Source organism: Cetorhinus maximus, chromosome 14 (assembly GCF_964194155.1).
Source record: "Cetorhinus maximus chromosome 14, sCetMax3.hap1.1, whole genome shotgun sequence".
Taxonomy (NCBI): domain Eukaryota; kingdom Metazoa; phylum Chordata; class Chondrichthyes; order Lamniformes; family Cetorhinidae; genus Cetorhinus; species Cetorhinus maximus.
In genome coordinates this window covers 8,255,612-8,543,969 of record NC_135892.1, presented here as the reverse complement: position 1 = coordinate 8,543,969, position 288,358 = coordinate 8,255,612, and the positions used below count along the sequence as shown (strand labels likewise).

Below are 288,358 nucleotides of genomic sequence, written 5' to 3'. Positions count from 1 at the left end.
CTCCTTACGTGACTTGGTGTTTTTAATGATAACGTTCGCTGCCGCTTTGTCTCTTAACTGTGAATATCAAGATGGCAAGTTTTCACGAATAATTTAACTGGGGGTTGTACTTTATACTTCAGTCTTAAAAATACAGAATTATGGACATGGCTTGTCAAGGGTTCTACACAGCAGGTGCAGTTGGAATTATTCCATTTTAGTTCAACGATCTTGACGGATTATATTAAAATGGAATTTCTCCCAATAGTACAACAGAAGAATTAACTCTAAGGCCTAGAAATTCTCTGTACTCTTTCTGGTGCAAAATGGGCACCTAAACATCCAATATGGCGGGCATGACGCACGCTCCTTTATTAGACGGTGTGGTCTGCCCGTCAAATTGGTAAAGGTAGAGGTAGAGTCAAGCAGGGCCCCACAATCCTTCCCTCCCCTCCAGCTGAATCAGACATGAGCACTTTGATTATGCAAATAGGGGGTCCAATGTCCATTTGGAGCCCCCTGTGTTTAATTGAGGAAAACATGGTCTACGTGTCTAAGCAGCGGTCATTAAAGAGGTTATGACGGGGGTGCCACCAAAATGCTAAGTTTGCGAGCAAAAAACCTATTTGAACGTGGAGCTGTGCAGTGCCGAAGACTGTCACTGGCCCCATCCCAATCTCTTCCCTTGCCCTCCCCATTGGCTCCCTTCCTCTCCCAAAGTAGACCCCCCCACCCCCACAATTGCTTCCCCTGCTCTCCCAGGGATGCCCAACAGGAGCTTGCATCGCATATAAATGAGGCCTGGGACCCAATTTGGGATGTTGCTCGGGCCTGTCTGTTCCAGTGAAGGGATGGTTACCTCCTCATTGTTCCCGCCCGCAGACTGGGTACGCTCAACACAGCACAAACCAATTTCCAGGTCTATCAGTTCATTTTCCACTGAAGTTCAGGGAATAACATGCTCCAATTTGGTGCCAGATTATGAATGTTGACATCCCTTAAAAAATTTCACTTGTGTAAAGGGTTATATTACTGGACTAATGCTCCGGCGATATGAGTTCAGCTGGGGGAATTAAATTCAATTAATTAAATAATAATCTGGAATAAAAAGCTAGTTTCAGTAATGGTGACCACGAGGCTACCAGATTGCCTGGTTCACTAATCTCCTTTAGGGAAGGAAATCTGCCGTCCTTACCTGGCCTGGCCTACATTGTGACTCTAGACCAACAGCAACATGGTTGATGTGAAGTTCTTGGGAAGAAACAATAAATATTCATTAATATTATGCATTCAGAATCAGAACTACACGTGCTGTTAAAACATGGATTCTTTTTCATTTCCTTCAAGACTCCCTCTAGTGGTACATACATGTATGGTATCCTGAAGTGGACGAAATGCACACTGCAATTTTCAATACCCTACAGTCGACTCTTAACCGCCCTCTGAAATGACCTAGCAAACCATTCAGTTGTATTCAAGAAGGCGGCTCACTTTCTCATGGCCAACCAGGGATGGGCATAAGTGTTGGCCTTGCCAGCGACGCCAACATCCGTGAATGAATAAACAAAAAGACGATTGGGGGGGAAAAAAATAATTTCGCGTGCTATTTCTTCACAAAGGAGATGAGCTTCCCATAGGGAACAAAATTCATTTTTCTGGATTAAGTCACATTTGGGAAATACATTTAGGGCCCCTATTGTCATTGAAATGGAAATGATTAAAGGCCAACAATTAGAAGCTCCTAATTGTGTGTCGGGTGGAAGCAGACACTTGGTAATGGTTCAGAAGCTATTAAGACACTGCAAAGGGTGTTTCATCATAAGTGGAGTAATTGAGTGTTCTTTGGTTGTTTGCGCTGAGCTGTAGCCTGAACAAGATTAGCTTCTCTCATTTTACTTGGGCAAAAGCTACTGTAATATCCTGGTGCAGTTCAGTTGCTGTAGGGATTGTTCCCACACAGACCTCCAAGAACACATTTCAACATAACTGATGTATTGAGGCATTTTCTTCTTTACCTTTCTTCCAATATACTGCAAGACTTGGAGCTTAAATGAAAATCCAGCCAATCAGTCACAAATGCTACAGTTCTCAGTCCGTTTTTATGCTTGATTTTTACACACCAAACCCTTGCAGTTCAACAACTCTGGAAGAATAGTGTTGGACGGACTATACTGCCCATAAATCAGCAGGAACATTATCTTGGTGTTTTGATTGCATCCCAGTAGAGCAGTGCATTAGCCTGACTGGGATTGAGTGCACCGAGGGTCAGAATGATATTCAATTGTGAGCCTATAGCGTAAGATGATAGAGAGATTCTGTTCAGAGCCCACGTTCGACATTAGAGAGATAACTGCTGTGCACCAACACAAGATGTTCTTCTATGTAACTGATTGTTGGCAAGGCTTTGAAAGTCAAAATGAAATAGAAGCTGAGCTAAATTGAATCTCCGCTTATCCTGAAGCATCTGATGAAGTGAGAGCATATAGACCATACAAAAATAATGTTGTTTGAAACCGATCAGACATCTGAAATAGTCATCAGAACTGATCTACTTAGATATTTTGTGTAGTCACAAGTAAGACTGCAGCATACACATGCACAGAAGGACTAAGGGTCTCGGGATGCATGTAGACCATGGCACTTTCTATATACCAACTAAAATATCTTTGCTATTTCTAGTGTTTGAGCCATAGTGATAAAGGTGTTTGATGTATTCTGGGAGAGCTTGTCTATGCAGTAACGAGACTGGCTGTACTGCCCATTGAGAACCAGTGAAATGGCCTTTCTTCATCAGTGCCCTTTAAACTTGCTCTGTTGTCTGAAAGCAGCAGCATGTCTCCCTTTCTCTTATATCTCTATACTCCATGTACCTCCTTCAGCATTTCAGCCACAACCTCTAGAAATGGTGAAAAGTTCAGTCGTTGTGAAAAAGAGCAGAAATGAAGCTTTCTGGAATAATGAAAACCCGTGTTCCCTCCACCACTCTAAGGTGTGAACCGTGTTAAAGGGTGGGTCTGGAACTGAGAGTGAAGACGTGGAGGGGTGAAGACCAGGGGAATGAAAACATTTGTCTCACAATCCCCCTGAAGAAAATTAAAAGCTCCTAAAGTTCAAAGTTTAGATTTCCAAAAATGCAGAATCACAGGACTGTTACAGCACAGAAGGAGGCCATTCTGCCCATCGTGTCTGCACTGGCTCTCCGAATGGGCAATTCCCTTAGTGCTATTCCCCCTCCTTCTCCCCATAATGCTGCACGTTCTCTTTTTCAGATGATCGTCTAATTTCCTTTTGAATGCTTCGATTGAACCTGCCTCTATGTTTCTCACCACCCAAATCGAATATTATCTCTAGTTTATGCCCAGGCATGGGTTTGGGTCTTTGATAAGCTTTTCCCTCAGGGAGTGAAGTTACTCAGTGCATGGACAGTGTTATAAATGGGAAATATATACCCAAACTCCTGTTGAGTATTATTAAGTAAAGCACTATGTGATACACCATAAAATGTGCCATGTTTAATCTTTGCAACGACAACCTGAAGAAATATTCATTGGCCATTCCTTCTTGCTACAGGTATAGTAAACTAAGATAAAGGGATGGCCACTTAGGACTGAGACGAGGAAAAATTTCTTCACTCATAGGGTTGTTAATCCTTGGAATTCTCTACCCCAGAGAAGTGTGGGTGCTCAGTTGTTGAGCATATTCAAGACTGAGATCGATAGATTCTTGGGCACTAAGGGAATCAGGGGCTATAGGGCTGGGGCGGGAAAGTAGATTGATGTAGAAGTTCAACTATGATCTTAGTGAATGGTGAGCAGACTGGAAGGGATGTGTAGCCTACTCCTACTCCCGTTTCTTATGCTTTTATTGTCTAACTTAAGACCAGAAGGAGGACATTCAGCCCCTTGAGCCTGTTCCATCATAAAATTAGATCATGGCTGCTCTGTATCTTATATTCGTTGACCTTCTTAATTGGTTCTGTAACCCTTAATATCCTCGCCTAACAAAAATCTGTCAATTTCCGATGTGAAAATCTCCATTGACCCCTTCCCCCCACCCCCCCATCCCCCACCCTTGAATGCTTTTTGGGGGCGAGAGTTCCAGATTATTTCCACTACCCTTTGTGTGAAGAAGTGGCTCCTGGTTGACATCATCTCTGATTAGCTTCGTTCTAATTTTGGGTTATATCTCTTCCGTTTTGGACTCCCCCCCCCCACCACCCCACCCCTCTTCTTCTCCCCACCACCCAATTCCCCTAACAACAGTAAATACGCCAGGCCAAAGAACAACAAGCTCTGGACCCTCGGAGCAATAGATTATCCTCATTTGACTCAGGAAAAATTGAACAGGCTGGGACTCTTTTGTCTAGAGAAGAGAGGACTGAGTGGGTGACAGGGTAATAGTAAAGATTATTAAAGGCTTGATAGGATAGATGTGGAGAAGATGTTTCCATTTACAAGTGAGACCAGAACTGGGAACCTTAGTAAGACAGTGACTAATAAATCCAGTAGTGAGAATGTGGGGCTCACTACCACAGGGAGTATTTGAGGTAAATAGTATAGATGCATTAAAGGGGAAGCCAGACAAACACATGAGAGAAAAGGGAATAGAAGGATATGCTGGTGCGATTAGATGAAAAAGGCTGGGAAGAGGTTCATTTGGAGCATTAACAGCAGCATTATTTGGAGCTGTTGGGATGAATGGTCTGTTTCTGTGCTGTAAATACTCTGTAATAGTTGTACTTTGTAATATTTTGAAACACACACACATACACACACACACACCAGAGGGTTTCACGTATTCTGACACAAAACACAAATGCACAGGGAGATTTCTGAGGTTTATGAGAGGCAGTGGTCAGGACTGGCAATGACTGAATGGAAGCTTAACATGTGATTCAGGTTTCGTAAGGTGGAACAGGAAATAGTTTCTCACAGTTGTTGCCCTGACTCCGCTGCTGACTTGTCACCCTCCTCTGCCTCCTTTCCTCTTGCCAATTTGTTACATTCTTTGTTAACCCTGATCCACAAGGAAGCATCTATCTCTTTCCAAGCCTATGTTCTGTCGCATGCAGTGCACCAATGGCCTTCTGCCAACTGTTGCTAGGGATGGCTGTAAGATGGTACAGTGGGCATGTGAAATGTTCAATTAAGAGAGTGCCAGATGCACTTTACTGAATACATAGGGGTTTCATGATGGCATCAAGAGCTACATTTTTAGTGGGTAGCCCAAGTTTCTTAAGCATTGGAGCTGCACTCATCCAGGCAAGTGATTGATTGAAAGGCATTGCTGATTGAAATACCTCTTTCCATATCTGCTGCTCAACTCTCTGACAAATCTCTGCTATCTCTTTCCAATACTTCACCATTGTTGTAGAAAGTGTCATCACTATAATCATAGAACTCATAGAATCATAGAAATTTACAGCATGGAATGAAGCCATTCAGCCCATCATGTTTGTACTGGCTGACAAGTAGCCATCCAGCCAACCCCACTCTCCAGCTCTTGGTCTTAGCCCTGTAGGTTACAACATTTCAAGTGCAAGTTTCACGTACTTTTGAATATGATGACAGTTTCTGCCTCTACTACCCTTTCAGGGAGTGAATTCCAGATCCCTACCACCCTCTCGGTGAGAAAAATTACCCCTGCCTTCCTGTACCCACCCCCCCTAACCTGCACCCCCACTGAGTCCCCTTTAAACCTCCTATCTCTTACCCTAAATCTATCCCCCTGGTAATTTGGATCCCTTGAACAAGAGTAATGGGTCCTTCCTATCCAACCTGTCTAGGTCCCTCATAATTTAATACCCCTCAGTTAGGTCTCCCCCGCCACCCCCCCACCAGCCTGCTCTGTTCCGAAGGAAACAACTCCAGCCTATCCAACCTTTCCACATAACAGAAATTCTCCAGTCTCGAGGGAAGATTAGTCAGGAAGACAAGAATCAGAAAATCTCCCTATTTGCCTTTAATTTTGTCTTAATAAGCCCTTTGCGAGCTAAGAGACGGTAACATTGGGAATGTGTGATAAGTAGATTACTCACTGCTGAAGACTAAAGAGCATGACCATAAATCTGTGGGTGCTGTTAGATAAGTGCATTGCACAAATTTAGCACAAACATTAACTCCAGCACATCCAGGTAGATCAGCCGACAGTGCATTGAAACGATACCTTTTCCCACCAATGTATGTTGTTGCGAATTTGTAACCTGTTTAAGGAATGAGTAATCCTATTCGTGGCTACACGCAGGAAAGGGGAATCGTGCATAAGACTGAAAATATCCCTCATTAGGCTCGTAAAAGCCTTTAGCTATATTATCATGTTAATCTTTGATGAATTATCAGTAGATTATTCTAAGTATGAGAAAGGCTGAAGAATTAAATGATCTAGAGTGCATTTCTCTAGGTGTTTGCATTGGCATATAAAACCAGTGGGGCATTCCTCATTGAATTTCATTGGATCCCAGCAGTAAATGTTGACAGCATAATTAACAAGCTGTGTGTGTTGATTGTCTTCTATTGGTCACAGGTAATATGCTGGTGCAAATTGCTAAAACGCAAATGCTATTACAATATGTGCTTCTGATGGCCTGCCATGTGTCTTTATTATAAGCGCAAGTCTTGCTCCTATGATTGACTGCATGTTTTACTCAGCTGTTACACTGAAATGAGAGCAGGGGTCCCACTTGACTCCAGCCTATTTGGCTATCTGCTCAATGGCAGATGTTTGTCTCCTGGAAAGCTGAAACTAAAAGAGTTTCCTGCAGCAGAAGTGAGCTCCAATGCCGTCATTACCTCAAAGTGCAGGGAACCGACTGAGAGAGTGGCACCCCCACTGGGAAAGTAAGAGAGCCATTCAGGCGGGGAAGGTGGGAAAATTAATTTTGATGCATTTTTATTTTAACTGTTCCCAGTGCAGGATTGGACGGGGTGGGATTTGAAAAATAAACAAGTACCCTGCACCCTCCGGCAATGACAAAACACAAGGTCGCTGTTCACACAACCTGCAAAGACCATTGGTTCCTAAGTCACCGGGCAGAATCTTCTGCTCTCTCTGGTGGCGAGCTTGGAGGAGGGAAGTCGCATTCTTCTAAACGCCAGAGAATAAAGGCCCTGTCTACTTAATCTTTCCTCATAGGACAATCCCTCCAGCCCCCGGGAATCAGTCTGATGAACCTTTGCTGCACTCCCTCCATGGCAAGTATATCTTTTCTTAGGTAAGGAGACCAAAGCTGTACACAATACTCCAGATGTGGTCCCACCAAGGCTCTATATTTCAGCAGGTCATGCTTGGTTTAGCCGGCGCTACCCATGTAAACGTTGGCAGAATACAGATACCAGTCTGTGATGCCAATGCAACTAAAGCAGGAGAAGAACACAGAAACTAAAAGGATTCTTCAGCCTGCAACAGCTATTAATGGAAAAAGCAATGGAGGTAAAGAGGAGCAGGAGTAGACCCTTGCTCCGTCATTTAATATGGCCACGGCTGATCTTCTGCCTTAAGTACTTCAGTGATATAGAGGAGGGCCTATACTCCCAGATCCACTGATGATTCAGTTGGCAATCACATTGAAATGGAAGCATCTAGACCAGAGAGATGCAGGATCTGAGCCCTGTCTTCTGTGGACTATTGTCGTGTAGTTATAGTGATGGTAAAGGGGCTTTAGGGTTCAGACTGGAGGGGGCAGGATTCAAGACAGGGGACAGGATTTTCCGCTCCGTGGAATAAGTGCGGTGTTTTCACGCCTGATTGTACACTTCTCGCCTCATTAAATATGCATCAGGAGGAAACATGTTGCATCGCGGGTGGGTGGCCTGTGATTCACCCACCCTGCCCTGACCTAAGGGGACCATCGCAGCGGGTGCCATGTATAAACCACACCTGCACACAGCCTTCTCAATGTCTGCAGCCCACGACTGCTGCGACAGAGAGATGGTCCCCAAAGGGAAGACGACTGTGGCCCCCAAGTTTAGCGACACATCGCTGGGTTACCTTCTTGACCCATCAAGGATTGCTGGAAGGCGCTCTAGCCCATGATGGCAGAAGGAGGCCCAAAAACCTCTCAACTGCAGCTTGGAAGGAGGTGTCCAGGTCAGTGAGGGCCAACTCGCCCCAGAAGAGATCAGCCATTCAGTGCAGGAAGGGGTATGAATTATCTCATCCATTCTGCCAGGGTAAATTAACCATCTCGTTACTCTCAACTCACACTCCCACAAGCCCATCAGACATTCGCAGGATGAGTCTGCACAGGGATCTTGCTCACTGCCAGCTCAAGGGACATCACCACTCACTCTCTCACACACACACACCCTCACGTCTCCATCTGGGCTCACGTCCTGTGCAGCTCGCGTACTCATCCCATACACGGCTCCACTCATCCCCCACACAAGGCAGGCATCCTTATCCTCTGCCTTGGCATGCATCCTACTCACACTCTCTCCGTCTGTCTTTATGCAGGGCAAGCTTGCCCACAGTAAGAGGGAGAGGTCCCAGACTACTGGTGGGATCCTGTGCTCAAGGCTCTCACTCCCAATGAGGAGCGTGCTGTTGAGCTGGCCAGAGAGGACCAGGGCCGTGGTGAGGTTGGCGGTGCAGACCCTAGTGAGGACCCTTCACCAGCTGCTCCTTCAGACAGCGACACTGTGAGTGCATTGTTATGTTTAGGAGTCTGCTGCCATGCTTTAATTCTCTCTGCTCTCTTTAATTGGCACCACAGCCAAACCAGGTGCCAGCCCCTCACCTCCAGCCCCGAGAACACCTCGGATGAGGATCCAGATGATACGTTTCTGGAAGATCCATCAGAGCGCTCACCCACACCCTCCACCAGCGCAGAGACACACACTTTGCTGGGACCTGGATCGAGAGCAGGCTTGGTGTCACAATCTGGTGAGCACAGCACAGATTCTGGAACCTAGCAGGTGAAGGCAGGGACCTCCAAGGTTCACTGACACTCGGAGGACTGCTGGAGGCAAGGATTCTGCTGAGTCTCAGTCAGATGATGAGCCTGTGGGCTCGGTCCTAACTCAAATGTTGGAGCAGCAGCGACAGTCAGGGGAATATCAGGCAGGGCTGTCAGGTGCAACGTACGATGGAAGAGTCCATCTGCGTTCAGTCTGAGGTCATTGCGCCAGCATTCCAGCGCACCGGGGTCAACACCGATAGGATGGTGGCTGCCATGGAGACCTTGGTCTAGGACATTGTATCTGTGCTGCTGCAGGAGTTGCACTCCATTGCTGTAGGCATTGGCAGCATCCAGCAGTGGTTAAAGGAGAGAGGGCCAAGGCACCCTGATCTCACTCCAGGTGCCAAGGAATCAACCCGGGGCCCTCAGGCACCCATAGGGACGAAGGACCAGCAGCTGGACACCCCAGGGCAGCCGGCGCCAGGAACGTCCAGCCCGATCCCAATCCCCCCACCCGCCTGTGACCCCATCACCTCCACAGGCCGAGGAGGGTGCACCAGCCCCACAGCAGGAGACCCAAAGCAGCCTGGGACCCTCCAGTGTTGGCCCTCCAGAGGACGCCCACCAAACTCATCACAGACAAGAAGGCGTTGCAGTCAGCAGGCTGCCTCCACCCCATGTTGGGGATCCACCAACTCCTCATTTTCAGGTTGAAGTGGATGGTTGAAATGAGAAAGAAAGCAATGCAGGTGACAATGTGGGATTGACCCAACTGGGGGAGTTTCCAGTCTTGGGACAAGGGGTTATTGCAAGGAGATCGATTAGTGGCGTGAATCGGAAATAACCTCACTTAAATGCATCTTACAAATTAAGGCTCCTGACAGCATCTATTGTTATTAAAATGCTCCTAACATGTCTCAGATGTGCATTCCTCCTCATTTGGGTATGAGCTGGTATCAGCTGGGTGCCCCTTAAACTGGCCCACCCGCCAGTCCAGTGATCCACTCCTCCCAGAAGCCCTAAGAAGCCTCCCCACCAGAATGTTTTCCTTGCTTCATTTTCTACTGCGCCATGGGTTCAGGGTGCAAGATGGCGCTGCTGAGGTTTTACTACCAGGCCAGCTTTGGCCCTCCACTGTGGAAATCCCTCCCATCATCCTGGAGGAGCATAACGTTCAAGTCTCCCTCCCTCCAACAACTCTCAGTCCTCCCCCTGCAATCCTTGACCCCATTGTCACTGTGGTGGATATCTCTGTCTTACCCCCTGAATCGTTTGAGGTGGATGTGCCTATGTCCCATGTGGACCTTACCCCTCCCCATCTTGGGGCCTATTGCACAGCGACATACAGAGACTCCCTGCCATGAGACCATCGAGCGCCCGCCCCTACACCACCTGTTCTGGATTTACAGGTTGCAGTTGAGTCCCCTGACTGTGACTGTGCCACCTGCAGCCCAGTATCTGCACCCACCCCACCCCCCCGGATCGATATGCATGAAGTGGTGACCAGGCCCTGCACACCTTACTGGGCACGACTGACAACGGACTGACATGGTCTCCCCCTCCCTGGACTGGGACAAGGAACAGTCGTTGTAAGTTCAGCAATCTAAACTGAAGCACTTCTTCACATGGTTCTCCACCCCTTCTGGCCCCGAGCACATCCCCACCCTCCATTCCCCCTCCCACCCAATCATGTGTCAGGGTGCACCTTTCCCCAGTAGTCCCCCAGCCACCCCCAGTCAAAACCATTGCCCTCCAGCCCCTTCCCTTGGCTCGGTCCTGCGTTTCCCCACCCCCAGTCAGGCCTTTGCCCTTAAGCATTGTCTTGTCTCCCCACCATCTCCCCCCAAGTCAAGCCTTTGTTTTCCAGCTCATATAAACAGCCCCACCCATCCCCTGGTCTGGTAGACAGAGCCTTGGCTCTGAAACCACCCTGGAGTCATTGCGCTGTTCCCTGCGCAGCCTGGCGCGGAGTCGGCAGGGCCGCGGGTGACGTGCGGTGCGAGGTAGGGCGAGTTTATCACCAGTGAAGTGAAGTTCACCGGGCGCGCACCCCTTATATCCAATCATGAACGACGCTGGTCTAATTAGACACCGGCGCGGCCTTTGCATCCAGCATGGGGGTATGGTTCCGCCGAGCTGCCCTCATAACGTGCACTCACGGTGCTCAGATTGTATTCAGATGCCATCCCGGACATGGCACAGCGGGTAACGCCAGCCAGCCTGGAGCGGACGATCGCGACCTGTTTTCACACCGGCGTACACCCGATCTGCGTGCTCCCGCTATACTTCCCCCCTCCTGGCCGCCATTACTCCTGCCGCTGGCGGGAGTGGAAAATCCTGCCCAGGGGGAAAAAAAAAGTCAACCTGGGATTTCCTTCCCGATTGCTGGGTGTTTGGTAGCTCCTCCGGGTACATGGACATATTTGGGCAACGAAGCTGACCAACATCAGACCCTGCAGTGTTTACCTACCACATTTACAGGATAACCGTGTTGGCTGGAGCTTCCCCCCCATTGCCCACTTAATACTGGTGGTGGTAATTGGCTCACGGGTCTGCGTTACTCTGTGGCAAACTATCCCTTCTCAGTGGGACTCCATAGGGAAGAATTTCTGCATCTTTACCTGTGGATTTGGGAGCTCTGGCTCATCCTGCAGGATCTCATGGATCTGAGCGAAATCCTGAAGAGTTAACAAACTCTTCAAACATGGTTCAAACGTGGACAAAAGAGCTTAACTTCCGAGGTGAGGTGAGAGTGACTGCCCTTAACATCAAGGCAGCGTTTGACAGAGTGTGGCATCAAGGAGCCCTAGCAAAACTGAAGTCAATGGGAATCAGGGGGAATAATCTCCGCTGGTTGGAATCATACCTAGCACAAAGGATGCTGGTTGTGGTTGTTGGAGGTCAGACATCTCAGCTTCAGGACATCACTGCAGGAGTTCCAACCATCTTCAGCTGCTTCATCAATGACCTTCCTTCCATCATAAGGTCAAAAGTGGGGATGTTCGCTGATGATTGCACAACGTTCAGCACCATTCACAACTCCTCAGATACTGAAGCAGTCCATGTCCAATGCAGCAAGACCTGGATAATATCCAGGCTTGGGCTGACAAGTGGCAAGTAACATTCGCACCACACAAGTGTCAGGCAATGACCATCTCCAACAAGAGAGAATCCAACCATCACCTCTTGATGTTCAATGGCATTACTATCACTGAATCCCCCACTATCAACATCCTGGGGGTTACCATTGACCAGAAACTGAACTGGACCAGCCATATAAATACTGTGGCTACAACAGCAGGTCAGAGGCTAGGAATCGTGCGACGAGTAACTCACCTCCTGACTCCCCAAAACCTGTCCACAATCTAAAGGAATGGGGCCGGGATTCCTGACCCCATTCAAAATCCTGGAACTCCTTCCCTAACAGCACTGTAGGTGTACCTACACCACAGGCACTGCACCGGTTCAAGAAGGCAGCTCATCACCACCTTCTCAAGGGCAATTAGGGATGGGCAATTAATTTTGGCCTAGCCAGTGATGCTCATACGAATTTTTGAAAAATTCTTGGCACCCCCAGTTTTCACCAGGTTAAGGGTGCGGGCTGGTAGGGTTTGTGAATCCTCCTCCTACACTCCTGAGCTGTCCGGTTCCATTGTAGGGATAGTCATCTCCTGGTCCGCTGCAATGTTCATGGAGTTGGGCCTGCTTTCAAAGAACTTGTGGTTAATGGCCCCTCAGAGGTGTCGTAAACCATAGTCTGGATGAGGGGACCTTTTGAAAGGAAAGTTTAAAAGGTCTTACCCATGCCCCCGCATGCCAAGCTATGCCCCTCCGCACACCACTCATGGCCACTCATACCCTTCTTGCCAAGTCATGGCACTTACATGCCCATTCACTCAATATACACCCTGTACAGAACCACTGAACTCTATAGTGACAATTGGATGTGTGAAAAAACTTTAATAAAACAATCAACCATTTGTAACTTTCTACTTTATTAAAAAAAAAACTCATTTTTATTACAGCCCTATAAAAGTGTTAATTATCCAGAACCTTTAAAGTATCAATAGCAGAAACTGCAAGCATTTGAAACCTCTTTATCTTGTGTAAATGAACATTGTGAAATTGACAGGAGAGATCACAGATCAAGAGCTGCCGATCAAGCAATGTTTTCTCTGGGGTGCAGCTGTTTCTACAAAGTAATAAATGTCTGGACTCTCAGCCAAGCCTCATTATGCATTCTTGGCTGAGAGCTAAGACCTCCACTAGACTGTTGAAACAGCTGTGCCCCATGATCTGTTCTGTCAATTGCATAATATTTAAGATGTTTCAAGTGCTTGCAGGTTTTGCTATTGATACTTTAAAGGGCCTGGATGATTGACACATTTAAAGGTCTGTAGTGAAAGTAGTTTTTTTAAAGAAAGTAGAAAGCTATGAATGAACGTTTTCCTTAAAGCTTTTTCACACACCCTATTGTTACTGTAAGGTTCATTGGTTCTGTATAGAGTGTATAGTGGGTGGATGGGCATAGACATGCCATAGCTTGGCACTGCGGGTATGAGGGGCCATGGGGTCTTACCTGTGGCATGTACGTTTGATGTTGGCAAAATATGATGAATAAAGGAGCTTGGTTTTCAACACATAGACAAGCCCCTGAGGGAGAAGAGAATAGATGTTTACGATGGTAGATTTTCATGAGAAAAGATGGGAGGGGGCTTGAGTGGAATATAAACACCGGAATGGACTGGTTGGTCCGAATGGCCATCTATCAGGTGTATTCCGAAGTAAACTTCTTCCGAGGCCATGAGAGTTACAGGAATTGAAAAGCTGTTCACTCTGTATACAGTTAGGCTAATTACTCTGCTATATATCAATAAAGTCTGTTTTGTGTGCGACACTACAAAAGAGTCTCACGCTTACTTGAATAGTATCATTGTAAACCAGGGAAGCAAGGAGGCTGAAAGCTACCATATTTTATGAAATGGCAAATGTCAGCTTTAATGCCTGGCCAGGTGACGAGTGAGGAATTGGTGAGAAGTGGTACCTGTGGAGCTACGCCCCAGCTCATGCCATTGCCTCAAGAAGAGCAGAGAAGGGTGAAAGGAAAGGGGGCCCAGTGGAATAAACAAAGTTAATAAGATCATTATAGATGCGATCTATAAAAAAAACACAGCTGCAGAACCACACTATAACAGTAAAAAAAAAATCAGTAAGGCTGTCAGAGAGGAGGAGAGAACATTGAAAATATGCAAATAGGTTTGAAGCTGAAAATGAGCACATAACAGTGAATCTCTTGAATGATGCTACCCAAAGTAGCCACTAGGGGAAAAAAATGAGCAGCAAGGTTTCCCACCAAAAAATTCCAAGGGAAAGTTTATAACTTCAAGCAGAAGGGGCTTGAGACAAATAAGGGGAGACGGTATTTATCCAGGGCGCTGCAGCGGGCAGCACCCCTGCCTCTGAGACAGAAGCTCCGAGTTCAAGTCCCTCCCCAGGACTTGATGGCCAAGGGAAGTGCGTTCATGACGTGGCCAAGCAGGTTGAGTATCAACCTGCGAATCCTTCTGATAGGCCTATGGCAGGCGGTAAGAGTGGGACAGTTTCCTGGTCAGCCATCTTCAGAAGGCAATGGCAAACCATTGCTGTACTTTGTCACACATAATCATGGACCAACACAGGAGTCCATGGTCACCAATCCCTTTCAGGGCATGGTACCTGAAGGGAGATGGTATTTATCCGGAATGCTGAGAGAGAAGGATGACTAGTTTGTGAGGCATTGGGAATAATTATAAGGGAAGTAATGGATACCAGGAATGTTCCAGTAATTTGGAGGTGGACCAATATGGTGTCAAAAAGAGTGACAAAATAGAAAAAAGCAATACAGGTGTATTAATCTTACATCAATTCCATGTAAAGTAATGGAACTGATTATCAGCAGAAAATTTAAGAAAACCTTTACAAACATCCATGTAAACAGTGGTCAATGTGGCTTTAGATGGAGCTGATGCTAACTGACTAAAATCTCCATGATTTCTCTGAGGGAGGGACAGTCCAATCTGACTGAGGTAAACCCTACAATATTAAGCACGTAAACTTTCAACATGCGCTTCCTAAAGTTTCACATAAAAAGGTTACTAATTAAACTCAAAGCTGTGGGAGTGTCCTGTATACAAAAAGCAGGACAAATCCAACCCGGCCAATTAATGCCCCAACAGTCTACATCATCTGTAAAGCGATGCAAGAGGTCATCAGCAGTGCTATCAAGCAGCACTTAGCAATAACTTGCTCACTGATGCTCAGTTTGGGTTCCACCAGGATCACAAAGCTCTTGACCTCATTACAGCCTTGGTTCAAATGTGGACAAAAGAGATGAACTCCAGAGGTGAGACTGACTGTCCTTAACATCAAGGTAGCATTTGACCGAGTGTGGCATCAAGGAGCCCGAGCAAAATTGGAGTCAATGGGAATCAGGGGGAAATTTCTACACTGGTTGGAATCATACCTAGCAGAAAGGAAGATGGCTGTGATTGTTGGAGGTCAATCATCTCAGTTCCAGAACATCATAGCAGGAGTTCCTCGGGGTAATGTCCTAGGATCAACCATCTTCAGCTGCTCCATCAATGACCTTCCTTCCAACATAAGGTCAAACATGGAGATTTTTGCTGATGATTGCACAAAGTTCAGAACCATTCATGACTCCTCAGATACTGAAGCAGTCCATGTCCAAATGCAGCAGGACCTGGACAATATCTAGGCTTGCGCTGACAGGTGGCAAGTAACATTTGTGCCACACAAGTGACAGGCAATGACCATCTCCAACAAGAGAGAATCTAACCATTGCCCTTTGACATTCAATGGCATTACCATCGCTGAATCCCCCACTATCAATATCCTGGGGCTTACTATTGACCAGAAATTGAACAATACTAACCATATAAATACTGTGGCTACAACAGCAGGTCAGAGGCTAGGAATCCTGCAGCAAGTAACTCACCTCCTGATCCCCCAAAGCCTGTCCACCATCTATAATTAAGGCACATGTCAGGAGTGTGATGGAATACTCTCCAATTGCTTGGATGAGTGCAGCTCCAACAACACTCAAGAAGCTTGACACCATCCTGGACAAAGCAGCCCACTTGATTGAAACCCCATCCACAAACATTCACTCTCCACCACCAATACATATTGGCAGCAGTGTGTACTATCTACAAGATGCACTGAAGGAACTCACCAAGGCTCCTTACATAGCACCTTCCAAACCCATGACTGCTGCCATCTAGAAGGACAAAGACAGCAGATACATGGGAACACCACCACCTGGAAGTTCCCCTCCAAGCCACACACCATCCTGACTTGGAAATATATCACCGTTCCTTCGCTGTTGCTGGGTCAAAATCCTGGAACTCCCTCCCTAACAGCACTGTGGGTGTACCTACTCCACAGTGACTGTAGCAGCAAGGAGGTAGCTCACCTCTGCATTCCCAAAGGCATATAGGGACAGGCAATAAATACTGACCTAGCCAGCAGTCCCATCAATGAATTAAATAGGGGCATAGAGAACAAGAGCAAGGAGGTTATTCTGAGTTTATATAAGACACTTGTTAGACCTCAGCTGGAGTATTGTGTATAGTTCTGGGCACCACATTAAAGGAAGGATGTGAACACATTGGAGGGAGTGCAGAAGAGGTTTATGAGAATGGTTCCAGGGATGAGAAATTTCAGTTATGAAGATAGATTGGCGATGTTGGGACTGTTCTCCTTGGAGAGAAGAAGACTAAGAGGAGATTTTATAGAGATGTTCAAAATCATGAGGGGGCTGGACAGAGCAGTTAGGGAGAGTCTAAAAGGATCAAGAACGAGAGGGCACAGATTTAAAGTGATTTGCAAAAGAAGCAAATATGATGTGAGAAGAAACTTTTTCACACAACGAGTGGTTGGGGTCTGGAATGCACTGCCTGGCAGTGTGGGGGAGGCAGGTTTAATTCAAGAGGGCATTAGATGATTATTTGAATAGAAACAATGTGCAGGGGTATGGGGAAAAGGCAGGGCAATGGCACTAGGTCATAATGTACATTCGGAGAGCCAGGACAGACATGATGGGCCAAATGGCCTCCTTCTGCACCATTAAAACTCCGTGATTCTGTGATAAGTTGACCTCACCATTGTGCTATCAGCTACCGTTAATGGGCAAGAACGTTGAAGGAACTGATGCATTCTTGCCCTGTAGTAATGAAGTTGTCCCTCCTTCCCACAGAAATATAATTGCAATGCATCTGTCTTGGTTTCATTCTTGCTGTGCTCTGTAAATATTGTATAGACCTTTCTTTTTGCTGTAAAATGATGTTGTAGACTTGTGCTGTAGGAATCACTGACTTTGCGGTGACACATTAAGTGCTCATTTCCGTAGCTTACCTTTTTATTGCCTCAACAACTGCACGTTAAAATATGAGCAGGTGTTGTACTAAATGGCATTGCGACCATGGACAATATTTCTTTCTACATCGTTGCATTCTCACTATCTACTTGTCTGAACGCCGAATTGGGTTTTCCAAAATCTGGAACGGCTTCAAAATTCGGTCGCAGCTGAAAACAAGTGTCTGTTCATCTGGTCCACGGGGGTAGGTTAAATTTGTGCTGGGATCTTGTCGAAATGGCTCCGACATGCACCCTGTGCCATTCGTTGGCCTGGTCACCATTTGGTGAGGGGGGGGTGGCGGTGGGGGTTGGGGAGGGCACGGCGCAAGAAACCGAGCATCTGTGATGTCTCTTAAAGGTGGGGCACATGTGCTATTGCTGCATGTCCATACTGGACACCCAGGTTCTCAGTTATCACTGTGTGTGTGTGTGCGCGTGTGCGCTTTGGGGATATGGGTTCAAATCCCACCAGGGCAGCTGGTGGAACCTAAATTCAACCACTAAAAAAAAAATTGAAAGCTAGTCTCAGTAAAGGTGACCATGAAACCATCACCGATTATTGTTAAAAACCTATCTTGGCACTAATTCTTGCCTGGTCTGGCCTACGGGTGACTCCAGATCCAGAGCAATGTGGTTGACTTCCAACTGCCCTCTGAAATGGCCCAACAAGCCACTGGGTTCAAGGGCAGTTAGGGACGGGCAACAAATGCTGGCCTTGCCAGCGAAGCCCACAACCCGTGGAAGAAGGAAGAAAATAACATGCAACGGAGGAGGGTAATCCCTCGGTTCACCTGGAAATGACAGAAAGCTCTCCTGGCAACACCTCGGTCACCACTGGGGAGAGGCCACAGAGGAAGTTAACGCTGGGAGCTTTGATCCCCAAACAAGGCTGCAAGGCTGGAAGGAGTTCACGACCTCTCAAAACCGAATGCTTAAGGGTCAGTTTTGTGCCTGAAGTACAGGCTCAGAGCCATTGCATTTCTAGGTGTATATTCCATAGCCTGGACGTGCTAGTGAAAAGCCCTTTGGATTATCAAAGTACTAGAAATTAATCCTCTGTGAATAGGGTCAGAGATATCGCTCCTCCCCTCTACCAACATCACCATGGAAACAGCGTCGAAATCTGTACATTCGACTCTATCTGAAAAAAACTGGTCCCTCGTTTGAAACGCTAAAGTGAAAGGTTATGGTGTTCTGAATGGGAAAGCTGTTGGGATTAAAGCCTTAGAAATTAATTGTTGCGCCGCCTCTCCAATTGTTTTTGGGAGACTTGCTTCAAATTAATTCACCTGCCCCGTCTAACACAAATCGGTTGGAAATGTGTGCGTAATGGCCGCTGTGGAGATTGACAATTGACATTAAAGTTAAGGCTATTCTTTGTCAGCAGTGCCAGGGATTAAACACTATATTTTTTAAAATCACTGGTTTGGCCTCAGCTGGAGTATCGCGTCCAATCCCCGGGGCCACACTTTCGGAAGGCCGTGAGGGCCAAGTTCAGGGGGAGATTGACTGGAGCAGTGACAGGGACGAGGGGCTTCAATAATGTGGAGAGGCTGGGGCCATTCGCCTTCACAGAATCACAAAATCGCAGGATTTCCACATTGCAGAAGGAGGCCATTCAGCCCATTGTGTCTGCTCCTTAGAGCAGAGGAAGTTAAGGAGAGAGGTGTTCAAAATGATGGCGGTGGGGGGGATTGGGGTTTGCTGGAGCAAATAGGGAGAAGCTGTTTCTTGTTGGCAAGAGGGCCGGTAACTGGTGGGGAACACAGGTTTGAGATAATTGACAAAAGAGCCAGGGAGGAGAGGAGGGGACATTTTCTAAGTAGGGAGTGAGTGGCTGTGATCCTCAATGTGTTGCCTGAAAGCTAGCAGAAGCAAATTCAATAGTAGCTGTCAAAAGGGAATTGGATAAATGCAAGAACAGCAAAGACTTACAGAGCTATGGGGAAATGGTGGCAGTGTGGTAATGTTGCTGGGCTAGTAATCTAGAGTTCAGTTAATTCAGTTAATAATCTGGAGTTGAGAAGCTAGTCTCAGTTAATGGCATTGATTGTTGTAAAAACCCATCTGGTTCACTAATGCCCCTTTAGGGAAAGAAATCTGCCTTCCTTATGAGGCCTGGCCTACATGTGACTCCAGACCCAGCACAATGTGGTTGACTCTTACCTGACCTCTGAAATGGTGTGGCAAGACCCTCACTTCAAGGGCAACAAACTCTGGCCTTCCCTGAGTCCCAATACTCTAAATTAAATGTATGACCCCTGTCAATAAAGCATTTAGCTGAAGTATGGGCTGTGGAAATCTAGAGATTTTGCCCTCAAGAACTTGCATTTATATAGCGCCTTTCATGAGTAAAACATCCCAAGGTGCTTCACAGGAGTGTTAGAAAACAAAATATGAACGCTGAGCCGCATGAGGTGATATTAGGACAAATGGCCAAAAGCTTGATCAAATTGGTAGGTTTTTACGAGCTTCTTAATGAAGGAGAGAAAGTTAGAGAGGTGGAAATGTTTAGGGGAGGAATTCCAGAGCTTAGGGCCTAGGCAACTGAAGGCAGCACCACCAGTGGTGGAGCCACTAAAATCGGTTTGCGCAAAAGGCCAGAATTAGAGGAGGGCAGATATCTTGGAGGGTTGTGGGGCTGGAGGAGATTACATAGATAGGGAGGGGCAAGGGACTTGAAAACAGGAGTGAGAATTTTAAAATCGAGGCTTTGTTTAAGCAGAAGCTAAGAGTAGGCGAGTGAGCACAGGGGTGTTGGGTGAACGGGATTGGGTGCAAGTTAGGACACAGCCAGCAGAGTTTTGAATAGTTAAGGTAACAAACAAATGGCGAGAGTTTGAGCGGCAGGTTAGCTAAGGCTGGGTGGAGTTGTGCAATATTACGGTGAGGACTAGGTGGTCTTCATGATGGCTTCCACATGAACCCTCCCATGATGAGTGGGAAAGGGTCAGGGTAGGTGGGGGTGGGCGGTGGTGGATTGGATCCTGCAGCACAACTGGGAGCCTGATTCAAAATTCACCGATGCTGCACCGATTTCCCCAGGCAGTCAGGAAACCCGTCAGTGAAAGGGAGGTGAGAACTGGCGGCTCCAAAGGTAAGACGCTCTTTCAGCTTCTATTTGGGAATTTGGACAGGGTTCATTACCACATAAGCCTGGGAATCAGATACATCCTGGAATTCCAGTGAAATGCTCCTGGCACATGAAGCACTGGTTTAGAAAGGAAAGGCTTGATTTATATAGAACCTTTTATGGACCTCATGAGGGCCTCAAAAGCTCTTTCCAATCACTGAAGTGTTTTTTGAAGTGTAGTCACTGGTCTTGTGATGATGATTGAGGGATCAATATTGGCAGGACCTCGGGAAGAATTCCACTGCTCTTCTTCAAAATAGTGCCATGGGATCTTTTATGCCCGCCTGACATGGCAGCTGGGGCCTTGGTTTTAACGAATGCAAAAGGCAGCACCTCTGACAATGTAGCACTCCCTCAGTACCTCGCTAGAACATCAGCTTTAGAATTTTTTGCACAAGCCCCTGGGTTGCCGGGATTTTCCCGGCTCCGCCAGCAGCAGGCGTTGTTGGCGGGCAGGAACAGTAAATATCGCCGGATCGGAAAAATCAGTTCACCGCCATTGTAAAAAGCAGCCCCGGATCACCTGCTCCAGCCTCCAACCACAGGGGGCAGCGTTTCCTGTCGCGGCCATGTCGGGAATGTCATTTGAATACATTTGCATCTCATTATAAGGGCTGCTGGCCGGAATTATCCCCCCCGTACACAGGATCAAGGGGGCAGGTCGGCGTCCAATTAGACCGAGGGGCTTCACACCGGTATATTAGTGACGTGCACCCGGTGAACTGCGCTTGGCTCGTGACTTCGAGGGTCGTTCACCTACCTCGCATCGCGCAGCGCCCGTGCCAACCCCGACTCAGTGCCAAGCTTCGCAGGAGGAAACCATATCGCTTCCGGGGTGGGTGGGGGGCCTCAGAGCCTCTGCCTACCAGCCCAGCGGTGAGGTGGGGGTGGCTTTTAAGGCGCTGCTGGGGAAGTGGGGGAAGCTAGCCTGGAGGTAAGGGAAGGGGTTGTAGGGCAAGGGCTCCACAGGGGGGTAAGAGTGGGGAAGGTTGCACTCAGACACCTGACTGGTGGGGGGGAGGCGTTGGGGAATCGTCCTCAGTGCCTGGATGGGGAGAGAATCGGTTACAAAATGGCGTAATGGGCCGGAAATGGGAGGATCGCTGAGTGAAGAAGCACTTCAATGTTGACCTTGTAAAGACTATCCTTGTCCCAGTCTGGGCAGGAGAAGGGAGCGTTGGTCCGGGGGGCTGGGGAGTGTTTCTGGCATGGTACTGGGCCGCAGGTGGTACCCTCAGTCAGTTAGAGGGGGGAAGTGGTATCATGGGGGCATTCGAGGGTGTCTGAAGGGGCTGGGGTACATGTCATACTGTGCAAGTGTCCTCAAGATGGGGGAGGGGTGAGGTCCTTATGGACATAGGCACATCTACCTCACCATGTTCCTGGAGTAACACAAAGAGATGTCCACCACAATCACGATGGGGTCACAGGGGGAGGATTGAGAGGTTCTTGGAGGGAGGGAAACCTGAACATTAAGCTCCTGCAGGACAGTGGGAGGGGTTTCCACACGCACACAGGGAGGGTCCAAGCTGGTCTGGCAGTGAGAGCTCAGCATCACCATCTTCCAACCTGTAGTGATGGCGCAGTACAAACTTAAAATGTGGAGATACTCTGCTGGTGAGGGCTCTGTGGGCCGATTGAGGGCAGGTGCATGCGCTGGGTGGTGGGGGCAGTAATAGGGCCACCCAACTGAATTGTGCATTCCCCATTGAGGCATGGCTGAGACATGTTAGGAGCCTTTCAATGACAATGCCGGGGAAAGTGAAGCTATGATAAAAGCAAAATACTGCAGATGCTGGAAATCTGAAACATAAACAGAAAAGGCTGGAAAAGCTCAGCAGGTCTAGCAGCAATCCAACAAAGTGCCACTAATCGATCTCCTTGTATTAACCTCCTGTTCACAGCGTGGAGATTCCCCAGAGCAATAATGAACTCCAGAGCAATTGCAGGACTGGACAAGCTTCAGGTGCGTGTTACAATCGTGGCGCAGGGAGCTTCACCGAAGACAAAACTCAGGCCCCCCCCTCAAATAATCTCAGTTCCTGACTGAAGCGCCTGGCCAAAGCTACCTCTTGGCAGTCAGCCATGTAAAGGGGGTGGAGGTCGTGGGGAGCGGGTTGGGGTGGGAAGGTGGGGGGGTGAAATGAAACCTGCGCTGTTTGGATTTTTGGGGCAATCAGTTTCTGACGCTGGAGCAAAGCCCTTGAACCTACATTCACTGATGAGTCCTTGATAGAATTAGAAGCTTTGCAGGCTGATGCTGACTCATGTCTGGTTCTCACTGATGCTGCAGAGAGGAGACCATCAACAAGACGGAGCCTGGATTTATTGCTGCCTGCACAATCGCATACAGGCAGGAGAGAAGAAGAGAAGATTGTGACAGAGGCGTCAGCTTCGTCAAAGGGAGGAGCTAAACCCTCAAGAGCAAGGGGCAGCAAGGCCCCCTCTGGATGCCGAGGGCGAGGGTCACAGAGACATTGTGTGTAGGCGGCTCCCAAGACCGAGGGGCTACAGAATTTGCAAGATGAGCGAGAGGCTCTGTCGCCGACGCCTGCACATGTCCAGGGATCTAGTGACTCACATTTGCCACAGTCTCCAGGAACTGGTGCCCGGGGACTGGGAGGGCATCCATTACCACCGGCTGTGAAAGTAACCACTGAATTTCTGAATTTCTACACCAGTGGCTCCTTCCAGGGCTCCTTGGTGACAATGGCTGATGACGTCCATGTTGACAGCCACAGAATCCTGCAGAGAGAAGGTACAATGATGCTCATGCTGCTACCCGAACATTGTAGGAGCAGACCATAGGGAGCTTAAAGATGCAATTCCAATGCTTGGACAGATCTGGTAAAGCACTCCAGTACAGTCCCCAGAGGGTGTCATGGATCACTCAGCAGGTCTAGCAGCATCTGTGGAGAGAAAAGAGCTGAAGAAGAGTCATACAGACTCGAAACGTTAACTCTGTTTTTTTTTCTATCCACATATGCTGTCAGACCTGCTGAGTTTTTCCAGAATCTTCTGTCTTTGTTTCAGATTTCCAGCATCCGCAGTATTTTGCCTTTATCTTAGTGTCGCGGGTCATTGTGGCTTGCTGCACCCTGCACAACCTGGCGCTGAAAAGGGGGGAAGGACTTGCCTGATGCTGACATGGAGGAGCTACACGTCTCGCCCGATGAGGAGGACATCGAAGGGGATGAGGGCAATGAGTTTGAGGGAGGGGAAGAGGCCAAAGCATGGGCTAGATGAGGCAGGCATGCACATGAGGCCCTCATAGCCACCAGTTTCCATGAGGAGGATGACAAGTTGCAGTGAGTATCCTCTTGGACAAGTGCCCTCTATGATGGGCCAACATGAACACCAGCGTTGCCATTCCTCTCATTTCAACCATTCACTTCACTCTGAGAGTGAGTAGTTACACCTCAGGCTCACATTGTCCTGATCCTTTGAAGGATGATGAAGTCTCGGGAGATGTGTCCTTGCTGAGATGAGGTGCCAACTGGAGGAGGGAGTCCCGGCATCAGACGTCCGAAGATACTGCCCCTTCAAGCGTCTCTCCAGCATCCCAGTTGGAGTGGCAGCCTACAAGAGCCAGGAGCTGCTCCACTATCCTCAATGGGCTGGTAGACATGTGCTTTCGATCTGAGGAACCTGCTCAAGGAGATCCATCTCCAGCAATGGGACAATGCATCCGGTGTAACCTCGATGGTGAAGCTGATAGGTGACACTTGGGCCAAGGCAGCCAAGGATGTTCTGCAGTGTGCATCTAATCAGAGATGACTCAATCCTCTGTGTCACCTTCTTCTCTATCACATTAACACCCAGCACTCTCAGTTAGGATGCTGGGCTGCTTTTATTCTCACCTTACTATGCATGTGGACCACCTGGGAATGATGACGTTCAATCGCTTGTGTGCCAGACATTAAAATGCCTCCTCTTTAAGACACACATTGTGCCCTCATGACCAGCCCTGGCCCTTGCGATCTCCAAAATGCTCAGACACCATGAAGCCCTCAAGGTGATGAGTCATTGCTAATAAAGAGCAGACTTCAGCTTCAGTACATCCTCGATCCTATCCCATTGCTCCCCTCAACATTGTCTAAAGCAATGATGTGCACTTCCAGAACATGCTTAAAGGCTCTGTTGACCGCCAAAAATCCCCACTTACAATTAGCATCACACGTCTCGGTGAGTGTTTAGGTGATGGGACACAGCGCTGCGCTGCATCCCAACATGGTGACCAGAGCCTTGTAGCCACAATGCAGATAACTACAGGTGAGAAATGCTCAAGGTTGTAGGTTCAAGCACCAGGGCAATAATGTGGCTGAGAGGGACAGAACTACGGCATCTTAAGGTGGCAAAGTGCCCCCACTTATTGGCGAGCTTAGCAGATGTACATTCGGAAAGTTGGAAACGTGGTTGGCAGACAGGAGCGCACACGAGCTCTGAGTATGGGCTCAGAGCGTGAAAACACTGCCGGATGACAGAGAGCGTATGGAGTTGGATGGTATATGGCCCTTCTCCATGTGTAAACATGTCTCCTTGTATATTACACCTTCACCTTTCAAGAATGCAGATGGGATAGGAGAACACCTCTGCCTCATTCTTACACATCCAAGAATAAACATGACATGACCCTGCAAAGCATATGAACAAGGTTCTTTCCACCAGCATACTGAACATTAAAGTCGAGGCATCACTGATGTCATGAATGATCTGAAAAGGAGGCACACACTGTGGTGATATGGGAGCATACCGCATAGACGAAAGGCCCATGAGAACGACATCTACAATAAGTTGGGGGAAGCACCATGATATCACACCTGACTGACAGCAACACAGCTCATCATAAAAAGGAGGCGTATACAAGAGGAGACGTGAAATGGGTGCGATTCTATTTACATTTGTGAACAATAATGTGAAGGTAGCTGTAATCTTTTAAAATATTTTTGGGACTAAGGTGGTATTCTGTAAAGAAGGTCGTGTGTGTGTGTGTGTGTGTAATTAAACTGGGGGAAGGTTCATAGAAACAGCTTGTCTATGGGAACTGAGAGATGAAAGGTAAAGGCGCCACATGCATGCATTTGTAATGAGCGGCTATGGTGAAGTTGAATGTCCGAGTGAATAGGTTGGGTTTTAAAATTTGCATTAGGTGATAGGTAAGGACTAGACTTTTCAGCTGTTAAATTTCAAAGGGTAGTTTAGAGATTATAAGGGACTTTTACAACTTACAAAGGTTTCATAAATGAACAAGGGAAGGTTATTAAATTTTATTTGACCCGAAAGTGACGGTAATAGGAAAACGGGAAAGATTTTTATATTTTGGAAATGTTGAGTTCAGAGAGGTGCTTAGGACAATGGAGTCTAAGATGAAAGGGGAAAAAGATATTTAAAGGAAGATGTTTAGTTGAGTTGTGGTGGCTGTGTGGGGGAGACGTCCTGAGACCAGCTCTGTGCTGAGAAATGCTGCGAGTTTGAAGTTTCCAGTTTCAAGCCAGAAAAGCCTTTGTTTTCAGGAAGCAGTCTGTTTCTGAATATTCTTGGATTTCCGCAGCAAAGTGGAAGACAGTGAGAAGTCATCTGGTATACTTTACTGAAGTAGCAGCAGTTTTTTTGCCTTGAGTAATATTACCAGATTTTTATGGTTAAAAATCTATAAGGGGACTGTTGCCAAGTAGATCACTTGTGTGTTCTGACCAAGTGGGTTTTTTTGGGGGGAATGTTTTGTAAGGCTGTTTTAATTGTGTCATTTTAAATCTTGCATGCTTAAGTTTATTTTCTTCTTGTTAATAAATCTTTTAATTTTAAAATCCTACAAGTGTTACTGGGATTCTGTGCTTCTGGGGTCAATAGTTTATCCCTCGTTTTCAAAATATAAAAAGATCAGTGAGACCAGTTTTCTTCAGGAATTTGGTTTGCTTACTCCAGGCACCATAATTAAAGTGCGGCCATGCACAGCATTCTCAATGTCTGCAGCCCAGGACTGCTCTACTGATGACAGGGCCCTGAAAGCCAAGAAGACACCAGCCCCTAAATTCAGTGACGCCTCACTGGGACACCTTTTTGACACAGTCGAGGCCCCCCGCTGTGTTCTCTACCCCCCAATCTGGCCACAGAAGGTCCAGCAAGCTCACTGATCCGGCTTTGGAGGCGGTGACAGTGGTAGTCAGTACCAATGCTTCGCAGAAGAAGTCAGGGACCCAGTGCAGAAAAAGGATGAAATATCTCACCTGTGTCACCTGGGTAAGTCAACCATCTCATCACTCTCAGCTCACACTCACAACAAGCCCATCACACATTCACTGGCAGCTCACTCACTGCCAGCTCAAGGGGACATCACCGCTCACTCTCACACACACACACCCACACACCTCCACCTGGCCCCATCTCCTCTGGAGATCACGTCCTCGCGGTGAGCTCATGGCAGGGTGGCTGCATCAGAGGCTGCCTGCCAGCGGTCCACCCTGTTTCCCGTGTGTGCATATTTAATGAGGTGGGAAGTGATGATACATTGCGAAAACCCGTCTTTGCGGCCAGCGGGTAAAATGCTGATTATCACACCCACCACCACACTAAGTGCACTGAGGGGAAATTCCCGCTATGTGAATGGGACTTGCACCCTGAGTCAGAGGCTAGAGTGATGCCCACTGGCAAGCGTCATTTTGTTTCCAACTTAAAGCAGCCAAGCAAATGGCAACTGGGGAGAAAATACTGGCCATAATATCCCCAGGCAGGGAAATTAAGTACATCTATGTTGTGTAAAAGAAGACAAAATATTTACATAAAGAATGCCAATTTTGCAGATCTGGGGATCTTTGAATAAAATAGATTGCCTGAGGAGTTTTTAGAACTTTGATTAAGCTGGTACATAACATCGGCCTGTTATAACCGATGCAGTTGGTGAAGCTGAGTTATTTAAAAACCCCAGAGGGAAACTTTAAACAACTGTCATAACCTATAATTTTAAGTGTTATGTTTGAGATGCAACTCTAAATTCAGGAATCAGACCACCAGTTCTCGAGAGGTTTTACATTAAGCTAAATGAAACATTTTATTAATTTATACAAGTTAAATATATACACATGGCTACAAATTACTACTATCATAACTTTTAACAAATTCCCAACTAATCTCCATTAAGGCAGCAGCAACCCATAGACTTAACCAGACACCAGGCAAAGCATTTTCACCTCACAAATTCAAAATGAGGTTCTTTTCACTTTGGTTCCTATTGGAGGCTTCCAGCTGTTTTTAATCTCACATTACCTCTGCTCTACACACACAAAACGGTTGTTTTGTTATACCTAGCACAGCCCATTGAATGTAAGTTCTCATTGTATCACCAGCCCCTTCTAACAATAAAACACTTTTCACAAATTCACAATATTCGCAATATAAACATATTGCTTGGTCTCTGCTCACTAGGTGCCAGATTTCACCCCACTTCTTGAATGCTCTATTCAAAGAATGCAAATACACTCTACCTCCCTTACATCTCAAAACTAGTACACATCAAAGCACCCAGACTAGCTGTCTTTAATCCAATTAAGACACAACCACAGACTAAGCCTCTAATTTAAAAGAAAAATATTTTCCGATAATATTATATACATTAATAGCTTCATGACATGCCCTCTACCGCCAATGCACAGGGGTGGCAGCATGCACCACCTACAACAACATGCACTGCAACAACTTGTCAAGGCTCCTTCGACTTCTCCTTCCAAATCTGCAACCTCTACCACCTAAAAAGGCAAGGGCAGCAAGCGCATGGAAACACTACCAGCTGCAGGTTCCCTCCGAGTCACACAACAGCTCGACTTTGAACTATGTCTCCGTTCCTTCGCTGTCGCTGGAGCAAAACCCTGGAACCCCCTTCCTAACAGCCCTATCTAAACTCCTTGAACTGCAGCGGTTCAAGAAGGCAGCTCACCACCACCTTCTTAAGTGCAGTTAGGGATGGGCAATAAATGCTGGCCATAGCGAGCGCCATCCACATCCCCATGAACGAATAAAAAGAAACCAATTGCATCTAATTTATTACATGGTATTGTACATGAGGCAAACTTAAACATAAATACAAATATTTTTATAAGGAGGTGTCCTATTTAGCACTCATGCATTAAACTAGTAATCTCACCATGCTCAACCCCAGGTCTTGCAGGAGTTAAAAAATAGAAAAAGGCTCTGAGCTTAACTTCATACTGTTTCACTGACAAATAATCAGTGGCTTTCAAAACTCCATCAGTTTAACATTATATCTCTATAGTGCTGATCAATATTACATTAAATCAGGTGTAATATTACCTTGGAAGTTGGTGCCTACACCATTTAATTTTAGTCTTAATAAAGGCATCAAAGAAACAATTGCACTCTTCTATTACTTGACTAATGCAGACTAAACCTACAATTTGATTAACAACCAGTAACACTTGAGAACATCTTAGCAACAGCAGTGCACAACAATTATCTTTAAAGAGGGTTTACTTGTAAGCACATGTAATTATACAACAAAAGCGCGACTAATATTATTTCATCTCCTGCCATGTTGCTCCTGGGAGGGGCTGGACTGCAGCTTGAAATGTGCCTCTTGCAAACTCCACTGGGAGAAGAAAAGCTATTTGGAACCACTTTGCTGAGCAGGCTTCTCGCTTTTACTGTGAATATTTTATGGGATATTTTATTTTTAGGTACGGACAGGAATGGAATAAAGAGCTGGATGGGTTAATGGAGGAATGAGTCTTTTTGAGTAAGCTATTGGGTCGTGCTCCAGCGCTACCTCAGTGAAAACACGTTTACAATTTACGAGCAGATATTTTGAACAAAGTGTGAGGTGTGCTGTAGGTAATACTGCCGAACATTGCAGGTCTTTACAAAACCGGGTTGGATGAGGGCTGGTGTTTTTTGGCTGAAAAGTCAATGGGTAGAAGTTTTTTGCTCGGACCTAATTGCGGAGAAAACCGAAAATGGTGCCGAAAGTTTTGTGTATAATGATCGATAATCATGAAAGCAGAAAGTAACTGAGGGAGGGGAGGGGGAGGGGGGTGGAAAGACAAATATAAAAGAGATAAACACAATCAATGAAGAGGGGGGAAAAGAACACTTAAGCAATGACTCAGCAATCGTGCTATATATGACAGATGCAACATGCATGACAGAGAGGAAGAAATTCTTGTTATGGAGATTTATTTTTGCCTCTGCTTCACGTTCTCTTGTGCTGTGCCATCTGGCTGAGGGAATGGACTGAAGATTTTATCCTGACCTCTGCGGGTTGTCCAGCTGGTAGACTTTACTGAGCCAAGGTGAAACTTCCCACCAGCTCTCAATAATTTGCCTTCTTCTTGGGCAGTCCCCAGGGATCGAGGATGACTTGCTTCCATCACGGTTCCATGGGTTCTGAGACAGCTGATAAGCCTAATGCACGGCCTGCAGACTCTACTGCATGGGGGGGGGGTCAGGTGGTGCTTGAAGGGTTGGGTAGATGGGTTGTTTGGGGGTTTATGCGCTCCCTCTGATACCGCAACTTCATCTCTGCATGTTCCCGATGAGGCCTCTCCATGCCTTGCAGAGTAAACCGCCTCCATTTTGGTTGGCTGCCATGAGTTGATGAGGATGTTTGACCTCTTCAGGGATGCTTTGAGGACATCCCTAAAGAGTTTCCGCTGTCCTCCAGGGAGTTTCGTGCCGCGACAGAATTCCAAGTAGAACCTGCCTATTAATGTTCCACAATGGCCTCATAATGCAGATGAGCATCCAGCTTTCTTTCTTTGAGGATCCTTCTGGTCTTTTTATTTTGCAGAATGTGGGGACCACTGGCAAGGACAGTAAGTATTGTCCTTGAGAAGGTGGTGGTGAGTCACCTTGTTGAAGACGAATGAGTCATTTTCAGACGTCAGTTAAGAGCCAACCACATTGTAGTGAGTCTGGAGTCTGATGAGTTCAGTCGACTTCCTTCTTCAAGGACCATAATAGCTTTTAATCACAATCCAGTAGCTTCATAGTCATCGGGTGGAATCTTGTTGAGGCATCAGGGGTCTTGCCTGCCGGCAAGAGACCCCTACTGCCTCTTTCCAGGAAGACCTGCTGAACCACAAGCCAATCAGGCAGAGGCAAAGCCACTGGCGGGCCTTCCTCTGGAATCAAGACCCCGGGGGTCGGGAGTCTTGCCTATCAAGAACTGCTGGCCAATCAGAGGTCGGCAGCTCTTGCGCTAAACAGTGCCACAGGGGAGCTGGTGGCTGCTGTCGGAAAAACACTTATCAAAGTCTCAGGATTTTGGAGTGACCCAGGCCACAGGTAAGTAATGTTGGTTGTTGGGTGTGTGGGAGGGTGGGGTGGGGGTGGTTTCGCAGGATTGGGGCCGCGGGGAGAGAGTGTATAGGGGTTTGGGGGTGCGGTGGCTGTCAGTGGGTCACCCACTTCCTGATGTCGAGAACCTTGATCAGGTACTGAGTGCCTTTGACTGAGCGACACCTGCCCCCCCACCATCCCCCTGGAATTGAAAAGCTGCCCGCACGGTTTTACATCTCATGCATGCTGCATGGTGACAGGTCCATCTGCCCCTCAGTTAATACCAGTGGTGGCAGGATGAGGCCCTTAAGTGCTCATTAATTGGTCACTTAAGGGCCTCAATTGGCAGCGGGCTGGGAAAGTCAACCATAGGCGTTCGGGCCCAGGACTTAATTTTGGTGGAAGCAGGGTTCCGGTGCGCCACCACCCCGCCTAAGTAAATGCCCTTCCTCCCTCCAAGCTTTCCAGCAACGAGAGCAGAAGATTCCACCCATCGTTGCTGAGACTAGATTTTCGTTCCAAATGTATCTCAATTATCGACTGAATTACAGTTTCTCAGCCGCCTGGGTGGGATTTGAACTGATGTCTCAGAGTCATTAATCTGGGATTCTGGATTACTGGCCCAGGAACATCGCCACCATACTATCGCATCATCCCATCTTTTCTATTGATTACTGACACGAAGGTGTGTCTTCGACCCCCAAGTCTAAGAACCATATCCCACCGACATGGGGGTACATTCATTTTGTCTGCCTAAAACTGCATCTGCCTGATGGCCGCTTTGGATGGTAATTAACTCGATCCAATCTGCTTTTTATGACCAAGTTTAAAGTTACGCAGTGCACAGTAAGCCACTGTCACATGAGGCACGCTAAGTGAACTGTCATACAGGAAGCCACCAAACCTGCCTAGGCAGTGGGTCCTTTGCTTGCGGACTCCAGTAGTCTCCTTGATGAGAGCCCTAGTTGACCCCTGGTTCGGCCTGTAGTATAGTTCAGCTTCTAATTGTTCCTAACATCAATCAGGACCCAAGTGGACGTGGGACAGCCCCTCTCTCCAGGAAGTCAGCTTCCAATTTTTCTGTATGGATAGAAAAAGTAATAGGCAGTTTGTGGGGGTGTAGGGGGATGGGGGGTGGTGGGGTGGGTTGGTTGGAGAGATGGAGGATTACCACATTATAAAAGCATCACAGCAGCTGCCAGGAACACACGCATAGGCAAGGGGGATACGCTGCTGGTGATCACACACCAGTTGCAGATTCATTGAACGGAATCCTTTGCGATTTATGAAGGCAGTAGCTGGCCATTCGAAGGCACTCACGGGGTGATATGGGTCCAGTTAATGCTGCCCTAGAGTGGGGAACAGTGAGATGGAAGGTGATGGTTTGGGGGAATCCAGGGCCAACTTCTGGCAGTAATGGCATGGAAGGCCATGTCTGAAGTTCCCCGTGTGATGACATTAATGGGGATGTTAAGGAAGAGGATTCATTGCCACTTTCTTCAGAGACAGAGGCATCTACGCTCATCCCTTGCAGCTCACTGCTGCAGGATATAGCACTTGTTCAATTGATCTGTGTTTGATTATGTGAGTCTGGTAACTGATCTATGCTCACTTTGCTTGATTGATTAAGCCTGGGTGTGGACTCAGAGCAAAGTAAACAAACACCAGAGAAGCTACTAGAAGCTGAGCTGTGAGCGTGAGTGCAGACATTTTGTGATTACAGGGATATTTTAAAACTCTTGTAAATAAACCTGTTGCACACTTAGAAACTAGTGTCATCTTTGCATTGCTCTGAGATATATAAAATATACAACACAGGACACAATCTCTGAGGTGCTATTGGTCAATGCCACTGAGTAGCCCCAATCATGTTTTAGGAAGTGTGCTGTTCAAGAACCCCATTGGAACTGTCAGTCAGAAATTGTATCTAATACACCAGTGATTTATTCAAATGAAGATTATATTTTTGTATCTATTTTGTACAGGCAATCGATCCTAGTACATCCTCAGGAAGGTCTGCCCATTCTTTGTCATCGCATTCTACACAAGCTAACAGTCCAGCATGAGGATCATGACCGAGTTGTCAGAGGGCAGGAACAGAGGGCAGATAGATGACGGAAGAGGCCAGAGGCAAAACCATCTTCATTGTCTAAGTTGTCCAAGGTGGGCTTAAATTTAATCACTTTTCATAGAGTGGCTGGTACCCACAAGGAGACACGTGGTGCATTGGCACTGACTGCTTGGCTGGTTGTAAGATCTCAAGGGACATTGGCCTTCTGCTACAAGGATACTCAGAGAGATAGCACACAGAGAGGATAACATATTCTGACCTAATTGTTTATTCAACTGTGCTAAACTGTCCAACATTGTTAAAATGGAAGCTTGAAGGAAAGGGAGTTACAGATCGGTGAGTGAGAAAGGGCTTCATTCCAGCTCTATGCAGGAAGTAGAATCTGTTGGAGGTTTTTTTTTTAAAAGGAGGCAATATTTCCTTAAAAATAATTAATTGGCAAATGCTTTCTCTTGTTTGTCAGGAAGACCATGTTTTTAACATCACGGCCTAAACTTCCACAGCGATTGTCCCAGTCTCCTGCTGTCATTCAGCTGGGATTGCATGCAGGGGCATGGCATAAATGGCCACTTTCACTTGTTTCCATAAGAAGAGAAGAAATAGGAGCAGGAGTTGACCATACAGCCCAACGAGCCTTCTCCGCCATTCAACACAATCGTGGCTGATCTTCTGCCTCAACTCCACTTTCCTGTCCGCTCCCCACATTCCTTGAATCCATGAGTGATCAAAAATCTGTCTCAGCCTTGACTATATTCAATGGTGGATTTATCCACAACCCTCTGGATGGAAAATTCCAAAGATTCATGAACCTCTGAGTAAAAGAAAATTTTCCTCATCCCAATCCTAAACGATCGGCCCCCTCATCTTGTGAAAGTGCCCCCATGTTCTAGATTCCCCAGGCTGGGGGAAACAACATCTCAGTTTCCACCTTTTCAAGCTCATTCGGAGTCTTGTACGTTTCAATGAGATCACCTCTCATTCTTCTAACTCCAAAGTGTATCGACTGAACTTACTCCACCTCTCATCATAGGACAACCCTCTCATCCCAGATACCATTCAGCTAACCTTCGCTGTCCCACCTTCAATGTAAGTACATTCTTCCTTAGTTGTGGCGACCAAAACTGTGTACAGTACTCCAGGCGTGGTCTCACCAAAGCCCTATACAATTGTAGCAAGACTTCTTTATTCTTGTACTTTAATCTCCTTGCAATAAAGGCCAACATGCCATTTGCCTTCCTAAATGCTCACTGTACCTTCGAGCGAACTTTCGGTTTGAAACAATTCTCTCTGCCTCTCTCGCCTCTTTTAAGACGCTCCTTAAAACCTATCCCTTTGACCAAGCTTTTGGTCACCTATCCTAAAATCTCCTTATGTGGCTCGGAGTCACATTCGTTTCTGATAACGCTCCTGTGAAGCTTTCTTCAGGACTATTTTTTAACCATGTTAAAAGTGCTATATAAATGCAAGTTGTTGTTGCAGTGGGAGAATAGAGGTGAATTTTTCTTAGCACTGTTGATAAATACCAGCTTTAAGCACACTCCACCCACCCCCTCACCACCCCCCCCGCCCCCCTGTAAAAAGGTGAGAAGGGTCCGGCTGGTCAGAAGAAGGGAGCAATCTTTTCAAGAGTAGAATTCGGATGATAGGATTAAGTTATATTATTGGGAACAGAGATGTTCCATCCTTACCCTGCATCTGCGCCTTGCACAGGAGAGCTTGAAACTCAAACTGGTTGCTCAAATTTGAAGTAAATGGTCCCATTTCCAGGTTGACATCACCTTCGATAAAAGCAAAAAACTGCGGATGCTGGAAATCCAAAACAAAAATAAAAATACCTGGAAAAACTCAGCAGGTCTGGCACCATCTGTGGAGAGGAGCACAGTTAACGTTTCTAGTCTGTATGACTCTTCAACAGAACTAAGTAAAAATAGAAAAGAGGTGAAATATAAGCTGGTGATAGGGCATTGTTCCAGTGAAGCTCAACGCAAACTGGAGGAACAGAACCTCATCTTCCGACTAGGCACTTTACAGCCTTCCGGGCTGAATATTGAGTTCAACAATTTTAGATCATGAACTCTCTCCTCCATCCCCACCCCCTTTCCGATCCCCCCCCCTTTTTTTCCCAATAATTTATATAGATTTTTCTTTTCCCACCTATTTCCATTATTTTTAAATGTATTTCCATCCATTGTTTTATCTCTACCTTTTAGCCTATTTCGATCCCTTCCCTTCCCCCCACCCCACCCCCACTAGGGCTATCTGTACCTTACTCGTCCAGCTTTCTACCCTTAATTATCACATTCCTTAGATAATATCACCACCTTCAACACCTCTTTGTCCTTTTGTCTATGACATCTTTTGGCTATCTCCACCTATCACCGGCCCTCTATCCAGCTCTACCCACCCCCCCACTTAAACCAGCTTATATTTCACCTCTCTTCTATTTTTACTTAGTTCTGTTGAAGAGTCATACGGACTCTAAACATTAACTGTGTTCCTCTCCGCACATGCTGCCAGACCTGCTGAGCTTTTCCAGGTATTTTTATTTTTGTTTTTGACATCACCTTCCTTTAATGGGTATAAATGCAAAATTAAAATGGCGGGAAAGCAATGATTACGGATAAAGGAACGTGTTATTAATAGAGTGGATTCAAGTGCAAAAACTCACACTGATAATCTTATTACTCAGTAGAATCCCAATTGCGATTGGAGAATTTTCTGTTTAAAAATATTGTTCATTGGCTCCTTCGAGGACTGAACTTGTAAAGTCAAACAATTTCCTCGAGGGTTTTGCCGGAAGGATAGGGAGACAGGCGGAGAGGTGGAGGGAGGGAATTCCAGAGCTTGGGGCAGAGGTAACTGAAGGTATGGCCACCAATGGTGGAACATTTGAAGTCAGGAATGTACAAGAGGCCAGAATTAGGTGAGGGCAGAGATCTCAGAGGGTTGTAGGGCTGGAGGAGATTATGGAGATAGGGAGGGTCAAGGCCATAGAGAGATTCGAAAACAAGGATTGAGAATTTTAAAGGGTGGGATTTAATGCTCTCCCCTGGGCCCGGTTTGGAGAGGGGGAGGGCACTTAATCCGGTGGGAGGGGGCCGGGAGGGGACACTGCCACTTCTTCCCCAATTAAGTCTGGGGTGGGAAGACCCGTGAATGGCCTTTCTGCCTCGCTGCCAACTGAGGATCTTAAGTGGGCAATTAATGCACATTAAAGACCTCATTCCTCTGCCGCTGGTATTAACCCCCAGTTACGGGCAGGGCAATGTGTTTGCTTGTGGGCTCCCGGGGTCGGGCGGGGGAGGCTTCTTGTTCAAAGGCACTCAGCGCCTGGTCAAGGACCCCATCGTTGACAAGGGTGGGTAGGGCTGCACACTCCTGCCTTTGCTGCTGACAGCCTCTCCTCCCCCTGCCCCTTGACCTCCATTCCACGACCCCCATCCTGGCCTCACTCACCTGAGGCCTGGGTCCCTCGACGATTCTGGGCCTCCGTGGGTAGATGACTGAGAGCCGCCACTGCTTCCACTGGCACTGCCCGCAATGAAAAAGCCGAGGCCTCTGACTGGCTGACAGATTTTGGGAGTGGTGGGTTTTCTGCCCCTGGGGTCCTTGACCTCGGGGAGGGCCCATCACTGCCCCCTTGGGTACCTGTGAGGCGCTTAAGAGATGGGGGCCTTCCCCAAAAGGAGGCAACGTGGGGCTCTCACCAGCTCCCCAACCCGGTGGGTGAGACCCCCATCACCATTATTAAATCCTGCCCAAAATCAAAATGTGAAGAATGGGGTTGAACTAAGGGCCCAGTCAAAGAGGAGGATATTGTGAAATATAATGGTTTGAATGAAAGGCTATCTCGATCTCAAACTTGTTGCATTCCTCTTCATCGTTTCGGTCTCTCACTGTCGCTTAATTTCACTGCCTTACCACAAAGTTGTGTCTTAGGACCCAGAAGTATAAGAGCCATATGTAACCGTACGGAAATACATTAACTTTGCTGGCCCGAAGCTGCACAATGGACATGTTGCTATGCCGATAATGTTTGATGCAGGTGCCTTGTACCTGCTGCCCTTCCAGTGAAGGGGCACCAGAGCTGAATGCAAATAATGTCTTCAAATAGCAACAATAAAATAAAACTAACGACATGCAGGGTTTAAGCCATTGCAAAAATAAAAGTCAGCAGTTTATCTTAAATTGCCTTTGTCTGTCTGTCATTGCCACTAGAAATGTTTCTTTTATTAAGCAAATTATATTATAGGATTATTGAAGGGTGAAGCAGGTTAATAGAGACTGTTCTGTCGATTTTGGGACTTGGGGGTTCAAAATGTGTTGCACTTTCTCCTCTGTCACTTGTCTGCAAGAATCCGACATTTAAAAGCTGACTCTCGGTGGGAAATGATGTCACGCGGAGGGTTGGGGGGGTGGGGGGGGGCGGTGTGTTACAGAAAATTGCAGAGGCAGAGGTTCTGATTTGTCCGTCCGTCAGTTTTAATGGACAGGAAATCACGGGTTGTTCACGCCTGACTTTTTGCACAATGCACCCCCTCTGAGTGCGGCTCCGAGCTGCAAGGTCAGGAGGACATGTTCAGCCCGAGAGAGCCCGAATACCCTGCTCATAAATTCTCAGACTTGTGTTCCAATCCCTCCATGGTCTCGATCCTCCCTATCTCTGTAATCCCCCGCAGCCCTACAAGGCTCCAAGATTTGTGCGCTCCTCGAACTCTGGCCTCTTCAGCCTCCCCAATTTTAATCACTCCCCGGTCGCAGCCTCACCGGATGACACGCTCACTGGGAGAGGGGCGGAGGAGATTCCTTCAGCGATCGTCCGCGTAGACTCCTCCATCACGGAGATCAAGCCAAGCATAGCCTCATGTATCTCCCCCACATGCTCCCGCACACCCGGCCGCATTTCCTGCACCTGCTGCGTCGCGGACAACTCCAGAGGCACATCATCAGGCACCGACTGAGCATGTACCTGGTCCCCTGCAGTCCTCCGACTGCTGGCACCATGGGCACTCTCTGTCTCTGCCAGCTCCTCCAGCAACTGTGAAGTGCCCTCACCGCTGTGCCCCGGGACACTAGCCGATGTTCTAATTCCCACCGAGGTGCTAGTATCTGCGCTGGTGCCTGCCTGGCAGAGATGGTGTGACGCTGGTGAGACTTCAGGCCCCTCAGGTGTGAGAGGGGGCCTCTGCTGCTCCTCCTCCCAGCCCTGCTCCGCTGATGCTGAAAGGAAGAACAAGGACATTGGATCAGTTACCGTGGAGACAATGTCAATGTGCATCCCTGTCCCCCGGCTCATTATGCGCTCATCCTTCCATAAGCAATGGTCAAGCCATGTTGCAAACTTCAATCACTGAACATTCAGCACTGCCATGGCTGTTGGGAGAACAATGCTGACCTCACTGCTGGGCAAACATACCTGCCCGTGGCACCCCAACCTTAGCAACACCAGTGGACCTGGGCGCATGGCACCTCTCCAGATCCAGGGCCTCCTGCTCGAAACGGCTGAGAGTGACTAACTGTGCCTGGTCCTCCGCCAGTCCTCACACACTCGGCCGCGTTCTGCACATTCTTCTCCTGAAAATGAGAGACGAGCATTGATTAGTGCAACTTGCACATGGACTCTCTTCACGCACAGCCCACCCCAACCAGAGTGGGACATATCAGGGCTCCAGAGCCTCCTCACCCCGCTGCTGCCCAACACTCACACTAAGATGCTAGGCCTGTTCCCCACCCTCTAAACCCCCTTCTTAGCCACATGCTGCCTACATCACATTAGGCACCACATGATATATCCTTCCATAACAAGGAGGCACAAGCACATGGAGCGCAGAGGGCAGCAGATCGATCGGTGCCAACGCCACCTTGAAGCTCCCCTCCCAGCATCTCATCACCCTGACTTTGACATGTCCTGCAGTTCCAGCACTGCGCCTGGGTGCAGCTCCTCCAGGTCACCCCCAAAACAGTCACGTGGGTCTCAGTGTAGCACATGCTGTGGGGGCAGAACCCATCTCTTCACCACCCTCTCAGGGTGACCTCAGCATGGGCAATATCTGCTGGCCCACCCAGCGAAGGACACATCCCGTCAATGATTCAATGCAGTCACTGCACTCAGACTTGAGGGAGGGGGGGTCACCAGGGGGGAAAGCCGACCTGCTGGGTTAAATGCCCAATGCCAACATGGTCCTCACCCTTCCAGAGCGCAACGGGTCATTGAAGCGCTTGCGACACTGGATCCAGGTGCGCCGCACCACATCGCGGGAGCTCACCACCTCCACCACCTCCTCCCAGGCACGTTTCGTCATGTGGGGGGGCCTCCTCCTCCCATCCTGGGGAACCAGTACCTCCCCCAGTGCTGCCATCTCCTTGAGGAGGGCAACAAGGCAGTCATCTGAAAAACAAGGGGCACAGCGACCCCCTGCCCTACCCTCCAGTCTGGCCTGCCCCGATGGTCTACCCTCCGGACTTGCGTCACTTCCATTGTCCCTCCGCAGAGCCCTTCTCCCAGCCATTACAAGCAGCCTTTCCAAAGCTGCCAGGCCTTCCTTTATACAGGCCGCCGGGTCGCCATTGGACCCAGTGGGCTGAGCACCCACCACCTACCCATTCCCGCTATGCACAGGAATCGTGAAGTACACTGGGCGGGCCTTAATTGGCCTGCCCGCGTAAAATGGCGGCACAGACCGTCCTGCAAGCGGCGATTGGGTCAGCGCCCGCCCATGCCAGCCAGAAAATTCAGCCCACCAGCTTTAAGCACACTCCGAGATGACCCTGTACAATGACCACAATTTTACAGCACTAGTCTATTTCTGCCATGGAAGCCAAAAGTAATTTGTTTGAGAAATATTATAAACATATGGAATATTAAAATAAAGTGCTTGTTACAAGCTACAATTTGGGCTCTTTATTTTTGTACCATCATCAACAACTTATATTTATATAACACCTTTAACACAACGAAACATCCCAAGGTACTTCACAGGAGCATTGTAAAATAAAATATGACACCAAGCTACGTAAAGAGATATTGGATCAGATGACCAAAAGCTTGGTTAAAGAGATAGGTTTTAAGGAGTGTTTTATAGGAGGGGAGAGGGGTAGAGGGAAAATGTTTTTGGGGTTCAGGCAGCTGAAGACCTGGCCATCATTGGTGGCGTGATTAAAACCAGGAATACTCAGCAGGCCAGAGTTGGATGAGTGCCGATATCTCAAAGGTCTGTGGGACTGGAGGAGGTTACAAAGAAATAGAGGGGTGAGAACATGGAGGGATTTGAAAACAAGGATGAGAACATTAAAATCAAGACATTGCTTTTGACCAGGAACCAATGTAGGTCAGTGAACACAGGGGTGATAGGGGAACGAGACTTGCTGCGAGTTAAGACATGGGCAGCATAGTTTTGGGTGACCTCAAGCTTACAGAGGGCATAATGTGGGAGACCAGCTAAAAGTGTGCTGGAATAGTCAAGCTAGAGGTATCATAGGTATGAATGAGGGTTTGATCAGCCAATAAGCTGAGGCGGGGGGAAGTTGGACAATGTTACAGAGAGGGATATCCTGGAACTACCTCCCTAACAGCACTGTGGGGAGTACCTCCACCACATAGATTGCAGCGGTTCAAGATGGTGGCTCAGCACCACCTTCTCAAGAGAAATTAGGGATGGGCAACAAATGCTGGCTTTGCCAGCGACGCCCACATCCCACGAACGAATAAACAAAACTATAATTTCTGTGGCTTTGCAACGAAGATTGACAGCTCATCACTTGAAGAATGTTTTATCAGCGTAGAAATTAAAATGTCAGCAATAAGCTGCAGTCGATGTGCTAAACCGGGAAAAGAACATTAAAATCTAGCGTCAAGAGTTGCAAAGCTTCTCAGTCAAGCGTAAAGACTCAGTCGTGTTTTCTACACATCATTGAGACACAAACCTTAGCAGAGAATTCACACTGGGTTATTTGTACTGATGCTTATTCCGGTTTGCCAGAGGTGTTTTGTCATGTTACTGTCCACGAAAGTAAAGTTGGAGGGATATGATCAAAACCCTTGTTGCTTCTCGTGGCTCATCTGAAGGAATTGTCTCAGACAATGGATCTCAATTTATGGCAGGGTAGATTTTTGCAAGAAGGTTCTCCTTCTGCCTGTGATTTTTGCCTTCTTAACAGGACAACACTGAACATACTGATGCCTGGCCATTTTGCCTGTAAAGATACCGTAAAAAAAAATGATTCGAAAATGTATTCATTGACCGGGTAGTGCCAAGGACGTGGTGCGGATTGTACAGGGTTCCGTGGACTGTGGTTAGACATGGTGAGGGGGGGGGGGTTTAAAATTGGGTGGGATAGCGCAGGCTGGCACACCCATTGCCCGTCCCCCACTGCTGGCATTTTACCAGCAGCGGGCAAGGTAGTGGACAGCCCTCGCACCCTTGGGCCACTTGAGGTCCTTACTTTGCCAACCATGTGGCACTATTTGAGAAGAGACTCCTGGTCAATATTTATCCCCCAATCAACAGATTATCCGGTCATCGCTTTGCTGTCTGTGGGAGCTTGCTGTGCGCTAACTGGCTGCCCCAATCCCTTCATTCCAACAATTCAAGGTATTTTGTTCACTCTGTTGTGCTTTGCAATAATCTGACTTGTGAAAGGCTCGAGATAAAGGCAGGTCATTTCCTTTATCCGTCCTGTTGCTGATGTGAGATTTTGCTGCCTGTAAAATGGCTGCTGATTTTACCTAATGCCAAACGTTGCATGTTAAAGCACTTCCTTTTGGGTCAAGTGCTTTCAGGCTTTTCTGAACGGTGTGATGAAACGCCATATATAAACACAAGTCTTTCTTATTTTAAATAAGGGGTGAGTGCACCGGGGAATGAAACATTTTCTTGCTTTCAGAGCTCGGTTTCAGCATCGAGTTGAGGTTGGATGCACAATAAAGCTTTTGCTGTGACTAATTTACCTGCAGCCTGCCTGTTCCTTGACCTTTTTGGTTCTCACATCAGGCGTTTGTTTGGGCTTACTGAAATAAGGGCAGAACACTGCGGATGCTGGAAATCTGAAATAAAAACAGAAAATGCTGGAAAGACTCAGCAGGTCTGGCAGCGTCTGCGGAGAGGGAAACAGAGTTAACATTTCGAGTCAAACCTGACTCATCCTCAGAACTCTTCAACTTTTTAAATCTTTCATGGGCTGTGGGCATTGCTGGCTTGGCCAGCATTTATTACCGGTCTCTAATTGCCCTTGAGAAGGTGGTGGCGAGCTGCCCTATGAACATACGAAATAGGAGCAGAAGTAGGCCATTCAGCCCCTCGAGCCTGCTCTGCTATTCATTAAGATCATGGCTGATCTGTTTGTGTTTCGAATTCCACATTCCCATCTACCCCCGATAACCTTTGATCTCCTTGCCTAACAAGAATCTATCTACTTCCGCCTTAAAAATATTCAGTGACCCCGCCTCCACCACCTTCTGAGGCAGAGAGTTCCAAAGTCGCACAACCCTCTGAAAGAAAAAAATTCTCCTCATCTCTGCCCTAAAAGGGCAACCCCTAATTTTAAAACAGTGCCCCCCTAGTTCTGGACTCACCCACAAGAAGACGAGTGGATTCCCGCAGGGGTCTGTGCTGGGGATTCAACTTTTTAGAATTTAAATCAATGACTTAGATGTGGGGAGTGTAGGCAGGGTAGCTAAATTTGCAGATGAGACAAAGATAGATAGGAAAGTATGTTGTGAAGAGGGCATAAGGAGGTTGCAGAAAGATATAAATAGATTTTGAGTGATTGGGCAAAAATCTGGCAGGTGGAGTATAATGTAGGAAAATGCGAAGTTGTTCACTTTGGCAGGAAGAATAAAAAAGCAGAGTATTACTTACACGGAGAACAGCTGCAGAATTCCGAGGTGCAGAGGGATCTGGGTGCTCTAGTGCATGAGTCACAGAAAATTACTATGCAGGTACAGCAAGTAATTAAGAAGGCTAATGGAATGCTATCCTTTATTACGAGAGGAATTGAACATAAAAGTAAGGATGTTATGCTTCAGTTATACAGGGTATTGGTGGGACTGTACCTCGAATACTGTGTGCAGTTTTGGTCTCCTTAATTAAGGAAGGATGTTGCATTGGAGGTGGTTCAGAGGAGGTTTACTAGATTGATTTTGGAATGAACGGGTTGTTTTATGAGGAAAAGTTAGACAGAATGGGCTTGTTTCCCCTGGAGTTTAGAAGAGTGAGGGGTGACTTGATCGAAGTATATAAGACCCTGAGCAGTATTGACAGGGTGGGCGTGGAAAGGATGTTTTATCTTTGGATGGTTACACCCATAAAAGGTTAGAAGAATTAAAACCTCTTCTTAGACTTAAATGTGGGTGGCATGATTGAGAAATTTGCAGATGACACAAAAAGAGATTGTGAAGAGGATAGCTGTCAACTCCAGAATGGTATCAATGGTGTGGTTGAGTGGGCTGAGAAGTGGCAAATGGAATTCAATCCAGAAAAGTGTGAGGTAATGCATTTGGTGAGGGCAAACAAAGCAAGAGGATACTCAATAAATGGGGAATAAAGATAGGGGTTGGGGAAATGAGAGACCTTGGAGTACATGTACACAGGTCCTTGAAAGTGGCAGGACAAGGTGGACAAAGTGGTCAAGAAAGCATATGGAATACTTTCCTTTATTGGGCGAGGTATTGAATACAAAAGCAGGGATGTAATGCTGGAGCTTTATAAAACGCTGGTTAGGCCACAGCTGGAATTTTGTGTACAGTTCTGGTCCCAACATTACAGGAAGGACATATTTGCTCTAGAGAGAGTGCAGAGGAGATTTACAAGAATGTTGCCAGGGCTTGAAAATTGCAGCTGTGAGGAGAGATTGGATAGGCTAGAGCTGATTTCCTTAGAACAGAGGAGGCTAAGGGGTGGCATAACTGAGGTGTACAAAACGATGTGGGGTCCAGATAGGGTAGAGAGGAAAGAGATGTTTCTTCGGGCTGAGGTGTCAATTACCAGGGGGTATAGATTTAAGGTGATGGGTAGAAGGGTTAGAGGGGACATGAGGAGAAACATCTTCACCCAGAGGGTGGTGGGCGACTGGAGTTCACTGCTTAAGCTGGTGCTTGAGGCTGAAACGCTCGACTCATTTAAGAGTTACCTGGATCTGCATCTGAAGTGCTGTAACCTGCAAGGCTACGGACCAGATGCTGGAAATTGGGATTAAAATGAGCGGCTAGTTTCTTTTTTCTCTTTTTGGCCGGCGCAGACACTTTGGGCTGAATGGCCTCTTTCTGCACCGTAACTTTCCTAGGGTTCAAAAGCCAAAAGACCCACACCAACCCCCACAGGACTGCCCCCACACCCCTGAAGCCCCAGGGCACTCCACCCCCCGACACCCCTGGGGTCTCCTTCTGCTTCCTGACTACCACCTTCCCACAGGGGTCCCCCAACGCCCAATGGAATACAGCCCCCGACAGGAACTCCCTAGCCCATGGAATTCCCCCCACTCCCGCAGGTACTCTTCTACCCCACCCCCGGCGAGGCCTGACTATCACCCCCAACGCCCAACCCGACATGACCTGACAGCCCCCCTCTAAAGCCTGACCCGACACAACCCAACACCGAGGCTCAACCCAATGCCCACACCCCCAAAGCCCCTCACCCCTAACACCTCCTCAAGGCCCGATCCCCACACCACCCCCTGGGCACGTCAACAGCAACCCCTCCATTGAGGCCTGGCATCTGTGTCCGAGGCCTGACCGATCCCAGGCACCCTCCCACCATCCTAGGCCTGACCCCCGCCCCTTGAGGCCCAACAACCCCCCTGAAACCCACCCCCCAATTCCTACCCACTTTACCTTTGACACTTACCTTCTCCCTGGCCTGTCAAGGACCTTTAAACTTCACTGGACCTTTAAGCTCTCCTGCTTTATGGCAGCTAGTGCCACGAGAAAAGAGGCGTGGATTCCTTCCCTTCGACAGAGCTGCACTCGCCCTGAGACCAGGGCACACGCTACACTGCACTGCCTGGATCCCACCCGGCCTGAGTCGGAAGGTCAGGCGAAACAGGATTTCAGGTAAGAAACTCGGAATAGAGCAGCAGTCTGATGCTGATTCCCACTCCGAGGAAGTTCAGGCCTGTTAACTCTGTTTCTCGTTCCACCAATGCTGCCAGACCTGCTGAGATTTTCCAGCACTTTCTGTTTCCATTCCTTCATGCTCCGCTGAGTGAAATTTTTTGCCTATTAGTTAACTAAATGTAGCTCTGCACCACACTGGGAACTGAGTTTAGATGGTGACCCATTTCACCTATGGCCCTAACAACTTCCATCCTATCCATCTGCGTTCTCTGCCTTGCCTCACACATGAAGTGACAGTGCTTCTAATCCACAGCATCGCCCAATTCTCTTAAAATATTGTTTAAAATTAAAAGCAGCAAATAAGCAGATCCTGAGATGTGTCTCAATGACCAGAGATTTACAAGTCACTAGCACGACGCACCAGCCAAGACCAGTCACACCTTTATGATCTGATGTGTCCTACAGTGTTCTCAAATGCTAATGAATGTTGTCACTGGCTGTCCCTCGATTCGAGGACGATGTCTACTCAGGGCTGCAAGTTTCTGCCGTGGGTCTTCATGTGACTGGACAGGCTGATTCTTGACCTGCAGACCTTTGGGTACATGGGGCAGGATGACCCCATGAGCTAGTGGGATTCGGAGTGCAGGATTTGCTTCCTTTTCTTTCCTTCTCTGCCACCGCTCTGCCCCATCATTAAGACTGAAAACATGAAGCAGCTGGATGGACAATTTGGCACCATTTTGAACGATTGGCAGCAAGCTCCTCCCAGTCACTGGTCAATGCTGCTTCTTCAAAGTGTTTTCTTTGTCCTCCCCTGGAATGCTAATGGTCACAATGGAAGATAATAAACATAGGAGCAAGAGCAGGCTTTTCCCCATTTAGTGAGATCCTGGCTGACCTTCATCGCAACTCCGTTAAACATTTGCAAATGGTGCAGCTGATAACATACATTTGTTCTGGCAACTGTAGAGACATATCTGTGTGGTTAAGTATGTGGTGTTGGGTGCGTGGGAAGCTGAAATATATCCTGGCTAGTTGGAAGATAGATAAGCATTTTCATGGGCAAAGTTGATGGGGTCACTGGTGAGGGATGAGGTTTCAGCTTTCAGTACCAAGATCATTGAGTCATTATTTGCAATTATGAGTGATCTCTGAAGCTCTCCATGGGCGAAAGTTAATCTGTCTTGATGTGGATTGGGTCGATGCGGATATTTCTGGTCTCATTTTACGGATCGATCAGGATGATGAAGGTATAACAGCAGGTTTCATAAGTTCAAGAGAAGTATCTAAGAATCTAGAAGCAACATCTTAGAAAATGGTTAACACCCAAATCTTGGCATTGGACATGCTGAGTGCTGGTAACTTTGTTTTTCTTGGTCAATAGACAGAATAGATCAATCATTCTCAATGCAGGTACATTATCTCAAAATCAGCTGTCTAAAAATCAGAGTTGTCTGAAGACCGGATAATTTTTAGAATGTGCCAACGCGACATTTCTTTTATATTTTGCCCCATTAAAATCGTTACCTGGGCAATTCGGCTAGGCACTGCATGGCGTCAGACTTGTTACCCCATTCACCACTTGGGTGCCGGTCTATTCCCGCCATCCAAAATGACCACTGACCCCGCCCAACTCAGATTGTCCGAAACCATCCACTGTCCAAAGCGCCCAGCCCGAAACACGGCAAAATCCAAAATCCGGCAAGGCCTTGGTCCCAAGGCTGCTACTTTTGAGGGAGTGTACTGCTTAGCAATGCTCTGTGTGTCAGCATTGTGAGGAACTCTACAGATTACTCTGTGAAGTCAATGAAGTTCTCTATCTGATGGATTCCGAGCTAATTCCAGTTAAACAGCATCTCCAATACATGATGTCAGGTTGGCTATTTAATTGAAACGAGCTCCTGGTCAGCCTCCCCATCTTACTCTCGGAATGAACTTAAGCTCATCCAAAACCTGGCTGGCTGTGTTCTAACTTGCACCCCAAGCCCCCGGCCGTTCACCCATCACCCCTGTGTTCACTGGTCTGTGTTGACTCCCAGTCCGGCAATGCCTCGATTCCAAAATTTGCATCTTTGTTTTCACATCCTTTCGTGTCCTCGCCCCTCCGTATCTCCGTAACCTTCTCCAGTCCCCTGGGATCTCTGTGCTTCTCCAGTTCTGACTTTCTGTGCATCCCCGATCTTAATTGCTCAGCACTGTTGGCCGTGCCATCTAAACGCTCAAATTCCCTCCCTAAACCTCTCTGCCTCTCTAACTCGCTTTCCTCCTATAAGATGCACTGTAAAACCTACCTCTTTGGTCACCTGTCCTAATACCTTCATACGTGTCTCAGTGCCAAATTTTGTTTGATAATACTCCTGTGAAGCCCCTTGGGATGTTTAACCGTGTTAACGTGCTATATAAATGCAGCTTCTTGTTGCTGTCCTTAAACGTAGCCTGGGTGCTCTCCAGGTGTGTAGTGAGGTGGTACTGAAAGCTAGCTGCAGTATAGCTGTGCAGTCGGTTTTCAATGTGGTTTTCCCTTACAGCGCTCAGTGATAACATTTAACTGAATCAGGTGCGGCATCCAAATTCCTATTTGCTTTGCGATTAGTGTGTGCTCCCTGTGACAGGGCCATTACGCAAAGGAAAAGGATACAACATCAGCACTGTAAGTGGCATGAAACCAGACCTCTATTTATCCGTCTGATGTGATAATGCCGACATTCTGAGGGTAGAGGTGACTTCACTGTTACCAACGAGGCTCCATTTCTGTTGGCTACTGTCAAGCTGATCAAGAACTGCAGGGCTCAGGCTGCAGTATATTGTACGCGATTGCTGAGCTACCAACTGCTCTCCTGATGCCTCATCTCCAGCTGCCAACTGCACTAATCTAAATGTTCACGATTAATTCTGGAGTTTGTATCCCCGCTTTTAATTGTAGAATTATCCAGCTCAGAAGGAGGCCATTCAGCCTCTCGCGCCTGTGCTGGTTCTTTTGATAGAGTTAACCAATTAGTCCCACTCCCCTTGTTCCTTCCCCGTAACTCCGCACATTATTTCCCTCCAAGCAGCTATCCAATTCTCTTTTGAATCTTAACACTGAATCCTCTTTCACCGACTCTTCTGGCAATGCACTTCAGATCACAACAACTCGCTCTGTTAAAAAAAAAAAGTTTTCTCATGTCAACTCTTTTGCTAATCGCTTTAAATCCGTGACTCCTCGTTACTGATTGATTCTTCCACTAGAAACAGTTTAAGAACATAATAAATAGGAGCAGGAGGAGGACAACCGGCCCTCAAGCCTGCTCCGCCGAACAATAAGATGATGGCAGGTCTCCTACCTCAACCCCTTTCCCGCCCTATCCCCAAATATCCCTTGATTCCCTTAGGGTGGAATTTTCTGCCCTCTCTAGTGGCGTGTTTGGAGGTGGAGGGGGCATTTAATTAGGCAGGAGGGTGGTGGGTGAACACCCCGACACTTTCCCTCCTCCACCCCCATTAAGTGTGGGGCGGGAAGTCAAGTGGTTCCCACCCGCTGCCAAATGAGGCCCTTAAGTGGGCAATTCATGACCACTTAAGGGCCTCATCCTGCTGCCACTATTATTAACCGAGATGCAGGCAGGCCTGTTGTTGTGCACAGAGCACAACAAGTAAAACCTGTGCGGGCTGCTTATTGTCTCCTGGGGAGTCAGGGGAGGGTCCCTTCTTCAAAGGCACTCAGTGCCTGATCGAGAGACCTGGCATGGGGAAGGGGAGGGCCTTGCTGAGAGCTACACCCTTGCCCTTGCTGCCGACCCTGCTTGTACACCCTTCCCCCCGCAACACCCACCCTGCGAAAACCCTCCCACGTTACTTACCCCTGGCCTGGGTCACTCCTTGAGCTGAGGCCTTTGGGCGGGTGTCATTCCAGCAGCCACCACCATCTGCCACTGGCGCTGCTGAGCAGAGGAGCTGCCTCTGATTGGCCGGCAGGATGAGCTTCTGCCCGTGGAGTCCTGATCCCAGGGAAAAGCCCTCGGTTGGCCTGTCAACTGCCTGATTGGCTTGTGGTTTGGTGGGCCTTCCCCAAAGGAGGCAATGTGGGTCTCTCACAAGCTCTCCGGCCGACAGGCGAGCCCTTGCTTGCCTTCACAACATTCCGCCCTTAGTGCCCAAAAATCTACGGGCCTCAGTCTTTAATATACTTAATGATGGAGCATCTGGGGTAGAGAATCCCAAAGATTCACAAGCCTCTGGGCGAAGAAATTTCTCTTCATATCAGTCCTCAATGGCCGACCCCTTACCTTGAGGCTGTGACCCCACGTTCTAGACTATCTAGCCGGGGGAAACAGCCTCCTAGTATCTACCCTGTCAAAACCCTGGAAAAATTTTACACGTTTTAATGAGATCAACTCCATCTTCCAAACCCCAGAGAACGTAGGGCCATTCTAGTCAATCTCCATTAATAGAACAGCCTTTATATTATTTCTTCTTATTTATTCTATCAAAACCTCCCATGATTTTGAACACCACTATTAAACCGCCTATTGTGCTCTGAGGAGAATGGCCTCAGCTTCTCCGATCTCGCCACATCGTTTAATAGGTGGGTTTTCATTTACCGAATCAGGCAGCAGAAGACATTCTGCGAATCGCAACTGTTTTATTATTAAAATATAGTTCGGTACAAATACCAGCATCAACTCTTCCTTTCTGGATCCTCTCTCTGTCCAGAAGCAAAACCCACTGCTGGGAAAAAACCCAGCTCTTCAGTACAGGCTGCAATGAGCATCACCTGCTCTCAATTCACCCTGAATCTTGTCCTGGTTTACCCTGAAAGGGACCTGCATTTCTAACAGTGGCACTGGGTATCCTTTTGTGCTTCTTCCTGTTTCTCTCCCTTGGATTTCATTTAACCACTTTGCAATGCTCTTCCAGGGAGGATGGCCAGTTCTGCAGGTTTCTCTCCAGCTACTGGCAATGTGTTATCAGTGATGACTTGGCAGGCGGGCGGCACAGCTTGCATGAGATGTTGTGAACGGGTGCCGGTTGTCTTCCTCAGCCCACACGATGATTCATCTGAGATCAGGACTGAGAAGTAATGAATCATCTGTGCACAATCAGCGGAGCTGAGTTTGAGCGAATGCCACTCTGGAACGAAAACTTTCCGTCTGGGAGTCAGATGTAGCAACCACTAAGAGGCACATATAATGATAATTGAATGTTGCATCTAGCAAGAGCAGAATTCTACTCAAAAATCCAGATTTATATGGACCAAGCTGCAAATCCTAAACAATTGACAACATGTTTTAAAGGTTCTAACAAAGTTTACGTGACAATCCTTTGGTACCAGGAACTTTCAATGTTAACTTGTTGGCAGAGTTAAGTTGATTTTAGTAAGGGCATGCCTTAAAGCAGACTAATGGTGTTAAGTTCAGAAGATGCTGCAACTGGTAGCTGATCACCCTAAATATGTTTTGTTAGAATGGAGACCTTTTGTTCTGTCGTTTTACATTGGCACCCTCAGGGATGATTTCAATTCAAAACTCACAGTGGCTAAGTTATTTTCATAGAACTACAGTACTGTATATTTTCGCAGTTTTGCAAGGCACAAACTATCCATCTGACTGAAGCCAGGCCATTGGTCATCTCACATTTTCCTTCTTTATTCTTTCATGGGATGTGGGCATCACTGGCAAGGCCAGCATTTGTTGTCCATCCCTAATTGCCCTTGAACTGAGTGGCTTGATAGGCCATTTCAGAGGGCAGTTAAGAGTCAACCACAGTGCTGTGGGTCTGGAGTCACAGGTAGGCCAGACCAGGTAAGGATGGCAGATTTCCTTCCCTAAAGGACATGAGTGAACCAGATGGGATTTTACGACAATCGATGATAGTTGTCAGGGTCACCATTACTGAGACTAGCTTTATGTTCCAGGTTCATCACTTGAATTTAAATTCCACCAGCTGCTGTGACAGGATTTTAAGCCATGTCCCCAGGGCATGAGCCTGGGAGTCTGGACGTCCAGTGATGTTACCACTATGCCACCATCTTGCGGTCTCACACTGCCCGTGGTATTTTGCAAAGCAAACTTCTTAAGTTTTATGCTTTAGAATTGAAGTTTGGCAGACAGCTCAGCCAAGTCGCTTTAATGTGGACAACCACCCCCTCTGTGACCAGACATCAGGCATTGCATTCATGCACTTGCATGAACAGCCTTGGTTTCTGGGTGGCTCAGATCCTGCCGTGTAGCCAGATTGCACTGCTCTGAAAGGACGTTCCACTTTCACTATAATAGCAGCATAACATTCAACTATTGCCCTGCAGGTATCAGCTATCACAGATGAATTACAGCCTCACATACAGCCCTGGAAGTATGATTACCAGTGACGCACATTTTCTAGTTGTTCATATTACACATTTCCTATTGTGTTGTGGTTTCCTCTTAATGTCTGCAAACAAAAGTATCCCAAAGTGCTTCACAGGGGTGTGAGAAAACAACATTTGACACTGAGCTAAGGAGATATTCGGACAGGTGATCAAAAGCTGGGCCCAAGTGGAAGGTTTTAGTGGGCATTTTAAAGGAGGAAAGAGAGATAGAGAGGCAGAGAGGTTTAGGGAGGGAACTCCGGTGCTCAGGGCCCAGACATGGCCAGCAAGGGTGGAGTGATTAAAATCAGGAATGCACAAGGGGCCAGAATGAGAGGAGCACAGAGATCTCGGAGGGCTGTGGGGCTGGAGAAGATCACAGAGATAGGGAGGGGCGAGGCCACGAAGGGATTTGAAAACAAGAATGAGAAGTTTAAAATAATGTTTTCTAATGATATTGACAAATAAAATAGTGACGACGGTTTATTGGCACGGAATGAAAATAGTGAAGGATTGCATACTGGAACCTGGGTTTGATATGTTAATATTAACCATGCATGTTGTCAGCAGAGGGGGGGTAGCAAGTTCAAATCCCGCTTCCCCCATTGTAAACTGCACGGTATAACACCCTCCGTGTATGTAACTTCATACTCCACACTCAGACTCCACAACCATCTCTCACTATAGTAGGATGGTCACACACTCCCCATCCCATGTCCTGTCTTCTAATGGCGCCCAACTTTCCTCCAATGCTTTTCTCACTGAGCTTCAATGAATGAGCCAACATTAAGGTCAAGCATAAGAAGCTATTTTTCTTTATAAGTCTCAGGAGAATTTCACCTGCAGTCTCGAGAGCTGCCATCTAGGATTCCAAGGACATCACTCGTGTTGTAGCCAACTCAGTGATCTAGAAACACAGGCACGATCACAGAAACTACCATAGCCCAGAGTAAGGAAAGGAAAGGCTACCAGTTTTATAACACCTTTCACAACCTCAACACATCCCAAAGCGCTTTACAGCCAATGAAGTATTTTTTGAAGTACAATCACTCTTGTAATGTAGGAAACATGGGAGCCCCTATGTGCACAGCAAGCTCCCACCAGCAGCAATGAGCTCGTGAGCAAATTATCTGTTTGTTTTTTTGATGTAATGTTATTTAAGGGAAAAATATTGGTCTGGGCACCAGGGAAAACTTCCTTGCTCTTCCATGGGAACACTCACATCCACCTGAGTGGGCAAAGGGGCCTCGGTTTAATGTTTCATCCGAAATACAGCACCCCCTAAAAGTGCAGCACTGCCCTCCATCCTCCTTATGGAACGTCAGCCTGGATTACACACTCATGTTCCTGGCGTGTCAGCCTGGATTACACACTCATGTTCCTGGCGTGTCAGCCTGGATTACACACTCATGTTCCTGGCATGTCAGCCTGAATTACACACTCATGTTCCTGGCTTGTCAGCCTGAATTACACACTCATGTTCCTGGCTTGTCAGCCTGAATTACACACTCATGTTCCTAGCATGTCAGCCTGGATTACACACTCATGTCCCTGGCGTGTCAGCCTGGATTACACACTCATGTCCCTGGTGTGTCAGCCTGGATTACACACTCATGTCCCTGGCGTGTCAGCCTGGATTACACACTCATGTCCCTGGCGTGTCAGCCTGGATTACACACTCATGTCCCTGGTGTGTCAGCCTGGATTACACACTCATGTCCCTGGCGTGTCAGCCTGGATTACACACTCATGTCCCTGGCATGTCAGCCTGGATTACACACTCATGTCCCTGGCATATCAGCCTGTATTACACACTCATGTCCCTGGCGTGTCAGCCTGAATACACACTCATGTTCCTTGCGTATGAGCCTGGATTACACACTCATGTCCCTGGCGTGTCAGCCTGGATTACACACTCATGTTCCTGGCATGTCAGCCTGGATTACACACTCATGTCCCTGGCGTGTCAGCCTGGATTACACACTCATGTTCCTGGCATGTCAGCCTGGATTACACACTCATGTTCCTGGCGTGTCAGCCTGGATTACACACTCATGTTCCTGGCGTGTCAGCCTGGATTACACACTCATGTTCCTGGAGTGGGACTTGAAACCACAACTTTCTACTTCAGAATCAAGAGTGCTGCCTACTGAACAGTAGACTCATCAAACACAATTGACAATGCCTTTGCTAAACCATGGATGGTTGCCAGTGCTAGAGGATATAGCAGCGCCAGTGGAGATCACACACACTAGCATAGATTGAAAAGGTACAACAGATGAAATCTGACAACAAAGCTATTGTTCCTGCCTTTAGGGGAAGCCTTCTGTTGCCTCAATAGAAATCAGATGAAGGTGTTCAAGGTTTACGGAAGCAAAGCTTAGAAAAATACAGCAGCAATTTAACTGACTCTCAGCAACATCCGGGAAACAGCTTTTTAAAATGTTTCTCCCTCATGCAGAGCAATGCTGCAACATGTCCTGTTATTATAATAGCAAAGCTGCCCCAAAATATGTCCAAATAAAGCCTTAGTTACATAATATGAACCTTAAACTGCATAAATCTGCACTTAAAATGTGACTTTAAATACAAATGTAAACGAAGAAAATCACCTTTGTTTTTACTGTAACCTGAATCTACATGTTCGGAAGTTGGCCCGAATCTTCCAAGGAGTGGGAATTGCTGTCGGATCGCTCCGCTGTTCTTACTTTGTGCGCGATGAGCTCTGAATTTCTGGCTGGAGCTTCCAATCGCGTCTTCTCCAGGTAAAATGCACTTGAAATGGAACTTCCCTCATCACCGTGCTGGCTATGTAGCGCCAGCTGCCATATTCCGGTAGGTAAAGGGTTTAAATGCCCCAAAGCTCCTTTAAAAAGCTACGCAGAGAAGATAAGCGGGTGAGGGGGTAAGGTGGGTGAGGTAAGTGGGTAAGGGAGTAGAGTGGGTAAGGGGGTAGAGCGGGTAAGGAGGTAGGGTGAGTAAGGGGTAGCGTGGATAAGGGGGTAGGGTGGGTAAGGGGGGTAGAATGGGTAAGGGGGTAGCGTGGGTAAGGGGTTAGGGTGGGTAAGGGGGTAGGGTGGGTAAGGGGTAGGGTGGGTAAGGGGTAGTGTGGGTAAGGGGGTAGCGTGGGTAAGGGGGTAGGGTGGGTAAGGGGTAGAATGGGTAAGGGGATAGAATGGGTAAGGGGTAGAGTGGGTAAGGGGATAGAATGGGTAAGGGGTAGAGTGGGTAAGAGGTAGAGTGGGTAAGGGGTAGAATGGGTAAGGGAGTAGAGTGGGTAAGGGGGTAGGGTGGGTAAGATGGTAGAGTGGGTAAGGGGGTAGGGTGGGTAAGGGGTAAAGTGGGTAAGGGGGTAGAGTGGGGAAGGGGGTAGAGTGGGGAAGGGGGTAGGGTGGGTAAGGGGGTAGTGTGGGTAAGGGGGTAGCATGGGTAAGGGGTAGAGTGGGTAAGGGGGTAGAGTGGGTAAGGGGGTAGAGTGGGGAAGGGGGTAGAGTGGGTAAGGGGGTAGCATGGGTAAGGGGTAGAGTGGGTAAGGGGGTAGGGTGGGTAAGGGGGTAGGGTGGTTGAGGGGATAAGGTGAAGCTGGATAGGGCGGTTTGGTCAGTTCAGGTCAGCTCGGGGCGGGGGGGATGGGGTGGAGTCGGTGGGGGTGGAGCTGGAGAGTCGGGGGTCAAAGGGAGTCGGGTGGTGGGGGATAGTCAGGTCGGGCCAGGGGGTGGGTCAGTTGTGTAGTTACCCAGGAGTTAGACCAGGGTTTTTCAGTCTAACGTTTCCTGGGTAACTAACTAGGTGAGTAAGTTGGAACTGTCCGAAGTCTCCGACTCTAACTCAGAGTTGGAGGCTTTTTCAGAGGGTCACGGGGAGCAGGGGAATTGCCCATCAGAAGATTCCTGGGATGGCAGGATTGTCATATGAGGAGAGATTGGGTCTGTATTCACTGGAGTTTAGAAGAATGAGAGGGGATCTCATTGAAAGGTATAAAATTCTGATAGGGCTGGACAGACTGGATGTAGGGGTGATGTTTCCTGTGGCTGAGGGGTCTAGAACAAGGGGTCACACTCTCAGGATACAGGGTAGGCATTTAGGACTGAGATGAGGAGAAACCTCTTCACTCAGAGGGTGGTGAACCTGTGGAACTCTCTACCACAGAGGCTGTGGAGGCTAAATCACTGAATATATTTAAGAAGGGAACAGATTGATCTCTAGACACTAAAGGCATCAAGGGATATGGGAGAGAGCGGGAGTACGGCATTGAAATAGAGGATCAGCCATGATCATATTGAATGGCGGAGCAGGCTCGAAGGGCCGAATGGCCTACTCCTGCTCCTATTCTCTGTATGTTTCTACATTTCAAAGTTTGCAGGCAGTTCCCATGGAGTCATTACGTTGGGACCTCTGAAGGATTTTGCATCTTGGGAGGTATGTCCGGTCTCTGACAATCCGGAGAGCGTAAGATCTGGGACGTTTTCATCTGAATACGAGCTTTAAAGTATTCATCCTCTGCTTTCTGGATCTTTAATCATTGACTGACTGCGTCCAAAGATCATTCTTTTCAGTCAATTAAATGAGAAAAAACAGAAATGTTGATTTGTTCAGGGTCTTTGTCACACAACGATAAGTCATATCAGGAGAGGGAAGTTGCTGCCAAGCACAACAGTCACTCCTGGATCCCAGTTAAATACTATTACACCATGTCACTGGCCTGTTGGAAGCACAATAATAGTACTTAAATATGTTGATTCAAATATATGTAAGACCGTGGGCTCCATAATAATACTTATGCAACTGTGCTTATTTTATTTAATGAGTAGCTCTTCCATTGCACTGTTCATAGTAAACCACATGTATCAAGAGAGGTGTTGATGCCAAGAGGTCACAACATAAAGCTCAAAGATTTACTGTGGCCTGATAAGAAACGTTTTGTTTTTATTAAATGGTATTCAGGGACTTTTGGATGGTTTCTTGTGCAGACTGTCAAAGAATGCCTCAATTCTAGAACTTTAAAATGAGCACCAAGATGTAGCCTGGCTGGCGGTGAGAAGGCCCCTCCCCACCAGATCCTTCATGCAACCCAGAGTCTCAGAACCACTGAATGCAGTCCTCAAGGTGGCTGTGGTGGGGAAGCTAGAGACCCTCACTCACTCACCCCCTTTTGGAGTGTCCCTTTGCAAAGGATGTCTGGAAAGAGATACGGTGGTTTTTGTCAAGGTTCATCCCCAGCAGCGCCGTAAGGCAGGACTAGGTACTCTGAGGGCTTTCCCCAGGGATGCACTGCATGGAGGTGAATGTCAGCTGCTGCTGGGGGATCATCAGCTCGGTGAGAGGTGCTCTCTGGTCTGCCTGAAACTTGTTGGTTGGCCTTCCAGTGCGAAAGCTGTCGGCCAACCGAGTGTTGCAGACTGGTATATCCCAAGATCCAGGACTACATGCAGAGGGACAAACTAAAGCTTGGGGCAACCCAACCGCTGCAGAGGTTCAATGGGGAAAGGCCACTGTTTAAAACTGTCCCGTTATAGTACACTGAGGGGCTAGAAACTGTGTAGAACCCTGTGGGCTGGATGCAGCAGGGTATTTTTGAACATGAAATGAAAATGTATATTGTAAATATAATGTAATTGCAAGTGCAATGAAGTACCTCAGAGTGCCATGAAATGTATTGAAAGAATACACTTGCACTTTATGTAATGTCAAATTTCAGTTGTTACGCAATGTACCTTTACAAGGTTTATGGATCAAGTATATTTTTAGAAAAGAAAACCCAGGAATTTCTCGTCATTATTTTGGGGATTGAATCCCACGATCGTGTCCATTACTTTGGGAAAACTGTAAAGGGGCCTTTTGTGTGTGTTTGTCTGTATTTGTTTATTTTTTTTTAAAAATTCCTTCTTCTTCTCCGGGTGTTAGAGGGTCACCGAATCACAGCTGATCCTGCAGTTTTACTCCAGGGCAGGATGAGGAAGTAAGGCCCAGTGTACCTCAGCCAGACCAGGGACCGAGCTCCAAGCTGCTGGTGTTATTCTGAACCACACGCTGGCCATCTTGCCAACCGGGCTAACCAGTCCACCGGGACTTTGTGCCGCTTTTAAAAATCAAAACACCCTTCACGGTGGCATAAGAGATGCCCCAGGTGCATGCACCCACCATGATAAGGTGGCATCCTAGTATGACTTGTGCACACAAATTTTAAAAGCTTTCAAGGTTAGCCACCAAAACCAAATGTTACTCTACAATATATTTCCTTTTAATGCCGACGAGGGATTACAGCAGGATGCACTCTTCTTGTTATAATTAACTGGCACCGTATAGCTTCTTCTGTCAGATCTTAACGCTTCATATTGCATAACCGCTGCTTTCATTCATGGGCTTGAAGCAACTCCGGTCCTCTGGGTGTCTTTATATTTCGTGTGGCACAAATTAATTTAATTTGTGGGTGTTTCGCTAGTGGCGCAGCTACAACAACGGCCTGCATTTATATAGCACCTTTAAGGTGGCAAATTGGCTCCAGGTGTTTCATGGGAGCGTTATCTTAATGTTCCCTGACACCCAGCCACATAAGGACTAGGGCAAATCACCTCCCGCTACGGGAGCTGTTGTGTTTCTGCCATGCTTCGATTTTCAGTCTTGCCCCCCCCCACCTCGTCTTCTTCGTGAGTTCTTTGCCTGAAGGCAGGTCTGACTCACACCACCATGACCTCCATCATGAGCAGGGCAAAGAGGCAGGTCCCGAATCCACCCCGGCGGAACAGGAATTGAACCCTGTTGGCATCAGTATGATCCACACCCGCCATCCAGCCAACTGGTCCTTGCCAAGGAGCTCGAGCTGATGTGGCAATGTACACTTTTACCTGCATGTTGTAGGCCGGAGCTATGAGTAGTGATGGCAGAAGCTCCAAACCTTTTTCCATCACCTGGCTGACAGGTATTTCTCCCCACTTACTGCCTGCCATCGGTGTGTGTTGGAAAGGTTTGCAGATTGATGCTCAATTTGTTTGGTCAAGTTATGAACGCGCCTCCCTTGGCCATCAACACCTGGAGTGGGACCTGAACCCAGAACTTCAGGCTCAGAGGTAGGGACATTACCCGCTGCACCACAAGACCACCTCACCTTTGTCTCCAAACTCTTAATTTGCAACTGTATTTAAGGAGATTACCGCAAACTAATCTCTTGAACTCTTTTTAAGTTGAATTGCTTCTCTCCAATCGTCGATGAATTTGCACAAACGTTAGTCTGTTATTTTAGGGAAGGCTTTAGCCTCTTTGAAATGAAGTAAAGATGGATTTAAATGTAAGTGTGGTGCATGCTGAGTTAAAGGCATTGGAAGGGTTGCTCGAGAAGGTGCGTTTTGTTGTTGTCCTAGAGACATGGGAACAAGAGATGACCATTCAGCCCCTCAAGTCTGTTCGTTCAATTAGACCATGGCTGATCTGTATGCAACTCCACCTGCCTATTTTGGTTCCATAGTATCCTTGCCTAACAAAAATCTACCGTTCTTGGCTCTTGAAATTTCGGAAGATATCGTCAGGCAGAGTATATAATCGTGACGGAGCCGGCAATCAATTGCCCACCTCACACCCCTGGCCTCTGTCAAACAGGGGGATTATTCTAGGCTAGCAAAACAGGAATGGGGGCCAAGAGCACTTGCAGGGTTAGGAAAACAAGGCCGCCAATTCTGGTTTCATCACACGACCTCAATTGGTCCTGCCCCACACTCCCACCATCTGGTGGAGCCCTGCAATAGAGTCCACAGAGGGTGTCACGCATCATTGGCGTTGCCTGCTGTGCCATTTACAACCTGGAGCTGGCTGAGGAGGAGATGGAGGAGCTGGAGGTCTCCTCCGATGAGGCGGATGGCGACGGATATGAGGGTGAGGAGATCCTGGAAGGCGGTGATGACTGGGAAGAGGCCCTCGCACTGGCCAGATGAGGCAGGCGTGTTCGGGAGGCCCTCGTAGCTGCTAGATTTGTGGAGGATGATGATGACATGTAGTGAGGAGACACCATAGATCCTCACATTGCATCTGTGAACGTTTGATTCCAGTCTGGCTTATGGCCACGCACATACCCTCTGTGAGAATGCTCCTGTCATGGAGATGCAGTGGAGGCCCTAATAGTCACTTGGTTGCAGGAGGAGGATGATGACATGCAGTGAGGACATTCCATAGATCTTCACATAGCCTCTGAGAATGTCTGACTCCTGTCTGGCCAAGGGCAGCTCACTTGCACTCAGTGATCAGAGACGTAGCCATGAAACTTTAGAAGAATCTGATCCTTTGTCAGCCTTCAGCACCTGAGCTCTTCAGGAGCACAGCATCACTGGTCACAGATGCTGAAGAGATGGGGGCCAGCCCCACCTTAAAGGTGCTGAGAGCACACAGAGAGAATGAGGGAACTCTGTGACGCCTGCCCACAACATTCTGGCAGCAATGACCAGCACCGTTGAGGTGCAGACATCAGTAATGTCTCCAGTGAGTGTGAAGCTGGACCATCACTTGGGTCTGAAGGCTGCACACTGCACAGGGAAGAGGCCCTGGACTGAGACACCTGCCTTTATCTTGTGCAGAAACCAAGGTTTCACATCCGACTGACACGAACACTGCTCATGAGAATAAGGAGCCACAGGCGGGGAGACATTCTTAGGAGTTTATTGACAATAGTGAACATTACGTACAAGTGATTAACACCCTTGTCCAGGCTGTGCAACTACATCTTCTTAACATTCCTACCCCTGCCGCTACGTCTTGGTGCTCCCCGGACATCCAGCGTGGGGGTGGAGGCAGCCTGCTGACTGCTACTAGCGGGCGGTGATGACCTTGACAGGCGTCCACTGGACAGCCGAGACCTGGAGGGCCCCGGCCTGCTTTTGGGACCCTGCTGTGTGGCAGTGGCACCCTCCTCGGCCTGTGGAGCTGGAGCTGCTGGGGTCACAGGTAAAGGGGATTCGGATGGGCCGGACACTCCTGGAGTCACCTGGATGGATGGCCCTGGTGGGTGGGGGGGTTGGTGGTAAATCTGCTGATTCTCCTCCCTCTGGGTGCCCAACAGCTCTCAGCTGACTCCATGAGGAGAAGGGGCAGCTGGAGTGAGATTGAGCTGCCCTGCACCCCTCTTGCAAACGTTGGAGGCCAACTATGGCATCAGCAATGGAGTTAAGCCCTGCAGCAGTGCAGGAGTGATGTCCTGGACCAAGGTCTCCATGGCGGCCGCCATCCTGCCAGTGTTGACCTCGGTGCGTTAGCAATGCCGGCGCTATCACCTTAGCCTGAAGGCGGATGGACTCCTCCATCGTGCTTTGCAATCTGAGGAGTGCAGCGGACATCCCTTCCTGATGTTCCTGAGCTTGCCTTTGCAGCTCCAGCAAATGTGACATGGCCAATCCAGGGGCTTATCATCTGACTCGCACTCAGCAAATTTCTGGCAGCCAGCAGTCCTCCGAGTGGCGGACACCTGGGAAGTCTCTGCCTCCACCTGCTGTGGATCAGACAGTGCGATGTGCTCACCAGATTGCGATCCCGAGGCTACTGTAAATCTAGGTCCCACCGAGGTGTGTGTCTCTGCACTGGTGGAGGGTGTGGGTGAGCGCGCTGATGGGACTTCAGGGAGGGTGCCTCCAGATTCCTCTTCAGAGGTTTCTTTGGAGCTTGATTGGAGGCCCTGGGTCATGGACTCTGTCGGATGTTTGGCAGATGTGCCTGCGAAAGCAAGGAGAGATAATTAGTGCATGGCAGTGGCCTGTGAAACAGGACATATCACTCACAGCATGGTTATCTGATGGATGTTGCACTGCTGGACCCTCACTTGGTAGAGCAGCGCCGACCTCACTGTCAGCACAGGAACAGTCCAGATCCTCGCCGGCCAACTGGATGGCTCTGTTTTCAAAATCTGTGAGGACTTTGATTTCAGGCATTCCTCCACCGGTCTGTGACCTCTCCCTCTGGTTGTGTGCCAGCTTGTCCTGCATGAATAGAGATGGAGAGAGTGCAAGCAGGAAGCCTACCAGGCCAGATGGTAAGTATGCCTGGCATGTGTGGGTGGTGAGTGGTCCCATGGACGGGATGAGCACAATGAAGGTGAGTGTGAGAGAGACTGAATGCTGATGTCCTTTGAACCGGCAGTGAGTGAGGGCCCTGTGGATGTGTGATGGGTTTGTGAGTGTGTGAGTTGAGAGTGATGAGAAGAGTGACTTACCCTGGCGGAACAGAGATCATTCATCCTCTTTTAGCACTGGGTGGCTGTCCTCTTTTGAAGGGTATTGGTGCTGACCACCGCCTCCCAAGCCGGGTTAGTGAGGTTGCTTCCCATCCTGCTGCCAGAGCGGGGGTAGGGGACATTGCACCAGGCCTCCATGGTGTCCAAAAGACATTCCAGTCACACGTCATTAAACCGGGGGGGCTGCAGTCTTTTTGCCTTTCGTGGACATCTTCCCTGTAGTAGCTGTGGGCTGGAAGCACCGAGATGTGTGCGCCGTCTGGACTTTAAATATGGCGCCCAGCATGATGAAGCGGTGAGGCTATGGCGAATGAGAGCCCGCCCGCCATGGAAACGGCGTGTTTCCTGGGAATGCATGATTAATGCGGCGGGTTTGGGATGATACTGTGTAAAAAGCCACCATTGCGGCCGGGGTGGGGTAAAACGTCCTTTTACCCGCCCGCTACCGTGTTTGGTGTAAATCTGGGACGATTCCGCCCATTATCACTACACCGCCATCTCCCCAACACTAATACAGGCCATTGATCCAGAGCTAAATGCCCACATATGTCCTTACATTGAGTGCAGTATTTCCAGGAGCCAGGAGAAGACTTTAATGATAGTGTTTGGGAAAAACTGCTCATATTTTGCAAAAATGTATAAATTGCCTTAACTTCTCCCAGACAGCATTGGTTAATTTCAGGTCCTTGTAAAACACTGCAATGAAACACTTGCTCAACTTTGTGCTGGCAAAGAGTCAGTGGAGAATTGACAGCTGTAGTCACCTTCACTGTGACAAATAACAGGCACCCTCTGCGAGGGGGATCACAGCCACAGACTCAGTATGTCACAGATGTGAGGGATGAGATGAAAGTGCCGAACACGGTGCTCCTCAATCAATTATTCTTGGGCCATAAACTCTCTGGGATAGACAGTGGTCCCTCCTCCAGAATCATTTTCTCCCACACCATCCCATCTGTGTTGCCGCACTGGACAGGCGATCAAAGGCAACCCTCTATTCACATGAGACATTGGTTGACTCCCAAGTTTGAACAGCTGCGTTTTAAAACATACCTCAATTACAAAGTATTTCGAAGTATTACATATTATTTACAGAACAGAAACAGGATATTCGGTCCAACTGGCCTATGCTGGTGTTTATGCTCCACCTGCACCTCCTCCCACCCCCCTCTTCATTTCTCACCCCATCAACATAATCTAATCCTCTCTGCTTCATCTGTTTGTCCAGCTTCCCCTTGTATGAATCTCTACTATTCACTTCAACTACCTCCTGAGGTGACAAGCCTCGCATTCTCACTACTCTCTGGGTTAAGAGGTTTCTCCTGAATTCTCTATTGGCTTTATTAGTGGCTATCTTATGCTTATGACCCCGACTTTTGGTCCCTCCAGCAAACTTTCTTCTCTACGTCATTCCTATCAAACCCTTTAAGAACCTTTTGGCCCTCTCTTCTATTTTTACTTAGTTCTGTTGAAGAGTCATATGGACTCGAAACGTTAACTGTGTTCCTCTCCACAGATGCTGCCAGACCTGCTGAGTTTTTCCAGGTATTTTTATCTTTGTTTTTACTTTTGGCCCTCTCTCAAGTCATCCCTCAGCCGTCTCTTTTCTTTCCTGTACAATATTTCGTCACAGGTAACAATACATCTTAGTCCTTGGCTGTAACCTCATCAATCAACGACTGCCTGGCATTTCTTCAGGGGCTGGTGTGAGAAGTGATGCTTTACAGGGTGATCTCTGAGGGCGAGTAAGGTACACTGTTGTAGCAGAGAGAAGGATGGTCTTACTCGGTGCTTGACTACGTATGTTGTATGTGATCTGGAAGTTGAACCCAGATGGTAAAAATGTCCCATCTCCAACAGTGGCCTCCCTCACCTTGAGGAGAACATCAGATGGTTGATTTCCTAATTTGAGGCGTATACTGATTTGAACATGGCCACATAATGCACAATATAACTCTCAAGCTCACTTAATCCAAGTGGGTTAAGAAAAAAGGTTAAGAATAAATGTCTTCTTCTGCTGCTTTCTGCTTCTCCCATTTTATTTGGGTCACCACAATGCTGATTGATTGGCCTTCTCCATCTCCTCCTGTCAGTCGCACATCCAGCCTTCCAATCCCGCTGCGTTTAAGTCTCTCACCACCGCATCTTTCCATCTGGTCTTAGACCTTCCTCTACTCCTTCTCCCTGGCAGTTCCGTCTCCATCACTCCCCTCACCACATTTCCTCTCTCTCTCCACAACAGATGACCACTTCAATCTTTTCCCAGCCTCTTTCTTCAACACTCCAACAATCTTCACTGGCCCCCTGATGTGCTGGTTCCTGATCTCGTCTTTTCCCATCATTCCACACATCCGTCTCAGCATCCGCATCTCATTAGTATCCAGTTGTCTTTACCCAGTCATCATCCCTCTCTTCTTGATGTTGCCTGGGTTTCTGCACTATATAACAAGGCCGGTCTCACAACTGTCTTGTAGATTATTCCTTTCATTTTCAGTGATACTTTTCTATCAAATAACACTCCGCTGCACTTCTTCCTATTACTCCAACCAGAGCTAACCCATTGCTTAATTTCCATTTCCATACTTCCATCTTGTGTCACCACTGACCCCAGGTACTTGCAACTATTCATCTTCTCTGAGTCTTCACCCATAACCTTCACTCTGATCCTCTTCCCTAGGCTCAAGCGGACAGTCCATAAATGGGTCTACTGATCTTCATACCCCTGTCTTCTACTGCTTTTTTCCAGCTCTCCAGATACTTGGTCATGTTTTCATCATCCCCACCACACAGCTCAATGTCATCTGCAAACATCATTGACCATGACACTTCCTGTCTCACTTGCTCAGTTAGAACATCCATGACAGTGAGGAAGAGGGAGGGGCTTAGTGCCAACCCTTGGTGCAACCCAACTCTGGCTTCAAAACTCTCATTCTTCCTCACACTGCCTCTTACTATTGTCTAGCAATCCTTGTACACATCCTGTAATAATTGTATGTAATTCTCAGAGATTCCACGAATTTCACCACATCTCCAGACTTCCCCCCAGACGCCCAGTCAGAAGCCTTCCCCAGACTGATGCCAATCTTCATATTGCATTGTGTTATGATATGGCAGGTGGTATTTGCCAGGCTGACCAAATCCACTAGGGAAACTTGGCCAGGCTATCATTTATTACAAAAAGGCTTGTGCGCTGAAGTCAGAAGTAATGAGTCCACGACCACCTTTAGAGATTTTGAAGGTTAAATTAAAACATTTATTAACAAAAGAAGAAAAAACTTAAATGCACACAATATTACAGTTACACAGTTATAACAGTTCCCAAAATTTCTACTTAACCAGACTCCTAACTATACACCCCCTTTAAGGCAACAGTCCAAATAGATTCCAAATTTATAAAGTCATCCAGAAATTTTATGACAAGCACCCATTGGAAAATGGACTTTCAAAGACTTTTAATCCAACTTTGGTTACAGGAATAGCAAACTTCTGCAGGGTAGTTAGAGGCTTTTTTCCCACCAGTCTGTTTCACACAGTGACCTTTCAAAATCTCACACAGCCACACCTCACACAACCTTCCATCTTTCTTTAAATATATTTTATCCCTTTTGATTTGTCAATCCCATTGTTTCCAGTTGTGTTTAGAAGCTGCTTTTCCCAGAATATGACAATCTTTCATGTTATCATTACGGCCAGCACTTCTGAGAAAAATCAACATAATAACCTTGCCTTATTTACCTTGCCAGTTGTAAACATTTCCCATGTCCCTCTGAAAATCTAACACTTCTCCACTTATCTAAAAAAAAAAGCAAATTTCATTCACACTGTATCTGCTGATGTCACCCTAGCTCTTCTCATCTCCATTTCAGACGTTGGTTTTACACCTCACTCCTTTGATAATGTAAACCTTGCAGTCTAACTGTCTCTAGTTTAATTAAATTAGCCCCCCACACACAGAACCATACACACACACACAAACATAAGCCTGCTTTAAAATATCTCACAGTAATATTAGGAAGAATATGATAGTTCCTTGACTATTGGCCTTTCTTCTCCATCACTTGTCTCAAAACAAAAATGATGTTGGTGGTGTTTATTCTTGGTATTAATCTGAACTGAGCTTCACGGATTTACACTATTTTTCTCAATCCCTGGTCCATGATTCTCTCCTGTATTGTGAAGGTTTGTGGTAGGAGTTTAATTCCTTGGTAGTTTTTGCAATCTTGAGCGTCTCCCTTTCCTTCGAACATTTAGGTCAATATGTAGAGGGCCCAACAAGGGATGGCGCAGTGCTGGACCCAAGGTGGCTGAGGCGGCGGTGGGGGAGCATTTTAGCAATAGCAACAACAACATGGTACAATTTAAGTTTGTTATGGATAAAGAAGTAGACAAGTCGCAAAAAAATGTTTTAGATTGGGGGAGAGTGGATTTTAGTAAAATAAGGCAGGATCTGGCCAAGGTAGACTGGGAACAGCTACTTGTGGGGAATTCTACAGAGGAGCAGTGGAGGGCATTCAAAAATGAAATGGGGAGGGTACAGGCTCAACATGTTCCCTCTAGGGTGATAGGAAGGAGTAACAAGCCCAGAGAACCATGGATGACCAGAGATATTCAAGTTATGATGAGAAGGAAAAGAGAGGCTTTTAGCAGGTACAAGGGAAGCAAATCAGCGGAGGCATTAGTGGAGTACAGAAAGTGCAGGGTGTTGCTTAAGAAAGCAATTAGGAGGGCAAAGAGGGGATATGAGAAAGCTTTGACTGGTAAAAGTAGGGAAAATCCCAAGATATCCTATAAGTATATCAATGGGAAGAGGATAACCAGGGAACGAGTAGGGCCCATAAGGGACCAAGGGGGCAATCTATGGGTGGAGCCAGAGGACATCGCTAAAGTGCTCAATGAATACTTCACATCCGTCTTCACCCAAGATAATGAGGATGAAGGTATCGAACTCGGGGAGAGAAACTGTGAGGTTCTTAAGCAAATTGATATAGGGAGTGACAAGGTATTGGAGGTGCTGGCAGGCTTAAGAAAGTGGACGAATCTCCAGGTCCAGATGACTTGTGTCCCAGACTGCTGAGGGAGGCAAGGGAGGAGATTGCAGGGGCTCTGACAGGAATATATCAGGGATAGTCAGCATGGCTTTGTCAGAGGGAGATCATGCCTAACAAATTTGATTGAATTTTTTGAGGAGGTGACCAGGTGTGTAGATGAGGGTAGTGCAGTTGATGTAGTTTATATGGATTTCAGCAAAGCCTTTGACAAGGTCCCACATGGGAGACTTATAAAGAAGGCAAGTGCACATGGGATACAGGGTAATTTGATAAGGTGGATTCAAAATTGGCTTAGTTGTAGGAGACAGAGAGTGATGACAGAAGGATGCTTTAGTGACTGGAAGCCAGTGTCCAGTGGCGTACCACAGGGATCTGTGCTGGGTCCCCTATTATTTGTCATTTATATAAATGACATAGATGACTATGTGGGGAGTAGGATTAGTAAATGTGTGGATGACACAAAGATTGGCCAGGTGGTTAACAGTGAGGCTGAGTGTCTTGGGCTACAGGAAGATATAGACGGGATGGTCAAATGGGCAGATAAGTGGCAGATGGAATTTAACCTTGAAAAGTGTGAGGCGATACACTTTGGAAGGAATAATTTGACAAGGAAGTATTCAATGAATGGCAGGACACTAGGAAGTTCTGAGGAACAAAGGGGCCTTGACGTGTGTGTTCATAGATCTCTGAAGGTGGAGGGGCATGTTAGTGGGGTGGTGAAAAAGGCATGTGGGACACTAGCCTTTATTAATCGAGGCATAGATTACAAAAGTAGGGAGGTCATGTTGGAGTTGTATAGAACCTTGGTGAGGCCACAGCTGGAGTACTGTGTGCAGTTCTGGTCGCCACATTATAGGAAGGATGTGATTGCACTGGAGGGGGTGCAGAGGAGATTCACCAGGATGTTGCCTGGGATGAAACATTTAAGTTATGAAGAGAGGCTGGATAGACTTGAATTGTTTTCATTGGAGCAGAGAAGACTGAGGGGCAACCTGATCGAGGTGTACAAGATTATGAGGGGCATGGACAGGGTGGATAGGGAGCAGCTGTTCCCCTTAGTTGAAGGGTCAGTCACAAGGGGAAATAAGTTCAGGGTGAGGGGCAGGAGGTTTAGGGGAGATGTGAGGAAAAACTTTTTTACCCAGAGGGTGATGACGGTCTGGAATGCACTGCCTGGGAGGGTGGTGGAGGTGGGTTGCCTCACATCCTTTAAAAAGTACCTGGATGAGCACTTGGCACGTCATAACATTCAAGGCTATAGGCCAAATGCTGGTAAATGGGATTAGGTAGGTAGGTTAGGTGTCTCTCACGTGTCGGTGCAGACTCGATGGGCTGAAGGGCCTCCTTTGCACTGTGTGATTCTGTGATTGGTATCAAAATGCTTTGCCTCCTTTCCCTTGGGATGTTCTCTCTTATCATAACACAACTGAGTAGCTTATTCAGGATGTGGACCCCATATTCACCTAGGCAGGTCCATATTTCCACTGCAATCTCATCCGGTGCTACTGCTTTGCTGGTTTTCATTCATTTTTGTAATTTTCTTTGAACCTTTCTCTTTACCAGATATAAAAACATTGAAAATGGAAAAAATGGCTGTTTGACTGGGTAATGAGTCTTTTTGCTTTCCAATTGGCGTAGGAACGCAGCACATCACAAGGATCGATGGGTTGTCCAAATAATGGCTGGAGCGTTCGGGCAAGTCATGTGATGAAACTTCCAGGAATACATTTAATCACAGTTGGCAACCCTACCCTTGAGAAGGTGGTGGTGAGCTGCCTTCTTGAACTGCTGCAGTCCGTGTGGGGTAGATACATCCACAGTGCTGGTAGTTCCAGGATTTTAACCCAGTGATAGTGAAGGGATGGTGATATAGTTTCAAGCCAGGATGGTGGTACTTGGATGGGAACTTGTAGGTGGTGGTGTTCCCATGCATCTGCTGTGCTGCACTTTCTAGATGCCAGAGGTCACAGGCTTGGCATGTGCTGTCGAAGGAGCCTTGGTGAGTTGCCGCAGTGCATCTTGTAGATGGTACACACTGCTGTTGCTGTGCATTGGTGGCGGAGGGAGTGAATGTTGAAGGTAGTGGATGGGGTGCCAATCAAGTGGCCTGCTTTGACCCGGATGGTGTCAAGCTTCTTGAGTATTATTGGAACTGCACTCATCCAGGCAAGCGGAGAGTATTCTATCACACTCCTGACTTGTTCCTTGTAGTTGGCGGACAGGCGTTGGGGAGTCAGGAGGTGAAGTACTTGCTGCAGAATTCCCAGCCTCTGACCTGTACTTGTAACCACAGTATTAATGGTTGGTCCAGTTCAGTTTCTGCTCAACGGTAACCCCCAGGACGTTGATAATGGGGGATTCAGCGTTGGTAATGCCACTGAATGTCAAGGGGAGAGGGCTGAGGGATTATGATTTTGCGGGTGTGTGGTTCTGGCTGATGGGTGTATATAATTATTCTTTTCTTTTACTTTATTTGGAAGTAGACCAACTAGTTTAGACATTTCAATGTTTTGCTGCATTCATCGGTTTCCTGTGATAATATACAACACTTCAATACCTTTTTAGGAAATTTTAGCACTTGCTATAAAACATTCTGGTGATTTGCGGAGTTTTTATTTGGAAGCCCAGTGAAAGTTATTTGGTTTTGTGGTGAGATTTGATCTGGCTGCCATTCAATTCGTAGCTGGTAGAAACCCAGTCAGATTCATTAATTAAGATTAATTTCTGACTATAAATGAGCACACTTTCATTTAGTTTGTCTGTGGATCATTTGCAGTGAAAAGGAGCAGAGAGGAGAAGTTCCATTAGATATCCTGTCACCTCCATTCTGCTTTACATCTCCAGTTATACTTGTTTCATTCTTGCACCGCTTCTGAAGCTATCATTTTAATAAGAGGATTCAAGAACTCATTTTAAAGCTAATTATACCGTTTTCAATTTCAATGTTATTTCTGATGTTCTAATTTAGCTTCTGGGATTGGTGTTTGATAGTTTAAAGCATCATTTCAATTAAATGTGCAGAATTTAAACCTCAGATTTTTAAAAATTACTTTTTCCCTGTGAACCTTTGAGTTTATTAAGCTGAGGGATTTGAACACTTACCATCTCTAACATTCTGTGTTTACATCATGCACTTCCAGGTCACTTATGGTGCAGTTAAATGCAAAGTAACGGTTTTACACTCAACCCCAATATTGTGCTTCAGCGACATCCTATCATTTGTGGCTTTATTAGATCCATTTCTTACAACTGGTGAATGGGCTGCACAATTCCAGGTTAAGAAATCTTCTTCCCATAGGTACAACGTGCTTTGTAAACCCTCCCTAAACATGACACGTTCATCTTATGTCCTTTTGACAGTCACACTTTCGTTGAGTCCATTGTGAAAGCCCTAGGTAAGCTGGCTGCTTTACAAATGTTCAGAAATGTGGACGTGATTCAAATTACATAGGGCAGGGGTTTCGAACGTCATTTACAATGTCGAGTGATTGCCACAGGAGATCATTTTTTTTTACCTACAGCAACGACTTGCATTTATATAGCGCCTTTAATGTGGTAAACCGTTTCAAGACCCTTCACAGGAGTGGTTTCAGACAAACTTTGACACCGAGCTAAATAAGGGGATGTTAGGACGGGTGGCTAAAAGTTTGGTCAAAGAGTTGGTTTTAAGGAGTGTCTTAAAGGAGGAAGGAGAGGTAGGGAGAGACAGAGAGGTGTAAGGGAGGGAGAGTTTGCGGCCTAGGCACTGAAGGCACAGCCACCAATGGTGAGAGGTCAATGATGACTAAAATCAGGCAGGGTGTAAAATGGTTCCTTCCGACTAGAACTTGCCTATTCCCCGCACAGTCAGGTTATGTCCCTTTTGCCCCTCCCCAGCCACAAGATCCTAATGACAATGTCCTTTAGGTTTGAAGGTGAGGCAGAATTATTACTTCAATCCACAGAGAGTCGAAGAATCAGTGCAGTGACTGTGTTTCTAATAGAATCATAGAATAGACTATAGAATGGGTACAGCACAAAAGGATTCGGCCCATCGTGTCTGTCCTGGCACTCTGCAGGATCAATTCAGCTAGTACCGCTCCCCCAACACATTTCCCTGTAGTCCTGCAAATCTTTTCTCTTCAGCTAATTATCCAATTCCCTTTTGAAAGCCATGATTGAATCTGTCTAAACTCCCAGGCAGTGCATTCCAGATCCTAACCACTCACTACATAAAAACGTTTTTCCTCATGTCATGTCTGGTTCTTTTTGCCTATCATTTAAATCTGTGTCCTTTGGTCCTCGACCCTTCCACCAATGGGAACAGTTTCTCCCCATCTACTCTGTCCGGGCCCCTCATGATTTTGAACACCTCTATCAAATCTCCTCTCGACCTTCCCTTCTCCGAGGAGAACAGTCCCAACCTCTCCAATCTATCCACGTAACTGAAGTTCCTCAGCCCGGGAACCACTCTCCTAAATCTTTTCTGCAAATCTTAATCCTTGACAACTCCTTTGGAGAATGGGCTGTGCCCGTTTAAACTCTGATCTTTCCTGGTCCAGTTGATTGAGTGGGAAATGCACTAACTATGCTTCTGAAATCTCATACCACTTCCATTTCGCTGGGATTTAAGGGTCATGGCTACACACAGCATACAGATCACAAGCACCAGTGACCAGAGCAGATATAAATCAGCCACTACCCAGGGTTATTCTGCGTCAGGATGGTAATTTTTGGTTGTGACTGAAATGTTGCTGAAAGCCGTTGCATGTGTCTTGGTTGCGGGTTCGAATAGAAGCAGAATCAAACTCTCAGCTTTGTTGGGAACATGAGTTGTAGCTAAAGGTACATTTCTTACAGGCATGCTGAAATTGACTGTTAGCGTGGTATCTTACTACCCTAAGTCAGGGGTTGTATGTGGAGCCCATGCTCCACATCTGTGTATGAAGATATGAAAACAAATTATACTAGTGCAGAGGCTCTGCGAAGTATCGGGCTTTTATAACACTGTGTGGGTGGTATACAAGTGCTAACACAAAGCCTTTTCATTAGCTTTGCACTTTAATTATTCCCCTCCTTGTGCTATCATCCTACTCCCTGTCTCTACTCTCCTGCTGCAATCAGGAGAGCAAAGTATTGTGACTGTGTGACTGCACCTACTTCTCCACCATTCCCTTTTGCATTCCCTTGTGGGATATAATGCCTCACCTTAAAGAGAGGAGATTGGAAGATTTGGAGCCATCACCATGGCAGCAAAATTGTAAGGCTAGTCAGCCTAACATCTGTCATTGGGAAAATGCTAGAGTCCATTATTAAGGAAGAAGCAGCAGGACATTTAGAAAAGCTTAACGCAATCAAACAGAGGCAATATGGTTTTGTGAAAGGGAAATCATGTTTGACAAATTTGCTAGAGTTCTTTGAGGATATAACAAGCAGAGGTTAATAAAGGGGAACAAGTAGATGTAGTGCATTTGGATTTCCAGAAGGCATTCGATAAAGTGCCACATAAAAGGTTATTGCGCAAGATAGGAGCTCATGGTATTGGGGGTAATGTATTAGCATGGATTGAGGATTGGTTAATAGGCAGAAGACAGAGAGTCAGGACTAATGGCTCTTTTTCAGGTTGGAAAGATGTAACTAGTGGAGTGCCACAAGGTTCAGTCCTAGGGCCTCAATTATTTACTATCTATATTAATGACTTGGAGGAGGGGGCAGAGTGTAATGTATCCAAATCTGCTGATGATACAAAAATAATTGGGAGGGCATGTTGTGATGAGGACATAAGGAATCTGCAAAGGGATATAGACAGGTTGAGTGAGTGGGCAAAAACTTAGCAGATGTACGAAAGTGTGAGGTCATGCACTTTGGCAGGAAGAATCAAAAGGCAGAGTATTATTTAAATGGAGAGAGACTCCAAAAAGTGCAGCACAGAGGGATCTGGGTGTTCCTGTGCATGAAACACAAAAAGTTAGCATGCAGGTGCAGCAAGTAATTAAGAAGGAAAATGGAATTTTGGCCTGTATTGCTAGGGGGTTGGAGTTTAAAAATAGGGAAGTCTTGTTACAACTGTACAGGTGTTGGTGAGGCCACACCTGGAGTACTGTGTACAGTTTTGGTCCCCGTATTTAGGAGAGGATATACTGGCATTGAAGGCAGTTCAAAAGAGATTCACTAGGCTGATCCCTGGGGTGAAGGGGTTGACTTATCAAAAACGGCTAAACAGGTTAGGCCTTTATTCATTAGGGTTTAGAAGAGTGAGGGGTGATCTTATTGAAATGTACAAGATTCTGAGGGGGCTTGACAGGATAGATGTTGAGAAGATGTTTCCACTAGTGGGGGAATCTCGGACTAGAGGACATAGTTCCAGAATAAGGGGACGCTCATTTAAAATTGAGATGCAGAGGAATTTCTTCTCTCAGAGGGTAGTGATTGTCTGGAATTCTCTACCTCAGAGAGTTGTGGAGGCTAGATCACTGAAAGAATTTAAAGAGGAGGTAGATAGATTTTGCAGGATTGGCGAGTTGAGGGCGATGAGGAGCAGGCACGGAAGAGGAGTTGAGGCCTGGGGCAGATCAGCCATGATCTTATTTATTGGCAGGGCAGGCTTGAGGGGCTGAATGGCCTACTCCTGCTCCTATTTCTTATGTAAGCACACTCTTTGTTTGCATAGATTTATAGCGTGATTATAGGAAGCAGCCACAGTATTCTTCCGCTTGAGGTGTTCCTTCATCCATTGTCCCATCTGACAACAAGTGAAACTCACCCATTTGGAACCATTGGTTTTAAATGTCCATCACGTTCAGGGTTCAGATTCAATCTGCCAACTTGGAACAGGAGTCAACTGCTATGGCGATGAGGCTGCCCGAATCTCAGAGCCAGATTCAGGCTGTTAGTTGCTGTTCTCGGTCTCTGCGGTAACATTAGTGCATTTCAGAATTTACCACACTTTTCCTGCTCCAAAAACTATCACGCTTCAAATAAAACACAAGAACGACAATGATGGAAATCATTGGCTAGACAAGGCCATTTATCCTCTCTCATTATGGCATCCGACTGCTATGTTTTTGCCTCCATTTGGCAGGTTCTCAGCATTGATCATTCTTTCTACTGCTAACAGACAGGCTAACTAACCTAAAGCCACAAAGGGATGCATATTGCAGCCCCCTGCCGAGAAGCTGCTTCGGTGGCAACTACCTTCACTCCGGTGTGCAATCTTCTCCTGCATTTGGCCGCACCTAGGTATCACTGAGAACATTCAGTCTCCATCAATCTCCAACTAGGCTGAATTTCTCTTTTAGTGTGGAAGGTTTTCTTTAAAACTGGGTGTCACTGGCTAGGCCTGCATATGTTGCCCATCCCTAACTTCCCTTTAGGGGGTGGTGGTGAGCCACCTTCTTGAACCACTGCAGTCCACGTGGTGTAGGTACACCCACAGTGCTGTTAAGGAGGGAGTTACAGGATTTTGACCCAGCGACAATGAAGGAACAGCAAATATAATTGCAATTCAGGATGGTGAGTGGCTTGAAGGGGAACTTGCAGGTGGTGGTGTTCCCATGAGTCTGCTGCCCTTCTAGGTGGTAGAGGTCATGGGTTTGGAGGGTGCTGTTGAAGGCATCTTCATATCACCCCTCATGAGCTCCAATGGTGTCTTAATGGGCTTGGTGCTGTCCCTAAGTGAGAATCCTCAATGGCACAGGAATGTTCCCTATTGGCACAATTTAAATTCTTCTACACTGTGGTGGTCTTTCAGTTCCCTCAGGGAGTCCGAGTTGCTATGGCAACATGTACTTTTACATGCATGTTGTAGCCTAGAGCTATGGATAGTGATGGTAGAGGCAGACCATGTCTAAATGCAGCAAGACCTGGACAATATCTAGACTTGGGCTGACAAGTGGCAAGTAACATTCATGCCATACAAGTGCCAGGCAATGACCATCTCCAGCAAGAGAGAATCTAACCATCACCCATTGACATTCAATGGCATTACCATCGCTGAATCCCCTACTATCAATGGTGGTTACCATTGACCAGAAAGTGAACTGGACTAGCCATATAAATACTGTGGCCACAAGAGCACGTGAGAGGCTAAGAATCCTGTAACTCACCTCCTGACTCCCCAAAGCCTGTCAACCATCTATAAATAAGGCACAAGTCAGGAGTGTGATGGAATACTCCCCACTTGTCTGGATGAGTGCAGCTCCAACAACACTCAAGAAGCTTGACAACATCCAAGACAAAGCAGCCCGCTTGATTGGCACCCCATCCACAAACATTCACTCCCTCCACCACCAACGCACAGTGGCAGCAGTGTGCACCATATACAAGATGCACTGCAGGAACTCACCAAGGCTCCTTAGACAGCACTTTCTAAACCCATGACCGCTACTATTAGAAGGACAAGGGCAGCTGACACATGGGATCACCAACATCTGCAAATTCCCCTCCAAGCCACTGACCGTCCAAATTTGGCACTATATCGCCATTCCTTCACTGGCACTGGGTCAAAATTCTGGAACTCCCTCCCTAACAGCACTTTGGGTGTACTTGCACCATATGGACTGCAGCGATTCAAGAAGGTACCTCACCACCACCTTTTCAATGGCAACTAGGGATGAGCAATAAATGCTGGCCTAGATAGCCATGCCCAGAAACTGAACTGGCCTAGCCATACAAATATGGTGGCTACAAGAGCAGGTCAGTTGCTAGGCATCCTGCAGCGAGTAACTCACCTCCTGACTCCCCAAAGCCCTTTTTTTCATTCATTTTACGAGATGTGTGCGTTACCACACGGACTGCAGCGGTTCAAGAAGGCAGCTCACCACCACCTTCTCAAGGGCAACTTAGGGATCGACACCCACATCCAATATAAAAGGAAAGCTTTCTTCCCATGACATGGCTGAGCAGGAAACTCTCCCGCTCTATACCGCCAGCTACTGGCATGTGTTGGGAACACTTACAAGTTAGCTATTTAGTCCTAGGATCAGATTTGAACTTGAACTCAGAGCAGCTGGCTCAAAAAGCAGACACTCTACCCACTGCACCACAAGAGCTTCCTTCACCACTTCAGCGCAGAGAAAGTGCTGAATATCTGAAAAGGTTTACAGCCATGTGAATGCAGTCAGCAGTACAAAGAATTTTCGAGCTCCTGAATATCACAGCGTTTGAAGGAGTCAGAAGTGGACTCTCAACAGGGAGCTAATCACCACTTATATTTTAATAAATCATCTCCCTATTAGAATAAAATAAGTGAGGTTTTGAAAAAGCACTGGATTCTAATGTGAAATTAGATCTGAGAATTGGAACACTTTCTGCTCAAGGTTGGATGATTAAAGTTTTGTGAATTTGCAACAGTAATTTATTTTTGGTCCAGGATGGAGTGACACTTCATAATGAAAAGCCTGCTCTGTAAAAAAATAAATTAGATTAAAATGACAGGTTATAGCCAGAGCATGGCCTTGCAAATGAGATATTTTTTTTCAAACAACATCCTTACTTCTAGGAACTCAGAGAGATAAATACATTTCCAGTTAATGTGTCTTTCCCCAGCCCAGACAAACGAAATGGCATTTAGTCTCCTGGACATTTCGGTACAGCACTTGGCTGGAGAGGCGAGTGTGTTTGTGCACGGCTAAAGGTTCAGTCTGAGTCTAGGGACAAATGGCATTGCTGGGTTGTGGAAGAATATCGAGAGGGATAGTTTGCAGGCCCTGTCTTGCTCCATTAGTTGTAAATTCCCAGTGAAACAACCATTACTCTGATTTGGACAGGCATTGATAGATTCTGAGAATCTCAGCTCTCACTGTGTGAGATGGAGCCCAGTGTCTGCGTGGGGAGGGCCTGTGATCTTTCGATATTCACAATCTCAAGGTTGATGGGAGTAGATGGGCTTCCTCTCCTTGCTCTTATTATACCAACATCTGCTGCCCCATCTGCTTGTCTTTTTAGGCCAGAAACAAATTGTTTTCTGGTTTCTTCACCAGGTTGCAAGTGAAAAATCAACTGGTAGGTAGAGTTTTTAAATAAACATGCCCCCCCCTCTCTCGCAGATGGATCAAATTGCACTGATTGCTTGTGGAACTCCACCATATCGCTGAAAGCGTCTCAACTCTCTTGAGTTTTATTCAGAATCTCAAAATGTAAACCCATTGCTTGTGGTAAACATGTTTTTTATATTCATTCACGGGATGTGGGCTTCGCTGGCTGGGCCAGCATTTATTGCCCATCCCTAGTTGCCTTCAAGAAGGTGACAGTGAGTAGCTACACCACATGTGGTGTAGGTACACCCACAGTGCTGTTAGGGAGGGAGTTCCAGGATTTTGACCTAGCGACTGTGAAGGAACGGCGATATATTTCCAAGTCAGGATGGTGAGTGACTTGGAGGAGAACTTCCAGGTGGTGATGTTCCCATCTATCTGCTACCCTAGTCCTTCTAGATGGTAGTGGTCGTGGGTTTGGAAGGTGCTGTCGAAGGAGCCCTGGCTACAACTGCGAAGCTGGTAATCGCACCCTGGAGTGCGCCATCAAACATTGCCCTTGGAGAAAACTCGCAGACAGCCTACAAGATGTCCACATCACCCAGAAAGTTTTCTAATAAAAGGAAAATGCTGCAGATGCTGGAAATCTCAAATAAAAACAGAAAATGCTGGAAAAACTCAGCAGGTCTGACAGCTTCTGAACAGAGAGTAAAACAGTGTTAACGTTTTGAGTCCGTATGACTCTTTTTCACACTCTTCTTCTTTGGAACGTTTTAATTGGGATACCTGACATGGATATTAATATCTGGTTTATTTTTTGCTCTTGCTAGAAGAAGATTGCTTATGATTCCAAGTATTCGTCTTTGTAACAAATTTAAATTTACAGGAATTCTGCTGCAAAAGAAACAATCGGTCAACTGAAGCATTGAAGAAGGAATTAGGCTGTTATCTGAAAAGGAAGAATTTGCAGGGTTACGGGGAGAAGGCGAGAGAATGGCACTAAGTGAATCGCCCATTGAGAGAGGTGGTGCAGACAGGATGGGCTGAATGGCCTCTTTCTGCACTGTAATAGTTCTGTGACCCTGCGATACGCTACACCTAATTAAATATTTGACTAATTTCTCTTTCAACATACGGATTGGGCTCTGATGATGCAATCAGGGCCTATTCTGCTATCTTAACCTGATGCCTGAGTGGTGGAGGCGGGTGGTGGCTTCTCTTGCCAGGCTAAACCATCCAAGAAGAGCAGCCAGAGCCAGGGGAAGCCCAGCGAGTGAAGTTTTGAACATTGTCTTTGGGGCTGGGTGGATCATTCCTGCTCAAAGCTCCAGGTCCCCCATGTTTTGGGTTTTGGGGGTGGGGGAGGGGATTCGGGCAAGCAGAACGCTAATGAGGACAAGCCAATACAGGTGGCTAAGCCAAACAAGAGCAAGGACACAAGAGCTAGGAGCAGGATTAGGCCATTCGGCCCCTCAAGCCTGCTCCGCCATTTGATAAGGTCAAGGCTGATCTGATTGTGGCCCCAATTCCACTTTCCTGTCTGCCTCCATGACACTTGACCCCCCCCTTGTCAGTCAAAAAGCTATCTGTAACTCAGCTTTGAATATATTCAATGGCCTAGCCGCGACTGCTCCCTGGGGAAGGGAATTCTGCCGACTCATGACTCTCTGAGGGTAGAAAAATATTCTTCATCTCTGTCTTAGGTGGGAGACCCCTTTATTTTAATAAGGGGCCCCCTAGTTCTAGACTTCCCCACAAGGAGGAACATCTTCTCAGCAGCTACCCTATCAAGCCCCCTCCAGGATCTTATATGTTTCAATGAGGTTGCCTCTCATTCTTCTAAACTCCAATGGATACAGGCCCAACTTGCTCAACCTCTCCTCACAGGCTAACCCTTTCATCCCAGGAATCAGTTGGGTGGACCTCCTTTGAACTGCCTCCAATGCAAGTTTATCATTCCTTAAGTAAGGAGACCGAAACTGGACACAGCCCCGGTGGACTCTCCCTCCGGCCCTCCTGGACAGATGTGCATCGCCTGCTTTCCCACGCAGAATGGAAACCAAGCCCACTTTGAGCTCGTTGCATGCTTCATGCAGAAGCTGTCAGCAACACCAGCCAATCTGCAGACCAGACAGCAGGGTGAATAACTGTTCCGTATTTTATTTTGTCCTGCATGCCTTAAGGGATGCCTTTCACCCCTTATTTCTACAGTAGCCACTCAGAGACGGAGCCTGGGAGTCTCTTCTTGCCTTTACCCCTCTGTTTATTTTTTGTAAGGATGCGTACTACTGGGGTCGTTGGCCACCCGTGGTCACCGGCACCCCCTGCTGCTCTCTGTCCCGTCTCCCCATCACCACCAACGCTTCCCTCCCCCACCCACCTCGGTCCCACAGCTGAAGTGTCCCTTATTTTATTTCGGAAGAGTTGGTGAACCTTCCATACAGGTGTACTCCAGGTGACTGCCACATTGTCTGCCACAGCAAGTAACTTTCCAAAGGACACAGTAGGAGAGAGCCCCAAGTTTGCTCCAGGTTTCAGGATTTCATGAAGACCTGGGGCTGGATTTTGCCGTCGGCGAGCAGGGGGCGGGGCCCTCTCGCTGACGTGCAAAATGACGCAGGATGATGTCAGGCGGAATCCCCGACGTCATCCCGCCCTATTTAAATTTTCAGGAAGGCGGGGGCGCAGCAAAATCAGCTGCGGGCCCACCGACCTGTCAGTGGCCAATTGAGGCCATTGACAGAATCATTAAAACAATTAAAGGACCTGCCCGTCCAACCTTAAGGCTGGCGGACAGGCCAGGAGCCCCAGCGGGCTTCTGATAAAACATGAAACCTCATCCACTGGCGGGATGAGGTTCCATGTAGGGTTTAGAAAACTTTAATAAAGTTTTAGTGAAATTTATTAACATGTCTCATCTCGTGTGACATTGTCACATGAGGGGGACATGTTAAGGATTTTTAAAATTTTTCTATTTTTAATGTTTGAACAAGTGTCAGTGATCTCCCTGAGGCTGCACTTAGCCTCAGGTAGATGTGCGCTCATTCGTGCGCATGCAGGAAAGAGCGCACGCTCACATTTGGGGAATTCCCCCCCCCTCCCCCGCCTGCACAGGAAGCGCATAGCTGGGCGGGCCTTAATTGGCCCGCCCACTTAAAATGGCGGCGGGGCCTGCTTCTCCGGCGGAGATTGGCTGGCTCCCCGCCCGCCGGAGATTGGGTCGGGCCCGCCCGCCCGGCAGGCAGAAAATTCTGCCCCTGGTGCCATCCCTGGAGATAGTTGTCACAATGTATGAAGCCTTCATAAGTCACAATGAGTAGCTTGTACCGCCACGCAGAAAAATGGCTGTCTTCTTGGCAGCAATTGTGAAGCATTTATAAGCTAATAATCCTCCATGCCTCAGTTGTTTGGCCTTGCAAGATTGTCTTCTTGGAGAGCATGGCTATCCTCTGCAGACTCGTCCAGTGACACTTTCAGGAACATTGGAATTGGAGGAGGCCATTTAACCGCTCAAGCTTGTTTCACAATGCAATGCGATTGTGGCCGATCAGGTGAACTAATGCCCGCCTTTGTCCCTTATCCCTTAATACCTTTGGCTAACAAAAACCTGTCAATCTCAGATTTAAAATTAACAATTGACCTAGCATCAGTTGCTTTTGTGTAGGAGAGTGCTCCAGCCGTTTTGTGTGGACGTGTTTCCTGCTTTCACTGCTGCAAGGTCTGGTTCTAATTTTTAGACTCTGCCTCCTACTCCTTGACTCCCCAATCTACTCTATCTGTTCCCTTTAATATCTTGAAAACTTAGGTCAAATCACCCCTTAGACTTCTAAGTTCCAGGGAATATAATGTTAGTTACTACAGTAATAATGTCCACCTGCCAAAACACAGGTACAATGAGATCCAGAATAAATGAGAGCTGTCATTGAGTATATGATAGGTATGGTGAAACAACCAACCATTCAGATGCTTTGACAGATTTAGGGGCTTTCTAAATTACAGACCAGAAGATCAGACACTATTCTCTTTTGCTGTATGCTACATAATTTTGCTGTGTAACGCAGGTGAAATGGATTTTGCTGTCCCAGTGGTGAACGAACGACACACCTGCATTTGACCATAGCCTTGCCCTGCGGCTTTGCACTGGAAGTCCCAATCAGCCAACTATACAAACAGCGCGGCACCCTCTGCAAGGCACCTGTGACCTGAGTGAACAGGGCAAGTCACTGTGCATCTTGTTAACCAATCAGATTAAAGAAGTATGAATGAGCAGTGCGGAGTCTGAATCAGGTAGTGTCAGAACATTGAATTGAAAATCAATTCAGGTACAGAAAGTGGAATAGAGAGATAAAAGAGACAAAGAATAAAGTAAAAAGGAAATGTTATTTCCATTATTGTTACTTTGTTAAATCTCCAACAACAGCTAAAATCTGAAAGAATGAGACTCCATACTTTTTAAAGTTAATTTTCAGTGCCAAATAGGTTGTTTGGCAGTAATTAAGATTAGCCACTCTGTTGAAAGGGTATTTACACTGGAATGAACAGCTCCTAATGTTTCCTGGTCTGTTCAACTGACGACCAATGGTTTAAGTACAGTAACTTCAGCCCTGAATCTCTCAGTGAAAGACCTTTACTGTGAAGCTTGTGGAGGTGCAGGGCATACTAGACAGCAGCCTCCTGATTTCCAAATTTAACATGAGGACATGAACAGTTGCCGGAAGTTGCTATCCAAGTTGTTAGCCTCAATTATTTCTATTGCAAAAGCCAGACTATTGCATTTCCTAAGTCTTGGAAGGCTGTGGGAGCTGGAGTTTTCTGAAGGTGATAACACACTGGAGATTGTGGATGCTAATGCTGACCTACGGCAGCAAGTAACTGGAGCTGTTTATCGATATGCTATCTGTATAGTTACATTGGAGACCTCCCTCACATTGCCAAACCTTCTTACATCTCCACCTCAGGAGAGCTGGGGAATGGTTGACTTCCTTGTGGAATTCTGCTAGTGGGGGAGCATTCCTGCTGGAATCCTGGATCACAAGACATGCTTAAACTTGTGGAGCTCACAGCTCCTCCCTCCCTTTCTCTGCTGGCTTCCTCAACCCCTGGGAAACCGGCTCATCAAAAACGGTGCTCCCATTATAATGGGTATATAACACCTTCTTCTTTGGCAGCTCCTTGGGATTGAGGATGACTTGCTTCCACTTCACTTCCATGGGCTCTGCGATGGCTGCACGTCTGCAGACTTCGCCACACGCGGAGGAAGTGGTGAACGCACAAGAACTAGGAGCAAGAGTAGGCCACTCAGCCCCTCAGGCTGCTCCATCATTCGATAAGATCATGGCTGATCTGATTGTGGCCTCAGCTCCACTTTCCTGCTTACTCCCCATAACCCTTGAGTCTTTTGTCGATCAAAAGTCTATGTAACTCAGCCTTGGTGCTTGATGGGTTGGGTAGATGGGTTGTTTGGAGGTTTGTGCACTCTCCCTCCGATGCCTCGACTTCACCTCTGCACGCCCCCAAAAGAGTCACTTGATGCGTTTGGTGCCTCCCTGAAAGAGCCTTCTCCATTTTGGTTGGCCACATGTTCCAATGTCCCACACAAGGAATGTGGAAAGGAACTGAGGCCAGCAAAACTCAAAATCAAACAGTGTTAAAGCCTCACCTCAGCATCACGTCTGTAGAGAGAGCTGTTTGAGCGTGTGCCTGGTCTTATAGCAGCAAGCGGTGTGTGTCCTGAGATCGGTGCATTGCACTTTTACAGAAACAGTGGCAAGCCAAAGCTACCATGCTGTCCACCTTGGTGTGTGTTCCCTCTGCCATCCAGAACAGTCTGCTCTGTGCTGGGGAAATCTGGGAGATTGGTCTTTGAAGCAGAGAAGCTAACAGTTCAAGTGCAGCGAAGTGAGAACAGTCAGAAAGGATACTCCTCAAAGCAGGGCCCAAACAGTGCTGCAGCTGCTCATCTTAGTACACTTAACAGGTGGCACTCACAACGGTCAGTAATGGAATGAAATAAATTAGCATCGATACTGTTAGTGAGGGCACTGTCAATAATGAGGGATCGGAGCTTGCTTGGGAGAGATGGGTAGGAGTTCAGCTTTATATTTCTCATCTATTCGCTGGGGAGGAAAGTTCCATCTGAAGGAAATTACCGGCCTTTCATGGGTATATCTAAAAGGCCACATCAGAGGTATTTTTGTTTTTGCCTGGGACACCTTTAAGAAAAGCTCCCAGGGTTAAGTAGGTGCTGTTGAGGGTTAACTTTTGAGATTAGCTGTGGCAGTGAATTAATTTGTCAGGGTTTGACTGGTTTAACTCGATTTAACTCCTCTATCACCAGCCTCCTTCTCCATGACTTTGCTGAGGTTTTAATTGCTCATTTCCTCTGTGGAAGGTGGTAGGAAAATCAAACAGACGCTATTTTAACATGCATGAATATGGCTCAGGAAATCTTCCCCTCAGCTGACAAAATACTGTACACTTAGTGATTACTGTAACATTACTGCATTTTTATTGAGAAATAATTTACAGTTTATCACTGGGAAATGCAACGTCAGAGTTAAATTGTACGTATTGAAAAATAGTGAAATTATGTTAAACTTCTGGTTCGGCCGCACTTGGTGTACTGTGAACAGTTCTGGTCTCCGCGTTATAAAAAAGGATACAGAGGCTCTGGAGAAGGTGCAAAAATGATCTATTAGATTGATACCACAGCTGAGAAGCTAAAGCTATCAGGAAAGATTGAACAGTTTTGGGCTCTTTCCTCTGGGAAAGGGGAGAATATGCAGTGCGACCTGATGGACATCCTCAGGATTACGAAAGGTTTGACAGGTTAGATACAGAGAAGACTTACTGCCGGCAAGACTAGAACTAGGGACCATAAATGCAGAGTAGCCACTAATAAATCCAGTAGGGAATTCAGGAAAAACCTCTTTGCCCGCAGAGTGATGAGGATGGGGAACTCACTGACACAGGGAATGGTTGAGGTGAATAGTGTAGATGCTCTCAAGGGGAAGCTGAATAAACATATGAGGGAGAAAGGAATAGAAAGATCTGTTGACAGATGAAAAAGGGTGGGAGGAGCGGAGCGTACGCACTGACATGAACTGTTGGGCCAAATGGCCTGTTTCTGTGCTGTCCATACTTTGTGATACTTTGTATGCAATGGGGCCTTGCGTAAGGAAATGTCTTTATCCATCTGAGAAGGGAAAGGGTTTTCACCCATGGGCTGTGAGCTGGATTCAGATCTCAGGAGGAAAAGGACTTTTCAGTATTTTTTTTTTAACAACAGACTGTCAATCTTTAGCTTTAAACATGTTTAAAAAATGATAATTTAAATCGCTGTGATCCCGCACCATTAACCATGATGAATGACCTTGTGTGAAGAAGGGAGCTGTACAAATACATTTAGCAGTGAACGATTTAATTAAAAAGCCTCTGTCTGTTTAACGTGAGATAATACAGAAAGGGGAAATGTATTCAAGTCAAATTGTTACATTATTAAAATTGATAGCCCCCAAATAATTGCGGAACTACTGGTGAGACGCCACCACAGAATAAATATTTATGCAACGTACTGAAATTGTGCAGTCACGGGCCCCATCAAACCTCAGTTAACATCTGGGGTGTTTCAAAACCCATTCGAATGGAAAAACACATTTGCTGGTGTAAATTAAGTTCCCATTACAATGTTTACTTTACCAGCATTTCCCACTATACATTTTAACGAATTCCCTTATTTACATGATTTCCTATGCACAGCACCTCAGGCATGGCGTTATTGAGTTGCGGCGACTCTAAGGAGGGGAGATATGGAATACCAAGAGAGAACTATTGATCAGAGGCACATCCTGTTATTCCGATTTGTTTGGAACTCTTACTTTTTGAAAGAATTGGCCGTTTGATCAGATGTAAAGCACGATCTGTATAGCCTGTTCTTACATGAGGCAGGCTAACAGACAGGTCTTCCATTAATAGGGGGCGGGGGGGGGGGAAACAGATGCTTTCTCATTAATACCATATTCACTGTTAGTTCCTGTCTTCACATGTAGAAAACGAAAATTAAAAATAGCATAAGTACTGTAATTGACAGAATTCTCTAACATTTTCCACAGTGCTTCACGCTCACTCATTAAGATCTTTTTGCTTTCTGTCTTTTTATAAATGCAAATGGGTGTTAAAGAAGCTCATATTATAAGAACATAAGGAATCATAGCTGGTATGACCATTCGGCCCCTCAGCCTGCTACACCATTTGACAAGACTGTGGCTGATTTTCTACCTCAATTCCACCTTCCCCCTCTATCCCCACATCCCTTAATTGCCCAAAATCTTTCGACCTCTATCTTTTATGCACTCAATGACAGAGCTGTCTGGGGTAGAGAATTCCAAAGATTCACAACACTTTGAGTGAAGAAACCTTTCCTCACCTCAGTCCCAAACGGCTGACCCCTTATCCTGAGACTGTGACCTCCTGTTCTAGGTGGCCCATTCAGAGGAAAACATTTCCTCAGCATCTGCCCTCTCAAGTCCCTTATGGATTTTATATATTTCAATGAGATCCTAAACTCCAGAGAATATCGGCCTAGTCTACCCAACCGATCCTCATGGGACTATCCTCTCATTTCAAGAATCAGTCTAATGAATCTCTGTTGCTCTCCCTCCAAGTCAATTGCATACTTCCATAGGTAAGGAGACCAAAGCTGCACACAGTACAGCTGGGATTTAATTCATGGTCTCTCTCTTATGTATATATTTTTAAAAAACATGATTAAGAAATTCAAGCTCGCCATGCCCATTTCCCAGTCCTAAATGGGCACATGAGCCTCCAGATAGAAAGAGTGTGGCCATCTCAAGGCAGAAATGCATTGCCCTCTCACTTCGCTTGTCCATTGGCGCTCAGGACAAGCGTTAGAACTACTTAAAGCAATGGAATATTATTTACTGGAACCCTCTTCCGATTTTTTTTTACCACATGCTAAATTCACCCAGCAACCCATTATGTACAGACAGGAGAAGCAGCTGAGAAGTTAACCAGACTGTAGCGTGGTGTACGCGTTTGGAAAGAGGGGTAGTGCTGAATAAAAGTCAGTAAAGAACACTTCGAGGGTTTACCCACCAAAGTGTCACTTCCTGTATGGATTCAATAATCTTGCACTTTTGAACTTACTGATTTCAATGGAAAATTGGGCAGGATGTGGAGCAGAAAGCCAGCACCAATCTCCTCACTTTCCCACTGCCTGGATTGAACTTTCCCGGCCCTATGGAGACGAGGGGGGGGGCGGGTGGGGGTGCGGTTTGGAGGCGGAGTGGCTGAGAGCTGCATCAAAATGGCTCCCCATCACATTTCCACATCCAGGGAACTTTCCCAAGGTCAGCCCGGGAACACGATCAGCTACCCATTCCACCAAGACAGTCGTAAGACAATAAGATCACAAGAAATAGGAGTAGGAGTCGGCCATTCAGCCCCTTGAGCCTGCTCCACTATTCAGTAAGATCATGGGTGATCTGATTGTGGAATCCACTTTCCTGTCTGCCCTCCATAACCCTTGACTCCTTTGCAGATCAAAGATCTGTCTAACTCAGCCTTGAATATATTCAGTGACCCAGCCTCCCCTGCTCCCTGTGGAATAGAATTCCAAAGACTAGTGACCCTCGGAGAGGAGAAATTCTTCCTCATCTCCATCTCAAATGGGAGACCCCTTATTGTGAATCTGTGCCTCCTAGTTCCAGATTCCCCACAAGGGGAAACATCTTCTCATCATTTACCCTGATGAAGGTTCAAGTTCCCTCAGAATCTTATACGTTTCAAAAAGATCACCGCTCAGTCTTCTATGATACACTGCATATGGGTCTAATCTGCTCAACCTTTCCTCACAAGACAACTCCTTCATCATAGGAATCAGCCTATTACCACTGTTAATGCCCCCAACAGTGGCAATATTAAAGCCTCACCAACATTTTGAAGCTGGCGGAGTGGCCCCCTGCTGTAGCTCAAAGGAGGCAGCCACCCTACAGCAGGCCAGGGGGCAAACAGGGCCTGAGGCTCCGTGGCCCGGTGTTGAGTCTGTGGGCAGGAAAGACTGAACCCACAGCCCAAACAATCCATTGGGAGGGGTTTCCCCTTCACTCCGAGGGTTCTCCCAGCTTGGCCCCTCGTAACTTTTAACTCAGATCCAAGTTTCAGAGGGTGCCTCCATGCTGAGGCATCCTGGCCGTTCCCGATCTACCTCAGCAGCGCCCAGTGGGGTGCCGAGGAACCAGAGCTGCCACAGCATCGAGACCCTGCCCACTGTCCTTTATAGGACGGCAAGCATGGAAACGGCCAATTAGGAGGCCACCACCCAGAAGACTGTGCCCCATAGGTCTCACTGCCGGTAGGTACGGAATCAGGACCCCCATTTGGCCCTGATGTCGGGGGTTCTGAAGCCTGTGGGAAAACCCTGCCCTGCGGGTTTGGTCAAGAAGTCCCCTGCAATTTCAATGTAGTGTTCTATGGTTCTATGGTTCTAAGTCCCCTGCAATTTCAATGCCTAAATAAAGTATCAAAAGGGCACTGCTGAGGCTCCTTGTTTTTTTTTTAAAGCCAATGTAATCACTAACCTGTGGTTTCACTAACATTCTACAGGAGGCAGTGACAGCTTTAAGATATGGGGAGAGGCTGGCGTCACGAGGGTATCGCACGCTCTAATATCGAGCCCCGCTGTTCCCTGAGCTGAGACACATGTGAAAAGTTTGACCAAACCACCAGACTGCCCCAATTCTACCCAACTGTTTAATTTAGGTTAACAGAATACAAGCATCAGATTTGTAAACATAATAAGTAAATAACTGTTTATTGAACAAATTGTCTTTAACTAGAGGCAAAAGAACGAAATACCCACATTTCTAGCATTCTCATACTTTGTTCAGTATTTAAAACAACATTTCTGATTCAGTAGAATTTGCATTGGGTCCCTCAGTTCTGGTATCTCCCAGCTCCAGGAACCAGGTGTTAAATTGACCAGCAGAATTTGGAGGAGTCAAGCAAGATCCAACAATCTGGCTGTGATCTCTTGGCTCACCTTGGCTTGGTAGCCAATCATAACACTCGCCTAGTAATTGACTGGAATGCACATCTGGCAGTGCCTGGAAGAAAGATGACTCTCCTCTCCATCAGTCAGCGTCTGACACATGGAATGGGGGGTTTCCTGGGTCCGTGCCTAAGTGCGTTGGATTACATGGATTTCAGGGAATGTGAGGAAATCAGATGGGGACCCTTACTGGCCAGCACTCTGATCCACTCGATTTTCTCCTGGTTGTTCCCCCCAAGGCAATCGAGTGTGGAGATCCAGGAAAATCTGCCTTTGAAACCGCTAAAGAGTGGGGTGAGAACTTGTAAAACATGGCAAAGAAAGCAGTGAACGACTGTGAAGTAATTATAAAAGCTCAAACCTGTACCTCTCATGCCAAGTCCAGAGAGACTTCCCTTGCGGATCTGAGCTCTCACCCTCAGCAGTGAATAAGATTCCACCTGTAGCCAGGGTCAAACTGAAAAGGTCATTGGATAGGAGCGGGGCAATGGTGCGATGAAGGCTTGAGTGCTGATGCCTGTACAACTGAGAAACAAGAACCCTTTATATTGAAAGACACAGAGAAGTGATGGGAAAGGAAAGTGGTGGAGGGTTGGAGAGAGGGGAGGGGTGGTCAGAAAGATTTCTAAAGCAGCCAAGCTTTTGGTCGCCTGTCCTAATGTCTCCTTCTTCACCTCAGTGCCAATTTTCTTTGCCTGGTAATCACTCCTGTGGGACGTTAGAGGCACTATATAAATGAACTATGTAAATGTTATTGTTGTAACCTGTGGCACAAGCCTATTGCTCAGTTGAAGAATTTTATAAAATTGGCTTTGCCAGTCTATGTTGGACTGTCCAGAGGGAAGGACTGGGGCATGGACTAGATTTTCAATTGCAAGGGAGGACTACATGGCAAATCACACAGGCTGCACTCACAGGCTCCAGGACATTCCCCTAGCATCTGTCTGTCCAGGAACATTGATAAATGATTCAGAACGTACTCAAATTATTGCACCATGTGAATGCCCTATACAGTGGCATTACTGTGTGAAACATAAGAAGAAAAAATGAAAGGTTAAATGTTCGAAATGGCCTAGGGCCTGAGCCAACAAATATTCACATCAGTAAGTGGCTGTGATGCTCTTTATGAGTCCTTTTCATGGCAAATTGCTGCCTGACCCATGAGTACACATCCAATTGGTTACTTTCAATGATTCTAATAGAGCCACTATAAGATGAACAGATGCCAAGTGTGTCCTCAATGAATCATTTGAACTAATGCCAAGTCCAGGGAGACTTCCCTTAAGGAACTGAGTTCTAACCCTCAGCAGTGAATAAGGTTCCATGTGTAGCCAGGGTCAAACTGAAAAGATCACTGGATAAGAATGGGGCAATGGTGCAATGAAGACTTGAGTGCCGATGTCTGTATAACTGATATAAAAAAAAAAATCCCTTTATATTGACACAGAGAAGTGGTGGGAGAGGAGGGTAGTGCAGGTTGGGGGGAGCAACGATGCCACAAATATTTGGCATTCGGAAAACACTTCCGAAATTTCCGAGTCAGCCTGATCAAAACTCAGAGAGCTGGCAACTCCAGCTGTCAGCACAGCTGGCAACCTAAGGGGAACACTCAAAATGAGAGTTAAAATGATTCAGTTTCTCACGCTGAGCTCTTTCTGTGGCGATGTGGGGGGAGTGGCGGGGATGGGGGGGGGTGCGGGGTTTTGGGGGGGGTGCGGTGGATGGGAGGTGCGGGGGTGTGTCGGGGGGGAATGGGGGTTTAGGGTGGGGGGGAGCTTCCATTGTTCCCCTGCCCTGAAGGTGAGCCAGGTCAACCCACACTCTTAACTTCAAGGAAGATTTGTGTTAGTTCTGTTTTTCTTCAGTTTGTTCTTCCTTTTGCTTTTTGCCTGTAACCAAAACCCCTTTGCGTGCCACCTATTCTCCACTGGATTAGGGTTTTACTGACAGCAGCACTAAATGTTCACTGCTTGAGTGCATGTTCTCATTGGCCTTACAGAAGCTGAGTGAGCGGAATAGTTGCAGCAAGAGAATATATGAGCCTATTGATGTTCAGAATTTCTTTTAAAGTCTGGAAAATCATTAAACAAAATGCATGCACCCATTATGCAGCAAGATTAAACTCACTGCATAGATTAGGTGGCGGTTTGCTAGAGGTGTTCAAGATCATTAAGAGTTTTGATAGACTTAATAAGGAGAAACAGTTTCCAGTGTCAGGAAGGTCAGTAACCAGAGGACACAGATTTGTTGTGATTGGCAAAAGAAGCAGAAATGACATGAGGGAAACATTTTCTTACGCAGTGAGTTGTTGTGACCTGGAATGCGCTGCCTGAGAAGGCAATGGAAGTAGATTCAATAGTAACTTTCAAAAGGGAATTGGATAAATGAATGAAGTGGAGGAATTTGCTGGGCTTTGGGGAATGGGCAAGGGATTGGGACTAATTATATAGCTCTACCAAAGAGTGAGCATGGGTATAATGGTCAAACAACCTCCTTCAATACCGAGATAAAAGCAAAACACTGCGGATGCTGGAAATCTGAAACAAAAACAAAAATTGCTGGAAAAACTCAGCAGGTCTGACAGCATCTGTGGAGGGGAAGAGTTAATGTTTCGAGTCCCGATGACTCTGCTTCAGAACTAAAGAGGAGTAGAAATGTGGTGAGATATATACTGTATAAGGGAGGTGGTGGATGGAACAAATGAAGCTGGATAGAGGGCCAGTGATAGGTGGGAGAGGTGTTGGTGGTGCACGATGCTGAACTCTTCTTCCGCCGCCTTCGTCTCCGTGCTCGCTTCTTTGGGCAGGAGTCCTCTCCCCGTTCAACGGATCCTTTTACCCACCTCCAATATTCTCCCTCCACTTGGACCCCTCCCTCTGGATTCTTACCTGCTCATGATCTTTTCATTGAGAACTGTTGGTGTGACATCGGCCATCTCAATTTCTCTGCTCCTCTCACCCACTCTAACCTGTCTCTCTCTGAACTTACTGCACTCCGTTCTCTCAGGTCTAACCCTGACTTTGTCATCAAACCCGCTGACAAGGGTGGTCCTGTTGTTGTCTGGCGCACTGACCTCTACCTTGCAGAGGCTGAGCGTCAACTCGCAGACACTTCCTCCTACCTCCTGCTTCTACCTCCTCCCCAATCATACGGACTCGAAACGTTAACTCTGTCTTTCTCACCACAGATGCTGTCAGATCTGCTGAGTTTTTCCAGCAATTTTTGTTTTTCTCCTCCTACGCTGTATCATTCCATGATTCCTCCCTCATTGACCCAGTCTTCATTTTTCACTGAATGACCTTACTATAGCTGTTTATCTTTAAAACAAATAGCTGCAATATTAACAATTGTCAACGAGCAAGTGTCATTGGAGGGCTTGGGAAGCGGGGGGTGGTTCAGACTGACCCTTGCCCAACCTGCCCTTTGCCTTTATACTGTTGCACTGGTAGGGAGTGCACCTCGTACTGGCTGCACCAATCAGAAATTCACTTACACATCGCCCACAAATTTTGAACCTTTAATTTTAAAGCCATGTAAAGTTTTTTTTTAAAAAAATTAATTCTTGGGAATGTGAGCAGCATTGGCAAAGCCAGCGTTCATTGCCCATACCTAACTGCCCTTGGTGAGCCATCTGCAACTGAGTGGCTTTTGCCAGGCCATTTCAGAGGGCATTAAAGAGCCAACCCCGTTACTGTGAGCCTGGAGTCACGTGTAGTCCAGACCCAGCAAGGGAGGCAGATTTTCCTGCTCTGAAGTGACATTCATGAACTTGGTGGGTTTTTAGATTTTTTAATTAACTGAATTTAAATTCTCCCATAGAACCATAGAACCATAGAACACTACAGCACAGAAAACAGGCCATTCGGCCCTTCTAGTCTGTGCCGAAATATTATTCCGCTAGTCCCATTGACCTGCACCTAGTCCATAACCCTCCAGACCTCTCCCATCCATGTATCTATCTAATTTATTCTTAAAACTTAAGAGTGAGCCCGCATTTACCATGTCAGACGGTAGCTCGTTCCACACTCTCACCACTCTCTGAGTGAAGAAGTTCCCCCTAATGTTCCCCCTAAACCTTTCCCCTTTCACCCTAAAGCCATGTCCTCTCGTGTTTATTTCTCCTAATCTAAGTGGAAAGAGCCTACTCGCATTTACTCTGTCTATACCCCTCACAATTTTGTAAACAAAATCCCATCTGGTGGGATTTAAGCTCATGTCTCTGGAGCACTGAACTAGGCTCCTGGATTATTAGTCTCATAACATGACCGCTATGCTGGTGTCCCACAGCAAATCTCTGCCAGACTGGAGCTGATTTGGTCATTTCTCCACTCAGTTATGCCATGAGTGACTGGGGTTGATTTTATGCTCCTCGCTTGTATTACACAACTGTCCCCCACCGACTGCATTTTTCTGATGGAATAACCCTCCTGCATTCAGGAGACGTTGCTGTAGACTCCTAAAATCACATGGTTGTGAATGAACAAGTCATTTATTTTTCAATAGCCAGCATGAGGCAGCTGACAAAAACTCGAGCTGGTTCACCAAACCTTAGGGAAGCCAAATAGTACAAGAACGGGTGGTGAAATCTACTGAAAACTAACTGGTGCCCAAAAAAATCTTTCATGGGATGCAGGCGTCGTCGGCAAGGCCAGCATTTGTTGCCCATCCCTAATTGCCCTTGGACTGAGTGGCTTCCTAGGCCATTTCAGAGGGCAGTTAAGAGTCCACCACATTGCTGTAGATGCGACGTGTAGGCCAAGACTGGTCAGGTGGGCAGAGCAGTGGCAAATGGAATTCAATCCAGAAAAGTGTGAGGTAATGTACTTGGGGAGGGTCAACAAGGCAAGGGATTATACTATGAGTGGCAGGACCCTGGAAAGTGCTGAAGAGCAGAGGGACCTTGGTGTGCATATCCACAGATCCCTGAGGGTAGCAGGGCAGGTAGAAAAGGCGGTCAAGAAGGCATATGGAATACTTGCCTTTATTAGCTGAGGCATAGAATACAGGAGCAGGGAGGTTGTGTTGGAACTGTATAAAACACTGGTTCAGCCACAACTGGAGTACTGCATGCAGTTCTGGTCACCACATTATAGGAAGGATGTGATTGCACTGGAGAGGGTGCAGAGGGGATTTACCAGGATGCTGCCTGGGCTGGAAGGTCTGAGCTATGAGGAAAGATTGGATAGGCTGGGGTTGTTTTCCTTGGAGCAGTGAAGGTTGAGAGGGGACCTGATAGAGGTGTATAAGATATGAGGGACATAAATAGGGTGGATAGGAAGGCACTTTATCCATTAGTAGAGGGGTCAATAACCAGGGGGCATAGATTTAAGGTAAGAGGTAGAAGGTTAAGAGGGAAGTTGAGGAGAAATCTTTTCACCCAGAGGGTGGTGGGAATCTGGAACTCACTGCCTGAAAGGATGGTTGACCCGTAACATTTAAGAAGTATTTAGAAATTCACTTGTCTTTTTTTATTATCTTAAATCTGTGTCATCTGGTCACCAACCCTGGAGCCAGTGGAAAGTTCCTCCCTCTCTGCTCCACCAAAACCCTTCATAATTTTCAACAACTCCATTAAACATCCCCATAACATTCTGTGCTCTAAAGAGGGAAATCTCTGCTTCACTGGTCCCTCTACGTAACTGAAGTCCCTCGACCCTGGTATCATTCTAGTAAATCTCCTGTTCACCCTCAGCAAGATCCTTTCTGAGTGTTGAGTGTAGTCTAAAGGTGAGTTGGAGTCTTGCTTATCCGAGAGGAGTGCGGGGAAAGATGCAGAGGAAGAACTCTTAAACTTTACGGCACAGAATAAACTCTTATCGTTTTTCATCAGCATTATTATTAACTACTGACCTCCACCTATCTTACTTCACTTCACCGCTGTTCAATTGAATTCCCACCAGGAGGTTCCTGCAGCATCTTTACTCTAGCATTTAACTTCAGTTGTTTTGTCCAGCATTTCTTGAAACATGTTGGTGAGTGAACCTGATATTAAAGAGGGCTCAGTTCATAACAGGGCTCCACTTTATTTTTAATGCATCTTTTCAATCGTAAGTGCAGAGCTCGCTACTCTCTCTAGCATCTCCAACACAGACAGAGGGCAAGGAAAGACGAGGTGCCTGCAATGAATGGCAACTATTGCCAAAGAAACATCCTCAACATCAACAACACTTGCATTTATATCGTGCCTTTAATGTCATAGGATATCCCAAGGCACTTCACAGCCGCAATTATCAAACACAATTTTACAGTGGGTTACTTAAGGAGCTATTAGGACAGGAGGCCAAAAGCTTGGTCAAAAGGAAGGTTTTAAAGAACGTCATAAAGGAGGAGAAAGAGGTACAGAGAGAGAGCTGTAGAGGTTTAGGGAGGGAAGTGCAGTGCCTTGGGCCCCGACAACTGAAGGCATGGTCAACAATAGTGGAGCAAAGGAATCAGGAGCATGCATGTAGGAGGCCAGAATTGGAGGAGTGCAGTGATTTCTGAGGGTTGTAGGACTCGAGGAGGATAGATATAGGGAGGAACAAAGCCGGGTGGATTTAAGAACAAGGATGAGAATTTTAAAATTGAGGCATTGTGGCACCGGAAGCTAATGTAGGTCAGTGAGCAGAGGGGTGGTGCGCATTAGGATGCAGGCCGCAGAGTTTTGGATGAGCGCTTTGCAGAGGGTCCAAGGTAGGAGGTCAGGAGAGAATTAAAATAGTTAAGTCTAGAGGTAACAAAGGCATGGATGTGGGTTTCAGCAGCAGATGAGCTGAGACAAGAATGGAGATGGGTGATGTTGCGGACGTGGAAAACAGGAACAATAAGATGTCCTACTAAACTCCCCTGCATTTCTGTGCTTTGAGACAGAGACAATTCATTCCATGGTTTTTGCTACACAGAATTAATCTCGAATGAGTAACTAGCGTATTGCATTAATGGGACTGTTGTGTCCAATTCTGGGCACCGCACTTTAGGAAGGATGCTAATGCCTTGGAGCAGGTGTAGAGGAGATTTACTACAATGGAACCAAGAATGGGGGAACTTCAGTTGCATGGAGAGACTTTAACCTTAACAGTCATCAATGAAGATGGTTACTCTAGGAAATGAAATATAAGAAAAACAAACCATTTCTATCCTAAGAGATAGAGAGAGACACTGTTTGGTACCTCAAGCCTTACAATTTAGATATAACAACATAAGAAATAGTAGCAGGAGTATAGGGTAGAATTTTACGACAGGGGGATTTTACGTTCCCGCTGCAGTCAATGGGGTTTAGAATGTCTCGCTGCATTTTACAGCCCCATCCCCGCTGAAACGGGGTGGTAAAATTCTGCCCATAGAGTCTCATGGCTCATCAAGCCTGCTCTGCCTTTCAGTAAGATCACAACTGAACCTACTGTCGAATCTACTTCCACTACTGTAGTATTTAAGTTCTGATAAACATAGGACCGTGGCTTTAAGAATAATCGTGTGTTGTAAGATCAGATGATCTGTATAAACTAATGAATTAGCAGCGCAGGGAACCTCTGGGCGGGAGTGCTTCTTTAGTTATAGAGTTAGATGTACGCATGTTGTCTTGTAGATAAAGTTCAATGTTTCCACCAAGAAAAGTTGCCCGGAAAATCAACTCTATAACAACTACCCTTCCAGGCAGTGCATTCCAGATCACAAGAACTCGCTGCAGGGAAAAATGTTTCCTCACCTCGTCTCTAGTTCTTTAACAATCACCTTAAATCTGTGCCCTCTGGCAACTGACCCTTCTGCCAATGTAAGCAGTTTAAGAACATAAGATATAGGAGCATAAGATGTAGGCCGTGTGGTCCTTTGGGCCTGCTCTGCCTTGCAGCAAGATTGTGACTGAACTTCCACAGCAACTCCACTTTCCTGCCCTATACCTCATATCCCTTGATACACTTAGTATCCAAAAATCTATTGATCTCAGCCTCAAATATACTCAGCAACTGAGCATTCGAAGCCCTCTTGGCTAGAGAATGTCAAAAGCTCACAGCCCTCTGAGTGAAGACATTTCTCCTTATCGCAATCCTAAATGGCTGACCCCTTGCCCTGAGACCATGACCACTTGTTCTAACCTCTCCCAACAGGACAAACAGCCCCCTCTCAGCAGCTATCCTGTCAAGCTTTCTAAGAATTTTAGAGGCAGATTGCTATGCTAAGAATAAAATATTGGTAAAAGAGGAGTAACTTAACTGTCTAAAGCATCATATTTACCAGTTAATATTTTCAATCATTGCCATGCAGCACTCGACTGAGGCAATTGTCTGGGTTTATCATCTATTAGTTATATTCAGATAAATTCTCTTATTAGTGTAGGGGAACCCGATAGTAAGTGCCATTTGCTGAGCCTTCGCATGACCTGCTTCTCCAAATGTAACCTCATATTTCTCCTCAACAAATACTGCTTCATCTTTCCACAGCAATGATATTGCAAAACTGAGACACGCTTTCAGCTCTTTTTAAACTGGCTGTCATAAATCTGTGTAATTGCGATCAGGGATTAGCGGTTCTACTTTGCTGATACATGGGGCCTGTTTCGGTGTCAGACGCAGCACAGCTCAAGAACACTGGCGAAGCCTCTCTTAGTGGGTCATCTAAAAAAATTAGCTCTGTCGGCACCCTCGGGGTAAGCCTTCGAAATGTAGCACATTAGAACCGTTCCTGAAATGTGTCTCTGAAGAAATGGTAGCGTGCGCCGCTGGCTGAATTTGCATGATTTCCATTCGAAAGGAGTTTTTATGACTTACTTGCTGAAAAGGTTCCTTGCCTATCAATTTTGTGTTGTGCATTGCCAGGCTCTGTTCTTGATTGAATTGTAATGAAAATCTTCCTTTCGTATCACATGTAATGGGTAGCGTTGATGAAGGTTGATGTTGAGGGGTATATGGACTTTCAAGAGGTGTTTGATAAAGCACTACATAATAGACTTTTTTAGCCAGATTGAACTCTACATGAGTAAAGGGACAGTGGTAGTATTGTTATCAAATCGGCCAAAGGACAGAGAGCAGAGAAATGGGTGAATGGTTGTTTCTCAGATCGGAAGGAAGTGTGGGGTGGTGTCTCCCAAGGGTCAGTGTTGGGACCACAGTTCTTTTTGATATATATTAATGACCTGGGCATATCTGGGTACAGGGGACTTGATTTCAAAGCTTGCAGATGATGCATAGCTCAGAAATATAAGCAAACAGTGAGAAGGATAGTTACAGACTGCGGGAGGACATTGATTGACTGGAGAAATGGGCACAGACACATGGCTGCAAATGTGAAGTAAGAGACAATATAAATTAAATGTACAATTTTATACAGGAGCGGAGAACATATAAGGATATGAATTGGGAGTAGGCCATTTGGTCCCTTGAGCCTGCACCATCATTTGATGAGATTGTGGCTGATCTGAATGTGGCCTCAACTCCAGTTTCCTGTCTGCACCCCACCACTCCCCCAATACACTTGACCCCCTTGTCAATCAAGAATCTATCGAACGCAGCCTTGAATATATTCAATGACCCAGCCTTCACTGCTGTATGAGGAAGCGAATTCCACAGGCTAACTACCCTCTGAGAGAAAAAAAATCTCCTCTCTCCATCCTAAATAGGAGACCTCTTATTTTTAAACTGCGTTCCCTAGTTCTAGCCTTGCCCATAAATGGAAGCATCCAGCATCCACCCTGTCAAGTCCCCTCAGGGTCTTATATGTATCATTAAGATCGTAAGAAACATGGCGTGGGATTTTCTGGTCCCGCTGACGTCAACGGACTTTTGCTTGGCTTACCGCATTCACTGCAGGCAGACCTGCACTCTGAGGCCTGAAAATCCTGGCCATCATGTATGTATCTTTGAAGGTGGCAGGACACATTGAGAAATCTGTGAGGAAAGTATATGAAATCCTTGACTTTATAAACAGAGGCATTGAGTACAAATGCAGGTAAACCTTCGCAAATCATCGGTTCTGCTCCAACTGGTGCACTGTGTGTAATTCTGGACACCACAATTTAGGGAGGATGTCCACGCCTTAGAGAGAGTGAAGAAGAGATTTACTAGAATGGTACCAGGGGTGAGGGACTTCAGTTATATGGAGAAACCAGAGAAACTTTGGTTGTTCTCCCCAGAGCATAGAAGGTTAAGGGGAGATTTGGTAAAGGTGTTCAGAATCAAAAAGGGTTTGAACAGAGTAAATAAGGCGCAACTGTTTCCAGTGGCAGGAGGGCCGGTGACCAGAGAACCAGCTACAAGGTGATTGGCAAAAGAACCATAGGCTAGATGAGGAGACATTTTTTAACGCAGTTAGGATCTGGATTACACTACCTGAAAGGGTGGTACGAGCAGATTTAGTACTACCTTTCAAAAGGGAATTGGATAAATACTTGAAGGGGGAAAAATTGCAGGTTATGGACAAAGAACACGAGTGGGAGTATTGGATAGTATCTTCCAATTCAGATACGATGAACCGCATAATTCTCTTCTGTGCTGTATCATTCTATGACTTATGATTCTAACAAAAATACATTAAGTCACAGCTGTAAGTGCATTGTGTGCATATCACATAGTAAGTGGTTCTTTGTATACAAGATATACACCATTGCTACCTCATGTATGTAGCTGACATGACAGAGATATTAGCCAAATAAGTATCTTTTCCTTCGTTATGTATAAAATATTGACACTCTGTTTACACTGTAAAAACTTTCTAATGCTTTCTCTTTCTCTGTTACTCCTTTCTCTACTTTCTTTCCTGACTCCTATTCCTCTCCACAATTTCTCTTTGGGTTTTCATCCTTTAAGTCAGTCTTCCTCCTTGCAAATCCACCTCAGATTAATTTCTAAAATTGAAAAGACTTGCATTTGTACAGCGTCTTCCATGACCTCAGGACACCCCCACCCCACAAGTGCTTTAAAGCCAATGAAGTACCTTTTGAAGTATAATCACTGTTGTAGTGTAGGAAATGTGGCAGTCAATTTGTGCACAGGAAATTCCCACAAACAGCACCGTGATAACCAGACAATGCTTTTTTTTTTTGTGTGATGTTGATTGAGGGATAAATATTGTCCCAGGACACAGGGGATAACTCCAGTGCCCTTCGAAATAGTGCCATGAAATCTTAAAGCCCACCTGCGACTTCTCCAAAGGACAGGTTCTGTTAAACATTAGTCTTTTGAAAAAAAAGATATGTATGTATAGAAATTAGACTCCTCATGGAGCATGCCTGCAATAGAAATGAGGCATCAGTGGTCATTAATTAAGGCAACAGAGGAGAAATAAGAGGTGAAGAGTTAATCTCAGGGTGGCAATCCTTTTGATGAAGTAGTCAGTCAAACACTGCTTCAGGACTCTGATCTGAGATTTACCGCAAACTTCATCAACACACAGCAATCCTCAGAGCCACTGGTAACTGCAAACACATCTGCACTCCCAGCTTCACTCCTCTTCATCACACTGTTGCTTATCAACGCTCAATTAGCTGCGCCCTGACACACTCAGCCATTCTTTCACTCCACAAAGGAAAAATGATTAAAAAAAAATGATTGTGCTCCATCCTAGAAGAATACATTTGAACATCATTTGGAATTTTGATAGGAGGAAAAGGTCAGAGACAATGTGCACTTTCACTGAAAGATATCAGTACCTGCACTAGCTCTGAAAACACATTAAATGCGTGGCAGCACAGGATTCCATATTAGGAAGACAATTCACAAATTAATCTGGTTTTGTTCATGCTGCCCTGAATAACTGGAGTCTGGATTCGTGTTTGGTTAATTTTACTTCCTTGTTTCTGATCCCCAGTTTGAAGGATTGAGCTCCAGTCAGAGTTTGCCTGAAAATGTCGGGAGAGACTTTATCACACCTTATCCTTGAAGGTGACAGGACCAGCTGAAAAGATGGTTAAAGACAAGAACAAAGGAACACAAGAAATAGGAGCAGGCGTAGATTGTACAGCCCGTTGAGCCTGGTCTGTCATTTGTATGTTCATGGCTGATCTTGGGCTTCAACTCCGCTTTTCCACCCACTCCCCAAGAGACCAAGGGCAAAGTTTTATGCCGGTGGGATTTTACAGTCCCGCCAAAGTCAACGGGATTTTGAATGGCTGACCGCATTTTACAGCCCCACTCCCGCCATGGCGGTGCCTTAAAATTCCACCCAAAAGGTCTGTCTACCTCAGCCTTATATGTATTCAACAATGGAGCATCCATGACCCTCTCCTGTAGAGAATTCCAAAGATTCACAACCTTTTGAGTGAAGGAATTTCTCCTCATCTCAGTCCTAAATGATCAGCCCCTTGTCCTGAGACTGTGCCCCCTGGTTCTAGATACCCCAGTCTGGGGTATCAACATCTCAGTGTCTACCCTGTCAAGCCCCTTCATAACCTTGAATGTTTCAATGAGATCACCTCACATTACTCAGAACTCCGGAGAGTATGGACCCAATTTACTTAGCCTCTCATCACAGGACAACCATGTCATCCAAGGGACCAGTCTAGTGAATCTTCACTGTACTGCCTCCAATGCAAATACATCCTTCCTTAAATATGGAGACCAAAACTGCACACAGTACTCCAGGTGTGGTTTCACCAAAGCCCTGCATCAGCAAAATTAGATACATTACTCTTGGTCTCTTTGTCCAAGTCATTAACATAGATTGTAAATAGCTGAGGCCCCCAGTGCTTATCCTTGTGGTACTCCACTGGTCACTTTTAATGTTATGTTAATTATATTGTTGAGGCTAAGGATAAACAGGTGTAAGGTCTTGATTGATTAAGTATCTTGAACACATGTAAAAAGGGACTGGCATGCTTGGCCAGTTCAGTGGGAAGAGCATGTGGCTCCTAGTCTCAGAGTCGTTGGTTCAAGCCCCACGTTGGCTGCCATTGCTTTGGGGGTCTTGTGGCACAGTGAGTAGCATTCCTATCTCTAGGCCAGAAGCTCTGGGTTCTAATCCCACACCCAGGGTTGATGGCCAAACAAGGTGAGTATCAACCTGCAAACCCTTCCAACATGTGGCAGATGGTAAGAGCAGGAGAGATTCCTGCTCAGCCATATGGTGCAAAGAATGTTGGAGCCCCTACCATCATTATCAATAGCTCCACGACTACAATGTGGATGTTGTAATAGCAACTTGGACTCCCTGCATGAATTGTAAAAAGGGACTGCTGAGGCACTGGGTTGGTAGGTAGGTAGGAGGCAGAATTATGTAATGCTACATTCTGTGAATAAACTGACCACCAGGTGAAGGATCTGTACCTCGATTCATCTCCACCATCTGGCTTGGCTTCCTTATAACAGTCATAGCCTGCCAACTTGAAATTGCCCCATTTATCTCTACTCTCTTCCTGTCCGATAACCAATCCTCTATCAATGCTGTTGAAAAGACATGCAAGATCCTGGGCTTTATAAACAGAGACATGGAGTACAAAAGCAAGGATGTTATGCTAAACCTTTATAAATCTCTGGTTAGGCTGGTTCTGCATACCACATTTTAAGAAGGATTTCAAGGACTTAGAGAGGTTACAGAGGAGATTTACTAGAGTGCTGTCAGGGAGGAGAGACCAGAGAAACTGAAATTGTACTTAGAGCAGAGGACATGAAAAGGAGATTTCAAAGATTTAATGAAAAGGTTAGTGTATTTGATAAGATTGGATAGGGAGTAATGGTTTCTACCGGCAATAAGGATGCGAACCAAAAGACGCAGGGCTGAATTTTACAGCCGACGTGAGGCAAACTGGGAGGCGAGGAGCTGGTAAAACCATGAGCAGCTGAGACAGCTCGGATCCCTGACACGATCCCACTGTTGGGGCATTTTACCAATGAGTGGGGCAGGAGGCAGATAGGCTGCCCGCTCCAAGGAAGTGGGCTGCCAATTGCAATAACTAGAGGTCCAAGTAAGGGCCATTTTACAGCGCTGTTGGCACTTTTCCCCCTGACTTTTATATATCATTTAATTTTTTTCTATCATTTACTAGTAACATATCTTCATAAGTTTCTCTTGCTCATTTCCTATTAAGGCTGAAAAGTCTGATATTTATCCAAACTTTCATCATAATTCAGTCTCTCTACGCTTGATATCAACCTGCAGTTTCCGTCTGGAACACCTCCAGTGCTTTGAATGACTCCGGCGTGCCCTGATGGTCAAATCAGTCAGGGTGGGGACTGAATGGCCTCCTCCAGCGCCTAGATTTTCTGTGTTTCCGTGGGATGGAACGACAATGATGGATTCTGAAAGCGTTTGTAAGGGTGCTAAGGGCCCCCTTTCTCCATGTCTCTGTGGTTCCTTTGCTTTCAGAAATGATGCCCAACCTCATTTAATGCAGCTTGACTGTCGCGTCTCTGACTGGAATCTGACAGAATTCCCAGGAAACCCGTTCACCGTTTCTGAGAATTCTACTGACTGACTGTTGGAACGTCTGGGTCGTGGTGCTGGGGAAGAAGGGGCCGGACATTTTGGAGAGTTGCATGTTACATCTCCTGGGGAGTTTAGCGTTAACAATCAAACCTCCTTGTATATTGGAAGAACAGGGTGCCCAATGTAATCAGGCTGGGTATCAGGGACGAATAGGCCCCCATAAACCAAAATTTTCTTGCCCTCTGCTGAACTAGGACCCAGTATAGTAATGGATGGCTGGGACACCGGTGTGGTGGTGTACCTGGACAGGTACTGCAATCACTAGTAGGCATACAATCAAGTGTGTGACTTGCACCCTGAAGATCTTAGCGACCACTGACACGGCAGTGGGGGGCTTTTGGAACCCCTGTCCCCTCTCCATTGCTGGCTGGTGGGGGGGGGTGGGGGGGGGGACACCATAATTTCCAGTAGGCATGGTCATGTGTGTGTCAGAGATGCATTTTAAGTGGTTACTGAGCCCTCCTGACTATGGGAAGTAAGTGGTCCCTAACCCTGCAAACTCCAGCGAGCTCAGAGCTTTAAAGCACCAACGACACAATCTCAGCTAACAATTCAGTCTGAGGAACTTCAGAGCCAAGGAGCTTTAAGTTATTCTTCTACATTATTGATTTTTTTTTAAAAAACGAACTCATTTGTAAATCAGCACTCTACATAGCGACTGCCTCTCATTGTGAAAAATGTAAAGGTCAAACCATTTGAAAGGCCTATTTCGAAAAGTGGCCTGTTCAAACTCCACTATAATTTGCATTCCCATTAACTTATTCTTCACTCTTCTTCAGTTGTCACTGTAAAAGGGAATCTCTTTTTAGCAAATATTCCTACAAACTCATGCTCCTGCAAGCGGCTTGTGTACTGCAATCTGCTTTTAGCACTTTCGGAAAATTGACTGTGTAATTTTCAGTCCGACCTTGGGGAGATCTTGGGTGTGAATGTTCAGTCGTGACAGAGCCACAGGTCTGAGAGGCAGTGATAAAAGCAAAAAACTGCGGATGCTGGAAATCCAGAACAAAAACAGGAACAGAAATACCTGGAAAAACTCAGCAGGTCTGGCAGCATCGGTGGAGGAGAGCACAGTTGACGTTTCGAGCCCTCAGTCATGAGGACTCGAAACGTCAACTGTGCTCTCCTCCACCGATGCTGCCAGACCTGCTGAGTTTTTCCAGGTATTTCTGTTTCTGTTTTTGTCTGAGAGGCAGTGCCTGTTACATGAACTACAGGAATAACCAATTATGGGTCTACACCAAGTCATTGGCCCCAATTTCGCCATTGAAATAACAGTAAGGTTATTTATAAATAGAGACATAAAATAGGACCGAGAATGAGAGTCAACAGATTTAAAGTAATTGGCAAAAGAAGCCAAGGCAACATTGAGGAAAAACTTTTCAATCAGCGAGTGGTTAAGGCCTAGAATGTGCTGCCTGAGGGTGTGGTGGAGGCAGGTTCAATCGAGGCATTCAAAAGGGAATTAGTCTGTTGTCTGAAAAGGAAGAATGTGCAGGGGTACAGGGAGAGTGGCACTAGGTGGATTGCTCACCCGGAGAGCCAGTGCAGACACGATGGGCCGAATGGCCTCCTTCTGAGCTGTGACCATTCTCTGCAATTCTGTGAGAACACAAAAAAACCCAGTAAATTATATTAAAGAAAAGCATTTCTAATCGGCTTTTCAAAACCACCAGATGGCCCAAAGCACATTATAGCAAATGAAGCACTTTCGAAGTATGGTCACGGTTGTAGTGTAGGAAATGTGATAGCAATTTGCACACAGCAAACACCGACGCACAGCAATGTTATAATCATCTGCTAATCGGTTTTTGATTGAAGAATCAATATTGGACAGAACACTTGAAATAACTTCCCTTCCCTTCAAAATTGTGCCATGGGATCTTTCATATCCGCCCGAGAGAGCAGGCTCGGTACCTCATCTGAAAGACGGCACATCCAACAGTGCAGCACTCCCTCAGTAATTAACTGGAGTGTCGGGCCTAGATTTCTTTTGCTCAAATCCTGGTGTGGGACTTTAATGCTACCGACTCACCCACAGCTAACCCTTATGCTAAACTTGTATAAAACACTAATTCAGCCTCAACTGCACTATTGTGTCCAATTCTGGGTGCCACACTTTAGGAAGGATGTGATGGCTTCGGACAAGGTCCAGAAGAGGTTTACTAGGATGGTTCCAGAAATGAGGAATTGTAGTTACAGTGATAGATTGGAGAAACTAGCATTGTTGTTCTTGGATAAGGGGAGACTTAATAGAGATGTAAAAGATCATGAAGAGTTCAAATAGAATAAATTATCTATTTCCAATGGAGCAGAGTTGACATGAATACTAACGTTTTTACACAAGTGATTAGGATTGGCAAGCTCCAGTGTCAAAAGCCCACAGAGAGGGCCTGATTTTAACCCTGAGCAAGTGAAAGGGTATTGAATGAGTTAAAAACTCACCCAAAGTCTGTGGGCAAGTGTAAGTGTAATGAAAAGCTGGTGCAATATCTTATTACTGCTTACGCACCTACTTAGAGCCACTGATGCCTTTAGTTAAGAGTAGGGTCCTTTCTCTTAAACTATGAATGCTGGGATAGCCCTATCTCTGTAAAATTATGCCTTCCTGATATAGTCAGAGAAAGCAGGAGAAATGGTGGACTGAAGCTGGGTATTACTAGCACAATCCAACTTTGATCATGAAATAGAAGGGTGAAAGTGCCACCAAGTACAGAAATGTCATGTTAAATAGCCGTTTAGTAGTTCAGAACTTGAGTATTGCTGAAAAAAGTAACATACTATCAAAGCTTTCCGTCTTGCACTCATCAGGATAGCTCGCAAAACATTGCCAACTGTAAAGGGGAAGCAACAATTCATACCGCATGAGAAGAGAGTGCTGATTGGTTGGCAAGTGGACTCTGACTGATAGAGGCGTTGCCATGGAGAATGCAGCATGAAACAATTAACTGCCCAGCTTTGTTCAAACTCAAATCGGGCAGGTCGACTCTGATTGGTCAAGGCATTGCCCTGGGGAATGAGCCGGGGAATGGCTGTCCCCCAGCTTTTGTTTAGTTAAAAAAAGATGCAGAAGTTGCTGTCAGTTTCACAGTTGTAAGAATGCTGACCTTTTCACCATCATTACAACTGCAAAACCTGGGCCAATATATCATGCAATCATAAAAAATGGGGCATTGAAAAGCCATTTCTTGAGGAGCAAATGTTTTGATTTTTGGTGTGTTCTCGAGACTGGGTGTGGAATTAGACTTTACTTGGTGTCGTCTTCTATCTATCTCTCCTGTCGCTCATTGGAATTAATGATCACTGTTGTTGTTTTGATGTATACCATTCCTGTGGGGTTCATCTTCGTGACTCAGTTGTTTATAACTCTTGTGTTATACAGCTGGGACTATTTTGAAACATTTTGCTGTTGATTCACCCTCTCCCACTGAGTCTGATGGCAGATAATTGCTTAATTTTTAATGCTTGTTCTTTGTCCTTTGTGGACTCTTGCCTTGCATGTGGACACCTCTATTGTGTCCTGCCTTCCTTTTTTTCCTGCTCTCTACTTAGCTTCCATCATTCGCCTTCCATTCACCTCCCACCCCAGGTTCCCAGCGTGAACAACAGGGAATCATCATGGATTGACCTCGCCTCTGTGTAAGAGGTTATGGGTTCACGACCCCTCCAGGGACTGAGCACATAACCCAGGTTGATTCTCCAGTGCAGCGCTGAGGGAGTGCTGCACTGTCAGAGATGTTGTCCTTCAGACGAGACGTTACACTGCCCTTTCAGGTGTTTATAAAAGATTGCATGACACTTTTTCAAAGAAGTGAAGGGGAGTTCTCCCTGGGTTCCAACCAATATTTATCTCTCAGTCAGCATAGTTAAACGATATAGGCCCATAACTTCCGATATCCGGTTGTGGGGGGTGGCTGTACCCAGGAGGTACACTAGAAGATGGGCTGGACTCTCCCCGGAAATCCCCACATAAGGATTGCTCGGCAATTGCCCAGGAAGTTCAAACTTTGGATGGGCAATTATCCTGCACTGGGAACCATCCAATAGACTGATTTAAATTGGAGAGATCAAATGGTTCTGACTGTCTTAGCAGAATAGTTTCCCAGGAAAAGCTAGAAGAATTAAAACACTTCTAATTCCTGGATAATTATATTACTGACCACGGCCCCCCCCAGCCCAACCAACTACCCACTATTGGCCCCTCCAATGCCTCCCCCTCCCCCCGAATACCTCCCACCCCTGACTACCCTCTTGACTGACCACCCGATCTCCCCCACTGAAAACCCAACTACTCCCCGCCCACCGACCACCTGATACCTCCCCACTAACCACACGACCCCTGCCACATGCGACGCAAATGGCTTACAGCGTTGCAAGACCTGAAGACCAACCCAAATATATACATCAGTAAATCTGACAAAGGGACAGGAATAGTCATCTTTAACAAGCGTGACTATATCAACAAAACGCACGCCGTTCTTAACGACAGATCCAAAATCGCATCCACTGGACCTGCTGCTCAACATGACCAGACAGCCGTGCTCGAAAGTAAGCTTAAAAAAAAATGCCTGCTGGACTTGTGTAAGAACGATGAGCTGCCACATGATATATACGATAGGGTTCGTCCTCAAGGCTTGCTGCATCTGCATATGTATGGGCTGCCAGGACACACAAAAGTGATGTCCCTTTATGCCCTATCTTATCGATGACGAATCCCACAATGTGCATGCACTAGATCAGCTAGGTGTGCGCACTTGAGGATTCAGCATCTACAGTGGACGCTGGTTTGTGGCAGGATAGTTGGGAGTAGAGGAATTTGAACTCAGCAAGTACTGCAATTTCAGCTTGATGCTGAAATAAGGCGCAAAGGCATCCTGTGGGATAATGGCTACCCGGATCAGATCATTGCGCGCTGTATATCGCACAAACTCATGAACGGGCCGAAGGCCAACACTTTTGGCCCTGACAAGTATCCAGTCTACCTCAGATTACCCTGGAAGGGCAAGGTATCTCAAAACTGTGAGCAACAGGTGAAGCCAGCTGTTTCACGCTGCAGTAGCAACATGAGTGGTATTCGCCACTAACAGGGTGCTGCCATCAAATCAAAAAGGCGTTCTGCCTATTACACAAATGAGTAATGTGGTATATGAATTTCAGTGGCAGTGTGATGTTAGGTATGTAGGCCGTACAGCCCAAAGACTGGCGGATCATATCAAACAGCATGTCCCAGTCACTGTTCACAACAGGCAAGATACAGACTGTACCCAACCAGCCTGTGCTGGCAAAACTCAAAACACACAGTGTCCAACATTAGATGTGATTCTGCGATTGGACAACATTTGCTAAATAATCCTCAGTGTGTTAAGAATTATGCTGACAGCCAATTTAAGATTGTCAGTTGGGCTCACAGTGTGGCACAGCTGCATGTACTGGAAGCTACATATATTAATACACAGGGCCCTGATCTTTGCAGACAGAAAGAACATTTACACACATTGCGCCTGTTTCAGCTAAACAAAATATGCGACCGCCAATTGCTGACTCATTCCTCAGGGCGATGTCTTGACCAAGCAGGGTCAAGCTGCCTGGTTTAAATTTCAAACAATGCTTGGCAGTTAACTGTCAGTCACCATCACTGGTGCATTCTCCATAGCAACGCCTCCACCAATCAGAGTCCACTTGCCAACCAGTCAACACTCTCTTCTCACACAGTAGAAATTGTTCTTTTACCTCATATTGGTATTCTTGGGAAGTGTCCTGATGAGTGCAAGACAAAAAGCTTTGACATGTTTCTTTTTTCAGCAACAATAAGACTCTTCTTTGGAAAGGGAGTATTAGGAGGGGTATGTGATTAAAGGTTAGGCCAAAGAGCTGGAGCTTTGAGAAGGAAAGAGGAAACAGGGTGGTGGAGGGTTCCAGACTGAGGGACTTAGGCACGTGAAGACACAGCTCCTGATAGCGGGGCAATTAGAAGAGGCCTGCCCAAGATGCCCAAGTCATAGGAAAGGAAAGTTCCAATGGGTTGCTGGAGATTACAGAGACAAGGAGAGGGTGTCAGAAACCTACTGCAAAATGCTGAGCAGGTGGTTATGTGCAAAGAAATGTAGCAAAAATGTGGGAGCATGATTTGAGAGATTCTAAGAATGATTGTTTGGTAATTATGGTCCTACTTAGTGTGTAATATATCTTTAAGAATAATGCTCGTTAAGGAAGATCACATGATCTTTAGTACCCAATAGGAGAGTGGCATGGGCTCCCTCAGTAGTCAGTAGTTAGTTGTGTAGAGATAGAGTCTGAGTTGAAAACACATGTGTAATTGCTGCTGAGTACCTTGTAAATAAACTTAAAGTTTCCACCTCAGAAGCGTCTGCGGATCTACTCTATCAATAGTACCAACCTGGCCACCACTCACAATAAACTGGTGACAAGGATAAAACAAGTTTAACAGAAGATATCAAGTGAAAAGAAATCAGCATTGTACCTCGCCCAGGAATTGTAAGTAGAAGTTCCATTTGAATTGACAAAGTAATGCCCTCTTGAAATGCCGCAATTCAGAAAAATTGATCTTTCAATCCAGCCACGGACGATTAGTCTCATTTCATTGAATGTCTCACACTCTTTTTCCATGCAAACGTGATTACGGGGGAAGAAAAGAGGCGAGCGATCCTCTTCAGTACATGTGGGAATAAAACCGACAGCTTGTTTTGAGGTTTGATGGCACCTAGTGCCCCAAATTCAAAAACATTTGATGAGTTGGTGGACTTCGTGAAGGGTCATTATTAACCAAAGCCCTCAGAAATGATGTAAATGTTTCAAGTTTAATTCGAGAAATGGAGCCCCGGGGGAGACAGTTGAATGCAATGTGGCAAATTTGAAGCAGTTAACAGAACATTGTGAATTTGGTACATCTCTAAATGATATGTTCAGAGATCGTTTAGTGTGTGGTGTGAATGAGGACATAATTCAGAAGAGGTCACGGTCCAAAGTGAATTTGGATTTCAAGAAGGTGCTAGAGATAGCACTGGCCATGGAAAGCGCAGTGAGAGATTCAAAAGCCATTCAGTGTTGTGCAAAATGGCGCTGTCCTCCACATCGGGCAGGAAACCCCAGCCAAAAAGGGGGCGAGAATGCAAGCCTCTGCTGAGAAGTGGGAAGCAGCCCCTGCTAGCCGAAAAATAAGGAAGAACGACTTAGCAGCGAAATCAAAGAATAATTTCAATAAAGCTGGAAACAAGCAGTCTTTTAACGATTGACAGTTTAAAAAAATCCAATGTTATTATTGTCACAGAAATGGACATATCATGAGACAGTGCAAGGAAAAGATTCAAGTAGGCTTGCAAACAAAAGAAAAAACCCAGTGAGATCTACAATGTAGAAGAGCCTGAAACAGCAAATTCAGACATTTACTCGTTTAATCTGAAAGTTGGAAAGACAGAGCCAATATTTGTAACAGTGAAAGTAAATGGCAGACCTGTTAGAATGGAAGTGGACACAGGAGCTTCCACTGCAGTAATTGGGGAACATACCTTCAGATATCTGAATAATGGGGACCTTAAATTAAATTTAGAAGGAACGGCTGCCAAACTAAAGACATACACAGGTGAAGACATTCAAGTCAAAGACGTAAGTAGAGTAACTGTCCATATTGGAGGCCAATTGGCAAAGCAGTGATGGTATTGAGGGGCAGAGCACCAAGCCTTCTAGGGTGAAATCAGCCTGAGTGGCCACTGAGATTCCAAAAGGAAGCTGGAAACATTCGTGTTTTGGAAAAGGAGTGTGTAAGGACTCAACATCCTGAAGAAATGCAGGCTGTCTTAAGCCAAAACATGGTAGAACAGCAGCGGGAACTTGAAGAGACCCTGCTTGATGGCAGAGTTCGAGACGAGGTGAGCAACCTTCGAAAGGAAAAAGAAAACCTGTTGAAAGACCTTCGCACACTACAAGATCCACTCAGGTCAAAGTTTGTACCTCTGGAAAAGTATGAAGAGAAACAGAAAGAATTCAGCACTTCTCTGAATGAACTGAAGAATGATTTAGCAGAGAAGACACAACAATGCTCAATTTTCCAGGAGGCAGCAAACAAATACAGAAAAGAGACAGAGGAGCTGAAGAATCAGCTACGTGAAGCCAAAGAGATTTTGGAAGCAAAAGCCGCAGAATTTTCTAAGAAGCAGAGAGGTGATGAAATTCTGGGAGACTCAACCACTGAGCTCAGTCAAGTCAAGCTCGCACCTGAAAGAAGTCTGGCCAAATGTGAAGTCGAAAAGAAGGCCGAGATTAAAGTTAGCGCTAGAAAGAAGAAGGCATGTAGAAAGATGATACAGAAATACTAATAGGACTTTAATCCTGGCAGCATACGCATACACTTTCGTACATCGGCCTGGCAATCAAATCGCAAACACTGATGCACTTAGTTGTTTGCCTTCACAAGAAAATGACGAGGATGTCCCAGTTCCACAGGAACTTGTTTTACTGTTAAATTTCTTCGATTCCTTGCCAGTATGTGCTCGGCAGATCAGAGACTGGACAAGCCAGGGCCCAGTCCTATCTCATGTACGAGAACAAGTGCTTTATGGTTGGTCACAAGAGCCCGTATCTGACAAAATGAAACCGTACTTCAACAGAAGGCATGAAATAACCAGCCAGGATGGCATCTTATTGTGGGGAGCACAAGTGATAGTACCTCCTAAGGGAAGGGAGCCACTGTTCATTGAACTACACAGTGCCCATCCAGGAATTCCCCGAATGAAGACCATAGCATGCAGCTACCTATTGTGGCCTGGGATGGATGGCGAAATAGAGAGTTTGGTGAAGAATTGTGTGCAATGTCAGCAACGGCAAAAGTTACCATCGACAGCTCTGTTACACTCTTGGGAGGAAGACCATGGGTGTGGTTTCACATTGACTATGTGGGACCTTTCACGCGAACAATGTTTCTTCTTATTGTCAATGCCCACTTAAAATGGATGAACATATATGAGGCGAAGTCACCAACGCCGACTGCTACAAATGAGAAGCTACGTCAAAGTTTTGCCATTAACAGACTACCAGAATTTCTGATAACAGCACAGTATTTACGAATGCTGAGTTTTAACAGTTTATCAGCCTCAACGGTATCACTCATGTAAAAACTTCATTGTACCACCCTTCTTCAAATGGACTGGCCAAAAGGGCAGTTCAAACATTCAAGACAGGCATGAAGAAGCTAACTGGAGATTTCTTAGCAACCAAGCTAGCACGCTTTCTTTTCCAACATAGGACCACCCCTCACACAACAACGTGTGTCACACTTGTGGCGTTACTGATGAAAAGCCCAATCAGGACGAGATTGGGCTTAATAATGCCAAATTTAGGGGGGAAGGTGAAAAGAAGCCAGGGAAGCCAGAAAACTAGAAATGATTGGCATGGTCATGAGAGGAAATGTACCGTGGGAGAGACGGTTTTCATGAAGAACTTTGGAGGAGGACCAAAGTGGTTACCGGGTGAAATAAATGCAGCGACTGGGCCTCTATCTCACCACGTGGAGATGGAAGGCCTAGTCATACAGAGACATGTGGATCATTTGAGGAAGAGAGAAACAAATCACCAAGAATTGATTCCACCAGTATTCACGACTGTGTCAGTTTTTCCTGTTGAGAGAACTCAGCCCAGGGCAGACATGTCTGAGGTTCCTGTGAGAGCTGAGGAATCAGAACTGCAGGTATCCACGGAAACACCTGATGTTCAGGCGACTCAGGAAAAGGAGGTTCCTGACAAAGCATCTGAAATTGTAGAGCTGAGACGCTCTACACGCAAGAGGAAACCACCTGAGAGACTGAACTTGTAAATTCCTTACCCATTGTAAATATTTTGTTGTTTTGAGGAAGTTGTACTTGTAAATATAAAATGTATATTCGAGTAAAGGGGGTGGGTTGTGGTAATTAAGGTTCTATTTCGTGTGTGAATACCTTTAAGAATAATGCTTGTTAAGGAAGACCACATGATTTATAGTACCCAATAGGAGTGTAGCACGGGCTACCTTAGTAGTCAGTAATCAGTAGTTAGTTGTGTAGAGATAGAGTTGGAGCTGAAAGCACACATTTAGTTGCTGCTGAGTACCTTGTAAATAAACTTAAAGTTTTCACCTAAGAAGTGTCTGCTGATCAACTCTATTGATAATGCCAACTCGGCCACCACTCACAACAGACTGGGAACCGGGAAAAGCAAAAGACGTGTTCACGAATGAGGTGGTTTGAAAGTGTGGCAGAGATGGATAGCTGCATTACTAACACTCAAGTGACAGAGGCTTCAGTTTAGGAACGAATGTACGAAGGTGGAATTTAAAAATCTGGCCCTTGCTAATGGTCAACCGAAAGGAAAAGGAATGTGATGCAGGAGCTTGAATTTGCCGAGTGAGAGAACGTTGCGGTAAATTCATGTTTAGCAGGATGGAGAGTATCTGACATCCAAATGCATGAATCATCTGCATGTGAGAAAATCAAGGTTTCAGAAAGGAGTGGGGGAGAAAATAATGAGAAAAGCTTCCTCAGTCAAGTGGAAAGCAGAACAATTTGTCTTAAAAAATAAAAGTTTCTGGTTTCTGTCACTGCTGCGTGCCTAAGGAAATGTAGAGATACGGGACAAATGCAGCAAGGGAACCGTGAAAATGACCAAAGCCATATACTCGAGCAACATCTTCAGTTGACTTCCTGATGTGGATAAAGGATGATTTTTCTGACAGATGCTTTTAGCAATATTTAGCTGCACCAGAATCCATGATTGACCAAGGCATTCAATGTATTATCCCACAGGAATTGCAGTTGTGGCCTTCGCAATCTTCCTTCTATAGATTAAGCCTGCTTTAAAAGGAATTAATGAATCTCATAAAAATCGTATTTCATTTAACTTGTCCAAAATGCCCATAGATTAAATCGCACCAATGCAAAAGATTCCCGAAATGTGAGCCTGGCTGATAATTATGAACATAAATACAATTAAATTAACATATTCCTTTTTGAAAGCTTGATGATAAATGGGTGTTAAAACATGAAACAGTGAACAGAAAGCTTTAATGTTATTGTTGGTTATACATTTTCAGGATGTGTCAGCCAGAGATTCGCAGCAAAAGATGCGACTGCCCAGAACTGTCTCAGAGAACAGAATGTAAAATACGCCATTTTCATCAACATTGGAGTGGATGCAGCAAACGACAATTTGTATGTATATAGCAGCACCTGTAATGCAGTAAAACATCCCAAGGTGTACTGCAGGAGTGACCATTAAACAAAATCTGACACCAAACCACATAAGGACAGATTAAGACAGGTGACCAAAGCTTTGTTAAATAGGTTTTAAGGACTGTCTTAAAGGGAGAGTCTTAGAGTCATTACAGCGCAGGAGCAGGCTATTTGGCACACCAAGTCCATGCCGGCTCTCTGTCGAGCAATCCAGTCAGTCCCTTTCCCCCACTCGATCTCTGTAGCCATGCAAGTTTATTTCTCTCAAGTGCCCATCCGGTTTCCTTTTGAAATCGTTGGCCAGCTCCACTTCTACCACCCTCTAGGAGTTCCAGGTCATACCACTCGCTATGTTAAAAAGTTCCTCCCCACCAAATTTTTCCATCTTGCCCAAAATCTTAAATCTGTGTCCCCCTAGCCCTTGTACCATCAACTAATGGGAACAGCTTTTCTTTGTCTACCTTATCTAAACGTATCATAATCTTGTACAACCTCTATCAAATCTACCCTCAATCTCCTTTGGTCCAAGGAGAACAACCCCTTATTCATGCAAGAGAGGTAGTGAGGTGGAGAGGCTTTGTGAGGGGATTCCAACAGCTCAGAGAAAGTTTGCTATACCAATATAGGGTGTGTTTAGGAAGTGGCCCTAGAAATAGTGGATGCATTGGTGGTCATCTTCCGAGATTCTATAAACTCTGGAACAGTTCCTACAGATTGGAGGGTAGCTAATGTAACCCCATGATTTAAAAAGGGAGGCAGAGAGAAAACAGGGAATTATAGACCAGTCAGCCTGACGTTGGTAGTGGGGAAAATTCTAGAGTCCATTATAAAAGATTTAATAGCTGAGCACGTGGAAAACAGTGGTAGAATCGGACAGAGTCACCATAGATTTATGAAAGCGAAATCATGCTTGACAAATCTACTGGAATTTTTCAAGGATGTAACTAGTAAAGTTGATGAGGGGGAGACAGTGGATGTGGTTTATTTGGACTTTCAGAAGGCTTTCGACAAAGTCCCACATAAGTGATTGGCGTGTAAAATTAAAGCGCATGGGATTGGGGGTAGTGTATTGAGATGGATAGAAAACTGGTTGGCAGACAGGAAACAAGGAGTAGGAATAAACGGGTCTTTTTCCGAATGGCAGGCAGTGACTAGTGGGGTACCACAGGGATTGGTGCTGGGACCCCAGTTATTCACAATATATATTAATGATTTAGATGAGGGAATTAAATGTAATATCTCCAAATTTGGCAGATGACACAAAGCTGGATGGGAGGGTAAGCTGTGAGGGGGATGCAGAGATGCTTCAGTGTGATTTGGACAAGCTGAGTGAGTGGGAAAATGCGTGGCAGATGCAGTATAATGTGGATAAATGTGAGGTTATCCATTTTGGTAGCAAAAACAGGAAGGCAGATTATTATCTGAATGGCTATAAATTGAGAGAGGGGAATGTGCAATGAGACCTGGGTGTCCTTGTACACCAGTCGCTGAAGGTAAGCATGCAGGTGCAGCAGGCGGTAAAGAAGGCAAATGCTATGTTGGCCTTCACAGTACAGGAACAGGGATGCCTTGCTGCAATTGTACAGGGCCTTGGTGAGATCACACCTGGAATATTGTGTGCAGTTTTGGTCTCCTTATTTGAGGAAGGATGTATTTGCTATGGAGGGAGTGCAGCGAAGGTTTACCCGACTGATTCCTGGGATGGCGGGACTGACATATGAGGAGAGATTGAGTCGATTAGGATTATATTCGCTGGAGAAACCTATAAAATTCTAACAGGACTGGACAGGGTAGATGCAGGAAGAATGTTCCCGATGGTGGGGGAGTCCAGAACCAGGGGTCACAGTCTGAGGATACGGGGTAGACCATTTAGGACTGAGATGAGGAGAAATTTCTTCACCCAGAGAGTGGTGAGCCTGTGGAATTTGTTACCACTGAAAGTAGTTGAGACCAAAACATTGTAGGCTTTCAAGAAGGAGTTAGATATAGCTCTTGGGGCGAAAGGGATTAAAGGGTATGTGGAGAAAGCGGGAGCAGGCTATTGAGTTGGATGATCAGCCATGATCATAATGAATGGCGAAGCAGGCTCGAAGGGCTGAATGGCCTACTCCTGCTCCTAGTTTCTATGTTTCTAATACCCAGAATGGGTGGGTTGTCTTATTTTTTTTAATTCATTCACGGCATGTGGGCTTCACTGGCTGGGCCAGCATTTATTGCCCATCCCTATTTGCCCTTCAGAAGGTGGTGGTGAGCTGCCTTCTTGAGCCGCTGCAGTCCATGTGGTGTAGGTACACCCACAGTGCTTTTAGGAAGGGAGTTCCAGGATTTTGACCCAGCGACAGTGAAGGAACAGCGATATATTTCCAAGTCAGGATGGTGAGTGGCTTGGAGGGGAACCTCCAGGTAGTGGTGTTCCCATCTATCTGCTGCCCTTGTCCTTCTAGATGGTAGTGGTCATGGGTTTGGAAGGTGCTGTTGGAAGAGCCTTGGTGAATTCCTGTAGTGCATCTTGTAGATGGTACACACACTGCTGCAACTGTGTGTTGGTGGTGGAGGGAGTGAATGTTTGTGGATAGGGTGCCAATGAAGTGGGCTGCTTCATCCTGGATGGTGTCAAGCTTCTTGAGTGTTGTGGGAGCTGCACTCATCCAGGCAAGTGGGGAGTATTCCATCACACTCCTGACTCAAGCCTTTTAGATGGTGGACAGGCTTTGGGGAGTCAGGAGGTGAGTTACTCGTCATATGATTCTTAGCCTCGACCTGCTCTTGTAGCCACAGTATTTATATGGCTAGCCCAGTTCACTTTCTGGTCAATGGTAACCCGCCAGGATGTTGATGGTGGGGGATTCAGCGATGGTAATGCCATTGAATGTCAATGGGCAATGGTTAGATTCTCTCTGTTGGAGCTGGTCTTTGCCTGGCACTTGTGTGGCACGAATGTTACTTGCCACTTGTGAACCCAAGCCTAGATATTGTCCAAGTCTTGCTGCATTTAGACATGGACTGCTCCAGTATCTGAGGAGTTGCGAATGGTGCTGAACATTGTGCAATCATCAGTGAACATCCCCGCTTCTGACCTTATGATGGAAGGAAGGTCATTGATGAAGCAGCTGAAGATGGTTGGGCCAAGGAGGCTTATGAGGAAAGGTTGGACAGGCTCGCCCTGTATCCGCTAGAGTTTAGCAGAGTAAGAGGCGACTTGACTGAAACATATAAGATCCGCAGGAATCTTGACAGGGTGGTTGTGGAGAGGATGTTTCCTCTTGTGGGAGAATCTAGAACTAGGGGTCACTGTTTAAAAATAAAGGGTTGCCCATTTAAGACAGAGATGAGGAGAAATCTTTTCTCTGAGGGTCGTGAGTCTTTGGAATTCTCTTCCTGAAAAAGCGGTGAAAGCAGAATCTTTAAATATTTTTAAGGCAGAGCTAGGTGGATTATTGATTAACAAAGGGGTGAAAGGTTATCGGGGGTAGGTGGGAATTTGGAGTTGAGGTTACAATCAGATCGGCCATGATCTTATTGAATGGTGGAGCAGGCTCGAGGGGCCGAGTGGCCTCCTCCTGCTCCTTATTTGTATATAAGTTCGTATGTCCATAGCTTGGGGCCTAGGTAGCTGAAGGCACGACCTAGTGGTAGGGTGAAGATGAATCTTAGAGAAAAGCAGGAATGGGCAGCTTAGTGTGGGAGGAGATTAAACCACCTTTGATAACCTGAGCTTCTTCCATTATGAAGAAAAAGTGTGCAGCTCGTAAATCTCCTAGTACTTAAAGGTAGGATCTGTCAAGTGCCAGCGAGGGAGAGTAAGATGCAGCAATACCACCAATAAAATGTGCTGATGCCCATGCTATTGTTTTACCTCTCCATGTAAACAAAGCAATATGAATCGCTAATAACACAATACAATTTGATTTTCCCAAATGTTCCCTGAGTACTTAAGTTGCATAACTGCACCATTACACCCGCAAACTCAGCCAAACACTCCCTTGAATGTGCCACTACTGCAGTGAGGGTTTCTCACAACAACATATAGTACTAAGAATATAACTATTTTTGTTTACGGCGCAATTTCCCATTGACATTGTTTCCAGTTCTACCTATTGTTTAAGGAGGCACAAAAAAGAATAAAGTGTGGCCATCTGTGTAATGTTTACCATCAGCATTCACACCACTTAAGTGTCAATCAATGACCTTCATGTTCCTTCATCAATAAGGGAGTTTATCTTGACGTTCAGCAGCATTACCATCACCAAATACCCCACTGTCAATATCCTTGGGGGGTGGCTGGAGTTACCATTGACCAGGAACCTTACTAGACCAGTCTTTAAGCACTGTGGCTACAAAATTAGGCCAAAGGTTGGGAATTCTGCAACTCCTCGACTTTCCAAAGTCTATCCATCATCTAAAAGGCACAACTCAGGAGTGTACCACCTCTTGGGGTGGAGACCGAGCATAGTAGGCCTCCACTCATTTCTCCCCTCCCTGAACACGCTGGCAACGGATGCTGGCAAGGTGTTGTGGAGAGAAAAATTGGGCCCGCTCAGCGGGTTAGTTCATATTCATCTGAACGGAGTGAATGAAAGTTTGAGTATTAAATCGCCCTAATGGTAGAACAAATAAACTTCAAAATAAACAATGGTATGGGGCTGAGGCTGGCAGCTCTTGGTCCTGATCTACTTCATCACCTCAATAGGCGTGTAGGGGGTGGTTGCCATCACATGTATTTTGAAAAGGCGCTTTGTGATGCGGGGCCATCACTTGTAGCTTCAAGCATTTGCCAGCTGAATTTTATGAATGCATAAATCTCTGTTGTCAGCGGGAAGGAGACACATACATAATAGCTGCTACTTGTACTGAAAACTGTCTACGAGATAGCTGATAGATACAAATCTTCTTTGAAAGCTTTAGTTTTACAGATTTGCAGTTTGTTATACCAAACTTAATTTTATATATCTTCTAAAAACGAAATACAATTTGTTGCTGCTCGTCTAATCAATATTACCAATGAAAATAACACCATTTCAACAAACTGCTTCACAGTCTGGAGAACACTTTGCAAAGCCACAACTGATATTGCTGTGAGGATTATTAAAATATTTATTTGGTTATGAAGGTTGATAAGTAGTCTCTAAAAATAAATGTACAGGAATGGAATTATCGTCATATATGTATATATTCCCAAATACTTTCCCCAGTTTTCCATTGCAACATCAGACCTTATTTTATGTTCGAACATTAAATAAATGTATTTAGCCAAAATAAAATCAAGCAAATAAATGGTAAGATATAATGAACATATATAATTTACTGTAGAAATCCTCCTGCATCTCCTCAAAAGGAAAAGATTATAAGGTTGGAACGCTAATGTTTCTTTTTTAAATACCTTTCATATTTTCTTTCCTGCTTGTCACTGAGCAGTGAGAGAACCAGATTTGAACTATATCCCTTGGAACATCCAGCTGACCCTTCAATTTGAACCACTTAAATATTCATGAAGACAGCCGCCAGCACGTCCTGAATTTGAATAACTGTCCCCCATGTGGGAGAATACTGACTCTGAAATCCATTTGCCCGGGTAACATTCCATCCCTTCACTGCCAAGGCCCGAAGCTCTCTAATTCCACCCCTCGCACCGCCCCCTAACTTCTCCGCCCCTCTACCCCTCTCTTCTCCTTTAAGACCTTCCGTAAAATCTACTTCTTTGACCAAGCTTTTGGCTGCCTGTCCCGCCACCATCTCCTTTTTGTGGCTCGGTGTCACATTTTGATTGCTTACGTTCTTGTGAAGCGCCTTGGGACATTTTATTCCATTAAAGGCGTTGGATAAGTGCCAAGTTGTTGCTGTTGTAAAGCAGTTTGGTTCCTCACTCAAACTGCAAAGGTGACCGATGAAACTTACAATATTAGTCTTCGAGCGAAACTTTGAGACAAGATTTGGACCGTGGCTATTATTGTTTCAGTTCTGTTTCGAACTAGCGACTGGATTAAATGAACGTCCACTGTGCTAAAACTAGACAGAACTGTCTCATTTTTGACACTTATATCATTAACAGCAGCAATGCTCTCGTTTCTCAGTCAAGTGACCATATTTAATGAATCTATACAGCTAATATAGGTAGGTGGTCATTGACAGCACAACAAATTCTGAACCTACTCCCTCTTTCTATGTCTGTGCATGCACTTCCGAGCAGGAATCCCAGAGAAAAGTGATTGGGTCCATTTTAATTCACCCTGTTCAGAAAGACCGAAAGTTCCCCTCCCCATTATAGATTTTCCTGGCATTATTCCATTGTTTTTTTGCCTCTGTAATATTTTAATCTTTCCAATTAATGTTCGACATTTCAGCAGGCTCTTCACTGCAGGAAATGTCACAGCAGTAAAGTCACGCAATGTAAGGGTGGTGTGGCAGCTGTCAGAGAAATGGTCACAGGCCTAAGTGATGCACTATTAAATGATCACACGCCACTCACACGTTATGGAGTGGAAGCAATTATGATTCCCGAAAGCATCGGAAAGAAGCACAGAAGAACGTAGGGGGAGGGAAAAGGGGTGTCTGAGGATCCTGCGGGTGATGCGCGTGGGCCTAGTCTGGGGAAAGGCTGTCCAAATCGGTGGAAATGCTGGAGCTCTCTCCTCCTGCAGCTTCTGGGAGTGGGGTGAAGGTATCTGCTCTGACAAACATATAAGCATGGACTGCTGACAGACTGGTGTTACTCATTCGCTCTGTGGTGTCCTGGAAGAAGATACATGAAGAAACATTGAGGGCTGCACTGACCTTGACTGGAACAGCCAAAACTGTACCAAGCGCGGCAGTTTTCTGACAGCAAGTGACCCAGCTCTGCAGCAGCCTCCTCGGAGAAGTAGAGCTTCCGCGTGCACTTCAGACATCAATATAAACCTACTCCCTCCCAACTCTTTGACCTCTTCCATTCATTTAGCTAAACCACCTACACACACCTACATTTGCTCTGTTCCTTCTGTTCTGTTTAAAGTCTTGTCAACCATTCGCAGCTCCAGACTGTGCAAAACGATGGTGGTTAGCAGGTGGGTGGCCGTAATGATTTCTTTTTGAAGATCCCACACAGAATGGGAGCCAACTTATGGACCGCTGCCCATGTACACCAAGCAACTGGACTCAATTGGTCTTTTACACCTCTCTTGTCAGCATCTTCTTATCATTTGGGATCTGCAGGAGCACACTGTCCCATCCTCCCATTCACCATATGGACGCACTGCTAACTTCCTGGTGATAAATCCAATATTCGTACAATAAGGGAAGATAGAGTCTGAAGCCAGCCTGTACCTTAAGACAGATTTATTCCCAAAACTGCAAAGTTCCCCCATTCCTCAGTGTTCCAGCTGTTCCCATTTATAATCTTCAGAATGACCGACCGAAACAGAGTTGGTGTATTTGGTGACCGCTTTCCTGCTTTCAGAGGTGGCCTGTTTGGCCAGTTCCCCTGGCAGCATGAAGCAGACGGCGCTCTGGATCTCCCTGGCCGAGATGATGTGGCACTTGTTGTAGTCAATGAATTGAGAAGCCTCAGAGGCGATGTGCTCAAAAACGTCGACAATGAAGGAGTTCATGACACTCATGGCTTTGGACGAGATCCTGGTGGAAGGTTAGAGCTGGGTCAGCACCCTGTATATGTAAGTGGAATAGTTCTGCTTGCGAGATTTCCTCCGCTTCTTGGGCGGCTTCTTGGTGACTTTAGTCAGTGATTTCTTCGATGCCGTGTGGGACGCACCGATCTTAGCCACAGCTGCAGCCACCGCCTCAGGCATTGCACTCGACTTGGTGCAACTACCCATCACCTGATTAATAATGTAATTGCCTTAATGTAATCGCCATTAAACCTTAACAATGAAATCAATAAGACATTGACACCTGGCACCTTTCTGGGCATGAGGGTCATAGTGACCACTCTTTAACAATTCAGACATGCTTTGCCCCTTGGCTGGGTTAATAACTTGAGCCCAGGCTGTACTGACTATCCTGCCTGAATTACAGGAGTAATTTCCTGAAGCACCAACTCGACAGGTAGCTCAGCGGGTCATCAGAGAGAGAGAGAGAGAGAGAGAGAGAGAGAGAGACAGAGAGAGAGACAGAGAGAGAGAGAGAGAGAGAGAGACAGAGAGAGAGACAGAGAGAGAGACAGAGAGAGAGAGACAGAGAGAGAGACAGAGAGAGAGAGAGAGAGAGAGAGACAGAGAGAGAGAGACAGAGAGAGAGACAGAGAGAGAGAGACAGAGAGAGAGACAGAGACAGAGAGAGAGAGAGAGACAGAGAGAGAGAGACAGAGAGAGAGAGAGAGACAGAGACAGAGAGAGAGAGACAGAGAGAGACAGAGACAGAGAGACAGAGACAGAGAGAGAGAGACAGAGAGAGAGAGACAGAGAGAGAGAGAGCTTACAAGTTTCTTTCATGGTTGCAGATGCCATTAGCCAAAGGATATTTCCAGTCACGCTAAACTGTCAAAAAAAAGCTGAAAAATGTGAAGTCCTGTAAATGAATACATCACCGCTAAAAGCTGACAGTACCAACACAGACACCATTTCTGATTGTGAGGAGTTATTAGATATGACAGCGCTGCCAATTCAGCTTTATACCTGCAGTTTCTTAGGGGAAACCGCATTTTAACAGCAGCAATCTTGATAACTTGTCACTGTCACAGCATTCCTGTTCGTGCTCATGCATCGAGCTGTATCATCTGACTCTTCAACCAACAGCCAACAGGACAACATCAAACCTAAAGGAGATTGGTATAATCTAAATAAACTGCCTTGCAACTGTTTAAATATCCTATTTGATTGTAAAGGGGAAAAGGAAGATTAAAATAATGAGTTGCTGATGCCTGACGGCTGTTTTATATTCACAGCCATCTTGAGTTCTGCCTAACTATATAGGCTCATCGGTTATAATTTGGATTATTCATCAGAAAATTGTCTTAGAAATACCAGGTTTAATATTCCTCCTGGCAATTAACGCACAACCTGGTCTCTAATGATAAGAGAAACAGCAAACACAAGGAGAAACAATTTCAAGGTTTATTGCTGAGATGTTGAAGTAGGCAGAAGCGTCTGAGCTTTCAGTCTTTCTGAGTAGGTTTTTGTCATGGAGTTCTGTGCAAGAGATTAAATCAATGTTCCTATAAACTTGCATGGGGTAGATCAAGAAGCTCAACATCATCCAAGACAAAAGCAGCACCCCATCCACTACCGTAAACATTCACTCTCTCCACCACCGGCACTCAGTGGCAGCTATGATGCACTGACTATGTTGCAGTATGATGTACTGTGGTGAATCGCCAAGTCTCCTCCGACAGCACCTTCTAAACTCACCATCCCTACCACTTAGAAAGACAGGGACGGCAGATACATGGGAACACCGCCACCTGGAAGTTCCCCTCCAAATCACACCATCCTGATTTGGAAATATATCGCCGTTCCTTCACAGTGGCTGGGTCAAAGTCCTGGAACTCCCTCCCTAACAGCACCGTGGATGTACCTACTCCACATGGACTGCAGCGGTTCAAGAAGGCAGCTCACCACCACCTTCTCAAGGGCAACTAGGGATGAGCAATAAATGCTGGCCTAGCCAGCAAAGCCCACGTCTTGTGAATGAATAATAAGAAACTGACTATTTGCGGTTCAATTAGACAAGCGCCAGTGAATAGGCAACCTGTTTTATATCTCTCCCAAATTTGACCTCCACTGAACTCAAGGTCAACATCTACCCTCATAAGCCTGAAACTGGAGATACTCAGAGGTTGAGGTTCTGATTAGGGATTTCTCCATGAAGGGGGGTAACAATGTTAGCAAAGCCCTTTCCAAACTCAGCCAGCCACATGAAATTCAAAGAGGACAAACCAGCCAGTAAATAATACAAGTGTTGCTTGAGTTTGGGAGCTGGATTTGGCTCAGGCATTAGTTCACATATTAGTTCACTATTGAAATAAGCCGTGGAACTAATCAGGCATTAGTTCACTATTGAAATAAGCCGTGGAAATTTCAGCATGGAAGAAGGTCATTTGGCCCTTCCTGTCTTTGCCAATGCTAGCTCTGCATCTAGTGGAATTTCTTTCCCCCAGTCCATTAATACTTCTCTTCTCTGAATGTTTAATTAACCCCAGAAACGTTATGAGTGATTGGCTTCAACAACCACTTGTGGTCGTGCCTTCTAGATTTCAATAACTCTTTGTAGGATAAAACATATTTCTCTCCTCACCTTTTATGCTTCCACTTATTATCTTAAATTTCAGCCTCCTCGTTAACGATAGGCTAATTAGTAGAAATAGTCTTTCATTATTCATTCTCTCTTTGCAAATTTTAAACAGATCTCTGAGGGCTGACCATTTAATCATTTCTGTTTTGATGAATACATTTTCAGTTTTATAAGTGTGAAGAGCCCTCGAATTATCAATTGGTCTTCTGAAACTTTTCAATTTTTTTCAACATCGACAGGGGATGAGGTCGATGCAATTTTTTTTTTTTAAATTTAAAAAAAACCCATCTCCCATCAGGCCGTCCCCATCCAGACAGATCTCTGTCATTGTATGCAAACGACATCTCTGAGCTGGGTGGGTAAGGTTTGGGCACCTGTTTCTGAAAAGATATTTCAGTCTTTTCAACCTCTTATTGCTCCAGCCTTACTGTCAGTGATAATCATGAGGCAAGAATTAGGTGCTACCAACAGATTTGGGTGTTTTATCCCATCAGGTACCTGCAGTAGTAAAGTTGTAGTAAGCAGGTTGGGATTACTGATTCACCATTGGCTGGATCAGTTCACACTAAGTCTCGTTCTCCCATAATGCCTGTGCTCGCTGACCTATATTGACGTTTCGATTTTAAAATCTCATGTTTGTTTTTATATCCACATGTGGTCTCTCCCCTCCCCTACCTCTGCAATTTCCTCCAGTCCGACAAACCCTTGGACATCTCTGCCCTCCTCCAATCCTGTTCCACACCCCCCCGATTTTAATCGCTCCACCTTTGGCAGCCATGCCTTCAGCTGCCTGGGCCCTAAGCTCTGGTGTTCCCTCCTTAAACCTCTCTGCCTCTCACCTCTCTCTCCTCCTTTTTAGGAACTTCTTAAAACCTACACTTTGACCAAACTTTCGGTCGCCTGTCCCACTCCTTACTTGGCTTGGTGTTAAATTTTGTTTGATAATTCGCCTGTGAAGTCTTATTATATTAAAGATGCTATATAAATGCAAGTTGTTGTTACCATGAGCCAAGACAGATATCTAGGTTGGTAATGGCTTCTTGTATGTTAATGCCTTTTGATTTTAAACATTTTGTGAATTTTGTATTTTCCACTCTCTCTTAATGTAATTTATATTTATCTTTCCAGTGAGAGTGAAGTGTTACGGACAGGAGGGGTATTAATTTAAACAGCCCTGATTTCTCCTCTCTCTACCTGTCCATAAACAGAAAGGTGTTTTTTGATTTCTGATTTCCCTCTTTATAAGTGGTGCCATGTTTTCCCCAACCCTTCAGTTTGATCCAATCCTCTATTAATAACCCCACAGCAAACTGGAGATGAGGTAAAATAAGAGGATTGGTTTATTTTACACACACACACAAAACGTGGGAGGGGGTTTTTGCAATGTCCGCCCCTTTTTTCATTCATACAATAAAAGAGGTATAAGGGAAAGAAAGGGGTACAGGGCAGGACCATGATAAAAATAAGAGTTATGGTTTCACGTGGGTCCAGTGTCCAGAATCAAAAGTCCAGTGGTGCATTCCTTCAAAAGTTAGGAGGCTAAAACTGTTGCAGGGTGATCATCTTTCCAGAAGCGAGGACTTCCACAATGGGAGAAGGCGCTTAGAGATGGATTCGCCTTGAAGGCACAGATACAGAAGTTCCAACGTTCCAGCAGTTCACAATGTAGATGAGGGCCAGGCACTTCACCTGGACAGAGCACCTTCTGCTGCTACCTGTTGGATGGTAAAATGGTAGACCGGGTTCAGTTCCACACGGCAATATTACAGGTTCTAGCAGTTTGGGGAGGTCATGTGACATATCTCCCACTTCTTCTCCTAGATGTTGGACAGAGGATGTATTTCCCAGATCTGGAATCTTGAGATGTTTAATGGAGGAGTCAGGATCCCCTCTGTCCTTTGCAGACATACCGTCTCTGTTAGCCGGAGCTCTGCCTTAGAAATGTAAAGGGGATTGGTGCATTTCTTTCGAATTTGATTGTCAGCTGTCACAGAGGGCATCAGCGCCTCTTTAAAGATAACAAGGTCCCCGCTGGTTTCTGAAGGTTAGAAATTCCTCCAGTATGAGTCATGGCTAGTCAAGGTAAAGCCTTGTCCATTTTTAAAATAAAAAATCATAATTTTAATAAAGTAGTCAGGTTGACGATATAATTTCCTTCCTGTCTTCTGGCTGGGACAGGAGAGTGGAGCAGCTGTTTCTGCCACACACTCATTCAAAAATGTCACAAGAACTGTGGGGGGATGTTGGGTGGTGGGTGGGAGGTGGGACCGGGACAGGAGGGATCTAATTGCCTAACAGTATAGCAAAATTTTCAACAGGTGCAGAACTTAGAGAACAAGATTGGTTCATAACGGTGATGTAAAATGGTCGAAGCCATTAATAACTTTAAACCTGAATACTGTGATTGATGGTTAAAATTTATCTTTGGAATGAAAACAGTATGGAATTGAATCATTGAGGAGTTGTCAATTTTCCAACCAGTCTTGGAACATGGGAACAGGAGGAGGCCATTCTGCCCCTCGAGTCTGTTCCACCGTTCAGTGAGATCCTGGTTGATTAGTGACTGAACTCCATATACTCACCTTTGCCCTGTATTCCTTAATATCTTCGGATGACAAGAATTATGATGTTCCAGAAAATGTAAATTCACTGGATTGTAGCCAGAGACTGACAAGCTCTACACTTCAGAACATTTGCAGTCTTTCAATGTGACTGAAGTGTTTCTGTGCCACTTATGTTTCTGAATTGTAGATGAAGCATGTTTCCAGAACATGACCTTGAGCAGATTTGTTTCTGCTTACTGAGCAGTGAGCCTATTATATAAGCAAAGCATTCCCCAAAAATCCATACGCTATTTTCAGAAACTATTCTTCCTCAGCTGAACTACTGCACAGAACGTCAGATTCATTGCTGTGTCAATTATTCTGCATTAAGCATGGAAAAGGCAGAATCATCACATCAGAATAGTCACTGCTGTTGCCAGTTGTTTGAGGATGTTTCGCCAATTAGGGGAGAATGAGCAATAATGGTGAAAGTTTTTGCATCTTGGCTTACTCACTGGACAAGCTCACGGCAAATACCTCACTAGAGATTATATTAGATTTCTATCAGGAGGAGCAGTGGGATCACATGGCTAGGAACCATTTTGGCCAAGTCAATATTGCCCTCACTTTCTGCCGTGGGGCTTTTGAGACTGTGCTTGGTGATGCTTGCAATTGTTTATATAAAGTTTCTTTTAATAAAAGGTTTCATCTCGTTTGTTTTAATATCTTAACTACAGCAACCACAGTTAATATTTATATAGCACATTTAATGTAATAAAACATCCCAAAGCACTTTGCAGGGGCATTATAAAACAAAAGAGGGGGGCACTGAGATGCATAAGGGGATATTAAATTTTAGATGGCCAAAAGTTTGGTTAAAGAGGCAGGTTTTAAGGTTAAAAGCAAAAAACTGCGGATGCTGGAAATCCAAAACAAAAACAAAAATAAAAATACCTGGAAAAACTCAGCAGGTCTGACAGCATCTGCGGAGAGGAATACAGTTAACGTTTCAAGTCCGTATGACTCTTCAACAGAACTAAGGAAAAATAGAAGAGAGGTGAAATATAAGCAGGTTTGGGGGGGGGGGGGGGGGGGGACAGGTAGAGCTGGATAGAGTGCCAGTGATAGGTGGAGATTGCCAAAAGATGTCATAGACAAAAGGACAAAGAGGTGTTGACAGTGGTGATATTAGCTAAGATATGTGCTAATGGTGACATTAAGGGTAGAAAGCAGGACGAGCAAGGTACAGATAGCCTGAGTGGGGGTGGGGTGGGGGGAAGGGATCGAAATAGGCTAAAAGGCAAAGATAAAACAATGCATGGAAATAACTTTTAAAATAATGGAAATAGATGGGAAAAGAAAAATATATATAAATTATTAGAAAAAAGGGGGATCGGAAAGGGGGTAGGGATGGATGAGAGAGTTCATGGTTTAGAGTTGTTGAACTCAATATTCAGTCCAGAAGGCTGTAAAGTGCCTAGTCGGAAGATGAGGTGCTGTTCCTTCAGTTTGCGTTGAGCTTCACTGGAACATTGCAGCAGGCCAAGGACGGACATGTGGGCATGAGAGCAGGGTGGAGTGTTGAAATGGCAAGTGACAGGGAGGTCTCGGTCATGCTTGCAGACAGACCGAAGGTGTTCTTCAAAGCGGTCACCCAGTCTGCGTTTGGTCTCTCCAATGTAGAGGAGGCCGCATTGGGAGCAGCGAATGCAGTAGACTAAATTGAGGGAAGTGCAAGTGAAATGCTGCTTCACTTGAAAGGAGTGTTTGGGCCCTTGGACGGTGAGGAGAGGGGAAGTAAAGGGTCAGGTGCTACACCTTCTGCGGTTGCATGGGAAGGTGCCATGGGAGGGGGTTGAGGTGTAGGGGGTGATGAAGGAGTGGACCAGGGTGTCCTGGAGGGAACGATCCCTGTGGAATGCCGCCGGGGGGGTGAAGGGAAGATGTGTTTGGTGGTGGCATCATGGTGGAGTTGGCGGAAATGGCGGAGGATGATCCTTTGAATGCGGAGGCTGGTGGGGTGATAAGTCAGGACAAGGGGGACCCTATCATGGTTCTGGGAGGGAGAGGAAGGTGTGAGGGTGGTTGCGGTTTTAAGGAGTATCTTAAAGGAGGGATGTGAGGGTAGAGGGGGAACACCAGAGTTTGGAGCCTAAGAAATTTGTAAGGCATGACGACCAATGTTGTAGTGATAAAAATTGGGTAAGCACAAGATGCTAGAATTAGAGGAGCACAGAGATCTCAGAGGGTTGTGGGGCTGGAGAAGATTACAGAGACAGGAATTGTTGCTTTATGTTCTTCCTCTTATACATCCTTACACTAGGCAAAACAAAACATCAGGGTGCAAACTCATTTTACTTTATTTCTTCTCTATCATAGAGCTTTTCTCGTCAGCCTTTATAAACTTAAAACAAGTTGTCAGACTCACTAAATAATCTCTACTTTTCCGGAGGGACTGGCATTGTGTCGAGCTTACATTTCAATCCTGCAGCTCTACAGATGCACTAGTTGCATCGCCGGGAGATCATTTGCAAGGTCTTCCCAATTAGTACAGGCAGGATTTCCACGGGCAGCTGCAGGCAAAAGGTAGAATTGGAAAATTGAATTTCCACGTTGGGCTAAAAAGGACAGATGTGTGTCTTGTGCCATCCAGTGTCAAGCTGCAGCAATAGCAAAGAGAGGAAGAGCTTGCATTTACGCAGCATTTCATCACAGGTCATGTATTACAATGAGCTTTATTTGTGAGCTGCTGTTGCAGTCATACAGAGGAATCTGGGGACCATATAGCAGGGTGTAGGAGCCCACAAGCAGCAAGGAGGTGAAGGAGACATTTAGCTGTTGAATATGGTCTCTACATGAGGAAAATTTGCTTTTATGTAGTGAGTGTTCTTATATAGTATTATTATGAAGAAAGTTTCTTTAGCCTAATGGTTTAATTTCTTTATGACTGGTGTCCCCCTTGATTCATGTTGTGATGGCTTCCATTGTGAACAAGTCCAATCTCAAGCCCACCTCAGGAGTTGACCTACCTGCATCACGTGACAGCCGCCAGCCTGCGTCACACAACGAGGTTGCGCGGCAACCCCGCTGACCCGCCCCTCCACGGCCCGGCTCACCGCTGGCGTAAGCGCAGTCGCGCTCTTGAACTGCCGTCACATCACGTCACGCCGCGCGGTTGCCAGGCAACGCCAGCGGAGAGCCCGGGGTGGGGGGGGGGGCGGGGTCAGTGGGGTTGCTTGGCCAAACCCCCCCCCCCCCCCCTACACCCCACCACACCCCAAGCGTCTTGCACGTTACGTCGCCCGGTTGCCAGCAACGATACCGCTTGCGCAGGCGCATTGGCTCTTCAGACCCCGCTCCGCCCCCCCCCCCCCCATACGCGTCACCAGTCCTACTCAACCGTGCCCCCTTGTATTTGAACTCCTATTGGCTGTTTGAGGGTTTGGGAGCGTCCAATCAACGAGCTGGGATGTCTGTGGTCCTCCGAGGGCGGCCCGGCTATCCCGGCGTGCCCGGAGCAGGAGGACGGTAGAGAGGTTTGTTTGCCCTTCAGAAGCGCCCGGATCGCCCTGTACTCTGTCCGCGCCTCAGGGTCGCTGCCATGGCCGGGACTTTGGCCCGTAGGGCCTTAGACTACCTCAGGAGCAAGGATTTCCGCGACTATCTCATGAGGTGAGTGAGCATTGCCGACCTCAGCTTCCCGCCTCCGGACAGTAAGAGAGGAGGGTTGAGAGGGGTCCCGGTCCCGGTCCCGGTCCCGGGTGTCTGTAACCCCCCCTCCACCTGTCTCTCTCCCCCCCCGCCCCGTCTCTCCCCCCCCACCTGTCTCTCCCCCCCCCCCACCTGTCTCTCCCCCCCCCCCGTCTCTCCCCCCCCACCTGTCTCTCCCCCTCCCCTCCCCCCCACCTGTCTCTCCCCCTCCCCTCCCCCCCACCTGTCTCTCCCCCTCCCCTCCCCCCACCTGTCTCTCCCCCTCCCCTCCCCCCACCTGTCTCTCCCCCTCCCCTCCCCCCCACCTGTCTCTCCCCCTCCCCTCCCCCCCACCTGTCTCTCCCCCTCCCCTCCCCCCCACCTGTCTCTCCCCCTCCCCTCCCCCCCACCTGTCTCTCCCCCTTCCCCCCCCACCTGTCTCTCCCCCTTCCCCCCCCACCTGTCTCTCCCCCTTCCCCCCCCACCTGTCTCTCCCCCTTCCCCCCCCCACCTGTCTCTCCCCCTTCCCCCCCCCACCTGTCTCTCCCCCTTCCCCCCCCACCTGTCTCTCCCCCTTCCCCCCCCCACCTGTCTCTCCCCCTTCCCCCCCCCACCTGTCTCTCCCCCTTCCCCCCCCCACCTGTCTCTCCCCCTTCCCCCCCCCACCTGTCTCTCCCCCTTCCCCCCCCCACCTGTCTCTCCCCCTTCCCCCCCCCACCTGTCTCTCCCCCTTCCCCCCCCCACCTGTCTCTCCCCCTTCCCCCCCCACCTGTCTCTCCCCCTTCCCCCCCCCACCTGTCTCTCCCCCTTCCCCCCCCACCTGTCTCTCCCCCTTCCCCCCCCCACCTGTCTCTCCCCCTTCCCCCCCCCACCTGTCTCTCCCCCCCCACCTGTCTCTCCCCCCTCTCCTCCACCTCTCCCCCCCCCCCAAAAGCCATGTCCTTGCTTCATGTCCTCCTGTCTCTGCATTAAGGTCATTGGTTTAATTATTGATCATCACTGACAAATCAGCAGCCTGATCTCCTGTTGTACAAGCTGCGTTTCTCTGAAATTTGACATTCGTGTGTCTGTCCTGATAACAAGCTGACAACAACAGGGCTATGGACCAAGTGCTGGAAGGTGGGACTAGAATAGATAGGTGCTTGATAGCCGGCACACAGGGCCTGTTTCTGTGCTGTATAACTCGGAGTCTATCTCTCTCTTTTCTGCACATTTAATTGAAATGATGCTTTAAACTATCAAACACCAATCCCAGAAGCTAAATTAGAACATCAGAAATAACATTGAAATTGAAAACGGTATAATTAGCTTTAAAATGAGTTCTTGAATCCTCTTATTAAAATGATAGCTTCAGAAGCGGTGCAAGAATGAAACAAGTATAACTGGAGATGTAAAGCAGAATGGAGGTGACAGGATATCTAATGGAACTTCTCCTCTCTGCTCCTTTTCACTGCAAATGATCCACAGACAAACTAAATGAAAGTGTGCTCATTTATAGTCAGAAATTAATCTTAATTAATGAATCTGACTGGGTTTCTACCAGCTACGAATTGAACGGCAGCCAGATCAAATCTCACCACAAAACCGAATAACTTTCACTGGGCTTCCAAATAAAAACTCCGCAAATCACCAGAATGTTTTATAGCAAGTGCTAAAATTTCCTAAAAAGGTATTGAAGTGTTGTATATTATCATGGGAAACCGATGAATGCAGCAAAACATTGAAATGTCTAAACTAGTTGGTCTACTTCCAAATAAAGTAAAAGAAAAGAATAATTATATACACCCATCAGCCAGAACCACACACCCGCAAAATCATAATCCCTCAGCCCTCTCCCCTTGACATTCAGTGGCATTACCAACGCTGAATCCCCCATTATCAACGTCCTGGGGGTTACCGTTGAGCAGAAACTGAACTGGACCAACCATTAATACTGTGGTTACAAGTACAGGTCAGAGGCTGGGAATTCTGCAGCAAATACTTCACCTCCTGACTCCCCAACGCCTGTCCGCCAACTACAAGGAACAAGTCAGGAGTGTGATAGAATACTCTCCGCTTGCCTGGATGAGTGCAGTTCCAATAATACTCAAGAAGCTTGACACCATCCGGGTCAAAGCAGGCCACTTGATTGGCACCCCATCCACTACCTTCAACATTCACTCCCTCCGCCACCAATGCACAGCAACAGCAGTGTGTACCATCTACAAGATGCACTGCGGCAACTCACCAAGGCTCCTTCGACAGCACATGCCAAGCCTGTGACCTCTGGCATCTAGAAAGTGCAGCACAGCAGATGCATGGGAACACCACCACCTACAAGTTCCCATCCAAGTACCACCATCCTGGCTTGAAACTATATCACCATCCCTTCACTATCACTGGGTTAAAATCCTGGAACTACCAGCACTGTGGATGTATCTACCCCACACGGACTGCAGCAGTTCAAGAAGGCAGCTCACCACCACCTTCTCAAGGGTAGGGTTGCCAACTGTGATTAAATGTATTCCTGGAAGTTTCATCACATGACTTGCCCGAACACTCCAGCCATTATTTGGACAACCCATCGATCCTTGTGATGTGCTGCGTTCCTACGCCAATTGGAAAGCAAAAAGACTCATTACCCAGTCAAACAGCCATTTTTTCCATTTTCAATGTTTTTATATCTGGTAAAGAGAAAGGTTCAAAGAAAATTACAAAAATGAATGAAAACCAGCAAAGCAGTAGCACCGGATGAGATTGCAGTGGAAATATGGACCTGCCTAGGTGAATATGGGGTCCACATCCTGAATAAGCTACTCAGTTGTGTTATGATAAGAGAGAACATCCTAAGGGAAAGGAGGCAAAGCATTTTGATACCAATCACAGAATCACACAGTGCAAAGGAGGCCCTTCAGCCCATCGAGTCTGCACCGACACGTGAGAAACACCTGATCTACCTACCTAATCCCATTTACCAGCACTTGGCCTATAGCCTTGAATGTTATGACGTGCCAAGTGCTCATCCAGGTACTTTTTTTAAAGGATGTGAGGCAACCCGCCTCCACCACCCTCCCAGCAGAGCATTCCAGACCATCAGCACCCTCTGGGTAAAAACGTTTTTCCTCACATCCCCCTTAAACCCCCTGCCCCTCACCTTGAACTTATGTTCCCTTGTGACTGACCCTTCAACTAAGGGGAACAGCTGCTCCCTTTCCACCCTGTCCATGCCCCTCATAATCTTGTACACCTTGATCAGATCGCCCCTCAGTCTTCTCTGCTCCAACAAAAACAACCCAAGTCTATCCAACCTCTCTTCATAACTTAAACGTTTCATCCCAGGCAACATCCTGGTGAATCTCCTCTGCACCCCCTCCAGTGCAATCTCATCCTTCCTATAATGTGGCGACCAGAACTGCACACAGTACTCCAGCTGTGGCCTCCCCAAGGTTCTAAACAACTCCAACATGACCTCCCTACTTTTGTAATCTATGCCTCGATTGATAAAGGCAAGTGTCCCATATGCCTTTTTCACCACCCCACTAACATGCCCCTCGACCTTCAGAGACCTATGGAGACACACGCCAAGGTCCCTTTGTTCCTCAGAACTTCCTAGTGTCATGCCGTTCATTGAATACTTCCTTGTCAAATTACTCCTTCCAAAGTGTATCACCTCACACTTTTCAGGGTTAAATTCCATCTGCCACTTATCTGCCCATTTGACCATCCCGTCTATATCTTCTCGTAGCCCAAGACACTCAACCTCACTGTTAACCACCCGGCCAATCTTTGTGTAATCCGCAAACTTACTAATCCTACCCCCCACATAGTCATCTATGTCGTTTATATAAATGACAAATAATAGGGGACCCAGCACAGATCCCTGTGGTACGCCACTGGACACTGGCTTCCAATCACTAAAGCATCCTTCTGTAATCACCCTCTGTCTCCTACAACTAAGCCAATTTTGAATCCACCTTATCAAATTACCCAGTATACCATATGCATTTGCCTTCTTTATAAGTCTCCCATGTGGGACCTTGTCAAAGGTTTTGCTGAAATCCATATAAATTACATCAACTGCATTACCCTCATCTACACACCTGGTCACCTCCTCAAAAAAATTCAATCAAATTTGTCAGGCATGACCTCCCTCTGACAAAGCCATGCTGACTATCCCTGATCAAACCTTGCCTCTCCAAGTGGAGATACATTCTTTCTTTCAGAATTTTCTCCAATAGCTTCCCTCCCACTGACATGAGACTCACTGGCCTGTAGTTCCCTGGCTTATCTCTACAACCCTTCTTAAATAGTAGAACCACATTAGCTGTTCTCCACACCTCTGGCACCTCCCCTTGTGGCCAGAGAGGAATTAAAAATTTGGATCAGAGCCCCTGCGATCTCCTCCCTTGCCTCCCTCAGCAGTCTGGGACACAAATCATCTGGACCTGGAGATTTGACCACTTTTAAGCCTGCCAACACCTCCAATACCTTGTCACTCCCTATATCAATTTGCTTAAGAACCTCGCAGTCTCCCCGAGTTCGATACCTTCATCCTCATTCTCTTGGGTGAAGACGGATGTGAAGTATTCATTCAACACTCTAGCAATGTCCTCTGGCTCCACCCATAGATTGCTCCCTTGGTCCCTTATGGGCCCTACTCTTTCCCTGGTTATCTTCTTCCCATTGATATACTTATAGAATATCTTGGGATTTTCCCTACCAGGATTGGATCTCTTTGGGCTGAAGTTCAGTATTTGGATGGTGGTCTGACTTGGATGGCCACAGTCACAGTTTGAGCTCTTCTTCAAAATAATATAATAGTAATGATGTTTTATTCAAGAAAAACATCCACAGCTCAAAGGCTAAATAGCAGTGCAGCTTACATAGGCAAATTCATATTTAGGTGAAGCAACCAGGTTTAAAACATATAACAATCGTAACAAAAATAGAGAAACAAATTCAGCAGGTAACAGAAGAGTGAACAGGATGTCAAAAGGGTAAAATTATATTAAAATTACAAGCCAATACACCATTCCTACATTCTAAGTACTGAAGTACATATAAATTGCATCATTTAAATACTTCATTGAGGATCCGAATTATTTAAGGAATAGGGTTACATTGGTACCTTCCTGTCCTGTATCTTACAGGATGGAACTGAGTCAAACTTCTGAGTTGCCTTGATTGCTCTGGACATGCTAGGGGTAACTGGTTCTGTAATTGGTAGATCACGTTAGGGATTTTCTGAACTTTGTACAATATTAACTCTTGTTTGCAGATTTTAATATAGAGCAAGAGGATCCTCTGGAGCCCAGGAACATGGAGAGTAAGGCATGAAGGGGTTGCACATTGGTCAAAAAAATTCCCATTCCTGTCAGCTTTCACCCCCCCCCCCCCCCCCCCCCCCCCCCCGCCCCAAACACCCAGGATGTTCCAAAAAGTTGTCTGGACATTTCACTGTTTCTCTGTTTTGTAGACAAATACAAAAGCCAAGTTTGTGCACCGCAAGCTCCCATAAATTGCAATGAATCAAATATGATTTTGACGATAAAAAGCAAAATAGTGCGGATGCTAGGAACCTGAAATAAAAAACAAAATGCTGGCAAAACTTAGCAGATCTGGCAGCATCTGTGGAGAGAGAAACAGAGTTAATGTTTCGCGTTCGTATGACTCTTCAGAGCATTAACATCAGAGCTTTAGCTCTGAAGAAGAATCATATGGACTCAATGTTAACTCTGTTTCTCTCTCCACAGATGCTGCCAGACCTGCTGAGGTTTTTCCAGCATTTTCTGTTTTTATTTATACTTTTGGTAATGGTGACTAAGGGATAAATCTTGGCTAGGGCACCAGGAAATCTCTTTCCTTTGTTTTTTTATGTCCTAAGAGTGCCACAGAAATCTTTTGTAAGGAATGTCTGGTCTGAAGGATGACACTTCTGAGAACTCCGTACTCCCTGGGTGTGCCATCTTAAAGTGTCAGCTTAGATAACCTACTCCGTGTCCTGGAGTTGAACATGAACCCATGACCTTTTGTCTCCGTGGCAAGAATGTTATTGCTAACCTAAATACCTCCAGGCAGGATTATTTTCCCTTATTCATCCCAACTCAGATTATTCTTTTTGTGCAAAGCATATCCACAATGAAAATAAGTTTATTATTTTAGACTGTTCAATGATTTATATTGTGCAACTTTAAAACTACTAAAGAAATACACAAGATTTTATTCCACATTGCATTGATCGCATTGCAAACACATTTTTTTTCAATGTATTTTAAGCTGCTCACATCACCATATTGCCTTATGCCATCAAAATTCTGTTCATTGTAAATGGGAAATTATCCATGTTGGGGGGAATCATCCATAATGTATAAATATGTGTGATTGATAGGAAAATAATATCCTGTGTAATGTAAATGGAGCCATTTATCTCTGTCCCTTTCAAATTTCCTCAATTTGCAAAATTTCTACATTTGCCTTAATGTAATAGGCAGCACAATACAGTCTAGAAAAGATTAAGGCTGAGGGAGGGACCTGATAAAGATCATTGAGATTATGAAAAATGTTGATAGGGTAGACATAGAGGTGTTTCTATCTGTGGTGGCAACCAGAACTAGTGCCATAAATATAACACAGTCATTAATAAATCCAAGAGGGAATTCAGGAGAACCCTCCTTCCCCAGAGAGTGGTGAGAATATGGAACTTGGTACCACGAGGAATAGTTTGAGAATAGCACTGATTCATTTCAGAAGAAACTGAATAAATACAAGGGAGAAAGGAATAGCTGGATGTGTTGAAGGAGTGAGATAAAGAGCGGTGTGAGGAGGCTTATGTGGAACTTAAAATACCAGCAAGTGAGGCTGAATGGCCTGTTTCTGTGCTTTACATTCTATTTAATGTAATCCCCTGGTAGGATGTCTAAATTAAAGGCTTTTAGAAAGTGGCTAGATTTCTCAGTTCTGGAAATTCAAAAAATTTCAAGAGCTGAATTTTTGCTCAGAACAATTGGTTATGTAAAGAATCCACAGCATTCACCAGTTCTGTACTGTCACTTGTTCTGACTTCTCCTGTTGTACATTCTTCATTGCCATTCTGCTCCAAATATGTCTGAATTTATCCCACTTGCCAAGTTGTAACTGATGAATGGTACAGTTTAAGTGGAGTGTTCCCTGGGGAATAATTACAGTAGAGTGCATTTACGATGTTACTCGGTAACTACAGTTTTCAGTTCCAGCCAGGTAGAATCCTTCCTGCTTAGCTTCTGCTAGAACTTTAACTGCACCGTCTAGAAGAGTCTTGTCTGTACCGGAATACAGACAGTGCTCCAAGCTCCCTTCTCTGATTAAAATGAGGTAAGATAGATTTTAAAAATGCCCAGGAGGACCAGTGTACCTTCTGAAGGTTTGACACTGTCCTCGATTCACAAACCTGATTGATGCTTCCAAGGAGTCTTGATGTTTTATCAAAGAGAACATAATGTATAGCTTTTACTTTGTTAGCACAGAATTCTGATGTTCCATGTCATTAGCAAGTTTGGAGGGTGAAGCACCTGAAAATGACTTCTGGAAGTCCATGTATCCAATATATTTAAGGTATCATAATTTTTAATCTAGAAAATGTTTGTGAAAGCTGATTTTACCTGTTAGTGCTCGGCTTCCATTCCTTCTTTTCCAGTACTTAGTCACTCAGCCCATCTCTGTTCTTGTTTTGTGCATAACCCTGTTGTTGAGTCACAGTAATAGCCTTTTGTACAGCTCTCCGAATATAGTTGTATGAGCTCAATGGTGCAATTTTAACTGATCCCTTTATATTTTTGAAAGTGTGGTTCAGTCTCCTTCAGCTTTAGTACAGTGACTTTGAGAGGTACATTTATTGTTGCTTTCTGGGCATATGTTGTCTTTAAAATGGTGCTGAAAACTGAATTGAATATATTTTAAGTGTTAAATTGATTTAGTAAATTAAAAAAAACTGAAATTCTACAATATTAAAACAGTTTGGGACTTTGAAGTTACTGTGGGACTACTCGAAGAATTTTCCTTTAATGAAAGCCTTTTAACGCCCTACTGTATCATTGTTTTTGTGCTGTAGGCTCCTGACAATGGACTCCTAGCATCTTTTTCTTTATCGCCATTCTTAACTGTGAGATCTTGTTAAACCTGTGTTCCAACTGTTGTGACCCCAAGGACTTGTCCATTGGAAACTCTTCTCTTAAGTTGTCCTCTGGTTAACAGTTTTAATTTCAGTAACCTTTCAATGTCAAAAATAAATGTAAAGTCTTTTATTCACAACTTCTTAGAGCTACTTCAGTTTCCCTGCTGCTAGTTCAGATGCACCCTGGTTAGTTTTCTCTGTCGATAATAATTAGGACTCTGTAGAAAAAAATATATACTCCAGATAGGAAAAATAATAGAAACAGCATTAATATTTTTTTCATTCACGTGTGTTTTAAGGGTGCTGATTGTGAATGAACCCATTTTACCCCTCCATCTGAAATTCTACCAATTGAAAATTTCTCACATTAGAAAGACACCATCAGCAGTCATTCTGAAAGAAAATTATTTCCTGGGAACTTTGAAGAGTTTTGAGTGGATTATTCTATAATTTTTTAAAGTTTGAATACACAGAGATAGATCCCTTAACTAATGTATGAACTGAGTCTGGCTGTGAGTGGCCACGTCACCTCACCATGTTCTGAGGACCTAGCCTTCCTGGCAAGTTCTCAGAAGATTTATTAGTTGTAAAACTGTAGTGAAGCCTCTGTCTGCCCTGTACTTATCTTCCTTTCCAATTATCTATCACATTTTTGTAGGATAAATCATACTGGCAATAATATTTGTAAATCAAGTGCACAAGGCAAACATTAAATTCCATTTATATCTTTAGCATTGTACCTTCATTCTTGTGCCTACATAATATGTGCTACACCACTTGATCATGTGCAATGGCGATGGATGATACTCCATTATACCAGATTATAGAGGCTCTACTCTCTACTGCTGGGTATTCCTTGAAATTTACAAACAACCTTTGCACCATTTAATCTATTTCTGGTGGTTTAAAGTATTTTTGTGTGTGTTGTAAGTTGAATTACCCATGAATTTGAATTAAATGGTGTAAATAACACATCAGAGTGGTAATTTAATGCTTAACAAATGTATCCAGGTAATTTGAATCGGCTGACTTTGAATTGTGTAGTCTGCACTTCCCAAAATGTTTTCCATCAAAATAATGCAGACTTTTGAATGTTTTTTTGAGATGGAAGAGTGCATCCAACAACAAATTCAAACAATGTGTAAGATTACCATGATGATAGCATTTGGACTGCAGTGAAATCCCAGGAAAATTGTTCTAGTTTCTAATACAAATTGGAACATAGTCAATCCTCTTAATCTGTTCCTGAAACTTTCTGTGAAATTAATTTGTTAAAATCCAAACCTGAATGAATTCTGTGTGAGAAATAACCTAAATAGGAAAATAATTTAATAAAGAAATGTGACTGCCTAAGATGCCATCTTTATGGAGAGCTTAGGAGAGGTTGTTGAAGTTTCCTTGCTTTTAATAAGTAATTTTGTTCAATTTTAAGAGTTGATGACTTTAGTTATTTGTTGCCAGAAATGTAGTCAGGAGCATGCTATGAAAGCTGTCTATGAAACACTGCATGATGAACAGGGGTGGAATGTAGTTTATGGCATCTTGTTTGGTGAGGGCTAATGGGAGTTGGATATACTTCTAAGAAAATACAATGTGACTGACACTAGCGAGTGGGGGGAAAATCTGAACAGGATGCCTTGTCATATGACACCTGAACCAGTGCCACAAAATTCTGCAGTACAGTAGCTTAAGTTGTAAATGATCCTCATTTTGTCTTGTGTGTTGTTTCAATACCTTGCCAACATCCAACTAAAAACTCGGTGACCTTTTTTTTGCACGTGAAATTAAATCATTTATCCCCTTGATCATTACACAACCTTATTTACCAATAACACATTGTGCATGTTTCAAAACAGTGTTGTGATATTGTATTTTGACAGTCAAATGAAAAATATTTGTAACAGAAAAAAGTCGAGAAGCAATTGGTCTTCAGGTGAACATTTATGGAAGAAAACCCAGATATCATTGAAACAGTATCAATTTCTAGCATGCTTAGTATATGTGAGATGCTATACGGTGCATGAAGTGGGCAAAACAAGTTAAAAGGAGGAGAAGGCAGAACTGGAAGAGAAAGAGCAACATGACAAGTAAGAGGAACCCATATTCTTCAACTCGCCATGTGCAGTGTCACAGAGGGTGAGGGACAACTGAGCCAAGATGAGCAAACGTAACCCGAACCCCAGTTAAAGTCATCCGTTTTGTGTGAATTTTTAATATTTCTGTTATTAGTACCGGTGCCCACTGGGACTATGGGATGTTTCAGATACACCATGTCAAGTTTACATTGGTGACTTCCATCCTAAACCTGGATGTAAGAACTTACCCTATAATGGAAAAAGTAGACAGTCAGTGCTGGCAGGCCTAAGATTTTTAATGCACTTCAAATTGATCATCCATGACATTGTATTCAAATATATCCGATGTCAGTTGAAAGATTATGGTGTAAACTATTTTGTTAACAATATTCATTAATTTTCTTATTTTATGGGTGGATGTTGATGCTAGAACTTTTCATAAATGCAGATATATAGTTGATCTTTCAAAACAGCAAAATTCCTACCAAACTATTGTGTGATGTCCACTTGGTTATCAGGAAGTGTTTCAATATTTTGACCTGTTTTTAAATGCAGTCCTATACAGGTTTTAAAATAACTCATTGTTGAACTTCATTAAACTATTTTTAACACATTTTAAAAATGCACTTTTTAAAAACCATTTTGCTGACAAACTTGTGCTACAATTTGTAATTTTTAAGTAGTGAGAATGAAGACGCTCACCTAATTCTGCTTGCAGCAGAATCACAGTAACTGGCGATGCATAAACTGTGTGGAATTATGCGCCTGCATCTAATTTTAGATTCAGAAACTTGAGCTTGAGCTGCCTGTACTTCTGTAATAGCTAGGGGCAGACTGCCTGTTGATGTCAGCTGCGAGATTATGTGTGTGTTCCTGGCAATTCAGTACATGCTGTGTGCGTTGACTCTTAAGCCCTCAATGTCTGGACCCAACCACATACAGTTCCATTAACATTGAACGTTTCAACCATGGCTGAGATAGGGTGGAAGATCAGCCATGACTATGTTAACTGGCAGGGGAGGCTTGAAGGGCCGAATGGGCCCACTCCTGCCCCTGTTATGTTTTCATGTGGGCAATGTTGTCTTGTTTTCTTGACCTTCTTAATATAGCTACTGTGTTCAGTGCTGCAGGATATTGGTAATCCTATTTTCTTAATTTCATTACTTTTCTGAAAGAAATATGATTTGGGGGAAACTAACATCATAACTTGGGTGTTACATTGCTTAAATAGAGCAAGATAATTATCATTGTTCTAAATGTAAACTTTGCCCAATAACACCCAATAAAGTAGCGTATTACTGAGTGGGCAGATGTCAGCATTTTGCATTTGTTAATTTTTTTTTAAATCAAAGCCAATTTTACTGATTATTGCCTTTAAAAAAAGGTTTGCCCAGAGCTTAGTTTCCGAATGCAGCAAAGCCAAAAAAAGTCAAACCCTGAAAATCCCAGGCCGCGAAGCTGTGCTTGGTGCTGTTGCCTCATTAATAAATTCATCCTGAGTTGCAAACCAACGTTAGTTAGTATTAAAACTTGGGACACGTGCAAATGGAGCATTGATTTGATCATTATGCAACCTCAGGGGCAATACATAATCTGCACCTACGTAACCAAGAGGGCGAATAGATTAGGTACCATGAAAAATATCATAATGTGATGTGTACATGATACTATTGTAAGGGTGGGGTGATGTGCAGAGTATAATCTTTTTGATTGTTACTCCCAAAATGTTTTGCTTAAATTTTTTGCAAAGACCAGGCTTAACTTTTATTTCTTTATGATTGTGCACTTCTGTCTGTTAAGCGAAGCTGGTCCTCCTTTAAAGGTGGCTCCAATGATGTGCTGAGTGAGTAAATTAGGGTAAGGTGGCATGACCTGTGAACTTTAAGGATGCTGGGGACTCTGTTATAAGATCCGGTCATCTCCGGTGTGTTTCATTGAAGCTTGCCTCAGATGCACAAATTACAACCTTGACTGGCTGCTTAGATTATGGAATCATGTATAGAATTTACAATATTATTGACCATTTTACATTACAAAAATTAATTGTCTTTTTTCTTTTCTTTCTCTGCTCCATATAAACTGGATGATCATTTATCAGCACGGTAAGCCTGAGTAAATTTTAAATTTGTTGCTTAATTACTTCAATCACAATGTTGTAATTTTTCTCAATTACGATTCGACCTTCCTCAGGTGTCAATTAATATCCTTAATCTGTTAAATAAGGGGTTTTACCTCCTTCCCTTCTACACTGCTGCCACCCCCCCCCCCCTTCAATAAAACATTTGCATGGTGAGAAGAAAAGAGAAACGTTTTAACTATATAACCTTTTGAAAAATGTTTACCTGAACTTACTGGCTAGGAACATAAGATTTAGGAGCAGGAGTAGGCCATTCTGCCCTTCGAGCCTGCTCCACCTTTCAATGAGATCATGGCCGACCTGGTTGTGGTTTCGATTCTACTTTCCTGTCTGCACCCCCGTAACACAGCGGTCTTTTCTATTGGTCATCATGGGCTGTATTTTGTGATGCGGATGACCTCATCTGACGACTGAATGGGTGATGCACTTTGTCAACTAACGCTGAACTTTACAGATTAAATCGAGCATGGATACTGAGCAATGCAATCATATGGGAACAAGAGTAGGGTATTCCACCATTCAGTTAAAACAGTGGATTTGCACCTCAGCCCTCTCTTTCCTGACTTTATTCCATATGTCTTTGCACCCTTGTCTAACAAAAATCGATCTAAGTGTTGTAAGCAAGCATTCGCAGGCTTTTGGGGAAGTGTTTCAGATTTCTGCTACCCTTTGTGCGAAGAGGTGCTTCCAGATTTTTCTCCTGAAGGCCTCACTCTAATTTTAGGCAAGTGCTAACTAAACCCACAGAGACATAAATCTCTCATCCATACCTCTGTTCGCTCTAGACCTGACTATTCCTAATCTATGGGTTAGGGTTTTGAGTGTCTCATGTTCTACCTTTTTCAGAAGCTCATCCAAAACCCTGTCCATATCCTACCTTGCACCAAGTTCCTTTCACCCCTATGCTTGCTAACCTACATTTTATAAGGGTCAGTATAAGACCTATTTAAGAGGATGCAACGTCTTTCCTGTGTCGGCTGTTATATTTTAACAGTCAAATTCAATGGGTTGACAAACAGGCAAAATGATTAACAGTAAATGAAAGGGTGAGAATTTTAAGGTGTACGAGGAATTGTTTTATAAAAAGTACAAGCTATTCTTTTGAGCTTGTGATTTTTTTTTTATGATTGAGAAACTAAGCAATATGTTAATTTGATTTTGATTCCCTTTTGTTTTGTAGCACTTTTGGGGTCCTGTTGCTAACTGGGGGCTGCCCATTGCTGCTTTTAGTGATATGAAAAAAACTCCAGAGATCATCAGTGGCAGAATGACATTTGGTAAGTCAAAGCTTTCTAAAACTCTATATGCTGTGTGGTGAGCAAATGGTGCAGCAGTGATTCTACAATAAAGCCCTCATTCAGTCATCGTATTTGTTTGACAATGGTAAATTCACAATCTGCAGCGTTATTCAAGTAGGGACATTGCATGGAATACAAGGCAGGGAGTGTTTCAAAACTGTTTGACTTGTACCTTGTTTAAAACTGAATCAATGGTTCTGAGGCAGCTATCCATGACTTGAACTGTTCAAACATCTAAGCTAGAAAAATTGGAAGGATGTCCAGGAATGTAATGCATCCTAATTCTACAGTCTGTGCTTTCTCCTTGCTTTAAGATCTACGGTGGTTTCTCTGCAGGGCGATTATGGTTTGGTGCCATGACTACCAAATCCACTCTAATTGATGACTAGAAGGCGCGGGGAAACAACTCTGGTTAATTTTGTGGTGATTTTTGTTCTAAGGAGGCAGTTCTGTTCCATATCGCTCCATAGTGGCTTTGCTTCATTGGGAGATCTTGGGCAAAGTATTCTAACATGTCCTACCAATATTCCCTTTGTAATCAAGAGATGCTACTTGTGAAAGCTCTTAGATGTATCGATATTATTTTTAAGTAAACGTTTGACACACATCAAGCACTCTAATATTCTGTGGATATGTAAACAAAATTCAAATTTAAAGCAAATTGTTCTTATGCAGCAACGACTCTGTTCAATACAATATATAAATGGAAATGGTGTAATAACTTGTTGAACAGTGTGTCCCTTGTCAGGACCTGCAGTGTTTTTCCACCCACGTGCTCTATATTATATTGCGTTAGTAATTTAGGTGGACTTTAGTCATCTATATCTTTTTAACATGAGCGATTATCAATTTCATTTATTTATTCACCATAGTTTGATTGGAACTTTAATTAGTTAAACTTTGTGTTACCAAGTTTACTGATCTCCAGATCTTATCAGCAGTACACACACTGGTACGCTGATCTTTGTCCTAACTGACTCAGTGCAATATACCACATAATTATTTATTCCCTATCTAATCAAGTTCTGACAGTTTGCCATGAGCTTATGCTCCATATAACAGTTTAGCAAAATAACATCTTTCTAATTCCTCATATATCCAGTTAGTAACAATTCATATTGATAAATGTCATTGACAGTGTTTATTTAGGCATTGTTATTAGTTTATGTACAATATTGTACATAAGAATTCTATGTGGCAAAGGCTTTCAAACCAGGAATCAATGAGATCATCAAATCTCTGACCATTCACCATGATTTTTTAAAAGATTTTTCCTGTAACTGTTAGGATGTTGCTCCAGCCTGAGGTTTTTTTTTCTGCGATTCCTGCAGTTTTCCGTTCAATAAGTGATGGTCTTCTGGAAGTTAGTGGTGTGCGAATGTTTGCAACAGATTAATTGCGTGAGAAGTTATGGAAGCTCTATCTGCTTCCATAGTGCATTTGTATACAGCTGTAATTCCCCTTGTTCATCCTTTTAAAATTTCTCTATTTCACACAATTTAGCTTTTCACGGGAATTCTGGGAACTGTTCAGTTGTTGACAACAGTTCACTCTATTTTACATATGTTTACATGGATTCAGTAAACTGAAAGTGTTTGAGCAGATTGATGTTGTTTTAAAACTTTTGATGACTTAATATTTAAACTGTGATAACCCCCTCTGACCTCCCCTTTTATAGATTATCTCTGATTTAAAATTGAGTTGACCGTTATCTTGCAATTTGTTCAGTGTGATGCAAATAAATAGGTCTGTTGAGATTTAATCTAACACTGCTCACCCACCGCCCTGGGTTTAGCATTTGCCTAGCAATCGCGAGGTGGATGTAGCGTAAACATTTAGTAATGCAGTGCCTTACACACAAAATGACCAGCTCCCTTTCTCTTTCACAGCGTTGTGCTGCTACTCTCTGCTTTTTATGCGCTTTGCCTACAAGGTACAGCCCAGAAATTGGCTGCTGTTTGCCTGCCACTTCACTAACGAAACTGCACAGCTCATTCAGGGAAGCCGGCTGATCAAATACAAGTAAGTGCTCTTTGTTTCCAAAAACAGTTTTGGGTGACACACTAAACACCTTGCCCTGCTTAATTTTGGATTGACTTTGGGGATTCTGGTGTTGATGTAAGCTAATGCTTTTACAGTGAGCTCCTGTGCTGTGGAATTGCTCATGTACTCAGAGCATACAAGTCCAAGAGAGAGGTGAAACATTTTGGAGGGTTAGGCTTGCATCAACTCCAATTCATACTGAACTGTGGATTTAGAGAAGTATTCATGATTTCATAACTGTCAAAAGACTAGGGCAACAAAAGCCTGATTGAGTAACCTTTAGCACAACTACCATTTCTCAATTTTCACCAGAAGTGGCTCCTTGTTTTTTTAATGTCCTATTCATTTAATACTGGGTAGAGAGGTGGATGTAAAAACCCAGAATCAGTCAATTTATGCAAGATTAGGTTATCCGTATGTTTTGCTACCCTCACCCTTAAACTCTCTGTTTTTGCATGTTTCTCGTATTGTTGATCCTGGGAAGTCTGTTCTGCAGCCCTTTTCTCCTAATGTAATTTTGTGAAGTCAGTAAGTTTTGTTACGCAGTACATGCACAAAACAGGACATTGGAATTACAGTTCACATCGCACCAGGTGATAACGGGTCAGGAAGACCATTTGATCTATATTAGTCCAGTACGAATTGTTATTAAATGCATACAAGCCTTTAACCACTCCTCCAGAAGTCAATTCCAAGTGTCGCTTGCTCAGTGCCTGAAGAAGGACTTGCTGACATTCACTCCTAAATTTTACTGGTTTGAAGTCAGTGTGACCTTTTTCCACTATTCAATTTACAGTAATATTCTGGATTTAACTTTTCCATACCATTTACTGTTTTTATATGATCACCTCAAATGCCGCCTTTGCAGAATGAAAACTTTTGAGTCTTCTCTAGCCTTCATATCTCCGAATCTTGGCACCAAACTTCTGGTCATTCTCCGTACTGCCTCCAAGTGCTTGCACGTCTCCCTGTGTCTTGCTAACCAGGCTGGCCGTAAGGTTCGAGGTTTGACCTGACCAGAGAACTGTACAGTCTGACAATGACTGTCTCTGAGTTGTTTTTAACAGTTCTGACTCAGGACTTGAACATTCTGGTGCTTTTCTTGATTGCTTCCCTCCATTGGTTGGACATGTTTAGTGTCGACTCCACCAAGACTCCTAGTTTGTTAATCTCCTGTGCCTAGGAGCATGGGGCAAGCCATTTCTTCTACTGGCCAGGGCAATACTTTTAATTCTGATCAGAGTATCATCTTGCCATCCATCCAGCAGTGTGTGGTTATTCATTATATTTGGAACTCTGTCGCTGATTTGTCTTGTTTATGTGATGTGAGGCATTTTTTCACACACAAGCTTTAACCTGGCTCATAACCCCTGTACCAGGAGGACCAATGAGCTGCCTTCAATCTGCCTTCCACCTTTCGACTGGTAGGACCGCCCCCAGCCAGTCAAGAAGTTGTACTGCTGCTACTCACGGTGTTACGGGAGCTTGTAAACCTTCCCTTCATGTCGAGATGAAGTTCCTGGGTCCCTTACTATTTCATCATTATCTATTTCTATAACTACACGGAGTATGCATGGTGCTTGGTTTTTCCGTCCTACATGCAAAACCTTGCGTTTGTCTGCATGAAGTTTCATCTGCCCATATATTTAGCTTGTTGAAATTTAGTCTAATTCCAGCACTGATTGCACTGCCCTTATGGTTGGCGTGATCACCAAATTTGATCACATTCTTCAGCGCTTGGGTTAGTTATTTACTGAGGAGGCCCCCAAAATTAAACACCTCCGTACTTGCTCTGCCTCGGCCTAACTCTTCTAAAGAGTATTTTCTATAACTCCCCTCTCCACCCGTTTCTTATCCATTGCCATTTTTTGCCCTGAATTCCCACAGTATTTTTGAGTTTAACTCATAGCCTTTCATGACTGGGTAGTGCCCCTAACCTTCCAGAAGGTATTTCACAATCTTGTAAAGGCTTTTTTTAGTCCACTTGAGATTATTTCCTCAGAAGTTTATCTTCCCCATGAATTGAAGTTGCCTATCGTTTGCTAGGTTATTACATAAATAATCCCGAGTTATTTCCCAAGGTATTCTATTATTTTTAATGGAATAGATATGAGATTGATCTGTAATTACAAGCATCTGTTTTATTCCCCCTTTCAAACACGGACATTACTTGGCTTGCATTGAACCTATTGGGGTACCTCCCCAGTACCCAGCGATTCAACTCAATCTGTGCTTAATGGTAAATATCCTCCCTAGTCTCTCTTAGCACGCTGGGATAAATACCATCTATCAATAGTGATTTTGCTTTGAGCCCTCTAGGATTAGTGTGTCATTTATGTCAAAGTTCCTAAATTTACTTTGGTTAACTCTCTTTGGGAAGGGCATGTTGCTCATGTGTCCCTTGGAATTCTTTTGAGGGAATAATCATTCAGAATATTGGCTGCTGTAGGCTTCCATTTGCAATGTTTATGGTTTTCACATCTTCTCAGGCTGCAATATGCTTGGAACTGCATCCTTTTGGATGTCAGGTATAGTTTCCTCACTTGGTGGAAAAAGCACAACTTTTAAGGGCTGCCTAGACTAGTAATGGGATGTACACTAGCCTTTCACCTCTCTACAAATGAAAGGCTGCGTGTGTGCCTGCCTGTCTGCTGTCGTCCCCCCCCCAGTTGTCAGGTGCCTCAAGATTTGCCACTAGTGCCACTTAATCTCACTGAAGTTATGTGATGCGCCCTAGCACAGGAGATATTCTTTTGACACACTAGACTACAGAATGATCCGTGTCTGGCTGTGTGCTATTTGGGTGGATTGAGTCATACAAAGGAGTGCCATTGGTACATCATACCTTTGTGGTACCAGCTGTTCAACTGGAGTGCATGTACTCTAATCCCATTTACCCTGATGTAATTGGCGCTGACGATGACTGGGTGACCGAATTGAGAATCGAAGGTTCCAACTCCAGAACTGATGTCCTCCACCTTGGTGGATACATAGACTTCAAAAGTACAGGACAGAGGGGAATTGATGGGGATCTCTATTTTTAAAAAAAAATAAATTTGATTCAGGGAAGAATTGATGCTAGGTTCATTTGTACAACTCTGTTTTGCAGCTGAACTGTGATAATCTGTGTTCCGGTGCTAAGTGTTAAACATTCTGTCTCTGCAGTGCTCAGAAGAAGATGCATTCCGAGTGATGTCAGACTGCAGCACTTTATCTTTACTAAATCCAAATGTTACCAACACACCTTGATCTTACACTTTTTTTATGCACAAGATTCTACAAATCTGACCTAAGATTCCGGATGACTAATTTTTCAAAGATATTTAATCCAAACTGTATTTTGTAATGTAATTAATTTTCAAATTGCGTGTCCCTTTCTAAAATTGCCTTAAATTAAATTTGACGAGCGTGTCATTATACATTCTTAACATTCGTCATGTACATAATTTTCCCTTTCATTTGAAATTGATACCAACTGGTACTATGTATAATGTTTGATGATAATGTTGCAAGAAGTGGTTTATGATCACGAGCATTGACTTGTGTTGTAATCAATATTTTGTTGGTAGATCAATGGTGTTTGCAGCTTCGAGCTGCTTTTAATAATGTCACGTGCTAAACTGCTGTCAATTAAAAGATATCAAATTAGTCTCCAATAAACCGACTTAGCGTTTCTCCAAAAGCAATTTTTGACGTTGTATAAAAATGAGACTGAATTACTTCTAATATTTGAGTTCTTCCAGCACTTGCCATTATTGAATGGAATGATTGGTAAAACCAAAGGAGCCTGTCCTGTTAAACCAGTACATATGAATGTACGAGTTAGGAGCAGGAGTGGGCCTCTCTGCCCCTCGAGCCTCCTCTGCCATTCAAAATATCATCACTGACCTGACTGCAGCCTTAACTCCACATTCCCAGGTACCCCCAATAACCTTTCATCCCCTTGTTAATCAAGAATCTATCTAGCTCTGCCTTAAAAATATTCAAAGACTGCTTCCACCGCCTTTTGAGGAAGAGCGTTCCAAAGACTCCTGACCCCCTGAGGAAAAAAATTTCTCCTCATCCCTGTCTTTTGTGGAATCTTATACCATTAGAGTTGAGGTTACAATCAGATCAGCCATGATCTTATTGAATAGCGGAGCAGGCTTGAGGGGCCAAGTGGCCTACTCCTCCCTCTCCTAATTCATATGTTCGTATGCATAAGTTGGGAAGGGGGGAATACTAGCAGGCAATCTACTCCACCCGCAGCGTGTTATGGCATAGAGCGAGTCGGCTTCTCGCTGACTTATTCCAAAGTGGGGGGGTGGTTTGGGGTCAGCCATCTGCACCCCCCTCTAACATGCAGCCCTAGGTTTCAATATGTGATGTGCTGCGGTAATTTGCTGAGGCAACTGCCCATCTTATGAATTATAACAAATTTCACTGCAGTGAGCTCTGTCCAATGTAGAGTGAAAATATTATTTGCATCTTTGCAATAAAACGTAGTTGCACCTTTTTTGTTTAACAGCACCTTGTATGGTTTAAGCAAGCATTCAGTTTCAGCATGGTTTAAGGTTCTTTGGTAGAGGGAGGAGGATTTCTTAGTGCCAGAATTTGTGCACTTGGAGTTGTAAGTAATGACATAAGCTCATCCTCTGAAGCATCGAGTACACAGATCCCATTTACTTCCACCAGTCTGCAAGAAAACAGGAAACAAACACATTAAATACCTGTGCCATTGCTTGGGAACTCCAATCTGTGATAATGAGGACGATGCAATGATAAAGCTACATACGTGAGGTCCAAAAATCCACTAGACAATTTCACTGGCTTAAGTAGCAGGGAGTGGCTGTCTAGATCTTCTGCTCCAGCCTGCTATTGTGGCTGGAGTCAGGAGAGGAGTTTTAATGAGCACAATCCATGTAGCCCACATCATTGTACTTAGAACATTATACACATGATGGATGGGAAGTTTGGACACATGCTAGGAAGATGTGGCATGTCCTGTTAGCACCATCAGTATTAAAAACAGGTTTAGGGTGGGATTTTGACCATTAATGCGTCGACCCTGGATTGGTCTCTGAATTATCTCACGTTTAAGGCTTGATTTGGGGTGTTAAACACAAAATGCTGCTACCTAAAATATTCACAAAAGAAAAACACTACCTGTCATCAGCTCCCCCCAAAAAAAACACTGGCCCCTCTAAGGCCTATTAGGAGCCTGTTCCACCATATATAGAGTGAGTCAAGTGTCAGTGACTAAGCCCTCTGCCGTATCCTACTCCATTTAGCCCCGAATAATTACCTCCACTATATTGCTGATGCTCAGAGCTATTGCTAAGCATCCCTGAAGTGGTGCCATTTTGTGTTGCCACTGAAAGTTGGCGTTCCTTTTTCTGCACATGGATCTTTGTCTATTCTTTCACGGTTAAGTTGTGACTTTTGCTGCGACGTTTAATCCACTATGCTCAAAGTACTGTTACGCACTCTGGCTGTGAATTTTTCAATGTGCACACATGGCCCTAGAGGAGCCAGCTTCCAGCAGCCTGGTGCCTGCAGTAACCAGGGGTTGCTGGACCCTCGTGGGAAGGCATTGGAAAGAGAGCTGGTTCATTGGCACTCTCCAGAGCAACAGTGACATCTGCGTCCATTACTGCTGGGCCAGGGGCATAGTGGGGAATTTTGAGGTGCAGGAGCTCGAAGAAAATGTGTTGGCCATATTATTTCTAAATCGACTATTACGTTGTTTTCCTATGTATGAGTCCCCCAAAAGTTAGTAAAACTATGCTTTTTAAGTGAAAAATATTAGTGCCCGTAGGCATTTTATTTCAAACCATGTGATATTTTGAATCATTAGATTTTAGCATAGTTAGAATTTCATTATGCAACAGTTTAATTATTTATTCAAACCTATTACAGAAATCTTTACTTATAGGATATGGAACAAAACTGAGTAAATAGAGTTAAGATACAGATCAGCCATAATTTAACTGAATGACAGAACAAGCTCAAGGGGCTGAATGGCCTACTCTTGTTCCTATGTTCCTATCTAGGTGACAATGAATTGGACTTAGCACAGATGTGCAAGCATTTACGCATCAAATTTTTTCTCAAGTCAATTCAAAATAGTCCAGATCTCAAAGAACTGTTAGCTAAATTAAGAGGCCCCATAGCGAACGTAACTTCTTTATTCAAAAAGGGAGGGAGACAGAAAACATGAAACTACAGGCCGGTTAGCTTAACATCTGTCATAGGGAAAATGTTAGAAGCTATTATTAAAGATATTATAGTGGGCCACTTGGAAAAATTCAGGGTAATCAGGCAGAGTCAACATAGTTTTGTGAAAGGGAAATCATGTTTAACCAGTTCTTTGAAGAAGTAATGTGCTGTGGATAAAGGGGAACCAGTGGATGTAATGTATTTAGATTTCCAGAAGGCATTTGATAAGGTGTCACATCAGAGGTTATTGCGAAAAATAAAAGCTCATGATGTAGGCAATAACATATTGGCACAGCTAGAAGATTGGCTAGCTAACAGGAAGCAAAGAGTTGGCATAAATGGATCTTTTTCTGGTTGGCAAGATGTAATAAATGGTGTGCCACAGTGATCAGTGCTGGGGCATCAAATTTTTACAATTTATATAAATGACTTGGATGAAGGGACTGAAGGTATGGTTGCTAAATTTGCTGATGACACAAAGATGGGTAGGATAGTAAGATGTGAAGAGGACACAAGGAGGCTACAGAGGGATATAGATAGACTAAGTGAGTGGGCAAAGACCTGGCAAATGGAGTATAATGTGGGAAAGTATGCCAGGAAAAAATATAAAAGCATATAAGCTAAATGGTGAGAAATTGCAGAGCTCTGAGGTGCAGAGGGATCTGGGTGTCCTAGTGGATGAATCGCAAAAGGTTAGTATGCAGGTACTGCAAGTAATTAGGAAAGCTAATAGAATGTTATCATTTATTGCGAGGGGAATTGAATACGAAAGTAGGGACATTATGCTTCAGTTATACAGGGCACTGGGGAGACCATATCAGGAGTACTGTAGTACAGTATTGGTCTCCTTTCTTAAGGAAAGATGTAAATGCATTGGATGCAATTCAGAGAAAGTTTAATAAACTAATACCAGGAATGGATGAGTTGTCTTATGAGGATATGTTGGACAGGTTGGTCTTGTAACCACTGGAGTTTAGAAGAGTAAGAGGTGCCTTGATTGAAACATATAAAATCCTGAGGGGACTTGACAGGGTCCATGTGGAGAGGATATTTCCTTTTTTTGGGAGAATCTAGAACTAGGGGCCACTTTAAAAATAAGGGGTCACACGTTTAGGACAGAGATGAGATTTTATTTCTCTGAAGGTTTTGGGTCTTTGAAAGTCTTCCTGAAAAGGTGGTGTAAGCAGTCTGAATATTTTTAAGGCTGAGGTAGATAGCTTCTTGATAAGAAAGGGGGTGAAAGGTTATCGAAGGTCGACGGGAATATGGAGTTGAGGTTACAATTGGATCAGCCATGATCTTATTGAGAGGCAGAGCAGGCTTGACGGGCTGAGTGGTATATTCCTACTCCTAATTGATATGTTCATATATTTGTTCATATGTCTCATAGCCCCACTACAATCCATATAGTCTGCAGGTGGAGAGGCCACTGTGAGTCCCTGACCCTTCCACACAGAGAACTCAGATGCTGTCGGGGGTGGAGGTTTGGGGGAAGGGAGTTAGGTGTTGAGGACACCAGCAAGCACTGTTAATGACATGTCTCTGTGAACTTTATCCTTCTATCTGCTCCTGCAAGTCGAAGATCCACATCCTGGGAGCTCCTTGAGAGTGAAGATCCACATCCTGGGAGCTCCTTGAGAGTGAAGATCCGCATCCTGGGAGCTTCTGCAGTGAGAAGGTCCACGGTCTCTGGGGGCCTTTATCTTTCAATATCCGTGAGCTGCCCCAGACCACCTTCCAGGTGGGTCCCGACACGCCCATGCCACGTTGGTCTGGACGTGATATCCCACTGGCGACGCAGATGATTGGACGGGGGTGTTAATTCCGGTCAGGACTTCATCCGCATTCCATTAACAGGACATAAAACGACGTCACACCGGCCTCTGACCTGCCGTGACAGGCCGGAGCGCACGTTCCCGCCATCATTTCACACCGGCGGGAAACCGAATTTTCAGCTCCCGCCGTATTGTCACCCGCCATTAAACCCGCCATTAAACCCGCCATTAAACCCGCCGCAGGAAAACCCTGGCCACAGAATTGAGATGCAGAAGGTTAAGCACAATGAAAATGTCATGTCGACATGACAGGTGGCGCTTTAGTATGGAATTCAAGTAATCTAATAGGCTGCAATTAAGAATTATTGGCAGAAACAACAAGCTAAGCTTCTTTAATTTGCCTATTATTCAAAAGGCAGAAAGGGCAGGATAAGCAATAACAGCAATGTCAGGTTATTGTTTCAGGTGTAACTGTGTCCAAAAGCCAAGCAACAAATTGGCTGTAAACCAGCAAAATAACACCTCTGGAGCTTTTGTCGTCCTCACATGGAGACTCAGTTCACATGATTTGCTCAAAGGCAAGAGCCAAACATTTTGCTGCAACTGAGTTTAAAGCTGAACCGTGGCAGTAGAACCAAACCTGATACGTCTTTGGAACCTCCCAGTGAGGCTTTGGAAAGAATGCGAGCTGATTGATAAGATGGGGGTGCAGGGCAAGGAGGGAACTACTGTGAAACTGTCATCTAATGTGCCTCTTGTCCTATCCATGCCCGTGATGAAGACAAATGGACTTATCGTTGCTAGTACTGAAAGCTCAAGCTCCCTAGATCAATGCACGTCTGATTTAATTTCCCTCCAAGCTCCACTCACCACCTTTCTGAACTCATTTTGTCCATTAGACTCATCTACTGCTCCCTTGACCCCATTCCTGCAAGACCATTGACTAACCTACTCCCTTCTTGGTCTCCATACGAGTTGATACTATAACTTTCCTTCTTGTTTCCCTCCCTTTCAAAACGTCTCATCAACGATCCCTCTCAAAAATCTCATCCCAGATCAATTGGTTCTTGTAAACATTCATTCTAAACTCAAATGTCCCTTACTTCTCCAAAGCCCTTAAATTGCTGTCACTTTCCAAACCTGTGCCCATCTTTGCTTCAACACCATGGTCCTATCTCTCCAATTAGGTTTGTGACCCTGGCCACAACGGTGAAACAAGCCATGATCAGGCGCAAATGACATTCTCTGTGGCGATGACCATGGGGCGCTATCCCTCCTCACCCTTCTCGACTTCTCTGTTACCTTTGAAGTGGCCAACTGCACCACCCTCCTCCTCTAATGCCTCTCCGCCTTTATTCCGCTGAGTGAGATTGCTCTGATTTGGCTCCACTCTGATCAATGCAATTGTATCTAGCATGTCACCATGAATGCCTTCTCTTCTCAATGCCCTCGCCATTTTCTCCGGAGACCCCAAGGATCCTCTCCTGTTCCTTGTTTACAGGCTGCCCCTTGGCATCATAATCTGAAGAAATGGGTCAGGTTCCACTTGTACTCTGAGGACACCTTGCCCTACATCTCTGCTGCCTGTATCAACCCCCTACCCCACAACCCACGCCCCCACCATCTTTGTGTTATCAGACTGCTTGTCCGAAATCCAGTCACGGATGAGCCACAGTTTTCTCCAGTTGAACACATTGAAGGTTGAAGCTTTACTGCCTCCTCGCCACCCCCACTCCTCCTCCCACTTCACCATGTCTATACCCTCACTGTTAATCCTATTCCTCTCCATTGTGTCAGTTTGAAGCAAGCTGTTTGCAACCTTGGTATCCTATTTGCTCCCAAACTAAGCTACCGATCCCATATCCTCTCCTCTACAAAGAACGCTTACTTCCCTCTTTTTAACATCTCTCGCCTCCACCACTGTCTCATCTGTTTATGACTCTCATTCATGACTTTGTCACCTCCAGACTCAACTATCCCAATACCTTCTTGTGTTTCGGGTTAAATGGCTTTGATATAGTTATAATTACCTGTCGTTGGGTTGTAGATGTGAGTTCTCTGCTGCCACAATCTGTAGGCCATGAGCTTCGCACCATCTCACGGTGAACCCATAGCCATCGGCCCTCGGCACTTCCTGCACAGTCACCAGAATTGCAGTTGAACGCGGTGCCATGAGCTGTGACAACGTCATCGACTGCCAGTTGCTGCTTGCCTGTAAACATGCACATAAATAGAGTGAGCTCCAGCTGTCATCACAAGGAAAGGCACCCTTCACAATAAAGCGATTGCAGATAAAATGTCACGGCGAAATCTCAGGCGGCCTTCAAAGTCTATCCAACCAGGAACTGGATACTCAGACACTAATGCTGTGGAGATATGAGTTCAAATCCCACCATTGAGGGGGGTGGTTGGGGGGGTGGAATTTAAATGCAAGTAATTAATAAATCTTGAATAAATTGTTAGCCTCATTAACGATGATGGTGAAATACTGATTGTTGTTAAAAACCCATCTGGTTCACTAATGCCCTTCAGAGGAGGGCAATCTGCCACCCTTACCCGGGCTGGCCTACAGGTGACTCCAGGCCCACAGAAATATGTTGACTCTCAACTGACCTCTGAAATTGTGTAGCACACAGCTCGATCGTATCAAACTGCTGCAGAAAATAGCACCGTGGGTGTAACTACACCACCTGGACTGCCGCAGTTCCAGAAGGTGGCTCACCACCGCCTTAATTCTCAAGGACGATGAGGGGTGATTAATTAATGCTGGTCTTGCCAGCGATGCTCAAGTTCCAAAAATGAATTAAAAGAAAAAGACTGAAAGGATGTGGTTTCTCTGAAGCAGACACTCAAAACTGTTGGGATTTTTGGTAGATTCTTGTTAGGCAAGATAATCACAGGTTATTGGGGGTAGATGGGAATGTGGAACTCGAAACCTGAACACATCAGCCATGATCTTATTGACTAATAAGCGGAGCAGGTTTGAGGGGCTGAATGGCCTACTTCTGCTCCTATTTCGTATGTTCGTATGGATATTACACAAGAAGCCACATATTGCATTTGACTTGTACCAGCTTGATCTATTGGGGCTTGATATATGTTTGTCCATCCTACAGTAGAGGAAGTATTCAAACAATTTCTGAACCCTAATAAACTGGCTGAATATGACATAACAACAGATCTTATCGTACACTTTAACTTACCTTTAAGCATTAATAGATCAAGCATATAATATGGGGCCAGCATTTATTTGTAGGTATAATTCAATATTTCAGCACTAGTGTTCATCATTGTGGTAAAGACTCCAAAGGAAGCAGGTAGGACATTGACAAAATTGATAGCACCAAAATATAAGACTGGTGAAGTTTATTAAAGTTAAGGGGAGACTGTCTTCGCGAAATGTATCCAGCAAATTGTTTTTACTTGATTAAAAACATAATGCAATGATGTAAATCTTGTTGAAGCACATTATCATGTGTTTGCATTGTGAAGAAATAATTAATGGTTCTACTGTCCCTCCAACTTCCCCCAAACCGAATAAGTTTTGGAAAATATTTTTTTGCAGCCCTTCAATGAAAAAAAAATCTCCTATTTCAATTCTTGGTGTTTTTTGTACTCATGGGGCAGAATCTTTGGCTCGGTGAGCAGGGGTGGGGCCTGCTCACCGAGGCATAAAATGGTTGATAAATTGGGTGACGTCGGGCGTGCGTCCCGATGTCATCGCGCGTCATTTAGATTTTCAATTCGGCAGGCGCGCAGCCGACTCAGCTGCACGTCTGCCGAACTGTCAAAGGCCTGTTAAAGCCAATAATTAACTAATTAAGCCTATTCAGAAAGATGCCTGTCCAATCTTAAGGTCGGCGGGCAGGCGAAGAGCCCAGGCGGCCTTCGCATTTTTCATGGAACCTCATCCACGGGCGGGATGAGGTTTCAAGAAGTGTTTATAAATTAAATAATTTTTTTCATTAAAATTCATTGACATGTCCCAGCTCGTGTGACCCTTTCACATGAGGGGACATGTCTTAAATTTTTTATTTCTTTATTAAAATTTTTAGAACTAACACTTATCTCCCTGAGGCACAGAGGTGCCTCGGAGATCTCTACGCTCTTTTGCACACGTGTGAAAGAGCGCACTCCCGAGTTAGGGAACCCACCTGCTCGCACAGGGAGTCCCCGCACAACCCACCCCCCGAATGGGGGGGAAATTCTCCCCCATGTCATCATTTAGTGACATTTATTCCCAATGTATTAGAACAATCAAAATGATTCCATATGAAGACTAGCCTAATTGTGAATGCGTTCGTATTAAATTCTTTGCTTGGTATTTCTAGAGGAGGTAAGTTTCGTTGAATGCATAAATCCCTTGCTAATCTCTATAGAGAGTAATTATAGTATCAAGGGAAATTTCATATTGCCACAATTAGCAGGCAATACAATCCAGTTAGATTTAGAGACTGAAAAATAAATGAATGGTACGATTGAGCGGGAAGTAAATGAAATGCAGTTACTTTCTTCTTGGTTACCTTAATGGTTTATCAACCATTTCAATACGATTGTAGGAGCCTATTCTTAAGAATCACAGAGGAAGCCATTCGGCCCATTGACTCTGCCCTGGCTCTTTCAAAAAGCAATCCCGGTTACCCAATCTTTCCACATATCCCTTCAAAAGCAGACGGCGATTGAAATTTGGCAAATGCTTTAAAAGACATTTCTGGCTGTGGTTAAAAGGTCTGTTTTACGAGGCAACAGGTTACAAAGTCAGGGTGAAAATCTAGCAGTGGCTCTTTATGTGAGGAAATGTCAGTTCCTTGTGTCTGACCGTTCAGTGAGCTCTAGAATAGCTCGGTTCATCCCCAGGCTGTTCACGGTTATATTCCTTTATCACTAGCGCTTGACTTGTATTTTTTTACCCTTGACAGCTAAATAGAAATTGCAGTTACCCCTGCCAGTACAACAACATCCTGCTTAAAATCCTATCAGGAAACAGCCAGTCAGATTTACACTGCCATTGAGCAGGGCTGCTGCAGACCGAATGTAATTGGCACCCCTGCTTCTGGCTGAATATCCAACCCCAGCATCACTGACAACACTGTACCTGGGAACTGTACGTTCTACAAGACGCTCTGCAACTGCTCACCAATGTCACTTCAACAGCACCGCCCTCCCCTGTAACCTCCATCACCCAAGGATCACACAAACAACACATTGTGGGCACACCATCATTCCAAATTCCCCCCCACCAAGTTCCCCAACATGGATCTATATCGGTCTTACGTCGCTGGATCAATATCCTGGAATTCCTCTCCCTGGCAACTTTGTGGGAACACCATCACCACAAGGACTGCAGTGGTTCAAGGAGAAGGGTCACAGCACCTTCTCAGGTCAATTAGGAATGTACATCATCCACACCTGGAGCACAAGTAAAAGAGATATTGTCCACACGGATGTGGAATGGACATCTGCAATTCAGCAATAGTGTGTTGGATAGAGATCAGTTAACAATGGTTTTAAGGGAAGATATCTTCAGTTACTCCAAATGGCACAGCTTGTGGGGGAGACTAGAACTGGAGGACCCAGTTTAAGAATAAGAGGTTTCCCTTTCAAGACGACGATGAGGAGAATTTTTTTCTCTCAGGGGGTCATTAGCCTGTGGAATTTTCTTCCCCAGGGAGCAGGGGAGGCTGGGTCATTGAATATATTCAAGGCTGAGTTAGACAGATTTTCATTAAACGAGGGAGTCAGGGGTTAAGGGGGACAGACAGGAGAGTGGAGTTGAAACCACAACCAGATCAGCCATGATCTTGCCAAATGGCGGAGCAGGCTCGAGGGGCCAAATGGCCTGCTCCTGCTCCAAAGTCCTATGTTCCTCCAATTTTACAGGGTAAAAAACAGGGAAATTGGTCATTTTATTAGACTGCCCAAGAAAGCTTTTCACCTGGGCCTGATCTTGATCTCTCCGAGTCTAGATGAGAGCTTCATCTCTCCTGAGATCAGCAACAGGTGACCTGAAAAGCCCTGGACATTTGACTTTTCCCACAAACTCTCCTACACCTACAGAAAATGCCAAGGTGGAAGCAGGAATCATTGAGACAGTCTATAACAATAACAGACATTTTGTGATGACACATCACTCATCTTCAGGTTGATTATCTGGGAGAAAGAGTCACTGAACTATTCAAGTAATTACAATGCGTTAAATGGATAAGTTGGACCACATTATCCAGATGACATTAGTCATCAGTATAAAAAAATGTGAATGTACCTACTGAAGCTAACTGACAATCAAATGGTCTTGTATGCTATGAATCATTCAATGTTCAATATAACTCAATGTTCCTAATACTAAGGGAAGTTTGTCTTCACAGCTCACACTTTTTATCCTATTAAGATTTCTTTTAATCCTCCTTTAACATCAATTATGTAGTCTTGTGATAAATGCTGGATGAGTGCAGCTCCAACAACACTCAAGAAGCTCAACACCATCCAGGCCCACTTGATTGGCACCCCGTCCACCACTTTAAACATTCACTCCCTCCGTCACTGACACACAGTGACAGTCTTGTGTAAACCCATGTTTCTCCAATTTTTCCTTATAACCTAGACTCCGAGGCAGTAAAGATCCATCTCATCTTTGTACTGGGCACAGAGCTCAGTAACCAGGCCTGGCCGCAGTACTCGGGGAGTGGTCTACGCAGAGCACTACACAGTTTGACCATGACTCCTTTCAACTTGCATTCTGCTTTACTGACATGGCATTCTATTGGCCTTGTTGAGTGCTGCTCTGCATTGGTTGGACATATTTGTTGTCAAGCCTACCAAGATTTCTAAATAACTTTAAACCATTTCGGCATAACTCATGGAGTGTATCTGTCACCCATTTTTCCACCCAACACAAAGTACATTTTTGTGCATTAAATGTTCTGCCTACTTACTCCCTCAATGAACTCAGGATTTTGGTTGTCCTCAAAGCAAGTTGAGGACCCTGTAGTGTCTAGGCCCTTATCCAATGGGCCTGCTCCTTTTTGCTATATACCCCTGTCTTAGCTTATCTGCTGCAGAAACCCTCATTCAAGCTTTTGTTGCCTCCAGACTGGACTATCCCAATGCACACTTTACACCCTCTGTAAACTTGAGCTTATCCAAACTCTGTTGCTCATGCCCAACTCACACCAGTCCCTCTTACCCATCACTCCTGTGTTCGCTGACCTACATTGGCTTCCAGTTCGGTGACAGCTCGATTTTAAAATTTTCAGCCTTATTTCCAAGTCCCTCTAAGGCCTCGCCCCTCCCTAGCTCTGTAATCTCCTCCAATGCTGAACCCCTCGAGGTAGCTGTGCTCCTCTAATTCTGGCCTCTAGTACATCCTTGATTCTCATTGCTCCACCATTGGTAGCCATGCCCTGAGGTGCCTGGGTCTTAAACTCTGGAATTCCCTCCCTACAGCTCTCTGCCTCTCTCTCCTCCTTTAAGACGCTCCTTAAAACCTACCTCTACGACCAAGCTTTTGATCTCCTGTCCTTAGATCCCCTTATGCCACTTGGTGTCAAATTTTGTTTGATAATTCTCCTGCGGGATTTGAAGCAGTTAAAAATATACTAACATGCCTAGAAACCGCTGCACATTTGCATATCAATACATATAACATATCACATCATACAGAACATTCTTACATTGGATGAGTCTTTAGAGCGGTCACATGAGGAACCTTCAGTCTACCTTCAGTCACAACATACTGCAAAACAATGCAGTAACTTATTAATATTCAGAGGCACCATTTTTTCATATCATTGCTCCAGAAACAGCGAGGTATTCAGGTGATTCTGTACATACCTTAGTCCTCTGGAACTCCTGAAGATCCCTCCATTGTGCTTGTTGCTGTTTTTGATAAAAAGTGAGGACTCTCTCCTTCAAGGTCTGGTAGTCCATTTTCATATGTTCGAGGACACCTTTGTCAATGCAACTACATCACAGGTAAAAGAACAAATCGTATATTTAATTACCGCTCACTGAGTGAACTTAACTCAACCATGTGCATAATTGAGGAAAGCTGCAGTGTTTCAGTGTTTAGTTCGTTCTCCTGAAATTCCTCTCTGCCTGCACGGTGTTAATTCACTCCCATTAATTGGGTGAATACCAACCAAATTTACATTCAAACGAAACTCGTAGGATGTCTTTTATTTGAATTGAATGTCCCGGTCTCGTTCTCAAATACCTGTTGCAAACAGGGAAAGATCAGCTAGTGCGTCAAACATGCCCTTCAAACCATGGCTGGACTAACATGGCTAAACATCCCTTCAAATCCCACCCCACCTCTTAAAAATATACTCTGGAAAATTCTTCCCTGATTCACTCGAGATGATTGAAATCGGTCCAGGAGCCAAATTTTTTTTTATTAGTCATTCATGGGACGTGGGTGTCACTGGCTAGGCCAGCATTTATTGCCCAGCCCTAATTGCCCTTGAGAACGTGGTGGTGAGCTGCCATCTTGAATTGCTGCAGTCCATATAGTGTGCTGTTAGGAAGGGAGTTCCAGGATTTTGACCCAGCCACAGTGAAGGAATGGAGATATATTTCCAAGTCAGGATGGTGAGTGGCTTGGAGGGGTACTTCCAGGTGGTGGTGTTCCCATGTGTCTGCTGCCCTTGCCCTTCTAGGTGGTAGTGGTTGTGGGGTTGGAATGTGCTGTCAAAGGAACCTCGGAGATGGTACACACTGCTGCTACTGTGCGTCGGTGGTGGAGGGAGTGAATGTTTATGGATGGGGTGCCAATCAAGTGGGCTGCGTTGTCCTGGACTATGTGCTATCTATAAAGGCACATCACTGTATGTTTGTTCTCAGACAGCCATGTACCAGCCGGACCATTTTCCATCCGTGTACAGAGTTGTTACTCTGATAGAAGGAAAGAAGTTAATACCATCATAGTCAACATGCATCATGTTTGTCACAGAGACAAATATTAGGGTAATAATATTCTTTGGATGGAATTTTATGGCCCTGTCACAGTGGGGGCAGGGCTGTCAAATGTGGCGAGCCATTCATAAGTCCACTGACTTCGGTGGGACGGTAAAATCCCGCTCTTTATTTCTGTTTTTCACCTCTGGATCCATTTGGCCTGGCTACCACTGTTAAGGCTCACCTCCCACATTTTACCCTTTGTAAACTTGAAGTCATCCAAAACTCTGCCTTCTGTGTCCTAACTCATACCAATTCCCATTCCTCTATCACCACTGTCGCCATGGATCATTGGCTTCCGTTTAAGCAGCATCTCAACTTTAAAATTCTCCCCATGGCCTTGCCCTTCCCTATCTCTGTAATCTCCCCCAGCCCCACAACCCTCTGAGATCTCTGTATTCCTCCAATTTCTTGCCTCTTGAGCATCCTCGATTTTAATTGCTCCACCATTGGCGGCTGTGCCTTCAGCTGCCTGGGCCCCAAGCCCTGGAATTCCCTCCCTGAACCTATCCATCCCTCTATCTCTCTTTCCTCCCTTAAGACACTCCTTAAAACCTCTCTTTGACCAAGGCTTCGGTTACCTGTCCTAATATCTCCTTATATGGCTTGGTGTCAAATTTTGTTTGATAACCACTCCTGTGAAATGTCTTGGGATGTTTTACTATGTTAAGGATGCTACACAAATGCAAGTTGTTGTTAGGCTGCAGATTTGAGCTTCCTGTATGAAGTATAGCCCTCGCCCCTCTCAGTCTCATTTAAGCAGCTGAGTTGTTTTGTAGGAAGCTGCCTTTGTGCTAAAACCAAGTCCTATTTGAATGAATTTGCTTAATTCTTCCCATGTGTTGAGTTGTCTGCCTTTATAATATTTATTCAGGAACAAATCCTTTCAATAGGTCAATCATTTACTGCATTTCCCAGATAAATTAATGAAACCTGCTAGATAATCCTAAAAAAATGAAATTCGGTTTGCCTGTAGGCAATGGACTTAATAATCCTATTGCACAGTTTATGACCAACACAGCAACTGTAGCAATTCACAAATGAATTGATCAACACCTGATAATTATGTTACACCCAATTTGCTGCTGCATTTCCTCACATTGATCATCCGTTTGTTATAGGAGGAACAATTGCCTGAATCTTCCAAACTAGAGCATATGAACATAAGAAATAGGAGCAGGATTTGGTCATTTGGCCCCTTGAGCCTGTTCTCCCACTCAATAAAATCATGACTGATCTGATCTTGGCCTCAACTCCACTTTCCTGTCTGCCCCCCCCACAATGACCCTTGACTCCCTTGTCAGTCAGAACTCAGCTTTGAACATATTTAGTGACCCAGCCTCCACTGCTCTTGGGGGAGAGAATTCCAAACACTAAAGACCCCCTGAGAGAAAAAAAAAATCCTCATCTCCATCTTAAATGGGAAACACCTTATTTTTAAACGGTGCTCCCTAGTTCTAGATTCCCCCACGAGGGGAAATGTTCTCTCAGCATCTACCCTGTTAAGCCCCCTCAGAATCTTATACGTTTCAATCAACCCCTCATTCTCTTAAACTCCAATGAGGATAGGCCTAACCTGCTCAACATTCCCTCATAAGAAAGGCTTTTATTTACAGAAGTCTTTATTTATAGAATCACCGCTGCATAAAATTACAGATAACTACTCGGTCTGTACACCAGATGGCTCTGCACAATGATTCTATAGTGAACAAAGCTCCTAATTGCTTCACCAGCTAGAGCAGTTTGCCTTGTTATAGATATTTCCTGTCAACATGACAAGCCATTTTCATGTACATAAGCCCTGTCATACAACAGTGCAGCAGAGAAGGAGGCCATTCAGCCCATCTAGTCTGTGTCAGCCCTCTTAAAGACAACCCAGTTAGCCCCAATCCGAAAAAAACTTGGGAAATGACTGCTGGTTCAAACTGGTCTTGTATACCTTAAAATGGAACTCCAGTTCAGACCAGTACCAGTCATTCCCGAGTGTTGCTGGTTTGTGCTTCATGTCAGGTTCCTACAATTTTTCCCCCTTCAAGCATTTGTCCAATTCTCTTTTGAAAGCTCCGGCTGAATCTATATCCCCCACCCTATCAGGCCGTGCACTCCAAATCCTAACTGCTCATTGTGTAAAAATGTTTTTCCTCATGCCACCTCTGGCTCTTAGAGTCACCAATTATATCATATAGCCATTATTCTTAGCGGGAAACACCATCTGATTACAGCCATAGGCCAATGAGTAACCCTTCCAGAAGGTTCAAAAGTAGCTGGTAACCTCCCATTCTGAGGCAAAGGAGTGAATCGTCTTTTGGGAAATGAGTTCGCCTCTTGGGTTTGGTACTATTTAAAAAAATGTAACTAAATCATAATATATACTTCATGCCCCATAATTTTATTGCATTTAAAACATATGCATAACGACACACTGAAAGCCTTTTAAAAGGAGTTGTTTAGCCTACATAATGGGAGACTACCCCATCTCGAATCTGCGTATCAACCATTTTATGCCTGGAATTTGCAGTAGAACATTGAAAATATTGGAAATTCTGGTCAATTTTGCTGAAGATGACTGGGGTGGGTGGGGGGCGGTGGTGGTGGTGGGATGGTTGGAAAGATTAACTTCAATATGGAGGTCGTTGAACTTCCTGCCATCGTATGCAAAATATTCACTGTTAAATCTGCAATAATTACAGGAGTAAATCCTCCAGTACCAATATCATTGTATGTTAGCGACACGGATGCTGGATGGGTAACACATCTGGACAGTATTGCTGCCCCAGTAAACCTTATAATGAATAATCGTGAGAAACAGCAAAGAACTCAGAGTGACTCTGAAGGGCACAATTTAACATTAGTGTTTTCATCGTAACAATTTATTTTGTAATGCTACAACACTGAAGGAGCCCATTCGGCTCATCAAACCCCTTTGAAAGACCTATCCAATTAGTCCCACTGTCCTGCTCTTACCACTAATCCTGAAACATGTTTCCTTTCAAATGTATATTCAATTCCCTTTTCAATGTTGCCATTGAATCTGCTTCCATACCCCTTTCAGCCAGCACGCTCCTGATCACAACAACTCACAGCACAAAACAAAAAAGTTGCCTCTGGTTCTCCTTAAACCTGTGTCCTCTGGTTACCAATCCTTCTGCCACTGAAAACAGTTTCACCTTCTTTACTCCATCGAAGCCATTCATGATCTTGAGCATCTCCATCAACTCTCCTCTTAACCTTCTCTGCCCTAAGGAGAACAATCTCAGATTCTCCGGTGTCTCCCACATGAACTGAAGTCCTTCACCTCTGCTCCCATTCTAGTAAATCTCTCGTGCGCCCTCTCCAAGTCCTTGACATCCTCCCTAAAGTAGGGTGCTCAGAATGAAACACAATAGCTCTGGCTGAAGACACATGTATTTTACTTTAGATAGTCCCATGCACCCGTCGATTTAATATTTTAATATGTGGTATCTAGTAAGCCTGTACCTTTCATTGTCCAGCTCTTTATGTGCCAGCGTTAGGTGTTGGATAAGCATTTCTTTCCTGGTTAGTTTCGCTTCACTATTGCACGAATCCTCCTGTGGGTTTGGAGGGCAGGCAGACTCTACGAGAAGGTCCACTGCCTCTTGATGCAGAGAGTGAAAACACTTCTGAAGCTCAAGGACCTGAAGAGAAAGAAATCTTCAAGAGCTCACACTGCAATATTTCAATTTTTTTATTCATTCATGAGAAGTGGGCATCGCTGGCTATGCTAGCATTTATTGCTCATCCCTAATTGCCCTTGAGAAGGTGGTGGTGAGCTGCCTTCTTGAACCGCTGCATTCCATGTGGTGTAGGTACACCTACAGTGCTGTTAAGGCGGGAGTTCCAGAATTTTGACCCAGCGACAGTGAAACAACGGCGATATATTTCCAAATTAGGGTGGTATGAGGGGAGCTTGCCAGGCAGAGGTGTTCCCATGCACCCACTGTCCTTGTCCTTCTAGGTGGTAGAGGTCGTGGATTTGGAAGGTGCTGCCTAAGGAGCCTTTCAGAGTTGTTGCAGTGCATCTTGTTGATGGTACACACTGCTGCCACTCTGTGCCGGTGGTGGAGGGAACAAATGTTTGAGGTGGTGGATGGGGTTCCAATCAAGCGGGCTGCTTTGTCCCGGATGATGTCAAGCTTCTCAAATGTGGCTGGAGATGCTAATAACTGCCACCTTAATTGAATAATTAAGCAATTTGGTACGGTTTGATTCAGAGCAAAGCAGCTGTCAATCTCTGATCCCCTTCGAAGTCATGCAAAATTATTTCCTTCACTTTAATCCCCCATCTTGAGATATTCCTGACCCCCAAACTATTCCATTTAAGCATGGAGGGCAGAAAAGCCCAAGATACCAATGGGTTCGAGTTATTTTCACTGGGCAATGTGAATGGGTACAAGACGGCAGTTATTTCAGTCTAGCACATCCTAAGTGGAAACGTACAGAAGCTCTTATCAGGCCTCAAGTATGAAGATATTTATTTGGAAAGGTAAAACATGTGTTTGATGCACTGTAATGGAAAAAAGGTGGCAAGGAGTTTGACAATTACTCTTCAAGTCCTTTTTCCACAGTTAAGTGGCCGATTCAATCAAAATTAGGGATCCGTTTGAAGATGAAGGGTTTGCTGCAGCCAGTGTTAATTAGCGTGACAAGAACCATTACCTGCTGATGATTCGCTTTCAGATTCTTTATGAGCTGTTTTAATTCCCTTATCTCGTTTTCCTTAGCTCTCAATTCTGTCTGATAGTCCTGGAGTCCAATCTGTGGATGAGCATGAAGTGTAACTGGAGCAAGAACAGACTCTGGGACTTGGGCAGTGTGGGAAGAAGCATTTCTCAAATCTGATTGCGCCTGTTCAAAATTGAAAAAAAGACTGTATGAGACAATGAATTTGACCAAATTTTGTTCGTTGTCCAAATCCCCAAAGTATATGGTCACAATAGTGGAATTCAATAAATGAAGATTGAATTTTTCATAATTCGGCCTGTTACAGTCCTGTATAGGATGTATTTATATCATCATAGAATTATAGAATGAAACATCACAGAAGGAGGCCATTCAGCCCACTATGTCTGTGTTACCCAATTAATCCCACTCCACTGCTCCTTGAGCGTTGTTGGAACTTCACTCATCCAGGTGACTGGATAATATTCCATTACACTCCTGGCTTGTAACCTTGTAGATGGTGGACAGGCTTTGGGGAGACAGGAGGTGAGTTATTCTCCACAGAATTCCCTCAACCTAGCATGCTGTCATAGCCACAGTATTTATATGGCTGGCCCAGTTCAGTTTCTGGTCAATGGTAACCCCCCCCAGGATGTTGATGCTGGGGGTTTCAGCGATGGTAACGTTGTTGAATGTCAGTTGGGGAGATGATTAGAATTTCTGCTGTTGGAGATAGCCACTGCCTGGCACTTTTGTGGTCCAAATGTTACTTAGTTGTTTGGTTCCCACTGAGGCCTGGGCAATGAGCTTCACACAGATCACTGGAGGCAAACGCCAAAAAAGTAGGTATATTTTTAAAATTTGGATATAGAGGTCCCAGAGAAGATGCAAAGAAGATTTACAAGGATGATACCAGAACTGAGAGGTTATACCTAACAGGAAGGATTGAACAGACTGGGGCTCTCTTCTCTACAAAAGAGAAGGCTGAGGGGGGGTGGCCTGAAACTAAGGGCGGAATCATCCCAGATTTGAGCTAAATGCGAAAGCAGGCGGGTAAAACATTTTACCCGCTGTCCGCAATAGCGGGCTTTCATGTCGTATCATCCCAAACCCACCGTATCACTTATGCGTTCCCAGGAAATACACTGTTTCCATGGCAGGCGAGCTTTCATTCACCCTCCACACCTTCACCTCGCCGCCTCAGCAAACTAGGCACCACATTTAAAATACAGCCGTGCTCAGTGCTTCCAGCCCAGGACTTCAGCAAAGGCAAAGGCCCCGAAAGACAAGAAGACTGCAGCCCTCAAGCGCCTTTTGGACACCATGGAGGCTGTTGTGACGTCCTCTATCCTCACTCAGGCCACAGGAGGAGCAGCTACATTGTCACTCCAGCTTGGTAGGTGTTGGCAGTGGTGGTCAGTGCCAATGCTGCGCAGAAGAGGTTGGCCATCCAGTGCAGAAAGAGGATGAATGATCTTATCCATGCTGCCAGGGTAAGGCAACCATCTCATCACTCTAAACTCACACACTCACAAGGCCATCACACACTCACTGGCATCTCACTCACTGCCAGCTCAAGGGACATCACCACCCATTCTCACACACACACCCTCACATCTCCATCTGGCCTCATCCCTTCTGGAGACTGCCTCCTCAGCCCTCACTATTTTGAGGTCACTTGCACAGATAACATGTGCCCCCCACACACACCCTGTGATACCCTCCTTCCCCAGTACAGCCCTCGCCCTGCAGCCTCTTCCCTTGCCTGAGGCCACTTCTCCCCTTTCCCCAAGCAAGCCCTAGCCCTGCAGCCATTGAAAAGCCACTCACATATGGCTGATCTGGTAGGTAGAGACCTTCACATGATGTGGTGCTGCCTGTGAAGCCTGGGGCTGATGACCGCAAGTGCTGCCTGAAGCAAAGTGGGCAAACAAACCTCGAAGTCCCGAGTGAAGTGCAGCTCACCAGGTACACGTCGTTTATGTGCTGTTGTGAAACACATCAATGTGTTTTCCCATCAACTGGGGGAATGTGTCCGGCGGGCTGGCCTTATAATGATACACTGATGTATTACAATGAGGTTCCCGATGTCTGATGGCGCGAAATGCGACCCACCATCAGCGGGTTGAGCGAACGATCGCAAACTGGTTTCACACCGTCGTGAAACTGATCGCACCATATTGTCCACTCACGCCATCGAACACGCCCAATGCCAGCAGGCACAGAAGATCCCAGTCTATGAATCTTTAAAATGATAAGGTGGCACGTCTCCGGGTCTTGATGAACTACGTCCTAGGATCTTAAAAGAGGTGGCTGATGAGGTAGTTGGTGCGCTGGTGTTAATTTTCCAAAATTCGCTAGATTTTGGAAAGGTTCCATCAGACTGGAAAGGAGCAAATATAACCCCTCTACTCAAGAAGGGAGGGAGGCAGAAAACAGGAAACTACAGGCCAGTTAGCTTGACGTCTGTCATGGGGAAGTTATTGGAATCGGTCATTAAAGAGGTTATAGCTGGGCACTTAGAAGAGCTCAAGGCAATCGGGAAGAGTCAGCATGGTTTTGTGAAAGGAAAATCATGTTTAACCAATTTATTGGAGTTTTTTGAAGGAGTAACATGTGCTGTGGATAAAGAAGAGCCTGTAGATGTGCTGTATTTGGATTTTCAGAAGCATTTGATGAGGTGCCACATCAAAGATTATTACGGAAAATAAAAGTGCATGGTGTAGGGGTAACATATTAGCATGGGTAGAAGATTGGCTGGCTGGCAGAAAGCAGAGAGTATGCATAAATGGGTCTTTTTCTGATGGGCAGGATGTGACAAGTGGAGTTCCACAGGGGTCTGTGCTGGGGCCTCAACTTTTTACGATTTACATCAATGAGTTAGATGAGGAGAGTGAAGGCACGGTAGCTAAATTTGCAAATGACACAAAGATAGGTAGGAAAGTATGTTATGAAAAGGACATGAGGAGGTTGCAGGTGGATATAGATAGGTTGAGTGAATGGGCAAAGATCTGGCAAATGGAGTTTAATGTGGGAAAATGTGAAGTTGTTCACTTTGGCAGGAAGAACAAAAAAGTAGAGTATTACTTAAATGGAGAACAGCTGCATAATTCTGTGGTGCAGAGGGATCTAGGTGTTCTAGTACATGAGTCACAAAAAGTTAATATGCAGGTACAGCAAGTAATTAAGAAGGCTAATGGAATTTTATCCTTTATTACGAGAGGGACTGAACATAAAAGTAAGGATGTTATGCTTCAGTTATACAGGGCATTAGTGAGGCCACACCTCGAATACTGTGTGCAGTTTAGGTCTACTTAATTAAGGAAGGTTGTAAATACATTGGAGGTGGTTCAGAGGAGGTTTACTAGATTGATACCTGGAATGAGTGGGTAGTCTTATAAGGTAAGGTTGGACAGACTGGGCTTGTTTCCACTGGAATTTAGAAGAGTGAGGGGTGATTTGACTGAAGTATATAAGACCCTGAATGGCCTTGACAAGGTGGATGTCGAAAGGATGTTTCCTCATGTGGGTGAGTCCAGAACTAGGGGGCACTGTTTTAAAATTAGGGGTCGCCCTTTTAGGACAGAGATGAGAAATTTTTTCTCTCAGAGGGTTGTGCGGCTTTGGAACTCTCTACCTCAGAAGGTGATGGAGGTGGGATCATTGAGTATTTTTAAGGCAGAGGTAGACAGATTCTAGTTAGGCAAGGGAATCAAAGGTTATCGGGGTTAGATGGGAATGTGGAAATCGAAACACAAACAGATCAGCCATAATCTTATTGAATGGCGGAGCAGGCTCGAGGGGCTGAATGGCCTACTCCTGTTCCTATTTCTTATGTTCTTAGGTTCTTATAAAGTAGTTGTAAATAAACTGTAGGGGATTAAAAAATTGGGGCCATAAAATAAAAATAGTCTAATAAATTCAATTGGGAATTCAGGAGAAACGTCTTTAGTGTTGCTGAAAAAAGAGACATGTCTAAGCTTTTCATCTTGCACTCATCAGGACGCTTGCAAGAATACCAAAACGAGGGGGGAAACAACAATTTATACTGTATGTGAAGAGACTGTTGATTGGTTGGCAAGTGGCATTGCCATAGAGAATGTACCACTGGTGACTGACAGTTAACTGCCAAGCATTGTTTGAAATTTAAACCAGGCAGCTTGACTCTGATTGGTCAAGTCATTGCCCTGAGGAATAAGTCGGTGAATGGCAGTCCCTTATTTTGTTTAACTGAAACAGGCGCAATGTATGTACATGTTCTTTCTGTCTGCAAAGAACAGGGACCTGTGTTGTAAAACTTGCAACCACAGTGGTTGTCGAGGTGAATAGTATAGATGCATAGGAGTGTTGGATAAACATGAGAGAGAAAGGAATAGAAGGATATGTTGATGGGGTTAGATGAAGAGGGGTGGGAGAAAGCTCATGTGGAGCACAAAGATAAAAACAAAAAGCTAAAAGCTACTGCGGATGCTGGAAATCCAAAACAAAACAAAAACAGAATTACCTGGAAAAACTCAGCAAGTCTGGCAGCATCGGCGGAGAAGAAATCAGTTAACGTTTCGAGCCTTCATGGCCCTTCGGCAGAACTGCAGCATAGTTTCAACAAGGGAGAAATATAAATTGGTTTAAGGTGGGTGGTGGGGGGGGGGAAGAGACACATTGAGGGTGTGGTGTGAGCAGATAATCAAAAGCTGTCACAGACAAAAGGGTCAAAGAGGTGTTGAAGGTGGTGGTCTTTGTCTGAGAAAAGTGCTAATTAAGAATGGAAAACAGGATATTCAAAGTACAGCTCTAGTGGGGGTGGGGTGGAAAGACTAAAGGTTTTAGTTTTAGATTTAAAAATAATGGAAATAGGTGGGGAAAGAAGAATCTATATAAATTATTGAAAAAAAAGCGGGGGGTGGGGTGGGGGGAAGAAACGGGGTGGGGATGGGGGGAGTGGGAGTTTAAGATCTAAAGTTGTTGAATTCAATATTCAGCCCAGAGGGCTGTAAAGTGCCTAGTCGGAAGATGAGGTGCTGTTCCTCCAGTTTGCATTGGGCTTCACTGGAACAATGCAGCAAGCCAAGGACAGACATGTTGGCAAGAGAACAGGGTGGAGTGTTAAAATGGCAAGCGACAGGGAGGTTTGGGTCTTTCTTGCGGACAGACCGCAGGTGTTCCGCAAAACGGTCGCCCAGTTTGCGTTTGGTCTCTCCAATGTAGAGGAGACCGCATTGGGAGCAACGAATGCAGTAGACTAAGTTAGGGGAAATGCAAGTGAAATGCTGCTTCACTTGAAAGGAGTGTTTGGGCCCTTGGACGGTGAGGAGAGAGGAAGTGAAGGGGCAGGTGTTGCATCTTCTGCGTGGGCATGGGGAGGTGCCATAAGTGGGGGTTGAGGAGTAGGGGGTGATGGAGGAGTGGACCAGGGTGTCCCGGAGGGAACGATCCCTACGGACTGTCGTTGACAAGGCCCTCAACCGTGTCCGGCCCATATCCCGCGCATCCTCCCTCACGCCTTCTCCTCCTTCCCAGAAACATGATAGGGTCCCCCTTGTCCTCACTTATCACCCCACCAGCCTCCGCATTCAAAGGATCATCCTCCGCCATTTCCGCCAACTCCAGCATGATGCCACCACCAAACACATCTTCCCTTCACCCCCCTTGACGGCATTCCGTAGGGATCGTTCCCTCCGGGACACCCTGGTCCACTCCTCCATCACCCCCTACTCCTCAACCCCCACTTATGGCACCTCCCCATGCCCACGCAGAAGATGCAACACCTGCCCCTTCACTTCCTCTCTCCTCACCGTCCAAGGGCCCAAACACTCCTTTCAAGTGAAGCAGCATTTCACTTGCATTTCCCCTAACTTAGTCTACTGCATTCGTTGCTCCCAATGCGGTCTCCTCTACATTGGAGAGACCAAACGCAAACTGGGCGACCGTTTTGCGGAACACCTGCGGTCTGTCCGCAAGAAAGACCCAAACCTCCCTGTCGCTTGCCATTTTAACACTCCACCCTGTTCTCTTGCCATCATGTCTGTCCTTGGCTTGCTGCATTGTTCCAGTGAAGCCCAACGCAAACTGGAGGAACAGCACCTCATCTTCCGACTAGGCACTTTACAGCCTTCTGGGCTGAATATTGAATTCAACAACTTTAGATCTTAAACTCCCCCTCCCCCCATCCCCACCCCGTTTCTTTTCCCCCCCCCACCCGCTTTTTTTTTTCAATAATTTATATAGATTCTTCTTTCCCCACCTATTTCCATTATTTTTAAATCTAAAACTAAAACCTTTAGTCTTTCCACCCCACCCCCACTAGAGCTGTACTTTGAATATCCTGTTTTCCATTCTTAATTAGCACTTTTCTCAGACAAAGACCACCACCTTCAACACCTCTTTGACCCTTTTGTCTGTGACATCTTTTGATTATCTGCTCACACCACACCCTCAATGTGTCTCTTCCCCTCCCCCCCCCCCCCCCCACCCACCTTAAACCACTTTATATTTCTCCCTTGTTGAAACTATGCTCCAGTTCTGCCGAAGGGCCATGAAGGCTCGAAACGTTAACTGATTTCTTCTCCGCCGATGCTGCCAGACCTGCTGAGTTTTTCCAGGTAATTCTGTTTTTGTTTTGTTGTGGAGCACAAACACTGGTATAGACCAGTTGGGCTGAATGGCCTGTTTCTGTGCTATACAATTGAAGTAACTTGCCTTATGGGGAGAGCTGGATTGTTTCTCCCAGCTCCACAGCTCTGTACTGTCGGCCTATTCTGATTCCCCACCCATTCTCCCCTCACCCACTTCTCCAGCTCCAGGAACCTACCAATGACGACCAGTAAAAGCTACCAACACAAAACTGGTCCTTTTCAAATCAAGCAAGCTGCCTCTGGGCATCTGTATGGTGCCTGCAGCTTGGCAGCAATGCAGTGATGGCCAGGGCCCAAGGCCTAACAGGATGAAGCTTAGGTCTCTGACTTCTAGTGTATCCCCACGTAGCTTGCCACACATTTCAGGGCCCAAAAACAGGCCTGGACCAATTTCTAGTGTGTTCCATATCAGGCCTCACCAGTCAGCTTTAACTGAAAGAGGATCTGTAACTCATGCAGGGAAATTCATTTTAATTTACAGTTATTGTCGAAGAGAAAAATAATCCCTTGTGTGGCCAAAAATAAAATAGTTATCATTCAAATCCCCTGCCTTCTTTTTAAAGATGTTGTTATATGGAAAATATGAACGTCCTTGAAAGCTTGCAAACCAAATTCAGAGTTCAAAGGGTTAAGAGCCAAACAATCAAAATACCAAAGCGTGTGATCTTTTTACTGACCTTGATCACCAGGGGTAACCCCAAAGGGCAATGGTGCTCCCCCTAGGATCAGACCACCCCCCCCACAGCAGAATCCCCTTCCCAACCACGAGTTAAGACTTTGGATGTATTCGAAGCTGCCGTGTCCTCAATTTTATCAGAAGCCGATTGTTAAACGGGACCTTGCTTTCATGCAAAGTGTCTGATTTTCTTTGACTGTTTTAGAATCTCAGGTGTTGTCATTAGTAAACAAACAAAGAGGAGTGTTGTACTTTTTGTGGAGAGAGTGAATCGTCTTGTATTCCAAACTCAATTTTATATCCTAAATTCTATTAGTTTGTAACTTGAACACCCCCCCTCCACAACCCTGTCTCTGATCCCACTCCTACCTGATTTCTCCTCCCGTGCCCCATTGATAGCTCTGGTACATATCGATGCTTTGACCTCCTTCTTTTCATCATTTACACACTACACCTCTGCGATGTTATTTGGGAAGAATTGGGGTCAGCTTTCGCACACATGTTAATGGCATCCTTAACCCCCACCTCACTATCTCACCAACAATCTCTTGGCTGCTCCTACTGTTCGTAACTGGGTATCTGACTTTGAGACTTAAAAGAATCCAAACTTCCTTCAAACAAATGGTATCCCAACCACAACCATCCTCTCCAACATCTGCGTAGCCCTGGCCTCAGTTTCATCTACTCCCCTCCCTGGCTGACACCTTAAGCTAAGCCTACAGGAATAATGTTGTATTGTCAGTCCTGAGATTGGCTTCCTGCCCCTCATCTTATCCAGCATCAAGATGGTTCGCATTTCATCCCTAGGGCGTTGACCACCTCATCCTCTCCCTCTCCAAAGCGGGAAAGGGCTGCTTAGTGCCCTAATCCTTGAATGGGAAATTGTTAGGGGTTAAGAAAGGTAGACCCTAAATTTCCTCAAATGGAATCAAGCTTCTCCAAAGACCAAGAAAGTAGAATGGAGTTAGTGGATCACCCATCATCTCATTGGATGGTAAAGCAGCCTCAAAGGGATGTCTGATACCACAGCCTACTTCTCACTCAGATGTATGATGTTGTTACATTTAGGGTTGCCAACTGTGATTAAACGTATTCCTGGAGGTTTCATCACATGACTTGCCCTCGCGCTCCAGCCATTAGTCGGCCAACACACCCAACCCTGTGACACACTGCCTTCCTACGCCAGTTGGAAAGCAAAAAGACTCATTGAACGATGCTTCACTGCCAGCCAAACAGCCCTTCTTTCCCCACATTTTTAATATTTTCATACCTGGTAAAGATATATATTCAAAGGAAATTAATTAAAAAACTCTCTTTTTTAAGTCCCTATGATTTGTTTCCAGGATTGCGCACAGCAGCTTCCTGGAGATTGATCTTCAATTCGGGAGACTCCAGGTCAATCTTTTTATTTATTCATTCGTGGGATGTGGGGGTCACTGGCTAGACCAGCATTTATTGCCCATCCCTAACTTCCTTTGTTCAGAGGACATTTTAAGAGTCAACCACATTGCTGTGGGTCTGGAGTCACATGTAGGCCAGACCGGGTAAGGATGGCAGATTTCCTTCCCTAAGGGACATGAGTGAGCTAGATGGATTTTTATGACAATCGACAATGGTTTCCCGGTCATCAGCAGACTTTAATTTCAGATTTTTTTTATTGAATTCAAATTTCACCATCGCCATGGTGGGCTTTGACCCTGGGTCCCCAGGGCATTACCCTGGGTCTCTGGTATACTAGTCTAGTGACAATACAGTACAATACAATATAAGAAGGCTGAGAGGAGACTTGATGGAGTTATTCAAGATGCTGAGGGGTATGGACCGGGTAAATAGTGAGAAACTGTTCCCACTCGAGAACATCAAGAACTAGAGGGCACCGACTCAAAATAATTGGCAAAAGGAGTAAATATGATGCGAGGAAAATGTTTTTTTCACCCAGAGGGTGATTGGAGTCTGCGATGAACTTCCTGAAAGGGGGGTGAGGGCAGCTTCAATCGAGGTATTCAAAAGGGAATGGGGTTGCTACCTGAAAAGAGAGAATGTGCCGGGTTAGGGGGATAAGGCAGGGGAGTTGGGACTAGGTGGAATGCTCTTTCTGAGAGCCAGGGCAGGCTCGATGGGCTGAATGGCCTCCTTCTGCACTGTAAAGATTCTGAAGTTCTGTGATATGCCACTGCCTCTCCCTCATTTCATTTTTAGATGCTTATCAGCTGAAGGGCACACAAAACAATGAGAACTGCAGTTGCTAGGCAAGGTAATATCTGCAACAGAATGTCAAAACTTGAGGTAAGGATTTGGAAATATGAGGCATCAAGAGAAACAGTTCAGCCTAAGCCGATAGCTTTCCTTTATCCGTGTCTACTTTTTTTCCAAACAAACATTTTGTTTCTTTCTGAAGCAGAAAGCGCAAGTTTATGGGTGTGGTTGCATAGTAATGGTTAGTAGCAAAGCGATTATGTTACTGGACTAGTAACCCAGACGCCCAGAACAATAAGCCGGAGACTTAAATTCAAAGCCCACCATGGCATGGGGGGAATTTAAATTCAGCTCGTTAAATAAATCCGGAATTTTAAAACGAAAGCTAATACCAGTAACGGTGACCCACAGATTGACGTAAAAATCCATCTGGTTCAGGGAAGGGAACCTGCTGTCCTTACCTGGCCTGGCCATATATGTGACTCCAGACCCCACAGCGATGTGGCCGACTGTGAAATGGGCCCAGCAAGCTGCTCAGTTGTCAAGCCGTTGGCTCACCCCCACCATCTTAACGGAAATTAGTGTTGGGCTATAAATGCTGGCCCTGTCAGCGATGCCCATATGGTGTGAATGATGGAAAGAAAATGCTTAAAAAGCATCAATGTCGAGGTTTCTAGAGTGTCGAGAGTTTCAGGCCATGAAATAGATGACAATATAGTGGATTGACACGACTGCATGCACAGGTTTACAAAAAAAAAAACAACCTGGAGAAAAGAGTAGCTTAAAAACAATTTCTATAAAGGTCGGGTGTTTGGGATCTATACATTGCTTTTGAAAATACGGAGCTCAACTGAGTGGGGGTGTTTCCCAGAGCAAACCTTACTTACTGCTTCACTCTCGTTACGAATGGAGGAAAACAGTGACTAAACCCGGCTGACAGCTCCTTCCAAACCTCCCGGCAGCTGTCCCTCCTCGAACTTGTCTCGTCCAGTCAATGCAAATCCCACAGGAATTGCGCTTGCATTCTGTTCAAGGCCAAATGTTGTCCGTGTTTTAAACTTGGATGCCTGGAGAATTCTTCCCTTAAAGAAACACTTGCCTAGCTTTACAAGTGCAAACAAGTATCTGTCAGCAGTCCAACCCTCTCAGCTACTGGCTAAAGGCATTTTATAGAGTGCCTTCCAAAATATTTAACGCGGCGCATTTGTGAAGCAGAGGAGTGAATTAGGAACAAGGGCAATTTCCAGTTTGGAGTCAAAGCCCCTGAGATTCCACCAGAGCCAAGAACCTTAAATTCCCTGACTATTCAAAATAATTGTTTTATGTGGAAAGTATGTGGTAAAATAAACCTTTTTTTCAGGAAGAGATCCATTTATTGTCTTTTCTTACGAAATAATTTTCCTTTGCAACCTTCGTTTTGGTTCCTGTCTTCCGGCCTGTCTGCAGTTTTTCTGCACTGTCTCGCACTTCGTGCTCCATCAGGGTCAAAGCTATTTACCCCCATCTTCCCTTTTTGTTTGCCCCCTGCCCCCTTTCACCAAATAAATCTAGGAATTACTTTTGGGGCAACACTTTCCTCCCATCGGGGGGAGGGGGGGCGGGATGTGCAGGAGTGGGCACGGGCGGGCGGGTGGGTTCCCGATCGGCGCCCCCGGGTTGGGGCGCGCCACCATTTAACGTGAGCGGGCCAATTTAGGCCCGCCCAGCGTGATGTCCATTTCACGTGCAGGCAAAGTGCTGCCTCAGGGAGATTGGCTCGGGTTTGAAACATTGAATAAGGATGAGAAAAAAAAAAATATTGGCATGTCCCCTCATGCACTGTCACATGAGCTGGGACATGTCAATTTCTTTTATTTAGAGATTTCATACAAATTTTAATAACCCCAAGAAACATCATCCCGCCCGTGGATGAGGTTTCATGTTTTTTTCTGAAGGCCACCTGGGCTCCCGGCCTGATCGCCAACCTTAAGGTTGGACGGGCAGGTCCATTAATCACTTTAATTACTTTTTTAATGGCCTTAATAGGCCTTTGATGGCTGCGCACCCGCCGAACTGAAAATCTAAATGATGCGCGGTGACATCGGGATGCACGCCCGACGTCAACCCGCGTCATTTTACACATCGGCGAGCAGACCTCGCCCCCACTCGCCGACCGAAAGATGCAGCCTTTGGTGTTTTTCTCATATTTTTATTTGGTAAGGCAGGCGTTTGACATGTGGCTGTGGTGTTCAATTTTTCTGTATTTGGTTGTGTGAATCTGTTCACTATTGATTCTCGGTGTTCGATTGGTTAAGCCTGGGTGTGGACTCAGAGAAAAGTAAACAAACAGTAGAAAGAGCTGGAAGCTACAGACATTTTAAAGCACTGGGAATAAAACCTGTTACACACATAGAAACTAGTGTCATCTCTGCATAGCTCTGATATATAACATGTACAGCAGAGGCAAATCTACCACTTTGTTTCTAAACCAAGCTCTGTGGAAATCTATATCCGAAGGGTTCCTCTTTGCAAGCTCTCCCAGCCTTCACAACTAAATCCAGACAGCCCTGGTGGAGGTTCTCAGTGTAACGGCTCGGAGATGTTTAGGGGTGTGATGTGATACTGCTGGAGAGTGTTATCTGGGCTCCATGCGTGAGATTATGAGGAGAGATTGCACACATTATGCTTGAATTGAATTGAATTGATATAGAAGGTTAAGGGGTGCATTGATCAAGGCTTTTAGGATTTTGAAAGGAATTAACAGAGCAGAGGGAGACTTCTTTCTCTTGTTAAGGGACTTTGGGCAAGGGGATGTAACCTTAAACTCACAGCCAGGCCGTTTAGGAGAGAAATTCAGAAAGGCTTCCACACACGAAAAGTAGCCAAATCGTGGAAGTCTCTCCCAGGAAAAGCAGTAAATGCCAGTTCAATTAATAATTTTAAATCTGAGATCGACTGAATTTTGCTAGACAATTATATAAGAGGTGACAGAATTGAGGCAGGCGGATGTAGTTAAAGCATAGATCAGTCATCATCTCATTGAGTGACGGAACAGGCTTGAAGGGTTGAATGGCCTCCTCCCATAACTATGGCACTTAAACAACTTCAACCATGCAGTCCATCAGTTCACAGCATGGGTGCGCTCCCCACTGCTTGCAGGCTAGGACCCCCTTTAACTCATCAGTATAATTGCTTTCAGTGCCAAACATAAAGAAACTTCTGGTTCATGGTGATAGGTTTAGTCCCTCTGGGCTCATTAGTGAGCTAGGCTTGCTGGCTGGTCATCCTCAGTATCAGATTACTGGGTTCCTGAACACCGATTGCTAACTGTGTCATCATGGAGCGACTTTAACTCTAAAGGGATCCTGCCCACTTTTTCCCCCAAGAGCTTCAGTGAATTCATGCGTAATAATTTTATCTGACATTGCTCCATTTGCTGAAAGGTAATGTGCTACAGTCCACTCAGGGAGCCCCAGTTGCTGTGGCAACATACACTTTTACAAGGGTGGTGATGGTAGAGGCTCCAACATTCTTTCCATCACCTGGCTGACCAGGAATCTCTGCCGCTCTCACTGCCTGCCGTTGGCGTGTGTTGGAAGGATTTGCAGATTGATACTCAACCTGTTTGGCTGCATTATGAGCTCACCTTCCTTGGCCATCAAGTCCTGGAGTGGGGCTCAAACCTGGAGCTTCTGGCTCAGAGGTAGGGACTTTACCCACTGTGCCAAAAAACCTTCTCGCGAACACGTGTAAGGCCATCTAATTCCATTGGCACGGAGCCTAACTCCTGATTCAGCCTCTGGACATCTATTCATGATCCTTTACCAATATGGCAGGCAGGACACTTCCAACACAGATTGCGCACATGCATGCACACACACGGACACGGATACACGAACGGACACACACACACACACACACACACGTGCACACGGACACAAACACACACACACGGACACAAACACACACACACGGACACGGATACACGAACGGACACACACACACGTGCACACGGACACAAACACACACACACGGACACAAACACACACACAGACGCACAACTGGACACACACACACACACATGGACACACACGGACACACAGGCATTTTGATCGGCGCAGGCTTGGAGGGCCGAAGGGCCTGTTCCTGTGCTGTACTTTTCTTTGTTCTATCTTGGAGGTTTTCTGTTCTTTTCCACTGTGGAGTTAGTTTGACGCTACAGTAAAATTAGGTACATTTGCAATAGCTGCCTGTTATTACTTTAGGGAGTATATTTGAATTTTACTATATGAATATTTAACTAATCCACAATTTAATGGCTATAATTAAAAACAAGTGCAAAGGGGGGCATGTGTTAAACATTCATACAGAAACATCTTCTCATGAAAGTGACCCAGCTGAACCAAACCTGGAGCACACAGCCCCAGAAAGGGCTGTCAGTCTTTAAGGAGTATTTACTTATTCAGTAACCTTGTCCAGGATCAATGGTATCATTTCCTCTCAAAACAAACAGGGCATTTTGCATTAACTTCTCCTCTTTACTCTTTGATCCTGCTGAAGTGAGTGTCGTTCTAGGTTTTAGTATTTATTTTCCCTCTGAAGCCACTCTTTTCTTATTAACACAGCCCATGCTCTAATACCGCAAATTTGTAATCAACCAGCTTTTGAATTGTTGTCAAAACTGCAACAGTAGCCTGGTGTCCCTGTGATTTCAAAGAAATACTATGCAAATATGGAGGAAGAAATTAACTTAAGGAAGATTTGTAATCTAAATAGATATGACAGACAGCGAGAGTGAGAGAGAGTGAGCACTTCAGCTAATGTTCCATTAATAGCCCATTAACAGATTGGGTCCGGTGTAGGACAGCCAGTCAGGAACATGGATGAAACCAGGGAATATTAACTAAATGGAATAGTTTAGAACTTTATAGCATAGACACCAGGCTGTTAGTAAAACACATTCGTCCCATTCTGCAGTAATTAAGGTAGTCCCACAATATTTAGTCTTACCGTGAATCACAGAATGGTTACAGCACAGAAGGAGGCCATTCGGCCCATCGTGTCTGCACCGGCTCTCCGAGGTGAGCAACTCACCTAGTGCCCCATTTCCCCCGCTTCTCCCCTTAGCCCTGCACGTTCTTCCTGTTCAGATAACAATCCAACTCTCTCTTGAATGCCTCGATTGAATCTGCCTCCACCACACTCTCAGGCAGCGCATTCCAGATCCTAACCACTCGCTGTGTGAAAATGTTTCTCCTCATGTCGTCATTGCTTCTTTTGCCAATTATCTTAAATCTGTGCCCTGTTGCTTTCAATCCTTCCACCAATGGGAACAGTTTCTCTGTCTACACTGTCCAGACCCCTCATGACTTTGGACACCTCTATCAAATCTCCTCTCAGCCTTCTCTCCTCCAAGGAAAACAGTCCTAACTTCTCCAATCTATCTACATAACTGACGTTTCTCATCTCTGGAACCATTCTCGTGAATCTTTCCTACACTCTCTCCAATGCCTTTGCATCTTTTCTAAAGTGTGGTGCCCAGAACTGGATGCAATGCTCCAGCTGTGGCTGAACCAGTGTTTTATACAAGCCGAACATAACCTCCTTGCTCTTGTACTCTATGCTTCCATTAATAAAGCCTAGAATGCTTTATGCTCCATTAACCGCACTCTCAACCTGTCCTATCACCTTCGATAGTTTGTTTTAAAATTGTTTTCAGATTTCTCATTTCTCTGCTCCCACTTTTCTGGGTGTGTGGAGAAAATACGTGAAAAATCTTTTACAGAAATCTCGTAAGATAAAAATCGGCCTGGATTTTGTGACCAGTGATGAAGCAGAATTCCTGTTAATTTGTTAAAATACTGCTTTCCAGGAATGTGACTCTGTCAGTGGGTCATTAACTAAAGGGGGAGAAAGTAGAATTGTCCTGTATTTCATGAAAAGGTGAATTGTAGTCATTAGTTCAGCTTGGCTTTTAGCTTCACATCTTCACGTTCATTATTCTTCATCTTCATAGCCATGTACTCACTAAGATCTGATGTTGCACCTACCTGATTTTCCAACCTCTGGAGGTTATCACTCACTTTCTTGCACAGTTGCAGTTTGAGCTCCTTTTTCTCCAACACCTTCAGTTCACCTATTTGTTTCTCTGCTTGCAGCTCCTTGATCTCTGTTGGCAAATACATTTCTTAGTTTTAGTTTTGTGGTTTGCTGCCTCGTACCTCGCATCCCCACGATCCCCATCTTTGCAGTGGGCTGTGCATATGAGGCATGCATTGATTTCTTTGTGTCCAGAATCTATACGCGAGTCACTGTCATCTTCCAGTTCTCCCCCGCATCCACCCCCCTCCCCACTCTCCATTTAACCAGCCCTCTCTTGACTTGTTCTCAAGTTCCTGACATTGTACCCCCCCCCCAGGCCCTCAACACACTCATCTTGTCTCTGGAACCTACTTCTTTGCCCCTTTCCCACCTTAGCTCCTTAACTATCCAACTTGCCTTCAGCAGCTCCACGATTGCTAACATCATCGACTGGATTCCATCCTTCATTACTCTCTCCGTCTTCTTCAAGCCTACCTTCATCAGTACTACTACAGTAGCTATTCCCTGACATTAGATGCTCTTCCTTGGCTGGGGAGTGTAGAAATAGGAGATAGAGTCTCAGAGTAAGGAGTCGACCATTTAGGACTGAGATGAGGAGAAACTTCTTCACTCAGAGGGTCATGACTCTTTGGAGATCTCTATCCCAGAGAGCTGTGGATGCTCAGTCATTGAGTATATTCAAGACAGAGGTCGATAGATTTTGGATATTAAGGGAATTAAAAGATATTGGGGTATTCTGGAAAGGTGGAGTTGAGATGGAAGAGCAGCCATGATCTTAATCAACGACAAAATGGCCTTGAAGGGCTGAATAGTCCACTCCAATCCTATTTCTTATGTTTTTGTGTTCCTATTGTTCCCATTTGTTGCATAACTGCCATTGTCAACTTTACCCTTGAGACTCATTCTTAATCGCTTCACCATCACGATGAGAGACATGGGTTGTAAAATTTCCCTTTAAGGAAATAGCCTTAGAAATGCTCAATAGTCAATAATATTTTACTATTGAGTAAGAAGATGAATTGCAATATCAATGAAAAGCTCTGTAAATTGATCCGTAATGTAGACCAGTACTGAGATATGCCCTGAGCAAGACTATTAGCCAAGCTAAAATCTATGTATGATAATCCATTTCCAAGACCGATCTTCAAAGCAACAACTTGCATTTATATAGCATCTTTAATGTAAGAAAATGTCCCATGGCATGTCACAGGAACAATTATCAAACAAAACTTGACGCCGAGCCACATTAAACGACATTCGGCGATCAAAAGCTTGATTAAAGAGTTAGGTTTTAAGGACCATCTTAAAAGAGGAGAGAGAGGTAGGGAGACAAAGAGGTGTAGGGAGGGTATTCCTGAGTTTAGGAGCCAGGCAATTGAAGGCACGGCTGCCAATGGTGAAGCGATTAAAATTGGGGGTGTGCAAGAGGCCAGAATTAGAGGGGTGCAGAGATCACAGAGGGGTGTAAAGGTGGATGAGTTTACAGAGATAGGCGGGCAAGGCTTTGGGGGGATTTAAATAGCTATTAATAACTATTTAAATTTAAATAATTTAAATTTAAGAAATTGGCTGAGTGACAGGAAACAGAGAGTAGTGGTTAATGAATGTATTTTGTGCGGGAGGAAGGTTTGTAGTGGAGTTCCCCAGGGTAAGTGTTGGGACTCTTGCTCTTCCTGATCTATATTAATGACCTAGACTTTGGTGTACAGGGAACAATTTCAAAGTTTGCGGATGATACAAGGATTGGAAGCATTGTTAATTGTGAGGAGGATAGTGTAGAACTTCGAAGGAACATAGACAAGTTAGTGGAGTGGGCAGATAGATAGCAAATTAAGTTCAGTGCAGAGAAGTGTGAGGTGATTCATTTTGGTAGGAAGAACATGGAGAGACATTATAAAATAAAGGGTACAACTTTAAACAGAGTGGAAGAGCAAAGGGACCTTCATGTATATGTGCATAAATCAGTGAAGGTGGCAGGACAGGTTGAGAGAGCGGTTAATAAAGCATACAGTATCCTGGGCTTTATTAATAGGGGCACAGAGTACAAGAGCAAGGAGGTTATGTTGAATTTTATAAGTCACTAGTTCAGCCTCAGCTAGAGTATTGTGATCAGTTCTGGATGCTGCACTTTAGGAAAAATGTGAAGTCATTAGAGAGGGTGCAGGAAAGATTCATGGTTCCTGGGATGAAGAACTTCAGCTATGAAGATAGATTGGAGAAGTTAGGACTATTTTCCTTGGAGAAGAGATGGTTGAGAGGAGATTTGATAGAGGTGTTCAAAATCACGAGTGGTCTGGACAGAGTAGATAGGGAGAAACTGTTCCCATTGGTGGCAGGATTGAGAATGAGAGGACACAGATTTAAAGCAATTAGTAAAAGAAGCAAAAGTGATAGGAGGAGAAACTTTTTTACGCAGCGAGAGGTTAGTGTTTGAAATGCACAGCCTGAGTATGTGGTGGAGGCGGGTTCAATTGAAGCGTTCGAAAGGGAATTAGACTGTTATCTGAAGAGGACGAATGTGCAGGGTTATGGGGAGAAGACGGGCGAATGGGACGAGGTGAGTTGCTCATTCGGGCAAGGATGGGCCGAATGGCCTCCTTCTGCACCATAACAATTCTGTGATTCTGTGAAATAGATACTTAATTAAATGAGTAGAACTTGCAATCTGCAGATTTGCCATGAAACTGCCAGCAAATCTGGCACTCATTCCCATGACCCCTGATACGCCCCCATGCCAACCCATGCTCACCCTATGGCTCTTTATAGCCCCTATGCCAACTTAGTACCAACTTATGCCAACCCATGCCCCCCCACTCACCCTATGGCCCTTTATAGCCCCTATGCCAACTTATGCCAACCCATGCCTCTCACCCACCATCTTTGCCCTTACCCCCTCAATGCCAACTCACCTAGTATCCACTATGGGTAACCTCAGGACCAATGCTGACATAAAGTTGATGACATCACAATATTAAAAAAAGTCCTCATTGATTAACAAAAAACGTTCAATACATTAAAATTCCTTCAGTTGATCTCATGAAACTGACAGGGAAATCCTTTACCCGTTCTGCTGGTTACAATATTCAGAGACAGGTGACTGCTGTCTTCCTGTAGTCCCAAAATGTTCCTACAAGCGTCAATTACTTTGGTAACCGTTGAATCCCTCGGGACCTTCAACTGCAGATTTTGTTGAAAGGCTGTGGAGAAAAAGAGAGAGACAAACGAGAGGGTGAAATAAATCTGTACATTGAACTTACCAACAGAGGATTCTCGCCCATCGACAAGAAATACCACAAGTCCTATCTTGCACCTTGCAGCTGTTACCTAACTTATAAAAGTCTCATTTTGATCAGAACGAAGAGTGTAACGTTCTGGGATCAAACTACCACATTATTATCAAAGAACTTGACTATGGCCACCCAATAACCTGAAAACAATGGGATTTTACAGGATAATTGTTTGTACGGGTAAAACAATACAATTTGACTTTAGGTAGAGCAGTGTTTGGAGAGGAAAAAACAAAAAACTACTGCGGATGCTGGAAATCCAAAACAAAAACAGAATTACCTGGAAAAACTCAGCAGGTCTGGCAGCATCGGTGGAGAAGAAAAGAGTCGACGTTTCGAGTCCACACGACCCTTCAACAGAACTGAAGTATAGTTAGGAGAGGGGTGAAATATAAGCTGGTTTAAGGTGGGAGAGGATTGCTGATTTAAGAGTGAGTGAGCGGCGTTCAAAGGCAGAGCTAGGACAAAGAAGAGCACATGCGCTATTCCGATCATGAAATATTCCCACTGGGGTGGGCGTGGGGGTGGTGGGGGGGGGTGGAGCAGAACTGCAGACCCAGAGATTCTTCAGAATTGGGGGAATAGTATCCCTGAGGGCTGTGGATGCTCAGCTGTTCAGTTTATTCAAGGTATAGGCTGTTACATTTTTGGGCACCAAGGGGATTGGGAATAAGGGAAAGTGGAGATGAGATTGAAGATAAACATTAAACATAAACTCGAGAGGCAGCACCTCGTCTTTTGATTAGGCACTTCCGGACTCAACATTGAGTTCAACAATTTCAGACCACAACCTCATCCCCATTTTGTTTCCTGTCAGTCAGCTGCACACCTCCTCTGGCACGTCTTTTGTTTCTTTTCTCGCCCCATCGCCATTCTATTTGGCCCTGGAGGATGAACTATTCTGTCATTCAACCTCCTGCCTTCTGCCCTATCACAGACCTTACTTCTTCCCCTTGTCCCACTCACTCCTTGCTCAAAACCTATTACATCCCTAACTTTTTCCCAGTTCTGAAGAAGGTCACTGACCTTGAAACTTTAACTCTGTTTCTCCCTCCACAGAGGCTACCAGACCTGCTGAATGTTTCCAGCATTTTCTGCTTTTGTTTCAGGATCTGCAGTATTTTGCTTTTCAACGACCAACCATGTTTGTTTGGTATCTTTGCACACATCACTTTTTAAAAATTTTTGGGGAATAGTGGGGAACTATTGGAAGTGCCTATCCTCCTTCTGCTGAACTGAACTGCCACATGAACACTCCTCCTGTGGCCAACAAGTCCTGGAGTGGGACTTGAACCCAAGAGCTTCTCACTCAGAGACAGGGGAACCTACCTGTCTGAGCCACAAGTCATCCTGCTAGATAAACCATGATCTTTCTGAATGGCAGAACAGGCTTGTGGGACCTTATGGCCTATTCGCACTCCCACATCATGTGAAGTGGGATATCAGTGTATTGCTGACCAAGTTGGAGCACTGCCCAGTGCAGGTCACTGTAGCGTGCAGAATCCCAAATATTTACAGGGTTCTGTTTGGTGGGGTAATAGTCTCCCCAGCCCCTGGTCACTAACTCCTTTCAGACTGCCTCCCCAATGGCAATAACCTGACATAGGGGACTTATGACCTGGAGTCCATTGAAAGAGCACACCAAAGAGTGATAGAATCTGACTGAGTGCAGGGCTACATGCTAGAAACATGGAAGTTCCTCTGTTAATAAAAATCAAAATCAAATTAAAAATTAATCTATTTTACCTTTCACTGATAGATTGACCATGGGAGACTTCTTCAATTTCTTATTTTCCAGTGGTTTATCTTCCCTGAAAGCGAATACACATTAGACGCAAAATCAGCTCATATTTCAATTGTCAAAAATAGGAGGTCTTGGGCAGAGCCTTCTGCCTTTTGGACATGAGCACGACTCTGGACCATCTCCAGATTCCGACTACCCCCCCCCCCCCCTTTTTTGTGTCAGGGTGCCCACCTGCGGGATCTTCCCCGAGGCAGCTAATTAAGAGGCTGCCTCTGTGTCCAGTTAAGGAGGACGGGTGAGTTCCTGAGGCTCCAGGCCCAATCGGTAGGCCTGCAACCTTGGAAGAATGGATCCTGCCACTGTCGGGAGTAGGGGGCGGGGGGGAGTGGGGAGTGGGGCCATGAGGGCGCCTCCACCTTGAGGCGCTCGCTGGGGGAATTCAATATAAATCAAAAAAACCTCTGGCCACAGCTGTGGGGCCTCCCATGTGGATAGGAAACCCCTTCCAAGAATGGCCAGCAGCTACAGCTATAGCCCGCTGATGGCCGCAGCTCCAGTGGGAGAGGGGGGCTTATATCGACCCAAACCATTTGGTGAAGTATGAAACTAGACACTAATACTTTTCCTGATAATAGATTTATTCACAGAATGCAGCATAACCCATGTCTGCTCCCTGCCTACCAACCCAATGTCCCGACGGTCTCTCTTTATAAATGCTCTAAGTACTTAATTAAACAATTAATGCCCTTCACCTGTGTATTTTCACAGTATAATTAACATATCATTATGGGGGGGTGGGGGGAGGGGAGGGGAAGTTCAGTGAGTGTAGGAATCCTCACAAGCAGCCCCCCCCACCCCAGCCGCCGGTCCCTTCCCCCCACCCCACTTTGCCAGGCAGCAGCTGGGAAGCTGTCTTAGGCACCTTCCAGGTTTGGCCCTCAGTGGGGGCCTGTGTGTCCGCTGCCAAGAAGATCCCATCAGCCCCAATCAGCCCACAATTGGGCATTTATTTGTGGAAATTTACTGCCCACCACTGTTGGGCAGGTAACCTCTGCAGGCGCTGACCCGTCTCTGGGAGGTCTCCTCAGGGGCGGGAATGTGTCGGACCACTGACCCACCGCCTCCGTTTGAAAAATTCCTCCCTGTCCCAGTCGGAAGCCCACTCACTCCCGCAGGATTGGGAAAATTCCACTTGTTCGGTGAGGCTAATGCATCACCTGCTATGCTCTGAACCTGCCCAAGCGAGGAAGGTTTCAGGTTGAATCTCTTGGAGATTGTAGGATTGGAATTCCCTCCAACCGGCAAATTTATGGAGTTTAAAACCCAAACCCACGGACATGTTTTGACCTCATGTTTTGTACCACACAATACAGAAACCAAGCTACAGCCAACAGCACAGGGCAGTGCAGCAAGGGGTTAATTCAAACAGTTAGTAAAGGACAGTGACTCATCAAAAGGCTTTGAGCATTGACTGATTGTTAACATAGAACAATGGTACCAGGGAAGTGCTAGTACCTGCCATTGACTGATGCAATTAAGAGGCTGATTACCCGATACAATGGCACAAGGAACATTGCATTGATATAATACAATCAAGGAATTGTAATGTAACTAAGGCCTGCATCACAAACAATGGTGCTGGAATCTGGCATTGCAACTATGATTGGTTCCTCTCGGGGAGAGGAATAGGGTCATTCAAACCTCGATGGACCTTGGATCCAGGTGCTGCGTTGCCTCAGAACAGCAGGATAATTGTTTAAACAATGTGAGAGCTGATCATATCGGTCTGGGATACATTTTCCATGGAAAGACTATTGTTTCAACCAGCGTGAGCTGATCATATTTGTCTAGACCATGCATAGAATAAACTGAGCGCTAACTACTGGACACTGAAATGGATTGGCCAGGTCAGCAGCAGAAATGGTATAACTGGGAACAGAAATTGTGGGACACCACTGTTTTCTGCAGGCAGTAAAGGAAGTTGGTAGAGTCTGGTCAACACCGCTGCGGGACCTACAACACCATTGGAAGACCAACCAAGGGGTGATTGTAAGTATTAAGTTAGGATATAAAGATGTAAGTGTTAAGTTAGGAACAAGGTGGGGGTTTAGCCTCTGATGGGACAGGGTTCCTGGTAATGTAACTGTAATTGTAACTGTATTTTGTGATTGCTGAATGCAGCCCTTCTCTAAGGGCTGTGGGTAATCCAAAGAAGCGATTGTGAATTATCAGAAGAAACTAGTCTCGCTGGTCAGTCTGCTTAAACCACATACTTGTGAATCTGATGTCACGAACTTGAGTGTGGGGAGGGTCTCTGAGGGAGAAAGGGAGACCCCTTCTGGATTCACACACTAACAACATCAGTGACTTACACTCCAGGTTCAAATCAGATCCAAAAGCACACCGGTGCCAAAAGTGAATTTTTAATTCCTAGAAATCATTCTTCTTCATAATCAATATAAATGGAAGAATTATACACTGGTCTCTTGGCAGTTACAGAATTTGAATATTGCTGAAAAGAGAGACATGTTGCCGAAACTTATCCTCTTGCACTCACGAGGACAAATGCAAGAATACCAAATTTCAAACAACCACAATTTTTTTTTAACGTATTCATTCATGGGATGTGGGAGTCATTGGCTAGACCAGCATTTTTTGCACTATTATACTACTGGCAAAGCCTGCCAACCAATCAGCACCTTTTTCTCCTGTAGTATAAATCGCTGTGATCGTTTGAAATTTGGCATTCTTGAGTTTGTCCTGATGAGTGCAAGATGATAAACGTCAGCAACATGTCTCTCTTTTTAGCAAGATTCACATTAGACATCTGTGCTATCTGGCGTATTGCCAGAGGAGAGCACCTCCTAACGAGAATGACAGGGATTCACTGAGGGCAGTACTTTTCCCAGAGTAAAACACTCTTTCACTGCTTTGGCATTAGGGAAATGTCTCATCAATAACCTTAAGGCTTCTAGCCCATCTGCCTTGTAATGAATGAGAAAGGTCTAGATCAACCCTTAATGTAAATCCAGCATGTCATAGTCTTCGCTTCTTGCGAAAACGTATCTGATTAAATGTATCTAATGAACTTGCAGCTCCATAACTCTTCATTAAAGAGATGGTCTGACATACCTGTTGACATCCAAACCCAGCAGTTCTGTTTTGTATACAACCAGAGACAGGTACATTTCACTAATTGTCTTCCCTTACCTCTTATGGGAGAACTTTGATTGATGGCCGACCCAATCTGATGACTGAGAGTCACTAAGAGTTACCAGGGCTGCTGTAAATCTCTCAATGTCATGAGGCCCTATTGTGTCTTGAATGAGCAGCGAGGAGTAAAAGAATAGAGAGAAAAAAGTTTTGGCTGGTTAGAACAGGAAATGCTCACAGCTGTTAGAACGGAGGGAAGGTGTTGCCTTATGGATATCACTGGCAGCCTTTCCACACCACGCACAAAGTTAAAATACTAGAGTTTACTTAGTAACTGGAGCCAATTCGCTTGTCATAAATTGAGTATGTTCTGTAGCTCGAACGAGATTTCCAAACCATTAAGTGTAACAGGTCCTGCTTTTCAAGTGATACCATGTTTGTAGAAGCCATTGAGCTGAAGGATGAGTGAGAATGCTGAGATTTTTTAGGTAAAGTTAACTGGAAAGGTGAATATAAAATGTAGAAAACCCTCTCAGGGCCACAAGTGAAAAGCTAATAATAAGATAACCTACCCTTCATTTCTTCCTGTTGAAGAAACCCTCCCAGAAGCAGGTCGAATGGATTTAGTGTTTCCAGGTAATGAGTGTAACTTGCAGACTGTAATTGCTTTTTCTTCCAGAAGTCCACTATTCCATACAGGTCCCCCACACCCATCGCCACCCCCCACCCTGCACCATACACTCCGCCCCCCCCCACCCCCGTCCTCACTGACCTATTGTACACCCAATTCTGCAACACATTGAATTCACCCCTGTTTGCAAAATCCTCTTAACTCCTTGATCAGCTGACCTGTGCAATCTCTTCCATTCCTTCATTCTAGTCTGTTGCCTTCAGTCCTATGACTTGGGCCTCCTGTGCATCTTGTGGAGTAACTATGTACAGGTCTGGGCACCATACTTTAGGAGGGGCATTTCGACCTTGGAAGGAGAGCAGCGTGCATTCACTAGAACGTTGTTACCAGGGTTTGTATTCCCTGGAATAGAAAAGGTACTGGGTGACTTGATTGTGGCTTTTCGGATTTTGAAGGGAATTGTTTGGGTCAATGGAGAGAAATCTTTTCTGCTGGCGGCTGGGTCTAGGATAAGGGGAATTGACATGGAACATGGAGCTAAGCCATTCAGAAGAGACATTTGGAATCACACACAAAGGATGGTAGAAATGTGGAACTCTCTCCCACAAAAAGCTAATAAATGTAAGATCTGAAGTTGATAGATTTTTTTGCTGGACAAGGATAGTGAGGGATATGGAGCTGAGTTGGGTAGATGCAGTTAGGATACAGAGCAGCCATGATCCTATTTGATGGTGGAGCACATTTGGGGTGCTTCTTGGGCTACTCTTTCTGATTCCACAAGCTATCTGCCAGACAGCCCACCTTCCCACCAGTGTTGTGTCTTAATACCTCGGAGAAATACAGAGATGACACACCAGGTTCTATGTGTGCAAGAGTTTTATTCAGTGCATTAAAATGCCTGCTCTCATGCTTACAGCTGCTTGCCTACAGTTTGACTTCTCTTTCCCAGTAACCACACCCAGGCCTAACTAGTTACACACAGAGAACAGATACCAAACTCGCATAATCAAACACCGAACAATTGAACATGACAACCAGCACCCCCCCCTTTTCAGACTTACCCCCTATAAACCTCAGCACTAGGTTAAATTGCTCAGGCCCTGAGCAGGAAGCAGTTTCCATGGGAACCCGGTTGACACCAACAGCTCACCAGAATAATGGTGAAGATGCCCAAGGACGAATTTCTGCTGGCCCCGAGGTCTGTCTGTCCAGTGAGCTGATGGAGTCACGCCCGTCCTCAGAGGCTGTCCAGTCTCTACCCCGGAATATATTCTGACCCATTGTAAACAATGGCATGGGCGAGTTACAAGATAATTAAAAATACATTATTACACAGACTGTTATTAAACAGAATTTTTCTAAAGGTGTGATCCCATGAGGGCTGCAGCTAACTCTCTCTCTCTCTCCCTCTCTCTCTCTCTCTCTCTCTCTCCCTCTCTCTCTGAGGCTACTTCTATTTTTAAACCATTTTCAGACACTTTCCTGTGTTAACATTTTCATACAATGGAGTTTTCTCCTGAAAGTATTTACCAGGCAGCAGTTACTGCACTAGGTGGCACCTCAGACCACAAGATGGAAGCATGTTTAGGCTATGGTTTCATCCTGTTGAAACGGTCTCCCATTCCTGGACTCATTCAGGAAATTTGCAAATTTGCTCCATATCCCTCAATATCCTTGTCCAGCAAAAAATTCTCTCAACTTCAGATCTTACATTTATTAGCTTTTTGTGGGAGAGAGTTCCACATTTCTACCATCCTTTGTGTGTGATAGCCAAGATGGGTGGTAATGCCACCAGCTCTCAATGCTCAACCCTCAAGAAGCCAGCGACCTCACCTGAGTAAACTGACTGGATGTGTTAAAGTTACCTGTCAGACTGACTGGATGTGTTAAAGTTATCTGAGTAAACTGACTGGATGTGTTAAAGTTACCTGTCAGACTGACTGGGTGTGTTAAAGTTACCTGTCAGACAGCTATAAACATTTCCCTGGCGATGGCCGCAAAAATATCTGGCAAATGTACATCGGGGTTGCTGCCAACTTTGCAAGATTCAAGCATTAGCTGGTGACAGCACCTGGTGTGGCATGTAACCCAATTCAGTTCTCACTGATTGTGCGGCTTTGAGATTAAACCCAGGGACAATTCACGTCAGGTTGCTCAATGCAATTTCTTCCCGCCCTGACAGAGGCATCAACCCATTTATTTTCAATACGTTTCTAGCATGCTAACACTCCAGTTCACAGGCCAGACAAAAGAAATTCATAGAAAAAGGTCAAGTGTTGGCGCATTAATCTTCAGCTATGTCGTAATGTGAAGGTTGCTACTCTTTGTTCTCTGCCAACTCTCTCCTCCATCGCGTGCCCCGGACTCTATCCTGCTCTGTCTGCTATCTTCAAATATCTCTTTTCTTTTGCTTTCATCCTAGCTTCCTCCCCTTCCTTTTCCCACCACTCAGTCAACGCCTTCCCTGCACCACCCCCCCCCCCACCCCCACCTCCACCCCCCCATGTTTTGGTGCCTCTCTCCCTCACGTTCATCCTCTAATCCCCCGCCCAAGACTTACACCTTCCCCTTCAAACCCTCAGCCATATTTTAGCTCTGTGCAAACCAAGAGCAGATTTCCTGGTGCAAAGCTACTGACTTTCTTTTGCAACAGTCACCTCTTACCGAGCAGTTTGTCAAAGGTTTGGCTGGCTGTATCCAAGGGATGGAGCTCTTTGTAAATGGAAGACAGCAGAATCTCTCTCTCCTCGGCTGTTGTTAGTTGGAGCCGGTCAAGGGTGTCCAGGTCAATCGACACTAACTGGTGTCCTTGCAATTTTGCCTCTGAGCGGTGGAAATGAAAAGTGGAATTTAACACATTCCAATTAATGCAAAGCCCTTGAGAGGGAAAATTGTGACCTTATTTTGGCTTTTGTTGACACTCCAGCACCGTGGACCGCAAAGCGTGGCCTGTGAGCCACTGGTGGTCCCCGAGGGTCCTCCGGGTGGTCCTCAGACTGGCCTAAGATGCAAGCCACTGCTGCACAACAGCACGACACGAGGGGATAGACTAGAAATCACGTCCACGCCAATCATGGGATGCCACACAAAAAGACTACTGGGTCTAATGTGGGTGGCACAAGTTGGCATGAGCGTGAGCAACAACAATGTATTTTTACCAGCAAGATTTATGTGACTGATGAATTTTTTGACTAACATGGATGTAAGTTAAGTATTTGTTTCTCAGAAGAAGATTATTTGATGATTTTTTAAAAAACACATTAGAATGTGTCAAAGAAGCATTTTCTCTTGTAGCGTTAATGTTTATAATATAAAAATGGTTATACTTTTGTTTCTGACATAAATTAATAATTTACTTCTGATATTTAATAACAAGATAGCGCACATTAATACATTGCCATTAAGTCCGATTATTTTTCTCATGGTGGCAAATGAAAGCGGGTAGGGTGATTTGATGGATGATCCCGTGGGGTCTTTCTGTCCTGCCTCAGTGGCCTGGGACGAAAGAGTTTTAAGATCCGCTGCAGTGGAGGAGAACCATCCGGTGACACGGGGCAGGGATGTATTCCAGAAAGATTTCAAGCAGAGAGCGTACCCTGAGGAGCTGACATCATATGGAAATGTAACTTGGTGTCAAATTTTGTTTGATTAACGCTCTATTACAATTACGAGGTTTATAATATAGTTATGTTTTTGGGGGACTGTGCCTTTAATTTAAGGTAAAATGAAGGGGGTCACGTGACCTGTTCTCAAGTTTGCCTGACAGCAAGCCTGGGTGATTTGATTGATAGAGATTAAAGGGGGCCCAGATTGTTTTACTGGGAAGAAGATGCAAGGTGTCTATACTTATAGACAATGGCAGCAGCCTACGTGCTAACAGCTGATAGGCTGGGAGTCTCCAAAGTCCAGGGAAAGTGTTGAGAATGTCAGATTGCAAACACTTGCGCTTTAAACTGTCCATTTGGTTCTCAAGGATGGCTAATTAGCATCTCTACCTGGATACAAGGTCCATGTGATTCATGTTGCCATGGTGATGGGCTTTAAGATGGGAAGGGTACGGAGGAAGCCATTGTGATGTCGAGTTACAGGCTTTCCTAAATCATCACAGACAGGTTAGTCTGCCAGGGTTGGGACAGAGAGCAGCTAGAGGCTAAATGTCTCTGTGGTTCACCATGCTGGAGTGTGGAGGGAAACTCACACTTGGATTGAAAAGACCAAATTTATAAGGAGCTGGAGCATTCATCTAGCTTGGACTAGAGGGAGGATCTCCAGCAATACTCTCACCATGAAGAGCAGCTCTGGGGCTGGAAGTTACCAGGCTGAGATAGGAAAAGAACAGCAGTAAACGCGTGAGAACGAAGAATAACTTTGGACTGATGCTGGGAGAATTAAACGTCTACTTAAAAAGACGGTGTAACGTATACCTGTGAGGTGTGTTTATTCAGTTGTTCTAAAAATAAAAGGGGGCTATTCTGTCCTGTGACTTAAAGCATAAGTTCCCTACAAAGGTAATGCTTAGTTAATAGAACTTTTAGCCTTTTGTTACAGTAAGCGTCTTAAAATGGGAAATCTTGTCATGTTGTTCTTTCAGCTATCAACTGGAAGTTCAAATTTCTTTTTAAGAGTTATCAATCTCCACAGTGATCGCAGCAGATCCTGTGAAGTGTCTTGAGAGCCATTTTGCTATGTTATAGGTGCTATATAAAAGTAAGTTGTTGTCGTTGTGTAGTGATTTTTTCTGACTGTGCACTGTCTACAACTTGGGGGCATTTCTGTGCATGATTGTGTGCACCCCTGGCTGATAAGGCTCATGAAGTCAGAAAATTACTCTTAAAAGTAAAGGGTCTGGAAATAGCTGGAACAATTGCGAAGATTCATTTGATCCCGTTCTGTTTGCTCGCAAAGATATTTAACAAAGCAACAATAGATAGGGAGAGAGAAGTTTAAAAAAAGAGTTAAATCGTTCTCGTTTCACAAGCGCCAGTGAGATACCTGGGCTCTCATGCCTTCTCCTTGACGCTAGAGGTTTGGTAGCAGAATGATTATGTTTGTAGTCGTTTGGCAGTATAGAACTTGAGTATTGCTGAAAAAAAGGGACATTTTTTATTGAAGCTTTTCGTCTTGAACTCATCAGGACATTGGCAAAAATACAATGTAAGGGAAATCAACAAATTTATCGGCAACCTCGTAAATAGTGTTTGAGCCATTTGCTCACCATGCAGACTTGATGCTGAAGTAGGACGCATCGATGGAATCCTGTGGAATAATAGCTACCTTGATCAGATCATTTCACGCTGTATATTGCACAAACTCATGAACAGCCCTTTAGCCATCACTTTCAGCCCTGAAAAGTGCCCAGTCTACACATATTACCCTGGAAGGGCAAGGTATCTCAAAAATTTAAGCAACAGGCGAAGCGAGCTGTTGCAACACGAGTGGTATTCGCCACTAACAGGGTGCTGCCATCAAGCCAACAAGATGTTCTGCCTATCACACAAATGAGTAATGTGGGATATGAATTTCAGTGCTAGTGTGATGCTAGGTATGGAGGCTGTATGTCCCAAAGGCTGGTGGATCGCATTAAACAGCAAGTCCCTTCTACTGTTCACAACAGACTGTACCCAACCAGCCCGTGCTTGCAAAACTCAAAACACAGTGTCCAACATTAGATGTGATTCCGTGATTGGACAACATTTGCTAAATAATCCTCAGGGTGCTAAGGATTACCCTGACAACCAATTTAAGATTGTGAGTCGGGCTCACAATGTGGAGTATTTGTGTGCACCGGAAGGTACATATTTTGATACACAGGGACTTGTTCTTTGTGGACAGAAAGAGCATGTACACACATTGCGCCTGTTTTCATGAAACAAAATCAATGTCAGCCATTTCCTGGTTCATTCCTCAGGGCCATGCCTTGACCAGTCAGAGTCAGGTTGCCTAGTTTAAATTTCAAACAATTCTTGGCAGTTAACTGTCACTCACCATCAACTGGCACATTCTCCATGGCAATGCCTCTATCAATCAGAGTCCACTTGCCAACCAATCAGCAGTCTTCTCTCATACAGTATAAATTTGTTGATTTCCCTTACATGGTGTTCTTGCGAATGTCCTGATGAGTACAAGATGAAAAACTTTGACATAAGAAGTATCTTTTTTCACCAGTACTTAATGATTATGTTACTGGACTATTAACCCTGAGGCCTGTACTAATGATCTGGATTCCATGAGTTTTAATCCCACTGCTGGGGAATTTAAATTTAATCCAATAAATCTGGAATTAAGAAATCAGCATTAGTGTTTAAGAGCATAAGATTGTCATTAAAATCCATCATAAATATCCTCAAGTTGTAGGTAATGAGAGAATGGACAATCAGAAAACTCACTACACAACAACAACTTACATTTATATAGTACCTAGAACATAGTAAAATGGCTCAAGGTGTTTCACGGGATCCTTTGCAATTCCCATGGAAACCGGTAACTGTTAAATAGAAATGTGAACTTGCAGTTGATAGCTGTATGAGCTACACCACAATATTTCACATCTTAAAACGTTTACTGTAACAAAAGACTAAAAGCCCTATTATCTAAACATTATCTTCGTAGGGAACTTATACTTCAAACCACAGAATAGAATAGCCCCTTTTATTTTTAGGGAAAGAGACCTGCCAATCCTGACCAGGTCCGGCCTGGATGTGACCACCACACCCATAGCAATGCGGTTGACTCTTAACTGTCCTCTGAAATGACCTCACAAGCCACTCAGTGGTACTCAAGAAGGTGGCTCACCACCACCTTCTCATGGGCAATTAGGGATGGGCAATAACTGCTGGCCTAGCCGGCAATGTCCACATTCTGTGAATGAGTTTAAGGAAAAGGAAAACCGTGGGATTGGCTCAGTAGAGGGTTAAGGGTTAGAATGTGGATCCTCCCTCCCACATATCAGACATGCTGTATAAGTATATTCACTGATCGCTTATTGTGTGAGGAAACTCAGTGAGTGCTGCCATTGTTCGATCTTATTGCAACTCACAGGCTGCTTACTGAGAGGCTGGGGTTTTGGTGCATTTAACTGATATTCTGGATCACTGTCATACTGCACAGCTTGACACCAATATCGTTAGATTCCCCCTCAGCCTTGTGTAGTATAAGGGTCTGGCACATACAGGGTTAATGTGGGACTGCGTACAGTCCCGCCCACACAATGATGTAAGAAGACGCATGACCCAGACCCAGGGGTCAGTGTGGGGTTGAGCAGAGATGTGTAAAGACCTAAGCACGGAGATAGCTCCTAGCCTGTACCCTTTACAGTACCTGTGTGAATAGTTCAGCTGAAAGACTTACAGTTAACTGACCGAAGGCTATGAAGACTTCTTTAAGAGACGCCATTCTGAAACCAACATCCTCCCAACACCTTGCTTTCCAATCAAAGAAAGTGAGAAAAACTTGCATTCATTTCACACCTCAACACCAGGAGAATGCTCCCTCCTCCCGGGTGCTTTGGGACTTTTTCCACATCCGTCCGAGAGGTGAGAGTGGACTTGCTTAGTGTCTCAATGGAAAGAAAGTAGAGCACAGAGCCACATAAAGAGATATTCGGACAGGTAACCAAAAGCTTGGCCAAAGAGGTTGGTTTTAAGGACCGTCTCGAAGAAAGAAAGAGAGAGAGAGCTGGAGAAAGAGAGAGGGTTAGGGAAGGAATTCCAGAGGTTAGGCCTTTGGCAGCTGAAGGCATGGCCGCCAATGTAAGAACAATTAAAGTCAGGGGGTTGCTCAAGAGGCCAGAATTAGAGGGATGCAGAGATTTTGGAGAGTTTTATTTATTTATTTATGGGATGTGAGCGTCGCTGGCTGGACCAGCATTTGTTGCCCATCCCTAATTGCCCTTGAGAAGTTGGTGGTGAGCTGCCTTCTTGAACCGCTGCAGCCCACGTGGTGTAGGTACACCCACAGTACTGTCAGGGAGGGAGTTTCAAGATCTTGACCCAGCGACAGTGAAGGAACAGCGATATATTTCCAAGTCAGGATGGTGAGGGGCTTGGAGGGGATCTTCCAGGTGGTGGTGTTCCCATGTGTCTGCTGCTTTTGTCCTTCTAGATGGTAGCAGTCATGGGTTTGGAAGGTGCTGGCTAAGGGTAAGAAACAGAAATAGGAAAAAATAATCTATCCTACTGGCACTTGTGAGAGTGACCATCTTGTTCCATTTATAGAACTGGTTATCAAAACTCACAGACAGCTTGTATTTCACATGACCTGGAGATCTGATGTGCAGTGAATTATTAGGAAGTGCCCTGAGCATTTAAGTATGATATAAAGGCCGCACTAGAAGCAGGAAAAGATTATACAGTATTTATGAAACGTTACAGTGACTGATGACCGTGATTCTTGGAGTTAATGTCACCTTTGATAGAAGGAATGCTCTTCTCCAGTTTAAGGTTTCTAAACCACTCGCAAACCTCGTCTGTGTTCATTTCCTCTAGAGACTTGTCCCTTGGCTCTTCGGTGTCCACCTGAAGAAACAAGGCCACTTGTAACAAGGAATATCAGGCAGGCAAAATTGAGGCATCTGAACAAGACAGCACATCAATTCAAAGCATTTTCATTCATAGAAACATAGAAACTAGGAGCGGGAGTAGGCTATTCGGCCCTTCGAGCCTGCTCCACCATTCATTATGATCATGGCTGATCATCCAACTCAATAGCCTGCTCCCCGCTTTCTCCTCATATCCTTTGATCCCTTTCGCCCCAAGAGCTATATCTAACTCCTTCTTGAAAGCATACAATGTTTTGGTCTCAACAATTTTCTGTGGTAACGAATTCCACTCTCTGGGTGAAGAAATTTCTCCTCATCTCAGTCCTAAATGGTCTACCCCATATCCTCAGACTGTGACCCCTGGTTCTGGACTCCCCCACCATCAGGACCATCCTTCCTGCATCTACCCTGTCTAGTCCTGTTAGAATTTTATAGGTTTCTGCAGCGAATATAATCCTAATCGACCTAATCTCTCCTCATATGTCAGTCCCGCCATCCCAGGAATCAGTCGGGTAAACCTTCGCTGCACTCCCTCTATAGCAAGTACATCCTTCCTCAGATAAAGAGACCAAAACTGCACACAATATTCCAGGTGTGGTCTCACCAAGGCCCTGTAAAATTGCAGCAAGACATCCCTGTTCCTGTACTCGAATCCTCTGTCTATGAAGGCCAACATACCATCAGCCTTTTTTACTGCCTGCTGCACCTGCATGCTTACCTTCAGCAACTGGTGTACAAGCACACCCAGGTCTCATTGCACATTCCCCTCTCTCAATTTATAACCATTCAGATAATAATCTGCTTTCCTGTTTTTGCTACCAAAATGAATAACCTCACATTTATCCACATTATACTGCATTTGCCCACTCAGCTTGTCCAAATCACACTGAAGCATCTCTGCTTCCTCCTCACAGCTCACCCTCCCTCCCAGCTTTGTGTCATCTGCAATTTTGGAGATATTACATTTAATTCCCTCATCTAAATCATTAATATATATATTGTGAATAACGGGTCCCAGCACCAATCCCTGTGTACCCCACTAGTCACTGCCTGCCATTAGGAAAAAGACACGTTTATTCCTACTCCTTGTTTCCTGTCTGCCAACCAGTTTTCTATCCATCTCAATACACTACCCACAATACTATGCGCTTTACTTTTACACGCCAATCACTTATGTGGGACTTTGTCGAAAGCCTTCTGAAAGTCCAAATAAACCACATCCACTGGCTCCCCCTCATGAACTCTACTAGTTGCATCCTCGAAAAATTCCAGTAGATTTGTCAAGCATGATTTCCCTTTCGTAAATCCATGCTGACTCTGTCTGATTCTGCCACTGTTTTCCAAGTGCTCAGCTATTAAACCTTTTATAATGGACTCTAGAATTTTCCCCATGACCCACGTTAGGCTGACTGGTCTATAATTCCCTGTTTTCTCTCTGCCTCCCTTTTTAAATAGTGGGGTTACATTAGCTACCCTCCAGTCTGTAGGAGCTGTTCCACTGTTCATTTGTAGCAGACAGCACCTGTTTGACATAAACAGGAATCACTGGTGCGGTTCAGTTCTCTTGGAGCTCACAATGCACCAGAGAACTTTAGACCAGCAAACCCATGTCCTGAAGCCTCAAGAAGGTCCCACTTATAGATTACGCCAGGACAGTGATTATGGGCGGGACTATCTGGCCCAGCCCGCCGCCTGAATCGTCTGGTCCCGCCACAGAGGGGCCGGAAAATCCTGGCCTATGTTACTGGATGAGTAATCCAGAGGCCTCATGGGTTAATGATCTGCTGATATGAGTTCAAATCCCACCACTTGCAACTGGAGAATTTAAATTCAATTCTTGTTGAGAGGGCAGGAAATAAAGCATATAGTATCTTCGGCATTATCAATAGGGGCATTGAGTACAAGAGCAAGGAGGTCATGTTGAACTTGTACGAGATACTAGTTAGGCCGGATCTGGAGTACTGCGCCATACTTAAGGAAGGGTGTGAAGGCATTGGAGAGAGTACAGAGGAGAGTCACAAGAACGATTTCAGGGGTAAAGAACTTTAGCTATGAGGATATATTGGAGATGTTGGGACTGTTTTCCTTGGAGAAAAGAAGGCTGAGAGGAGACTTGACAGAGGTATTCAAGATCCTGAGGGGTATGGACAGAGTAGCTAGGGAGAAACTGTTCCCACTCAAGAGAGCACCAAGGACTAGAAAACTAGAACTAGATTCAGAACAATTGGCAACATGAGGAAATGTCATGTGAGGAAAAATGTTTTCACCCAAAGAGTGGTTGGAGTCTTCATGAGAGAGTGGTGGAGGCAGGTTGGATCGAGGTACTCAAAAGGGAATTGGATTTTTATCTGAAAAAAAAGATTACGGGGATAAGACAGGGGAGTGGGACTAGGTGGAATGCTCTTTCAGAGGGCCAGTGTAGATCTGATAGGCTGAATGGCCTCCCCTGCACTGTAAGGATTCTGTCATTCTGTAAATTCAATAAATCTGGAATAAAAAGCTAACAACAGGAAAGGTGACAATGCAATTATCAAATTGTTGTAAACCCATCTGGTTCACTAATGTCCTTTAGGGAAGGAAATCTGCTGTCCTTATCCGGTCTGGCCTACGTGTGACTCCAGACCCCACAGCAATGTGGTTGACTTTTAACTGCCCTCTGAAATGGCCTGGCAAGTTATTCAGTAGCACTCAAGAAGGCAGCACCCCACCGGCTTCTCAAGGGCAATTAAGGATGGGCAATAAGTGCTGGCCTAGCCAGCGATGCCCATGTCCCATGAATGAATAAAAAAATACTTTTCAAACTCATATCAGCAGGCATCATCACCGTGATTCTGATATCATGTCTTTAATAAACCCAAACCTGTTCAGATTTTTAGCTCCAGATACGGACAGTGATACAACTACAGGTACAGGACCCCATACCCGGGAAGCCCGGGACTGGCTGTATGCCGGACTTAGGGATTTTACGGATTTTGGGTCCTAGGCCCATCATGCGCTTATACTACACAAAGTAAAGAAAGAAAAGGGTTCTATTCAAATTCCTACCCAGCTTTGAATGTAGTCAATTTTTGGGACACCGGATAAGAGGTTTGGTACCTGTATATTATTTCATGACCAATTGTGTATTTGCTGGCAAGGGTGATTCCAGTCATCACCATGATGATATTGAGTAGTTTTTTTATACCCTCTGTGCTAAGTTTAAGAAGAATGTTCATGTAAATGAACAGGTGACCAAGGCCCAATAGGAAACAGAAACCAATTTTCTTAAAAACAAAAAACTACTGCGGATGCTGGAAATCCAAAACAAAAACAGAATTACCTGGAAAAACTCAGCAGGTCTGGCAGCATCTGATGCTGCCAGACCTGCTGAGTTTTTCCAGGTAATTCTGTTTTTGTAACCAATTTTCTTGCCTGCTCTTACTGAAGTGTGAGGAAGATGTTCAATTCACAACTGTAAAACTGGCAATGAGCCCCCACACATTTTGTACTGTGAACCGATGGGTTCGAACTGGACTGGAAGTGACTGAACACTGTGCTCTCTTGAGTTTAGAAGAATGAGAGGTGATCTAATTGAGACCTAGACAATTCTTAAGGACAGGGTAGAGGCTGATCCCCCTGCCTGGGGAATCCTAGACCCAGGGAACACAGACTCAGAATACAAGGTTGGCCGTTTAGGGCTGAGATGTGGAGAAATTTCTCCACTGAAAGGTTTTAGAATCCTTGGAATTCGCTACGAGTATGTTCAAGACAGAGGTTGATAGATTTTTGGATAGGAAGGAAGGGGATAGGGTGGGAAAGTGGAGCTGAGGCAGAACATCAGCCATGAATGGTGCAGCAGGTTTGAGGGAGCGAATGGGCCTCCACCTGCTCTTAGTTCTTATGTTCTGCTATAGTCAGAGAGACACTGCCAGCCACACAAATTCCCAGAAATGCTGCACACAAATCTCTCAGAGGAATCGTACATATAACGTCTTACCGCTTCTTTTATATTCCTGTTCTGCTCAGCTGACAGTGGTATGTAGGATGCTGAAAAACAAAGATCATGTCCTGAGGCCAAGACACTATTGGAGCATCGGTAAAATTTGGCCCTTCTGTATTGTAACTTAGAACTTCCCAAATCAATAAAGTGGGAGACTGTTCAACACACTGCACCTTTTGCTGTTCGATTCACAAACATGAATTAGATGCAGTTGCTAAAAGACTCAGGTAGGATATGTTTAAACTATAGATTATTGTGTCAATGACTTAAACTCATGCTAATGGAGTGTGTGGACTGGAGCCATCCACAGCAGTGTGGGTGTGGTGAGAGAATAAAATGTCGCTTTTAAAAGGAAAGTTAGAGTGGAATGCTGTTCTTTCACCTTGAAAACTGGGTTTGAATGAAAGTGGGATGTGGTCAGTGAAAGTTCCCTATCTCTGCTGATCACATGTGTCACTGGGTCAAAATCCCTGGAACTCCCTCTGCACGAGCACTGTGGGTGGACCTGCGCCAGATGCACTGCAGCGGTTCAAGAAGGCAGCTCACCACCACCTTAGGGCAATTAGGGACGGGCATTTAATGCTGGCCCAGCCAACGACTCCCACATCCCGTGAAAAAGATATATATTTTTTTAAAAATTGATCAGTTGGATTCCAGCTCTTAGTGCCCTGGATTTGGCAAAATTGACAATCTTTACAGATCCTATTGAGTGTGCTACGTCTGTGGAAACAGCCATGTTGGTGTGGCATTGACTAAATGCTTAAAAAAAAACAGCTCCAGGAGTTTGAGGACACTTCCATTAAAGAATACTGGAGAAGTGTTACTGCTACAATGTGCTACTTCCATGGTGCCGGCCACTTACTGTTCAATTCACAACATGCAAATACCGTAGATATCAGGGTAAATAGCGTGTGCCCTGTGCGATGTTGTTTGCTCCTCAGCTTCTGTGTCAGTGTCCACTCTCCTGTGTTGTGTAGTGCTGACTTTGTGCGATCATTACAGTAAACACTGGGTGACATAAAGGGCTGCCGACGGCTCTTAAAGCCCTCCTGCCAAATGGCTGAAAGTGGATTAAGCGGGAGAACTGCTCCATTTTGTTAAAAGCAAAATACTGCGGATGCTGGAAATCTGAAACAAAAACAGAAAATGCTGGAAAAGCTCCACAGGCCTAACAGCATCTGTGGAGAGAGAAAGAAAGAGTTAACGTTTCAAGTCCTCAGAGCTCTGAAGAAGAGTCATACGGACTCGAAACGTTTTCTCCATTTTATGTTGGGTTAGGTATGCTGTTACATGTGTAATGCAGATAGTGACCAGCAGAGTGAGTGTTGAGTCACTGTCAAAAATATGGAGAGTGGGTTGAGTCCTATATGGGTGCTGTTCACTTGGAGACTTTCAAATGTTTGGGTGCTGTTCAGTTGGAGAGTTTCAATGGCCAACCAAGAAAGTCTGGGAAGAGCGTCCTGCAGTCAGCATCGTGGTGAAGCAGTCTGGGAAGAGCGTCCTGCAGTCAGCATCGTGGTGAAGCAGTCTGGGAAGAGCGTCCTGCAGTCAGCATCGCGGTGAAGCAGTCTGGGAAGAGCGTCCTGCAGTCAGCATCGCGGTGAAGCAGTCTGGGAAGAGTGTCCTGCAGTCAGTACTTGTTGAAAATAACAAAAGGTCGCTGTCTAAGACCTTTCTGCCATAGTGCACCGAGGGGCTGGGAAAAGTATAGACCCCTCGGGCTGTACGACTCACAATAAATGTACATAGTGAATAATAAATGTATCATAATTCTATTGAAGCACCTCAGTGTGCAACATGATCTATGTCGATAACTCGAATACCATTGCACTGTCTGTCTGTAATGATCATATTGAAATGTCTGTAATATTCATTGATTGTATTGATGCACCTCGTGATCCACGTGTAAAAGTTGAATATGATTGCACTTTTTGTGATGGGCATTTAGAAATGTTTTGTAACGTTCTTTCAGATATTTTATGAATAAAGTATATTTTTCCAAAAAAAAAACAAGAGTGACATCACAAGACAGCACGAGAGAGCGGCGGAGAGATCAGAACCAGCGCGAGTGCGGGGATCCTTCAAAAAGTGACGTCAGCACAAAGGTGAGAGTTGAATGGTGAGTAGTGGGTAAGTGTTTTTCTCCAGTTTAAATAGATTAAGCTAAGGAAAGGTAAGAGTTCTAGTTTTTATTTAAAGTACATAAACAATTTAACTGTCCTTACTGTATTTAACTTAAAGTAAGGGTTTTCTTTCAACTAGAGGCATAGCAGGGCAGATCAGTCCAGTGTTATGTACCGCCTGCAACACGTGGGAAGTCCTAGACGCTCCTTGCGCTCTAACTGACCACGTATGCAGGAAGTGCCACCAGCTGCAGCTGCTTGAGCTCTGAGTTTTGGAACTTGAGCAGCACCTGGAGGTGCTGAGGTGCATCTGCGAGGCTGAGAGTTTCATGGATAGCACGTTTTTAGACGTGGTCACCCCAAAGTTTACGGAAGTGCAGACAGAGAGGGAATGGGTGACCATCAGTTAGAAGGAAGGTGTCAGGCAGGTAGTCAGGAAATCCCCAGGGTGCATCTCACTGGAGAACTGTTTTTCTGTGTTGGAAAATGGTGAGAGTGACGGTTCCTCTGGGGAGTGCAGCCACGCTCATGGCACTGTGAGTAGCTCAGCTGCACAGGGGGGTAGGAAAAAGAGGGGAAGAGCAATAGTGGTAGGAGACTCGATAATTTGGGGAACAGACAGGCTTTCCTGCGGCTGTAGACATGACTCCAGGATGGTATGTTGCCTCCCTGGTGCCAGGGTCAAGGCTGTCACTGAACGGCTGCAGGGCATTCTAAAGGGGCAGGGCAAAAAGACAGAGATCGTGGTGCATATTAGTACCAATGACATAGGTAGAAAGAGGGATGAGGTCCTGCAAGCAGAATTTAGGGAGCTAGGAAGCAGATTAAAAAACAGGACCTCAAAGGTAGTAATCTCTGGATTACTTCTGGTGCCACGTGCTAGTGAGTATAGAAATAGGAGGTTAGTCCAGATGAATGCTTGGCTGGAGAGATGGTGCAGGAGGGAGGGCTTTAGATTTCTGGGACATTGGGACCGTTTCTGGGGGCGGTGAGACCTGTACAATGCGGACGGGTTGCACCTGAACCGGAATGGGACCAACATCCTTGCGGGAAGGTTTGCTAGTGCTGTTGGGGAAGGTTTAAACTAACTTGGCTGGGGGATGGGATCCTGAGAGGAGGTTCAACAGGGGGAGATACACAGCCAAAATTAGAAGAGAGAGCAAGTGAGTCTGGAAGGCACAGAAATTATAGGCCAGTTAAGGCACAAGGGAGTTTGGCAAGGTTGGATGGTATTTATTTTAATGCAAGGAGTCTGACGAATAAGGCAGATGAGTTGAGGGCACAAATTAACACATGGAAGTATGATGTCATTGCTGTCACAGAGACATGGTTGAGAGAGGGGCAGGATTGGCAGCTCAATATTCCAGGATACTGGGTCTTCAGGCGAGACAGGGAAGGAGGTAAAAGAGGAGGGGGTATCGCAATATTGATCAAGGAATCAATTACAGCAGTAAGGAGGGATGACATCTTAGAAAGCTCCTCAAATGAAGCCATATGGGTAGAACTTAAAAACAAAAAAGGAGCAATCACATTGCTGGGAGTGTACTATAGGCCCCCAAACAGTCAGAGAAAAATAGAAGAGCAGATATGTAGGCAAATTTCAGAGAAGTGTAAAAATAATAGGGTAGTAATAGTGGGGGATTTCAACTTCCCCAACATTAACTGGGTTAGTCATAGTGTGATAGGTTTAGAGGGAGTGGAAGCATCCAGGAGAGCTTTTTAAGTCAGTACGTAGAAGGTCCTACAAGAGAGGGGGCGGTCCTGGACTTAATTTTAGGGAATGAAGCCAGGCAAGTGGTAGAGGTATCAGTGGGGGAACATTTTGCAGATAGTGATCATAACTCCTTTAGATTCAAGGTTGTTATGGAAAAGATCAAGGATGGACCAGAAATCAGAGTTCAAAATTGGGGGAAGGCCGATTTTAATAAGATCAGATATATTTTGCCAGAGTGGACTGGGAGCAGCTACTTTTAGGTAAATCTGCATCAGAGCAGTGGGACTCATTCAAGAAGGAAATAGGGAGTGTACAGGGCCAACATATTCCAGTAAAGATAAACGGTGGGACCAACATATCTAGGGAACCCTGGATGTCGAGGGGTATACAGGATTGGATAAAGAGAAAAAGGGAGGTTTATGGCAGATACCGAGGGCTCAAAACAGCAGAAGCCCTAGAGGAATATAGAATGTGTAGGGGGGATCTTAAAAATGAAATTAGGAGATCAAAAAGGGGTCATGAAAAAACATTGGCAGGTAAAATAAAGGAAAATCCAAAGTTATTTTACAAGTACATTAAGAGTAAGAGGATAACTAGGAAAAAAGTAGGGCCCATTAAGGACCATAGTGGTAATTTGTGTGTAGAGCCGGAAGTCATAGGTAGGGTTCTAAATGAATACTTTGTGTCGGTGTTCACAAGTGAGAGGGACGACATGGGTGTGGAAATCAGCAGAAGGACTGTGATATAATTAAAGAAATTAGCATAGAAAGGGAGAAGGTTCTAAGTGGTCTGGTAGACTTAAAAGTAGATAAATCTCCAGGCCCGGATGAAATGTATCCCAGGCTGTTGAGGGAGGCAAGGGAAGAGATAGCAGGGGCGTTGGTAATAATTTTCAATACCTCTCTGGCCACAGGAGAAGTGCCAGAGGACTGGAGGACAGCCAATGTAGTACCATTATTCAAGAAGGGAGGAAGGGATAAACCAGAGAACTGCAGGCCAGTCAGTCTAACCTCAGTGGTGGGGAAACTATTGGAAGAAATTCTGAGGGACAGAATTAATCTACACTTGGAGAGGTAAGGATTAATCAATGGTTTTGTTAAGGGGAGGCCATGTCTGAACAATTTGATTGAATTTTTTGAAGAGGTGACCAGGTGTGTAGATGAGGGAAATGCATTTGACGTAGTCTACTTGGACTCCAGCAAGGCTTTTGATAAGGTCCCGTATGGGAGACTGATAACGAAGGTAAGAGCCCATGGGATCCAAGGCAGTTTAGCAAATTGGATCCAGAATTGACTGAGTGGCAGGAAGCAGAGGGTGATGTTCGAGGGGTGTTTTTGTGACTGGATGCCTGTGTCCAGTGGAGTTCCACAGGGATTGGTGTTGGGCCCCTCGCTGTTTGTGGTAAATATAAACGATTTAGACTTGAATGTAGGAGGGTTGATCAGTAAGTTTGCAGATGACACAAAAATTGGTGGGGCGGTAAATAGTGAGGAGGATAGCCTTAGACTACAGGAGGATATAGATGGGCTGATCAGTGGCAAATGGAACTTAATCCAGATAAGTGTGAGGTGATGCACTTGGGCAGGACAAACAAGGCTTGGGAATACACGATGAATGGTAGGACCCTGAGAAGTACCGAGGATCAGAGGGACCTTGGTGTGCATGTTAAGGTAGCGGGACAGGTAGATAAGGTGGTTAAGAAGGCATATGGGATACTTGCCTTTATTAGCCGAGGCATAAAATATAAGAGCAGGGAGGTTATGCTGGAACTGTATAAAACGCTGGTTAGGCCACAGCTAGAGTATTGTGTGCAGTTCTGGGATCCGCATTAAGGAAGGATGTGACTGCACTAGAGAGAGTGCAGAGGAGATTTACCAGGATATTGCCTGGGCTGGAGAGTTTTAATTATGAGGAGAGATTGGATAGACTGGGGTTAATTTCCCTGGAGAAGAGATTGAGGGGGGACATGATTGAGGTGTATAAAATTATGAGGGGCATAGATAGGGTGGACAGGAAGGAACTTTTCCCCTTGGTGGAGGGATCAATAACCAGGGGGCATAGATTTAAGGTAAAGGGCAGGAGGTTTAGAGGGGATGTGAGGAAGAATTTTTTCACCCAGAGGGCGGTGGGAATCTGGAACTCACTGCCTGAAAGGCTGGTAGAGGCAGATACCCTCATAACATTTAAGAAGTATTTGGATGTGCACTTGCGATGCCATGGCCTACAAGGCTATGGGCCTAGTGCTGGAAAATGGGATTAGAATAGTTAGGTCCTTGTTTGACTGGCGCAGATCCAATGGGCCAAAGGGCCTTTTTCTGTGCTCTAGACCTCTCTGACTCTATGACTATGAAACTATGGGGCTGAAATTGGGCTCCCAGGGAGGGATGATGCAACCACCAGAGGTGGAAGAGTGGGTTTTGAGTCAATGCGCATGACTTTCACCAGCCACAATTTTTTGAATGTTCAAACTGTAGACTCTGTCAGACACACAGCCCTCACTACAGCATTCATTGGAGGGGCGGGAGGGGGGTGGAGGATGTGTGTTTGTGTGTGTGTGTGTGCCTGCGTGTTTTTGAGATGTGCCCTTGATGACCCACGATGTGTTAATACTTTGGCAGAAGCTAGCACTGACAATATGCCTTTAGAATTTAGAGCCATAGAAAAGTTATGGCTCATAGAAAGAGGCCATTCAGCCCATCATGTCTGCACCGGCCAAAAAAGAAAAAAATAATTAGCCACCCATTCTAACCCCACCTTCCAGCACATGGTCCGCAGCCTTTTCCTTACGTCCCCTCTAATCTAATTTGACACAAAGCACACCCATGCTGGCTGTAGAAATCTCATTGTAAAACTACCTGAACACTCATTTGGTGAGGACCTTGAATTTTTCCCATTGTTTTTGTGCCATGGCTTCTTTCCGTGGACTGAACATTTACTTGTTCTCCTTTGTTTGGTTTGAATTTTAAATAATAGAAAGAAAGACTTGCCTTTATTATAGTGCCTTTCGCAACCACTGGACATCTCAAAGTGCTTTACAGCCAATGAAGTACTTTTGAAATGTAGCCACTAAGCCAATTTGCACACAGCAAGCTCCCACAAATAACAACATGACAGTGACCGGGTAATCTGTTTATGTGACGTTGATTGAAGGATTGGTCTGGACACCAGAGAGAACTCCCCTGCTCTTCCTCACACCAGTGTCATGGGATCTTTTAGATCCACCCAAGCAGGCAGATGAATCCTCAATTTAACGTCTCATCTGAAAGACGGCACCTCCGGCAGTGCAGCACTCCCTCAGTACTGCACTGTGGTGTCAACCTAGACTTTTGAACTCAAAACCCTAGAGTGGGTCTTGAATCTGGAACCTTCTGATTAAAAGGCGAAAGTGCTACAACTGCTGAACCCCATTGTTCCAAGAATTTTGCCTCAGGTTGGCTGCCGGCTCTACCATTGGAACACAGGAGCAGGAAGAGACCATTCAGCCCTTCAAGCATGCTCTGCTGGTAAGTGAGATGAAGAGTGATCTGTATGTTAATTCCACCTCCCTGTAACCAGTTGTATGTTAATTCCATCTACCTGTAACCAGTTGTATGTTAATTCCACCTCCTTGTAACCAGTTGTATGTTAATTCCATCTACCTGTAACCAGTTGTATGTTAATTCCACCTCCCTGTAACCAGTTGTATGTTAATTCCACCTACCTGTAACCTAGCCCAGCAAAAATGGCAAAAATCCCCCCGGATGTTAGCAATCTCCAGTGTAATTTTGACACAATGCACAAGAGACGAAACCAATTTCTAATCTAGCTACTGAGGGAAAGGGCAGTTTTCACTGGAAGATGCGACACCAGCATCTTCTCTGCTCCTGCCCAGGAAATCCCAATCCCTGTACTCAGAGATCCTCACAGAAATCCACTGACAGGAAGGGGACAGTGGAAAATCCAGGGATTCCCACACCGTAGGGCCTGACAAAATATCAGCAGTGACCCCAAAACCCAATTCCAATGTGTGACTTCTGTCGTGGGACGCTCACTTCAGCAGCTGTAGGTGCAGACCTCCAGTTCTATCTTGGTAAATGCACCAGTTTGATTTAAAGACTAACACTGGGGCCGGAGGGAAACGCGAAGCAGTTTGGAACTCAGTTACAATCTTCTTCTCGCACCTCTCGATCCATGAGGCAGACGAATTACTCGCCGACGTCTATTTCTGGAGCTTGTTTTTCCTGGAACAGGTTGCTAGCCTGGAGTCAGCTGGCTATAGTTTGAGGGGCACCACTTTGTATAAGTCATGGCTGACCCAGGGACTCTCCCGCTCTTACCGACTGCCATGGGAATGTGTTGGAAGGATCTTCAGGCTGACACTCAACCTGCTTGATAGCATTATGAACACTCCTTCTGTGGCCATCATGTCCTGGGGTGGCACTAGTAGCCCAAGCCTCTGGCTCAGATGCAGGGACGTTACCCAATGCGCCACAAGACCACCCTGTGTTTCGATACCCCCTCCTATTATTAAGCGAGTGATAGACTTGTCATTGGCTCTTACCCACAGTGCACCTCTGCCTTGGCGAATCATCTCCATCGGTCACTGTTTCTGGGGCTAACCCTAGGCTCTGCAGGTCTCCAGTCATGGTCTTCAAGCCATCCAGGCTGCATGTTCTAGTTGCAGGCCTCTTTAACAGAAAGTGAAGCAAATAGATCACATGGAACATAACATCAAAGGTCAACATTCATCCTTCAAGTCTGTTCCACCATTCTATTAGATTACGCCTGAGCTGTATCTTAACTCCATCTATCTGCCTTGAGGTCATAACCCTTAGATGCCTTTGCCTATGTAAAACCTATCAAACTTAGTTTTCAAATTTTCAAATTGACCCCTCCCTCAAGCTTCAACATCTTTTTGGGGAGAGAGTTTCAGATTTCCACTCCCCTTTTGTGTGAAGAAATGCTCTCTGACATCACCCCTCAATGGTCAAGCTCTATTCTGAAGGTTCTGCACCCTTGTTCTCAACCTGTAAATCCTTCCGACACATTGCCAATGGCAGGCTGGAAGAACGGGAGAGATTCCTGGTCAGCCACGTGATGGAAAGAAGGTTGAGGTCTCTACCATTCCCCGGATGAAGGGGTTGTCTTATGAGGAAAGGTTGGATAGGCTGGACTTATGCTCACTGGAGCTTAGAAGAATGAGAGGTGGCCTTATTGAAACATATAAGATCCTGAGGGGACTTGATAGGGTGGATGCCAAGAGGATGTTCCTATCATGGGGAATATAGAACAATGGGGCACACTTTAAAAATAAGGGGTCTCCCATTTAAGTTGGGGGTAAGGAGGGATTTCTTCTCTCAGAGGGCCGTTAGTCTTGGGAATTCCCTACCCCAGAGAGCAGCGGAGGTTGGGTCATTGAATATATTCAAGGCTGAGTAAAAAAAGATTTTGATTGACAAGGGGTCAAGGGCTAGAGGGACAGACAGGAAAGTGGAGTTGAGACCAAGATCAGATCGGCCACGATCTCATTGAATAGCGGAGCAGGCTCGAGGGTCCCAAATGGCCCACTCCTGCCCCTATTCCTTATGTCCTTATGTTCAAACACTGCTTTGTTAAGAATCTGTTTACAATGTCAGTAAAAGACAAGACCTTTGCACTAATGGTCATTAGCAATTCTGTTCTTGAGGCGCTATTTGCCTCTGTGTATTCCAGTGCAAATAATGTCGGAGTTATAATGGCTTACATAATAATGTTTAGTAAGGTTCGGACATGGAGAAGCAGCCATGTGCATTTGTTTGAATTAAACTAATGACTTGAGCTTATCAGTGTCAAATTACTGTGTCTGGATCCAGCATCATCATAAATGTTCATGGACTCTTCAACGTTGTTAGAAATATACTTCTAGAGCTAGTGACTGGTATTTAGTAAGCACTTAATAACAACAACAAAGTGTATTGATATAGCTCCTGTAATGAAGTAAAACATCCCAAGGAGCTTCACTGGAATATCTGCAAACAAAAGTTGGACACCATGGAAATGCTAGGATGTGACCACATGCTAGGTCAACGGGAAAGGCGTGAAGTAACCTTTTAAAGGAAGAGAGAGAGGTGGAGAGGTTTAGGGAGGGAATTCCAGAGTTTAGGACCCAGGCAGCTGAAGACATGGCTGCCAATGGTGCAGGGATTAAAAATCTGGGATGTAAATCGGAAGAACGTGGAGATCTCAGAGTGTGTTGGGATGGAGGAGATAACAAGGTTAGGGAGGGATTTGAAAACAAGGATGAGAACCTTTAAAAGCAAGGCATTGGCAGATCAGAAGCCAAGGGGAGGTCAGCAGACAGGGAGTGAACAGGACTTGGTGCAAGTTAGGATATAGATGGCAGAGTTTTGGATGAGCTCGAGTTTATGGAAGATGGGAGACTGGTAAGGGAAAAATGGAGTAGTCAAGCCTAGAGGTACCAAAGGCATGGATAAGACTATAAGGAACACTTAAGATAGGCACTATTGCACCAGGGTGACCAGTATTGAATGGGTTTAAACCATTGTAAATTACCTTGATATGCAGAGTTAGTTTGTTGAGTTATTGTTGATCAGGCAATGCATTTCTCTTAACATCCATCCTGCTGTTTGGGTTGAAGGTAGACCTAAGGGTAGAGGTTAGAATGGGACTGACGCTGGGAAGGGCTGCTGGTGCAGAGGAATGGTAAGGTGCTAGCCAAAGAACTCCTGAATAAGCTCCTGCCAAAGAGCTCTTGCAGTTGGCAAGATAGTTAGATCTTGCTCTTCCTCAGCATCTTCAGTATCTTCCTCTTGCTCATGGGGCTTTGCATCTTCTGGTTGCTCGATGGGTTGGCCCTCTGGTTGGTGAAGTTCTGGAGCATGCAGCAGAAAGCAATGATCCTTGAGATCTCTGGACACTTAATGCAGGTTGCCTCACAGAGCCACAGAGTCATTACAACACAGAAGGAGGCCATTCAGCCCATAGGGTCCATGCGGCTCTCTGTAGAGCAATCCAGTCAGTCCCATTCCCCCGCTCTATTCCCGTACCTCTGCAAGTTTATTTCCCTCAAGTGTCCGTACAACTTCCTTTTGAAATCATTAATCATTTCTGCTTCCGCCCCCCCCCACCCTTGTGGGCAGTGAGCGCCAGGTCATTACCACTCGCTACATAAAAATGTTCTTCCTCACATTCCCCTCTGCATCTCTTGCCCAAAATCTTAAATTTTCATCCTCGTACAATCAGTTAAAGGGAACAGATTTTCTTTGTCTACCTTATCTAAACCTGTCATAATCTTGTGCACCTCTATCAAATCTCCCCTCAACCTCCTTTTCTCCAAGGAAAACGAGCTCAGCTTCCCCAATCTAACCTTGTAGTTAAAATTCCTCATCTCTGGGACAATTCTGGTAAATCTCCTCTGCACTTTCTCAAGGATCCTCATATCCTTCCTAAAGTGTGGTGACCAGAATTAGACAGAAAACTCGATTTGTGGCCTAATTAGAGCTTTAACATCCCTACCATGTCCGTTTTAGGCAGCGGAAGCTTTGCTTGGAGAGGCCTCTGGCCTGCTCTGTCAGGGAGGCTTAGCGCAGATTACACTTCACCCATTACCCTCTGTGCTCGGGTTCCTGAGGGGCGGTAAGACCCCAATCTAGACAGGATAGATTTTGTGCCTAATCAACCATCTTCTGAACCAATGGTCTGGGTGAAAGTGGGAGGGGGGGTTGTGGTGGGAGAATGGGCATTGTGAACCAGCGCAGGATGAAGGCCTCATATTGGCCCAGGAAATGTAGCACAGACTTCCATGATAGGCTACATGTTCCTGTACACCAGCTGGGTGTTCAGTGAGTGAAATCCTTTCCTATTCACGTTGACTCCAAGCTTTCTCACTGGAGCATGCAAAGCTGCTTATTGATTGTAGTCCTCACCTAGGGCAGGCCTGGCAATTCTTCTTAATCCTAGAGCCTTGCCCATCAACTCTGTGGCCTCTTTTGTGATGGAGATGGTGATGGAGATCAGCTTCGGAGAACAATCTGCACCTGCCTAGGACACAGCTGATTGGCTAATGTTGCTGATATCACCTGGAATGACTCTGAGGCAAATTCGGGTCACATTGACTTTCAGTTCCAGGCAAGTAGGTGCAGTCGGTGCAGGTAAGATGAACTGTGATGGCCTCCTCCCACTGCTCCTCATTGAACTGCAGCTAGACCTTCTGGACCTCTACACTGGTGGAAGGCGAGGCCTCCTGTGGTTGAGTTGGTAGCACTCTTGCCTCTGAATCATGAAGTTCTGGCTTCAGGTCCCACTCCAGGCCTTGAGCACAGAAATCTAGGCTGACACTCCAATGCAGTACTGAAGGAGTGCTGCACTGTCTGAGGCGCTGTCCTTCAGATGAGGTGTTAAACTGCCTGCTCACGTGGATGTAAATGGCTCTATTTTAAAGAAGAGCAGGGGAGTTCTCCCTGGGGTCCTTGCCTGTATTTATCCCTCAATCGACATCACATTACCTGATCATTATCCCATTGCTCTTTGTGGGATCTTGCTGTGTACAAATTTCCTACATTATAACAGTGACTACTCTTCAAAAGTACTTCATTGGGTTAAGCATTTTGAAACATCTAGTGGTGGTGAAAAGTGCTACATAAATGCTCATCTTTCTTTCTTCCTTCTCCTATGAGCTTCCTTTTCTCGGCCAGTTCTTAGCAACTTGGACACTAGTCAACTCCTCCGCCTCCTCTCCCAATGACAGGCTATACGCGGCACTCATGGATCCAAATGGACATTTTTCCAGAAGTCCCTGGTCAAAAGTCCACAAAAGCATGAAACCTAGAACCTTCTTTTTCCTCCATAGCTCATTTTATTCGATAAGTGCTCTGTCATTGGTGAAAGTTAATAGCGTAGAAATGGGAAAGTTTACGGCAATATACCATGGGTATCGTTGCACATTTTACATCTCTTGTACCATCAGTGTTTACCTAACAGATTGCCCTCATGTAAGTAGCCCTAACCAACGGGGCCATTGAGTGAGCCCATGTGAAAGGGAAGTGGGACCCCACATGCAGAGTCAGCTCTGCTAGCTTCTTGTTCCTTACCTTGAATTGTAACACAGATGACAGCTCGGTATGAAGGGGACTCAGTCTGAGCTTTGCCGTCATCAGTTCCTTAGAGATTTCTTCCTTGTTGCTTAGATGGTCTGCGTAAAGAATACAAAGAGGGTGAAGCACAACCACGTTCATAGGCACTAAGAAATAGGGACAGAGTAGGCCATTCAACCCTTCGAGCCTGTTCCACCATGCAATAAGATCATGGCTGACCTTCGACCTCAACTCCACAATCCCCATATCCCTCGATTCCCCAAGCACCTAAAAATCTCTGCATTGAAACGACTCAACAACTAGGCATCCACAGCTCCCTGGGTTAGACAATTCCAGAGACTGACAACCCTTTCTTCGCAACTCAGTCTGGGATGGCTGACCTCTTAGCCCTGAGACCAGGGTAACCAGCCTAGAAGGGGCATTTTGACGTGGGGCCAGGCTGGGTTCTGGTGACCAGAAGACCAGAGGGAGTGGGGGCGGGGAGGGGTGGTGGTGGGGCTGAGGGGTTGCATGCTCGCAAAAAAAAAGAAAGCAAAGAGACAAAGGCAAGAGGAGACTCCCGGGCTCGGTCTCCCATGGACTGACCTAGAAATAAGGGAGGCAAGCAGTGGGAGGAGGCCATCACAGTTCATCTTACCTGCACCGACTGCACCTCCTTGCCTGGAACTGAAAGTCTACCTCGCGGAGGCTGAGCGTCAACTCGCAGACACTTCCTCCTACCTCTCCCTGGACCATGACCCCACCACAGAACATCAAGCCATTGTTTCCAGGACTGTCACTGACCTCATCTCCTCTGGAGATCTTCCTCCTACAGCTTCCAACTTGATAGTCACCCAACCTCGGACGGCCCGCTTCTACCTCCTACCCAAAATCCACAAACAGAACTGTCCTGGCAGACCGATCGTGTCAGCCTGTTCCTGCCCCACGGAACTCATTTCTCATTATCTTGACTCCCTTCTCTCTCCCCTTGTCCAGTCCCTTCCCACCTACATCCGTGATTCCTCTGACACCTTACGTCACATCAACATTTTCCAGTTCCCTGGCCCCAACCGCTTCCTCTTCACCATGGATGTCCAATCCCTCTACACCTCCATCCCCCACCAGGATGGTCTGAGGGCCCTTAGCTTCTTCCTTGAACAGAGGCCCGAACAATCCCCATCCACCACTACTCTCCTCCGTCTGGCTGAACTTATTCTCACACTGAACAATTTCTCCTTTAACTCCTCTCACTTCCTCCAAATAAAAGGTGTGGCTATGGGTACCCGCATGGGCCCCAGCTATGCCTGTCTCTTTATGGGGTATGTGGATCATTCCTTGTTCCAGTCCTACTCCGGCCCCCTCCCACAACTCTTTCTCCGGTACGTCGATGATTACTTCGGTGCTGCTTCATGCTCTCGTCGGGACCTGGAAAAATTTATTAATTTTGCTTCCAATCTCCACCCCTCCATCATTTTCACATGGTCCATCTCTGACACTTCTCTTCCCTTCCTTGACCTCTCTGTCTCAATTTCTGATGATAGACTGTCCACCAATATCCATTACAAGCCTACCGACTCCCACAGCTACCTCGACTACAGCTCCTCACACCCCGCTTCCTGTAAGGACTCCATCCCATTCTCTCAGTTCCTTCGCCTCCGTCGCATCTGTTCTGATGACGCTACCTTCAAAAACAGCTCCTCTGACATGTCCTCCTTCTTCCTTAACCGAGGTTTTCCACCCACGGTGGTTGACAGGGCCCTCAACCGTGTCCGGCCCATATCCTGCGCATCCACCCTCACGCCTTCTCCTCCCTCCCAGAAACATGATAGGGTCCCCCTTGACCTCACTTATCACCACACCAGCCTCCGCATTCAAAGGATCATCCTCCGCCATTTCCGCCAACTCCAGCATGATGCCACCACCAAACACATCTTCCCTTCACCCCCCTGGCGGCATTCCGTAGGGATCGTTCCCTCCTGGACACCCTGGTCCACTCCTCCATCACCCCCTACTCCTCAACCCCCACCTATGGCACCTCCCCATGCCCATGCAGAAGATGCAACACCTGCCCTTTCACTTCCTCTCTCCTCACCGTCCAAGGGCCCAAACACTCCTTTCAAGTGAAGCAGCATTTCACTTGCATTTCCCCCAACTTAGTCTACTGCATTCGTTGCTCCCAATGCGGTCTCCTCTACATTGGAGAGACCAAACGCAAACTGGGCGACCGCTTTGCAGAACACCTGCGGTCTGTCCGCAAGAAAGACCCAAACCTCCCTGTCGCTTGCCATTTTAACATTCCACCCTGTTCTCTTGCCCACATGTCTGTCCTTGGCTTGCTGCATTGTTCCAGTGAAGCCCAACGCAAACTGGAGGAACAGCACCTCATCTTCCGACTAGGCACTTTACAGCCTTCCGGGCTGAATATTGAATTCAACAACTTTAGATCTTAAACTCCCCCTCCCCCCATCCCCACCCCGTTTCTCCCCCCTCCCTTTTTTTTCAATAATTTATATAGATTCTTCTTTCCCCACCTATTTCCATTATTTTTAAATCTAAAACTAAAACTTTGTTAGTCTTTCCACCCCACCCCCACTAGAGCTGTACTTTGAGTGTCCTGCCATCCATTCTTAATTAGCACTTTTCTTAGATAATATCACCACCTTCAACACCTCTTTGATCCTTTTGTCTGTGACATCTTTTGATTATCTGCTCCCATCACTGCTTGCTTATCTCCACAATCATCCCACCCTCAACTTCTCTCTCCCCCCCCGCCCCCCACCTTAGACCAGCCTATATTTCACCTCTCTGCTAACTATACTCAGTTCTGCCGAAGGGTCATGAAGACTCGAAACGTTAACTGATTTCTTCTCCACCGATGCTGCCAGACCTGCTGAGTTTTTCCAGGTAATTCTGTTTTTGTTTTAGAAACAAGGGATGTGGTTCAAACAGTCAAGACAAGGGACAATCCCTTCAAATGCTGGACAGTTGGTCACCCTGTCTGAGACTGTGACCTCATGGCCTGAATTTTACCCTTGGCAGGCGGGCGTGATCTGCAGGCCCGTGACCAGTTGGGAAACAGGCCGCTGCCCAGGATTGGCCACTGGCTGGCCAATTAAGGCCTGCCCAGTGTGAAACACGTCTTCCCATTGGCCGGGAAGGGCCAGGCGAGGGTGGGGTCCTGTCAGCTTAAAATCAGCACAGGCAGCTCCTTGAAGGCTGCCAGGGAAGGACGTATTTACTTGCAGCGTTCTGAATAACAAAGCTACGGCTGCAAGTGCGGCTGGAGATGCCAGGCAGGAGGGCAGGTCTGGTGGCCACTCAGCCCCGCCCCCCCCCCCTGCTTTCGGACGAGTGCCTCGCGGTCCTCCTGGAGGAGGTGGCTGCCAGGAGGGACACCCTTCCCCAAAGACATGGACGGAAGAGGCCACTGCACCTTACGAAGAGGGCGTGGGAGGAGGTGGCAGCCCTGGGCAGCAGCCATGACGTGGTGCGGCGCACATGGGCACAGTGTCGCAAAAGGTTTAACAACCTGCTGCGCTCGGCAAGGGTAAATACGTGTTGGCATGGATCAGTGTTGCAGTGCTCAGGACCGCCACCTCCCCCATGGAGGGGTGTTAGAGTCTCAGTGCCGACTGTCAATGATGCCGGAGCTGGCCAAGGGGCTGAGCCCTGGCTGCTTGGACTGAGTGCCTTGTGGCTCGAGGGCCACGACTCTGATCTGCCCTGCAAGGTGTTCCTCAGCTGGGGTTGGCCAGGCTGCAATGGGGCTGCAGGTAAAGAGGGGACTAATCAATGCCCCTCTGTCCTTTCAGGAGAAGGTGAGCCATAACAACATTGAGAGGTCACAGGTAGGCAGAGGCCCCCCAAACCTCCTGATCCTACCCAGAATCGAGCAGGATGCCTTGGAGCTGGAGAGGCACCAAGCTCCTCGGTCAACCGGTCGTGGAAAGGCTGGTGTGTCAGACGAAGGTAAGAGTGCAGTGCACAGAGGTGAGAGTTTCAGATGCTGCAAACGTTCTTGTGTAGTCTCATCATTGATGGGAGCCTCAAAACTGGATTCCCCATTGATCATTGGAAGACGATGGCACCATGATGCAGATCTCCACTGTCTCACCAGGGTGCATGGCATGCACAGTGACAGTGTGATGACTTTAACTAATGATACGTCCATGTTCTCCCTTAGATTCAGCAGCACACACTTTTATGCAGGACCCCGAAGAGCCACCTCTGACTCCAGAGGTCTGCCAGGCTCCAGATGCACCTGCGTCACACCCGCTCTCTGAACCAGGCACCAGCGCAGATCCCAGCACCTCAGTGAGTGTTAGATCCTCAGCTAGAATGTCAGAGAACAGTGGTGAGGACACTTCACACTCACTTGAGGAGCAGGCAGAGGCAGAGAGTGCCCAGGGCGCCAGCAGTTGGAGGACAGCTGGAGACCAGGACGATGCTCAGTCAAAGGTAGATGATGCACCTCTGGAGTGGTCCATTAGGCGGCAGGTGCTGGATGTCCAGGGGATGTGTGGGAGGATCTGGTGGAGATCCATGAGGGTATGCGTGCCATGTTCTCCGTTGTGGAGGAGTCCATGTGGAGCATGAGCACTGCATTGACCCTCATGGCCGAGTGTACTGCCTCCTCCATTGAGAGAGTGGTGACTCTCATGGAGATGCAGCCTTCAGGAACAGAATCAGGGGATCCTGGGGCAGTGCTCGGACCTGCAAGCCCTCACCCAGGCAGTGACGTTCATGGAGTGGAATCCCTTCGTGTTGGCGAAGGCACCCGGCTGACCCGCTGGTGCCTCGATGGTCACACGTGTGCAGTCGATTACACCCTGGATGTGGGGGAACCCGGCAATCACTGTAAAGCCTCTGGCTCGCTCAGCCTGGCTGGCCTTGTCCATATGGAAATGTAAAAATGTCATTACCTGCCTGAACAGAGCTTCTGTCACCAACTTGACACAACTGTGGACAGCTGATTGGGAGACTCCACACAGATCCCCCACTGACCACTGGAAAGAGCCTGAGGCATAAAGGCTGAGGGCCACCATGACCTTCAGAGCCACTGGCATGGGGTTTCCTCACACACAGTTGGAGGTGATCTGAGGCCCAATCATCAGGTAAATGGAGGTCACGGTCTCCCTGGAGAGGCAGAGCCTCCTTCGGCATTGCACCTCGGACATATTGAGGTAGCTGCATCGCTGCCTGTAAACCCCGGCAGCAGGAGAGTCACATCTTCTGCGGCCCCTTCCACCTTGGACTCTCTGCTGGCCCTGCACCCCTGGTGCCTGCGCCTCTCCTCCCACAGGTCCCTCCCCTGGAAGCTGCATTGGGACACCCGGCCTCCTCTCCCTTCTGCCCCTCTCTTCCTCCTTAGAGCAGGTGCCACCAGCGGAGACCAGGGTATATGAAGGCTGACAGATATCTGGAAGGGTCGACACGGTCAAAATCCTCCGGGGGCCTTGGAGACGCCAACGAGTCCTGAAATGAGGCTTAGAAACGCTAACGATGAAGCTCAGAACAGAAATGAAGCTGTCAATTTCAAATAAGCAACCAGCAGCAAACTATCTCCTAAACTCCTCACTGCTCACACTGACAATGCTGCTGACCCTTTTTATCCCGCCCTTGGATGAGCTGTTGCAAAATGTGGGCTGCCCGCCTGCCCGTTTTGCCTGTGTGGCGAGCGTGAAATTGCACGGGCAACGGAAAATCAGGTTCAATTGGGTCTTTAATGGCCTTAAGTAGCCTCTTAATTGATGGCGGCTCCGACACCCGCGTGTGCCACCGACCTGAAGATTGCACACGTGCGGGATGATTTCAGGATGCTCGCCTGACGTCGTCTCACACTATTTTACTCCCGATCGGGTCGGGTGCGCGCTCACCCACGAGGCGCAAAGTTCTGGCCCCAACGCTTTGATCTCCCCAGCCAAGGGAAGCAACCTCCCGGCATTTATCCCGTCAAGAAGAATTTTTTTATGTTCCCAGCTGTTCACCTTTCATTCTCCTAACCTCCCAGAGCGCATAGACATGGTCTGCTCAGTCTCTGCTCATAGAACAATACCCTCATCCCAGGATCATCAGCTCTGAAGAAGAGTCATATGGACTCGAAACGTTGACTCTGCTCCTCTCTCCACAGATGCTGCCAGACCTGCTGGGTTCTTCCAGTATTTTCTGCTTTTAATGACACATCTTCTGCTTCAGGATGCCATTATTGACCTAACTTTATTTACAGAGTGGGCAGCAGAGAGGGCAATATAACAAAATGGTCAGTTCGCACACTATACTACAGTCATTGTAAATATTCCAAAAACTGACGGTTCCACGATGTGAATCAATAACTATTTGCTCTGCGATTATGGGGTAAGTTCCTGTTATCTGGAAAGTTGGTGTTAAGCAATGTTGTGGAAAAAGGTGAGGAGACTGATACAACACATTAAGCACTTTACATATCTTATGACACTCTTCCCAAACAGAACGTTCTGGAAAAAAACAACCTTTTATAAGTAGTTATTCCAAAAATAGTCCCATAGAGATGCTAGGATAACTATTTTTATGAGTGTACAGGCAACTGATAATTGTGAGTAATTAATGCCTGTGACTTTACTCACAAAGGTGCCTCAGATCCCTTGTTGGTTTTGTAGCCTAAAACCAATTCAAGAACATTACACACCTCTATAATTCACTCTATCTGTAATTTAATACCTGTATTCAGTTCAACTTAAAACTTCCAGACTTTACAAAGGCTTCATTGACAGTCCCTTTGTTGGTACTTAACTGGAGAAATTCCTTCTTTTCCTGTCTGACCCTTTTTGGTTTATTTGCTGTGGTTATTCTGGACCATGAAACCAGCCACTTGTTATTTAGTGAAACATACTGGCTGAATCTGACTGTCCGCCAGTCAGTCCATCGGAATGGTGATCAGAGTTAAAGATACCAGTACAACTTAGCCCCAAAGGGTTACCCCACTCAAACCAAATTGGAGCTTTTATGTGCTGAGATATAAGTCAGATTAACAACATAAAACATGTTTCATTCATAACCTTTGCGAGAAATAAAGATGTTATGGATCATTTTTATATGGCCCTTGATGGCTCAGTGAATTCATGCAGCATGTGTGTAGTATTTATCCATATAGGTGCATTTATATAGCACCTTTCATGACATTACAAAGCGCCAACGAAGTGCTTTTGAAGTGCAGTCAATGTTGTAATGTAGGTAACTTAGCAGTCAATTTGCACACAGCAAGCTCCCACAAACAGCAATGTGATAATGACCAGAGAATCTGTTTTTGTGATGTTGATTGAGGGATGAATATTGGCCAGGAGACTGGGAAAACCTCCTCTTCTACTCTTCAGGATAGTATCGTGGATCTTTCATAACCACCTGAGAGTGCAGACAGTTTAATGAATGGTTTCCTTCATTCCACCTTTGGCAGCCCTGTCGTCAGCTTCTTTGATCCTAAGCTCTGGATTTCCCTCCTTAAGCCTCCACTCTCCTCCTTAAAACCTACCAATGAAAGCAAACTCTGTTTCCCTCACCACAGATGCTGCCCAACCTGTTGCGTATTTCCAGCCTATTCTGCTTTTATACCATAAAACCTACCTCTTTTGTCACCTGTCCTAATACCTCCTTATGTTGCTTGGTGTTGTATTCTGTCTAATAACGCTCCAGTGAAGCATCTTGAACGTCTTGGCAGGCCACGGTGATCAGGGCCAGTTTCGCCTTTCTAGCCACACCTACCAAGGTGCCCATTTTCTAGCGCGGTGAGAAACCCCGCCTGGAATGACTGTCCCCTCAGTGTTGGGCCTGCAGAGGAGAATGTGCCATCTACTGGAAGGGCAGTGGCAACTTAACATGCAACACAGCACCTGCAATGTGCATGGGACAATAGCAGTCAACTCAATCTTGGCTGCATTCTCCTTCTGCACAGAGGAAGGAAAATCCTTCAGGTAAGCATCTCAGGCAAGACAGAGTCAACACCTCCAACCATCAATAAGGTGGCTAAGAGCAGGACTGCAATGCCACGACCCTGCAGGCTCCAGATGTCTCTCCCTACACTCTGAACATGCACATCTTAATCCCAGGCCCTATCAGATTATTTTGCATCTCTTACTAATTCGCGTGGATTTCCGAATGACTCCTTGCACTAATCTGGCGCAGACGCAATTGGGAAAATAGGGAATTGAGCTTTAATGCCTGGCGTTCACCCTGCCAGGCTGCTTGGGCACTCATGTAATTGTATTGAGCTCCTTAAACTATGGGTGGAATCTTGTGCCCTCCTCCTGTGGTGAGTTTGGTGGCGGGAGGGCATTTAATCAGACGGGTGGGGACCCCACTGCCTTCCTGCCTCCACCCCTGATTAAGTTTGTGGCAGGAAAGCCCACGAATGGCCTTCCCCCTCCGTGCCACCAATTGAGGCCCTTATGTGAGCAATTAATACCCAATTAAGGCCCTCATCCCACCACCAATGGTATTAATTTAGCAGCAGGTAGAGGGCTTGTCATACGGGGAGCGCAGCTGCTTCAGGCCTCCTGGGAGCAGGTGGGGTGGCACCTCGTAAAAATGCACTCAGTGCCTGATTGAGGAACCCAACATTGGGTTGGGTGGGGGCCCTTGAGAGCCAAACCCTTGCCCTTACTTCCGCAGCCCCCTCCCCTACCCTTCTCCCCCCATGACCCCCACCCCACGATCCACACCCCCTCCCACCATAACCTGGGATCTAGTGATTATACTTGGCCTTGGGTTGGTGTCATACCAGCAGCAGACACCAACCACCCAGTGGCACTGCCGTTCAATAGAGCTGCCGGCCTCCGATTGGTTGGCAGCTCTCGGCAGACGGGGCTTCCATCCATGGGGTCCTTGATCCTGGGGGGAAGGCCCATTGCTGGTGGGTCCAGTGCCTGAGTGGAACAAGGTACAGTAGCCCATTCCGTAAAACAGACAACGCGGGACTCTCACTGTCTCTCTAGCTAGTGGCTGAGACCCTTGTCGCCTCCACAAGATTCCGCCCTATGTGTCTTCTCTGCAAATCTGACTAACAGGTTTTGACCCTATTAACATCCCATCCTGCGGACAGATGGGGATGCATGGCGCTCCCCTAAAATGTCTCAGTCGGTGACTTTAGGATCCGGTGATTCTCTGGAGGGAGTTCGAAGAATTGTCCATTTCCTCCTAATTCTTCATGAGGTTGAATGGAGGTGAAATTTCTTTGGTGGTTGCTGATGAATGTCCTTTGTGTGGGTGAGAGGAGATCTAAAGAAACCTGGATTGAATTGTTCTCTCCTGTTGGGATAATCGTACGTGAAACCCCATACGACACTGACATGTGAGACGAAGGCAGATGGTTATATTGAATCCAAGTTATATGTCTCCTTCTTTCTAAATTATGTGCCCTTCATGACTCTCTCTGGCGATGCAGGTATCTCCCCCACCCTTATTGCCCCGCCCATCTCGCCATGTTGTTCTGAGGTGTAAGTGGTCCTTCCTTTAAGCTTGAAGGTGCCATTTTCTTCCTGGTTCACATGTCAGGGTCAAATCATTTCCTGCAGCCAGCCCATGCCATTTTGCTTGGGAGATTGCAATGATCCTAATGAACTTTCTCCATGACCTTTTTTCTGCTTGAGTGTAGTGTTTGTAATGAAAGATCGCTTTTACACTCCGGCACGCCTTCCATTGAGAAAACGGTCTCATTGTCCTCGAATCCCTTTTTGTGCACATTGCCAGTCAGTACGTGTCTCCTGAGAACCAAGTTTTGCTATCCTCACACTGGCACGGATTATATGTCTCACCTTTATACCATTATCAGCTTCATTTGGCTCAGATCCCCTTGCGTCTCTTGTGCATTTACAAGATCTTCCTGTTGCTTTGCGCAAGGCTACCAAAGGCACGAGTGGACAGAGCACAGATTGAAGATGACTTTGTGTGGCAGAATCCCAGTGTTAGTGATAAACTGTCACTAACTACGCAACGCTAATCTCTGTGGCAAACCATTTATTTTCAACCACAGAATCTCATACAAGAATTCAGAGTTTGGGTGTGGCTCCACACCTGAACCCTGTGACACTTTTAAGGCACATATTTAAGGCATGTCAGCCGTAGGTCAGTGGTAGCTCTCTCACCTCTCAGGCAGAAGATTGTGGGTTCGAGACTCAAACCAGAGGCTTAAGCTCAAGAATGTAGGCTGATGCTCCCATGTGCCATCTTTCAGATAAGACATTAAATCAAGGCCCTGCCTGCTCTTGCATGGTACTGTTTCATAGTACTGCAGGAGAGCTTTCCATGGTGTCCTGGCCAATATCTGTCCCCTAACCAACAACGCTCAGAAAAAGATTAATGGGCTATTAGTGCATTGCTGTTTGTAGAATCTTGCTGTGCACAAATCAGCTGTTAGTTGCCTGTTATTGAAACAATGACGAGTCTTCGGAAAGTACTTCATTGGCTGTAAAGTGCTTTGGGATGTCCTGAGCTCCTTAAAGGTGCTATATAAATGCAAGTCCTTCTCTTCCTATGTTAGACTAGAGGGATAATGGTTCCAGAGAGGGGTGAGAATAGTGCTCAATGCAAATAAATATGCAGCAAAGCCTGAAAGCGGATCGCCACCAGAGGACCTGTGAAGCTTGATGCTCCCCTCAAACTAACCCATCAGCCAGTTTCAAACCAAAGGGGAAACTTCATACTAAATTAGCAATGTGAATATCTTCACTGGGAAAGAAATACTGGCTCAGATGGTTATCTGCCCTGAAATCAAGCTTTTGAACTGGCGATGGATGAATGGCTGAGGCTTTGCTCTATTCTGCGTGTGAATTTGATTCCTAGGAATGGAGATTTGCAGCATTGAGTGAGAGGGCAGCACAATGGGCTGAGAAGGAGAAGCAGTGAATAGCAGAAAACTAGCTGATAGCTCTTGGGATGGCTAATTAGTCGGCGTATTAATGTACAGTGGCCCAGATTGCGGGACGGGGGTGGGGTTTACTTGCACGAGGAAGCTTTTTCCCTTCTTTGATCTCCCTCGTTGATAAAAAACATGAACGAGCACGTTGAAAAGAAAACTTTCCTTCTCTTTGCAAAGCGGGGGAGGCTTTTCTTTAGTGCGTGGATGTGAAGAAAAGGGGAGGATTTTTTTTTTATAAATAAAAACTTCTCTCTCAGAGACTGGCCATCTGCCTTGCAGCCTGCAGCAATGGTACCTGATATCACAATCCAGTCTCTCAGTAGCTGTGGCCTTTCCCTGAGAACACAGCAGGTACTCTTCAGCCAGCAAACAAAGGCAAATGTCAAGATACAGGAAAAGCTCAGACTAACAGAGAGCTGATTGACATCTACACAAGATCAAAGAGGGATATTTACCAGGTATTTGTAATTAAAATGCTAATGGGGGTCAATAAAGGAGCCTGTACATGGGAGAAGGAGGATTGTAAAACACACACACACACACACATTTCTGCGCACACATACGCACACTACCATCTAAATTTGTTCCATTGATTTCATTTATTTTTAATCGCTTCAAATGGCAGAGTGTTTATTCTATATAAATACTGACACCTGATTCCTATCCTGCAGGCAAGCTGCTCTCTGCATCATTGGCTTTTATTGATATTATAGGGGCTTCCATTAGGCTCAGGTTGACAGCACAATCACCTCTGAATCACAAGGTTCCAGGTTCAAGTCTCACTCCGGGGCTTGAGCACAAACATCAAGGCTGACGTTCTAGTGCAGCTCTGAGGGAGTGCTGCACAGTCAAAGGTGCTGTCATTTGCATGAGATGCTTTAACCTGCTGAGGTGGATATAAAAGATCCCATGATATCATTTCGAAAAGGAGCAAGGGGAGTTCTCCCCAGTGCCCTGGCCAATATTTATCCCTCAATCAACATCACAAAAACAGATGATCTGGTCATTATCACATTGCTGTTTGTGGGAGCTTGCTGTGTGCAAATTGGCTTTTGCATTTGAGACATGACAACAGAGTCCACACTTTAAAAGTACTTAATTGGCTGCAAAGCGTTCGGCATGTCCTGAGGTTGCACAGGGTGCTATATAAATGCAAGTCTTTCTTTTTCCATACGTAAACTTTTTGAATAGGACTCTATGGTACAGTGCTCGATGAATCATTGCCCGTGTGAGATCTTTCGATTGCCGTCCAAAGTGACAAAAAGCTCCATGGTGGCACTCTTTAAACTGGCTATTCTTTCTATTTACAACACAGCTGGTATTTGCCAAATGGCCTGTGGAGAATGCTGGAGTTTCTGCCTTATCTCGGTTTAATCAACTATTTTCCAAAAGGCGCTTGGCTGAATATCGCTCATTCATTATTTCTGGGGCCCTGTTCTTATTCAACACATTAACAGCAAGATTTGCTTCGCTAAGGTTACACCTGATGCATATTAGCATTAAAGAGAACTCACTCCTCTTACAAACACGGTTAACATACGGCACACTTAATTTAACACTTTGAGGAACTACTGTAGTAGCTTTCTTTAAATGACAGAATTGTAGTCTTTATTTCAATAAAACCCAAAACAATAACTAGAGGTCCACAGTTTAAAATCATTGGCGAAAAATCTAAAGGGGGTGGGGGGTGGGGGATGAGGAGAAATATTTTCACTCAGAGGACTGTCAAGGTCTAGAATGCTCATCCTGAAAAAGTGCTGGATACCGATTACATTAATAATTTTTTAAAGGCATTTGGACAGGTATTTGAGCATGAGGATCTTATAGAGTTGTGGACAAAAAGCCAGGTCTAAGTACAACTGCTCTTTCAAAGGGCCAGCACAGACACAGTGGGCTGAATGGCCTTGTTTGGTGCTGTAAGTTTCCAGGATTCAGTGAACGAATTGTAGAGAAACGTCATGATGGCTACTGGATGATAGAAAATATTTCTCTTTGAATGAAAGCGGTAAAGAACATTTGGTTCCAAAGGAACTATTGCTGGCCTGCACGGATTAGGATCAGAGCCCAGATTTGAAAAGCAGTACATCTTCTGGAAATTTGGCTCTACTTACTCACCCAAGTTCTGTCTGGTGAACTGTAACAAGTAGATGTCCAAGTTGAAGTTTTTTGGAAAAGAGTGTAAGTTATGGCCGTAAGTTATTTCTTCCTAATTAAAAACACCCATTGAGTTGAACAAAAAGATATGCATTTCCAGCAAAATTGATTTAAAGCTTGAGGTTTAATCACCCGAGATCTGTGTGACTGACCACAGACATGGATACTATTGCAGCATTCACACCGGCCTGGCACTATGTCACCTATAATACACCGACGTGCACAATAAGGAAGATAAACCAGCCTCAGACTAGCAGGTTAAGAGAATGGACTGTGCACTGCTTAATGGCTTGACGGTTTAATCAATGGATCTCCCATCCTGTGGGTCTAAGTGTATGTAAACTAAGGGAGCCAACTTTCTAATGGAATCAATGCACCACTTATCCTGTGGAGTTAATGTTTGTTCTTTGAGTTCGGAGAACAAACTGCATCACAACGTTTTTAACTTTAATTTCAGGGGTTTCCTGAATTTAAGATTGGTAGTTAAGTCAAGATGTAGTAGAGATCGTGTGGTGCTCTGAACCATGAAGCTCTGGGTTCAAGTCTCACTCCAGGGCTTGATGGCCAAACAACGTATGATTATAATGTAGCCAAACAGGCTGATCATCAACCTACAAATCCTTCTAACACATGCCAATGGCAAGTGGTAAGAGCGGGAGAGAGATTCTTGGTCAACCACGTGATGGACAGAAATTGGAGTCTTTACCATCGTTACCCACAGCTCCAGGCTACAACACGCATGTAAAAGTGGCTGTTGCCACAGCAACTCATGGGGTGGGGTGGGGTGGGGTGGTGGCTTGGTTGGTTGGTGTAGATCAGATTGGTGCCAACAGGACAGGGGTTGATTCCTGTTCCAGCTGGGGTGGATTTGGGGCCTATAGCGTTGCTCTGCCCATGATGGAGATCGTGGAGTTGGACCTACCTTTGGGCAGAGAAGTCAAGTTGTGGAAACTTTGATGTATCCTTTTCTCAAGTTGGGAAACATGCTTCATTGCTGCTGACAGAAAGCTTCCATTATGTTGCAGTGCCAGCACTTACCTTGTATGTTACACACCGATCTTAAAGCACAATCTCAAATGGCTTTCACGGTTGGCTACCTTGAAGTACCTCGAGACAATTTTCTGATGCTTGGTGTTTTGGTGCATTGAAGGCACCTGCACTGGATTCCTTCCAATGTGATTTTAAGATACGCCCTAACGTGCATTTAGATAGCACCTTTAATGTTGGTGACATTCCAATATTTTTCAAAGATATGACCGATCAGGCCACCCTTGCATTGCCAGCTGCTACTGTCTAAAATCAAAGGTGGGATCCAGGCATAAGACCAGTTTCATTGGACACCCCCTGCGTCTGGCTGGCGTTACATTTTACGTTGAGGAAAATAAGGCGGGACGGTGGGGACCAGAGTTTGCTTTATTTAAATGGCAATGCTGTGTACGTGCCTGTTCTAGATCCATGCACTCAACAAACCCCCACCTCCCCCTACACTCTTGGGGGAAATCCACCCAGATGCAAAGCAACATACAAGAGGCAATGAGTGTGCTGCCCTTATTTCCTATGCTTTGTGCCCAGGAGACTGTGTTTCCCTAGTGCAAACTAAACAACAGCTTATATTTAACTAGCGTCATTAACATAATAAAACGCCCCAAGGTGCCTCACTGGGCCTTTTATAAAACAAGGTTTGACATCGAGTCACATGAGGAGATATCAGGCCAGACGACCAAAAGCTTGGTCAAAGAGGTTGGTTTTTAAGGGGTGTCTTAAAGCCGGAGATCAAGGTAGAGAGGCGGAGAGGTTTAGGGAACGAGGGAATTCCAGAGCTTAGGGCCCAGGCAGCTGAAGTACGGCTGTCAAAGATGAAACGATTAAAACTGGGGATGCCGAAGAATTCAGAATTGGAGGAGCACAGATATCTCGGAGAGTTGTGGGGCTCAAACAGAGTAAAACTGTCTCCTTTGTCTCCAGTAAATTACTTTCTAGAGGAAAATGGTTAGTGGAAATGTGAAATGAGCAGCAAAAAACAACTGGAATGAACAAACTCTAACAAGCTTCACTGACTCATGGAACATTCTTACTTTTAGCATCTATGTAATAAGCCCACTCCTTTGTGGTGGTGGGGAGGGGGGGGGTATATATTGTAGACCCATGCCCTGTCCCCGGACATGCTGGGATTTCTGACAGCTCCCAATGGATGGAACCCTGATGGATCAGGTTCTGGGACCCGACATTGTGCAACTGCTTTCCCTTCCACCAGCAATCTGAAGCCTAGTGTCCCTCAGCTTTCAGAGTTCTGTCAGAGCTTGGAGTCAGTTAGATTATTATGTTAATAAGGTGAAGATCACCTTTGTAATGTTAAGAGGAAACACTGCTTTTGATCAGAATAATATAAATCATTCTGATTATAATTCAGTAAAGTCTACCATTAAAGCACACTGTAAGGTATTTATTGTATGGCCCTGTTCCTCTCCCAGGGTGCCAGTGGATCATTTGGTGTGTGAACAGGTGATTGGGTTGTAAAGGCAACCTGGGATCTGCACTACTGTCACCCTCCAGGCCCATTCAATGTGACTCTCTCTCACTGAGTTTTTCTCTGTGCCCCTGACAGAAATACTGAGTCTTTATGCAGCCTACTTAGCCTGGCGTGATTAAGACTGGTAACTAGCTCACTGGATCTAATTCTGACTTTGAGCACTAGTCTGAAATGGGCAATATTCATTCCATTGACTTCAAAAGGGTGTCTGTATTGCACATTCGATAAAAGGTCATGTAACCACCCCCACCCACCCACCCACCACGAGGTAGTCACATGCGGGGCACTGGGCAGGGTCAGCCTGGGGTGGCTCCCCTCAGGATGAGAAGAGATGCCCTTGGAAGGCTGGGGTTGGAGCCTGAAGTCCGGAGTCTGGCCTGAAGCAGAGGGGGTGAAGTCTGGAGCTCAGAGCGCAGCTGGGCAAACTAGGGAGGCGAGATATAGAGAGAGTGGAGATAGAGAGAGAGAGAGCAGAGAGATCAGGGCAGCAGCAAGGAGCAGGAGCAGAAGTCTGACAGCGTCTAGGAGCCCTGACCGTGAGGGGAAAATCTAGCCTTCATGTTGCCTACTTGCCATGTCATTGACTAAGACCAAAGCCTCTGACAGCGGCTGGAGCATTGGGAAGTGGCAACGGGGCAGGCAAACAGCTGCTGGAGACCTAGGCGGACTGGACAGCACCCCTGAGTTCGAGAGGCCGCAAGGAGAGGAAGATCCCCTTCGTGTCCCCGAGACAAAGTAATCTGGTTCCCACGGTCACGGGACATGAGCAGGTGAAGCTTCATTGAACTCGGTTGATTAGAGATCAGGAGTTAAGCTCTTGATGGTAAATGGGTGGATCCCGTCATTGTAAATAGTTTGTTCACCTAAGTTGAGCTTTTCCAATAATGTTCATCAAGATTTGAATAAAGAACCCCTGTTTTATAATCTTGTGCAGTCCGTGGCTTCAACCACATGTTACAAAAGAAAGAAAATAATTCTACAGAAAGCTGATCAAAAAACAATATTGATAAATTCAACCATGTTGCCAATGTCAGACTTTCATAACCAAAAGTAAGATTTTAATTTAAACACTTCATGACTGTGCTTCTGGTGCCATGTATTTCTATAAGAGTTTTCTGCAGTCGTCAGTGAAAGAGACACATTTTAATAACCATTGTGACATTGTAGAGAATTTTGCAAGTTCCCCCCCAAAAAATTATCATGCAGAGGTTTAAACTATTTGCCATAATTCCGCTGTTGCAGAATAAGAAATATTTTGACTTATCATGCTGATTATCTGTAATTTTTTTTATTCTTTCATAGGATTTGGGCTTCATTGTAAGTTTAGCATTTATTGCCCATCCCTAATTGCCCTTGAATCCCTTGGCATTTTAAGAGTCAGCCACATTGCTGTGGGGTCTGGAGTCACATGGAGGTCAGACCAGGTAAGGACGGCAGATTTCCTTCCCTAAAGGGCATTAGTGAACCAGGTGGGTTTTTAATGACAATTGATGATATTTTCATGGTCACTAGTGCTGAGACTAGCTTTATATCCATGACTTTTGTTAATCAAATTTAAATTCCACCAACTGTCACAGTGGGATTAGAACCCATGTCCCCAAGGGATTGGCCTGGATCTACCAGATTACTCGTCCGTCGACATTATCGCTATGCCACCATCTCTTCCCTGCCCTAACCCCTCCACTGTCTATCAGAATCAGTGTTGTACGCAAAAGTTGCGGAGACTGTTGGCTGTTATTGACCAGTGATTAGAACAAGTTCAGATAATAAAAGCGGAAAATGCTGGAAAAGCTCAGCAGTTCTGGCAGCATCTGTGGAGAGGGAAACAGAGTTAACGATTCCAGTCCGTATGACTCTTCTTTGGAACTGAAACACATTTCTACCTCTCCTCAGTTCCGAAGAAGTGTCATATTAGACTTGGAACGTTAACTCTGTTTCTCTCTCCGCAGATGCTGCCAGACTGGCTGAATATTTTCCAGCATTTTCTGTTTTTAAAACAGATTTCCAGCATCCGCAGTATTTTGCTTTTATTTAAACTCACAAAATGATGGGCATTCTACTGGAAGGACCTTCATGGAAATAGTTCCAAATAGACAGAAGACCAGCTCTTAATCCATGTCGCACTTATAGACAAATAACTGGTTTTGCATTTTTTGTCCCTGGAGTCCAGTGTACTCAGAGGGAGGGAAATAAAACACTTCTTGTATTTACAACAATAATTGACTTTCAGATTTCGCAACGAATAGTTTTACACAGGGCCAGGTTAATGTATGGACAGTTGAAGGTTGACATTTACAAATAGTCATTCGGTAGTACAGAACTTGAGTATTGCTGAAAAAAAGACACTGTTGAAACCTTTTGTCTTGCACTCATCAGGACTAAATTGCAAGAATGCAAAATCTCGAAAGAACAACAATTTATACTGCATGAGAAAATTGGTTGGCAAATGGGCTCTGATTGGTAGAGGAGTTGCCATGGAGAATGCACCGCGGGACAGTTAGCTGCCAAGCAAGTCGACCCTAATTGGTCAAGGTACTGCCATGGATAATAATAGGCCAGACTGTGAGAAATTAATGCAGGAGATGGTTGTTCTTAAACAAATTATTTAATGGCTAATATTGCATTTCTACAAATTATGTAACAATGTACATTTTTTTAAATTGCGCTCTTGCACAATAGAAGTAGAATATGTAGAAACTGGGCAGGTAAGCAGTTAAAATTGTCTGGGAGATTTATAGCTAATGTTCCACTCCAATCCAGCCGTCATCCATTTCAACCATCTTTACTAGGCAGGCAGTAGGATAACCACCAAAAACCTGCTGGGTCCTTCTTTAAATATGCAGATAGGGTGCCGGTACTTCCCAGGGGCTGGTTGGATCTTGGTTTGACCCATCCCAGCCACCTGGGTCTAGATCGTCCGGTGGTTGGAGACTGGATGTACACTGGAAGATGCGCTACAGGACCCCTTGGTAGTCCCAGTCAGAAGGAACTTTATATTTTTAGTACATTGGGAATTGTCTTGGAAGTTTCAACCTCCAATGGGCAATTCTCCTTCTCCTGGGACCCTCTGAAAATGGTTCCAACTCTGCGTTAGAGTCGGAGATTTTGAAGGGTTCCGGCTTACTTGAATATTTACCCAGGGAATGTTAGGCAGAAAACAACCATGTTTAACTCCTGAGTAACTGTACAACTGACCACAGCCTCACCAACTTCCCACTGAACCCTCCCCAGCCCCCCTGACCCAACCGACTCACCTCCAACCCTCCAACCTCCCCTGATCCTCCAACTCCCCCCCAATCCCTTGACCCTCCAACCTCTACTGAACCTCCTACTCCCCCCTGACCCTCTGACCCCTTTTACCCACTGACCTCCGCTGAACCTCCAACTCCCCCTGACCCTCCAACTTCCACTGACCCTCTGACTCCCCCGACCCTCTGACCTTCCCCCAATTCCCCTCAACCCTCCAATTTCCCCTGATGCTCTGACTCACCTCCAACCCTGCGACTCCTTCCCGGTCTTCTGACCTCCGCCCACCCTCCGAGGCCCCTACCCTACTGACTTCCACTGACTTACGGACCTGCCCCATGACCCTCTGAATTCCTCCTGACGCCCCCCCACCCCGCAACTGCCCCCTGACCCTCTGACTCCACTGGGCTTTCTGACTCCCCACCTACCCTCCGAACCTCCCCTTAACCCCCGACACCCCAACCCATCTCCGACACTCCGACTCCCCCTGACACTCCGACTCCCCCTGATCTGACCTGACCCAACCTCACCACCCTACTACCCTACCCACCTTATCCGCTTATCTCACACTCATTCACTAACACAGTGAAAAGCTATTTAAATGTTCCAAAGGTTTTCAGCGTGTTAGTGAGTGAAGGCTTACCAAAATACAGCAGCTAGTGCAGTAAAAAGGGAGTGTGGCTTAGCTTCCCCCAGTTATCCTGCATTACTAGGAAGGACTCCAAGGACAAATATGCTCTGCATTTCTGAAGATGTCTAGTTCAGAAGCCCGTGCCAGATATGTGGAGCTCCACATTAGTGCAAAGAAATAGGTGACTGCTGCTCCTCAGAAGATTCAGCCCATAAATACTGTGGCTACAAGAGCAGGTCAGAGGCTGGGAATCCTGCGGCGAGTAACTCATCAAAGCCTGTCCACCATCTACAAGGCACAAGTCTGGAGTTGTGATGGAATACTCCCCACACACCTGGGTGAGTGCAGCTCCCACAACACTGAAGAAGCTCGACACCATCCAGGGCAAAGCAGCCCACTCGATTGGCACCCAATTAACCACCTTAAACATTCATTCCCTCTACCACCAATGCACAGTGGCAGCAGTGTGTACCATCTACAGGAACTCACCAAGCCTCATTAGACAGCACCTTGCACCTAGAAAGACAAGGGCAGCAGATAGACGGGAACACCACCACCTGGAAGTTCCCCTCCAAGCCACTCACCATCCTGACTTGAAAACATATCACTGTTCCTTCATTGCCGCTGGGTCAAAGTCCTGGAGTCCTTGAACTCCCTTCCTAACAGCACCCTAGGTGTACCTATCCCACATGGACTGCAGCGATTCAAGAAAACGGCTCATCACCACCTTCTCAAGGGAAATTAGGGACAGGCAACAAATGCTGGCCTAGCCAGCGACGCCCACATCCTATGAAAGAATAAACAAAAAGGCTGATTGAAGGTCTCCTGTAAGGATTGTAGAATCTGGAAATTAATATTGTTACTATTAGCAGATGAATGCTTAACCTGCTTGTGTCCTGGACGAATATATATCCCCCAATCAACATCACTAAAAACAGGTTATGTGATTATCTCATTGCTGTTTGTGGGAGCTTGCTGTGCACAAATTGCTAACACATTTCCTATATTGCAACAGTGACTACACTTTGAGGGTGCTTCATGGGCTGTAAAGTGCTTTGGGCCATACTGAGGTCATGAAAGGCACTATAGAAATGCAAGTCTTTCTTTATGTACAACATTCTTATGACAATTTAGTAAAGTTGTTAACATTGAGACATATTCCTTTAAAATTGACAGTTAACTGTTGCATTCAAATGGGCCCTGTCTGCTCGCTAATAACACCAACAATAATTTCTAAGCTGTGTCTCAAGTGAAATGAACTTATGATTGTCTTCGACCAGCTCCCAACACTTGTAAGTTTCCACAAAGCCAAAGCTCTGGGATCCAAAGTCAATATTTAAAGCAACGTTTGATTAAAACTTCAATCTTTTTCCAATGAAAGCATATTCAAGTACTCTTACAGCACTGCTGTAAAAGTATCCTTAAACCAAATCTCCTTTATTATCAACGTTCTGCTCTGTTTTTATTCATTTATTAGGTTGGCCGGCAGCTGGACAGTACAAACTACTTTTATCAGCTTCGTGCCAATTCTACCCTGGAAGTCATCCCGTGAGGTCAGGCTGAGTGTCAGTACTTTATTCGCTTCAGTAATCCATCTACGTCACTATAGATTATTATCATCTGGATATTAGGAGTCCTGCACAGCCAGCCTCTCTCTCTGTATTGTCCTTGGGGTGATGGGTTATTGGGGGTAGGTGGGATGCAGATTTCAGGTTACTATCAGATCAGCCATCATCTTATTAAAAGGCGGAGCAGGCTTGAGGGGCCGAATGGCCTACTCCTGCTCCTTGTTCGTTTGTTCGTTATGTATTGCTGTTAGGTGACTGCATTAAAGGTTTGACGCTTTCACCTCAACACTGTTTGTATTATGATCCAGTGTATGTGCCAATCCGAAGGCAAAATGTTGTTGTGTGGCCTTGTCGCCTGTTTGTAACAGAGTTGATCTGCAGACAACTTTCTAAGTGGAAACATTCGGTCTATTTACAACAGAGCCAGCAGCAACTACACGTGTGCTTTCAACTCCATCTCTATCTCTACACCGACTGTGGAGGTAGCCCGCACTGCTAACGCATTGGTTTACTCAAATCATGTGATCTTACATCACAGGGCTATTCTTAAAGGTACAGTCCAACATTTAACAAAACCATAATTACTACACAAACACAGCCTACTGACACTAAGACCCCATTTTGCCCCTCCGATCGGCAATGGGAGTGGGGCCTGTGGGGGTTAAAGCATCGGCAGTGTGGCACACAACAGATCCACGACCTACACACGCTCTGTCTGCACCATTTTAACAGCAGGCTGTTTCCGGCCTTTGCCCCAGGCAGTGTCAGTTTGTGCAATGAGGATGGTTCTCACGAGCGTCTGCTGTAACCACGATTCTAAGTTTAAATTTTTTTTCCACTTCTCCAATTTCTAATGGCAGTGATAACACACCATTCACCCGATACGCTGGCACAACAGCGAAGTCGGTGACACCTGGAACCTTCATCTAAGATGGGCGACGGGGACAGAAGTCACGGCAATCCAAGCAAGATTTATTTGATCTAGTTGAATCCAGCCAGATAATGGATACACCAAGAGTTAATCAGAATGGTATTAAGTGAGCTCTTTCAGAGTTGCCTGGCTGGACCAGGGTCATACATGTGTCAGGCACCATGTGAGAAAGCAACTCATTGCATGTAGAGAACTTACAATTTGATAATAGCAAAATATCAATGACAACTTTTAAAACCGAGCCAGTTAGCGTGGTGCTGGGATAATTAATTCTGGAGCTAACAAAGGCCTGGATGAAGTTTTGAGATGGTGTGCTATGTCCGTTCATGGTTATCATAAGGGGGAGATGGGAGATGGTGGTGTAATGGTAATGTCACTGGGCTAGTAAACCAGAAGTCCAGGCTAATGTTCTGGGACATGGGTTCATAATCCCATAGCCTGTAGAATTTAAGTTCAATTGAAAAACCTGGAATTGCAAGCTAGTCTTAGCAATGGTGCTACCATAAAACTACCATTGATTCTTGTAAAAACCAATCTGGTTCACTAATGGCCTTTGAGGAAGGAAATCTGCTGTCCTGACCTGGTCTGGCCTACATGTGACTCCAGATCCACAGCAATGTGGTTGACTCTTAACTGCCCTCTGAAATGGCTGAGCAAGCCACTCAGTTCAAGAGGGATGGGCAACAAATGCTGGTGATGCCTGCATCTGATGAAAGAATAAAACAGATGCTTAATACTTACTTTGTTCTGAATCCTGTGGAAGTTGAGTCTCTTCACAGTTTTGAAACAGATCAATCTGGCTCAATGTGTTTGATTCAGCCTCTGAACCAATCCTTCCCTCCAGTTTCCAATCGGGTTTTGTGCCATGTTGGAAAGGAGCGTTGTCTGAGTTCACATCTGTAATGTCTTTAAGCATATAAATATCTGATTTTACAGAGGTGCTGAAAGGCATCACTGGTGCGTCTCCCTTGACACAGCTTACATGATTTCCATTAGTACCACATGTCCTCCTTCTCACTGTATCTTGGTCACTTCTGCAGCTCCCAGCATCCCCGGCTTTTGGCCTTCCTGAGCCGCCAGCACATTCATTGTCGTTGGCATTGTCGTCCTCCAAATTTATCTCAAAAAACTGCTCATCGTCGATCACATTCGATGGAGTAGGTGGGATCAGGTTGATCACAGGAGGTGTCAGCAACTCCTCTGGGCTTATTCCAGAATACCTTTCTGCCTCATCACTGTTGCTATAGGCGTAGCTTTTATTCACATATTTCTGGAGTGGCAAAGAAGACAAGGGGGTCAGTTTCCTCTTTTGCTTCAGTCTCCGTACTGTAGACACTGAGCTGGACGAACTGCGAACGCACCTTTTACCATCGGCTGTGTGACCTTTGGAACGACATTGCCGTCCACAGCCTGCGGCTGTTGGTTCTTGACTGAGGTGCAAAGACGCCGTGTCTTCCTGGCATGGCACTCCAAGCTCGTCCTGAGAACCTCCTGCAAGGCGCCTGAGCTGACGTTGAAGGCGAAGCGTTGCAGAAGCCACCCTTTTCCTCCAAAACCCTTGGCAGCCACAACAGAAGATCCTGCGCACAAGGCTGTGAGACCTATTGCGTGGCATGTCCTTCAGCGGGGTCGAAGCATTAGCCCTTGCGGAGAGACTAAGGGGTGACCTTCCCAACAAACGCTGCCATCTTCCCTCAGCAGTCGCGGTTCGGGTTGGAAGAAGCCGTGGGCTGTTTTCCTTTGTTCTGATACCATGTGATCTGTGAGGCAGTACAGAGACAAACATTAATCACCGGCTGGGTGTGCTGAAAGGGCTTTTATGTGCACCGTGGCTTTCATGGTTACCATTAATAACCTGATCTAACTGAATGGGATGTGCCTTTTTTTTTAAAAGGAATCAAAACGCTGAAGTAGCCTGTACGGATGGAAGTAACCGGATTCTTCACTGCACGCCAGGAACTGGGAACCTACCCTTTGCTGCTAAGGGTAGGTTTAGCTGATGGGAGATGTGTATCATGCGCTCACAGAACTGCGCAAATCGCCTGTCGCTTTGTATTTTCAAAAGGCCAGACTCATTGAAAATTATGAGAAGCACTTCAAATCAGGGTAGCTGCAGCTTTTTTTTTTCAAAAAAAAAAAATTGTACTCCCTTTTCATATGCAAAAAAGGGTAAATGTTTTCCAGGAAGATTGAAATGAAGGCAGAGGCCTTTCATGTGTGGTTTGGATCGGAGAACGGACGCCTCTCTCAGCAAGAAGTGCGTTTGCAAAAATTAACGGGCGTAGAGCCAGGAAGGTATATGTACCACCATTTTGCAGTAAAATGTTTCAGTATGAGAGCAGCTGAGTTAAAAAAAAATAAATCACGATCGCCTGAATCGTTGAGAGTGCATTCAACCATTAGAATCCTAGAATCCTAGAATGATTCAGTGCAAAAGGAGGCCATTCAGCCCACTGTGCCTGTGCTGGTTTTTGAAAGGACTACCCGATTAGTCCCAACCCACCCCCCCTGCTCTTTCCTTACAAATCTTCCCTGTTACATCAAAAACAGGACAAACACCCCCTTTACTCAGGGTTATTGTTAACTGGCTGACACGGCGGGAGTGCAGTTCAGGGATTTTGTGAATGTAACATCATCGGGTGTGACGCCCACAGGAACAAGTCACGATGCATCTGCAATAAATCTCAGGGAGATCATAGCTTAACCTAAACTGGCATTAGCTTCAAAAGGTTCCGTTAAACCAGCTGTGGAGTGCACAGATATTCTCCTGTTTGCAAATCCACGGCGGCTGAACAAACACAAACAGAAGCCTCGATATTATTGGATGATTATGCATGTGACATTCCATCATCTGCTGTTTTAGTGAAGCCATTGAAACTGTGCTTAACGCGTGGACAGGGCCAGGGGGGGTCACAGAAACACATAAAAAGCCCACTAATAATTGGCATTATAATGTCTAGCCTTTAATAACAAGGGCTGCTCCTAGTTGACGACTGTGTAAAAGTGGAACGTGATGTTTGAGGACTACTCCTAAATACAAAATGGCAGCGCACAGCTTAATAATATTATGAACATTGTCTGAACAGCTCGGGAAAGGTAAGGCCTGGAATAATCGCATGACGCAAGGAAGACAAAGTCAAAACAATGATCCAAAATTTGTACAGGAAATGCGTTGACTTAAGTACTGTCATACTTCCTAAAGAATATACAAAAAAATTGCTGTACTGAGACAGGGAAATAACTTCAAGTTTATAACAAATAAGGTATTGGAATTTAAAATAGCATGCATATGCAATTTGACATTATAGATGTCATGACGTGAAAGAGACTGCACTGGAGGAAGGAGTTTCAAAGCTCTAATCCACACTGTCTCCATCTCATGTTCATTATCCCGATCACCGATTCCCACCTCCTTAGCATTGTCAGTCTCTACACGACCTCATACTCCTGCCTTTGCTACCTCTGGAATCAACTATTCCAATGCTCACCTCTTCGACCTCCCGCCGTCCACCCTCTGTAAACTTGAGCTCATCCAAAAATCTGCTGCTCATGTCCTAACTCGCAGCAAGTGGCATTCACCAGTCACCCCTGTGCTTGCTGACCTACATTGGCTTCTGCTCCAACATTCTCTTGATTATAAAATGCCCTTCCTTGTTATCAAATCCCTCCATGGTCTCACCTTTCTATATTACTGTAACCTCACCAGCTCACCCTCCGAGGTCTGGCCTCTTCCACATGCCTGATTTTAGTTGTTCCAACATTGGTGACTTGGCCTTCAGCTGCCTGGTCCTAAGCTCTGGAACTCCCCCCTTAAATTTTTTCACCTCTCTCTCTCCCTCTCTCTCCTCCTTTAAGACGCTCCTTACAACCTAGCTCTTTGACCAAGCTTTTGGTCACGTGTCTTAATATCTCTTTACGTAGCTTGGTATCAAAGTGTTTGATAACACTCCCTTGAAGCACATTGGGACACTTCACTGTGTTAAAGGCGTTATGTAGATGCACGTTGCTGTTCTAACCTCAATCCACACTGCCGTTTAATTCAATGCAAAACTGATACACAATCACAGGGCACAATGTAGAATTGGGTCATTGAACTCATCCACTCAAAAGAGGAAAGGACAATAAACACATTGAGCAGAACGGCTCGGAAAGGCATTGGGATGAAGGTTGGAGGAGGGAATTGCAAACCCAATGGTATTTACTAGATTAATCATATGAATTATGATTTGAAAATTATGTTATGTCGTCATTGTGCATCTTCCACTCAGTTTTTACTGGAGACGGCCCACAAAAGAGAATTAATCTCTTTAAACTTTAGTTCCTGTGCTTCTGTGGGAGAAGCGGGAATTCACAAGAACACAAGAACAGGAGCAGGAGTAGACCACTCGGCCCATGATTCAGTACAATCACGGCTGATCTTGGGCTTCAACCCCACTTTCCCGCCCGCTCCCCGTATCCCTTACTTCCCTGAAAGACCAAAAATCTGTCTATCCCGGCCTTAAATGTATCCAACGATGGATCATCCACAACCCTCTGGGGCCACAGAGAGTTCCAAAGATTCATAACCTTTTGAGTGAAGAAATTTCCTCCTCATCTCAGTCCTAAATGTTCGGCCCCTTATCCTGAGACTGTACTCATGATCTATGTATTTTGGCTAAACATCTCTCATGCTGGCTAGCGAAAACAGAAAATAGACAAACAGAGTAACGGATAAAAAGAGATTCATAGAGCACCCATTCAAATTCCTGTTCACCGCCATAAATAATTATTTTGTGATGATAGAACTCATATAGAAGCATCGTAAGACAAAAGGAGTGCAAAAGGTTTCATCATAAAGATCATTACTGAGCATGTAAGATGACGTCCTTGGAGTAGTTTTTCACTTTAGAAGGAAACCCTATGGGAATCAGGCGTCAAACCATTCAAATTATAAATAGGATGGATAACACATGAGTTGGGAAGCTTTTCTGGAGCAAAAAAACTGGGGTCACAGTTCTAAATTTAGGAAATGACTAAGCTGGCCAGGATTTAGGACTGAGCTGGTTGAGAATGGCGGTGAGCAGAGTTTCAGGGAAGGACGCCATGGCTAGGAAGAGGATGGTGATCTTGTCGACTAAATAACTTCCAACTGGCAGAATGCAAAATTGGCTTCAGCCTTTTAACAGAAATGGGTGTTTAAGTGTCAGCTGTGGCTCAGCTGGTAGCGCTTTACCTCTGAGTCAGCGGCTATGAGTTCAAATCCCACTCCAGAGGTTAAGTGCAAAAATCAAGGCTGACGTTCCAGTGTAATGGTGAGAGAGTGCTGCACCGTCAGGGGTGCTGGTTTTTAGATGAGATGTTAAACTATAAGGCCCTGTCCGCCATCTCAGGTGGATGTACCTCAGTGTGCAACATGATCTATGTCGATAACTCGAATGCCATTGTGCTGTCTGACTGTCTGTAATTGACATATTGAAATGTCTGTAATGTTCATTGATTCTATTGAAGCACCTCATGATCTATGTGGAAAAGTTGAATATGATTGCACTTTTTGTGATGGCCATTTAGAAATGTTTTGTAACGTTCTTTCGGATATTTTATGAATAAAGTATATTTTTACAAAAAAAAAAAGATCCCATGGCACTATTCTGAAGAAAAGTAGGGGAGTTATCCCCAGTGTCCTGGCCAATATTTATCCTTCAATCAACATCACAGAAAACAGATTATCTGGTCATTGTCACATTGTTGTTTGTGGGAGCGTGCTGTGTGCAAATTGGGCATTGTGTTTTCTACATTACAACAGTGACAATACTTCAAAAAATGTTTCAGTGGTAATAAAATGCTCTGGGACATCTGATGGTTGTGAAAGGCACTATATAAATGCAAGCCTTTCTTCATTAAAAATGAATTTAGGCTGGACAATAGAGTAGAGTGAAGAGGCAATCTTCTGATTAACAATTAGACGAATAACATGAATATTGTTCTTATAGATGCCTTAAAGTGGGATAGTGATAAAACTAGGAGAGAGATGAGGAAGTTTGTGAGGAGCATTAACGTCAATGTAGTGTTCAATTGTTCTGCGTTTGATTATGTGAGTCTGGTAACTGGTTTATGCTCGCTGTTTTTTTTAACGGGATGTGGGCATCGCTGGCTAGGCCATCATTTATTGCCCGTCCCTAATTGCCCTTAAGAAGGTGGTGGTGAGCTGCCTTCTAAAATCACTGCAGTCCCTGTGGTGTAGGTACACCTACAATACTGTTAGGGAGGGAGCTCCAGGATTTTGACCCAGTGACAAAATTTAATTGGTTAAGCCTGGGTGTGGAGTCAGGGCAAAGTGAACAGGCACCACAGAAGCTACTAGGAGATGAGCTGTAAGACTGAGTGCAGATAGTTGTGATTGCAGGGATATTTTAAAACTCTTGTATAAAATAAACCTGTTGCATACTTAGAAACTAGTGACATCTCTGCATTGCTGTGAGATATATAAAATATACAACACTCAGTATAGACGAATTGGGCTGAATGGTTTATTTCTGTGCTGTAGGCTCCATGTAATATGCAATGACTGGAATAAAAGAGAATTGGATAGCTACTTAAAGGGAAACAAATTGCAGGGCTATGGAGAATTGGCTGGGAAATGGGCCTAATTAGATAGCACTTCCAAAGAGTTGGCCAAGGCATGATTGGCTGAATGGCCTCCCTTATGTGATGTTTCATTTCATAATTCTATGATTTGTTTGGAAAAAGGGCTCAGTAATGGACAGAAGTATCTGATTTGATGATGTGCTTAAAAATTTGAAGTGTGACTTCCACGATCGAACTTCTGACTCAGACAAGGCATGACCATTAAGCCAAAACTGACATGATTTAGGGTAAAGCAGATACACCCACAGTGCTGCCAGGAAATTCTTCTCTGAGTCCCCGCACCCCCCACTATGGGCCCTATATCAGGGCTTCCCAACCTACGGGCTGTGGCTCCTACTGGGAGTTGGGAAACGAGATTTTGGGGTCACGAACTTTGAGGGGTAGCAACGGCTGCTGTGGAGATGGCATTGATTTCTGACAGCTGCGAGGTCCCTTAAAATCCTCACTTTTTTTCTATTGGTGGGCGCGGCCTAATCGACTGCTGCAAAAAAAGAAGCCTATGAAGAGGTAGGTGTTCATTTAACACTGGTAGGGTGGAATCAAGTGACCTCAGTTTTGAACTGAATAATGGTTCAAAACAAAGCAGCTCTGATATCAAAAGAACCTGGTAATGAACTGAGCAGAATTTGGGCCTCTGGAGATAGTATACTCAGTGGCACCTATAAAACCAACACAAGTCTTCAAAAAGCATTGACAGACATTCTAGGTTCTTTACAGATAAGGTATTGATGAAGAAAAGTAGTTATAGTTTTCCTTGCCCAGAGATGCCTAATGGTTTTCTATAATGAAAGAACACCTACCTTCATCAACTCCCCAAAGCTCAACTCCTGTTCACCTCCAAACCCCTCAACCCCTCTCGTACTCTCCCAAATTTTCCATCTGGAGGTCACACAAAGTCTGAGGCATTAAAATAGGGTCACACTGGGAAAAAGTTTGGCAAGTATTGCGCTTTATTAAACTAACTTCAGGAGCCCACAGTAGCTGGTAGCGCTAATCCCCATTGAAATGCTTATCTTCTATAGCTTAAGACCTTACTTGGGAAGACCTTTACAGGAGCTCGTTTATTTGTCTTTTGAATTTGTACAATTAGGCTTGTAAGTAATCGTTTGCACTTTAATGGACTATATTCCGCCTGACTAAATATCCTAGCATGTTTTATAGGACAGGCAAGAACTTGACTTGAAGCACTTGACGAAGAATTGGGAGAGAATTAGCTGTGAAAGGAACTTCTAAAACTGGTTAGCAATCAGGGCATTGATTTTTTGGGAGGTATTGCATTGCAAATTGAAGGTAGGTGTCCTTTCATTATAGAAAACCATTAGGCATCTGTGCTGGGCAAGGAAAACTATAACTACTTCTCTTCATCAATACCTTCTCTGTAAAGAACCAAGAATACCTGTCAATGCTTTTTGAAGACTTGTGTTGGTTTTATAGGTGTCACTGAGTATACTATCTCCAGAGGCCCAAATTCTGCTCAGTTCATTACCAGGTTCTTTTGATATCAGAGCTACTTTGTTTTGAACCATTATTCAGTTCAAAGCTGAGGTAACTTGATTCCGCCCTACCAGTTCCACCCACACCACCCCCCCCAACCCTACAGGAGCTAAAGTGAGTCCAGCACAGGTGAATGAGCGGGAGTTAGTCTTTCTGAGTGCTTATCTCAAAAGGATCAAAAGGACCTAATAAATGCCTTACTTTAATGTCGTGTATTGTTCTCTTTTCTCCCAAGAGAATGGTGGAGGATGAAACAGCTTTGTCCAAAAACAATTGCTCAAAGTGTGTCCACTGCCCCTCTTCCTCACACCTTGCTCCTTGGCTCCAATGACAACTTTATTACTTCACCCACAATTATTACTTTTATCTTGTCACATAATCAACCCTAGGTTATAAAACTATTTAATGAAAAGAAGCACAAACAATTTGGCAAAAGGCTATTCATGGTCTAAAATGCAGATCAGTTGAGAAACTGTGCATGTTCAGCAGTATAATCATCATTGTGCAGCAATCTGCCTGTAAATCTTTTCATTCCCTCATTAATCTTTATTACAAGGGAGAGTGTTTTGGCTTTTATTAAAAGGATGACTTAGCCAACACTAATACATCTCTTAAATTGTGTCAAACCTTTTGTTCCTAGTCTAATTAACTCATGATGCATAACTGGTATTTTTTTTTATGGTGGCTTGTTTGCAGAATCATTTAACCACTAATCTGTACAAAAGCAGATTCTCTTTTTACACATGCCACTGTTTTCACACAGACACGATACATTTGGAATTGAGATGCCTGGCTTTGTCTCTGTCAACTTATAACATACATAGGAGCACAGGAAATAGGAGTAGGAGTAGGCCATTCTGCCCATCGGGCCTACTCCGCCATTCAAACAGATCATGGCTGATCATCTACCTCTGACACATCCCCATATCCATTGACGTCATTTAGTCTCCAGAAACCTATCGATTTCTGTCTTGAACAAGCGCAATGTCTGAACTTCCATAGCCCTCTGGGGTAGAGAATTCCAGAGATTCACCGCCCCCTGAGTGAAGAAATTCCTGCTCACCTCAGTCTTAAGTGGCCTGCCCCTCATTCTGAGGGGTCCAAATTGTGTTGATATCTGAGGTAGCAGCATACAATGCAACTGGAATCGATTAGAATGATGAAAGAAAATAACATACTGAAGTTGATGGGACGAATTGTACCAACTGAGAGATCAACAACTGCATAAGCTTCAGAGAACCTCCAATCTTTAATTGCAGGAAACATTGGCAATATAACCTACATGTTAGGACGAAGGGGTGTAATGATTAATGGTCTCACTAAACTTTAGAGTGAGTCCAAGATAAACATCATTTAGTGAATGTACTAATTGTAAAGGAGCAATTTGATTATCAAAGACAATATGGGTATGGTAGCATAGTGGTTAAGTTATTGGACCAGTAATCTAGAGGCCTGGGTTAATCGTTGAAAGATGTGAGTTCCAATCCCACCATGATAGATGGGGAGCTTAAATCCAGATAATTAAATAAGTCTGACTTTTAAAAAAATAAAGCACCATCAGCAATGGCGACCATTAAACTACTAGATTGTCAGAAAAAATCCATCTGGTTCACTAATCTTCATTACAAAGGAGAGCCTTTTGGTTTAAAGGATGATTTAGCCAACATTAATGCATCTCTTAAGTAGCGTCAAAGCTTTTGTACCGAGTCTAATTAATGCATGCTTCCTTTTGGGAAGGAAATCTGCTGTCCTTACCTGGTCTGCCTTATTTTTGGCCCCTGCAGTAGTGTGGCTGAGTTTTCACTGCCCTGTGAAATGGTATTGTAGTAGTAGGGTCGAAATGGTTAATGTGTAATGAAGATGAAAGGGACACATGACCAAGAGTTGAGAGGGAGAATGTTTCTAGCTTAACAGAGTAACACCTAGTCATGTATACCTGTATATAGCTCTTGTCATATCTAATAAACCAGGTATTGTTTAGACATACCAATATCTTAGCAATCATTCCTCAACCAGTCCAACTAAAATACAACATGGTGGCTGCTGTGAAGGACTCCAGGACCTTGAAAAGTTAGCTTTAAGTTTGCAAGTCTGACCTGGATAAGCGTGTCAAAATCGCAGAACCCCGGTAAGACACAGTTGAAGACCTCCAAAAGCTGTTCCAGTGGAGGGAGGAAGAGGGAGAAAATGAAACCTTCAGGGCTGCACTACAGGCTGTGAAGAAAATCCCGATCCAGCGCTTGAGTCTGAGAACCAAGCAATGACCGTGGAACTGGTGAGCAACCCTCGGAAGGGTAAAAAAACTCGCTTTTAACAGCACACCAGGCAGACAGCGCTGGGCAAATCACATCCCTAGCAAGCATGGGTTTCGATAAACACTGAAGTCCAGGTCCAAGGTTACATGTTGACCACGAAGCAGTGAATGAAAAGAAAAAAAAACACAAATACTTGATGCTCCAGGGAAAGGGAGTGAAGAGATTAAAGGTCCTGCAGAGTTTAAGAAACAAGTACCTAAAAGAGACGGTGGCTGTTGTGGGTCTCGGTGAGAGGTTGATTAGTGTGAGAAAACAGCAATTACAGCAAGAAAAGTTTAAAACTTAGGGCAGATCACGTAAAAGCTTACAGCAGCCATGGATTCAAAATTTACATTACCAGTGAGATTTAGACATGTAGAAAGACCAAATCGAGCTCAAAACTGGGAACTTTGGAGAAAAAGATCCTGGAGGTTCCAAATTGGACTGTAAGCCTGAAGCTGAACAAGTCAATACATTACTTTACTCCATAGGAACAACAGCAGACGATGTTATTGCAAGACAAGGTGTTAATGAGACCTCAGGTAAATTTGAAGCCTCGAAAGCCTTTGACAACTATTTTAACTGGAGGAGGAACAAGACTATGAATAGGGCCAAATTCAATAAAAGGGTCCAGAAACCAGGTGAACCAGTAGATATTTTTACTAATGGCCTTTATCGACTGGTTGGCTCTGAGTATGGAGACCTAAAAAAAGAAATAACATGAGATTGCATTGTAGTTGGTGTTACCACTGACACCCTATCAGACCTATTGCAATCTAAGGAAGACCCAACCTTAGAGAAACCAATACAGTTGGTGAGACAGAGGTCGGTAAACAGAACAGGGCAATACTGAGAGGTGAAGGAAAAACCTCGGCTCAGGAAACTTACAATGACCATACAGTTCCTTAAGCTCAGGAATGTAAAAGAAACATCAGAAAAGAAGGTACAATCTGGAGGGAAAGTATAAGACACCATCAAACCGTGTCAGTGTTGTAGTGCCAAAAATATCCACAGTCATGAACACTGTCCTGCAAACACTGCTGGATGTTTCCTCTGCAAAGGAATTGGCCATTTCGAGAAGCTGTGCCAAAGTAAAAGCTCTAACTTCACAGGTGTTAAGGAGAAAGTCTTCGCACTCAAGGCTATTAATGAAGTTGAGGGCTTTCAACACAAAGAGGGACAAAAGGTTTCCTGGGTAAGACCAAAGACCCCAAGAACACATTCTGGAATGCAAATATTTATGTCAATGGACATATCGCCAACTTTAAACTAGATAAAGGAGTGAGTGTAACTGTTTTATTAGACAAAGACCGTGGTTATCAGCACAATGCCTGCAGCCAACAGAAACCCAGATATATAGTCCAGGACGGATTGAACTACAAGACAAGGGAATGTTACGCATTATACTCAGGTACAAGGGAAAGCTGGTACTGGAAACATTGCATATTCCAAAGGAATTATCTCTTCTAAGTGGAAAAGCCTGTCCAGACCTCGATCTTATCAGGAAGGTGGATGAAGTCAACCATCAAGCATCCATGGATGATTTCAGAACCGAAACCCTGACACTATCCAATTGCTTTGAAGATTGGGATTGGGGCTTCACTGCTGATTTTCTGACACCCTCCATACAGATTGATAATCCAGCCATTTTGCAGGAAGATGTCTGGGAACGGGGTGGGTGGACTCACTCAAAGTGAATGCACAGTGAACCAAGAGAATACATGAGTATAACAAGATCATTCATCACTTGGTTGCACTACTTCGGAAGTGGAGGATAGCAATCTGGTGATGGAATACTCTATTCCACTATCACATTCATCCAACACTGGTGACCTTCTAGAAAGTACATTTGCACCTAACCATCCATCAAAAGTGGCCATCAAGGATGCTAACAGTCAAAGAAGTCAAACACTAGATATGGAACCAAGCTACGCAATGTCCCCCTTTTCCACGTTGGAAGCTGGGATTTTGAGGGATAGCAAGATATAGCTCAAGTGGATTTCTCACAGCTTCCCATCCTACCCAAACAATTATTTCCAGAGATGACAGTTCAGAGGAGGCAGTGGTATAGTGATATTGTCACAGGACGAGTAACCCAGAGATCCAGGGTAATGCTCTGGGGACCTGTGTTGGAATCCCACCATGGTGGATGGTGAAATTTGAATTCAATAAAAATCTGGAATTAAAAGTCTAACGATGACTATGAAACCAATGTCGTAAACACCCATCTGGTTCACTATTGCCCTTTGTGGAAGGGAAATCTGCTGCCCTTATTCGGTCTGGCATACATGGGACTCCAGACCCACAGTATGTGGTTGACTCTGCAATGGCCTAGCAAGTCACTCAGTTGTATCAATCCACTTAACATCCTAAAAGGCATGGAACCGGATGGATCAACCTAGGCACCAGAAATGGCAATGGCAGACTCTGCCCTGTCAACCCTACAAAGTCCTCCTTACTAATGTCTGGGGGCTAGTGCCAAAATTCGGAGAGGGTCTCATAGACTCATCAAGCAAGAGCTTGACATATCCATAATCATGGAAACATACCTTACACACAATGTCCCAGACTCCACCATCACCATCCCTCAATATGCCCTGTCCGACTGGCAGGACAGGCCCAACAGAGGTGGCAGCACAGTGCCAGCGGGAGGGAGTTGCCCTGGGAGTCCTCAACATCGACTCCGGACCTCATGAAGTCTCATGGCATCAGGTCAAACATGGGCAAGGAAACCTCCTGCTGATTACCACATATACTACCCTCCTTCAGCTGATGAATCAGTGCTCCTCTGTGTTGAAGTGGTGAGGGAGCAGAATTTACTCTGGGTGGCTTCAATGTCCATCACCAAGAGTAGCTCGGTAGCACCGCTACTGACTGAACTGCCGAGTCCTAAAGGACATCGCTGCTAGACTGGGTCTGCAGCAGGTGGTGAGGGAAAAACACACTTGACTTCATTTTCATCAACCTGCCTGCTGCAGATGCATCTGTCCATGACAGTATCAGTGGGAGTGACCCAGCCCAGTCCTTGTGTAGACGAAGTCCCATCTTCACACTGAGGATACCCTCCATCGTGTTGTGTGACACTACCACCCTGCTAAATGGGATAGATTTCGAACAGATCTAGCAATTCAAGACTGGGCAAACATGAGGCATTGTGGGACATCAGCAGCAGCAGCAGAATAGTACTCAACAATGGGAGGTTGTGGCATATTTGTATTATCACTGGACTACTAATCCAGAGACCCAGGGCAATGCTCTGGGGACCTGGGTTCAAATCCCACCACGGCACATGGTGAAATTTGAATCAATAAAAATTTGGTTTTAAAAGTCTGATGAAGACCACGAAACCATTGTGGATTGTTGTAAAAACCCATCTGGTTCACTAATGTCCTTTAGGGAAGGAAATCTCCTGGCTTAGACCCACAACAATGTAGTTGACTCTTAAATACCCTCTGAACATGGGTGATAAATGCTAGCCTAGCCAGCGACACCCACATCCCATGAACGAATAATTAAAAAAAACAAATCTGTAACTTTATGGCTTGGTATATCCCCCACTCTGCCATTACCACCAAGCCAGGAAATCAACCCTGGTTCAATGAAGAGTGCAGGAGGGCATGCCAGGAGCAGCACCAGGCATACCTAAAAATGAGGTGTCAACCTGGTGAAGCTATAACACAGGACAGCTTGCATGCCAAACAGCATAAGCAGCAAGTGATAGACAGGGCTAAGTGATTCCACAACCAATGGATCAAATCTAAGTGCTGAAGTCCTGCCACATCCAGTCGTGAATGGTGGTGGACAATTAAACAACTCACTGGAGGAGGGGGCTCCAGAAATATCCCCATCCTCAATGATGGGGGAGTCCAGCATGTTAGTGCAAAAGATAAGGCTGAAGCATTTGCAACAATCTTAAGCCAGAAGTGCCAAAAGGATGATCCATGTCAGCCTCCTCCTCCGGAGGTCCCCAGCATCACAGATGCCAATCTTGAGCCAATTTGTTTCATTCCACGTGTTATCAAGGAACGGCTGGAGGCACTAGATACTACAAACAGCGCTATCAAGCGGCACTTGCATAGCAATAATCTGCTCACTGACGATCAGTTTGGGTTCTGCCAGGGCTGCTTTGCTCCTGATCTCATTACAGCCTTGGTTGAAACATGGACAAAAGAGCTGAACCCCAGAAATGAGGTGAGAGTGATTGCCTTTGGGATCAAGGCAGCATTTGACCAAGTATAGCATCAAGGAGCCCTAGCAAAACTGGAGTCAATGGGAATCAGGGGGAAAACTCTTGGATGGCTGGAGCCATACCTAGCACAAAGGAAGATGGTGGTGGTTGTTGGAGGTCTATCATCTTAATTCCGGGAAATCACTGCAGGAGTTCCTCAGGGTAGTGTCCTAGGCCCAACTATTTTCAGCTGCTTCATCAATCACCTTCGTTCCATCATAAGGTCAGAAGTGGGGATGTTTGCTGATGATTGCACAATGTTCAGCACCATTCACAATTCCTCAGATACTGAAGCAGTCCGTGTCCAAATTCAGCAAGACCTGGACAATATCCAGGCTTGGGCTGACAAGCGGCAAGTAACATTCGCACCACACAAGTGTCAGGCAATGATCATCTCCAACAAGAGCGAATCTAACCATCGCTCCTTGATATTCAGTAGCATTACCATCGCTGAATCCTCCAATATCAACATTTCTTCATTCATGGGATGTGGGTGTTGCTGGCTAGGACAAAGACTTAGGGAGAGATAGGGTTGAAAGAGTTAATGTGTGGGGCTGTATAAACAGCATGCCCGTAATGATGATGTAAGAGACACATGACCAAGAATCAAGAGGGAGAATGCTTCTAGCTTCAGTAGAGTAACATCTAGTCATGTACATCTGTATATAGTTGAGTTATATCTAATAAACCAGTTATTGTTTAGACATTCCAATCATCAGCAATCATTCCTCAACCAGTCCAACTAAAATACAACAGGTATAGCAAGCATTCTGTTGTATTCAACAAAGTGGCACACCGCCACTTTCTCAAGGGCAATTGTGGATGGGCAGTAAATGTTGGACTTGCCACTGTCCATGAATGAATTTAAAAAATGATGTGAGGAGGGCCAAAAGCTTAAACTCCTGGGGAATCAATGCTGTCACTCAATTGATGAAGTAGCACTTACACAATGATAAATGTTTGACTCTGCTTTATGCTGGAAGGAGAATAATTAGGGGAATTGATAGCTTCCTTTGTAAGCAGGATCGAGAGTCCCGCATGATATGTTGCCTGTCCGATGCCAGGGTGAGGGACATCTCTGACCAGCTTGAAAGGATATTGGAGAGGGAGGGGAAGGATCCAGTTGTTGTGGTCCACGTCGGGACAAATAACACAGTTAAGACTAGGAAAGAGGACCTGTTTGGGGATTATCATGAACTAGGAATTAAATTAAAGAACAGGTCCTCAAGGGTTATAATCTCCGGATTACTACCCGAGCCACATGCAAATTGGCATAGGGATGCGAGAATAAGGGAAGTAAACACGTGGCTAAAGGAGTGTTGCGGGAAAGAGGGGTTCCATTTCGTGGGGCACTGGCATCAGTATTGGAACAGGAGGGATCTGTACCATTGGGACGGTCTCCACCTGAACTGATCTGGGGCCAATTTTCTAGTGAAAACGGTAAATAGGGTGGTCAACAGGACTTTAAACTAGAAAGTGGGTGGGGGAGGGAAAGGTAAAACTCCAAGAAGTATGACTAATGGGAAACAAAGCAGCAGGTTAGCGTGTGGGGGGGTGGATTCAACTTCATGGAAAATTATGAAGAAGCTGAAAGAAAGGAGAGCCCAGGAGAGGCTATTAAAGTCCCCAGACACAAAATAGGACAGAGTGTTTGGAAAGGGCTAGGAATCTAACTTCAAGCACATCAGATAAAGGGACGACAATGAGAAAGGGGATGGGAAATACAGGACTGAAGGGGTATCTGAATGCACGCAGTATACGAAATAAGGTAAATGAGCTTGTGGCGCAGATTGAAATTGGCAGGTATGATGTGGTGGGCATCACAGAGACATGGCTGCAATGGGATCAGGACTGGGAGCTAAATATCCAAGGACAGACATCCCAACGAAAAGATAGGCAGGTTGGCAGAGGGGGTGGGGTTGCTTTGTTAGTAAGAAATGAAATTAAATCGATAGCAAGAAATAATGTAGGGTCAGATAATGTAGAATCTGTGTGGGTAGAGTTGAGGAACTGCAAAGGTAAAAAAACCATAATGGGAGTTATGTACAGGCCTCCGAACAGTAGTCAGGATGTGGGGCACAAGATACACCAGGAGATAGAAAAGGTGTGTAAGAAAGGCAAGGTTACAGTGGTCATGGGGGATTTCAATATGCAGGTAGACTGGGAAAATCAGGTTGGTAGTGGGTCCCAAGAAAAGGAATTTGTGGAATGTCTACGAGATGGCTTTTTGGAGCAGCTTGTGGTGGAGCCCACTAGGGAACAGGCAATTCTAGATTTAGTGATGTGTGTTGAGGCAGATTTGATAAGGGAGCTTAAGGTGAAGGAACCCTTAGGAGGAAGTGACCATAATATGATAGAATTTACCCTGCAATTTGAGAGGAAAAAGCTGGAATCAGATGTAACGGTATTACAGTTGAATAAAGGCAACTACAGAGGCATGAGGGAGGAGCTGGCCAGAATTGACTGGGAGATGAGCCTAGCAGGAAAGACAGTGGAACAGCAATGGCAGGAGTTTCTGGGAGTAATTTGGGAGACAAAGCAAAAATTCATCCCTAGGAAGAAGAAGCATACTAAAGGGAGGACGAGGCAACCATGGCTGACAAGGGAAGTCAGGGACAGCATAAAAGCTAAAGAGAAAGCATACAATGCGGCGAAGAGCAGTGGGAAACCAGGGGACTGGGAAGTGTACAAAGACCAACAGAGGACAACTAAAAAAGAAATAAGGAGGGAGAAGATTAAATATAAGGGTAAACTAGCCAGTAATATAAAAGAAGATTGCAAGAGTTTTTTTAGATATATAAAGGGTAAGAGGGAGGCAAAAGTGGACATTGGGCCACTGGAAAATGACGCTGGAGAAGTAGTAGTGGGGAACAAAGAAATGGCGGAGGAACTGAATAGGTACTTTGCGTCAGTCTTCACAGTTGAAGACACGAGTGACATCCCCAAAGTTCAAGAGAGTCGGGGGGCAGAGGTGAGTATGGTGGCCATTACCAAGGAGAAGGTGCTAGGAAAACTGAAAGGTCTGAAGGTGGATAAATCACATGGACCAGATGGATTACACCCCAGAATTCTGAAGGAGATAGCTGAAGAGATAGTGGAGGCGTTAGTGGTGATCTTTCAGGAATCACTGGAGTCAGGGTGGGTCCCAGAGGACTGGATAATCGCTAATGTAACCCTCCTGTTTAAGAAGGGAGTGAGGCAAAAGATGGGAAATTACAGGCTGATTAGCCTGACCTCAGTGATTGGTAAGATTTTAGAGTCCATTATTAAGGACGAGATTTCAAAATACTTGGAAGTGCATGGTAAAATCGGGCAAAGTCAGCATAGTTTCATCAAGGGGAGGTCATGCCTGACAAATCTGTTAGAATTGAGGAGGTAACGAGTAGGTTAGACAAAGGAGAGCCAATGGATGTTATCTACTTGGACTTCCAGAAGGCCTTTGACAAGGTGCTGCACAGGAGGCTGCTCAGTAAGATAAGAGCCCATGGTGTTAGAGGCAAGGTACTAGCATGGATAGAAGATTGGCTGTCTGGCAGGAGGCAGAGAGTGGGGATAAGGGGGTCCTTCTCAGGATGGCGGCCGGTGATTAGTGGAGTTCCGCAGGGGTCAGTGTTGAGACCACAACTTTTCACTTTATACATTAATGATCTAGATGAAGGAACTGAGGGCATCCTGGCTAAGTTTGCAGATGATACAAAGATAGGTGGAGGGACAGGTAGGATTGAGGAGGCTGGGAGGCTGCAGAAGGATTTGGACAGGCTAGGAGAATGGGCAAAGAAGTGGCAGATGGAATACAATGTAGGGAAGTGTGAGGTCATGCAGTTTGGTAGGAAGAATAGAGGCATAGACTATTTTCTAAATGGGGAGAGAATTCAGAAATCTGGAGTGCAAAGGGACTTGGGAGTCCTAGTCCAGGATTCTCTTAAGGTTAACTTGCAGGTTGAGTCGGTAGTTAGGAAGGCAAATGCAATGTTGGCATTTATTTCAAGAGGACTAGAATATAAAAGCAGGGATGTGCTGCTGAGGCTTTATAAGGCTCTGGTCAGACCACATTTAGAATATTGTGGGCAATTTTGGGCCCCATATCTCAGGAAGTATGTGCTGGCCCTGGAGAGGGTCCAGAGGAGGTTCACGAGAACAATCCCAGGAATGAAAGGCTTAACATATGAGGAATGTTTGAGGACTCTGGGTCTATACTCGATGGAGTTTAGAAGGATGAGGGGGATCTGATTGAAACTTACAGAATACTGAAAGGCCTGGATAGAGTGGACGTGGGAAAGATGTTTCCATTAGTAGGAGAGACTAGGACCCGAGGGCACAGCCTCAGAATAAAGGGAAGACCTTTTAAAACAGAGATGAGGAGAAACTTCTTTAGCCAGAGAGTGGTGAATCTATGGAATTCATTGCCACAGAAGGCTGTGGAGGCCAGGTCATTGAGTGTATTTAAGATGGAGATAGATAGGTTCTTGATTGGTAAGGGGATCAAAGGTTATGGGGAGAAGGCGGGAGAATGGGGTTGAGAAACTTATCAGCCATGATTGAATGGCGGAGCAGACTCGATGGGCCGAATGGCCTAATTTCTGCTCCTATGTCTTATGGTCTTATGTCTTACATTAAAGCAGGAGATATCAGCATGCTTCTACACTATGAAAAATGTACCAGCATGTTCGCTATTATCATTCTCACTGGGAAGATGAAACAATATCTGCATAAAAGCAAAAAACTGCGGATGCTGGAAATTCGAAACAAAAACAAAAATACCTGGAAAAACTCAGCAGGTCTGACAGCATCTGCGGAGAGGAACACAGTTAACGTTTCAAGTCCGTATGACTCTTCAACAGAACTGAGTAAAAATAGAAAAGAGGTGAAATATGAGCTGGTTTAAGGGGGGTTGGGACAGGTAGAGCTGGATAGAGGGCCAGTGATAGGTGGAGATAGCCAAAAGATGTCATAGACAAAAGGACAAAGAGGTGTTGACGGTGGCGATATTAGCTAAGGAATGTGCTAATGGTGACATTATGGGTAGAAAGCAGGACGAGCAAATGACAGATAGCCCTAGTGGGGGTGGGGTGGAGGGGGAAGGGATCGAAATAGGCTAAAAGGTAGAGATAAAACAATGGATGGAAATACATTTTAAAATAATGGAAATAGGTGGGAAAAGAAAAATATATATAAATTATTGGAAAAAGGGGGATCGGAAAGGGGATGGGGATGGAGGAGAGAGTTCATGATCTAAAGTTGTTGAACTCAATATTCAGTCCGGAAGGCTGTAAAGTGCAATATGTGCATTTCGGTTGGGCAGGTCTGCCTATTGCTTCCTCATCTGTGGGCAGTGGAACTAGCTCATAATCTTGTTCTACAATCATGTTAAAACACACGAGGGTCAACGTTATTGGTCACATCAAAGTAGAAGACTGCGATTACTCTGCCTTTTTATCTATCCATTCAAACACAGTGGGAGGACAATCCAGATGAGTATTGCAGCGCTGCTTTGTGTCCTGGAAAGGAAAAGCAGCAGAGCCCGAAGGCGTTTAGGAGCAGGGGAGTGATAGCAGGAAACTGCAGGAATACACATCCATGAAGGGAAAACTGAGACCCTGCATCAGGTGGAGATTGAAACTGCCTCAGAATTGAAACTAGGATATAACAAAATCCTAACATCAGATTGGCTCAGTTAGTAACATGCTAGTCCCTGGAGCAGAATGCTGTGGATTCCTGGAACCCATCCCAGAGCATTAAACTGACGGGATGTTGCATTGTTGGAACTGTCACTTTGAATGAGGTTGTGTCTGCATGTTTGGGCTGATGTTAAAGATTCCAGAACACTGAAGAAGAACAAGATATTGGGGCCAACATTCACTCTATTTAAATAATATGCTGCTTTTCTATTCTTCCTGCCAAAATGGACAAGTTCTCATTTTCCCACATTATACTCCATCTGCTAAATGTTTACCCACCCACTTAACCTATCCGTATCCCTTTGCAGACTCTCAACCTCCTCTTCACAACTTACTTTCCTGCCTATCTTGGTGCCATCAGCAAATTTAGCTGCTATACATTTAGTCCCTTCATCCAAACCATTGATGTTGATTGTAAATAGTTGAGGCCCCAGCACAGATCCCTGAGGCACTCCACTAGTTACAGCTTGCCAACCTGAAAAAGACACATTTATCACGACTGTCTGCTTCCTGTTAGCTAACCAAGCCTTCATCCATGCTAATATATTACTCCTTACACCACGTAATCTTATCTTGTGTAGTAGCCTTTGATGTGGCATCTTATCAAATGCCTTTTGGAAATCCAAGTACACCACATCTACAGGTTCCCCTTTATCATCTTACTGCTAACTTCCTCAAAAAACGCTAATAGATTAGTTAAAAACGACTTCCCTTTCACAAATCCATGTTGGCTCTGCCTGATCACACTATGATTTTCAAAGTAACCTCCTTAACAATGGAAATTCCAGAAATTCCTCTATGACAGATGTTAGGCTGAGCATGTGTTGGTTGTACTCAATGCAATACACAACACCAACAACAAGTGAGGTATATTTCTTTGGCTGTGAAACACTTTGGGCCATTCCAAAGAAGTGACAGGGTGCTATATAAATGAAAGCTCTTCTTTCTTTAAAAAATGCCAACCCTCCTTTCTATTCATGAGGCATATTATTATGTGCTTTTCCTTTTTCTTGCGTCTGCACTAAGCATCAAAGGATGCGTATTGCACACATTAAATGCTGAGTAAAACATCCCACACGTCCTATCAGTGACCCTTAATGGCAGAAAGAAAAAATCTCCAGCTGTATTAATGTGACGCTTTCATCAGAGTACCTGTTGACACCATTGTAGCAGCCATTGAGTTGGAGGCAGGACAGGACTTAAGGCAGCAAACAGTCTATTTGACAGAAAACAAGAGTCAAGATGTAAGCGTCACTGGCTGGGCCAGCATTTATTGACCATCCTTAATTGCCCTTGTTCAGAGGGCACTTAAGAGTCGACCACATTGCTGTGGGTCTGGAGTCACATGTAGGCCAGACCGGGTAAGGATGGCAGATTTCCTTCCTTAAAAGGCAGCAGGGTTTTTTTACAAGAATCACTGATAGTTTCATAGTCGCCATTACTGAGGCTAGCTTCAAATTCCAGGTTTTTAAAAAATTAATCCAATTTAAATTTCACCAGTTGCCACGGTGAACCCTAGGGTATTACCCTGGGCCTTTAGATTGCTTGTCCAATGATATTACCACTATGCCACCATCTCTGACCTGCATTGCATTTAAGCCCTAGCCCTACAGGAGAAGAGGTAGTGGGTTTGAACTTTGCACAATAGCATGGATAGCCTGGCAACAGCCCACTTACAACCTCTCCCAGTGTTTACTTCCACTGACACCCACAACCTGTCAGATTTATTGAGTCCAAGTGTAATATTTCCAAATGTGCTGAAGGCACGAAACTTGTTGGGAATGTGAATGGTGAGGAGGATGTTAAAAGGCTTCAAGGTGATTTAGACAGAATAAGCGAGTGGGCAAATACAAGGCAGATGCAGTATAATGTGGATAAGTGTGAAGTTACCCACTTGGTAGGAAAGACAGAAGGGCAGGGTATTTACACTGTGACAGATTGGGAAATGTTATCGTACAAAGGGACCTGTGTGTCCTTGTACACCAATCACTGAAAGCAAGCACGCAGGTGCAGCAAGCAGTTAAGAAGGCAAATCGCGTGTTGGCCTTCATTGCGAGAGGACTTGGGTGCAGGAGCAAGGACGTCTTACTGCAGCTGTACAGGGCATTGGTGAGACCAAGTTTATGTGCAGTTTTGGCCCCCTTACTTAAGAAAGAGTATATACTTGGCGCAGATGGAGTGCAGCAAAGGTTCACCAGACTGATTCCTGGGATGGCAGGATTGTCGTATGAGGAGAGACTGGGCTGAATATCCCTGTGTTCACTGGAGTTTAGAAGAATGAGAGGGGATCTCATTGAAACATATAAAATTCAGACAGGGATGGACAGACTGGATGCAGGGATGATGTTTCCTCTGGCTGGGGTGGTCTAGAACAAGGGGTTACAATCTCAGGATATAGCGTAAGCCATTTAGGACTGAGATGAGGAGAAATTCCTTCACTCAGAGGGTGGTGAGCCTGTGGAATTCTCTACCACAGAAGGCAGTGGAGGGCAAGTCACTGAACATATTTAAGAAGGAAATAGATAAATTTCTGGACTCTAAAGACATCAAGGGGTATGGGGAGAGAGTGGGAGTACGGAGTTGAGATAGAGGATCAGCCATGGTCATATTGAATGGCGGAGCAGGCTCGAAGGGCCGAATGACCTACTTCTGCTCCTATTTTCTAGCTTTTACGTTTCTAAATTCACAGTTTGCTAGGAGCAGGCTTTGAGCTAATGGCTTCTGCTAGTCTAGAACCATAACCGAAAGTCCACAGTACCCTGTCTATGTTCAGAAATGCCTATGACATGCTTTCACACTGCAAAGTTGCATTATACACTGGGGCCATTGCACAGATACAAAAGGTAAAGACACTGCATTTCAATCCTGTGAGGTGCTAATTCCCACTTCACCACCAGAGGCCAGTAGAGGTAACGCACTGGGAGAAAATGGCAGAAACAAAAACATTAGCTGGAAAGTTATTGTTGGCAATCAGTGGGAGTTTAAAATATTCTTATAGCCTCCTCCAGTTTATTTCAACAGGGCAGATTTTAAGCAGGCTAAAATCAAACAGTAAACAGAGCAATGTCATAAGAAGACGTTAAGTGCTTAATCGCTAGAATTTGCCAACACTCTTTTTGGACCATTAACACTTCACTGTCATTTTTAAAATCCAGTCATGGAATATGGGTGTCGCTGGCTGGGCCAGCATTTATTGCCCACCCCTAATTGCCCTCAAGAAGCTGGAGGTGAGCTGCCTTCTAGAGTACGGAGTGACTTGCTCGGCCATTTCAGAGGGCAGTTGAGGATCATCGACATTGATGTGGGTCTGGAGTCGAGCGTAAGCCAGACAGGGGTCAGGATGGCAGATTTCCCTCCCCAAAGGGCATTATAGTGAACCTGGTGGGTTTTTGTGATAACCCAGTAGTTTCATGGTCACCATTACCGATATTAACCTTATAAACCTAGATTTATTAATTTAATGAATTTAAATTCCCCCAAATCCCATAGTGGGATTTGAACTCATGTCTTTGGGTCATTCATCCTGGACTGCTAGTGCAGTAATGCAACCATTACGGTATTGTACATTGGGCTGGATTTTTGCGGTCACCATCAGAGCAGCGGCACTCAGCGCTGACCTTGACGAAAGCTGGCCATAAAGATCTAGCGACCGCTGTGGTGTAGATTTTCCCTTCCCCATCTGGTGTTTACATCTGGCACCGGATCAAGGGGATCTCCCGGCATCCAGCTGTAGTGATGTCAGCAAGCAGGGCAAGCAGTCTATTGCATGGAAGCATTCTCACAGACAGCAAACATGGAAAAAACCAAATCCTTCGCTTTTAATTTAAATTTTCAGATAGCGAAATAAATTGTTATGATTGGATAAACACACAAGTCAAAATAAAGATAAGGGAAAAAAATGTAGATATTAATGGAAAAAGAGACATGTCTAAGCTCATCAGGACACCGTAAGAATACTAATATAAGGGGAAAGCAACAATTTTTACTGTATGAGAAGAGAGTGCTGATTGTTTGGCAAGTGGACTCTGATTGGTAGACGTGTTGCCATGGAGAATGCACTAGTGATGGTGACTGACAGTTAACTGCCAAGCGTTATTTGAAATTTAAATCAGGCAGCTTGACCCTGATTGGTCAAGGCATCGCCCCTAAGGGATGAGTCAGCGAATGGCTGTCACTTATTTTGTTTAGCTGAAACAGGCGTAATGTGTATGTGTACATGTTCTGTCTGTCTGCAAAGAACAGAAAGAGTTTTTTAATCTTTAGATTTTTTTCATCATGATGGAGAAATCCGACGTTTCACAAATATAAAATGAGCTTTTCAGTGCCAATGTGGGTGTTTAGCAGTAATTCTGAAGTTAGTACAATGTTAAGAACCTAGTTGCACCTCATTCAACTAAGTGTAATCTGTTCAAGGCTTTTACAACAAGACTAATAGGGTAAGAGTGGAAGTTCTCATCAGTTCATACACTTTCCCATGGATTGCAGTCAACTTCAACAGTGCACCCTCTGGAAAAGTGAAGAATCAGTGACAGCAACTTCTGGATTTACATCATATTCTACGCATTTATAGATTTCAGAAGTTACTGTCAGTTTTTGTGGAGTAATGGCAGCGAACTCTGACAGTTTCACCATCATTACCATCTCAAAATCAAAGATATTTACAGTCATTGAGAAAAAAAAATAAGGTCAATCAGTCACTTGATAGTTACAGAACTTGAACATTGCTCAAAAGAGAGACATGATGCCGACGTTTTTTGTATTGCACTCATCAGGACAAATGCAAGAATGCCAAATTTCAAACGAACACAACAATTTACTATATAGGAAAGGGCACTGATTGGTTGACAAGTTGAAGTGTTGCCATGGAGAAAGCAACGGGGATCTATAGGTTCTCCAAGCTCCTTAGTAGTTCAGATAAGATGCAAGGTTTGAACGTGTTCCTTTTGTTTGCAGAGAATTGGTCCCTGGATATGAATATATGTTGTTTCTAGCAAGTGTAAATGAGTCATGTTATGACCTCGACTGATTATGTTAAATTGGTTGTTAGTGTAGCTATTGGCACACTTAGGATTGTTCAGCAAGTGCTGCTCAATTGTGGAATTGCACCTAACAGTATCCATTCTGTTTTGGCTTTGGCAACATGTCTCTTTTTTTAAAACAATATTCAATAATGTTATGTTCAAATAGTGACTTGATACCATTTTGTTTTTTTATTCATTATTGAGATATGGGCATCATTGGCTAGACCAGTATTTATTACTCATCCCTATTTGTCCTTGTTCAGTGGGCATTCAAGAGTCAACTACATTGCTGTGGGTCTGGAGTCACATGTAGGCCAGACCAGGTAAGGATGGCAGATTTCCTTCCCTAAAGGACATTAGCAAACCAGATGGGTTTTTACAACAGTTTCATGGTCATCATCAGAATTTTTGAATTCCAGATTTTTGTTGAATTCAAATTCCACCATCTGCTGGGGTGGGATTGGAACCTGGGTCTCCAGAGCATCGCCCTGAGTCTCTGGAATACTAGTCCAGTGCCACAATGTCACTGTCTCCCCATTTCCCCCCATGTTTCCTATTGAGAAGCCAACCCATGGCTTTACTTGTATTTTGTTTTGATCCATGGGAGAAGATTTCCTCCCTACACCACATGTAATATAAAAATAAGGAACGGGCTTAACATTTCATTCCACAAGGCACGCTTAAAGAAATCTTCCCACTTCCATGTCTATGTAATTCCTGGCATCATTTTTAAAAGCAAAAACTAAGCTGAAATCAAAGCAAGATACTGCAGAGATTGGAACCTGAAACAAAAGCTGGAAATCCTGAGAATAATCAACAGGTCAGACAGCATCTGTGGAGTGGGAAACCGAGTTAACATTTCAGTCAATTTTGTCGTTGACTAAGAATTCCATTTCTCCTGGTGACTCCTAGGTATCCAGTAAGGTACAATGCAAGACTTATTCCTTTTAAGTGAAGTCTTCAGGGAATTTCCAGAATAAATGTTGATAGAATGTTGGTGACATCTTGATGTTTCCCAGAAAGTCTCCCAAAGTGTTTCAAAAACCCTCTTCAACCCTCCTTCCGTCAACAAGTGGACAGTTAAAGGCGATGTAGCTTTAAGTAGCCCTTGAAATTCCCAGCTGGTTGCTTTTAGGAGAGGTCGATAAATGAAGCATTATCGACCAAAATGGTGTGCAGCCTCTTTAAGGAGTGCTCGCAGGTGATCTGATTGTTAACCAGCCCCTTAGCAAGCCTCAGGTTGGCTGTTACCAGCACATGCTCCAACTCCTAATTATTATGTGCTAACCATATTCTAAGTTTGCCTTGCAGCTTAAGACCATATCTTGGCCAGCTCTTTAGTGCCTAAAGTATTCAGCATAAATTGCCACCATGATGCTCACGTTATGGTCCCTGTAGAGACCAATAACTTCAAGAAAAAAAGAAATTCAAATTTCGAGTTGATTGACGAAAGGATGACATGACAAGATTTCACATTTTAATACTTTTACTGTAACAAACAGACTAGAAGTACGATTGACTAAACACTATTTTTACATGTAACTTATACTTTAAACTACGGAACAGAGCTTTCCCCTTGTACTTTTACCACAACCGAAAAACCCATTTCACAGGTAAACTTTACACCATCCCTTAAGTAGTCATTCAATTTTCCCGGACCCAGTCTAAAGTGATTCTTAGCTCCCAAGGTTTTACTTCTGTTCCTTTCCTTCTCCAGCCTGTTAACTCTAAATCCCAGGACTATCTTTTGTGGTTAAGTTCTTTCCTGGTGATCTTCCCTCTAGCGCGAGCTGGACAATCTTCTAGGCTCATTTCAAACCCTCACGAATTTGGTCTTTTCAATCTGAGTGCAAGCTCCCACCTGCATTCCTGAGCAGTGAACCATCGAGGCTTTCAGCCTCCAGCTACCTTCTATCCCTCCCAGATCCTGGCAGACTGCCTGTATCTGTCAGTGATATCTTAGAAACTCTTTCCCTCCATAGGTCCATCTCCATGGCAATGTGAATCACATGGGCCTTGCATCCAGGTAAAAATGCTGATGAGCTACCCTTGAGACCCCAATTCTCTATTGTCTTGGAAGTAACTGGACAGTTTGAAGCATAACTGTTTACAACCCAACATTCTCAACACCTTCCTGGAACTTTGGAGACTAGCAGTCTACCCACTGTAAACAATGCTGCGACCATTGTCTTGAAGCATGAACATCTCACATCTTCTTTCCAGCAAACAACCCGGGAGTCATTTTAATTTTCAATAGTTATGACACCCAGGCCTGTTGTCAGGTAGACTTCACAACAGGCCATGTGATTTTTGGCCTAAATTACAGACACAGGCCAGGGTTTTCCAGTCCAGTCTATAGCAGATGGGGCCAGAAAATCCCAGCCACAGTCTTGAAACATAACGATCTTATAAACCTGATGTTTGGAACAGTTCACAAACAAGAAGATAAACAGTGCATTGAGTCTAACACTAGTTTACGTGTTCTAGCATCCATTATAACAGTGATAAGCTTTATGGGCTGAATGGCCTCTTTCTGTGCTGTATTCATTCTATGATCAGAGACACATACATATGAACGTGCAAAATTAGGAGCAGGAGTAGGCCATTTAGCCCTCGAGCCTGCTGTTCCATTCAGTAAGGTCATGGCTGATTGGATTGTGGCCTCAACTCCACTTGCCTGTCTGCCCCCTATCCTCTTTGGCTCCCTTATCAATGAAGAATCTATCCAACTCAGCCTTAAGAATATTCAATGACCCAGCCTCCATCGCTGTCTGGGGAAGAGAGTTCCCCAGAGTAATGACCCTTAAATGTCTTAAGTGGGAGACCCTTTGTTTTTAAACTGTGTCCCCTAATTCTTGTTTCTCCCATAAGGTGAATGGCGCTAAACATTTGTGATCATCAGCGAGCATCCCCACTTCTGACCTTATGATGGAGGGAAAGTCATTGATGTAGCAGCTGAAGATGGTTGGGCCCAGGACACTACCCTGAGGAACCCCTGCAGTGATGTCCTCGAACTGAGATGACTGACCTCCAACAACCACAACCATCTTCCTTTGTGCTAGGTATGGTGTCATCCAGCGGAGATCTTTTCCCCTGATTCCCATTGACTCCAGTTTTGCTAGGGCTCCTTGATGCTACATTCTTGATTCAAGGGTAGTCATTCTCACCTCACCTCGGGAGTTCAGCTCTTTTGTCCATGTTTGAATCAAGGCTGTAATGAGATCAGGAGCTGAGTGGCCCTGGCAGAATCCAAACTGATTGTCAGTGAGCAGATTATTGCTAAGCAAGTGCTGGTTGATGTAACTGTTGATGACCCCTTCCATTACTTTACTGATGATCGAGAGTAGTCTGATGGGGTGGTAATTGGCCGGGTTGGATTTGTCCTGCTTTTTGTGTACAGGACATACCTGGGCAATTTTCCACATAGCCAGGTAGAGGCCAGTGTTGTAGCTGTACTGGAACAGCTTGGCTAGGGGCACGCCAAGTTCTGGAGCACAAGTCTTCAGTACCATTGCCGGAATATTGTCAGGGTCCATAGCCTTTGTAGTATCCAGTGCCTTCAGTCATTTCTTGATATAGCGTGGAGTGAATTGAATTGGCAGAAGATTGGCAACTGTGATGCTGGGTACCTCTGGAGGAGGCCAAGATGGGTCATCCACTCAGCACTTCGGGCTGAAGATTGTTGCGAATGCTTCAGCCTTATCTTTTGCGCTGATGTGCTGGGCTCCCCCATCATTGAGGATGGGGATATTTGTGGAGCTTCTTCCCCCAGTGAGTTGTTTAATTGTCCACCACCATTCATGACTGGATGTGGCAGGACTGCAGAGCTTAGGTCTGATCTGTTGGTTGTGGAATCACTCAGCTCTGCCTATCACTTGCTGCTTATGGTGTTTGTCACGCAAGTAGTCCTGTGTTGGAGCTTCACCAGGCTGACACCTCATTTTTAGGTATGCCTGGTGCTGCTCCTGGCATGCCTTCCTGCACTCTTCATTGAACCAGGGTTGATCCCCTGGCTTGGTGTGTATGGTAGAGTGGGGGATATGCTGGGCTATGAGGTTACAGGTTGTGTTCGAGTACAATTCTGCTGCTGCTGATGGCTCACAGCACCTCATGTTTGCCCAGTCTTGAGTTGCTAGGTCTAATCAAAATCAATCCCACTTGGCACGGTGGTAGTGCCACACAACACGATGGAGGGTATCCTCAGTGTGAAGATGGGACTTCGTCTCCACACGACTGTGGGTGGTCAGTCCGACCGATACTGTCATGAACAGATGCATCTGTGGCAGGCAGACGGTGGTACAGTGATAATGTCACTGGACTAGTAATCCAGAGATCCAGGCTATTGATCTGAGGACATAGTTAATAAAATCTGGAATATAAAGCCAGCCTCAGTAATGTGACCATGAAACTACCATTGATTGTCATAAAAACCCATCTGATTCATTAATGTCCTTTAGGGAAGGAAATATGCCATCCCTACCTGGTCTGGCCTACATGTGACTCCAGACCCACAACAATGTTGTTGACTCTTAAATGTCCTCTGAACAAGGGCAATTAGGGATGGGCAATAAATGCTGGCCTAGCCAGTGACACCCACATCCCATGAATGACTAAAGAAAAGGTTGGTGAGGATGAGGTCAATTATGTTTTTCCCTCACCACCTGCTGCAGACCCAGTCTAGCAGCGATCTCCTTTAGGACTCGGCCAGTAGTGGTGCTACCGAGCTACCTTGGTGATGGACGTTGAAGTCTTCTACCCAGAGTACGTTCTGCATCCTTGCCACCCTCAGTGCTTCCTTCAAGTGGTGTTCAACATGGAGGAGCACTGATTCATCAGCTGAGAGTGGGAGGTGGATGCATGGGCAGTACATGGTAATCAGCAGAAGGTTTTCTTGAGACTTCATGGGGCCCAGAGTCAATGCTGGGGACTCCCAGGGCAACTCCCTCCCAACTGTATACCACTGTTCCACCATCTGTGCTGGGTCTGTCCTGCTGATGGGACAGGACATACCCCAGGGATGGTGATGTTGGTGCCTGGGGCATTATCTGTTAGATATGATGCCATGAGGATGACTATCAGTCTGGTGCTTGACTAATCTGTGAGACAGCTCTCCCAATTTTGTCACTAGCCCCCAGATGTTAGTAAGGGCTGATTTTGCTGTTGCCATTTCTGGTGCCCTGGTCACCTGGCATCACTCTTTTAGACCCTTTAGCATTTCAGAGAGAAGTTAAGAGTCAAGTCACATTGCTGTGGGTCTGGAGTCACATGTAGGGCAGACTAGGTAAGGACAGCAGATTTCCTTTTCAAAAGGGCATTAGTGAACCAGATGGATTTTTACAACAATCAACAATGGTTTTTGTTGAATTCAAATTCCATCATCTGGTGGGATTTGAACCCAGTTTGAACCAGAGCATTACCCTGGGTCTCTGGATTACCAGTCCAGTGACAATACCATTATGCCACCACCTCAACTCCACTGTCTAGCCTGCCCCCATAACCCTTGACTCCCTAGTCAATCAAAAATCTGTCCAACTCAGCCTTGAATATATTCAATGACCCGGCCTCCTGGGGAAGAGAATTCCAAAGACTAACACATATAAAGCACACAAATATGCAAATATTAATGTGATTCATATTATTTTCAGGTATGCTAAGCTATTGGGCCAGCTACAGATAATCTATTTCAAAAGTATGACTGCTGCAGTGGCAATGATGGCTCAAGGAAAGTTTATACTGTAGCAGTTATATCTCTGCCAGGTACTGTAGAGGGTGCTGGTAACTATGGACTCCCATTGGATTGGTCCATGATTAAGCTTGGCAAAGTACTGCAGTGGTTTGCTACTGCCTTCTGCAGTATAGCTGGTCAGGAAGCTCTCCTGCTCTTACCACTTGCCACATTGGAAGGATTTACAGGCTGATAATCGACCTATTTGATCAGGTTATGAACACACCTTCCATGGCCATCAAGTTCTGGAGTGGGACTTGAACCCAGAACTCTTGGCCTACTGGTAGAGTTGCTACCACTGCACCATAAGGCCTTTGCTCTGCTATGCTATGGCACAAACCATCAACAAAATGATCTGCTATTCATGGAAATGTTTCATTTTTGAAAATGTTACTCTTTTTTTCAATGTGATTCACAGGTACACCCCCTAATTCATATGAACATTAGGAGCAGGAGTAGGCCATTCAGCCCCTTGAGCCTACTCTGCCATTTGATAAGATCGTGGCTGATCTAATGGCCTCTATTTTCCTGTCTACTCCCTAAACCCTTTGACTCGGGTGTCAGCCAAGAATCCATCTCACTCAGCCTTAAAAATGTTCAATGACCCAGACCCCACGGCTCTCTGGGAAGAGAATTCCAAACACTAATGACCCTGTGAGAGAAAAAAAACATCCTCCTTATCTTGTCTTAAATGGGAGACCTCTTATTTTTAAAATGTGTCCCCTAGTTCTGGTCTCTCTCACAAGAGGAAACCTCCTTTCAGCATCCACCCTGTCAAGTCCCCTCAGGATCTTATATGTTTCAATAAGATCACCTCTCATTCTTCTAAACTCAATGGATGCAGGCCTAGCCTGTCCAACCTTTCCACATAAGATAACCCCTTCACCCCAGGAATCAGTTGAATGAACCTTCTTTGCACTTCTTCTAATGCATTATATCCTTTCTTCAATAAAGAGACCAAAACTGTACATAGTACTCTAGACGTGGTCTCACCAGCTAGTGCAACTGTAGTAAAACTCCCCTGCTTTTATATTCCAATCCCCTTGCAATAAACAAAACATTCAATTGCCTTCCTAATCAATTGCTGTACCTGCATATTAACTTTTTGCGATTCATGTAGCAGGACTTCCAGGTCCCTCTGTACCTCAGATTTCTGCAATCTCCCTCCATTTAAATAATGAGGGAGGTGATGCCGTAGTGGTATTGTCGCTGGACTAGTAATCCAGTGTCCTAGGGTAATGCTCAGGGGACCTGAAAACTCAGGAATTAAAAGTCTAATGATGCCCATTGATAGTCTAATGATAACCATGAGACCATTGTCAATTCTTGTAAAAACCCATCTGGTTCACTTTAGGGAAGGAAATCTGCTGTCCTTACCTGGTCTGGTCTACTTGTGACTCCAGACCCAGAGCAATGTGGTTGACTCTTAAATGCCCTCTGAGATGGCCTAGCAAGCCACTCAGTTGTATCAAACCGCTACAAAAGAAATGAAACCGGACGGACCACCCAGAATCGACCTAGGCACTGGAAATGACAACAGCAATCTCAGCCCTGTACAGCCTGCAAAGTCCTCCTTGCTAACATCTGGGGGCTAGTGCCAAAATTGGGAGAGCTGTCTCACAGACTAGTCAAGCAACAGCTTGACATAGCCATCCTCACGGAATCTTACCCTACAGATAATGTCCCAGACACCACCATCACCATCCCTGGGTATGTCCAGCCCCACCAGCAGGACAGGTCCAGCAGAAGTGGCAACACAGTGGGATACAGTTGGGAGGGAGTTGCCCTGGGAGTCCTCAACTTTGACTCTGGAGCCCATGAAGTCTCATGGCATCAAGTCAAACATGGGCAAGGAAACCTCCTGCTGATTACCACGTACCGCCCTCCATGAATCAGTGCTCCTCCATGTTGAACACCACTTGGAGGAAGCACTGAGGGTGGCAAGGGTGCAGAATGTACTCTGGGGGACTTCAATGTCAATCACCAAGAGTGGCTTGGTAGTGCCACTACTGACTGAGCTGGCCGAGTCCTAAAGGACATAACTGCTAGGCTAGGTCTGTGGCAGGTGGTGAGGGAACCAACAAGAGGGGAAAACATACTTGACCTCATTCTCACCAGCTTGCTGCAGTAGCATCTGTCCATCACAGCATCGGTAGGAGTGACCACCACACAGTCATTGTGGAGGCAAAGTCTCTCCTTCATATTGAGGATATCCTCCATCATGTTGTGTGGCACAACCACTGTGCTAAATTGGATAGATTTCGAACATATCAAGCAACTCATGACTGGGCATCCATGAGGCACTGTGGACCATGGGCAGCAGCAGAATTGTACTCGAATACAATCTGTAACCTCATGGCCCAGCATATCCCCCACTCTACCATTACCATCAAGCCAGGGGATCAATCCTGATTCAATGAAGAGTGCAGGAGGGCATGCCAGGAGCAGCACCAGGCATACCTAAAAATGAGGTGTCAACCTGGTGAAGTTATAACACAGGGCTACTTGCTTGCCAAACAGCATAAGCAGCAAGTGATAGACAGAGCTAAGCGATCCCACAACCAACGGATCAGATCTAAGCTCTGCAGTCCTGCCACATTCAGTTGTGAATGGTGGTGGACAATTAAAGAACTCACTGGAGGAAGAGGAAGAGGCTCCACAAACATCAATGCAAAAGATGAGGCTGAAGCATTTGCTACAATCTTCAGCCGGAAGTGCCGATTGGATGATCCATCTCGGCCTCCACTGGAGGTCCCCAGCATCACAGATGCCAGTCTTCAGCCAATTCGATTCACTCCACGTGATATCAAGAAACAGCTGAAGGCACTGGGTAGTGCAAAGACTATGGGCCCTGACAGTATTTCAGCAATAGTACTGAAGACTTGTGCCCCAGAAATTACCAAGCCCCTAGCCTAGCTGTCCAGTATAGCTACAACACTGGCATCTACCCGGCTATGAGGAAAATTGCCCAGGTATTCCCTATACACAAAAAGCAGGAAAAATCCAATCTGGCCAGTAACCGCCCCATCAGCCTACTCTCGATCATCAGTAAAGTAATGGAAGGGGTCATCAACAGTGCTATCAAGCAGCACCTGCTTAGCAATAACCTACTCACTGACGCCAAGTTTGGGTTCCGCCAGGGCCACTCAGCTCCTGACCTCATTACAGCCTTGGTTCAAACATGGACAAAAGAGCTGAACTCTCGAGGTGAGGTGAGAGTGACTGCCCTCGACATCAAGGCAGCATTTGACCGTGTGTGGCATCAAGGAGCCCTAGCAAAACTGGAATGGGAATCGGGGAAAACTCTTCACTGGTTGGAGTCATACCTAGCACAAAGGAAGATGATTGTGGTTGTTGGAGGTCAGACATCTCATCTCCAGCACATCACTGCAGGAGTTCCTCAGGGTAGTGTCCTTGGCCCAACCATCTTCAGCTGCTTCATCAATGACCTTCCTTCCATAATAAGGTCAGAAGTGGGGATTTTGCTGATGATTGCACAATGTTCAGCACCATTCGCGACTCCTCCGATACTGAAGCAGCCCATGTCCAAATGCAGCAAGACCTGGACAATGCCCAGGCTTGGGCTGACAAGTGATAAGTAACATTCGCTCCACACAAGTGCAAGGCAATGACCATCTCCAACAAGAGAGAATCCAACCATCGTCCCTTGATGTTCAATGGCATTACCATCACTGAATGCCCCCCTACCAACATCCTGGGGGTTATCATTGACCAGAAACTGAACCGGGCTAGCCATATAAATTCTGTGGCTACAAGAGCAGGTCAGAGGCTAGGAATCCTATGACGAATAACTCACCTCCTGACTCCCCAAAGCCTGTCCACCATCAACAAGACAAAAGTAAGGAGTGTGATGGAATACTCCCCATTTGCCTGGATGAGTGCAGCTCCCACAACACTCAAGAAGCTTGACACCACCCAGGACAAAGCAGCCCACTTGACTGGCACCCCATCCATAAACATTCTCTCCCTCCACCACCGATGCACAGTAGCAGCAGTGTGTACCATATACAAGATACACTGCAGGAATTCACCAAGGCTCCTTAGACAGCACCTTTCAAACCCATGACCACTACCATGTAGAAGGAAAAGGGCAGCAGATGGATGGGAACACCACCACCTGGAAGTTCCCCACCAAATCAATCACCATCCTTTCTTGTAAATACATCGTTGTTCCTTCACTATCGTTGGATCCTGGAACTCCCTTCCCAACAGCACTGTGGGTGTACCTACACCGCAGGGACTGTAGCGGCTCAAGAAGGCGGTTCACCACCACCTTCTCAAGGGCAACTAGGGATGGGCAATAAATGCTGGCCTAGCCAGTGACGCCTGCATCCCATGAATAAATAAAAAAATACCGCTTTTCTATTCTGCCAAAGTGGACAAGTTCACATTTTTCCATGTTATACTCTGTTTGCCAATTTTTCAGCCACATTTTTCACAGTCTGGTGAAGAGGTATTCCAATCAATATAATTTTGACACCTCTTTATAACATAGATTGGTATCCTTTAGGACTCATTCACCTGTGTGTAGAGAGTGAACTAGCTGTGTTTTCCATGAACGCACATGTCAGTTTTAGGTAACTTCATACGTTCTCCAGTCAATTATTAGCCAGCGCTCTCTAAAGGACTGTGCAGATTGAGAAGGAACACTACAAAGAAGATGTTTGTGGAGGTTTGCCTTTACAAAGCACTTTAGTATATCTCCGTAATTTCTCAAAACGCTTAACACGAATTTGACTGAAGACTAATTATGTTGGCAAAGGTGGCAGCTGGTTTGTGCACAGGATCACAAAACAAAAGATGAACAACCAGTAAATCTGTTTTTATATTGATTGAGAGAGGAACATTGAGCAGGGCGCCAGGAAAACCACGCTGGATCATCTTCAAAATGAACCAGCAGATAGATGGAGCCTCGCAAGGGCGCAGTGTCTCTGACAGTATAGCACTCTCTCAGTGCTGCATTGGAGTGCCAGTTTCGATTATGTGTTTAAGATAACAACGTTTCTCTTAAAAAGCACTTGTCAAACCACAAACAACTTACTTCATTTTTTTTTTCCTACACAGTTCCAACATAAACCTGTCCGAGCTCCAGGAGGAGATGGTGGCAAACTTGCATTTGATCAGTGTGTGTTGCCCTCATTACCAATCTAACACCTTATGCGATATTCATCACGGCTCACGCCGATATTCATCACTGTTTGCGTTGATATTCATCGCTGCTCAGACTCCCCAAGCTGTGAAAAGGCGCATTATGTTGAGGCTCATTATCAGCCCATTCAGAACAAGTGAGGCCATGCAAATGCCTCACAGCAACTGCGGATTTGCTGGTTGAACTACTGCAATTTGTCAGCATTGAGCCATGTAAATGAGCGACATAGAAGAGTGTGATGGAATCCGACAAGACAGAAAGCGTCCTGTGAATGTTTCAGCAGTGGCTCTGTAATCAATCGGCTCTGTGGAAAGCAGAGTGTTGAATAAAGGGAGAATCTCACCAGCGTCCTACAAAATGGCAGCAAATATAAAATTGGGCAGTTTTTGAAAGTCCATCGATTCCCCCCAGGCGGTCAGTTTGTTGTTTATTTACAGATCAGTCAAAGTACGTGGGTAAATTTTGACTTCCAATGCTGGGCGGGACACAGGAAAATCGTGAGCAGCTGCTGCTCATTTCGCACTCTGCCCGATTTTGAAGTCAGTGGGTGGAAAAGAAATTGTGCAACGAATTTGAAGTTTAAGTGGGGAAGCAATGGAGGATATCCCGGCAGCAATGTAATATCACAGAGACGCAGGCCCTGAAACTGCACGAGAGTTAATGCACTCCTCTGAAATTGCCCTCCCTGCCATTTTAGTTGGAAACATTTGCTGTGCAGTTCAACACTTTGGCTAAAATATCAAAAAAGAGAAGAATTTCAAAGGAATTCCATTGCCTGCAATGCATATCCTGCAGCACCAATTCCAGGATTCCCAAAATTGAAGTGTCCATCAGATTCACTCTTTTTTTGACTTCCGAAGATGGGCCTGACCTGAAGCCTTCAGCTTGCGTTCTCATTCAGACGCTGAGTGGCCTGCTGTGCAGTTCTCATCGACTTCAGATGCCAAGTGTTCAGAAACCAGAGGGCACCGATTCAAGGTGATTGGCAAAAGATCCAGCAGCAACCTGAGAAAACATTGTTTTTTTATATAACACAGTGAGCTGTTGGAGCGCACCTCCTAAATGGGTGGTGCAAGCAGATTCAGTCGTGGCTTTCACAAGAGAATTGGGTAAATATTTCAGGGGGTCTGGGAAGGGGGCAGGGGAGTTGGAATTAATTGGATTGTTCTACCCAAGGGCTGGCACAGGCACAATGGGCCGAATGGGCACCTTCTCTGTTGTGGTGTTCATGGTACTTCACTGAGGGAGTCCAAGTTGCTGTGGCAACACGTACTTTTTACATGCATGTTGTAGCCTGGAGCTATGGATCATGATGGGAGAGGCTGCAACATTCCTTCCATCACATGGTGACCAGGGATCTCTCCCGCCTCTTACCGCCTGCCGTTGGCGCATGTTGGAAGGGTTTGCAGATCGATAGTCAACCTGTTTGGCTGCGTTCTGAACACACCTTCCTCAGCCATCAAGCTGTGAAGTGGAACATGGACCCAGATTCTGGCTCAGAGGCAGGAATGCTACCCACAGCACCACAAGACCTCCCCCCCCATCCTGTGCACTATCATTCCATAATTTGAACAAACATCCCTGAAGTTACATCAATCAATCAATCCCTACATGATGCTATAGTTATCTTATAGAAATACAATCCCCTTAAATATAATAATGATTATTCTGCATCAGTTTAAACTCCATTGGATACGAATTTAACAAATAAAAGGTGACGCTTTCAATGTTTTACAAGAGCTTTCTGGCACTTTGAGAACTAGGCATTGCAGTAATTATAGTTTTGGATTAACATGGGACTGTAGCTTTAAGAATAACCCTGCATTGTAAGATCACATGATCTGCGTAAACCAATGGGTTAGCAGCGCAGGGAACCTCTCCAAGGGAGTTTTTCTTTAGTTATGGAGTTTGATGCACATGTGTAGCTACTGCTGCTGTTTTGTAAATAAAGTTAAATGTTTCCACTGAGAAAAGTTGTCTGAAGATCAACTCTATAACAAACTGGCAACGAGGATAAATCAGATTCGGTGCTGTACCTCACCCAGCAATTCGTTAAAAATAAAAGAAGATATTCTCATCTGAAATGCCACAGTTTGGCAGAATCGATCCCTTTGGGCCAGCCACAGACGATTGACCTCAATATATAGAACGTCTTGCATCCTTCTTTCAAGCAAACAAACTCATGGGAGAGGAAAAGGGGAGAGTGATTCTTCTGAGTATTTGTGACAGCAAGATCTACAGTTTAATTCGAAGCTCAATGGCCCCCACTGCCCCCGATTCAAAGACTTTCAGCGAATTAGTAGACCTCATTAGGGGGCATTTTCAACCCAAGCCCCCAGGCACAATGCAGAGGTTCAAGTTCAACTCACGGAATAGAGCCCCGGGTGAGACAATTGCTACCTAGGTGGCAAAATTAAAACAACTAACGGAATAATGTGATTTCGATGAAACCCTGAGCGACATGCTCAGAGATCGTTTGATATGTGGCGCGCAGGAAGAAACTATTCAGCGAAGGTTGCTGGCTGAAGTGAATCCTGATTTTGGGAAAGCGTTAGAAATAGCACTGGCAATGGGAAGCGCTGTAAGGGATTCACAAGCAATTCAAGAGACACAGAATGGCGCCATGCTCCAAATCGGGCAGGAACAATCAGCCGAAAGTGGCGCAAAGAGCAGGGACTCCGGCGTGAACCGGGAAACAGCCCCCGCCAACTGAAAAATGAGAGGAAACAGCTTAGCAACTAAATCGAAAAATAACTTTCAGCGATGTGGAAATAATCAGTCCTCTAGTGATTGGCAATTTTAAAAAGTAAAATGTTATTTTTGTCACAGAATTGTACACATAATGAGATGGTGCAAAGCAAGATTTAAACAGGCTTCCACAAAACAAATGAAGTCCAATGAAATCTATAGTGTAGAAGAGCCTGAAACAACCAATTCTGACATTTATTCATTATTCAATATGAAAGTTGGGAAGACAGAGCCAATATTTGTTACAGCGCCAGTGAATGGTAAACCATTAAAAATGGAAGTAGACACGGCTGCTTCTACCACTGTAATAGGAAAACACACTTTCAGATATTTAAATAAAGGTATTTAACAATTAAATTTGGGACAAACATCTGCCAAGTTGAAAACATACACAGGCAAAGAAATCTAAGTAAAAGGTATCACCGGAGCAACTGTTCATTATAGATACCAATTGGCACAGCTATCAGTGATGATGGTAGAAGGTGAAGGGCCAAGCCTTCTAGGGCGAGATTGGTTAAAGGAGATTAAATTAAACTGGTCCGAAATCTTCCGGTTGAGAGCAGGTGGACTACCAGAGCTGCTAAAAAAATTGACACTGTCTTCAAGGATGAACTGTGAAAAATCCAAGGCCTACAGGCCAAGATTCACGTGGATCCAGAAGCAGCCCCTCGCTTCTTGAAAGCAAGACCGGTGCCATACGCCCTGAGAGAGAAGGTTGATGCTGAGCTGAACCGGTTAGAGAGGCTGGGTGTCATAAAAGCGATGCAGTTCTCAGAGTGGTCAGCATCCATAGTCCCTGTCCTTAAACTGGGCCGGCTGTCTGGATCTGTGGGGACTATAAACTAATGGTCAACAGAGCAGCCAAATTGAACAGGTACCCTATTCCCAAGATTGAAGATGTATATGCCAAACTAGCAGGAGGGACAACATATACAAAGCTTGACATGAGTCATGCATATCAGCAATTGGAGCTAGGTGACCCCTCCCAGGAATTCATAAGCATAAATACCCACAAAGGATTATACCGATAAACACGCCTGCCTTTCAGTGTTTCCTCAGCCTGTGCCATTTTTCAAAGGACAATGGAGAGCTTACTGCGGGGACTACCTCAGGTTGTAGTCTACCTGGACAATGTACTGATAACTGGATTCACAGGAAAGGAACACTCGGCTAACCTAGAGGAAATCCTTAAATGAATTTTACAAGCAGGAGTGCGCCTGAAGAAGGAAAATGCGCTTTTCAAGCAAATGAAGTCATTTATTTGGGCCACTGGGTAGATGCTCAAGGGTTACACCTGGTTGAAGAGAAGGTTAAAACAATAAGAGAGGCACCTGTACCCAAGAAAGCCCCTGAACTTAAATCATTTTTAGGGATGGTAAATTATTATGGGCGATTTCTACCACATTTATCCACAGTTCTGGCCCCTCTGCATTCACTGCTAAGAAAAAACCAACATTGGTTTTGGGAGGCACCCCAGAAAGAAGCCTTCATGAAAGTAAAGCAGCTCTTTCACTCTTTAAATTTGTTAGTGCATTATGACCAGATGAAGGAATTGGTGCTAACCTGCGATGCATCCCTCTAAGGAGTGGGAGCGGTACTATCTCATAAAATGGATGACTGCACAGAGAGGCCAATAGGCTATGTATCCAGGACGTTTACCACAGCTGAAAAAGGATATTCTCAGATTGAAAAGGAAGGTCTGTCGATTATTTTTGGTGTAAAAAAATTACACCAATACGTGTATGGGCGACATTTCATGATAGTATCAGACCACAAACCATTCTCGGGCCTTCTTAGTGAGGAAAAGGCTATACCTTCCACAGCCTCTGCAAGAGTACAAAGATGGGCCCTAATTTTGGCAGCATATGAATACACGTTTGTACGTAGACCAGGGATTCATATAGCCCTAAGTCGTCTTCCTTTGTAAGAGAATGGTGAACATGTCCCAATCCCACAGGAGCTTGTGTTAGTGATGAATTTTCTAGATTCCTCACCAGCCTGTGCCAGGCAGATAAGAAACTGGATGAATCTTGATCCGGTCCTGTCACAGTGCCCATTCAGTTATCTCCCGAATGAAGACAATAGCGCGGAGTCATCTTTGGTGGCCAAGGATGATCAGCAATATTGAAAATGTGGTAAAACACTGTGTGTAGTGTGAATAGCTACAAAAGTTGCCGGTGGCAGTCCCATTACACCCATGGGAGTGGCCTGGTAGACCCTGGGTGCGATTGCACATTGACTACATCAGTCCTTTCCTTGGAACCATGCTTCTACTGATTATAGATGCCCATTCCAAGTGGTTAGATGTTTATGAGGTAGAGTCGCCAACGTCAGGCGCTACTATAGAAAAACTATGCCAGAGCTTTGCCATCCACGGATTGCCAGAGGTAATTGTCTCAGATAATGGAACTGTGTTTACGGGCACTGAGTTCCAAAGATTTATCAGCCTCAACGATATCAACCATGTGTAGACTGAACCATACCATTCGTCATCAAACGGACTGGTGGAAAGGGCAGTACAAACTTTTAAGGTGGGGATGAAAAAGTTGGAGACCAAACATGCTCGTTTTCTACTTCACTACAGAACAACCCCCCCACACTACGACAGGAGCAACACCTGCAGAATTACTGTTGAGGCGCCGTCTTCAGACAAGACTAAGCCTAATACTTCCCAAATTAGACGGGAAGGTGCATAAAAGTCAAGGGAACCAAAAGGCGACTCATGATTTGCGTAGTTGTGAGAGACAATTTACTGTTGGAGAAGCAGTATATGTAAAGAATTTTGTTGGTGAACCGAAGTGGTTACCTGGTAAAGTAAGCCCTGTGAATGGGTCATTGTTGTACCACATGGAAGTGGAGGACCAGATCACCTGTAAGCATGTGGATCATTTAAGATAAAGGGAGATACCCCAACAACAAAATGATGGTCCACCTGTAACCATTGCTGAACCTGTAGTTCCTGTTGAAGTTGCTCAACCAAGGACAGACATGCCTGATGTCTCTGTTGGAGTGGAAGACACTGGACTGCACATGCCTAATGAGGGACCTGATGTTAATGAGGTTCCAGAGAATGTGGTTCCTGCAAAAGATTCTGAAGTTGTGGAGCTGCGACGTTCCACACGGATCAAGAAACCACCAGAAAGACTAAACTTGTAATTTCATGATAAATTTCATGTAATTTCATGTCAGACCTGCTGAGTTTTTCCAGGTATTTTTATTTTTGTTTTTGTTTTGTAATTTCATGACCTGTGTAAATATCATAGTGTCATAAGATAAATATCCTTGTAAATACAAAATGTACGGAAAAGTTAAAGGGGGAGGAATGTAGTAACTATAGTTTTGGATAAACATAGGACTATAGCTTTAAGAATAATCCTGTGTTGTAAGATCACATGACCTGTGTAAATATCATAGTGTCATGAGATAAATATCCTTGTAAAAGTACAGAAAAGTTAAAGGGAGAGGAATGTAGTAACTATAGTTTTGGATAAACATTGGACTATAGCTTTAAGAATAATCCTGTGTGGTAAGATCACATGGCCTGTGTAGCCAATGTGTTAGCAGCGCAGGGAACGCTACAAGCGAGTCCTTCTTTAGTTATAGGGAGTTTGATGCACACGTGTAGTTGTTGCTGCTGCCTTGCAAATAAAGCTAAATGTTTCCACTAAGAAAAGTTGTTTGAAGATCAACTCTATGACAGGCGTGTTTAAATAGCGTGCTTTATTTTTCACCTTGCTAACACGTTTGCATCAGAACACAAAGCTGGTCCCGTATCCTTACGCAGAGACTCTTTAATAATGTGAGGTGCTCAGCTTCAATGAAGTCAAATCGAATGAAATGTAACACTTTTGAAAGGCAGGATTATGCTTTCAAGTGGCCTCAGACACTGGGAGGAGCACGTCGGGGTGAAAGTAGGCCTTTCTCTAACTCACGCCCAGCTGTTATGAACTGGGTAAAATCCTTTCACAGCTGCCTGATTGAGAGTACCTTGGTGGCATGAGATTGTCATCAATCTCCATTGACAGGACAAAATAGAGCCACTAAAGTCTCATTTGCAGTTCTTTTCTTCATCTTTCTGCTCGTTTGAGAAGAATTATATTGACTTAATTAAGTCATCTGCTGCTTAATATTGATCAAATGGGGCAGATGTGCCATGAAATGATGGGGCAAGACAGCCGTGAAGAATACAAATCAGGGTGAACACTATTATTTGTACCTAAGAAAGAAGTTATTTGGGACTCAATTATCCTATTCATTGTTATGGCAGCGCACCAGATGGTTACAATGCACTGAAGACTTGCAGAATGAGCATTTACTTACTCTGAAGAGGCTTTTTCTTCTCCTCAAATTCACCATGTGTTGATTATTTTCTTATTGGGTTTTATTGAGGTTATTGGCCTCACGAAACAGGTTTAGTGCAGCCCGAGACAAAAGGAAAATAAAGAGGCTTGCGCATGTCAGGGACTTGGGGGGGTGGGGGTGGTGGGGAGGGGTGCTGTGACCCAACTCTGATGGTTCCGAAAACAAAAGCCTTTGAAAGAATCTCTTCAGTGCCTGTTTTGCTGTCGTTTGACAGGAGGGGGTTGGGGGGGGGAGGGGGGGAACTCTTAATGCCCTCAACCGCCAGGCTTGCCGTCTGCTTCCAGCCAAGTGAACAATTTTTTTTTTCAGGTAATTCCCTGAAAAGCGCTGAATTCCCACACACACAACAGTTACTGAAGCAGCTAGCCAAGGACACACACACACACACACACACACACACAAAAAAAATGGTGAATTTGGTCTTTAACAGAGCACCCGCACTCCTCTCATCTTTTCATCCTTCTGTCAGCAGGCAGACACAAGTGTCACCTCGGCCCAGTGAAAAGTTACACAGGTACATATCTTGATTTCACAGGCCCGCACTGCTCAGACAACATTTAGGAAGCGACCCGCCCAATGGGGTCAGTGCCTGGAAATGGGTGCACAGTGACCCATGGGAGCCAGCCATTCCTCTATCCCTACGGCACTGGGTGTGCAATCTCGGAGCGGGTGGGGGTGGGTAGTACGGCAGTCAGGACACGGGGCAAATGTGTTATCGTTCAGGGTCCCGCTTCTCTCATAATTCCCCAGCAGGTGACCGCTCATGTGCGAGACATTGAACCTCATGCTAAGGAAAGCCGATGGCTAAACTGAAGATTCCTCAGCTGGAAGGGAGGCGATTGGGAAGTGACTCAGATAGGACAGGACAGGATAGGACCAGGACAGGATAGGCATGCTGGCTTTCCCTCGTAGTGGAGCTTTACTTGGACTTCCCAATACAGAATTGGAAAAATGTGTCAAGGTCTATGCATCTAGTGGGCGCAACTAAACTGACTACAGTGTGGGGCAATTAATAAAGGGCAATTCCAATGGACCAAGTGACAAAACTGAGAGTCGACTTACCATCCAACCATCACCCTTTTCTCCTCTAGTGTAAATTGTTGTGGTAGTTTGCAATTTGGCATTCTTGGGTTTGTCCTGATGAGTGCAAAATGAAACACTTGAGCAACGTGTCTCCCTCTCCAGCAATATTCAAGTTCTGAGCTGCCAACCAACAGAGCCATTACCAGCTGGAGTTATATAATAGGAGCACCATCAATTTACTGCTGCAAGACTGTTAACATTATATAACAGCCCTCTTTCCTGAACAAGCAAACATTTTTGCTGCTTTTTTCCCCGCTAGTAAACAAATTGGAATGAAGTTTGTGTAGTAAAACCACCTACAAAATGCAGAGGCGCAGAACTCCTGCCAGAGTAAACGTCCCGGTTTTCTGGTATAAACTTAATCATAATTGCGTTGAAATGTGCTAATTGTAAATTAAAAGGCTTGATTACAACACAGGATAGTTTAATGCCCCACAATCTATTTCTTGTCCAATAGAACTCATTTGAAATTTAAGACAAGGTTCTTCGGCTATCGAAAGCAACAGTGGTGTCCTGTGAGCATTATGACAATCGGGCGCTTTGCAATTGGGGGTTTATACTGGGGCTGGTTGTGGGAGCAAAGGAGCAGGGGAGACAGAGAGATTTGGTTCCCAGTGAGTCACGAGTAGCCAGTTTGAGAAGCAGGGGGAGGGAGATGTGAGCGGAGCGAGATTCCAGGCAGATCCTTGTCGTGCCAGTCGATTTGGCTGGAAAAGTCCAGAGTAAAATTCGAACTTGACCCCTTTTTATGGAAAAGCTCCGCTTTGCTGAGTGCAGACGTGCAATACACGAACCCATCGTGAGACCTTCCTCTGCCTAAAGAAGACAGACAGGTACGCAGCACACATGGGGATCCGAAGGGGGAAACGATGGGAATCACAACCATTCACGGCAACTCGACAGGTCGATTCATTGTGACAGTATTCAAAGGGGAGCAGAGAGCAACAAGTGCTGAACTCACGTTCGGGATGTAAGACAGGCACAAAGCAGATCATGTTAGCAGGGCGACAGCCGTGGAGAGACAATCAGTGAGGGGGGAATCAGTGAGGGAGGAATCAGTGAGGGAGGAATCAGTGAGGGAGGAATCAGTGAGGGAGGAATCAGTGAGGAAGGAATCAGTGAGGGAGGAATCAGTGAGGGAGGAATCAGTGGGGGAGGAATCAGTGAGGGAGGAATCAGTGGGGGAGGAATCAGTGAGGGAGGAATCAGTGGGGGAGGAATCAGTGAGGGAGGAATCAGTGAGGGAGGAATCAGTGGGGGAGGAATCAGTGAGGGAGGAATCAGTGAGGGAGGAATCAGTGAGGGAGGAATCAGTGAGGGAGGAATCAGTGGGGGAGGAATCAGTGAGGGAGGAATCAGTGGGGGAGGAATCAGTGGGGGAGGAATCAGTGAGGGAGGAATCAGTGGGGGAGGAATCAGTGAGGGAGGAATCAGTGGGGGAGGAATCAGTGGGGGAGGAATCAGTGGGGGAGGAATCAGTGAGGGAGGAATCAGTGAGGGAGGAATCAGTGAGGGAGGAATCAGTGGGGGAGGAATCAGTGAGGGAGGAATCAGTGGGGGAGGAATCAGTAAGGGAGGAATCAGTGGGGGAGGAATCAGTGGGGGAGGAATCAGTGAGGGAGGAATCAGCGAGGGAGGAATCAGTGGGGGAGGAATCAGTGGGGGAGGAATCAGTGGGGGAGGAATCAGTGAGGGAGGAATCAGTGGGGGAGGAATCAGTGGGGGAGGAATCAGTGGGGGAGGAATCAGTGAGGGAGGAATCAGTGGGGGAGGAATCAGTGAGGGAGGAATCAGTGGGGGAGGAATCAGTGGGGGAGAAGGGGACTTCTGGAATCCCCTCCTTAAACCTCTCTTCTGCTCTAGCTCTGTTCCCTCCTTTAAGACACTGCTTAAACCCCACCCCCCTGCCCAACCTTTTGGTCCCGCATTGTAATATCTCCTTATGTAGCCCGGTGTCAAATTTTGTTTGATAACAGCACTGAAATACATTGGGGGGGCTTCATTATGTTAAATTCACGATGTAAATGCAAGTTGTTGTTATAACGTCTTTACCATTTCCCGATATGCCATCTACTGGTATATCCTCGTAACATCTCATCTTTACAGCTGCCCCTCTGTATTTTATTTCACGTTGCCAGTCCGAGATTTGTCATATATCCCCTTCTATTAATGTCTTACTTTAATTTAGTGATGAATCCAAGGAACTCCGGTGTTTGTTTCCTGCACCCTCTGCATTTCCTGTGAGAATATGTCTAGTTTGTATCCCTAATTTACACTCTGGAAATTTCCTTCTCTTTGTTTGCTATCTCCTCTGCCAATTTTCCTCACTAATTTGTCTGGGTTTGTTCCCTTTTTAATTATCGTGTTGAAATTAGCTTTATTTCCACCCCCCTCCCCCAAACTTAACATGATCTCATTAGACACTCTCTTGAGGAGGAAATAGGACATTGGCTGAAAAGAAATCACAGTGCTCAGCTTCACCGGAATACAGGGTCACGGGTATAATTTTTTTTCCCCTTCATGGGATGTGGACATCACTGGCAAGGCCAACATTCGTAGCCCATCCCTAATTGCCCCTTGAGCTGATAGTTTGCTAAGTTTAAGAGTCAAACACATTGCTGTGGGGTCTGGAGCCACATGCAGGCCAGACTAGGTAAGGTAAGGACAGCAGATTTCCTTCCCCTGAAGGACATTAGTGAACCAGATGGGTTTTTACAAGAATTAATCATAGCTGTCAGGGTCACCATTGCTGAGACTAGCTTCATATCCCAGGTTTTATTAGTTAAACTTAAATTCCACCAGCTGCTGTGATGGGATTTGAACCCATGTCCCCAGATTATTAGCCTGGGCCTGTGGATTGCTAGTCCACTGATATTAAACTACACCACCACCTCCCCAATGCCTGTTAAAATTTCAATCCAAACAACTGAGAACTTGAAGTAACTCAATCAATGCAGGGTCTTTCATCCTCCTTTGTAACTTTAAGTGTTTTGTATCCTAATGTTTCAATAGTTGGCACATTACGTCCTTTATAACTGTTGAAATATCTAATTCACCCAATAACATATCTTCTGAGAAAGATTGTGGCAAACTGGTACATTTTTTGCAATATTTAATTGAGTCATAGGAACAGACGACAGATATAGATCACCTTGAGCTTCACGAAAGAGATTCATGTGCATCATGGCACAAGGTACCAACCTAAGTCATGAGAGCCACTTATGATAAGATGTAATGGATGTTCAAAAGACAGCGCCTCCAACAGTGCAGCACTCCCTCGGTACTTCACTGGAGTGTCAGCCTTGGTTTTTGTGTTCAAGTGCTGAAGTGGGACTTGAAATAAGACCTTCAGTCTCAGAGATAAGAGTGCTCTCAACTGAACCACAGCTGACGCCAGTGTCAAGCAATAGTGGACTTACTCATTTAAAAAATTAAATCAGCTTACTGTTTTTGATTTTCAAATTTTGTCCGCTTCGTCCTCAAAACCTTGGCATTACCTCTGGCACATTTCTACAGGGCTGTGGTGTAAATGGTTACGCTTTTGGTAGCACTCCACTGAAAGTGCGGTGGGCGTTAAGTTAGTGAATGTGGAGTCGGGGGAGCGGGCTAGGAATTGGGTGGAGAGCCCCTACGACTGGAATTTCAGCTACTTTAACACCCGTCCCATTTTCTGATGTGATTCCGATCACACAGCAAGCTTCGAGCCAGGGACATTCCCAGCACCTGGAAGTTATCCAATTGTTCCGACAAGCCTGACTCCGGCCAATTCAGCTGGCTCAGCACTGAAGTTGGGCGGGTGCCAATGTTTATGTCTCTAGCCATATTGCATTTGCTTCAATATTATAAAATGGAATGACAGAAAACTGCTGTATATGAGCGTGCGGCACAGCCACGGGCCGTTCAGCAAGAAACTGAGAACGAGGAGGCATTGGAAAGGCTGGCTGTGCTTAAGGCTGGGAAGTCACCAGGGACGGATCAGATGCACCCAGGATTCTGCAGAAAGTTAAGGGTGGAAATTGCGGAGGCACAGGTCGTAAGTTTCCTATCCTCCTTAGGGGAGGTGCCAGCGGACTGGAGAATTGCAAATGTTGCACCCTTGTTCAAAAATGGCGTAAGGATAAACCCAGCAACTACAGGCCAGTCAGTTTAACCTCGGTGCGGGGGTGGGGGGTGGGGTGGGGATTAGCTTTTAAAAACGTTAATCTGCAACAAAATTTAAATCACTTGGACAAATGTTGATTAATTAAGGAAAGCCATCATGGATTTGTTAAAGGCAAATTGTGTTTAACGGACTTGATTGAGGTTTTTGATGAAGGAACGGACAGGGTTGATGAGGGTGCGGTGGTTGATGTGGTGTACGTGGGCTTCCAAAAGACATTTGACAAAGTGCCACATAACAGGCTTGTCAGCAAAGTTAAAGCCCGTGGTATAAACAAGGATGGCGGCAGCATGGATACGAAGTTGGCTGAGTGACAGGAAACAGAGAGCAGTGTGAATGGTTGTATTTCAGACTGGAAGAAGGTATATAGTGGGGTTTCTCCAGGAGATGGTACTAGGGCTATTGCTTTTCTGGATCTGTATTCATGACTTTGGGTTCAGCACGCAGGGCACAGTTTCAAAATTTTCAGATGACACGAGGTACTGTGTCCCGTGAAGAGGATAGCAGTGGACCTTAAGAGACATAGACAGGCTGGTGAAATGGGTGGACACGTGGTCGATGAAATTTAATGCAAAGAAGTGTGAAGTGATTCATTTTGGTAGGAAGAATGCGGAGAGGCAAATTAAACAAAGGGTACAATTCTAAAGGGGGTGCAGGGGCAGAGGGACCTTAAGGTATATGTGTACACATTACTGAGCATAGCAGGGCAGGTGGAGAAAGCAGTAAATAAGGCCAATGGGATACTATAAATAGAGACAGAGAGTACAAAAGCACGGAAGATACTGTGAACCTTTATAAAACATTAGTCCCAACTGGAGTATTGTGTTCATTTCTGGGCACCTCGAACTGGAGGTGGCCATTTCAGAGGGCAGTTAAGAGTTAACCACATTGCTGTGGGTCTGGAGTCACATGTAGGCCAGACTGGGTAAGGACGGCAGATTTCCCTCCCTAAAGGGCATTAATGAGCCAGATGGATTCTTATGACAACCGATGACAGTTTCATGGTCATCATCCCTGAGGCTGGCTTCATATTCCAGATTTATTAACTTCCACCAGCTGCCATGGTGGGATTTGAACTCAAGTCCCCAGAGCATGAGTTTCTAGATTACTAGTCCAGCAACATTACCCACTACAACATCACCACCCTCCACCGCCTCCCATCTGTGGGGGGAGGAACAGCATTAACATTTCGAGTCCATATGCCTCTTTGTCAGAGAGGTGGTGCCATAGTGTTATTGACACTGGAC

At 45.3% G+C, this 288,358-nt stretch overlaps 2 protein-coding genes and 2 long non-coding RNA genes across 4 annotated transcripts; 1 reads left to right on the top strand and 3 right to left on the bottom strand.

Annotated features, from left to right (window-relative positions):
• Positions 1–124,588: 124,588 nt before the first annotated feature.
• On the bottom strand, positions 124,589–128,901 carry LOC144689395 (uncharacterized). Its single transcript, XR_013578644.1, has 3 exons — positions 128,832–128,901; positions 128,279–128,375; positions 124,589–124,974 (listed from the first exon to the last, which is right to left on the bottom strand). It is a non-coding gene; the product is annotated as an uncharacterized LOC144689395 (long non-coding RNA).
• Positions 128,902–129,281: 380 nt separating this feature from the next.
• Positions 129,282–148,859, top strand: mpc1 (mitochondrial pyruvate carrier 1). The gene is given in 4 exon segments (XM_078556460.1): positions 129,282–129,478; positions 143,013–143,109; positions 145,020–145,152; positions 148,339–148,859. Coding segments are annotated over 4 exon segments (333 nt in total). The 5' UTR covers positions 129,282–129,403; the 3' UTR covers positions 148,367–148,859.
• Positions 148,469–155,456, bottom strand: LOC144689396 (uncharacterized). The gene is made up of 2 exons (XR_013578645.1): positions 155,177–155,456; positions 148,469–149,848 (listed from the first exon to the last, which is right to left on the bottom strand). It is a non-coding gene; the product is annotated as an uncharacterized LOC144689396 (long non-coding RNA).
• A 5,356-nt stretch (positions 155,457–160,812) lies between these two features.
• Positions 160,813–240,140, bottom strand: LOC144689991 (uncharacterized). The gene is made up of 14 exons (XM_078557530.1): positions 239,267–240,140; positions 216,599–216,699; positions 212,071–212,197; positions 203,691–203,740; positions 199,583–199,691; positions 193,843–194,001; positions 190,605–190,713; positions 187,397–187,461; positions 185,426–185,560; positions 182,312–182,430; positions 166,776–166,964; positions 165,576–165,754; positions 160,977–161,106; positions 160,813–160,878 (listed from the first exon to the last, which is right to left on the bottom strand). The coding sequence occupies exons 1-14, from the start codon at positions 240,138–240,140 to the stop codon at positions 160,813–160,815; spliced, it is 2,412 nt and encodes an 803-aa protein (XP_078413656.1).
• Between the last annotated feature and the right edge of the window lie 48,218 nt (positions 240,141–288,358).

Bases quoted from the DNA above. Each gene is read 5' to 3' on its own strand.
- LOC144689991 (XM_078557530.1), bottom strand. From the start codon at position 240,140: ATGCCACGCAATAGGTCTCACAGCCTTGTGCGCAGGATCTTCTGTTGT. The intron at 212,198-216,598 runs GTAAGGAACAAG...TTTCTGTTAAAG, and splicing joins CATCTGTGTTACAATTCAAG to AGGCCTGCAACTAGAACATG. The intron at 185,561-187,396 runs GTAAAATAGATT...TTTTCTCCACAG, and splicing joins GGTCAATCTATCAGTGAAAG to CCTTTCAACAAAATCTGCAG.